The sequence below is a fragment of the Denticeps clupeoides genome, chromosome 5 (assembly GCF_900700375.1).
Source record: "Denticeps clupeoides chromosome 5, fDenClu1.1, whole genome shotgun sequence".
Lineage (NCBI taxonomy): Eukaryota > Metazoa > Chordata > Actinopteri > Clupeiformes > Denticipitidae > Denticeps > Denticeps clupeoides.
The window spans coordinates 15,070,852-15,312,890 of record NC_041711.1 but is presented as its reverse complement, the minus strand read 5'-3'; the positions used below and the strand labels follow the sequence as shown (position 1 = coordinate 15,312,890).

The window sequence follows — 242,039 nt, the reverse complement described above, 5'->3', positions numbered from 1 at the left end:
CTTGCCATCATCACTATGGAAACGCTGTACAACTGAAACAATGACACAAAATACAAGTGGCGTCTGGCTGCAGGAAACAGAGAGAAATAAACTGGAGATCTGATCTGATTCAGCTCAGCAAAAAAAAAAATTGCTGGTGAATGCAGCGATAATTAGAGAACTGGCGTATAAACAATTCATGTCGAATGTGTCAAGAGAATGTCACGCGGCAGGTCACGCCTTTTTCTCAGTGCAGAGTAGGTCCAACAACATTTGATCCAGCAGATCAAAAGGTTACTGGTTTCAGGTACGAAGCTCATAGATTTATTTTCCCATTCACACATCTGCCCACATTTCCTTGCAGTACGTGGGACGTTCTCTCACCACAAACACTTTCGACCGCAACCGCGGTGACTTGTCCACTTTCAAAAACAGACACCTCCTGTGACTTTCTAGGTTTTTCCCCTCAGTCAACATTCCTAGAGAGACGGGTGGCACCGGTGCGCCACCACACGATCAAGGATGACAGAATTCTGCTGGCCGGGATCTTCGCTCGTCTGGCACTGTACGCAACGGACAAAACACAGCCTTAAATCAGCAGTCACCCTCCACACAGACAAAATCACACAAGCGTCACTTTGTGTTTCACTGGCAGTGAACCCGGCTGCAGTTACAAAGGCACAAACACTCTTAATTGGTGTCATAAATTATTTAATGTGAAACTAACCCCATTTACTCTAAAACAGGATGCAGTTATCTCTGTTTTCCCTCACACATTGCTGGATCTGGCAGAAAAAAGGTTTTTCACACCAGACAGAGTGCTAAAAAGCATTCAGCGTTAAATGTCATAAAATACACCAATTTTTGTAAAAAAAAAAGCAATAATAATGCATGCAACACCACCATCCAAAAAAAAGCATCCTAAATTCATGACTGTTTCATAGACGGCACCGTGCCGCTGCTGCCGCCTCTTCAAAGTCCAGTCATGTATGAGAAGGATGTGGTTGGCAAGAAAAATATTCAGTTTAATGCCATATTCAGCTCCAACCTTCACTCAAATACACCACACACACACACACACACACACACACACACACACACACATGAAGAAAGAAAACAGTCTAAAAATAATGAAAATCAGAAAAGAAGGAAATCGGGGCCAAGGAGGAATACCAGATACCAGGATCCTCCACAGCCATATATCGGCTCACTGCTCAGACGACCTTCTTTGCAGCCCTTAATGCCACATTTACACACATATTCAGTTCACGGGGGCACAAATATATCGGCTTACTGCTGCACCAGTCTTTAAAAGGAGAAAGCACATAATGTCAATAGCGCGTGTTAACTGCATTATAGCATAACATATTTAGTCTTAACACCCTTCAAGGAAAGGAAAACTCCTTCCATTACAAGGAAGATCTCATTGTGTGTCATATGTTGTGTCTATTGTAACAACTGTTGTACGTGCGCTGCTCCACTGTTCCTTTTAAATTGCCCCTCGGGGACAAATAAAGTTCTTTGAAATTGAAAATGTTTTTAAAATGTTCATAAGGAAATCGGGTTATTATGAGAAAAAAAACTAACATCGATATCGGGCGACGGCGTCAAACAGCTAAGAACGTTTAGAACAAACCGCGACTGTCGCGGCGCAAGACTGCGGGCCTGGACGAGAGAGCCGGGCGGTGACGCTCATTCCGCGCGGCGCAGCGTTACACAAAAACAAGCATGTCGCTCACCGCCCACACGCGGCGCACGACTTATTAATCACAGCAACGCCGCTGGGCTCGATTCCACGTTTACTTCCGTCCGTGTCGATTCAACGGCGCAAATAACGTCGTGGCGTTACGGGCTGAAACGCGCACCGGTTACTGGCACCGCCGGCCCGGGCCACGCAGCTCCCACACACTGACGACAGTAGCCCCGTTAGCCAGTTAGCATCGCCGCGACAGTGATTTGCGGATTTGGGTCGCTTCGCTTCCCCTAAACGAGCACCGACCCGGAGCACCTTCGGCATTCGGCGCCGCAGAGAGGCGCTCGGAGGGTCTGCGGGAGCCGCGACGGCAGCGAGCCTCGGAGGGAGACGCCGCTGGACAGCGGCGCCAGCCCGCTAACAGGCTCCACGAAGCCCCGTACAGGCGTCACGTCGCCCGGCGCCCGCTCCCAGGCTGACCTGCACGTAGTTACTCTCGCAGTACTCCGCGACGCGCTCGAGGTTGGCGAAGCTGTCCAGCAAGGCACCGCGTCCGGCCGGAATCTCCTCTTCCAAGAGCATTTGTAGCTCCGCCATCTTCACATCTTAGGAGCGGAGTGCTGGTGCTGGTGGGGGTGGAGGCGGCAGCGAACCCGCCCGGTGCTCCCGTATGGACGCCGTGTCAAAACAAAAGTCTCCCGACAGGGCCCGATGGCCGCCCGCGGAAAGGCGACAATCCTGCCGACTAAAACCAGGAGACGTTTCACACGCGCGGGTCCTCACTGGCTGATTAATTCAACGTTCAGCACTACCGATATACTGTAAAAAAAAAAAACAACGTATTTCTTTATAGTTTAAAAAAATTCAGTAATTTAAATTCCAATTTGTTATTTGTCACATACACAGTCATACACGGTATGATATGCAGTGATATGGAGTTCTATGAAGTGTTGTGGTTGTTGAGAGCTTATGTAACGAATAAATTGCAACATTCCTTTGTGGATTTTCATAGAAGTGACATTATTGTGATACAGGGTTAGGTGATATTGAATATATATACACTCTGTACATACGTGCACACACAAGTTTTTTATATATAGACATATTTTAATCCAAAGTTATTTGAAGAATATATGTTTGAATTGTGAACTTGTGATATTAGAATTACTTTTTGCTGCTTCTATCATGTACTGTTCACATTTTGCTGTAAAAATGTAAATTTCCCACTTGTGGGACTAATAAAGTATCATGTTATCTCATACAAAATGTATTGTAATTTGTAATTTTCCTTCATGATCAGAGCTTAGAGTTTGTCGGAATTTGTGGGGTTTTGTTTGTTCATTTGTCTCTTGAGGATTGACCACAAGTTCTCAATTCGATTAAAGTTAGGGGAGTTTCCTGGTCATGGACCCAATATATTCCCAGAGTCACTTAGTTATCACTTTGGCCTTATAACATATCAGGACATATCAGTCTGTCCTTATGTTTTTCTTGGAGAGAAGAACGCTTCTTGCTGCCCTTCTTGACACCAGGCCTGACTGTGCATGTAGATGCCTCACACCTGCCTGGTATTCCTGAGCAAGCTCTGCACTGGTGGCACCCCAATCCCGCAGCTGAATCATCTTTAGAAGTCATGGTGCTCACTGGACTTTCTTGGGCATTCTTCACAACACAACGTGTCTCCTTGAAGTTTTTGATGAGCTCATAAATGGTTGATTTAGGTGCAATCTTAGTAGCAGCAATGTTCTTGCCTATGAAAAACCTTTTTGTGCAACACAATGATGAATGCACATGGTAACCATGGTTAACAGATGTATATGCAAATTATGTATATTCTGGAGTATAAGCAAATTGGCATAATACAAACAGAAGCAGCAAACCTTGTAAAAAACAGTATTTGTGTCATTCTCAAAACTTTTGGACACTGTGCAATTTTTGGCCCATGTTAATCATTATATTTTTGAAAATACAGGGCTGAATGTAGTATTTATACAGCTATTTAGAGAAAGTCGTGTGTTGTGATCGGTTTTATTTTTAGGTCATATTGTGATATCTGTTGGGATTGTGTATTGCGTTTTGATATCGTATCGCGGGATTCTCTGTGATTCCCACCACGATCTAGAAACATTTACTCCCGACGTTCATCATGGCGTGCTTCTTTACACATTTTTGTTTGCATTTGCTGCCAAAAAAAAACGGCAACTGTCTGCTCTGTTAATCCGGCACTTGTAGAAGAACAATTAGAAGAACACTGCTTTCAGGACAGATCTGTTGCTAACCAATCACACAGCGCCATCGAGTTGTTACAGGAAGCAGCTCATACGTCACTTCCTGAATTCGTCCTGAGAACGCTTCCAAAACATAACCTCCAAGTAAATCAAAGTAAAAAAGTCGATTGGTAATTTTTAATGACCAATATGTTGTCAATAATTAATATTTAGTTTTTATAAATAATTGAAATAGGCTTGATATCACGCCTAATAAATGCATATGTGTGTACATTTTTTAAAATTTTGCCCCACCACAACTAAGCCAAATGGATGACCTCAGCAACCTTGTGTGAATTCAAGGACTAGCGCATTATCACATTATCAAATGAGCTGAAAGGAATCAAGTGCAAAGAAGAACTCAGCAAATAGGCCCCAACAAATACCACAATCACAAATGTACCCAGAATCAGGACTTTTGAAGAGGCCTGCAAAAGTTCTCAGGGTTGACCAGAGCCAGCCGAGCACAGCAGCTGTGGGATAAGAGGAAGAATTAAGGAGGGTTACTCCAGTGCCTCCAGTTTAATCCTCTGTACAGTCTGGAAGCCGAGCGCTGGCGGAGGGAAAAGAAAATTCCTGCTCTTGGCTTTCCTCAAATCTTTTGACCCACATCCAGAGTCTGGAAACAATGGGATGTGGAGGTTGCCTCTTCTGTGTCACTCCAGTGCAAAAGCTCCTTTGTGAGAAATTGGAGCTGAGGTCAGCAAGGTCCAGATGCTTCTCATCCTGTCATTCTCCGCATCACAGACAACTGTGCTGGCAAAGAATTTGTGGTTAAGGATCTGGGCTCAACTGTTGGCTCTTTCTGCTTTGCATGTTCTTCTAACTAGCAGGTCAGGACAAAAAATTTTTTTTTTGTAAGTAAAGGAATGGATTTACCTTGCATCACCCTGACATCTATAGGCTTCTCTTATATTTTTGTATTGTCAAGGAACTGGGATAATGTTCTTTTTCACATAATTGTGTAACTAACTACTATTTGTAGTAAATCAATATAGTGTAAATTATGCTTTCAATAAGCAAATATATTTAAATTCAATATGTATGACAGTAATACGAAATACAATGACAATAATGAAAACATGGGAACCTTATAGGCAAACGGCGGTTCCACCCGGACCACTTTGGTGTAGCACGGTGCAGCCAAAACAACCACGTTGATTAAGACGTGCTTTCTAAAAGTGTGTGTATCGGCTTCAGGTGGCAAGATGGTTGGCAAGATAAAACGAGGCCGACAGAAGCTCCACCAGGTCGCCGTGAAGCTGAACGTCGCCGCGGAGGAGCGGTCCAGTCTGGAGAGGCTCCCCGTGCCCGCTGTCGGTGCCCCGTTTCAGATCCCGGCTGCGGCACAGCAGCAGGCGGCGAGGGCCGAACCCCTGAAGCAAGTACAGGTTAGAGATATTATAATAACTAAAATATGTATAAATTAAGCCTCTAGTCCGCTTTATTAGTGTCGAATGTTAATATTAGTGTTGTCAGCGAATACATATAAAAATAGTAAAATTATTTCAATTATTAATGCAATGACTAGGACGACAGGAAAATCCAAGTGGGAATGGTTTGCCATATCTTTTACTTACTCAGTAATACAATCGTTTCTAGAATTGTACCTAGAACTATAGATTCGACATTCCAATTGGAATATTTTATCATTGTTTTATTTTCTGATGTTCATCACTAATGAGGATCATTTCTGCGCAGAGCTCTTTTCCGGTTGGAATATTTGCTGGAACAGAAATCACACCAGAGTCACTCATACAGACGTTAAAGTTCGAAGAGCAGAAGAATCCAGTACAAGCAGATACAACGGGTGAGTTTTTATATTCCCGCCACTAGATGGCGCACACAAACAAATGAACCAAACTAAACATTAACGCTCGGTTAAAATTAATCAAATGAATAAAAAACACATGCAGTTAATCAATATGTCATTTGCAAACACCTTTTTCAGAAATTAATGGTTGTAACAATGCATTGGTCTAAGTTCCTTTTTTGTTTATGCACAAATTGAGATGTGTTTATGTATTATCTGTAAATACATAATTTGTATTAGAACTCTAAAGTTACTCAGAACTCTAATGTGTGCCAAATACAGGTCCTCCAGACCATTGTGGAATGACCTTTTCCCTGAAAGTTTGGAGGTATTTTGGGGTAACTGGGTCTGGTGCTTTAATGCCACTCCCATTTGGAGAGTCAGGGGTTGAGTTAAGGGATTTATGAAGTTGGGTCAATTCAAAATGTGCTAAATTAGCACCCTGAGGAGCAGCAACAGGCAACTAGTGACAAACTTTGCCACTTACGTTGCGTTTGGAAGCAGGTAGTGTTCTCCAGTCATCTCCCAAACCACAGGCTTGTCCATCACACTGTGCCAGTGTGTATAATTGCAATGTATAATTGATTGCTCCAGAGAACCCACTTCTCTGCTTTTTACTCCTTTCCACGTACTATGACATTTGTCACCAGTTGACTGCATGGGGAAGTTGTTGCAGTGCGTTTATTTGCTAAATGTTTTGAATGAGGCATCAGTGTCCCTGAGTTCCCATTCTTCTGCATTGTGTGCCCTATAATAACTGCTTTATCCTTCACACAACAGTAATCAATAATAGTTTCAACCTACCAGACTGTTTTGCTGCTTTACATATTTGTACACACATAGATTCAAACCATGTTATATCATATAAAATAGTTATAGATGTTGCAATATAAATGATCTATTCTCTCATTCTTTGGTCAGTGTATGTTGCCTGTACTTATTTGTAACCATGGTGATTGATCGACAGTGCTGAATAGATTAGATAGATTGCTGTGTGTGCTTGTATGAACCAAAATCTCAACTTTGAGATGGAAACTGATTTTCTTATCTGTTCTACAAAATCATAAATGTCTCTCTTTGGCTGCTCCAGTTAGGGGTTGCCACAGCGGATAAACTGGTTTGGTTGGCCTCACAAAGGTTTGGCAGACACTAAGCTGATGGCACTAAATATTTATTTACTATACCCAAGTACACTGACTGTTCTGTCAATATCATGTCAATCTTTGTATTGTGTATTACCAAATGTCAAATAATAAATATCTCAGTAAACAGAGATTTTAATCATGCCTTGTAGTCCATAGTGCTGTACCAGTCAAGATCTGATATGATTAATATACCCATTGGTGCACACTGACTGATGAATGCGACAATTCTAGGCTTGACCTTCACTTATTTATTCATGAAACACACACACACACAGAATGTTGGTTTAGAAATGGTCCAAATCTCTGCAGTAAGACTTGTTCAAAATGAGCTGCGCTTCAGTGTTGTAAATAAGCTGTTTGTGAAATCCAGCTGCATCACTGCTCTTGACACACGTGGCTCTGTGTGTGTGTGTGTGTGTGTGTGTGTCTAGTCTGCAGCTGTAAGCTTTACGTTTGAGACTACCTGCTAAATTAGTATTTGGCTTTTTAAAGCAGACTGCATTGAGAGGTCTCATGTATTTTCTAAAATACTTGCTTTTGTGTGTTGTTGGGGGGGGGGGGGGGGGGGGGGGGGAGATATTTAGTGCAATTTTGCTAGTATGTTTTCTTTGGCTCCTTTGTGTCAGCCTGCACGCGTACAAGCGTGTAGGAGTGATGCTAACCAGAGCTTGCTCACTCTCTCTCCCTTACTTGCTTCATGCAAATGATGACTTTTCTCTCTTGCTGCAGGGTTTGACTAAAATAGCACCAGTCTGCTTCATCTTGTCTCTGTCACTCCCCCCCCCTTGTCTTGATCTCAGTCTCTTTCTCACACACACACACACACACACACACACACACCACACACACACATGCTCAAAACACACAGAAACATCAGCATCCTTGGTTCAGTCTTACAGCTCTGATCCGCTCTCTGGAGAACCTTTAATTCTCCATCGACGAATATTCCAGGAATATGAATAGGAATATTCATGTGTCCACTACAGTCAGGGGAGAAAAAAAAATCCCTGCTGATTTGATAGTTTGTCCACTTCAAAAAGAAATTCAGTCTAATTTCAGGCTTATTTGAAAAATAACCAAAAAATCCAAAATGATTAATTAAAAAAATTATTTATTTTATGAAGGATTAAGTGTTTGCTCCCCTGTCTCCCAGTTGTATTTTATACAGGTAAGGAGCTGACATTGGGAGCTTCTCAGCTCCTTACCTGTATAAACATACCTGTCCATAGAAGCAATCCATCAAGATTCCAAACTCTGCACTATGGCCAAGACCAACAGGTTTTCCAGGGCGAGATTGTGGACCTACACAAGGCTGGAATGGGCTGCCATCCTCATATTATCTGGGAACCATTGAAAGACCATTCCTGGTTCCTTTATGTTCTCTTTATGTTTTCTTTTTCTGCTAAGGGGACAGGACAACGGAAGAAAGAGAGGATAGATGGGACCAAATCTTTGTGAGCGTGTCTTTTCCTCATCAAGGGCATTGAAAATGGGTTTTGGGTGGGTATTCCAGCATGACTATGATCCAAAACGCACGGCCAAGGCCACAAAGCATTGGCTTAAAAAGAAGCCTTGGAGTGGCCTTGTCAGTCTCCAGACCTAAATCCCATAGAAAATCTGTGGAGAGAGTTGACTGTTCGAGTTGCCAAACATCAACAACTAAACATTAATGATTTGGAGAGAATCTGCAAAATCCCTGCACACCTGGCAAAATAACAAGAAATGTCTGACCTCTGTGACCTTTATGTCAAATACTTATTCATGACAATGCACATTAACAAAATAGTTATGAATTATTGTTCTGTCTCACTGTTCAAATAAACCTCCCACTGAAATTGTAGACTGATCATTCCTTTGTTAGTAGACAATCAAACAAAATCAGTGATTGATCAAATAATTTTTCCTTGACTAATAAAATGGTGGATAAAAGCACATCTCGCAAAGCTGTGTTTGCCATTATTGTCAAATAACAGCAATGTGCAGAAGCATCTGGCGTTCTCTGTAATAAACATGTAATAATAACCATAAACCTCTATGGTTATTCATAGGGATCATCTGTAAGAAGTGGCACTTCTGCGATCGGGTCGGGTATTTTTCTGCACACACGGTGTTTGCTGAATGTGTGGACCTCAGCTGACCAGTCAAAAGAGTCTTCTCTACGGACCTCTGAGGAGGAGAGCCTTTATTTTCCCTGGAGTGTACTTATGCATCCCTTTTCACTCTCCGTTCTTTCTTGGGCGACTGTAGATCAGCCTCCTTGGTTGCTTTGACAGATCTGCCTCTCTCTGCTCTTTAATTGGGAGTATCTGTGTCGCAATGTGACCCAGGAAAACCTCATCCTTAACCTTGGAGTCAGCTCCCAAGACGCTGCTTCTCACCACAGTCTGGAGAGAGAGAGAGAGAGAGAGCGCGTTCCTTCCAGAAGGGTCGAAGGCAGCTAAAGATGCTTCATCAAAATGAAGATGCTTGGGGTGGGATTGGAGGGGGCAGGTGGAATTCTCTCGGTGTTTATAATTGACGCTATCCATTTCACCTATGCTGAGAACATGATGCCCTCTGTGGGACACATGTGGTGGGAAGCACTTCCCCCCCCCCTCTCCCTCACCACAAACAGGCCGGCAGATTGTGTTTCCCGATTCAGCAGTCATGGAGGTAGTGTCAGCGGCGCTCCAGATGCCTATCAGCCTGTACTCAGCTACTTCAGTGGCACAACAAAGCACTTGTTTGCACAGTGGTGGCAAGTGAAGTATTCTGCTGGAGAGAATTCTCATTTGGGGCGTGATGGGCTGCTGCTGCTGCTGATTTCGGCTTGTAGCTGAATAACGATGGAAAATTTGAGGTGGAAGGTTGATTTCATTTAAAATGTTACAGGTTCTTGAAGATTTTTATGTGTTCAGTACTGCTCATTTGGAATAGTTTTGTTTTGTGTTACATACTCTCAAATACATAAAACAAGTCTGTATGTGGTCGTCCTGCTATAGGTTAAACTCTTGTCTTGTCAGCCTTCTTTCTGTGTCAATGTTGAGGTGTATTCAGAAGAGGCATGATTGAATGCATGAATGTTTACTCAGACATTCATACTCTTCATAACATTCTGGAGTATATGCAAATTACCAGAATAAAAATGAAAGCAGTAAAGTTTGTAATCCAGTACTTAACTCAGTCTCAAAACCTTTGTCCATGACTGAACATGCGAAAGAAAGTGAAGTCATTGTCATTACGGGTCCGCTTCTTTACTGGCTAGGCCAACCACTGCCCCCTATAGATACATACATACATACAAACAATTATTACATTCAGTATGATCAGAAGATGGCAGCAGGCCAGGGATGTTGATGCTGATGCTGCTTAATGAGCAAACAATCTGCTGTAAATGCATCTGAAATTTCTTTTAGATTTTGCTACTCTTTAAATTATTTTTTTAGTCATGTTTTTTGACTCATTTGAATACTTGCGTATTTGCTAAAACATGGTAAGCCAGTATCCAGTCCATGGATTTAGACTAGTTCCAGATTAAAAACATTTTTGAACAGACAAATTAATTTAAGTTTCCTTTTAATCTCAATAAAAGGGAAACTAAACCTCTGCGTTTTACTGTTTAAACAGAGTTCAAGACTCTAGTTAAGTCAGAGAGAATCACAGCGGGTCATAGTTGCTTAATGATTTAGTTCATGGGATCTGCCATCCTCATATTATCTGGGAACCATTGAAAGACCATTCCTGAAAGATGTGAAAATTGTGCATGGTCTGGTTCTTTATGATCTTGCAGTTAAGTGTTTTATAAAAGAAAAACAGAACACTGATGCTGTGGTGGAGGATCAACATTCAGTCATCTCCATGTCAGGTCACATCTGGCATAGAGATCAGAGACCATTGGGTTCATCTACAGGGTATGGAGTGGCTTCTAGGCTGTCCTGTCCTTGGGGATCAGTTATTCAACACAGCCCTTGTCACTAAACAGAATTGTACTGTGACACAGGGTATGCTGGAAATCCTGTGTGGTTATGGGCCGACCAGCATTGATGCCTCTCCATTGCCAAACCCAGAAAAAACCCACCAAACTTTTGCCTAAGATCAAGATCAATCTGATCGGTCTTCCAGCGGGGGACTATATATTAAGCGGATTTTTAGAACTGGGAGTTGGCAAAGGGGCTTGCTTCTTGCACTCCACGCATTAACACAGTATTGCAATGCCTGTGGGAGCGGAGCACCTTTAAGGCAGTGGTGGCCAAGGTGCCACTGAGCAAAGTTCCGTCCCCACACACTGCTCCACGGGCACCTGTCATGCTCACCAAGGGTGATTGGTTAAAAGCAGAGGACACATTTAGTTGTGTGTGATGTGTATCACAATGACAATCACTTCACTTTCAAGTAAGACAACAGACTGTCTAATACAATTTTATTATGATGTATAAGATTCCATATAAAACTCACCCACACCTTGTGAATATTATTTTTTTTATAAGCTCAGTAAAAGTTTAGTGTACTAGAATTGATTTATAGGGCTGATCAAGCCCTGTTCCCACCTTTTACCATGCCATTTATATTTGTGAGATACATGTCAAATTGTTGATCGTTTATAACCAAGTTATACTGCAGAATTGTTTTTTTGCCCTTGTGATCCGAGTCCCACCTGGTTTCCTGTGCAGGAGTGCAGAAGAGGGAACCTTCTGTTTATGAGAGTAATAATTAACTGTGGGTTGGGGGGAGGACACATGGACGATGCAGAGGGGAGCCGTTAAACTTGGGTGGTGGAAAACTAATGAAATAGACAAAATAAAAGAAATTGCACTCAGGAGAGGATGGACCTCATTAGCTGCAGAGCAGATGGCCTTTTGGAGTTTATTGATTAAGCACCTTGCTCTTTGGGGTCCCTGTTCTCATTATCCCAATTTTCATTACTGAAGAATGTATTAATGAGCTTGTATCACGATCTCACACTTTGAACAAAGTCAGACAAAGTCTGGGAAATGTGCTGGGCATTGTAAATGTTCTGAATCCGTACAGTTGTTGATTCAGAGAGACGTCAAACCAATTTAGATTGGGATTTTTTTAATGTGATTTCATCATGCAGTTCTTGCTAAAAACATAGTGAATTTAAATTTTTCCGTTCAGTACTGTTTCCATTCCTGCTCTCAAAACTGCTTATACAATAAAAAAAAAAGTTTTGTGTTCATCTAGGTGTATTGGCATACATTCTTTAAAATATTGTTTTGATGTCTGTCTGGATTTTCTCTTGTATATCTTTCTAATTGAAGAATCTCCAGTTATGTCTCTGGAGGATACATGGTGGCCTATCGTATTGAGTCAGTCGCCGTCTCTCATTACCAATATCCGGAAGAAGAGAATAAAAGCAGAGGACAGAATTTGATCCTTTTCTTTTACTCTTATGGTGCTTCACAAGGAAAAGAAGTGTAAAAGAACCACGATTGATTTTAGGTTTTATTATGCCTGGACGGCAGAGGTTCACCATGCTCACCCCGAATGTCACTTTCTTTGGACAGCCACTTTCAGAGGTGAGTTTTAGACAACAGCTAGTGGAATTTTAGAAACCGGGAGTAGAAATGCAGCAAGAACGTCATCTGTGTTGCTGTTTGTGTAAGTCAGGCCTCAGAAGTTAGGGCAGGTCTGTCCTCAGAGGCCTGTACAGCAGATGGTATGGGAGTGTGTCTCTATTAAAGAGAAATAAAAAGTTGGGCTTTTGGCCTAAAAAAATCATAAATGATGTCCCCTTTGGGGTCAATAAAGTATCTATCTTTCTATCTATTCATCTATCTATGTAAATCGCTGCAATGCAGGTGGCTGCAGATGGTCTTCATGACAAGGCTGTCTGTCTTCTTGCAGTGTACCATCACCATCATCTTCTTCCTTTGGCTGCTCCCGTTAGGGGTTGCCATAGAGAATTAACTAGTCTGGCTGTCCGCATAATTTATTGGGCAAAAGTTTTATGCCATGCACCCTTCTCGACACATCCCAGCGGCTGGGTTCTTCTGACATTATACTACACTGCCCAAAAAAATCTAGGGAATACTTAAACAACACAATGTAACTCCAAACTGTCCACTTAGGAAACAACACTGATTGACAATCAATTTCACATGTTGTACACAGGTGGAATCTATAGGCAATTAGCAATACATCCCCAATAAAGGCGTGGTTCTAGAGGTGGTAACCACAGACCACTTCTCAGTTCGTATGCTTTCTGGCTGATGTTTTGGACACTTTTGAAATGCCAGTGGTGCTTTCACTCTAGTGGTAGCATGAGACGGAGTCTACAACCCACACTTGTGGCTCAGGTAGTGCAGCTCATCCAGGATGACACATCAATTGGCCCTGGGTTTCTCCTAATGCACGACAATGCTAGACCTCATGTGGCTGGAGTGTGTCAGCAGTTCCTGCAAGACGAAGGCATTGATGCTATGGACTGAACCGCCCGTCCCCCAGACCTGAATCCAATTGAGCACATCTGGGTCATCATGTCTCGCTCCATCCACAATGCCACGTTGCACCACAGAATGTCCAGGAGTTTGCTGATACTTAAATCCAGGTCTGGGAGGAGATCCCTCAGGTGTCCCATCTGCCACCTCAGCAGGAGCAGGAGCAGGCCCAGGCATTTTTAGGCAGGTCATACAGGCACATGGAGGCCACACACACACTACGGAGCCGCATTTTGACTAGTTTTAATGACTTACATCAAAGTTGGATCAGCCTGTAGTGTGTTTTTCCACATTCATTTTGAACGTAACATGGTTTTCTAGACATTATATCATCACTACTCAAAGAATTTTCCAATATGTTTTTATAGTCTTTTTGAATGGATTTGTGCAAAATGTTAAATGGCTGAAATTCTGTTAAGTGCTGTTGAGATTTATATGCTGCATCTGTACCTTTTGCTATAATGTTTCACCTCCATCATTGCACACTGCACTTTATGTTCACTTGTATATAAGATTTATTTTGTTTTTTGCCTATTTATTCATAAAAGTAGATATGGTTATTTATTTATAAATCACAAACAATCCACAACTTTGAAAATAACACCACATCCTTGCACATTGTTGTTGATTGTTGTTGTTGTTTTTTTCCTACACTGTACTTTAGAGACACCATCTACTGGAATCAAATTCCTTGTATGTGCTTGCACTTGGCAAATAAATACGATTCTGATTCTGAAAGAGCACAGTTATTCAATTTAAGGTAATGTACATGTAGATAGATGTTTTTATTGATCCTGTGGGGAATTTTAATGTATTGAAAATAAAATGTTCCTTCGTCATTGAAATGTGCTTTTTACATTACACAGGCAGCATTTCTGATTTACCTTGTTACTCACAGAGGAGCCATGCTCTTGAGCAGCTCTAATGTTGTGAGCACCTGAAAGCTGCTTTGGTCTCCAGACACATTGAATGTGCTTCACAAACCTGAAGGTGCTGCAGGCCATAAATCACAGAGACCAGGCACTCGACTCGCCTATTTCTAGGGAATTAAAGGACCTGCAGCAAGAAGCAGCGACATTTGATGGTAATAAGTATTTAGCACCAGTGGTGCAGAATCCAATTAAAGTACTTTGTGCTGAAATGACTAAAGGCAAAAGTACATTTTCCATGTTACTCTTACTAAAATTAACAGAATTATTTGAATTGTCTTGTTCTTATTAGTCAAATTTACTTATATTATTTATCCTGATTTAAGCTATTATACTGAATATGATTGTATGGAAATCATAATGAGAACCTGAGATGCCGAACCAGACTGGCCCCTGCTGGTTTTTGTATGCAGTGAATTGGGGGATATGCTGTGTTTCTGCTTGCCGTCAGTAGCAGAAGTAAACTTATCAGAAGTGGAAAAAATCCAACTGAAAATGTCAGATTGGAGCGAAAAATAACTTATTCATTGTGATTCTCAAAGGCACAAATCAATCCCAGAAGCAACTTATTGGTATTGTTTGAGTGTCTGGCCTGTCATTGTGAAGTCCCTCAGGTGTGAAAGATAGGAAACACACACTCACAAACCAACTCAAGCTGAGAAATACCTACCTGTCACCTGCCTCTAAATGAAACTAGACCGTTTTAAAGGAAAAGTGTCTGACATTCCTGCTCCTTTTCTGAATACTGAGGCTCTGAGACTGCAGATCAGAATTCCCTCACTTTAACTTCAGCATCTTTTATTCTGGCCTGTGGCTAATAGTGTTGCCAAATCTTGTAGCAGAAGATGAGGTTTGTGTGTGTCTGTGTGGAAGTGTGTATTTCTGAGTCTGATGTCTTTCTTTTTATTTTCTACTTCCATCCCTGCTCGTATTCTGTGGTGTTCAGTTTTGCTCTAAATGAGTTTCCATGATTCTGCAGTAAAACACCCATTTCACCATTTAATAGCTTTCCTGTTTATCCTCTATCACAACTCTTAAGCACACTCATTGAGGCTGCTACAGCACTCATACTCCACACACTGTTTGTTTATGAGCTCTAGTGCAGTGAATTGTCAGCATGAGCATCCCCAGGAAAGTGACTGGCTCAATATGAGGGGGGGTGGGGTTTGCTTCAGACGCATAAATGTGGTGTGTATGTATTTGTTTATATGTTGGTCTTCACTTTCCCAGTGAAAAATCTGATTTGTCCAATCGAAATGGTTCTAAATGCAGTATGATGGTGGACTGGGGTGGATGTAGCAGGGTGGGGAGCAGTGGGTGTCTACAGCCGGTCTAGTTTACTCCCTATGACAGTTGAGCACTGCTGCATTCGCTAATTGCAAAAGCAATCCCATCACGGTGATAAAAATAGACCTCTGCAACACTGACTCTTCGCTTTCCAATGTCACCCAGATGCCGAGCTATCGATCTGCGCTCCACCCTTTTACAGTCATGGTGAAGCACATCAGCTCTCTTTCACATTAAAGCCTCTTACTTTAAAAAACTCAATGTTGTTGGAACCGTCAGCAAGCCTGCAGCACTGAGCTCTCTGGTGCATTTGTGGGCCTGAAGATGAAATGAAAGTGAATGGTGGATTGGCACACATGGCTATTAGTTTGATTCACTGCGATGGGGGCGCACATTACCTGTGCTGTGTAACATTGGACTGTTTATCTGCTAAAGGAAGGGCTGTTCAGTGCCCTCTGCTATCAGTCGGATCTTTTTTTTTTTTCCTATCAGGAAGTGTGAAGATGGGAACCGTACAAGTGATTGGTCCACACGCAGCAGGAGATTGGGCACATTACCACAGACGCCTACATGCAGTGGGACTGGTGTCCTCCTGGATCCAGCCTATGCCGGCTGGTCTCGAGGGACCTCAAGGTGGTGGCGCTGATAGAGAGCTCGCCATCCGGGGGCAGGATGTTGTGGACAAAGACAAACAGCCGTATAGTCTCCGTATGTTCCTGACCAGATATGATCTCTGAGCTTCATACCAGCGTTTCTCCAATCAGTTTTTGCCCTTTGTTTTGATTTTTACCTTGAGGCTGCCAGTAAATGAGCTGTTTCCTTTGTTTAAAAAAAGTTAGACTAACATGTAGCCTCAGCTGTTCCTTTAAAATGAACAGCATCATCTTGCTATCCCTGAATGTGAAAACTTTTAAAGCATGTTAACTGCTCAACTCTTAGAACCAGATGAATCCCGGTGAATAGAGGTTTTACATCCTGTAGTGGAACATTATTGATTTTATTGGTAACCAGCATCAGTGCATCAGAGTTGAAGAAATGAAAGAGGGCAAAATGAAATAACAAATAAATTTCAGTATATAAAAATATATATATATTTTTAGCAGAGGTGGGCATAGATCAATTTTCTTAATCTAGATTAATCTCACTGTAATCTTGGAATTAATCTATATTTTAGATTAATCTACATTAATCTTGATTAAAATGGCTCATTTGAATTCTGCCGAAGGCATTCAGAATATGTGTGCTACCCAAATAATGACTAAAAGTAAGTCTTTGAGAACGGGTTTCTCAAGCCAGGTGGCACATTAGACCAGGGGGCTCATCTCCTGTTTTCCAAATGCATCACAACTGCTTGAGAAAGCTGTTCTACTATGATAATTGGTGATGAAAATAAATTATGTTCAATAAGATGTACTTTGTGTTTACCAACTGTTTATTCAGTTAAATAGCTGCATCCATGTTACCACGTCACGTTTGATGTGGTAATTTCACAGTTCGAAGACTCGTTCTTGCCCCCTACAGTGCAATTCGGCTAGGTATACATCCGCGCTAAGATATCAAGGTGAAAGTCATCATAGTGTAGCGTTGTGTAACTTTTGATTTAGTTTCTTGAACCACAAATGATGAGCTGACACCCAAGAGATTTTCTGTGCAAAGTGTATTCTGTACAAAAAGCAAGGTCGCGTCAGAACATTGCATCACACATCGCGTCTTTCTGCACCTCTCTCTCTCACAACTCACGCCATGTGTCCAAGAGAACTGAACATTAACATAAAGCATTCATAATTTACAATACTGCCATACCTGTACACAAAGCAAGGTCGCATCAGGACATCCCGTCACACATCGAGTCTTTCTGCACCTCTCTCTACAATATACAGTATTAAAAGAACATTAAAAAAATATTCACAAAATAACACACATGCAAAATATTCCTAATATGTACATAAATTAAAATGAAAGAAATAACTTTTTGCACACAAACCCCACGCACCTCAACAACTCCCCGCCATGTGTCCAAGAGACCTGAACCGGGTCTCAAAAACAAAATAAGTCTTTAGAAAATAAGAAAATAAAAGGCACAAGAAAGAAGAAATATACTTATAAATCTAGTGTAACCATTTAACTCCGGCACAATAGCTTGCGTAGTATAGACCCAGCTCCCAACCCAACTTTGTGAATAGATTAACGGCGATATTTTTTTTTATAGCCCGATAAGAGTCCACGTTAACGTCGATAACGGCCCACCACTAAGTTTTAGTAATTTCATGATGAATTAAAATACCAGGGCCATGCGGTGGTTAGCAATGTGCCTCACACCTACATGGTTATGTGTTTGAATACCAGGCTCGGACCTTCATTTGCATGGTTTCCTCCAGGTTTCCCGGTATCTGTAGTGATAATCAATGATCGCATCATTTGTGATAATTGTGTTGTATTACCAAAAAATTTACTTTCTCATTTTGGATGACACCCATCAAGCACCACAAATATAGACCAGTTTGAAAATGGTTCCCCACAAAGGCATTCACATTTCCCCAATCCATACTCTTGTTGATGCGGTTTTCACACATGGAGATATACCAGTGTGTGTTTCCCATACGTACTGCTGGCAATCAGCGTTGTCCCACCGTACATTTTGTGTTGGTTCTGACTGCACTAATCTGGCTTCCCTCACTCTTTCTGCAGGCACCAGGGAGAAGAAGCAGCAGTCAAAGAAGGAGAAGATGAAAGAGAGGAGAGAGCGCTGGCTCAACAGTGAGCAACTTTTAAAATCTAAAGCCCCATGTTCATTATCAACACTCCACATTTCATGCACATCCACAGACATAGTCAATCTTTCAAGGATTACTCTTTTGAGAAATCAATAATTGAGCTTCCTCTGTTGACAAGCAGACGATGAAAGCTCCTTGCATGGACAGGACTGGTCTGTATCTAATGACCCCCCCCTCAGCACCCACCCAACACCATCTCTGTAATTGTGGTCATTGGTAACCGAATCTGCTGATCGCATCATTTCCCCGAGTAACACAAGCTGTAGTCTCTGTGATTATAATTAGGCGCTAATGGTGCTTTTCACTCATTCCGTAACCTAAGATCCTCTGAGAACATGTGCATTTTTCGGGAAAGGCAAGGAGGCAGGAGAAAATTGTCACATTTCTGTCGTGACTAATAAACTGGACCCTGCAGTTCAGAAGCAAGTGAAAACGTTATTTTCTCACCATGTGCACCGCACTGTTTTCTCGCACTGTTCTGGTGTGTGTTTGGCGTTTCTGCATGTTCTCCTCAACTTCCCTCACACAACAGCTGCTGCAGTGAATGCTTTGCACAATACAGCAAGCCGTCATTTAGAAACGTACGTTTGACCATGACTGTGCAGCGGAGATGTTTCTGCATTCGCCTTGCATTAATTCCCCTCCCTGCCGTGCCTATTGGCATTATTCACCTGACTGGTGGAACGGTTCTTTCAGAAAAGAGACAAAAGCACGAATGCAGCAGATGATGGTTGAGGTGTTACAGATGAGATCTTAAAAGGGTAATATAAAATGCTTACAAAAGCCAGATATTATAAACCCTGAAACCAGCACACACACAGACAACAGACCTCCTCTTTCATTTTATGAATTGGACCAGACTCGTCCACATTATGCATTCAGGCTGTCATTCATGGTCCAGTTATAAAACGCACAGAAGAACAAAAAATCATCACATTTCATTTTTGTGTTATTTATTTTTCCCCAGTATTGCCAACCTGTTTATGGAGGAAATACGCTGACTCCCACGAGGCAGGGCTACTTTCACAATTCTAAGCATCCATACGCAATGAATTTGACATAACAATTTATATCATGACTATTCGGGAAGTAATAATGATTTTTTTTTTCTCCGCTAGTAGAAAATGTAAACATGGATTAATGAAGAATTAATGGACCACAAAAAAAGTAGCTGTTGTTTAATTGTCTTTGCCTGTGTAATTTAATAATGTAATAATGTGAGTTTTAAAGGAACGTTCCTGAGGGAGTTCGTTCTGTGTATGTCTGCTCGTCAGTCTCTGTTTACAATATTGAATACACCGTTTACACCAGTTCGAGATCCAGATGAGCCTTTTGCCCGGGGTGAACTTTTCTTTGCTTCCTCATAGAGACTATGGCATTTATGTTTTGCTCACCCTGCAATGTATCGTAAAAATGTACCCATTACATCACCATGTTCCTTCCCGCTGCACTACAGCTCACGCGTTCCTCCATGACACCTTTTCTCAGGAATGAGCTTCCCGACAAAACCGAGCTGCCCTGCGCAGTTGTTTAGTGGGGTCTTACACGGTCATATATGGTGCTAAAAGGGAGAGAACCATGAAAAATCACCTCGCCGAGCGCAATTAAGACCTTTTAAGGTTTAGGACCTGCAGTGTTCTGTTCTAGATGTTTTCTGAATAATGTAGTATAATAATAAGGCAGGCCTTGCAGGCTTCTGTTAACCTCACATGTCTCTTCCACTGAAGGTTTACTGGGTATATGGAACTGGACATAAAATCCATCGTTGTATGACAAATTAGAAACATTTTGAGGGTTCAGTGCAAAGGCCCTAATGGCAAAGCCCAGTTAAATCACTTTAGAAATGGCCCGAATGCAGACCTCGGCACGGAGACAGACAGCAAAATGGCCATATTGTTTTTCAAAAGCGCATTTTAAGTCCCTCTTGCTAATTATGACCCACTTCTTATTAGCCAGGCCTGCTCAGGGATTTGGCATGTCAGTGCCAACAGGGGTGCGCTGCCGTGCAGTCAGTGCACAGAGCACGTCTGGCTCCTAATTAGCGGGGTAGAGAAGACAGGACGCAGAAGGACGTCATGGCCGCGGCCCTCAGAAAAGCCGTCCTCTTTGTAACACATTGCCGCTGATCGAGGTGTTTAAGCTCCCGTTTGAAAACCACCAGACCTGGAGCAGGGGCAGGGAGGAGTCTCTTGTTGTAATATCCACCTTGCAAAGCAGCCACACGCTTTTTTTTCTTGCTTGCTGGTTTAGTCTCTTAGCCTTTGTATTTATTTAAGCTTTATTTATTTGTATTTTTTAAGCTCAACTCCGTTCTCTTTTGCATTGTTTTTACCATGGTCTTCATGACAGAAATCAGCTCCATCAAGATAGCAAAGGAACAGCAGGCAGCCCAAGCTCGCAGGAAGGCCACACCCGTGGTGGGTGACATGCGCCCATTAGCAGACGCCCTGCCTGAGCTCAGCAAACTCATCCCCGCATCTTCAGCCTCCACCCACAGAAAGGCACAGGTGTAAGTTCTTCAACCACCAACCCTCTCTATTTAATTGTACTAGTCAGTCAAGTGTCTTGTGACATTCCTAGTAATGTATGTTATAATAATACAGAAGCATTTGCACTGTGTAAATTTGTGTTTTTGTATGTATGGACCATAAAGTATGAGATTATTGCAATGCTTCTCAAATAGAGGGGCAATGCCGGGAGGGGGGGCGCATGTTGACTCTGGTGAACATGCTTTTTTGGTAGCAGTGAGTTCTGTATTCAGTTGTATACTTTATATACAATACATTGCTGCACGTTTAGACTGTATCCAACATTTCAAAATAAAAGTTTGAAATGGAAAGACAATGAAGGATTTAATTTACATTTAAATAGTGCATGTATAGTGGGCGTAACAGAAGATAGTTGAGAAGCACTGAATTAATGAATAAATGAAATGTCTAAATTAGGGCTGAAACTATTATTTGAATGATTTGAAATATTGAAGGTAAAACGGACATGGCACACCATAATCTCGGAGAACATACAGAAAAAAATTCAGCTTTATCTTGGTGATCTGCCATGGCCATTTTTCACAGTCGATAAAATGGCAGAAATCAGCATCTTCTGTGTGTGTCTTTACGTTACTTTTAAATAGAGAGATGCGGCTGCCTGATATCCCAAGTCTCACGGAAGTTCCGGGAATGTCCCACATATTGTTGGTCGCAAATTGTTTAAAATATCTCGGAAACTAGAGCAAGCAAACCAAGCATGCATGTGAGACATTAATGTTTGCATCATATGCTCACACCATGGAATGAGCGAGACTGAGAACATGTGTGTGGATCACTGCATCTGTTTCTGATTCCATAGGCAAACAGCATCCTGACTGGTTTATTTATAAATAATATTTATGAATAATATTATTTAAAAATCTGGTGCTTAATTTTTTTTTACTGTGAATTTATTGGCATTGGAAATTATACACTGAAATTATTTACAGCTAAATTTTAGAGGCAAAATGTTCAGAAACATTGATTTTCCTTTTGGTATTGAAACACTGATATTGAAAGGCTAATAATTTCTAAATCTGATACTCAGATGGGCTATAGCAGGCGGGTACACTATTAAAATAAAACTAAGGTCAAATATGTCTGCACTGAAGGAGTTGCTTTTAATCTCATTGTAAATGCAAAATGCCTTCTATTAATTCTAAATAGTGTGTGACGTTGTAGTTTTTTCCATGTACATTATAAATGTTTTAGGGCTGTAACTATCGAATATTTTTGGAATAGAGTATTCTGTCGAGTTTTTTTATTGATTAATCGAGTAGTCGGATAACTCATACTTTTGCGTTTTTAAACAACTCTGTCAATAGTGTGTTCTGCAACATGAAAATCCTCTTAAAATTAGCAAGCAATTCAATTAAATTCAAACTCAATACTTTTATTAGATCGAAGCTTAAAACCTTTGGGTTACTGGCTCCAGAATAAAGCCCATTTAATCGATCTTTCTGTGAAACATTCATGAGGAAACATAGGTTAGCCTATTTGTTCTTTTTATTTTAATAAAAAAAAAAAGGAAAAAGGGGTGTACCCACTGCTATAGCCCATCTGAAAATAAAGAGAAAAAAGTATAAAGGTACAAAAAAAGTCAAAGAAAATATAATATAAACAATACAAGTATTACTAATAATCCAACTTAAACAATACAGTTCAGTTTCCAGATGTATCCAGATGAGGTAGGTAAGTAGGTAGAATGTTTGTCTTTGTGCAATGTTATGCACAGTGGGTAGTAGCCTAGTGGGTAAACACTACGCCTGTGAACCAGGAGACCCAGGTTCAATTCCCACTTACTACCATTGTGTCCCTGAGCAAGACACTTAACCCTAAGTTGGGGGGGACTGTCCCTGCAACTACTGATTGTAAGTCGCTCTGGATAAGGGCGTCTGATAAATGCTGTAAATGTAACGTAAATGTAAATGTGCAAAATAGAGAGAGAGAGAGAGAGAGAGAGAGTGCATGTGTGTGCAATGCATGTGCAAGCCTGTGCCGCTGTGATGTACAACAAATGCTATAAACTCGCCCAAAAGTAAATCTATTTGCTGTAGATTTGTCCATCTGTTGCATTTATTATTACTACCTTATGTATGGGGAAGGCGTGTTTTGAGATGTAACCTGTGTGTGTGTGTGTGTGTGTGTGTGTGTGTGTGTGTGTGTGTGTGGCGCGCGGGAGGGATGAATTACATGAGTGAGATCTCATGCCTTATCATGCCTCGTCACTATCGACAAATAATTACAAATAATGTACGTTCTAAGAAGCGCTAATGTTAGTTAGCGATCATAAAAATACGATACCTTGTAGAAGCTCCGAGTTCGCTTAGAGATTCTTTCGGTTAAGGTGCTGTAGTATTGACGAAGTACTTAAATGTTTGAAATGCGCGTCAGTTTAAGCAGTCCGTGTAGAACAATGATTCCGGCGCTCCGGAACAGCTCCGCACTGCGTAGCTCCGCGGGAGCGATACGATAATAGATGGACGTTGGTGTCGAATTAAATGAAGCCTCGAGGCAAAGAATTTTCCTCAAATATTTTTAGTAATCGAATCATTTGAGTTATTCGAGTAGTCATTTCAGCCCTAAAATGTTTCACAGAAACGTTGATCAAATGGGCTTAGGTCTGGAGCCAATATAACAAAGGTTTTAAGCTGTGATCTAATGAAAGTGTTGAGTCTGAAAAAACCTCCTTTGTGTGGAATAATTGCTTGCTCGTTTTAAGAGGCCTTTCATCGTTGTTAAAAACACAAAAGTATGATTTTATCTGAGTACTCAATGAAAAGGATTACAATACTCTATTACAAAAATAGTCAATAGTTGCAGCCCTATTAAAAATATGGTCTGCATATTAAGGTGTGAGCGGAATTGCAGGAATTGCAATAGTTTCAAAAAGAAATTGTTTGACTCCAGAATGCTGTCCAAGGAGATGTCCTCATTTACAGACACCCTGAGGAAACAGAAGCTCCTCCTGAGACACTTTGTGCTACCTATAAGTTGTGGAAGGATTTCCCGAAGTGCAGAAGATGATGATGATGATTATGTTGTTCAGAAAGGGGGAACTTCTGTGCTTCACGTTATTACTGGGTAATTCATTTTTATCTGGAATGGTTTATCAAGCCAATAAAGGTGAGTAGCCAGAGGGTAATTGCTCGGCTGAGGGAACGATACAGGACCTACAGTCTCACATTGCTGTTTGGTTGTCATACACCATCTGATATGTGAGTGGCTGATAAGCGAGCCCTGACCAACCACACTCACCAGTGTCAACCATCCCACTTGATCCCTGATTGCAGTTCTGGGAGGGACCAAAACCAGCTGGGACCAGATCCAGTCTGTTTTTCATTTTTATTTTAATTTTTTATTTAGACAAAATGCTGGTGGAGCAAATCTATTTCCGTCCTGGCAGTTTTTGTAATCACGGGATGCCCTTCCACCCACTGAGAACCTGCCCACTACAATGCACTGTTTCTCGTTGACTCATAGCCATGTTCCTCATGCACAGATGCCAGGTCACTGTGTAGATCTGCTGCCGTTTTTATGTGGTCCTTATATTCAGGAGTCTGGCAGCCTACCACATTGAATCCAAAAATTCAATGTTTCTCATGTTTTGTTGTAAATGTAATCCAAATACTGTTGGTGGAAAGCTAACGCAGAAGTTTAAAGTTATTTTCTTTCTGATGTGATTGTGGGATTTAGCAGCCATCACAATTGCTGTCATTTACAGCCCACAGAGTGTTTAGATTGTGTTGTTGTATTTGGCTTGTTGTAGATACATTTGAAATTCTGGTTCAGAGCAGAATTTCTGGAGCTTCTGGACAGGAGGTGTCTCTGCTGATAAATGGGTGTCTCACGCTCGTATCAGGAGGGCTTTTTTTCACCAGTAGATGAAAATTCTGCTTTTTAAATTAATTTTTTTGTCTGTTCTGGAGGTTTTCTGGGTGGGTTTCCACAGTTGTCAGGAACCTGCAGTGAATGTTAAAGCAGACGGAAAAGAACAGAAGTGAAGTGAGGTGAGGTGTAAGCAGACAGAGCTTCACCTCTGCTCATGTAACCTGTCTTTGTGGGCGAATCATACGGTGACTATGTACGCAAGCCATTCAGGCCTGAAGAGCAGCAGCAGATCCGAATTACCTAGTAGGAGCCAAGTGACATTTAACAATCCACAGATTCTCCTGCCTGTAGGAGGTGGGAGATGCTGACTATGCTCTTACTCTTTTGTGAGGAACAGGCTTGATCCACATCCGTCTTTGACATTTCATCCTTAATCTCTCATCTTGTATCAGTGCTGTAAGAATGAATCAATGCCTCATCTTGCCTTGTGTTGTTTGAAAGACACGGTTCTTGGAATTAAACCATCTAAAGTTACATTTAGCAGAGAAGATTGATCCACAGAGAAGTTGGCCATATTGTTAAATGATGTGTAAAATGAATGCAATGATGTGTAAGGCTTCAACTAATGATTATTTGTGGGAGGAGAGGTGGGCGGGTCAGTCCAAACAGCCAGGGTCAGACAGACCACGCTGTGGCTCAGGCGTATTGCGTGGTCTGTGTTTGCTTGTCCAAAAAAAGAACACGTAACGCACGTGCACAGACCACTGCTTGCTGCCCGCTTCCACTGGCGGCGTCATGGAACAAGCGTTAGAAAGCGGGATTTTTTTCTTTTTTTGTCTTTCATAAAAACGTGTGTTTGGTGTAAAACCTCATGAATACCATGCAAGCAAAAGTGAGAGTGAAGTGATTGTCATTGTGATGCACAGCACAGCACACGGTGACACAGCGAAATGTGTCCTCTGCTTTTAACCCATCACCCTTGGTGAGCAGTGGGCAGCCATGACAAGCGCTCGGGGAGCAGTGTGTGGGGACGGTGCTTTGCTCAGTGGCACTTCAGTGGCACCATGGCGGATCGGGATCGGCAACCTTCTGATTACTAGGCCGCTTCCATAACCACTAGGCCACCACTGTTCAACTGCACCTCAGTTTCAGCATGCGACATATGGCACTGTTTTATGTCTATGTCTGTGTCATCCAGGTGAATTTGTCTGAAAGTTGAGTCATGGCAACTGGACTTTCTTTCTTTAAGGTAGAGACGTTGGACCTTTGGTTGAAATTTTTACTGAAATTTGTGTGGTAGCCAAATGCTGCCACACAAATGATTTAGAAGTGGTGGGGACGACATCTTTGCTTATTTCAGAAGTCATGCTGACTGCTGTTAGATGCTGTTTTCCTTTGACTAGAATTATATTAATATTACAAGATCTTGTAGTACGAGATCTCTCCACATCCCTGGTGGAGACCCCACTCCCCTACCACTGCTGAAGGAAAATCATGCTGGAAGAATCCTACACCCTGAACAAATGTGTGCAGTAATCAGCAGAGATGGATTCATATATAGGTGGATTCGTTATATAACAATTTTTTGTACCTTTTAAGAAAGATATTTGGATCCTGTGGAACCCAGGATGAGCTTTCAGCCCACTGAGCCTCTGCAAAGATGGGCTCGTCTGTGTGATTAGTCATATATTTTGCATTTAAGAGAGAATTTTTGAGGTTTTGATTGATGCTTCCATTGTGACTAGGCTTTTGTTCTTAGGATAGCCCATAATATAGTACTACTTTAGCTTTGCTTTAGAGGCAAACATCATGACTGTCTATATAAAGTCCCACTTGAATTACCAGCTAGCTATTTTATATGAGAGTTCACCACATCCATGAAAATAGAATTCTGTTTTATAGTATGCCATTACAAAAAGTAGCATCATTCTTGCCAAGACTGTGGTGACTGTCTGTAGATGTGATGTGTAAGTGCTCCTGGGTCTCTGACATGTTTGCTGTGTGTAAGATAAAGCTTGAAGAGATTATAAATGAGAGATTAGTCAGGCCGTTGCCATAGCACCCTTGTTACAGAGACTGAGCGCAAAAACTACTGTTTTAATGATGAACATTAGCACAGTGGTCTGATTAAAGGCACATGGCCCTTCGTTCTGGCTTCTCTTGGTCTGTTCTGAAGTTTTCTCAGGATAGGATATGAGACTGTTCCTTACCGGCTGCTTTCACCCTCACTCTTAGAATCAAGAAAATCTAATCATGTAATCATTTAAAGAGAGAAAATTAATAGCAAAATACTTTGAATGCTTTCATTTTGCTTTCCTCTGTTTTTAGACCGAAGAAGCGGACTGAACCATTCGATTTCTGCCTGATGAAGCCTGTACAGAAAAGGAAGTTTTTGTAAGCATTTCTTGAAACATGACTGTGCTAATGGTGCAAATGCTATCACCACAACTTTGACTAAAAAGAAAAAAAATCGCATGTTGTTTCAGGGAGTCTGAGCGCTCAAGATTCAGCGAAGCCATGAAAAATCCTGCTTTCAAATCCAACCCCTTGGCAGCCATCGGTGAGCACCTGAGGAAACGCCTGAAGCAGGAGGAGGAGGAGAAGAGTCCAAGTTAACTCCTGCTATTTAATGACTGAATTCTCATATGTGGCCTGACCTCCCTCAGACCCGCACTCAAATTGTCATTTGTACCCCAGTCCTGTACAATAGTGACAAAACCAGGAGCCACTGGAGCAGGTGGAGTTTTACAGAAGCAAGAGACCTTAAAACAGTGTTTGTTTGAAGTATGGAGTTTGATCCTTTAAACCTTTATGAAATAAGTGACTTTGCCTTTTATTGTCCAAAAAAATAAATGCTGTTAAAATCTTTTCAGTTTGTCTCTGACTGCTTTATCAGGTAAACTGCTGTTTTTGTGCAATGTTTATATTGTGGTTCACACACCACACACTTCTTAAGAATTTGAGGCCTTTGGATGACAAGGGAACCTGTAGTGTATCCATGGCAACATAACATTCAATAACATGCCATGTTATGTTAATAGGCAAAATTCACGAGCCTTGTCCAGACATGGATAAGAAATGAGTTCCAGACGTTAGCCCAAGTCACTGTAATTAAGGAGAACAGTGTTACGCTGGCATTTTTTTAGCTGTGACATTAATCTAGAGACTGCTTTCGAGAACAGAAACTATCAGAATCTGATTGAAAAGGATTGGCAAGAAGCTTGGGTGGTTCTTCTTCCAATGCTCATGGCTTCTGATTAAGCCATTCGTTTAGAAGAGAATTTGTTTAGGAAAGGGTGTACTGATAAGTGTGGGCCATTAGCCCTCATTAATAATGCATTAACAGGACACTCTGGGTCTGGTAATCAGAGATGTCTGCTGAGAGACTCCCTCAAGTGAGGTGTTCGGAAATAGAAAAAAATGGTGATATCGTGCACGGAACAACATGGGTTTAGAGTGATTCACTATGACTCAACTAAGCATCTATCGCCCATAGGATGTTATTCAAATGGATTTATAGACACTTAATGGCCTGTTTTAAAAGTTAACCATTCTTAGAGGTATTTAAATGAGTCTCCAGGGAGATTGACATTTCTTAACATTGCATTACCCTTGAACAGTTCATGCACAAGGCCAAAATGGTTTGCCACATCTGCTGTGAACTCAATCCATTGTCATAACCACTTATTCCACTAATCTGTTGGCAAGAGCCCCAAAACCTGGTTGATCCTTTCCTGCGGGATCCTCAATGATATCAGGCCAGATGGTGGATTTAATCTCTCTAGCTTGTCCTACGTCTACCTGTGGTCTCGATCTGGGTCCGCAGGCTGCCTAATGTTGTAACTGGTAATAATTTCAGGCATTACACAACCAACTCAGAATTCCCATAACATCCCTCAGATACAGTTCACAACCACTAGAAACTGTTACAAACAGAACATCATGTTGGCAGGGGAACTCAAAGCTCCCATGTTCTACAAACAATAGTGTTCATGTTATACTTCTGTGACCTGTGGATACCTCAAGGCTGGTTCTAGACAGGCATACATAAGGGGACAGACAGAAATGTGAAGGGGGAGCATGGTGGCAATGGAGGTTGGATAACTGGTTTTGTCATGTAACTGGATTGCACTTTGTCAGGCCTCTGCCGAGAAACCTTTCCAACTTGGGTGTCCCACCTGAAGGCTGAGCTTAGGGACATTTACATTACATTTTACATTTACAGCATTTATCAGACGCCCTTATCCAGAGCGACTTACATTCAGTAGTTACAGGGACAGTCTCCCTGGAGCAACTTAGGGTTAAGTGTCTTGCTCAGGGGCACAATGGTAGTAAGCGGGATTCGAACCCGGGTCTTCTGGTTCATAGGCGAGTGTGTTACCCACTAGGCTACTACCACACAGCCGCACCACCCCCCTGACCATGATAAGGTGGCAATCCCTTGGGGGGGAAACTAAAAAATAAAATACATTTATTCCTCATCAGATTATAACAACTAACATTTATCTTAACTGGATGACCTATATCACATTTTCGAATCCGACATTAACACTTCTTAATTAACACTTAGGGTGGTAGTAGCCTAGTGGGTAACACACTCGCCTATGAACCAGAAGACCCAGGTTCAAACCCCACTTACTACCATTGTGCCCCTGAACAACTGTCCCTACAGGGGGGGAACTGTCCCTGTAACTACTGATTGTAAGTCGCTCTGGATAAGGGCGTCTGATAAATACTGTAAATGTAAAATGTAAATTAATATTTTCAATATTAACAAACCCGAAAAAATAATGCATCTCACAGCATCAACTTTCCCTTTGTGAGCGGCTGGGATGAAAAGTGAATAAGCTTTAGACAAATTAATGTGATTGCTTCAGTGCATGAAATTGTTGAGTGCAGAGTTTTGGTGGGGCTTTGTGTCTGGTTCCTCCAGTCGGCTCTATGCAACAGACAGTAGAGCTGTAATCGGGCCTAATCGGACAGAAAGGGACCATACCAGACCCGAACTGACAAGAACAACTTTTTAAAAGGCCCCATTTCTTTGTGGGCTATGAGCGCTAGACTAAGAGGAAAGGAAATGTGCGGGGAAATGAGCAGGTTTAAAACAGCCTCCGTCTAGCCTCCGTTTCACTTCGTCAGAATCTATTTTCGTATCTCTGGTGCGATAATTAAAACAAATCACCTGACGACGGTGGCCATCATAAAAAAAAAATAATTAATGTGTTTCAACATGTGAAACCCTCTTACCAGCAGCGAATCATACGGAAAGGACAGGTACTATAGACCGAAAGTTCATTTACAGCGCTAAGGGAACTGAGCTGGACGGTGTTGCTTGTGGGCTCGAGACTGTGAGAAGAATGATGGTCCCCCAAAGACTGTATACATATGGATGTTTTTTCACTCGTTAATTATCTCACCAGTCGCTAAAATGTTGAAGACAGAGATTTGCTGCTTCCTCTAAGCCTCAGGCTCGTGTTGCTCTACCCTGCTAACTTGACAACGGCTCATTTGCACACTAACAGCGATTGGATGTTTCGCAGGGGGAAGGGTGATTGGGGATCTGTGCAAAAACAGAGCACACAGGGAAGGGAAGGAGCCAGCAAGAGAAGAAACAAGTCATCTAATGTGTGCCTTTTCCAGTGGATTTATCACCTACTGCAGTAAATCTTGTCCGTATTCAGTTTGCGCATAATCTATTATTGCTGGACCGGGATACGTTTTTGAAATGTTATGTTGTTTATATTTAATAGTTAAATGTTAATACATCTTTATTGCAATGTTCTTCTCTTTCTGTTGTCATTTTAGTTAAATGAATCAGTTTCCTATCTAAAGTACTTTCTCTTTTTGTGTATATTTATGTGTTTCTGTCGCCAGATGATTTTGTTTGCATGTATTTATTCAGGTTTATGCAGATGTTTTTTATTTGCTTTAATTCTCTGCGCTCGGTGGGGGGAAGTGCGCCGAGGCTGATTTATTTCTCTCTCTCTCTCTCTCTCTCTCTCTCTCTCTCTCCCCTGCTCCCCGCTCTGATTTCTGAGCAGAGATGACAGGGGGTCCGCAGCCGTCCCTGCCCAGTCCGCGCCTCGGGGTGGGGGCGGGGCCTGTTTACCAATAGAGGGCGGAGCCTCTGCCTATTAGAACTGACTTGTGGCTCCGTTTCTATAAACGCTGGCGGTCGCCTGCTGAGCTTGATAAAATGAAAGGTGAATACTATTTAATGAGGTAGGTTAAAAATGTGTTTATATTTATGCGCCCGTGTGTAAATGTCGAGTTTACGGTTATATAATTTGCAGTAGGCTGTCTTATCAGTTAAATGAAGCAAGTGACACGTTCTTCTATAAAACACCCACACAAAGCCTAACAGAGAAACTTGTTTGCAACTCATAGGTACCGTACTGAGGAGGATGAGCATCCACGTTTTGCCTAGTAGGTGTGAAATTATCACATTTTCCCTCTGTTTTAATGGTTCTGCAAGAGTGGTTTTCACACACAAATCAAACTAGTATATATAGTTTTTTCAATAAAATGACTAATTTGTGCAAGCTAATTGATTACTAATGACAATATAAAGCACATAAAACGATATATATGAATAAAGAAACGTCATTTTGCCGTAAAGACATCGTACTATGAAGCATTCAGTCCTTAAAATTCGAACTTCAGCAAGAAGTTTGGTCAAAGCACCTCGTACATGTCAAAAATAATAATCATTGGATGCAGACCTCAATTAATTACATTTTAATTACATCCAATTTCACGCGTAGTAAATTGCTACAACGGTGTGCCACGAATTCCCTCCTTTGAAAGCAAAACGCACGAGCTCGGATTCTGACCAATAGCCACGCTCGGGCCACCTGTCAAACGTTTATTACCCAATCGGAACGCTTCGATGATTATCCCCGCCCCTCATCCCCTCTGCTATTGGCCAGTCTGATGAATAGGGCGCAAGCTGCTCCTGCTGCCCTGTGCTCCGCGTTCACGTCCAGTGGAAAACATTGCTTAAACTCCGCCGCGTCTGACCGGGTCGATGGTGCTCTGGCCCGTACCCGCACGCGGCGTGGGTTTGCGTGTCTGCGTGATCTGAGTCCCGGGTCCCTCGTCGTCGGTGCCGGTGAGTCCGATCGCAACGTCAGCCGAGCACGTTTATCGGCGCCGCGCCGCCGTGCGGACTCGCGTCCGATTCTCTCCGCTCGTCTTCCGTCCGCGCCGTGCTGCGTTGTAGGATTCGGCGCGGCTGTCGTCCATCGGCTCCATCGTTCACGTTTGTCCAGCCGGGACTCCTCAACTTACGGCGTCCGTGATTTGCGGGGTCCCCACCGGCCAGGGCGCGCAGCTTGGTCCGCTGTCACAGACCTCGGCGAACCTGTTACAGGCATGAGCTCCCAGCCCCACGTAGAAAACGCGGATTAGTTCAAGATCTGCTCCCACTTAACGAATGAAGCATTTGTCTTCGTAGTGCAGACTCTTAATGCATTTTAATATAGCTGCTTTATTTACACTTGTGCACAGGTCTGTTTGTGACAGTGACACACGTGTGACACATCAATGTTAATGCTCAGGTGACATTTCACATTGCAGTTTTTTCTCTTCGTGTGGCTTCTGTCAGGCTATTAGAAATGTTATAGTTTTCAGTGACTTCCAGTGATTTTTTTTTGGTAATGTAATGTAAGAGCTGGGCAATACATCCACAACGTATTCAGTTGATTAACAACTTGCTAATTAGAATTAGCAAGTTGTGATATGGACTGCATCTTGATATGTGTGGCATGACACTCACTCATAACAGCCATGCTTTGAATTATAATAAGTTCATTATTAATTAGTAATAAGGTTGCATCGCCGCCTGTATATGGCAACAGAACTTGAAGCTTTCAGTCATGCAGTCACGAAATTGTGGTTACAACATGCACTGGTTTCAGGCAAAGAAAACGTGAAAAAGAGGCAATAGTTTGTACTTTGAGTGATTTTAAGTGCAGGTCAGTAATGTAACGTAACCCCTTTGGTAGCTGCTGTTATAGCACAAAAATGTGTGTAATAGTCAGTAATTAAATAGTCTTTCTCTGACCATTATATTTATTATTATTGTTATTATGTTTCTAATTCCTGGATTGTTGCTGAGTTACTCAATCTTTTTTTTCATACTTTTTAATTCAAAGCAATATGTGCAAAGGATACAATGCTTCCTTAGTTTTACATTTGATTACAATGATGTGATGTAGTAAATCCAGAAAAAAATTAAGGTTCCATAATGTCAAACACACACAGAGTTGTAACGTTTTTCACAAATGTACACATTTCATATACACAATAAATATACAATGTAATGCCTTTTGATCTTTTCATCACTTTCTGTAATTAAACCCCGGCCTTTTCTAATTATGCTTAAGACAAGACTAAGCACAGATTGGCCCTTTACATTTTTATTAAGTTCATCCATGTAAAGCTTTTAACGCGACCAGGTTCCAATTCCGCTGGCATGTTGACGTGACACGCCTTTGTCTGTTTAACGAGTTGAACAAGTCTTCCCATGAGCCCTGAGTGGCCTTGCGTTGTTGTCTGAAGGATGCTGAATCATTTTGCCTCCTAAATGGCATCAGCAAAGTCGCATGTGACTGTGACAGATGCAATGCGACAGGGCCCTAGTTTGGCGGTGCTTGGTTCACGTGGGGCGGGCGCCTCTTCTCAGCATCGGGGGCTTGTGTGTCGTGTGGTGCGGCACAATGAAAAGTTACCTGGATGTCAGATTAAACAGAGGTGTTACTTTTCCTTTAGTCTTTTATTACTTTCAGTGGTAGAAAAAAAAAACAGGGCCCTGCCCTTCCCACACACCTCCAACAGTGGAGCCTTGTACAAAGTCTAAATTTGTAAATGCTTTGCTTAAGCCTTTTTAAAGCTGCCTGTGGCTTCAGACCCACAAATGAGTGCCTTCCGAGCGCAAAAGCCACAGGCTCAGAGCAGTGGGGATTAAGAGGGAAGATTGGGCAGTCTGAACCAGGGGCAGGGATTTGGAAGAGCTTGTTGTGGATCCCCCTCGCAGGCAGCTAATGTCTCTGCCTGTGACCCCGAGAGCAAGCAACTTCCACTCCGGCTCGAAGTTGGCTGTCGCGAGACCAAGATGTTCCGTCAGACAAGAAGCAAGGTTTTTACTGCTGCCACGATGCAGACGGATGCTTGGAGTGGGGTCCGAACAGAAACAAGATGCTTTATAGAGCTGGGCAATACATCCAATACACGTTCAGCTCAATTAGAATTTTCAAATTGTGAAATGGACTACATGTTGATATGGCGTGTCCATATTTTGAATTATAATAAGTTTATTATAGGAAATAATGTTGGATTGTTATTGGTTTATGACAATGAAACTTGAAATCTAATGTAGTAGATGTAATGTGTGTAATGTCAAAATTGTGGTTACACCGGCCTTAAGGCAAGGAAAATATATTTATAAAGCACATTTCATACACAGCGCTATGAAAAGTGCTTTACAAATGTGAAAAAGACGATGCAAATACCGTATGAGAAAGAACATTTTAAAAAGTGCTAAAATAAGTAGATAAGACAAGAAAACCCACTGGCTGCTTTCCAGTCCAAAGGCATCAGCGAACAGTGAATGTTTTGAGTCTGGATTTAAGAATTGTTATTTGTGCACTTCTGAGATCAGAAGGACGTTGCATGGTGGCCAAGATCTGCCCTAGCACCTTCAATTATATTGGAAATCCAATCGGCCGCAGCCATAATCTATGTAATGATTGATGAACTGGGGTCAATTTTTAGAAATCGATTCCAGAACAGACTGGCAGTCCGGGCAGTGTCTTCAGAATCAGAGTGATATGCTTTTATGGTTTTGTTTGATTGTAGGGGCTTTGTAGCATTTGCACCCCAATTCCAGGACTAATGTTGCACAAATTTTGCTTCATAGTTATGATTATTGTTTCAGAATGGGGTATATCAGAATGGATTTTGTTATTGTGAAAGTCACTCTCCACTGATTTGCTGACATTAAGTGCTGTGGCCTTTACTAGTGTTCATTATCGTTGTTGTGGTTTCCCTGAGTAATGGTGCATTTACGTGACTTTGACATACAGAACTCGAATCCACCCTCCGTCTCGGTCCGATTGGAAGTGTGGAACGATCGGGGCACTTTCCTCCTGTTGCCGACCTGCCCAGAGCATCTGAGGACACCCGAACTGGCAACAGGGATTGAATGATCCAGAACCTCAAAGAGCAGCAGGGACAGGGTGCCTTTTTCTGTCCTTTTTTAGGAAGACAGGATGAAAAGGTTGGTGCCCCTGACAGGTGCTATGGGTCCTCGGGACTCGTCTCCACCCCCACGATGTGCTCACTCGACGGGAACATTTTAATTTGATCTGTTTTATAGCGTGTTTACTCGAATTCTCCAGAGCCGTCTGTATACGCTGTGCAGTGTGTGTTGTGTGTTGAATCAACAGCAATTTCCTGCTAATTGTTGGAAGTCCCTCCCGAAATGTGGTAAGGGCCCTCGAGTGAGCAGCCCTTGATATTTATTTCTTTTTTTTTCTTCATTTCTTATTAATTTAAGACAAGGTCTGAGTCGAACGCGTTAAATATGAAACACTGGTTTCTGTTGAATGAAAGATGCATGAGGCGCAGTCACGCTGACGCCGTGGCTTCGGCTCGGAGTGACGGGACCCCGTTGCTGAAGTCACTGCTGTATTTATAACCGTGAGATGACTTCAGTCTTTTTCTTTTTTCTTTATTTGTGTCTGTCAGCTCTGTGTTTTTGTGTGTGCGACAGCGTACTTGTCAGATAAACCTGTAGTGTGTTTGACGATAATACCGAGGCTCTTGCGAAATGTGGCTCTTACATTTGCAAGAATGTCCAGTGCAGCTCTCCAGTGTGTCCTCAGCAATAAAATTATTTTAATCATTTTCATTTTATGTCATAGTTTTAGGCATATTTGTATAGTGTATGATTTCATTGTTATTCATTCTGACCAAAGCTATTAGTATAAGCTGGATATCAGCTTCTAGAAATTCTGTAAATAACATGATAAATTACGTTTTTGCTTAATTTGTCATGCAATCGCCTCTTTAATTTCCAGTTTGCAAGCAATCAAAGCATAATAATAATAATAATAATAACAACAACAATAATAATAACAATAATTAGCTTGCTGCAAAATCCTGACCGGGTTCAGACTATGCTCGAGTTATAAGAGATTTTTTGCTGGTTTGATAACCTGGCATTTTATTAGATTTTTTTTTATTATGTTTTTCTAGGGCCGGCTCTGGCGTGAGCCTCGGCCGCTGTATTTTCCTGTAAGTGAAAATACAATGCCGTAATGTATTTTTAGGCTTCAGCCGACGTGTGCTCCACTTAATGCCATAGATTGTCTTTTTAGGCTTGTTATGGTGCCACTTACGAGGTCCTTGCTCTGCGTTTCTTTTGTCAGACATCATTGTTCTTTTGTCGTGAGATTCCACGTTGGTCTGTGTATGGCAGGAAGTGTCCATTTCCACGGTAGTGAGAGACAAAGGAACTAATGTAATGATCTTCACCACTTCTGGACGTCTGGCAGGCCACTGGTAAACACAGCAGCTCCTGTTGACGTGGTGTGGGAGGAACTCTGCCGTCTGGTGAACTCGACAGATGCGCATTATCTGGGTTTTGTGTTTTTGTGACTCTGCAAGAACTGAGCTGGGAGTCGAGGCTACCCTCAGGAGTCCATGATCACTCCAGAAGGTGGAGGTCACAGCAGTGTTCCATCTTCTTTAGTTGAGGTCTTACATCATGTGTTCCCCGTTGTGCACCGAACACAGAGATGCACAACAGCACCTGAACGCCCGGAGCGGAGCGCCGGGCAATTTGTCTCGGCGAAGAAGCACCTCCAACGAGGTCGGTGCATAACGCGGCAATCATAAATCATCCTCGGCTCAGTTATAAGCAGCGTGCGGAGAGAGCGTCCTGGACGGAGAACTTGCAGCGGCACTGCTGGCCCTGGTGGCTGATGGGACCGCATCTCAGAGTGGAGCCGCGGGCCGTGGAGGGAGCGCTGATTCGGGGAGACGGGCCGTGACGGCCAGGCCTGGTGCGCTCTGTGCCAGAGCCACAGGAGGGCTGCGTCACCGCTGACTTGCTCTGTCGTGCGCTGGCCTGCCCTCGCCGTCCCTTCGCAGTTTCGGCGTGTCACGCCACAGATCATGTAGGGATTGTTTGCAGTTGTGGCTTCTTTACCTCTATCAGAAACAGGCATTCGCATCTACGTTCATCCGGTTAACAGGAACTTTTACCCAGTCTTCCTGGAGCAATATCAGGGTAAGCTGGAACCTGCAAATTGGTTGGATTTCAGGCTTCTGCCAGAAATCTAGAAAAGTCTAGCTCTACACACCCTCAGTCAAAGTGTATTTAATACCTCCAGAATTGTCGAAATGTGACTTGCTTGTGGGCCGTCAGGAGATGACGGCTCATTTTAAACATGCTGACAATCCAATTCAACCCAAAAGTGGTACAGCAATAAATCTTATCATGAAGAATATAGTAATAAACAGACGTGTGCAGACTTGGTGAAGACGTTGCACTGCGGAGGTATTTCTCAGTAATGCGGTTGGCGCTGGGACGGGAAGTCTTTTAAAATGCTCCGCTGCTGTTCTGTAACGAAATCTCTTGATCATTTAACTGCGCTTTGTGATGCTGCCGTCTCGTTCTGTGTGGGACGCCGCGACGCCTTTATTTGGAGACGAGAGACGTTGCTCAGATGAGGTACTGAGGGGGCTCTGTGTTGGTGAAGAGCTTGTCACGATCTTTTTTTGGGGGTTTTTTTTTTTTTTTTTCCTTTGCAATTTTTAAAAAGGTGTTTGTATTTTATTGGAGCTCTTAAATAATTCACCCGTCGCTGTGGCAGAGTGAAGCTGGTGGGGGGCAGGCCTTTTATCAGAGACATGCTGCTTCGATCCTCCATGCTGAATCATTTATTGCTGAATGTAAAAAAGCATTGCAGATAGCATGGAGGTATGGGTGGGGCAGGGGTGTCATCAGGTGGAAGAATACAAGGAAGAGAACATCCAAAAAGCAGAACAAGCGACAGAAACGTCATAGTTGCATAAACCACATAATATTTGAAATTATATTTAATATTTTAAATATTAAATATTTTATATCGCTCACATAATGATAAACATGTGATTGTAGTGTGATTGAAAGCTAATTCTGAGCGTTACGCCATCGTGTGTCTGATGGTGTTAGTTTGATCATTTGAGACGGAATGATGGAGTTTTTGAGTGGTTAAGAAGGGAGGAATGCAGCCTGTAATAGATGAACATGAAATGCCTATTAATTAAAGAGCTGAAAGCTAAATTTTCCGGATGATTTATGAATTTCTTGCTCATTAAATAGACAATCTAATAATAAAATTGAGTTGAATTTTGAGAGATTTAGATAATAACAGTAATAATAAGAAGAAGAAGGAGAAGAGCTAAATTCCCAATTGTTGTGCCATATCAATTAATCACTAATACATTTACCTCAACATACAGGACACAAAAAAAATGTTTGACATTTGCTTCGATATAAAAACAACTTTTTTTTATTTCTTAACTGAAAATTTCTGAGCAGGCTCTCATAAATTTATGAACTTTTAGAAATTTATGAATTTTTTGTTGCATTTTATTAATAGTGACTGTGATTATGCTGCCTTCAGTCTGTATGAAACTAAAGTCAATAAGTGATTGTTCCCAGGCTACAGACTCCAGAACAACTGGTTAATTACAAAATGCTTTTACTCGACTGGCCGTGTTGGACCCTGTGTCTCTCTGAGACGTGGCCTCATTTAAACCGTTGTTGGTTTATCGCTGATTCCAACTTAGGACAAATAAATCATTTTAGCACCGCTGTTGTGAATGAGCAACAGTGAGAACAGATGCACGAGTGGTTCTTTTATTTAATTTTCTCACACCATTAAAAAAACGCATCTTGTCTTCTTGTAGAGTGCTGAAAAGCGTGCTTGTGCTTTGAAGGGCCATTGTCTCTGTGTACTGAACCATGCTAAATCATGGGCTGCCAGGAGGTACACATTTCCAACCCACATATCTTTTGAATAGGAGCTCCCTGCTTTCCCTGAAGGAACTCCTCCTTTTTGTGCATGGACGTTATTTATGTCGAGGGAACACTCCTTATAATTGGAAATTGCGGAGTGTTTAGGCCTGCTGCCAGAAGACGGAATGAAAACGGAGCCACGTCTTCATTGCTCATAAGCAGAGGGAAAGATCCTCGGGCTTTTGTTATCTATTCTCCGTTCTCCGGCTGAACAATGGCGCCGCTTAAAGCCGCACACTGAGCCTTGAGAGCGGCTCCGGCCTGTTCATTCACTGAGCCATCTCCAGTCGGCAGCGATGGACTCGCGTTTCATAGGCTTTGACACTCTCTGTTAACACTCTCTGAATTAAATTGTCTTTTAGGTACCAAAACTAACGTAGCGATGATCGGCTCTATTGGTCTGTTTCAGTTTTGCCTGTACGGATGCAATGTGGTTGTTTGTACAGGTCAGTACCCAACATTCCTTATTCTGATTGACAAGACTGGTCCAGTGATCTTCATGAGGGCTGCTGTGCAAAGCCCAAACGAAAACCTCAAACTGACAGATGAGTGTGATGAACGCTTATCTTCGCGTAAGAACAGCATTCTTCATATTTCCTCATCCATGGAACTTTAATGCACCTTCCCAAGCAGTCGTTAGGTGGGGCGTGGATTTGATTGCTGCTTTTTCGTATTGATCTATAACTAGTTCTAGAGTGGCAGTAACCTAGTAGGTAATACACTTGCCTATGAACCTGAAGATCACAGGTTCAAATCCCCCACACTGTTAACGTGTCCCTGAGGAAGACACTCGGGATAAGGGCATCTGGCAAATGCTGTAAATGTGAAACGTAAATATAGTTTCTGATTTTCAAAGCAGAAATCTGTTCCTAGATCAGTACAAAAGGAGAGTGTGAAAATGGTGAAGACGTTCGACCCCTGTTTCAGCAGGCGGAGGGGTGTGTTGGGCCACGGTTCTCAACCTGCAGATATGTAACGTGCGGGACCGTGGCTCTCCCCAGGACCCGAAGATGCAGCCGCTCCATCCGTCCGTCAGGGACGGTTAATTACAAGCCAGATGTTTGGAGGACCTGCTGAGTTTTGGCAATCATCGCGAATGGCTGCCCGCTCGCCGTTTCACTTCATGCAATCACGTCGCATTTAGCCAGATGAATGAAATAAAAAAAAAAAAACCTGGATGGAGCGCCTCCGGAATGCTCCTTTCGGCTTCTTCAATTTGACGCTAATTACGGAGCAATCGCAGTGCAGGGCTTCCGTGCCGATCGCCACAGTCCAAAGTCAGCCATGCTAATTAATATCCCTCACGCCGGAATCCAAGCCCGCGACCTCGCTAAATCACCGGTCATTTCAATCCCGCATTTAATTCGCTGTGTCCGACCTCGACGTGCCCTGCTGGGCCTGCGGGCCGCTCTGAGAGTCTGAGAAACGGCGTCTTGCGTGTGTGGCAAGTGTGCAAGCAGACAGGAGGGCAGACGGGGGCGGGGCTTGGGGGGGGGGACAGCTGCCGCTCCGCTGTATACCACAGCCGTAATGGCGCGCCGACGTGTCCGTTTGATCCCCCGTGCGCAACGTTGCGGGACGTTTGCTGACAGCTTGTTGCAGCTCTCCTCGCTGTTTGTTTTGTAAAAGTCTTTAATTTGACCGCCGTGACCGCCTCTTTGGTGGAGTCGGCGCAGCCGGCAGGTTGTACCGTGGATATCAGCTTTAGCAGGACTAGTTTTGCTCACAGATCACTGCAAAAAGACCAGACTTGCTGTTAAAGGCTTATTTACTGCTTCTTGGCGAGCAGTCGGGCACCATCAGGGTTTTTACTACAGATCAAACTCGGCCCACGCCGCTGCCACGGCTTCTGTCTGATGCCGAGAGCTTTTAGGGTGGAGGAATCGAGTAGGAGTCGTGCTCCTGTGGTTCCTCTGCCCTGGTTAGCATGATGGAACACCACACAGTGTCTTTGTCCTGTGTTCGCAATATTTCATGTTTCCTCTTGTTATTCATGAGAAACGCTCAGAACAGGATTATGATCATCTGGTGAATAAAATTTGCAGTTTTAGACGTTTCTACCCCGGTAGAAACAATTATTGTTGGACCCATGCGGCAAGGCTTGGTTCATTTGCATTTGAGCCTGGTCCATCTTCTCATTGGAACGGCCATCCTGAGAAGAACGATTTGTAAATACTGTGTGGACCGGGAGGGTGAGGAATGATGAGAACATGGTGCCACGGCCACTTCTTCTCGCCTCAAGCACCGCTGAACGAACAAGGCGGGGTCGAGGACACGACGCTCCTGTCAGCTCCTCATCGACTGCAGCGGTGGGAATCCACTATCTGTCTAACCAGTGACCTAACCCATCAGTTTCCTAGATGACAGAAAGGAGAAGCTGGACTGGTGTTGGCTTTTCCAGCTCTGCCACACCAAACCAAACATGTGACACCACACATTTTTCATTGTCCCTTACATTTCACTTAACTGTGACATTGCCAGGTTGTCCTTTTGCCAATTGGTTTGTTCTCGTGTTTCGTGTTTGTGTTTTTGTTTTTGAGTTGTGTGATGGCCCCTCACTGTACAAGCTGCTATCGCAGTCTGTCAAGTCTGAATAAATCACGTTCCTTCAAGAAATGAAGATGCTTGCCACTCGGCAGCATGTTCTCTGATGAGAGCCGTCCTGCTCAGAAATAAAGGCTTCAGATGTAGGGAAAACAATGGCGAGCAGAGATACGATGTGCAGCCCTCATCTGCTCATGACTGCGTCTGTACAGAGAGGAACAGCCTGTTCAGCGTCTGATCTCTTCTGTCAAATGGCATGTTCCACAAGCCTGTGATATAATACAGTATTTAAAACTCAAAGTCTGGTCGCGTGAAGGTGGCTTTTCCTTTCACGGGTGTGGTGGCTGTAATTGTTCAGTAATTGCGTAAATATCCTCATAAAATGATAAAAAGAAGATCTAAATAGCATCAAATCCAGGAAATGAACCCGCTGTGTGGGCTCTATGAAGGTGTTGATTGCTTTCGGCGTATGAAGACGGGGAGAGGAAGCATCGAGGTCTTTGTGGAGTTTGGCATGCAGGCCCAGGCAGGTTTGAACACGTGTGGCCTCCTCTGGTCCTTCGTGCCCTGTGATGGACTGATGGGGGGGTGGTGTGGTTTCAGGGATGAGCTGCAGCATCGGCCTGAAATCCCCTGGTTCACTGCCATGACAGCATTTCTGCACACCAAGAACCGGTGAGTGAGATCAGACCTGCAGACCACCATGGCCTGCAGTTAGGCCACCAAATTTTCAGAGGACTTCCCAGTACAATTTCACTACAAATTGTTGAAGACAGTGGTGCATGAAAATATTGTTATATGCCACTGTAAAATAAAAACCGACTTAGTTTTCTTTTAAATGGGTGCTTGTGAAAAACGTCTTTAATTAAATTCATAGTACGTCTACAACTGGGAAGCACCTTAATAAAAATGGAACAATTGGTTGTTGTATGATTCTCATACTGAAGGCGAATCAAAAAATACAAATAGTATTTTTAACAGTTACAGTTAATTAAGTTCAGAATTCCTATATTTCTTATTAAGAATCTTATCAAAAACTAAAATGAAATGAATACAATAACAGATTGCATATCTGTGTGTTACATTCCATTACTTTGACTAAAGCGTTTATTCGTATGCCTCCAAGGATTTACATAAATAAATAAAAACAAGGACTGTGTTTTTCTGAGATCCAGAACATGCATTTATCAGCACAATTCTGATTGGCAATCTAATTAATACATTTGCAAACGCTGCCTATCTGCTATGTCTAATATAACATCTTATTACATACAGATGTACCTCTAAATGTCCCGCGAGGCGAGCAGGTCAAGGTCGAGGCCTTGAAATGTCAGCACTTCTGTTCACGAACAGGCCGGTCAAACACCTCCACACCCCATGCTGTGTAAATGGAGCTGGACGCCTCCGTTCTGCCACAGAATTGAGCGCGACTGTGTTTTCACAGACAAGTAAGAGAGGCTTCATCTGCTGTATAATGGCAAGCGTTGCGTGTGTAGCGTATAATATGCTTTGAAATGTTGTTGGTTTTTTTTCAGTAGGAAATGATGGGTTTGTGGCTTTTTAGCTGTATGTTGTCCTCCTGTCATTGTACCGAAGTTGGGCTCCTTTCTCTGGGAGGCTTTACAGTTTCTGTCTGGATGGAGCGTGGAACGTGCATGCCCACACCTGCGTAATGCAGGCGCACTCGGGCGTTAGCGGCGATACAATCGCAGTGATGTGCGTCTAATTGCCGCGCGTCGCTCGCGTTCCCTTTGAAGATGGGGATCTCGCGATTTCAGAGTGCATGCTGCAGGAAATGAATTCACCGCCACCCCCCCAACAGCCTTCAGATTACGCGTTGCAGTACCTCTAATTACATGTTTAGCTGATTAATGCAGCAGATAGCCTTCCCGCAGCAGGTTGTAAAGGGTACTGAAGTGTCCAGAGGAACTGGCGTGTGTTGACGTGCTTCCTGTGCTAACGGCTTGTATGAAAATCCATTTTAATCTCACCAGAGTGAGATTTTCAATTTGGGACATTTGCCCTACGGCCCCCCCTTTACCGTTATTGTACACTTACATGTACACATGTAATGTTTCTAAACTTACCGATCACTTTTATTCAAAATGTGTCCTGCCTCTTAACATTTTTGCTCTGGCTAAATTGTGGAATGGACAAATTATATTCCATCCAAACCATTTTTAACATCCAATGTAGAATTTAAAGCTACCAAAGTGAGTGGGTAGCTGCCCAATCTGGCAACAATGCTCTGATTAACAGCATATATTAGCAAATTGATAAATTATAATGGAAACTGATTTGTTTGTTTGAGAGTTTTGGATTGATGTGTGAGATTTTGCACTGCTGTAAATTACTGGATTACAGGTTTTGCTTCATTTTACACCACTTTTTTTGTGTATGAACTGGAGGTACGTATTTTGCACCCATGTTTACATTTGTGAAATATGTCTTGTTGTAGTTGGCTTCGTCCTGCTGATTTAATGTACCGATTATCTCTGCCACACCCACAGAGAACTGCTTTCAGCCTCATTTAAGAGCGTGCTGAATTCAGACGTGCCTCTGAACATCGGAGTCGAGGAGCTGGATGTTCTTGCCTACAGCGTTAGTCACCCCAGTCACCTGAGGGAGAGAACATTCCTTTTCCCTGGACATTTGCTCAATCCTATTCTCACTCTCCTCACTCCATCTACATCAAGCTTTCTGGTGTGATGGAAATAGACTCTGTGGAGCTAATGTCCCAGACAGACAAACTCAGACACGCACACTTATCTTTAATGTGCGTTTCTCTGTTCTTTTTCTGTATATTTAACCCAGACACAGTACACACTGATTTGCTATATTTTTCTGGGTCCTTCTAGGAAGGATGTTTATTTCTCACTGAAACGTGATAAATTCTATCTTTTCAGATCAAGTAGTTATAGGAACAGTGAGATACCTGAGCATATATACAGTATGTTTAAAATAGGACTGCATGATTTGGGGGAAAAAATACATATTTCAATTATTGAGATCAATATTGCAATATGCGATTGCGATATGATAAAGGGCACTTGCTTCAATGAAAAGTCACATACAAATTACTAATAGTGAAATATTTAATTTCAAAGTGAAACATACAAACTACTTATAACAACTTGAAATGTCCAGTGCTTTCAAAATACAATATTCTTCTAAATTAAATGATCACAAAAAACCTTTACATTACTGTCGAACGACAAACCCTGGTAAGTCTAAACAACTGTTTTGATTATATTTGGCCATTATAAAATCCTGTATTATAGTTCTTATGTGTAACCAAAACGTTGTTTGGAGGCTGACTTGAACACAGGGATGCATAGCTTTGCTAGCTTAGCTAAGGTTAAGATTTGTAAACTGAGGTGAATTTCTTTAGAAAACCTCCAAAGTTTGAGAAAAGTTAACTAAACAGCTAAAAACAGTCTAAATAGTTAATGCCTACGTTTAGCCAAAACGTTGTTTGGAGGCTGACTTGAACACAGGAATGCATAGCTTCGTTAGCTTAGCCTAGCTTAGCTAAGGTTAAGATTTATAAAACGGGATTTTATAAAGGCCAAATATATTCAAAACAATTGTTCAGCCTTACCTGAAATGTAATAATGTTTGGAGCGTACAGCGGTTTGTACAGCCCCAAGCAGCACAAGAGTGAGGCATTTTTATGCACTTCTCTCCATAGACATGTATATGCTTCACTCCACAGCATCCAATCGCTGGTAGAATTCAGGGTAAGACCCTACATTTAAATAGGAGCGAAATTACTTCCCCAAACTGGCCATTCCGATAACATCGTTAACGCAGTTATGTGCTATTTTTACTGTAAGCTCACATGTTGTGTCAAGGGTGACGGAGTGTATGCTTCTGCCGGGAACACACAGAATCGTTGTTTCTCTCTTGCTACAACATAGTCGCATTGGCCAACACGTTCATGAAAAGTGCATAAAATGGTTTTATTTGAGTGTATATATATATATATGCTTGTGTTTAAGTATAACAGTATCTGTGCTCAGTGCTTTACAGTTTTGGACAACATTCTTTTGACTCTGGTGTTGCTATCATGCTTCTTTTTTTGCATTTTATTACCATGCACACCAGAGATTTCCCTCTTCCTGAAAGAAACATGGGGTACAGGATGTCTGCTGCCTCTCTTTCTCTCTCCTTGAGCCTGAGTGTCGGGATGCTTCAGCCTGTTGTTTGGATGAGATGCTGAGAGCACACAGATGCAATCACAACGGCTGGCTGTCTGCCTCGGGTTTTGTGTTCCTTCCCTCCATGGTTGGGCCCTGTTGCCCTCCTCCTGCTCCGCCTGTGCCTTTTATCTTTCATCTTTATTGCCGCGTTGTGAAAAGGCCCCCAGAGTGGGCCTGCATTACACACACAGGCTGTTTAATGTCGTGTGGCTGATCCAGGGTCAGAATGTGGCTGATCAGATGTAAAGATAAGGTTAGAGGAAGTGTCCAGTTATTGACCGGCTGAGCTCATGGCTTCATTAATCCCTATTCTGTCAAATGCATTCAGCATCATCACATAAAGAACTAAACATGATAGGACACAATAAATGTACTTGATATTTTGTCCTATTGTTAGAATCTATTACATGAGCTAAGCTCTTATTAAATCATGTCATTGTGAGTAATGTCAGCAAAAAGTCTGTAACACATACTGTTACCTTCTGAGCGCCTATAACTCGCACATTGGTTTGGATGTTTTGTCCTTCAAATTGACATGCTGTCTGTACCTGGGCCTTATTTGCCAATTATGGGGTGTGTTTTTGTGTGTGTGTTATGTTATTTGTGGAAACTGGCCAAACATATGTGGGTAATAATTCCTGATTATTCAGAGGTGTCAACATCCACGCAGATCAGGAGATTTGTATCAGACTCACTCACACCTTCCATGTAGCTCTCTCCTTTTCTCTTTCTCTCACTCACTCACACACTCACACACACCCACTCGCTCGCTCAGTCTCTCTCTGTCTGACGCCACTCGTCTCCCTTGCTGGACTACACCATGACCATAAGTGTAAGCAGCATCCCTATCACTGGTAGCAGCAGGATTAGCAGCGACTGTAATAAGTGGGGCTGTAAGGCGGTGCAGCGGTTAGTGGTTCGAAGCCAAGCTTGGCTGTGTGTGTGTGTGTGTGTGTGTAACCCCTCCAACCTGGTTCGTTGTGGCACGAGAATTTCTGTCACTGGTGAACTTGCTCCCCGAACTGTGCGGGTAACCAAGACAGGACCTGCGCCATGCTAAATTCTTTAGCACATTAATTAACACATATATACAAGTACTTACAAAAACAACCCCAGAAAAACATTAAATAAACACATACCTGTCACATATAATAAATGATATAATAAAAGGCACTGGTGAATTCTTCTGTTCACAAAAAACTGACATAAAACACGTTATACACACGCCACACGTGGTTAGCCTAGCCCAAACTAGCCATTCAACCAAAACTAACAAAACATTATTAACAATATTTACAGTGTTTACAGTTAGACTATACATGAAATACAAAAATAAAACATGTATATAACGAAGCATCACTTCCACCCACCTCGCTCCCCAAGGTCAAAGACGAACTGGGGAGGAAGAGGCGAACCCCACCTTGTCCTCCCCCAGACGTCTGGGAAAGAGTACCTGGAAATAAAATAAAAAATGAAATAAAAAAATACTGAAACCTTTTTTTTGTCGCACGCCATTTGGAACTCATGCACATCTCTGTTACATGTGCAGAGTTTTCTGGTGTCCAGATTCATTCATGAATTGAAGACTAAAATTATCTGTAGGTGATAATGGGGGTCGTAGTAGCCTAGTGGGTAACACACCTGCTTATGAAGGTTCAAACCATTGTGACACTTAACTCTGAGCATCTCTCCAACTACTGATTGTAATTCGCTCTGGATTAGTATAAACGGTATAAGCAGTATGCAATTTTGATTGCACCGGCCTGCGGCGGAAATATCAGCTGCTCGCACGGCATGGTTTCCGCGGATCCTTAACAAGCCCAAAATTCGAGTTTCCACAAAAATAATAGCTTAAATATAAATATAAATAAAGGTCTTTAAAATGAAATAAAACAAGCCTTCCATCTGTCAGCTAACCACCGGTCAGTGCCCAGTCCGCACCACTTGCCCGATTGGTGCACATCGGTTACTTTTTGGCTATAAAATGGTGGCTGTTACGCAGGCGCGGAAATTATGGGCAAGTATTATGGATCGTGTACTGACAGTGCGGATGGAAATGACCAGGGGTCATCCTAGCCTGTTTGGTGCCCTGTGCAAAAAAAGTCATTGTGATTCTAAAAATCACAAAATATGAACAAGCATATTGTTATTTAAATCATTTCTGACAATATTTTCTAATCCTAAAATTTTATAAAATCACTCGCATCATATAATACCTTTCACATTTCACTAGCCTTATGGGTGTGACAAAGTCCACTTTCAGTAGAATTGATATTGTTTTATCTACATTTAAATTTATATCAAATTATATACCGCAATATATACCATCTACCATCTATGGTTATATAATTTATATTATAAATTAATATATTATATTATTATTTTATGCCATATCACACAGACTTACCCTGAGCACAGGGGTGGCCTGTCCCACCACAGGACGCCCTTATTCAATGTCCCGGGATGAGCCCAGAAGCCTCGACTGTGCTAGGTGATGGAGAGCGAGTGAGTGAGTGTAATAATTGCATCAGAACCAGTAACATTAGCAACCGTTCCTCCAAAACAACATCAAAAACCATCTGGCCCAGACATCAACCAGGACTTTTAACTCAAAACATGTTACAGAAATAATCCATAATTCATTTTGACCATGAAAATAATTTAGTTCCATAACCAAACTCAAGGAGTATGTGTCTTAGACATGGCTTCCTCGTGATCTATGTACAGACTATAATTTAGCAAAGTTGATGCTGATGTTTGTATTTCGGCTTTTTGTCTCTCAGGTCCTCTCTGCCTAAAGTTCTCCGCAGCAGTAATATGCCAAAGTGCCCAACATAATCTCCATTCTTGGAAGCAGGAGGGTAAAGAGATTAATGCATAATGTAAGTGAACCATCTGTTCACATGCATGACATCCTCTCTTCCCACCACTTGGGGTCTTTAGAGAAGGAGAAGAATGAGGCGATGGGATGAATATTGCATTAGCACTGAGAGGTGGGCGAAAGTGAAATAATGCTGGAATTTGTCAAATTCCCGGACGCTCGGTGTCACCCACTGACATTTTGCATTTTAGAGCATGCACATTTACATAAACATTCACATTAAAAAAAGAGAAAAATCTATATATTGCCATCCATTTTAATTGATTTAATTGAATCTCACTGATCAAAAATGCATTCAAGTATGATCAAAAATTGACCAGAAGCATTTTAAATTATTAACATTGATAGTCAATTTCCAGAACAATGCAACTAGACCAAATATTTCTTAATGTAAATTTTTTGTAGATGGTGCAGACTCAAGCAAGATTTAAGTGTGCTATACAGATGCTGGATTTGTACATTGTACATGCATATATAATCATTTCAAGAGAACCAGATTTTACACAAATGCATTGTTCTCTAGGTATTTCAGTGCACTTACTACCACCCTGTTCTCTCGCAGCTTTGTGAATCTGCCCTACATGCAGCTGTGTAATGCCCAGATTGGATTAAATTGGGTTGTTGTATCCCTGTGAATTGGTTGCCAGGTTAAAGGTGATTCATCTTCTCTGAAATCCTGGAATGGCCTGACCCTCTGACCTCCGCTCTGAGTTCTTACTCAGCTCAGCAGCAGGGAGGACACTGATATAAGATGGGCAGTACACTGTGTTTAACTGTTTATAAATAGTGCATGTTGGGTAGCAGATTGAGTCTTATATATAGATTTGTGTGTGGGTGTGTTTGTGCGTTAATGCAGAATTTTCTTGAATGTATATTTTATGTGCATATGTAAATGCTGATGGGTTGTGTGGGCTCTTCACCTGATGTCAGTGTGCTCTGACTGCGAATGTGGATCTTCAAATTTCTCGCTCAGCTCATCCTCATGATGTGCTGTTTTCCACCCTGGTTGGCAAGTTGGATTCTGATTAGCTTTCCATCCCTGATGACGTTCCGCACTGTTTTCCGTGAAAGGCAGTAAAATCAGGAATGTTCTTCTAAGCAGGCTGAAGGAGACTGTCTCCCAGAAGCACAGGGCTGTCCATCTGCCTTCTTAGTAGAAGTACCCCTATGCCCAATAGTCGTGTGTGTGTGTGTGTGTGTGAGAGAGAGAGATGGAGAGAATGCATGTTTTCAACATCAAATCTTACCAAAATATCTAACAGGGGGTCTGGTTTTGAACAATAAGGACTCTGTATGTGTCTCTGTATGTGGGCTCCACTAAACTAAACCCACACAATACATGCACACACACAGAGGTTGGTGCATCTTTTGGGTAGAGATTCTGTTGCAGTAGGCGTTCTGCTGCGGGGTCCTGTCCCCTGACACAGAGCGCTACTGTAATGCTGTAAGTCTGTATGCATGGCCAGTCATGGCAGTCGCTTTCTCCGGACGAGACTCCATCACTGTTCAGGAGCAGTGATGCACATCAGCGAATCCGGTTACTGATAAGGTCAGCAGAGGCCCGAGGAGGAAGAGGCCAGAAACAGAGAGACACATTGGGAGTGTGTGTGTCGTGTAAACGTGTGTGTTGAAATGTTCTTTGCCTGTTTGATGAGGGATGTATAGAATTATTCTGTGTCAATTTGAAGCAGTTTAGCTTGTTGACACTGTGGCTCCCACACACACACACACACACTGCTGAACACATGCAAGGAGGTCTTTAAGCTCCATCACACTCCTGCTCCCGACTCCCTCGGGACATGTGCTGTGCTCAGGTGGTGTGTGTGTGTGTGTTAGTGTAGCAGATGTCACCTGGCGGTACTGGGGTTTCCAGCTGTACCCCTGTTCCTGCTGGGGTCGTGCAGCCAGAGGCTTTTGCCACCAGTCAGAAGTTTAGCATGATCACATCATTGGACTTCTGTAACTTTGCCCCAGGACATTTAATCACCACCACCACCATCATGATTATTATTATTCTATGTTATCTCTATAATTGATGGTCATAAATCTGAGGTTGAGGAGCTCCAGGCTGAAATATTTGTACTCTTTCTCTGAAATGTCAGCAGATGTGGATTGAAAAGACACAGTAAATAACACAGCCTCCAGAGGATGGGGACTCCAGCAGCCCCTGCAGCACTGTTCACACAACTTCTAACTCTAGTCTCACACTAGGACATGTACAGGGTCAGATGTGAGGCGAGAACTTCAAAAATGCAGAGATCCGCCAGGCACCTAAACATCATGTGAGTACGCGTTGTGCAGATCAGATCAGAACATCCCTGATTCATCAGCAGCACATGAAAACCTTGTTTGATAATGACACACACGTCACACACGCAGGTTCTGTCTACATCTCCCCATCTCCGTTCCCTCGCCCTCCTCTGCTCACCGCGCCCCTCCTGGGTTCTCTGATCATGGTCGGCCGACGGGCCTTTTGATCCCGAGCTAGTCTCAGCAAAAACACCGGCACTAGTGTGTTCCCACACTTTCACAGTCTTTTATCTGCTGGAATGAGGCTGAACTCCGAGGCGAACAAGCCACTATCGGGGTAGTGGTGTGTGTGTGTGTGTATGAGAGCCAGCCAGGGTTCAGTTCGGTGGCATGTACATTTAATACAAAGCAGATTTCAACTATCACTACGCTGACCATGAAAACACTGAAGAAGAAGGAAACCGGAGTCAAGTGATGGGTTATGAGAAAATGCAACAAGCCATTAAGAAAAATCTATTTATATACATAAAAGAGCAGTTTTAAGGATATGCTAGATGATAAAAACTGGTTTTGAGAATAAAGGAGCTGCATCAGTAGAAGCAGCACATTGAATATGAAGTAACGACTGAACTGGTTACTCAATGATGCAGCAATGGAAAACTCCACCATCCATTTTAATTATGTGAATAATAAATGAACAAGTGTGTTTTTTATATAACAGGGACAGGGAAATACTCATAAATAAAACTCATTAATGCAAAATCTATTTATAAAAGACAGAAGCTATAAATACTAGTTTTTATACAAGAAATAAATGTGCTGCAGTGAAGATTAAAAAACTTTAGAAATAGATATTATACATTTATAATACAAATGTGACCCAGATCCTGACAAGGGTACAAACAATGTGTGTCCAGAGAAGTGGACATTTTTTTGGTTCTTCATGCTTTATGCAGTCATGAGTGCCTATGAAATGCCTTCACAAATAGACACGTAAATTCTGCTGTAAATACCAATTCCTTTTTATTTGGTTAACAAAATAAAACACATTGAAGATGTATCGTGTATTCAGCAACCAAGCCAGCTTTGTGCCAGCAAGGAAATATTGCATTACAGTTATCTAGACAGTGTGAAATTAAAAACATGAATAAGCATTTTCATCTCTCTTCCAGGGTGTGTTGCTGCGAGGCAGACTGTTTTTTTCCTGTGACTCATATGTGAACACACACACACACACACACACACACATGCACACACAAACACACTCACAGCTTCTCACTGTTGATTTATTTTGTCCCCTAACCTGTATGGAATGTATCTCAGCACATCACATTTTTATGTTCTGTGTGTAATGTTTATAATTTTAATTATAAAGCAGTCAAGTTCACATTTTCAGAATCGAATTCAAGGGCTCCATCTTTTGGCAGTCTTGTGCTACTGCATGCAGGTGATTGCAGTTGTACTGCTCCTGTACTCTAGTGCTACAGTATAATACATTTAGTATTGATTAATTGAATGATTATTATTTTACATGTCTTTCAAATGAACTGGTTGACCATTTACTAATTGATGTAATTTTTTTAATTGATGTAATTTTTTTTTCTTCAGTTTACCTGCATCTACAAACAGCTCACAGACTGTGCAACAAGCTACAGCCAGGTACACTACACACACACACACACACACACACACACACACACAGAAAAGCTAGTTGTGTTTATCTGATATCTCTTCGTGTCCTGATCCTTTGTGGGATTTGAACCTTTCGAGTCCACTTGCTTACCCGCTAGGCCACCACTGCCCTATATCTGTATGTCATGATTACATTATGTCCACATTTTTTATGAGTTAGTGGTTCTGTGCTAAGAGAGACTTTTTTGTCAAAGTGTTTTGTCAAATTTTCAAATGAAGGCAGCAGAACACTGAAGAGGGCGTAATGTTTGTTTTTTTTACTGAAAAGACTAATATTTTAAACCATTACAACAGAATTCTTTACATTCATTAGTCATTATCGTGTTGCTTTTGAATGAATGTTAATGGAATACAGAGGAAGAGACAGAAGAGGAGTGATTCATTCATGGTTTTTGACTGAATGAGAAAAGTCTCATTTTTTGGTTTTGTTTTTATTGTAGATTTAGAAATATATCACACACACAAAGGAAAAAGACCTCACCTGAAATGTCACCTTGAGAAGGAAAGGAAACTTCTCCCATGCTAAACGTACAGATAGTTGACTCAACCACATATCCTTAGTTGGCACGTTTGAAGTTGATCGTAATAATAACAAAATACATTTTCTTGCCAGAAAAAACACCAATACCAAGCAGGGACCTAGTGTCACCATCAAAAATTCCCACATCCAAACCATTTGACAAATATAACCTAGGACATCATGTGTTGTATGACAGCATGTAAATCTTTCCAGAACGTCAAGACCAAAATGCACAAAAAAGGTACCTTTGTGCACCTTACATTTTGGACAAATGTTAGAAACATTTGGAAACGTTTTCTGCAACCATAGGTCCTATGGAAATGTTTTTAAAATTATGTTCATGTATATTGAGAGAATTACATTTTGGAAAGAAAAAGCTAATTTTAACCCTCAACTCAGATTTAGATCCAGAGGGTCCGGAGACTTTGCTGTCGGTGAAGGTATGCAGGAAGTGTCTAAATAAACACCCCCCTATGAATTAGGCCCCACTAGGGGGCGCTGGAGGACCACTCTAAGGATCCAGATTTTACACTCCCATGTTAAATTGAAGTTGAGATTTATTGTTTTTTCAACTATATATATGTTAGACAGAACATAGTGAAAGAGACACTGTTTCTCCAGAACCTGGTGCTACATGTAACATTTAAACAATGTTACATACTGACATAAAGTGCATGTGTGCGACAGACAAACTGGGTTACATAAGGTGCAAACAGGGGGAATGGGCAGTGCAACAGTAACATTTAACAAAAAACATGCCGATAACAATGAGACAGACTGCACTAAACAGGTGAAAGTAATAAGTAAAAATAGTGCAAACACTGCTGTGCAAAAAAGTGTATGGTTTGATAATATTACCTAGTATAACAGAGGTTGTTTGTGTGTGTGTGTGTGTGTGTGTGTGTGTGTGAGAGAGAGAGAGAGAGAGAGAGAGTGTGTCAGTCCAAAGAGGAAAGACCCTGAGTGCTCAGGTGTCTTATGGCCAGTGGCAAGAAGCTAATACAAGTCTGTCCTCATTATCCACTGTAGGGTCTTAAACAAGGCGGTAATAGAATGACAACTCTGATGACAACTATTGCTAAATTCGATGAATTATGAATTAACAAATAGTAAATCTAGATATTATATTATGTATGGTGTGGACTCTTGATGTCAAATAGCAAGTTAATAAATGGCAGCAATTAGAACATTACTACCATTGTGTCCCTGAGCAAGACGCTTAACCCTGTGTGTCTCCAGGGGGGGACTGTCCTTGTAACTACTGTGTCTGCAAAATGCTGTAAATATAAATGTGCACTGCAGGATGACCTCTGTGGTAGAGAGGCGGCGTGAGCATGATTCCAGTCAAAGTGGAATGATGTCATGAATACAAAATGAAATAAAAACTATTTGCCACATTAATTGTGTAGCTTTGGTTCTAATAGTATAAGTGATAAAGAATTCCATTTTCACATTGATGGGTGGAACATGGGTGCAGAGGCAGAAATTTTCAAAACAAAGGTGAAATCTATATATAAATTCAGTCAGATCAGGACAAAAGACACAGAGGCCATAGAAGGGGCATTTAAGCAAAATGATTGTAAATATGGTTTGTAAATTGTAAATATTACCAAAAACAAAATACATTTTGATCAGAGACACTGTAGTAAATATAGAAAGAGGTAGAGGAGAACATGTATGCTAGTCTGGTACAGGCATGCATTGTTAGTTATTATTATAATAAAATGATTGCCATTATAATACAATTGAATTTGTTGCTGCAATGGTTTGTGTCTTGAGAGAATGTGTGTGTGCTTGAAATATAAGGGATGGGCTGATAGACAGGAGAGAGAGGGAAAGAGGCGGGACTTCTTTTGACAGCCGTTTAACGCAGTGACTGCTCCACCTCCTCGCTCGCCATCCTCCCTCCTGTCTTCCCTCCCCTCCACAAAGTTGAGTGTGGCGGAGCAGAGGTCTGGGTCTGATGAGTGAGTGTAAGAGCGGCTGGTGAAGGGGACAAGCACCGTAGTTCAGCATGGCTCTGTTCCTGGATGCCACCCCCAGCCTGGGGGCTTACTACTGCCTCGTCCGCAGGAGGTCCAAGAGAAGGCGCAAGAAACGCTCTGAGCGCAAAGGTGTGTGTGTGTGTGTGTGTGTGTGTGTCTGTTTGTGTCAACATCTGTAGAAGATAGTGAACAGGCTTGTCTGGGAAGGATGAGCACAGTTCACCTGGTGAAGTGTTCCTCCACACTGTCGGTCCTAACTTTGTCTTTCTGATCAGCGTCCCTGATACAAGTTGGGATAAAATAAGATGATAGTTGTGATGGTTGTGTGAGGCGTGATATCATCATGCTACGACGGTCCGGCTCTCGTGGGGTATTTCGTTAGTGGAGAGAGGTGTACATTAAGGGACATATTTCGTATGTAGAGATTACAGCGGGCATCTTTTGTAAAGATTTATTTGAGATTCTGAGAGTCAGAGATTGAGATTCGGGTGAAAATTTATTTTTTTATTTATAATATTTGTACAAATGTAGTTCAACCGAACTTGTATCTGGATTGGTTTGGAGATTGTTTTGTGTTAAAAAATGTACCAAAATTTACCCAATTAAGTCGGCGACCCAGACTGTGCAAGGAACACGGTGGTCTAAATCCCGGTGGGGTGGCGGCCATAAATTATACTGTATTACTGATTTATTTACAGCGTGCACAACTATCACATGCTCCTGCAGTTGTGTTCCGATTTTTGTCCTCTCCGCCAGGTTAACACCGCACATTCGTTCCACCACTGACCGCACCCCTCCTCGGCACTGCCTGGACAGGCAGGAGGCCATATTAACTTTCAAATTAACTTCCTGACAAGTGTGGTCGTGTAGCGCAGTGCCGTGTGCATATCAGAAGCCGAGAAAATAGGAGTTTCAATTCGGGGAGGTTGCCATGCAGGGAGTCTAATCCCTACTATTAGTCTTGCCGCAATAATCTCAGTTCTGCACTCACCCCACAAACACCTTTACTGTACACCCCCCCACCCCCAGCATGCATCATGCGGCCATGACCAAAAAGACCAGCATTTTTGTTTTATTTTTTTTTTTAATGCTCTCACTAGGTACGGAGACAAGGATGGAACTCTTGGTGATGAAAGTAGTTTCAGGGGAGCACAGTAAGGCTCCCCAAAAAGCTAATGTATAATTTAAACTATACCTACAGTTTTTCAGATTTGCCCATTGTCAGAATTCCAGATTTCAAGCTTTCCATCATCAAATGAAAACTAAATGTAACCAGATAGAGAAAATGCACAAATTGTGTTTGCAAATTGTCCACTACACCTAAGCTCTATATCATTTATAGGTTTGACCAGATCATACCAAAACATTTACTCACTCACACATTCACTCACAATCCGCAGACACACTTATTCCTAATCATGTCGTGGCTGGGCAGGGGTGGGGACGTATCCAGGGCAGAGCACCAAACCATGCAGATCACACCAAGACTCCACCTTTTATGTTTTTCGGGTTCTAGGTTATAAACTATACATGACACTATGTCATAGGTGAGGGACCCTTTATCATTTCGGTCCCCCAATTTCTATCTTTTTTTACTATCTTCTACCTTTTTAAAAATGTATTTGCTTTAGAGTGGATATAGATAAAAAGTGTTATTGTGAACGTTGGAAGAACACTCAGAACATTCTACTCCCTGTACCAACAGCCTAAGAAAATTAATTAAAATGGAGAAAAATGGTCTGCATTGCGTATTTATCATTACATACTTTACATGGGTGAATTCTGCAGTAGTGGCCTCCTGTTCATACCGTGTGTACTTTTTGTACTTTTAAGACGCTGCAGTGTGTATCCGGTTGGTGTAGCACACAATAGATTAGCCCTCATTACAGAGGCCGCCCCCCCCGCACCCCACCAAAAGTGATTATTTCTTTGTTGCTATAATCTGTGGGTAAACAATACAGCCTCTCTTGTGTCAAATGAATTAACTAAGCAGTTCACGACACCCTGCTGAGCAGTCTGAATGAAGGTGTCTGCATTAAATGAGTGGGTCGTAGTGAAACCAGTGGTGGCGAGTGTTTCTGAGCGGAGGCAGCTGATGTCATTTCCTGCTGTCTGTGCCTCAGCGAGTGCATGATCAATGGTGGGTCACTTCTAATGATCCCCCGGTTAAGTGTTTAGAGCACAAATGCTGTGAACAGGAAGTTTTTAATAACTTGTAAAGGGTAAAGTGAGCGCCCGCAACCTAAGCAAAGAAAAAAATAAAAATGTCCACCCACTACTGCCCGAAAATATTGAATTTCACAGGAATCTACGTAGGCAACGATAAACAGGAGTGCTTAACAGTTTCCATGCTGCCTACCTCCACCTGTCTGGGAAGAGCAGATAAAAAGTGGCCGCCTGCTCTGACGCTGGTGATGTGGAGTGAAGTGGGGTGAAGCCGACTGTGAGTTTAATCTACAGGGAGGGGGAAAGTGAATTTCAGCACCAGCTCTGTGAGCTTTGACGCAATGGCCACAACTTTGCTGCATCCATGACATTGAGAGACTGTGTGTGTGTGTGTGTCTGTGTGAGGTGTGTGCATTACTGTCTCGTTCTGCACTAGCACCTTCACTTAGATCATGTGGACCGATACTCTCCGTCTCATATTGGTGCCATCAGTACCAACCCGGCCTGCTGCAGGCTAGATAACGCCAGTCGCTGGCTGAGGTCCGGGCCATCCGACTGAGCAGTGGTGCCAGCGTCACATCCCGCTCTCCCCAACTGACCACGCCCACCTTAGCCCAGGCCTGGCCCGACTGTCTGTCACCATTAACCCCTCCGACCCTTTAATCCTGGAGCCACGGGGTGTGAAACTCCACATTAGCCTCCCGACTCACCCTGCACCCCGTCCTGAAACTTCACAGCACCTGGCCCTGCCTTGAATGCTGAAGGCAGTGATAGTCATCAGTTATAAAGCTGTTTGTGTCCAACGCAGAGACGGAGAGAGGGATACATTTCCTTCAGTAAATCAGTCAAATATTTATATCCACATTGCATAATACAGATGACCCCTGTAATAGTTTTGTGACAAAAAACTGCTGAAGGTCTTATTTCTTCCGCTGAAGGGATGCACGGTTGTGAGAAATATGCCACGGATTTAAATTGTATTTTGTAATGATCATTGTATTTGGCATGTATTTGCAATCTTGTGCAATAAATATTTTCTCAGATCTAATGATATAATTACAATAACATAATAATTATAATTTATATCTAATAAAAATTTTGATTGTATATTTGATTGAGTTTATTAATAGGTGTTTCATGATATTACAGATATTACAGTTACAGATTTAGGTATTTTGTAGACCATCTGAATTTCTTTGGAAGTTGTTTGAGGCAGATGTGTTGTCTATAGCAGTGTAGCAAAATGTATATTCCAGGTAATACACACAGACTCGTAGTGCAGCTCTCTTATCCGGCATCATGCCACAGTACACCATTAGAATCCAGAAACACCTTCGGGACACAGTGACACACCGGGTGTTCCGGGTCCACAGGTCATTTGTCAGTGGCAATTTGGAGAGCTGCAGACCTGAAGCTGGGTGCCACCTCCGGGACTGGGGTGCTGCCAGGCTGGGCAGACGGGCATGGAGAGAGTGCTATGGACAGACGAGGGGATTGGGGGTCAGAATTTGGATTGATCAGAAACACTCCTTATCGGGAGTAGACGTCGGTCAGAGATAAGGACGCCTGTGACGAATGCTGCACTCAGATCAGCCCTGATACTGTTATTTATAATGTAGTGAGGATCTTTCAGAAAGGAAATAAAGACCGAAGAGGACAATTAGTCCCTCATCTGACCTGCACAGACTCTCAGAATAGAATAGCGTTGAGATTGAAGACCTAGAATCACTCTTAACTGCAGCTCGGGTCAAGCCAGTAGAATCTGGAAAGCAATGTTCCCAGTAGGTCTATGGAAAGGTCCGGACTGTCCAGGAATGGTGCCTAGGTAAGACAAAATGAGGACGTGGGTAAGAATGCACCCCTGAACTCCCCAGAGGCAGTGAGCAGGTGGTGTCTGGGTAGACCACAACCTTAAGGGGGCTGGACTTGCAGGGGCGCATGCTGGACCCATGGGAGGAGGAGCGGTGACACAAGGGAGGAGGGGTGACCCTGTCGGTGAACAGGGACGATTAGCGTGTGGAATTGATACACGCTCCCTGTGCCCCAGATGCTCCCTGCAGTCCGCGCCGTAAAATTAAAGCTGTCATGAAGATTTTACAGGTCTGCCTGAGATTGGGAAAGAGACGCAGCCACAAAATTCATGAATATATTTTTCTTCTTTCTTTCTTATTAGGACAGGTTCAGAAATGACCTCCGTGGGACGTACATTTCGAGTTGCCATGCAGCATGAAATGATTCCTGACTGTACATAAGACTAGAAGCGTTCACTAATATGTTCTTATTTACCAAAATAAATAAATACATAGCAACCCACTCAATCTTTTTTGTTGTTGTTGTTTAATTTATTATCAAACGGCCACTACCAAACTAAAATTCATATAGACCATCGGCCCTTTAATTCAAGCGTTCTTATGAGTTAGATGGCTGCATGTTGGAAGATGCAGTGGGGCATTTACATTTACTGTCTTTGTTTGCTAGTAAGCAGGTGCTGTACTTGAACTTGTTTTTTTCTTTTACTCCAACTGTACTGTGTTCTTGACGTTGTGGGGGAGGTTTAGTGTTTTTTGAGTAGCAGGTGTCAGAAGTCATGTCCCCATGCTGTGTGTGCTTTTGGTTCGGTGAGATTAGCTCCTGTTTGCTCTCAGGGTTGTGCCCCTCCACAACCCTCCCTTCGACATTTTGGGTTTTTTCTTGGGTTCTTGACTTTTTTTTCGGTTCTAGGCAGGACGCTTATCGTTAACAAACAACAGGCGAACAGAAAGCGTCCACCTTAACTGAGCAGGGGTGTAGTATGTTGTTAAATGGATAAAAATGAAATAAAGCGTGTTAGGATGAAGGCACCAGAGAGGTGCTGAGATACAAGCAGAAGGTTCTTACTGGTCCTTCTGTACGACTCGTGTGAGGCAGCGTATTCCCTATTGGCCCTCCTCAGAATAGAGGAAGAGCCTGACTGGTCCACTTTGTTGATTAACGTCGTCTGCAGAAAGGACATTTTTGGGCAGCGAGAGAAAATGGAAAGTGTCATCTCCCGTTCTCTCCCATGACACCACGCTTGGAGGGAACTGCGGCGTTTTTTGTTTTTTGGTGTGTATGTTCCCCTCCTTGTCTGACTGCGCCGGTTGCTCGAATCGATCCATCTGTGTTAGGCTTGTGACGAGTGTGGTGACAGTTGTTTTGGAGAATTCCCCCTATGGCAGAAGTCATCACCACTCTTAACAGCATCGCAGGCACCAGAAGCCATTCATCAAAGTCTCCTTGTGTCTCTCCTCTGTCTACATTCCTCTGAGCATCTGCAGCCAGTCAGCAGCGCAAAAACGCCATATCACACACACAGGCTTACCTTCTCATTTTAACACAACCGTTTGGTCGTGTGGGAGTAACCTAGTGGGTAACACACTCGCCTACGAACCAGAAGACCCAGGTTCAAATCCCACTTACTACCATTGTGTCCCTGAGCAAGACACTTAACCCTGAGTTGCCCCAGGGGGGGGGGGACTGTCCCTGTAACTACTGATTGTAAGTCGCTCTGGATAAGGGCATCTGCTAAATGCCGTAAATGTAAATGTAAATGGTCGTTTCCATACTGTAACACCAATGTTATTTCCTTCAGACGTGTCTGACATGTGTATGGGGAATTATGAGGGATTGCTATTGAGGGGTGAATTACATTGATTATATGTTTGTTTAATTATCTGTGTGACGTTTTACGTGAACAGTGAACATATTTCTGTAATTAATGTTTATTGTAATTAATGAGGAGTTATGTGACTTATAAAGTCACAATCTTAAACATTCTTGTATAAAATGTGTGTATGCTATACAGAAATAATAATAAAAAAACATTTTCTTTTTTTTTAGGTTTTACCTGCAAAGCAATGACTGAAGGTAATTATATAATTTGTAATAAAATATTAGTACACATTGTACTAAATAATAGTACACATTGTTGATATTTTGTTAACCTTCAATGAAGGGCTGTTGTGCTGAAGCTCATTTTCATCTTTAAGCATTAAAGCTGCAGCTATGGAGAGGCAGTGTCAGGACCCGTCTGTCCCCTCCTAGCCCTCCTTGTTTCATTTGACAACAGAAACACCGATATCTGCGGTGGGTGACATTTTTGCCGGGGTAATTGCCGCTGCCGGTTAGGAGTGTGAGCCTGCAACTCCCCTCCGAAGGGCGGCACAATGAAGGCGACAGATAACATTGTCAGTGGCAACGCATGGGTGATGGAGGGAAGTGGCGCTGGGGCAGAGAGGAGATTACCCAGACTCCCTCTCTGCGTCGCGCAGCTAGAAAGGTCTCGCGCACTAACACGCGCAAAATAAAGAGGCGGACAAGGCGGCGCGAGTTCAGAGTTCATTCCAGAGGCCTGACATCCGGAAGGGTGACGAGTATGAAACTACAAAAGCCATTCTAACTAAATGTGTGATTTTGTGTCACAGTATAATCATAAAAATAAAACTATTACCATCAGGTTGATTTGGTGATTCATTTATAAGTAAGGATAAGTAGACTAAGAAGGGAGGAGCCAGTAGGTGAAAAAGAGTTCTTCAGTGCCAGACATCCAGATATGGACCAACAGTTGTCATGCATTATATATACCATTTATTTTAAATTAAAGTTTAATATTAGAACAAATCCATGCAGTTAGTGGTTCTTGTCATCTGTGTCTTGCGTGTCTGTAGCTCGGTTGCCCGGTCCCCTGATTTATGCCGGTGTGGACAAGTTGACTGGGGTGAAGGGGGGATTGTCGAAATGGTCCGTCACTTGTAGTTCTCTCTTTCTTTCCTTTTGTCCTGCTGACCTCAGTGTCTTGCCAATTCATCTTTCTTACAAAAAGCCAATCACGCATAAAAATTCATATCGATAGTGGGCTGGCAGAGTGTCCCTCATAAAAACGCTCCTGTCGTGATGAAAGGTCGGCAGTAAAACTTTAATGATCAGGAGGAGAATGACAGCCCCTTCATCCCAGCCCACTCCTCAGGCATTAGAGAGCCCGTTGCTCGGCATTACCCATCATGCCTCAGTCCTCCAGCTCAGGCCCAGGCTGCAGCGGTTCCTTTCTGGCCTGGTGCACTCCGCTCCCTGCTGAGCAACATGATCGCTTTGCCATGGCGACTGATCAGTCAGAGTAATAATTCTGCCACACAGAATCAGACAGAGTTACTTTCAGTAAATGTAGTTCTTTTCGTAAAATCTGTTGCCTACAAATATAGGAATTTCACTGTGGAATCTGTCAATTTATCTATCCATCTATGTAAAAGCACAAGGATGTGTGTATGTCTGCATCGCAAATCTCCTGACAAAAAGGTCAGTTGTCACTAAAAAAGGCCCTATCTTTTGTCTTTAAAATGATTGATTAGGCAAAGCATTGGGTGCGGGAAAGTCTTATTATATTCGATGGCGTTTAATTCATTATATTTAATTCTATTCAAATATGTTCGCATTTGGAGTTGATCTTCTCGCTTGACAGTAAAAGGCATTTTAAGCAAATGCTGAATGCCACCCTGTAGTGGAGTTAGTTCTGTTATTACAATCTTTCCTCACACCCACAGAATTGTATTGTGTAGGTGCATGTGTGACTTTGCACAAATGTGTGGCGCGTGTAGTACTAGGGTTTAGTGAGAGCTGTCCGTGGTGCTGGTACACGCGGCAACACTCTTGATGGATTTTCTGAGTTACAGGATCACATTTCCGACTTTGTTGCTCTGTAGTGCTTTTGCCCTCAGCTGCCTGCTGGAGTGGATGAGTTTCCAGACTGTGCTCAGGATATGCTGTGTTGGTTTGTATTTATTTATTTCGTCTATAATTAACAAAACAGGTCATCTCTGGTAGGGCTTTTCCTGTCGTGCAGGTGGAGAGAAAGACGGCAGCTCTGAGGGAGAGAGTGCGTGTGTTTATAACCTACTGAGGGCCAAAGGTACATACGGATCGGCTGATCTTGTGCATTATGCTCATTCGTTCCACAATGTCCGTCTTCTCTTCCTCTGGGACATAAGCCTTTATTTAAAATGCTAAGTGTCATCTGTGCAGTTTTCTTCCAGTGGTTGGTGTTTGCACGGAATGGGGAAAAATGTGAAGATGTGTTCCAAGGGTAAATGGGAATGCGTATCTTGACGTATCTGCACCATGTCTCTGCTGACAGGCTGCTGTGATGAAATGAAATCAGCCACGTCATGCGCCTCCTGGATAGGCGTGTCAGTTATAGGATGCGCATCGCCTGTCTGTCATCAGCACCCTGATCATACCTCTCACTGAATCCTGATAGGCCATGACGGTTCTGACTGGGGCTGCTTCTGTCTTAAGCGGAGGAATGGCTGTCAGAACCAAGCGGCAGACCTAAAATAATGTCCCCGTCCAGCGGTGTAGCCTTGATTTGTGTCGTATTCTGCCTTTTATCCCCGGGTTAACAGGAAAACGGGCTTTTAAATTGCTCCAGTAATGCGGTGACAAGGTGCAGAGGGCCGATAGATCTCTCAGCCCTTTGTCTGGACTATCTCTTTAAGTGGCGCTACAAATCTACTTAGCACCTGCCTATTTACAGCTGTCTTTCAAAAGCACTCCCGCTCCAAGTTTATGGACATTTGTTATACCCGCCCGAAATGCAATTGCCTTTTTTTCTTCCCCATTTACACATCCCTCACCTTGTGAAGTTTTATTAAAGTCCTAGTTTCTCATCCTTCAGGCAGCTGAGGCACTGCACTATCTCTGTACTGCAGAGAGAGAGAAGAGCAGGCCAGCCAAGGCGAGCGCTTCACGAGGACGTTCAGAATAAAGATACTGTGGCCTGGATGATTGGGCTTCTGAAGTGTTCTTATTAGTCAAGATGGAAAAGTAGAAAGCTCGCAGAGGGTTAATGTTATTTGAATGGTTTTGGAGTCTGGGACCAATAGTTATTCAGTTATAGAAAACACTCCATAGACTTCAACCTGGATGTTTGTCTGTCCCTACTGTAGGACATTCTCTGCTGTAACCAGTTAAAACATGAATGTGTCAGAATATGGACTTCCCATCTGGACAAATGGAGAACCAACCCAACCCTTCCATGCCTAATGCAGTGTTACTGTGCGTCCAACCTGAAATCGAACAATGCTGGCTAGAGGCCATCGTGTCCGTTCTCCTCCTCGATGCCACTCGAGGCATTTCCCAGCCTGCCCCTGCTGGAAATCAGACTTTGGAGTGGGTCCTATCACTGGTGCACACTTTTAATCCTGGCACTCCTGTCGCTCCTCAGTTCTCCAGCCTCCAACACTAATGCTGACACTTACACTAACCAGCTTCGCAGGGTTCTGTTATCGGGGGAGCCTCAGCAAGTGTACTTGGGGCATAATGGGGCATTTACAAGTGCACATTAACAGTTACTTACAACAGTTTCCACAGCGGCTTGTGACTGTCTCTTCTCCCATAACTCATTATAGAGTTTACTCTTTGTCATTATGTCTGTGCTGACAGGCTGCTGTGATGAAATGGACAAGTTTAGATTTTTTAACAGGGATGTGTGCATTTTTAATATACACTGTGTTAATTGTGCTACACCTAGATGTAGCTTTGTAGCAAGTGTTATTAAAAAAATGTAATCTGAAATGTGTAACAGACTGAATGGATGCTTATTCTGTGGATAGCTCTTAATCAGCTTTGTTGGCTGCCTTGCTTTTGAAGAAATGGAAAAGCTCTGACAGAGAACGTTCATGTTGAATAAATGAATATTAAGGCAGCTAGTCAACTTTGTGAGGTTCAGGTGAGAGCAGTTTCTTTTTTCTTTTCCTCATATTACATTCACCCACAAGGACACTAGAGGCTGTCTGTAATAATGGTAATAAAGCACCGACTGCTCCTTCTGATGCACAGGGCTGTGAGGGGAGAATATTTGATTATTTGATGGTAATTTATCTAGCTCATCGGGGTCCTGTGGCGAGCCGGTTGGGCGAAAGTTAGCAGCCTTTTTTTTTTTTTTGGGCTTCTTCCTGAAGAGCATCGGGAGATGAGCAGTAATGGAATGGATATTAACGTCACAATAGACTGCTCACGCCATTATGGCCTGTCAGCAGAGCCCAGATTAGCCTGCACTGCTGAAAGTGTACTTATTCACTCTGGCCTTAACCCTGAAGTAAGAGGAGCACACTTCAGTTTCTGCGCGCCAGCCGCAGCCTCCTGCAGTCATGGTGCTGTAGGCACTGCTGCCCAAATGCAGGCTTCAGGGCATGAGTGCTGTGGAGGGCTCTGAGTGCCTCAAAAAGCCGTGTGTGCTGCATGAAGTATGAATGTGTTTCTGATTTATTATAATTGAGGCCATTGCTTCATTGCTATGATTCTGATCTCAGTTTAGAGTTGCATCTGTGTGTGTATTGCCTCTTCCATTCAGTCTGTTACTGTATGTTTTCATGTTAATAAAATGTTAGTAATCTTTGGCCTGTGTGTGTGTTTGTGTGTTTCTCTGCAGGCAGAGCTGGAGTTCGTCAGCCTCGAGGGCAGCAGAAGTTTTTCAGCATGGAGCTGGATGAAGAGGAGAACATGAGTGAGTTTCTCAGTCGCCGAGGCCAACAGCCTCCTTCTGTGTGCAGGCCCACTGCTGGCCCTTGGTGCGCCACAAACACACACACACACACACACACACACACACACACGCGGATAGTTAGCACCGAAACGCAACCCCCACATGCCAGAGATTGAATTCATATATTTTGTTTAATCCTTGTGCTGTGTGCTGCAGGACATGGCACAGCGGACATGTCTGATCAGGTTTTTATCTATTTGGATGTTATACGTTTTGCACACTGACCAACTTGCACGGCACTGCGGCGTATTCTGCGAGGGGAAGAGCAGCTCCTGGTTAGCCAGTCCAACATTGGTGACTGTGGCTGATGGAGCACAATAAACAAACAAATTTTTATTTTCAGGGTTCCTGCAATCCAATTCACACTCTGTTTCTGCATCTGCTTTTCTCACCCACGGATGTTTTCAACATAGCCCTACTTATGTTAATTAAGTGGTAATTAGTGTGAATATGGTCAAGTAGAAACTGTCACGATTCAATTAAAATATCAGAATGAACTGGAGATGGCCTACCATCCTCCGGAGTTTGTTTGGCTGCTTTTGCCCTTGAAAACCCATCATCCGACTGTTTCTCCTGGCTTAGGATGAAAGATCAGAGTTTAATCCTTCTTGTGGTGGAGATGGTGGCGTCTCCTGAATTTTTAGGGCTTTTTTCAACAGAACTTAACAGAGCTTGACCTTTGTTTGATGAAAATCTTAAAAACTGCTATGAACCACAGGACCCCTGTGCTTGACTGAGGGGAACTGCAGTTGGGGGCTTATGATGAGTTCTCTTTGCCTCACTCTGAGCTTTGGGACTGATACTTGACAAAAGTTTGTTTGTGTGATTTTTTTCTTGCAGGAGCAGCAGCAGAAAATGTGTATTAGCCCAGCTCGTATTTTTATCATGGTTTTATTGGATGCTATTTTGGTAGTTTTGCCAGCAAAATGTTTTTAAAATTTGTCACTGTTTTGCTGTCTGATTTCAAATAAATGGGTTTTTGAAAAGCAGAGGTTTCGTTTTAACAAGGCAAGAAATTGAAAGTATCCGAGAACATATGAAAAAAAAAAATGCTGAAGAGGAAATCCGGCCCAATGACCGGAACATTTAGTCAGACGCGTTGAAATGCTGCGCCGCCAGACATGGACCAGACGACGCATTCGGCGTTCTGCACTGGCCGCCAGCGCCACGAATTTCACGCTTTCCCCCGATTCTGTATGTTCGGACATCTGAACCCCCCCCCAGCCGGCGAGCGCCACGTGGATTAGGGCTGCAGGCTTGGAGAGGTTTTGAGACTGGCCGTCGGCTGGAAATGTCAAGGTTGTTGGAGTTGCTGGAGGATTGGGTTGGGGTTGCGATGGTGGGGTGCCATGGTAACGCCGTTTAATACCGTCTTTTTCCCAGATTACTATGTGCCCTTTGCTCAGCTCTTCAGGCATTAAGAGATTTTGTTCTTTTGTTTGGCTTACAATGCTGGTTCGTGTGTTCCAGCTGCATGCTAACTTCTCCTTTGCGGCATGTGAACCCCCATTCTTTTTTGCAAGCTGGCGCATGGCGCCAGAGTAAATCGAGTGAGGTGTAATGATGCAACAATGCTTCCCCGTTTATTTTTAAAAGCCAGTGATGCAGATAATACATGGGCTTCTTTTGCCAATAGTAGGTTGAAACTTTAAATGTAATGTGACTGGGGGCCAGGACTTGGAGGTTTTTTTTTTTTTTTGGGGGGGGGGGGGTGCAGGTAGTTGCATTTAAAAAATCATTTAACTTAAGGAGCAGGGTTTGAGCTACTTCTTAAAGTGGCGGCTTTGTTTGCTGAACTTGCACATTTCATCTGGTCACATGGTGCATTGTTCCCTCGTTACAGCAAAGAGAGTTTCTCTCCGGTGTTCCCTTTTCTCTTTGTTCATGTTCTCTCGTTTGTGCAACAGGCTCTCTCCTCTATCTCCTCTCCCCTTCTCTAAACCCCGCACACTTCACCCACTCCCTTGCTCTCTTGTTTGTTGAGCACCGAAAGGAGTAACCTATCGAGCTTTCGCTGGAGGATGTTATAAATGAAAATTTACACTCTGTTCCATTCAGCTTTGTGAACTGGAAGTGGTGATGTGGGTTCCTTTACACAGAAACTACAGCTATTTTTTATCTAAATCAGACAAGCATCTATTGATGTGTGATAGTTATGGAGATGGAGTGTGTGTTTGTGTGTATGTTTGTGTTCATTTATAATGCACTTTGCTGTACCGTTAATAATGCAAAATGTATTTAGACAAATTATTTAAAAAAAACAATTGTTTACATTTAATGATAAAATTCTGGATATGTAGGGTTACATATTTACTTCTGTAAATTCTGTATCAACAATCAGAATTGGAATGTAACATTGCACTCTTTAAAATGAAGCAAAAAGAAACTCACATCACTTCATTTCAGTTACAAAGAGAGATAAAGGAATCTATAAATTTTGCATTTACAAGATCCTGCAACGAAGGCGTTGTAAGTTACTCTTTCTGGGCACCGCAGGTTCGTGCAGCACAGATGTTAAGGAAAACCGCAACTTGGACAACCTCTCCTCCAAGGAGGGGACAGGCGATGGGGCGCAGACTCCCAATGGGAGTGCTGGGGGTGGCAGGAAGCGCCCCCTTGAGGAGGGCAATAACGGCCACGCCCACCCCAAGTTCCGGCCCAAGAAGCGTAAGAAAACGCCGGGCCCCGTTCTGCCCAAGAACGCTTTGATGCAGCTGAACGAGATAAAGCCTGGCTTACAGTACAAGCTGCTCTCCCAGACAGGCCCCGTCCACGCGCCCATCTTCGTCATGACCGTGGAGGTCAACGGCCAGCTGTTTGAAGGCTCGGGCCCCACCAAGAAAAAAGCAAAGCTGAACGCGGCGGAGAAGGCGCTGCGCTCATTCGTTCAGTTCCCCAACGCCTCGGAGGCGCACCTGGCCATGGGCCGGACGCTGACTGTGAACACAGACTTCACCTCGGACCAGGCCGACTTCCCTGACATGCTCTTCAACGGATTTGAGACGCCCACCCCGTCCGAAGAGCCCTTTTACCTGGGGTCCAACAGCAATGGCTCCCTGGGCCCTCTGGTGGAGTACCCAGTGCCTGTCACCCCATGCAGCAACAGTCTCGCACAGCCCACGTTGCCCGTACCCACCTTCACGTCACCGTCCAGCGGGAAGAACCCGGTCATGATCCTCAACGAGCTGCGGCCCGGACTCAAATATGAGTTTGTTTCAGAGAGTGGAGAGAGCCATGCTAAGAACTTTGTGATGTCCGTGACGGTGGACACGCAGACGTTTGAGGGCTCCGGCCGGAATAAGAAGCTGGCGAAGGCGCGGGCTGCCCAGGCGGCCCTCTCTGGACTCTTCAACATGCAGCTGGACCAGACACCCTCCCGACAGCCCATCCCCAGAGAGGGTCTGCAGCTGCACCTCCCACAGGTAAGAAAGAAATGGCCACGCCTTGAATCTGAGTTAAACATTTTAAGTCTTTTGGGATCCTTCTTTAGATTGAACTTCCCACCCCCCCACTCAGTAATGTGGCTCAGTAATGACTTGAGATAAACTGAGTGAACTGACCTTTCCTGACCTTTTCCTCATACCCCAAAAGTGCCTACTGTGATTTAGGGCTAGATACGGTATACAGCAGGGCACGGACAGAAAACCTTTATCAGCCATCATCATTTGCCACCATTGTTTAATCACTAGAGTGGTCCAGCTAGATCCTCTTGGATTGAAACACTCTCGGTTCTATAATGTAGTGTTACATTATCCTATTTTATGCAGTATTCTTAAATCTTTGGTTCAGTGTCACATCTGCCCCATGACATTAGAGAAATTTTCTCTTGTCAGACATTAGTCTAGCCCTCTGACGGCTCTTAATTGAAACCCGGGTGTGATTCGTGGGGAAAATGGAGGGCTTGAAAACCGACTCCTGGCGCCAAAGCCTCAGAGGGCCGTTTTTGTGTACCTGACATCTATTTACTCATCGTTTAATCCCTGTCCGTAATCCCTCACCATTCTCAGATAGCAGCGGGCCAAACAAGGCTAATCTTAATTAACATCACCTCATGAATGACACCGAAACAAGCGCTGCGATTTATGCAAGGCGCCGTCATCAGCGTGCTTGTTCCGTTAAAACCGATCAGTCAGTCGAGGCCCTTCGCATGGCGTAGCGCTGTGTGCTGGATGTCTGCCGGCTGTGTCTCTCTCCCAAATGCACCGAATCCCCGAGGAGCGCTGCAGCTAATCTGTTACACTTGACTTGCCGTCGACAGATACCTGCTCTTTTAATATGCCTGCCATTAACTTTCTGTTGACGGCTTAAGCCCCGTCAGCAAACAGTACGGGGTGGTGGCAGCGGTGGTGGCGGCGGCAGCGGTGCGTCTGTCCTTGGCACTGTGGGTGGAGATAGGGCGCGGTAAAGGGCAGCGTTTAATCGGTTTTAGTTCTCTCCCTGTTGGCTTGTCGCTCCCTCATCTCCTCCGTTTTTATTTTGCGCTGCTTCCATTTTATTCTCCTGGCTCATTAACTGGCAAAGTGACACCAGCCCCATTCATTTATCTAGTCCCTGTCGGCAGATGTTTTTCATTTACCAGCTCTGCTTTGGAACGTAGATACGTTACATCAAAATCAAGCTCTTGTCTGGACCTTTTTAAGAAAATGTGACATCATTTTACAGTGTCATGTTTTTCTTGCTGACAAATATACAAATGACACGTTATAGACAAATATAGACAAATTCATTTCACCCAAAATGTCACCAAAATTTGACCAAATACCGCCAATTTACAGTCCTATGTAGTAGTGAAACTAAGTGAAAACTAATTTCCAAAAGTAACTCTGAAATTGTTCAAATTGCATCTAAAATTGTAAAACAAATAGCAAGTGAAAGTGGCAATAATTTATTTCGATTTGTTATTTTGTCTGTTGATATCTACAGATCTTCTCTAGGACTGGGAAATTACCTCCTTCAGAACAATATTGTATTGCTGCTCTGAGAATAGAATAATAGTCTCTAGACACATACAGTCAGTGTTTAAAGAAAATAAGGATATTCTGCAAGAACTGTTTAAGTAAATGAATATTTGATCAATATTTGTCAGGGCTTATCAACAATGGTTGTTTAAGCTAAAATCAACAATGGTTGTGTCTTCACTTGTGTTTGTGTGTGTCTATATGACCTTAGTTTTCATAAGATTTTGTGCCTTCTGTGTGTTGACCATGTGGCTGTCGTAGGTTCTTGCAGACGCTGTCTCTCGTCTTGTTGTGGATAAATTCAGCGAGCTGACAGACAACTTCACATCGCCACATGCGCGACGGAAAGTTCTCGCAGGGGTTGTCATGACAACAGGTATGCTGCCTTCCTCCCTGAAAATTCAAAATATGCAAGAAATGTCTCATTTCTTGAGCTGCCGCTCAAAGTCCTTCTGTGATTTAATGGACCAGGTACAGATGTCAAGGAGGCCCAGGTGATCTGCGTTTCCACGGGAACCAAGTGCATAAATGGGGAGTATATGAGCGACCGTGGCTTGGCACTGAATGACTGCCATGCCGAAATCATTGCCCGCCGGTCCCTCATCAGGTACCTTTACAGCCAGCTGGAGCTGTTCCTCAGGTAAGTGGAGCTCAAGGCCTCGTCGCGTTCTTCTGATGCCGAATTCTATTAGAGCTTCTGTGCCTGGTTCTGGAGACGTCCTAGCCTGAGGCATCACTATCTTACAAATAAGATGTTCTCGCAAAGTAAACAGGCCAGGGGCCAGAACTTTTCATTTTGTAACAAATAGATATTTCATGAGCTGTCAACTATAATCATCAATATAGATATTTCCTTTTATGTGTAATGAATGTACACATGTATGTGTATGTAATGCACTTGTTAATTTAAAAAAAGCAAAAGACAGACAGAAAATTGACCTTTAAAACCTCAAAAGACCTCAAAAATTTGGTCTACTCTAAATCCAGTGAAATTGATTTAATGTCATTTTACGGCTCCACATTATCACCATGCGCTGTGGTTGAGGCGGTGTTAATTGATGGGACGCGGCTCATTTAGAAGGGTTCTTGGCTTAATGGAGATTGATTGATTGATTAGATGAGTGACAGGGCATGGGCCACACTGCAAAGATGTACTAATCAATTGTAAACAGGGTTTGTATTTGGTTGAGCTAATAGGCTTCTCTTTTTTTGTAATTACCAACCTTATGAAAAGCCATCTAATAATTTTTTCAAACATAATGCACCATCTGAGGATTATCTTGGATTTGTAGATTTTTTTTTCCTTCACGACAGCTGCAGGGTTTGGATTGGGTTTGCTCAGCTAACATCTGTTTTATTCACAGCAGCAGAGAAGAACATCAGCGGTCCATCTTCACCCGCTGTGAGAAGCATGGCTACAGGCTGAAGGACAACGTGCAGTTCCACCTCTACATCAGCACCTCGCCCTGCGGAGACGCCCGCATCTTCTCACCTCACGAAGCCGGCATGGAGGGTCAGATGTAGCACCTTTTCTTCATAAGACTCGCAATTGCAGACACCACAGCGCACCTTCATGCTCATCAGTGTTGTGTCCCTCCCTAGACCAGGGGGACAGGCATCCAAACCGCAAGGCCCGAGGGCAGCTGCGGACGAAGATAGAGTCCGGCGAGGGAACCATCCCGGTGCGTTCCAGTAACACCATCCAAACCTGGGACGGCGTTTTGCAGGGAGAGAGACTGCTCACCATGTCCTGCAGTGACAAGATTGCCAGGTCTGCTCCTGTTCCACGCATCACCATTAAAAGTGACTGTGAGCACCGTAGTATTTAACTGGATAGGCACCAGAAAGAGAATAAATGTCCTCCCCGGTGTTTTGTTCCAATGATCTGATTTAGTGATTAGTCACCCACTGTTCTTAAGGCTGCTGTTAAATCTACAGTAATTATGGAAACGAGGGCTGCCTTTAGTGTGGAAGAAACTATGCGGTTTCATCATTCAATAATCCTGTCATTGTCATTTTTGTCGTTTGGCTTTCAGTCTGCTTAGATTTTTTAGAGCATCTCTAATTTTTTTTCAGGTTATCCTGACTAAATAAATGAACGTACGTCATTTGGACATTTGGGGTTGGACATTTTTGTATTGCGAAGGCTTGTTTTTATTGAAACAGAACTTTTTGTACTAGATGTCTGTACTACTAAAAAGTACTAAGTTCATATTCACATAAATTGACAAGTTCAAATTCATTGCTCCACTCATTGCTGTATGTTTTATGAAACTGAATCAAATGGTCTGTATTTGTTTCCATATAAATGTCAAGGACTTTTTTTTATTTTTATGAAGAATTGTGGTACAACACTAAGGGAACTTTAACTTCATTTGTTTATTCTGCCACCCACTCGTCTCCACTTTCTTGAGAATGTGGTCCCCTTGGTGTGATGACTTGATTAGGGCATTCTGATCACGCCGCTAACCCGCTGTGGTCACCCGCAACCTGAGAGAGGTGGGAGTCTGGGTGAAATCAACTAATAATGCAGCCAATCACCCACTCTGTGTGTAGGCTCTGAAGGAGCACAGAATGTGCTAATGCAGGATAATTCTGAGGGGAGAAAAGTGATTTGAGGTTGTTCGGGGGTGCAGTAATCAGACCCATCAGAAGTGTTGACCTGCTGTTTACATCTCTTCAGAAAGGGGAGAGGAAATGCACTTTGCATTGTTCTCATGCTAAAAAGAATCAGAATTTTTCTAATGAAACAACCAAAATGTTACTCACACGACAAGCCAATCTGCAGCTGTTTGTTTCTTTTTGGATCTTTTCATTTCGCCACTGCAGGTGGAACGTGGTGGGGATCCAGGGCTCTCTGATGAGCTACTTCACCGAGCCCATCTACTTCTCCAGCATCATCCTGGGGAGTCTGTACCACGCAGACCACCTGTCCCGTGCCATGTACCAGCGCATTGCTGACATCGAGGACCTGCCGCAGCAGTTCACCCTCAACCGACCCTTACTGAGTGGTGAGAGCAGGCTAACTAAATGGTTATAGTAACCCAGTCATAATTGCCAGTAATCTGTGCCATTTTCACACACACTGAGGCAGTGCTGCACCCTGCACTTATTCACCCCACACTAGTTCGTCTCTCAAGTAAGATTAAAGAGGGACCATGTTTAAAAAGTATTCTGAAATATCAGCGGATTTTTCTATAGATCATGAACTTCCAAAACTTTTATTAGCTGAAACAGTTGATGCAATAATGCAAAACAACTAAACACCATTATAGACACTATTAAATAACTTCATTAAACTTAATGAAATGATTAAAATGTTATTTAATTGAAGATGAATTGGACTGTCGAAACTGGATTAAATAGGAAGGTTTAAAGTCCTCTGCCGAGGTTCTCACACCTTTCCTTTTTTGGGTGAAATTTAGTTGAGTTGATCTAGGGATCTAATCAGCAGCTTGTCATGTTGAATGTGTGTTGCTGTTGAACTTTAATATATTAGAAATAGAAAGGCTTTTCTCCAGAACTGTATTATTGGTTATTATAATAATCACTACATACTGTTTAAATATACTGTAAAATTGGCTAATAATGTATCAAACACAAGTATACCAAACCAATCAGTGCTCCGGTCAAGAATACTTAGGGATTTTGTCTGGTGTCCCCCTACCTCATCCTCCGTACAACATAACCTCTGATTCTCTAGGTTTCTGCTAGCTGGCTGAGATGATACTTTTATGATATTATTATGATACTTTTTTTTACATTAGATTCATATTGTGTTCTATCCTTATATGAACATTGTCAGGCATTAGCAATGCAGAGTCTCGTCAGCCGGGGAAGGCGCCTAACTTTAGTGTTAACTGGGCGGTGGGTGACCAGGTGTTGGAGGTCATCAATGCCACCACAGGGAAAGATGACCTCGGCAGGCCCTCTCGACTCTGCAAGCACAGCCTCTACAGTCGCTGGGTGCGGCTGCACACCAAGGTAGGCCAGCGTGTCCGGTCACATGTTCACAGTGATGCCCCCTCTCTGGGTTTAATTGCTTATTGGAACTGCTTATTACAATTTTTGTGGACCATTTCAACTGTGCGTTTCTCTATTTCCAGCTCTCACACACTCTGAGAATCAAAACAGCCAAGCCTAGTTCCTACCACGAGGCCAAGCAGGCAGCAGTGGAGTACCACACAGCCAAACAGACTCTCATCAGAGCCTTTCAGAAGGCAGGGCTGGGGGCGTGGGTGAAGAAGCCAGTGGAACAGGATCAGTTCTCCCTCAACCCCTGAAGAAGAAAATGAGAAGAGATGAACAGGGTGTAGAATTGAGGGTTAATATGTGAAATTTGTATGGTTAGCGGGAGAAGAAGAAGAGTGACAAGCGAATGAAAGAATTGGGGCCGACCATTGGGCCGTAGGGAGAAATGTTGCTTGCTTTGACCCATTTGACCTCTGACCACATGACTCCTGGTCTCCCTGAATGTCACAAAAAAATGAAACGCTCCTTTGTGTTGTTTGTGTTGCTACTGTTCTGTTTTTTTACATTCACAATGATTGATTTTACTGTGTTGTTGTTGTTATTTAATTTTTTAATCTTTTAAAAAATCTTTTAATCTTTTATTGAAAACTGGAAAGACACTTTTGTTTTTGTTGTGTTTGTTCCTTGTGATCTTTCCCATAGTTTTACACCGAGTTGAAACCTTTGTATTGATAGCCAGTCATCTCACTGGTATCATGCCAAATACTCTATACTCTAGACAATTCCAGTCATTTGGGTTCAGATTGACCCCTTTTCATGGGTCAAATTAAGGGATTATGGGTTTTGTTTTTTTTCCGCCCAGTCCAGAGATTCTGTGAAATCCATGTTTTCTGTAAATGTCATTGCTTCTTTATATTTGCCCAGTACAAAGTACATGTTTGACTTAAATGCAACTTAAAAAAATTATTATATTGTGTACTGTAATTCTGGAATGAGAGGTACTTTTTTCTAGATTACATAGATAAGGTGATGCTGAAAACATTTAGAATCTGAGACTATATGCATTTGACATTAAAGTGTTTTAAGTTGAGCTACCTTCCCACATGGCAATGGCATATAAAGTAGACTTATACATTAGTGTGCAGTGCTAGCATGGCACTGGTTTCAGTAATAGTCATGCAAGTAAGTGACTGTAATATCAGCCTCACGTCAATATTGAAAAAGCGTAGGTTGGTTGAATGTGTGTGGAATTAGCGTTGGTTGAGAGCTCGATCCAGTCTGTCAAATATTGACACTGAATGTCTTTTTATGTCCTGGCCTCGGCCAAAGCAGTGGCTGCTTTTCTTTCTTAAAACTCCAATATTGTCATCATATGTCTTTTTTTCTTTGGGAAGCAAACGGGATTATTGACTTGCATGTTTTCCTTAATTAAAGGAAAATTTTGATTTTACATTTGAAACATTTATAAAAAGACTTTTTTACGCCATCATGTTTAAAAAGTCATGTACTGTCCCACCCTAACATACATACCAAATGTTTTATTCACCCAGCTGAATATTCCTGAAATCATAAAAATAATGGCATGGCCTGAAACAATTAAAACAAGAAAGAAATGTTGTCCTTTGACCCATCAGATGGCAAAGGCTTGTAGTTTTCATAAAAACTTCACCAAAGATGACATGACTGAGGTTCTTATTGTTTTGTTGAAAGCATGTGATGCTGTCACTATGGTGACAGTGCTGTTGTGTTGATCTTACTCAGAGTGCACTGAATTTTATACATTTCAGAATTACATTTTGTTTTCTGCAAATGCCTGTAAATAGTCTGTGTGTCTCATATAATACAGAGCAAACATGCATATTTGGGAGTACCTATACATATCACCTTCACAATGTCATGTACTTGGATGTCAGCCCCTCCTTCCCCTCACACTGTGGACCAAACCTGGGACTGCTACACTTCCAGAGTCTTGCACATGTTGTTGTTTTTTTGCCCCTGGAAGGGGATGCTAAAATGCACTGGACCCTGTTGGCTACTGTATGTTCCTGCTTGTGAATAAGATCACCCTCTTTTCCGATCTCAGAAATGCTAGCATGTATCATTGTTTTTTTATTTTTTCATAAATGTTTTATGTTTTACATAATGATTGGAAAATAAACATGAAAACACAAGAACAGCACTACTGAAGTTCCTCACCTCCGTTATGGTGTATTTGCATGTAATGTTTTTTTGTCTTCCATCTTTCCTGGTCCAGTGCTCGGCATTGAACCCCCAGATGACCAGAGTACCTCCCTTCTGCTGCTGAATCCTTCTCATTTGAAAACTGCCTTTATTTTCTTTTTATTAAAAACCTTTCATCCATTCTTTCTTTAGAAATTCTGAATGCTGCTGAAGAACTGCCCCGGGGTTGCCAAAGGTGCCACATTATTTCTTTTCTAGTACAGGCAGTGAATTTCTAGGACAATTTTATAACCTTGTAATGATGGTCTAATGGTGCTGTAAGGAACTTGTGTTTGCTCTATAATGCTCTGTAGTCCTCGTTCTGCTATAGTGGCTCTTAGACTTTTTTTAAACGGTGAAATCACATTTAGACACACGCCAGAAACTACCAACTCCAGATTCAGGTCACTATTTTCAATCTGGTGCTACGCACTAAGCATGTGCACTAGGGTTAAGTTTGTAATTACATCTCTCATCTGGAACATGATTTTTATTCCTGTTTAAAAAGACTTGACTGCTCTCATGCACACTACTTCCTCATCCTGGCTGATTTAAACACACAGCTGCCAATAGTTCTTTCACTTTATGCTAACAATCAAGCCCCGCCCTAGTGCTGTGGTTGACACTAGATTGAACTAGATTGTCAGCAAAAGGTATCGTCCTCTGAATAACCTAATAATCAAGAAGCTACCGTTGAATGCATGAAAATATTCTATAGTAGGGAGGTACTCTGGAAACTGGAAAAGGGGTGAAAACCTCCAGTGAGACAAATCAGTAAGATCTGACCATACTGATCTCACTACTGAACAGTATAATAAGCAGAATTGCTATTCTTTTTCAAAACCACTGTTGTCTAACTAAACAACAGTGATGTTTCTCATCTTTCTCACATTGATTATCAATAGGTCAAAGACTACGAACAGAAGACAAGAACCAGTTCCGGAGTTGCAATCGTTCTGTATTCTGGACCATGTTTGAGAACAGAAGCTGGGCAGTGTGATGTTTCTTTGCCAGGTTTGCCCTTTATATACTCCATAGATGTCCAGTAGCTGCAGAGCACTCCAAAACACCACAGAAATGGTGAAGATTGGAGTAAAAAGACTAATAGGACAGATTAGTAACCGCTGGATTATTAGTTTAATTCAGTTCTTGTTGTTAATTATGTCTACTTTTATGTTCTATTTTGGATTATTTGCTTGCTACAGCTGCACATTTGCTAAAATCGGAAAAATTCAAAGAACCAACCTTTAGGAGGCAGTGGTGGTCTAGCGTGTAAGGAAGTGGACTCATAACCGGAAGGTTGCAGGTTCATATTCCGAACGTCAAAGTGGCACTGATGCAAGATGCCATCCCCACACACTGCTACCTGGGCGTCTTTCACTGCTCACAGGATTACCAGCCATCTTGTAGCCTAATAAATGTCATATGAAGTGAAATAACACTAGAAATATCTTTGCTCAAGTATAAGTATAGTTTCATCTAGTTTTATTTCTGAAATACAGTTTGCTAGTCGGTGAGTTGTAGTGTTAGCTGTCTTTCCATTCTAAAAAACGGTAATCTTTCCACACCTTATTTGGTAAATCACTAAATGCAAAATGACCATACTGCATGGCATTCACACCATGCTGTGCTTGACACTAGATTGAACTAGATTGTCAGCAAAAGGTATCGTCCTCTGAATAACCTAATCATCAAGAAGCTACCGTTGAATGCATGAAAATATTCTATAGTAATTTACTCTTTGAAAGCTGGTCGTGTCTAAGAGAGATACTTCACACATTTAAACATTTCATTAATTATAATGTCAGTTTATCTGTGTGAATGAGGGGAAAGGCCACAATGAGAGAGAGAGAGAGACCCTGAAAATGAGCTTGTTCTCCAGTTCGCCTTAATGAAAAAGGTGCCACACACTTCTAATTCCTGCAGATGCTGACTTTTTGTTTACTTGTGACGGCAAACAGTAGAGCAGCTATTTGCAGCGTGGTGAATCGTTGTGACTGGAATGAAATTGTACTTATTAAAGTCTGTGCCCCCCGGGGGCACCGGGATCGCTTTCCAGGCAATGCATGGCTGCTCGAGCCAAGCAGCGCACGCTTTTCCAATTACTACAACATTAAGAGCTCTTTTTTTTTCTTTAAATAATCATTTACTTTAATTACACTGAAGGATATCTTATCTAAATCTATAAATAAATATGTGATTGTCAGCCATACTGAAACAAGAGCAACTTTAATGTGCTTATTAAATGTACATGTTGAAAACCCTTTTCAAGTGCTCTTTTTCCACAGCATGTATAATGCTGGTAGTAATAAGCCTACATGTGAATTAAATACAGCAGTAATCAAAGCGTGTGGGCTGGATGTGGCAAATATATACATAAAAGAAGAAAAAGAAGGAAATAGTGTGAAAGTGTGATTTTTATTTTTTTTTAATCGATGGAATATGCACAGCCTGTCCATTATGTGTTATCTCAACAATCCATGGCCCGATCTCCACATGGGGCATCGCAGGGATATTACTTTGTGTCATATCAGCATCCAACACCTGGGCAACATGAAAGAGGCCAAGATAATCTCACTATGGATTACCTGTCCTTTCTGCTTCACCAGGGAGCAAACAAACAAAAAAAAAGGCAAAGCTTATCATCCATCACATTTCTACTCCTCCAATCATCTGCTGCTGCCACAATCTTGGGCCAGAACCCAATAACAAAATACAAAGTTGTTCTTTTTCTCCACGTTTGAGGTCTGTTTGTTCTCTCTCCTTCTCCGTTAGGAGGGAAGTGTTCTAGGTTGCTTCTCTAAACTCGATCAGCTCAAGGTGAAGTGGGATTAGCAAGAGGGCTCTTCATGCTTCCCACCTTTCATGTTTTATCTGCAAATTGTGTTTCAGCAGGTTAGGTTTTTGAAAGAGGGAAGAGGAAAAAAAAAAAAAGTTAGTTCTTTTTGCCCTTGATGGGAAGCTTTGGATCCACTGTAGCTCATCATGGAGACATTTTTGTCAAGCTAATACTGAAGTATTAAAAAGAGCTTTCTCTGTGTGAGCTGTGTGTCAAAGCTCTTTACATAATCAACAGCTATGTTCTGATTAACTCGGCTCGCCTGTGTAACTTTATACATTTCATATGCCTTATCAAGAACCGCTTTCAAAGGGGACAGTTCATCTGGAGCAACGGTGGCAGTAAGTGTGATTTAAACTTCCATTAAAAACTACTTTGTAAAGTTTCATTATTGGTCTAAACAATAAAGGCTGCTTGTGAAATGACAGAAAAGTCTGACGGACTAAAACTTTTGATGTTTTCCGTTGCCATTGTGTAAACGCAGATGCACATTTTCTCCACATCTATTATTCAGACCATCCACAGCAATGTCAGATTCTGTGCTGGCGTTCGTTTGTCGCGGCTCATTTCCGCTGATCACCCACCTCCATTAAACACCTAATGGTGCTGCAGAACTGTCAGCAGTCAGCATACACACCCCTCCTGACAGACCAGCACTCCTGACCAACACAACAGCAACTGCAACAAGAAAAAAATGGATCTGGCTTGGTTTGGTTGTAATTAATAGAGTAAAGGATGTGTAAAGGATTCACGCTATAGGCAGGGCTGTTTCATATCATCCACATGCACCTGAATTATATCCCAAATCTGAAGAGTGGCTGCAAGGAAACTGAAATATAGACATAGCATATAGATGTTAGGGAAATACAAATTTTTCTGAGACCACCACAGAAGAATGGAACAGGCTGTCACAAAGCCCATGAGAGACCAAATGTAAACCCCCTGGGGTGCGATGGGGAACTATAACCATCCAGCTCTATGCGTTGCTCCCATCAGCAGATGCCTCCCACCCAGGCGTGGTGACATAACAGATGAATGCGTGGCAAGGTGACAAGGTGACGCTAAGAAAACACACTACGCAATGAAAAACTGAAACCCTGAAGCCCGCAAGGTCAAGGTGAACCCCTGCCAAGAAAGGACATGTACACATTTACCACTGAACATGAGTACTGGGTTATAGTGTTGTGGTCAGATGAGACCAAAACCAAGCTCTTTGGCATCAACTCTACTCGCCGTGTTTGGAGGAAGAATGCTGCCTATGACGCCAAGAACACCGTCCCCACCCTCAAACATTGAGGTGGAAATATTATGCTTATTAAGCTTTTGATGATTTCTGCCATCAAATCATGGTACCTCATTCCCTCAGCCACGGTATTAAAAATGGTTTGGATAGGATCGGCAAAGAGGAGAGGGACAAAATCCACCCTGAGATTTGTATGAACCTTGTGGCCAAATATAACAAATGACTGACCTCTGTAATTGCCAAGAAAGGTTTTGCCACAGGGTAGTTAAGCACGTTTTGCAAAAGGGATCAAATACTTATTTGAGTCCTAAAAATTAACTTTTTTTTTTGTTGTTCTGTCTCTCACTGTTCAAATAAACCTACCATTTAAATTATATGCAGATCACACTGTACGTATCTAATGAATTAGGAATTTTACATGAAAATTAAAAGAATTTCCACAATTCCGTTGTCAATGTTATTGCTATTAAATTAGTGATTAATTTAATTCCAGAAGAATTTTGGTTGTAAATGTCAGATTAAGTACCTTTGACTGGTATCTAATTATTCACATTTACAATAAAGATTTGCCATTTCCTAACAGAGGACTACGGTCTTAGACATTTAATGGCATTTGCAAACCAAAGATAACTTTAAATGTTGAGTTAATTACTTTTCTCCAGTATGCATGTCTGGAGTTTTGTAGAATTCCAATGTCTGGACTTCCATAAATGTCACATGACACCAAGTGCTACAATTTTGAATTAATTCACTACTTTGTATATGGTAGAGAGGAAGGTATGCACAGGTTCAAGGCCCAAATTTCCATTTCAATTTTCTGCTTAGTGGAGTTGATGTATGTGGTGACAACCAGCCAGTTGCCAAGCACCATGACTTGCTTGGCTCCGTCACTGTTTATTAATGTTGGCTGAATATGACCTTGTGTTAACCCGTTCCTACACTCCCTTCAGGTATAGACACATGAATGGGGGAAACTGGAAAAGGGGTGAAAACCTCCAGTGAGACAAATCAGTAAGATCTGATCATACTGATCTCACTACTGAACAGTATAATAAGCAGAATTGCTATTCTTTTTCAAAACCACTGTTGTCTAACTAAACAACAGTGATGTTTCTCATCTTTCTCACATTGATTATCAATAGGTCAAAGACTAGGAACAGAAGACAAGAACCAGTTCCGGAGTTGCAATCGTTCTGTATTCTGGACCATGTTTGAGAACAGAAGCTGGGCAGTGTGATGTTTCTTTGCCAGGTTTGCCCTTTATATACTCCATAGATGTCCAGTAGCTGCAGAGCACTCCAAAACACCACAGAAATGGTGAAGATTGGAGTAAAAAGACTAATAGGACAGATTAGTAACCGCTGGATTATTAGTTTAATTCAGTTCTTGTTGTTAATTATGTCTACTTTTATGTTCTATTTTGGATTATTTGCTTGCTACAGCTGCACATTTGCTAAAATCGGAAAAATTCAAAGAACCAACTTTTAGGAGGCAGTGGTGGTCTAGCGTGTAAGGAAGTGGACTCATAACCGGAAGGTTGCAGGTTCATATTCCGAACGTCAAGGTGGCACTGATGCAAGATGCCATCCCCACACACTGCTACCTGGGCGTCTTTCACTGCTCACAGGATTACCAGCCATCTTGTAGCCTAATAAATGTCATATGAAGTGAAATAACACTAGAAATATCTTTGCTCAAGTATAAGTATAGTTTCATCTAGTTTTATTTTCTACAGTTTGCTAGTCGGTCAGTTGTAGTGTTAGCTGTCTTTCCATTCTAAAAAACGGTAATCTTTCCACACCTTATTTGGTAAATCACTAAATGCAAAATGACAATACTGCATGGCATTCACACCATATACATATACCGTATACATTCACACCATATACATATACCATGTACATTAACACCATATTCAAGATTCAAGATTCATCACTATAGATGAGGAACTGCCCTTGTGCTACTGGGAGACTTCAATCTCAACCTCCTCAAGCTACAAACAGCTGATTTCCAAAATTTGCACGCCAGACCTAAAGATGGCGAACCTTTATTAGAGTGAATCTGTTCCAGGTCCGGAACCAGATCCTGTGAAGAGCCGTGGAAATGTCTGCTTTTCTCTACATGGGCAAGAAAATTTCTATTTTCCCGGACTTTACAGCGGTAGTGGCGAAGAAAAGAGCGTCATTCGCTAACGTGAAGAAGGAGCTCCACTGCTGCCCGAACATTAAGTTTAGACTTCTGTACCCGGCTACACTGTGTATTACACTGGCCAACGGTCAGACCCACAGATTTGAGGATCCCGCTTTGGCCATGGACTTGAGAAGAAAGAGAAAAAGCCAATTAGCTAACTTGCCATTGTTGCTAGTAGTTAACATCGCTTAATATATGTTCCCGGTGTTGTACTCAAACTTTCTCACAAGGTGAGCTTTATGTTCTTTTCTACTTTTAGGTAGAACTCTTTCTTCTACCTTTATAGATATTGAAATGTAGATCTTGTGTGTAGATATTTTCTATGAAGATATACTGTGCCTCCTTTTAGATAATGTGAATGTAAATTAATATGGCCAGTTGTAGATTTATGTTTCCATTACTAATCATGTTTTCTTACTGAGGGCTAGTGTAATTTGTTATTAAGGGTTAGTTTTAATATATTTATTTTTGTGCACAGTTATTGGATTTACAATTTGTCGCTCTTCATTAGGAACGTCTTGTAGTGATGGGCAGTTGGTTACTTGCAGTGTGCTGGAACTGTTGTGTAATTGCTGTTTGAAGTGTATTGCTGCCATCTTGTGGTCATGTTAAGTATTCCCTCTAAAGAGGATAAGACGCAACACCATCCAACTGCAGACAGAAAGTTGTCATCTAGATGTATTTTCTGTCCATGTGTTCTGGGATGCTATCTCATAGCAATCTTTGTTGTCCTTGTTACAAAGTCTACAAAGCGGCTTCATCCGTAAGTCTCCTTTTATTTGAATGTAAAGAAGCGAGTTTGTCACTATTTTTAATGTATGGATAAGACACAAATATCAAGATTGTTGTTCAGCGGTTGGTAAGAAAAGCTTACCAGGTAAGAAAAGCTTTTGCAGTGTAGCTAAACATGACAACAGATTGAATGGTCCAAAAAAGGCTAGTGAATAAAACATGTCTTTAGTCTTTTAATGCAAAGTGCAAAGTAACTATAGCAGCTCTGCTTTACTACTGTTGTTAACGCGCTAACGCTAACTTGCCATGCTTGTCAAGCTGGATAACGAGTAAACACCAGCACCAGGGACATTACGTTCCTCTCTTCAAAACGGAACAAAAGTAGGATTCTGTAGTGACTTACCCTGCTGTTCAACCCCCTTCCTCCTCATCAAACACGCCAACATGTTTGCGTTTCAGGTGCTGGATCACTGCCGTGGTGCTCCCGTGCCATGCCATGTCGCTTTTGCATATTTTGCAGTTAACACATTTTTTCTGTTTATTTAGTGTGAAATGCTCCCACACCTTGGATGACTTGGGTCGTGCAGATTTCTCTTGACCAGGTAGGTTAACATCATTTGAACTTTTTGCCGACTGGAAAGGACTGATACTGGATAAAAATACACCTGCTGCAACACTACGACGCAGGAGAGCATTGCTGTTACACCACGCAGGACCAGACATATTTTCTACTCTGCCTCATATGGGTGAAGCTATGATGCTGCAGTGCAGGTGCATAACACATACTTTGTGCCACGGGTTAATTCGGCCTCAGTCCTTTCACACACTTTTGCAGAAACAGTGAAACAGTTTGCCACCCGGCTCAGGCAGGCAGCAAGACTTCTGATGCTGACATTGACAATCAGATCGTGATGTGGTTTTTGCGAGATGCGCATCCACTTATGTGTGCCTGAAACTTCTAGATAAAGGGCACAATCTCACTCTAGCACACGCACTGGAGATCAACTGAAATTGTAAATCAAATTAGTCAGAAGCACAACAATGTGAAATCCAAGTGGCCAAAACACTCACATAAATAAATGGTTATAGGTGTGGAAACACAGAATATTTTGGGGAAGACCCAAACTGTCCGCCGAGAGGTCAGTTATCAAGACACCTCAGGTGGAAGAAGCCTCAAAGAGCTGATTGAGGTAAGGGAAGCCGTACAGACTGGAAATTTTGGAAAATGCATGACATATGCATCATTGCTGAGGGGCACACGTATAGTGCTTCTACAAGCCTTACATGCAAGATCACTCATGCTTGCAATGGGGGGCATTTAGGAGTTGTGGGAACGAAACAACATCTGAGAAGTAAGGTATGGTGGCCAGGCATGGACAAGGCTGCAGAAAGACATTGCAGAGTGTAGCCCCCTATGTTAATGTGGTCTAACATAATTAAAATATAGAAAGTATGCAGAAGGATGTCCAATTCCTAAAGAGAGAGACTATTTCAGCTTTAATTGATTGTCACCATCGGTGTTAAATTAACCAATAGAAATGAAAGAGACCGGAAGTTCCGCCTTATGCTTTTCTGAATATAACTGGCAGTAGCCATTCTTCGTCTTTTCTGTGGCACTGCATAGTTGCTTGCAGTTCTAAAAAAAAAAAAAGAAAAGATCTACATCCCTTGCTGATAGCGCATAAATGAGCTAAACGTACGTGCACCAGATCTCACTTTCGTTTTGGTGAGTTTTTTTTTCATGTTTTCAGAGTAAAAGCGCTAATAGCGTTAGCCAAATGCTAACGTTTCCTGTCTAGCATGATTACAGCCTAGGTTTATATCAGTCTTGTTAAGCTGAGCTGCCTGTTAAAGCTCAGAGTTATGGCTGTTTAAACTTGTTAATTATATATATAAGTGGCCTTACTTTTATAATCACTGAGTTACTGTTGTCTTACTTTCAGATAGTTTTATTTTGCTTGTTGTAATATATTAATGTCTGCCTGTTAAAATTAAATGTACAGGTCAGGTTTTTTTTGTTGTGGACTGATACAAGTGATGGCGAGCCTCCTAGATATTTCACCGAACAGCGATCTGAACTGTGACGGGACACCAGGAAAGTGAGCTTCACTCTACCCGGCTGGTAGGAGTGTTACGGTTTCCAAGCATTGGATTCCTACCGTTTCCTTTTTTTTCCTTGGATATTAAATTCCTCTGAACTTGAAGAAACGGAACAAGATCAATAAGACTTAACTTTCACTTGTATTTTATTTTGTTACAAGTATTGTGGAAATTATTTATTGTTTAATGTATATGTACTGTGTGTGGAACTTGAAATTCTTTATTGGTTAGCTAAATTCCCAGAGTGCACTCAGTATTTAGGGAAAGTAGTTAGAAAGTCATATTTCTGTCTTTATTACTGTTTAAGCAATCATGTACTCTGTTCATCTTCTCCGTTTTATTCATTTACTTATTTCTTCTTCAAATTACAACATTAAAATTTCTGCATGCTGGGTGGATTAAATCCCATACAATCTTTAAACACATCTTAACCCTGCCTCCTTATTGAGCCTAGTGCTACAAGAGCATGTCACAGGTGCCAGATTATGTCACAACCAGATGCACCTGAACCTTTAAGGCCTACACCATTACCTGACAGGCCTACCTGTAGATTTACTAGGACCGCTTGCTTCAAAAGATTTAATGCGTTAATGAAGCGTTAATGTAGTTTGTGCCAGAAAAGAAGCATCATGCTTGGCTTCTTTAGCAAAATATAGCTTGCAAAGAACTCTAAAGAATTCTAACCTAATCAGATTATACTTATTTTCAACAAACAATCAGAATGCAGGACGTGATACAAAAAAGTATTTAAAGAAAATTTGAGTTGTTATTTTATCATTTGAATTAGACATGAGTCTGTAAGTAAGTGGAAAAGAACAGTACTCAACCCTCAAGAAGGTCCACACATGGAAAGACTTGGATGGTGACTATCTCCATACAATACGGCCAAAAAGTGTACCCTCTACCAAGATAAACTATTCTGGCATTGTGAAGAATTGTTGGGAGAATCAAAGAGGCCATCTCTTTGAAAGGGAGGCCATCTTAAAACAGAGGGAAGCCATGCTGAAGCAAAGAGAGAAGGAAAATTAACAGGCAGAATGTGGCTTTAACAAGAGGGAAGCCGACTTAAAACAGAGGGAGGAAAAGCTGAAGAAAAGATTGGAGGAAAACAAACAGGTAGAATGTGTCTTTAACAAGAGTAAGGTCGACTTAAAAAAGAGGCAGGCCATGCTGGAGCAAAAAGAGAAGGAAAAGGAACTGGCAGAATGTGACTTCAGCTAGAGGGAGGCCAACTTATAAAAGAGGGAGATCGTGCTGGAGCAAAGAGAGAAGGAAAACAAACTGGCAAAATGTGGCTTTAACAAGAGGGAAACAGACTTAAAACTGAGGGAAAACATGCTAAGGGAGGGTTTCCATAGGTTAAAAAATGAGCTCTATAAATTGGTGGACGATAAAAAACAGTTCATGGACAGACTGAAGCAAAGTAATGAGCTCTACCAAGAAATAGAATGTGGCTTTAAAAAGCGTGAAGCTGACTTAAAACAGAAGTATGACGTGCTGAAGCAACAAGAGAACGCCTCTGAAATGTTAGAAGATGAGTACTACAAATGGAAGGTTGACTTAAAAAAGAGGACAACTGGTAGGAAAGTTGCTGTGGTATATCCCTTTATGCACAGTCTTGGCCGAGGGTTATGTGAATGACAGACGTGCGACAACATGCCTCCGGAGAGCAGCATTCCCACAATGACAGAGCTCACAAAAATCAAAGCACAGTCAGACAGTTCTTCGTGCCCCAAGTCTCTCCCGAAGCAGACATGGTAATGACAGTATAATTATTATCAACAATATTAATTAGTTAACTAACTATTTAATTAATTACTAGCTGGAGTCTTCTTTTTTTGTAATTTACTGTTTTCTACATAAAATAAAGATCAATCTGTCGAAATAATAAAAATTGGGAGTGTCGTTGTTGGGGACCATGATAGGGGAGCACAGGAAGTGATGTCTGTAGTAAAGAGTGTCCGTTATTCAATTCATTGACCCGATTGAGGGATTTAGAGGGACACAAAACATGAGATGTGGTGGCATGTCCTGGTATGTTTGGTTTTCAAGTGTACTTTGGAGAAACAAACTGCTAAAGAAGAGAAGATTCTGCTGAATTGCCACTGCAACAACTCATGTACAGTAGCACACAGCAGGTAATAAGTAGTGTATACAACCCACAGTTTGAGAAAATACGTGACAATTTGCAAGGCAACAGTGCATGATCAGTGTGAATCCTTAATAGAATGTACTGTGGAGTATTCATTTTATTTATAGGCACCTACTGACACACAAGGACAGTACAATCAACAATACAACACACAGCAAAACTACAATAAAAAACAAGTCATCAGACTATCATAATGCATCAAACATTCCAAAACATTCTCTTCTATGACATCACCCGACTACACACTTGAGAGAAGCGTTAATGTAGTTTGTGCCAGAAAAGAAGCATCATGCTTGGTTTCTTTAGCAAAATAATATAGCTTGCAAAGAACTCTAAAGAATTCTAACCTAATCAACCAATCAGATTATACTTATTTTCAACAACCAATCAGAATGCAGGACGTGATGCAAAAAAGTATTTAAAAAAATGTAAGTAAAAAAGTTGTTATTTTATCATTTGAATTAGACATTATGGGTCTGTAAGTAAGTGGAAAAGAACAGTACTCTACCCTCAAGAACGTCCACACATGGAAAGACTTGGATTGTGACTATCTCCAAACCATACGGCCAAAAAGTGCACCCTCTACCAGGATAAACTATTCTGGCATTGTGAAGAATTGTCGGGAGAATCAAAGAGAGCAGGGCTACCAAGAGTTAGAAGAATGGGAGGCTGTCTTAAAACAGAGGGAAGCCATTCTGAAGCAAAGAGAGAAGGAAAATTAACAGGCAGAATGTGGCTTTAACAAGAGGGAAGCCGACTTAAAACAGAGGGAGGAAAAGCTGAAGAAAAGATTGGAGGAAAACAAACAGGTAGAATGTGTCTTTAACAAGAGTAAGGTCGACTTAAAAAAGAGGCAGGCCATGCTGGAGCAAAAAGAGAAGGAAAAGGAACTGGCAGAATGTGACTTCAGCTAGAGGGAGGCCAACTTATAAAAGAGGGAGATCGTGCTGGAGCAAAGAGAGAAGGAAAACAAACTGGCAAAATGTGGCTTTAACAAGAGGGAAACAGACTTAAAACTGAGGGAAAACATGCTAAGGGAGGGTTTCCAAAGGTTTAAAAATGAGTTCTACAAATTGGTGGACGATAAAAAACAGTTCATGGACAGACTGAAGCAAAGTAATGAGCTCTACCAAGAAATAGAATGTGGCTTTAAAAAGCGTGAAGTTGACTTAAAACAGAAGTATGACGTGCTGAAGCAACGAGAGAACGCCTCTGAAATGTTAGAAGATGAGTACTACAAATGGAAGGTTGACTTAAAAAAGAGGACAACTGGTAGGAAAGTTGCTGTGGTATATCCCTTTATGCACAGTCTTGGCCGAGGGTTATGTGAGTGACAGACGTGCGACAACATGCCTCCGGAGAGCAGCATTCCCACAATGACAGAGCTCACAAAAATCAAAGCACAGTTAGACAGTTCTTCGTGCCCCAAGTCTCTCCCGAAGCAGACATGGTAATGACAGTATAATTATTATCAACAATATTAATTAGTTAACTAACTATTTAATTAATTACTAGCTGGAGTCTTTTTTTTGTAATTTACTGTTTTCTAAATAAAATAAAGATCAGTCTGTCAAAATTTTAAAAACTATATGTATTTAAAATTAACTGAGTAAAATCATGTCAACAACTGAAATCACAGTTAAATGAATGGCTTAAATCAAACCTTATCTCAGAATTAGATTTGGCCTGGTTTTCACACACTGAGTCACAAATTGTAATTTGTGAAAATTCTGTAAATACAATGTAAGTGGATCACATTCCAATGTAATATTATGATTTGTTTATTAAGGTTAAGTCAGACATAATGCCCATGTCAAGAAAATAAACTAGTCAATTGCAACTTTCCATATTTTAAATTTAGAAAAAGGCTTTATAAAAACGTTAATAGCTATTGTTTGTAGTTACTTTGTGTATGTGCTGTTTCCATGTTTGGATAGGTGTTACTGCAAATAATGACAAATATGTCAGTGTCATGATCCGGTCCGAAAGGGGTTACTCCGGTCCTGGATCCGTTCACCTGCCTCGTCATGACAGCATGGTTGTGACAGTCAGTAAATACCTCATCCTAGTCTTCCTCTGCTTATCAGCTCCTTCTTCACCACAACAGATCTGTTCAGTGATGCAGATGCTGCCCCAATCCGCCCGTCGATCTCCTGCTCCCGTCTTCCCTCACTCGTGAACAAGACCCTGAGATACTTAAACTTCTCCACTTGAGGCAGGACCTCTCTGCCGACCGGCCGCTGGCAAGCCATCCTTTTCCAGTCGAGAACCATGTTCTCAGATTTGGAGGTGCTGATCCTCATCCCAGCTGCGAACCTACCCAGCCTGGAGTGCCCCCCCATAGGGTGCCCCTGGGGACACGGTCATGAGCCTTCTCCAAATTCATAAAACACATGTGGATTAGTTTGGCAAAATCCCAAGCCCCCTTCATCATCCCAGCAAAGGTAAAGAGCTGGTCCACAGTTCCACGGCCAGGACGCAGACCACATTGCTCCTCCTCAATCCGAGATTCAACTATTGACCTGACCCTCCTCTCCATTGCCTTGGAGTAGACCTTTCCAGGGAGGCTAAGGTGTGTGATCCACCTATAGTTGGAACACACCCTCTGGTCCCCCTTCTTATAAACGGGGACCACCACTCCAGTCTGCCACACCACCGAAACTGCCCCTGATGTCCACGCAATTTTGCAGAGATATGTTAACTACAACATCCATAGCCTTGAGATACCCAGGATGGATCTCATCCACCCCAGGGCTCCTGCTGCTGTGTAGCTGTTTGACTACCTCAGCAACTTCTGCCTCTGAGTCCATACCCAGGTATGCGCGGAATGCGCGTCGATGGGGTTGAGGACCTCCTCAACGTATTGACTATAGCCCCAGATGACGTCAGCAGCTCCCCATCCCCACTGTAAACAGTGTGAGCGAGTTGCTGCTTTCCTCTCCTGATGCGTCGGATGGTTTGCCAGAACCTCTTTGGAGCCGACCGGTAGTCTTCCTCTATGGTCTCACCAAACTCCTCCCACGCCCGAGATTTTGCCTCGGCAACTGACACTGGTGTAACCCGCTTGGCCGTTCTGTACCTGTCTGCTGCTTCTGGAGACCCATGCCCCGTAGGCCTCCTTCTTCAGCCTGACGGCTCCCCTAACCTCTAGTGTCCACCAGTGGGTACGGGGGTTACCGCCACGACTGGCACTGGCCACGTTGTGACCACAGCTAGAGACAGTCAAAGCTCTGCCAGAGATGGAAATTAAAGACCATCTTGACAGGTTCTTCTGCCAGGCTTTCCCAGCAGACCCTTACTATATTTTTGGGTCTACCATCAGGTGGTGATCAGCTGACAGCTCTGCTCCTCTATACACCAGAGTGTCCCAAACATATGGCCGCAGGTCAGATGATACAACTACAAAGTCAATCATCAATCTGCAACCTAGGCTGCCCTGGTACCAAGTGTACTGATGGGCATCATTATGCTAGAACATGGTGTACAGAAGTCCAAAAAACAAAACACCACTTGAGTTCAGATCTGGCCGTTCCTCCCAATCACACCCCTCCAGGTCATGCTGTCATTGCCCACGTGAGCGTTTAAGTTTCCCAGCTGGACAATTGAGAGCCCAGTTGGAGCACTATCTAGCACTCATCCCAGGAACTCCAAAAAGGAGTTCTCTGGGCTGTCAGCATGTAAGCGCAAACAACAGTCAGGAGCCTTTCTCCAACCTGAAGGCGCAGGGAACCTACCCTCTCGCCCCCCGGGGTAAACCCCAACAAACAGGCTGAGAGTTTTGGGGCTAACAAAAAGAAAGCCCCAGCCCTCTGCCTCTCACCCGGAGCAACTCCAGCAAAGAAGAGTGTCTAGAGAATGGGTTCCAGAGCCAATGCTATGTGTCGAGGTGAGTCCGACTACATCTAGTACCGCTCAACCTCTTCCACAAGGTCCAGCTCCTTCCCCACCAGAGAGGTGACATTCTATGTCCCAATAGCCAGTTTCCTTGTCTGGGTATCAGACTGCCAAAGCTCCCACCTTGGTCTGCCACCCAATCCACATTGCACCTGACCCTTCATGTTCCTCCTGCGGGTGGTGGGTCCACAGTTGGATGAGCCCATGTATCCAGTTCGGGCTCCATGGGCGAAAGCCCGGCCACCAGGCGCCTGCTCACAAGCCCCAACCCCAGGCCTGGCTTCAGGTTGGGACCCTGGTAACCCTCCTGGGACCCCACACTGACTCTTTGTTGTTTTTTCCATGAAAGGTCTTCTGAACCATTCTTTGTCTCCTTTACCTATGACCAATTTGTCATGGGAGACCCTACCAGGGGCACCAAGTGGCCCAGACAACATAGAACTCCTAGAATCACTAGGGCTCTCAAACTCCTCCACCACGATAAGGTGACGGTTCAAGGAGGAGTTCAAGAAAGGTTCCTTTGCAGTTTTGTGCACTTTCCAATTGTATTTCTGAATATAAAATATTTAACTTAGAGTTCCAAGTTCTAATCTGAATCTATAAATTTAATAAGTTATTCAAATGTGGTTCACATATCACAAGGTGTCACCAAGACAAGTCATCTCCAAACAAGTCGCCTCGGGAGAGGACACTGGATGAGCTGGGGAGGATGACCGGAGGTGTTTCGCCGGTGAGAAGGAGGCAGGAGGTGAGTGGGAACGGAAGTGGAGCAGTGTGTTACATATGCACATGGGAAGTGTTGGGAAGTGTAAGTTTTGTGTGTTCCAGGTTATGGGTATTGCTGTAAGGGATTGTGGGTATACGGAAATAAAGAGAAAAGAAGCAGACAGCGTGTCGAGAGTCCGCGTGGTTGTTCATTAACAGCAAACAGAACATTTGGCGTCAAGGATGGATTTTCGCCAGAGGAGGCAGCAACAGGGCAAGTCGGTTCATCACTACATAGCGGAACAATGGAAGACGAGTTTATTCGGGATCAATTGGCATAGCATATGAACAATTATGTCCTTGTATGACCTCACGCCTTCCAAAGCTGTGGAACTGGCTTTTCAGATAGAGTCAGCAGCCGAATTAGCGTCTCGCCTGGCACCGGTGCCCCCTCTTCAGCCTGCAGTGCCCACGTTTAATGTCCAGCCGCCTGCGCTCCCAAACAACACACCTGACCATGGCCCCCCATAAATGAACTTTACCGTCTTTTACTTTTCACGTCTCTCATCACTGGGCTAACCTAATGGGTTTGGACTTGTTCAGCAGTCTGGGCTTTTCACTGATGGATGTGGATGGTGCCACCATTCTCACGGTGAGCTTACCCTGGCAGCAGCGCTGGCCCTCTCTGTTAGCTGGCCTGGGCTGTCTCACCACATTTAACCACCAGCCCCTGCTCAAACCAGACGAGCGACCGGTCATTCAGCCATTGCGCCGCCTTCCTCTGACTCTTCGTGATGAAGTCACTGCGGAACTCAACAAAATGCTCGAGCTGGGCATAATTGAGCGGATCGATGCTTCACCCTGGGTCTCCAACCTGGTGCTGGCACGGAAGAAGTCCGGGACTCTCCGGCCGTGCGTGGATCTAGGGTCAGTCAATACATCTGTTGTCCCTGACAAGTACCCGCTACCTACTGTGGTGGAACTGACCGCTAAATTCCATGGCTCTACTGTCTTCTCCAAACTAGACCTTCGACAGGGTTATCTCCAAGTTCCGCTGCATCTCGAGAGCCGCAACCTGACCACTTTTGTCACACACATGGGCGTCTTCCGCTATACTAGGATGCCTTTCAGCCTCAGCTCTGCCCCTAGCTGCTTCCAGAAAATCATGTCCGGGGGTAGTTATCTGGACGACATTGTGGTGCACGGCCCAACCCTCACATCACATGATGAGTGCCTGGACTGCGTGCTCAAGATCCTGGAAGGTCACAATCATATGCTAAATGGGGACAAATGTGTCTTCACTGTGCCAGTGGTCGATTTTGTGGGCTTTCGCCTGTCTGGAGAGGGCATCACACGTGGAGGCTGTTCTACGTCTTCCTGAGCCCACCAGCCCAGCTCGCATCCTTTCAGGGCCTGGTCCTCAGCCTGCTCCACAGCCATTCGTCAGCTAAAGGCCCAGCTTACCTCACCACCGGTGCTTGCTCACTTTGACCTGTCTTGCCCCACTTTTCTGACATGTGATGCTTCTGGTGTAGTGCTAGGTGCTGTCCTTTCTCAGTGCCAACATGGTTCTGAGCACCCTATTGCTTTTGCCTCCCGGTCTCTGACTCTGGCTGAGCAGAAGTATTCAGTTAGGGAGCGGGAGGCACTGGCCTGTGTCTGGGCATGTAAGCGGTGGCATATATACTTGTATGGCTGACATTTCACCCTCCGCACAGACCATCAGGCCCTAACGACCCTACTCGCATCTTCAGGCACGGGGCACAGACCACTCCGGCTCCACCGCTGATCGGAGAGGCTCCTCCAATATAATTTCACTCCGCTGTTTACCCCCAGCCGGGACAATGTTGTGGCAGACCTCCTTTCCACGGCCACTCCAGACACTCCTCCAGGCCCAGCCACGGATACACTGGAGCCAGAGCTTATCCACATGCTTTATGGGACACGCATCGTGTCTCTACAGGACCTCCAACTGGCTTCAGAGCAAGATTTAGTGCTGTCACAGCTTTGCACTTGCATTCGAGAGGGGTGGCCACGCACTGTGCCCAAGGATCTGGTGCCATTTCATCGGGTTAAAGATGAGCTGTCCTGTTGGAATGAGGTCTGTGTGCGGGCGGGGACTGCGGGCAGTCATCCCCGGCAGCCTACAACCTCGCATCCGGGCCATGGCTCATGAGGGACACATAGGCATCGTAAAAGTCAAGCAGCACTGCCGTGACAGGGTGTGGTGGCCTGGGATCGACAGGGATATTGAATTTGCGGTGAAGGACAGTTCAGCCAGCCTCGTCAGTGAAAAGACGGCCCTCCCACACCTCTGCCACTGCAACCTGCGCAGTGGCCGGCCGGGCCATGGCAGCACGTTCAGCTGGATATCTGTGGGCCATTCCAAGGGGTCCCATATCATCAGCGCTTTCTAGTGGTTGCCTATGACCTGTACTCAAAATGGCCCGAGATCTCCTCCACAGGCTCGGTCACGTCTCAGGTGGCCATGGAGTTCCTTGACTGTCTGTTCTCAAGGTGGGGCCTTCCCAACACCATTACAACAGACAATGGGCCTCAGTTCACCTCCATGGACTTTCAGACATTCCTCTGGGACAGAGGGATTCGACACACACGCACTGCTTTCTACCACCCAGAGGCTAACGGTGGCATGGAAAGATTTAACCAGACCTTGTTCGGGCTCACCTGGCCGATGGCTTGGCCTTTTCCTCAGCCCTGCAGCGCACCCTGCTTCATTACAGATCATCTCTCCATTCCACCACTGGCGTCTCCCCAGCTCTCCTCATGCTGGGTAGGGAGCTGCAGCTTCCATTAGACTGGTTGCGGCCGCAGCCTGCTCCGCTTACTGCAGAGGCCCTGTGCCACAGGGTTTCGACTTCTCAGTGCCGGATGAAGCAGTCTTTTGATCGGCGACGGAAGGTGACACCTTCCTGTCTGGCAGTCCATGATTGGGTCAAGGTTTGTCGGCCTCACCGGAACAAATGAAAGATCGCCTTAGCGAAAGGGGCAGGCAAACTCAAGGTCAAGGACAGGTGAAGGTTGTGGTCATGAGGTAGAATCCGTCAGGCGATCGTCCTAACAAAAGGGTCAGGCAAAGCTCTAGGTCAGGGACAGGCAATGGTCGTGGTCATAAGTTACAATCAGTCGGGGGTAGGTAAAGGAGGCTAGCGTCTCTGGGAATAAATTCAACAAAGAGCGGGCAACATCTCCTCAGGGTCACCTGGCTTTTATACTCGGTGCTGCCCGCTCTCACTTCCGCGGGTCACTGTCTCCCGGCTGGTCTAGCGCTCTCTGGTGGGCTGGAGGTGTGTTGGCCAAGACACAAGGTCTTCCAAAGCCTGCTTTTGGGGTTACTGTCACACTTTGTTTGAGCTGTTTTGACCTATGTTAATTATTGTCAGTTGTGTTCAGCTACGATTATCATTAGAGAAGTCTGTTGAATTGTAAAAGACTGACTGAATTTCAATAAAAGACAGTTTATTTTAATGTCCAAGTGTTCATACTTTCCTGAAAACATATTTTAAGTTGCGATTTACCACCACTTGCATGCCATTGGGCCTGTGATCACTGTGGTCTTGGCCCCCAAGGGATGTGGCCCCCGCTGCAGTTTGCGTCCCTTATTTTTTTGTATTAAAAGTGGTAACTACACTAGTTGCATCCCGATCCCACAGCTGAATCATCTTAAGGAAACGTCCTGCCTCTTGCTGGACCTTATTGGGCACAATAGAGGCTACAAGAGTGAACAGTTTCTGATTTATCAACACCTGTAGATTACTATTGCAGTTACATGTAACTATTGTATGCCAAAATGGTACCAATGTTACAGAAAAACCCCAAATAAAAGAAAGGAGAATGGGATAGAGGAAGAGAGAGAAAGTCAGGAACCAAGATGCAGAATGGCAGCCTGGCCCTCGAGAAACAGGGAGAGAACGCAAGACTCCCAAAGGAGCAGAAAGTGAAGAGCAGAGCTCAGACCACAAGAGAAGACTCTTTTATACATTTGACTCCCAAAACATTGCCAAAGACCAATCAGGATTTGTACTGTGATGTCTCTGCCTTATCTTTCTCGTCATGACACCCCAAGCTATTTGCTGACTTTTGACACCCCTTGTTTGGGGGATGTCGCAGCTTGATAAAGATATAGGCGGGGGACCTTCACGAAAGATAAAAGCACAAAATGCCATGGACCTGGAATTTCCCATCTTACAGAGGGACTTTGCAATTCATCTGATCACTCTTCATAACATTCTGGAATATATGCAAATTGCCATGATAAAAACAGAAGCTGTAAAAAGTGAGAGCCCTAGTGAAAACCAGTATTTATCAAAACTTTTGGAAAGGACTAAGAATTAAAATCTCTGAGGGAATTCAGCCAGCAGGAATGTCAATTGATGGAATTGATGTCATAACAGATATGCTTTCTTAAAAGCTCATAAAAAGTCTTAAATTGGATTTTCCTAAATTTAAGGCCTTAAATATTACATATGACTAGTAATCTTTAAATCCAGAGTTAAATGGTCTTAAGAATACTGCAGACCCAATAAATAATAAAACAAATCTGTCAGTAATCCATGGTCCTCACAGCTAGCACACCTCGCACCTTTTTTATAAGCGTGGCTGCAAAACTAAATAAAAAAAACATACATTCGCCAAGTGATCTGACAGTATATCAAAGAGGCGCAGCACTAGCTCAATTTCAATCACTGATTTTAGTTGTAATTGGATCAGGTCGTGCTCATGCAGTAGATGAGCAGTCAGCAGTGTTGCCAGATCCTAAATTTTGAAGTATTGTACCAACAGCCTAAAATGATTGTATTTTGAAAGAAATATTGCAGCACACGCAGTTTCAACACATATTATCAGAGACTGTGTATATTAAAGTAATGCAAGTTTTACATCTTCCTTCACCCTCCAGTCTCCATTTCGCTAACAACTCACTAACTGTACCTGGATGGGTTAAATCTGCATATTACTTGTATTTGCAGCTATTAGAAAAGGATTACCCAAATCAGCAGGTCAAGATCTTCCATGGTTGCCTCACTCTGGAAGTGTGAGCAGTGGTGTCATTCATATCTTGACTTTCAGATTCTTGCTGAACTGGCACTGAGTTGTCCTGTTCATTTGACTCTTGCACATTATCTTCCACATTCTCCTGTGTTGGAGTAGTCTGTTGAATGGTCACCTTCTGTTCCTTCTTGTTCTTGATGTTCCACTTGCTGCTCTTCTATTACGTTGTGTAGTGGGAGATCTCGCTGTGCTTTTGAGTTGGGTGTAACTCCTTGTTTGTCTTGCCTCCGGTACTAATGCACAAACATATTCAAATTCGTCTTCTTCTTCACCATCAAAATTTTCCATGTTCGCTCTTGTCCTTCTTGTCTTCCAGGCACGTGTTGTAACCTCTTTGCTTTCAACTGTCCCTTGTCTTGCAGCTGGACTTCATCCAACGGCAGATTGTCAGATGGGAGTAATAGGTTTCTGTGAAGTACCCTGATTTTCCTTCTCCCCTCTGGTGAGAATTCATACACAGGACTGTCACTGGACTTTCTCTTCTTGACCATGTAAACCTTGTCTTACCAATAGTACCCCCTCTTTCTGACCAAAGAAAGTTACGGACCAACACTCTGTCACCCGGTTCCAAGTCATGTCCCTGAATGTTATCATAGCCTTTCTTTCGGGTGGTAGTAGCCTAGTGGGTAACACACTGGCCTATGAACCAGAAGACCCGGGTTCGAATCCCACTTACTACCATTGTGTCCCTGAGCAAGACACTTAACCCTAAATTGCTCCAGGGAGACTGTCCCTGTGACTACTGATTGTAAGTCGCTCTGGATAAGGGCGTCTGATAAATGCTGTAAATGTAAATGTAAATGTCTATGACTGCCTTGAGCTGCCGTGTTTGAAGCGATGGCATATGCCTCACACATTCTTGCTTTCCAATTCTCATCATACTCAGAGTAACTCTCCTGCTGATAATTTTCTTTAAGGTCAACTGGCAGATGGGGGAAACAGCCGAAAAGCAGATAGTAGGGAGAAAACCCTTGTATCGTCGCTGCATGTGCAATTGTAGGCATGAACCATTTGCACCAGTGAATTCTTCCAATCAGGTTTTTGGATGTCAGTCAAAGTCCTAAGCATTGACATGATGGTTCGGTTAAATCTCTCCACCTGACCTGTGGATGGTAACATGTTGTGTGTGACCCCCGAACCCCATAACTCAGTGGTAATTCCGATATCAGCCTGTTGTTAAATTCACATCACATGTCTCATGGTGAGTCTTTTCTGGAAATCCGAATTGGAGGGCAAAATCGTTAAATATTTTGACATGTTCTTGTGTAACTCTGTGAATACAATCTGCAGATAAGGGTAAGGGTAAGACCAGCTAGACAAATATCGCTGTCACAGGGGGAATTCGATGACGTACTTGCAGACATACTTTCGGTGTAGGGATAAGCCGTCGTACCGGTAGAGGACACTGGGCGAGTGGGGCAGGAGGACCGGGGGCGCCTGGCCGGCGAGGAATGAGGAAGTAATGGACGCGCTGCAACGCAGCGGGGAGTCTGTTCGGGATCTTTGGGAAGGACCGGGGCAGAGGAGAACCGGAAGACGCCGGGTTTCAGGATGGTTCGGGATCTTGGACAGGACGGGAGTAGGTCTTGGGCGGCAGGAGGGTAGGGGAGCATGGAATCTCGTCTTAACCGATGGGTCAGGTAGGTTCAAGGTCAGGGGCAGGAAGAGGTTGTAGTCAGGAAGTTCCGGTCGGGGTTCCTTTCCTGGTTTCCAGGGGATCAGGCAATTCTCGAAGTCGTGGGCAGGCGAAGGTCGTATTACGGGAATCTCAATTATCGTAGGTCGTGGGTGAGAGAGCTAGCGTCTCTGGCGAGTAAACTCATACAACTCATTTAACTCATACAACTCATTTAACTCATACAACTCATTTAACTCATACAAAGAGCGGGCGTGTCTCCTTGGTGTTACCTCCCTTTTATACTTGCCACCGCCCGCTTCCATTTCCTCTTCCGGGTCGTCGTCTCCCAGGCTGGTGAGGTGCCCTCTAGCGGGCTGGAGGCGCGTTGGCCATGACAATCGCTTAATTCTGGGGGGTGATTTCAACCTGCTCCTGCAGCCAAATCTAGACAGAATATATCTTACATTGTCCAAGATCGCGTCCAAGTCCGCATCAGCTGTTTTGTCAATTAATAAATCCTACAAATTCTTTGACCCCTGGAGGTATACTAACCCCACCTCCCAGCAATATTCTTTTTTTCGCCTGTCCATCATTCATACTCTAGAATAGACTTTTTTATTGATAGTAGATTTCTCTCTTTCATCACAAATAGTAAGTACGATACTATTGTGATCTCGGATCACACCCCTGTGCAACTCGATATGTGCTTTCCTAGCAACATTGCAACTCATCACATGTGGTGCCTCGACCCTTCACTGCTTTCTCATAAATCATTTTAAATCACATTTCAGAGCAAATTGATTTCTTTCATGATGTCAATCTCATGCCTGATATGTCCTTCATCACTATTTGGGAGGCTCTTAAAGCATTTCTTATGGGACAAATAATTTCATATACAGCCCATGTGAGGAAAATGTATAATGCCAGCTAGTGGACCTGTCCAAAAAATGATGGAAATAGACAAAAAATGTGCTGGTTCCTCTAATTCAGAGTTGTACAAGGATAGGCTGCTTCTGCAAGCAGAATATAAAATCCATGCAACATGGTAAATCACCCAGTCCAGATGGATTCCCAATTGACTTTTATTTTGTCCTTTTTTTCAGCCAAGCTGACCCCTCAGCCAAACTTTTGGCTGATATTCTCTCCCAAAAGAAAGTTCCCTGTACAATGACCCAGGCAGTCTTAGTGGTTTTACGCAAAAAAGATAAGGACCCACGTAAATGTGGTTCATATCGCCCAATAAGTCTCCATGCAATTCTAAAATTCTTTCAAAGGTCCTGTCCTGCTGCCTGGATTCAGTGACACCTAAAATAATTGACGTGGACCAAACAGGCTTTATACCAGGCAGGCAATCATTTTTTAATATGCGCCGTTTGTTCAATATATCATATTCCTCTCACTCTATTCTCCAGTCTGAAATCTGTTTAGGAGATTGGAGTCCTGGAAAAGGAGTTTGACAGGTTAAATCATGGGTTAAAATAATGTATAATTCACCACTGGCCTCTGTACAAACTAACTCTGTAATATCACTTAGGAAAGAGGAGAGGATTATAGGTGTGACCCAGTTTAATAAAACTCATAAGGTCACTTTATGTAGATGACATTCTAATATAGTTGTCTAACCCTTTAGAATCCATACTAGTCCTCCATTTGTGGTGGCAGTGGTGGCCTATCGTAAGTGGTGGCCGACCGTAATCAGAAGGTTGCCGGTTCGATTCCCGATCCGCCAAGGTGCCACTGAGGTGCCACTGAGCAAAGCACCGTCCCCACACACTGCTTCCCGGGCGCTTGTCATGGCTGCCCACTGCTCACACAGGGTGATGGGTTAAATGCAGAGAACAAATTTCACTGTGTGCACTGTGTGCTGTGCTGCTGTGTATCACAAGTGAAAATCACTTCACTTTCACGGAACTATTACGGTCATATAGTTTAATTTCAGACTATAAACTGAATTTTTCTAAAAGCACCATTTTGCAGGTCAATCAGTTAGCAATATCACTGGATCTTCTGTTTAAGCAGGTTGTGGAATTTATCTATCTGGGAATTAATGTCCCCTGTTCTTTTGTGAATGAAAGTTTAAAACTCTACTTGAACGCACAAAACACTATTTCTCACGATGGTTCTCATTGCCCATTTCTTTGGCTGGAAGAGTGAATACCATTAAGATGGTGGTCCTACCACACTTTTTAAATTATTCCAAATGATTCCTTTTTTCCTACCCAAGTGTGTCTGTTAGGTGCTTTGATTTCTTAATTTGTGTGGAATAAATCTGTCCCGCGGATGAGGAATATTTGGTGGTATGGGTTGTCCAAATTTCATGTATTACTAGCAGCAAACATAAGTAAATTAATATACTGGATCTTTGCGTGATGTGATAATCCTGGCCCTGCTTGGGCAGACATGTAATTGCATGGTGATTCAGCGCTTTCTCCTATTTCTTTAATGAGTGTTTCTGCACCTATGCAGCCATATTCACGCCTCCTTAATCCTGTAGTAAATCACTTACTTTGGCTCTAGTTTAGGAAACATTTTTGTTTAAAGCAACCAAGCTTGTTCTCTCCCCTTTTGAATAACCTTTTTTTTTACCATCTCAAATGGCTGCAGCATTTCAAACCTGGGACAACAATGGCTTGATCTTTATCAAAGATCTCTTTGCTGAAGGAAGGATCTCTGGCGTCAGCTGAAAACATCACCTGGGGCCAGTCAGGACAGCTGTTAAAAGTCCTGTGGTTCCGCCCATGAGCAGCGGCGGCATTTTTGTGAACTTTTGTGAACTCTGTTTGCGTGAACTCTATTTTGTGTTTTGTGATCTCTTTTATAGACCCTGCAACGTTTGAGTTCTGGCAATTGGCACATGCCTGCGGGCTAGTTTTTGTTCTTCCCATTATTCCCCCCACGGACAATGAGAGCGGGGATGACGTGGATTGGTGAGCGGTCGAGGCCAGGATGGCACCGGCCTTTGCGCACGTACGAGATCGTCGCGTGATGACCCACGTGCAGTGGGAGGGGTTGCACTTGCCCAGAAGGCATTAGCCTGGGGTGCATTGAACGGTGCAGGGAGAGAAGCTGGCTGCTCTGCCAGCGGGGACATGCAGAGTGAGGGGCTGCATGTTCCCGGAATGCACCAGACAGCAGTTGCCGTGAGCAGTTGCTGGAGGGACCGCCTCCCTGCACAGGGCAGGGAATGATGCGGGAAGCATCAGAGGGACGTGCGGAGACAGGGCCCACACGTACTCGGAAGGGCTGGCCCTGTTTTCTGTGTGCAGGTTCGAGGTACTGAGGCCACCATGCGGGAGCAAGTTGGGGGGTCAACCAGAGGGTCCAGGTTCACCAGTGGGAGGACACAGCAGGGCAGGTGCCTTGTGGTTTCCACCACCTGCCCCGCCTCCTCCGCTGATGGTACTGATGGGGCTCTGAGGACTATGTCAGGATTGGATACATCATCTGGGGCCAGTGAGGACAGCTGTTAAAAGCCCTGTGGTTCCACCCATGAACAGTGGCAGCATTTTTGTGAACTTTTGTGAACTCTGTTGCGTGAACTGCTGGCTAGTTTTTTTTGGCAATCGCGCCTTGTTTTATTTCTATTTATAAATAAATCCATGTTTCTTGGAAGTCCCGTCTCGCGTAATTTCCTCATCAGCTTGCCGACGTGACAGTGCTCTCCATGTCGCAGTTGCAGTCAAGGTAATTGGCAGGAAAAGTTCAAGGAGATTTAGAAATTTCACACCAGCACATCCCTGTGTGTGTTTTTTGAAGACTGTACCATGTAACAAAGCCTTTATATTATAATTATTTATTGATCATTTAGCCCCATTAACACAAGATTTTTAATTACAAAATAGTCTTGTTTTCATGGTACAGCATAATCTAAATATATACAGTCAAAAATAAAAATCATTTCTGTTTGTTAAGCGTTATAATTGATTTTACGATTGAGTTGTATGTGTGAATAATCACGAGCTCTCTCTCTCTCACACATACACACCTTGACAGTCTTCTTGGATTTTATCTACTGTCTTTTGAGATGGACAGTTTTAACTGTACTCATGCACAATGTCAGTATAAGTGATATGCTAATTTAATGTGTTTAATAAGATTGACAGCAGAAAATGTATGTCACACTGGTTTGAAATGACGAGGCAGTAGATCTGGAACGATGGCTGGGCATGGCGAGGAAGAAGGATGCATAAGCAGGACAGGGGAGACATCCAGTAACATTGATTTATTTTGTGTGGTGTTTATTTTTCACCGCCTGCTGGAGACGGACACTGAAAAACAAATGTCCATTAAGAGATTGATGGAAGGATTTTAGCTTGCTTTTGAAGATCATTTAATTGATGCTGACCAGGTGCTCGATGCTCAGTCATTGAAGCACATTCCACATGCTTGACTCAGCTTCTTCTTCCACTCAACTCGTCTTCCACTCATCTCCCCCAGCAACTCACAATTAAGCCTGATTTCTTTTCCTGTTCTAATTTCACCCTGTCTCTTTCCCTTATAAGTGCTGTTGCGCTGACATGACTGTGCTGATGTCCACTGAGATACGGTCATATAGTAAAAGGCGATATAATCACCTGCTCTTTTAGCACTGTCCAGCAATTGTTGCTCCCTGAATAAATTCTGTTGACTTATTCCCACATCCCTGCTGTCCATCATTCTTCCTCCCAAACATCCAGTGTGACAATCTAGTAATCATCTGGTAATGTTACTCAGCCCCCTGACTAATACTTCATACTAATACTTCTGTCATGGAACATTTAGACTACTGCGCACCAGTAGCAAAACAGCTGTACCTTGGTTAGGCACAAGGCTGGATTGTTTTCCAAACACTATCTGTTGTGCTGGGCACAAGCTGATACAAGAAAGATTCTGGTGCCTCTGCTGAAACTGGTGCACGTCTATTTTCTGACCTTGCGTGTATATATGCTTGTGACTGTATTCAGGACTTTGAAGCTTCTCACCACGGCTCATCCAGCTAATAGAACCACAAGAACACAGGACCAGGAAGAAGAGCCTCCAGAGCAGAGGGGCAAGAACTGGAAGAGGTGACTGGATTGAAGGCCCTTTCACGTGAGCCTGGTTGAGTACAGGTTCAACATGGATGACCTAGCATAGAATGCGGAAGAGGGGATAGGCAGACAACAAGATTTAGCAAATGTTAGCAGCAGGCATCATTCAGCCTTAACAGAGGTCCTGGGTTTCACCAGTGGTCTGAGCCAAAAAAAAAGATGTCTCAGTGCACTTCTGTGCCGACTACAGGCGGATAAATGCAGTGACAAAAAATTGATTATTGATTATGTGGTGATAATGGAGCAGTGAATGAAGGTGGTGCAAGAGTTAGAGGTCAGACAGGACCAAGCTTATGATCTCCAGCCGAGGAAGTGTGTCTGGGTGAACAACAAGTAAAGGATAGGGTGTTGCCTAAAGCTAACCTTGGGCTGGGAGGGTGTGTGTGTGGTGCTAACACTGTTTTTGGACATGGCGTACCAAGTGAAGATGGCGGAAAACAAGAGAATGGTGCTTGACTGTGACTGACTGGCCCCGTACCTGGAGGATGTGGGCCACCAGCCAAGTCCAAGTGGCTTGGTGAGCGCCATCAGGGGTGAAGACAGCGTACACCAAGGAGGAATGTGGATTTTGCGGTGGGGGATTGGAGACAGGGGGGAGGGGGTAAATGTTGTGTCTGCTGCCACAGGGCTGGGTTAATTTGCTTTTTCCCATCCTCCAGGGGTTTAGGGAGATGTTGGCTCACCGTCTGGGTGAGTAGTGGGTTCATGTTATGGATTAGGGAGGGAGTGAAAATAAGTAAAAAAACGATGCTGCTTTGCCCCCCCTTCACTCCCCATCCCCACCCATTGCTACAATATATTTGTACAATATACAGTACAGGTTTGGACACACCTTCTCGTTTAATGTGTTTTCTTGACTATTTTCATGACGATTTACATTTGTAGATTCTCACTGAAGGCATCAAAACTATGAATGAACACATGTGGAGTTATGGTCATGAAAATATAGAAAACACATTGAATGAGAAGGTGTGTCTAAACTTTTGGCCTGTACTGTATGTGTGTGTGTAACTGCAGATTCTCCTCCTGCCCTCCGCCTCAGTCCCTACAGATCTGCACACGAGCATCCGTGGTTGGCCTGCGCTGGAACCATTCTGGAATTGTTCATTGACCAACAGGCTTATTGATGAATGGGATTTAAAAAACATTGCTATGAAATCACTTCATTATTAGGAATAGGAAAGAATCTTGTGTGCTCTTGGTGTTCCTCCATTACAACCTCAACATGCACCGCAGCTAATTTCCCCCCCTGGAAACTCAAAAAAAAAACAAAAACAAAGCCTGGAAGGACAAAGGCAATGAATAAAGATGAAATACTGAGTGCCAGGGTAAAGGTTATATTCTTGATTGGGTTCAGCTGTATCATTTATATACCCATTTTGTCCTTAACCTATGAAATGATTCATTTATTCCTTTCTCAGGAAACTGAAGTGATTGTAAAACACAACGAAATGTGTCTGCAATTGACCTGTGAAGCTGTGTAGAGGATTCATTGCTTCAATACAGAAATTTTGTAGTGGCGTGAAGATGTGCAAATGTTTCATATGTGAGTCCATAAGTTGTTTGAAAGTGCAGGAGTGTATTAGTGTTCTGTCCTATGTAGTGTTCATATAGCCTGCGGGAAGAAGCTCCTCCTCATTCTCTCTGTGTTGGACTTCAGGGAGCGGAAGTGCTTCCCTAATCGCAGCAGAGATTCCATTGTTGGGGTGGCTGAGGTCCTTCACTATCTTCCTGTCCAGCACCGCTTGCTGTAGATGGATTGAAGGGCAGGGAGCTTGGTACAGATGATGCGTTCAGCTGATCGAACCACCCTCTGTAGGGCTCGCCTGTACTGTTGATTAGTGTTGCAGGTGGTTTCTGTTTTTGCTGGTGGTTACCTATGATTACTATTGCCCGTGGTTTCTGTTTTTGCAGGTTATTACTGTTGCCCGTGGTTACTTTTTTTGCAGGTTATTACTGTTGCCCGTGGTTACTGTTTTTGTAGGTTATTACTGTTGATTAATGTTGCCTGTGGTTACTTTTTTTGCATGTTATCACTGTTGATTACTGTTGCCCGTGGTTACTGTTTTTGTAGGTTATTACTCTTGATTACTGTTGCCCGTGGTTACTGTTTTTGCAGGTTATTACTGTTGATTACTGTTGCCCATGGTTACTGTTTTTGCAGGTTATTACTGTTGATTAATGTTGCATGTGGTTACTTTTTTTGCAGGTTATCACTGTTGATTACTGTTGCCCGTGGTTACTGTTTTTGCAGGTTATTACTGTTGATTACTGTTGCAGGTGTTTATTGTTTTTGCAGGGCTGTGTAATGGTCAATATGTGTGTCACAGAGTGGGCTGTGACAGTCACGCAGTACGAAGGTGGCCTTCTGCTGGCATGTTTGCATAGTTACTGCTTGCTACTGTTGGGGTGTTGGGGTGTTGAATTTTAGATCAGAAAGTGTAGACAAAATAAGAAGTGAAAGTGAAGTGATCGTCATTATGATACACTGCAGCACAGCACAATGAAATGTGCCCTCTGCTTTTAACTATCACCCTTGGTGAGCAGTGGGCAGCCATGACAGGCACCTGGGCAGCAGTGTGTGGGGACGGTGCTTTGCTCAGTGGCACCTTGGCGGATCGGGATTCAATAATATAATAAGATGTAATGGACTGGAATAGAAAAATAGAGGGTGTCATAGAGGGCGTCATCTGTCACGTGTCGATAGTTAACGTCTTATTTTTGCGGATGAATATGAGGCGGGGAAAGCCCTTCAAGATGTCTCTCTCTGCCGCAGACACTGGATGTTTGGATGTTTTTTTCGAATACGTCATAACCTGGTTCTCTACCAGCCCCGCCCACCGGCCCCGCCTCCAGGGCGCGCACACGGCGGAAGCTCGTGCGCGGATCTGTAGGGACTGAGGCGGAGGGCAGGAGGAGAATCGGATTTCCGCGGCGCTGGGAAAGCTGCAATGAGGGCGTGATGCGCAGTGATGAAGACGTGACTCGTCCTCATTTCTGCTGCGCTCTGCCCCAGACGGTGTTTTCTACCTGAAGGATGGGATATATAAAAAAAATCAATTCCGTGTGCGGCGTTGTGCCTTCAGAAAAAATGGAATCAGTCAGGGTCGACAAATAGAAGAGGAAAAGGGTCTCTTTAAAAAAATGCAACGAAAATATGAATATTCACATTTCATATTTCTACACGGAAGCGAACTCTTTATCATTTACTAGGAAAGTTTTCCTCTCCATGCCGCAGTGTTAAAAACCACCGGAGATGAAGACCAACAGCAGCGTCAGCCCGCACAGCTCGGATTATGAATGGCGATACGAATACTACGAGGACGACGAGCCGGTGTCTTTCGAAGGGCTGAAAGCGCATCGCTGTGAGTCTCTGCCAGGACTGAATAATCGCGTAAATAAATACATGGGAATACGTTTTTGTGCATGTGTCTGCTTTTGTGAACCTTGTTCGCCCCATGCCCATATAATAATGCCTAAAACCCCATATAATACAGATAAAAGGACATGTACATTCATTTACATTTACAGCATTTATCAGACGCCCTTATCCAGAGTGACTTACAATCAGTAGTTACAGGGACAGTCCCCCCCTGGAGCAATTTTAGGGCTAAGTGTCTTGCTCAGGGACACAATGGTAGTAAGTGGGATTTGAACCTGGGTCCTCTGGTTTATAGACGAGTGTGTTACCCACTAGGCTACTACCACCCACCACTAGGCTACTACATACACTTCTGTTATGGCCCATAATGATGGTCAGTAATTCATGCCAATGCTGCCTTGCAGACTCCATAGTGATCGGGTTCTGGGTAGGCCTGGCCGTCTTTGTGCTCTTCATGTTCTTCGTGTTGACCCTGCTGACCAAGACAGGACCTCCACATCCAGAGTGAGTCTTGTAAATTCTGCATCGCTGCAGAAACTCTTTTGCTCTGTTCTTATCCCAGTATGTGTTATTTATAGGTATTGTGCGCCTGTTCATCTCTCTTTCCGCGTGCATATGTATGCAGGATCATTAGCTGATGAAATGGGTTTTTGGTTCAGTGGAGCAGGAGGATGGAGGCGGGAGGGGAAAATGACTCAACCTATAACAGCCCCCAGGCCCTTCATTTACCGGGGGAGCTGATTAACGAAAGACCTTTAAACTGTGGATTAAAGGAGAGAAAAAACTGTATGCCAGCTGTGGAACAGTAGAAAAGGACCCAGCTCCAGCTTTCAAAGAAGCCTTTGTTGTGCATCATTAACAGGCAGAAATGACTGAGCGTGGAAGAGAGTGTCCCGTTAAGCCCATGGAGGAAATTTTGATTTTAACAAAAAAAAAGCACAGGGAAAATCATTATTGCGCTCTTAATTAAAAGGACACTGAGCCATGACTCATCCTTTAATATGCCAGTTTCCCAGGGTTACTATGGAGCCAGAGAGCTGTCCACAGTAAAACCTTGGACAAGTACCCTGAGTTGTAGGAGAATTAGATGTGTTTTTTTCAGCTCCACATTGTATCTGCATTTGATGCAACACACAAAATTATTTTGGTTCAGGCAAGGAAAAAGTTGTATTTAGTACGATTAACAACAGAACCAGCCCTTAATTATTATTCATATTTACAGTAAATTCACTAGTAATAAAATGGTGATGTTATAAAGTGCATTCATTTATAATAAATCTTTATTATAACCAATCATTCTAGTACTACTACTACTAATAATTATTATTATTATATATTTTTTAATAAAGTTTTTTCCCCTCTAGATTAGGTTTGTGATGAAATGGATCAGGCTCATATTTCTTTAGTTTGAGATGCTGCAGCAGTCAATTAAGTCATTTAATTGATGCTATTTGTCATCTATTATTATTATCCACATTTATTAAAATGCAAAGAAAGCCTCATTTCAGCCATTTCCATGTGTATCTTCATTCAGCTAGAAGATGTCAATAAAACCTGTTCATGGATCATTTACATTTACATTTACATTTACGGCATTTGGCAGACGCCCTTATCCAGAGCGACTTACAACGTGCTTTCAAGTTACCATCGATGAAGAGATCAATTCCGGTTCACTAGGACCCCAACTATGAATACATCTATTTTATTCACTCTGTGAATCATTTAGATCATTTAGATTCAGAACAAGCTGGTCTATTTTGAAGCATGACGTTGGCAGATGAGGGTGGCGGCCAATCATTGTCTGATGGAAAATCAGACCACCGTGTTTATTCTGTCTAATAAAAAACATGGAGGATGGAAGGAGGTGCTGTGTGCTAAATGATTAATGTTCTTTCAACCTGAAATGTGCATTTTGGGTGAAATGGAAAAACTGAGTCACTCTGTAACACAGACAAGTCAGAAATGCGATTGAGGTTCATTCAGGATAGAACACAGAGGCATGGTTTATATTCATATAATTTTATTTTATATTCTTTATATTCATTAGCCAAGATCTCATACACTCTATAACTTCTGTTCTTGTTCCACACAGGATTTCTGAACCCTTGGAGAAACCCGTCCGCCTCACCAGTTGTGTTGAAGACCTGACCCGGGCACCAGACAATGACAAGAAGACGTGTCTGTCCCGCCCCCTTCTTGACGAGTCACACCTGCTCTTCCACTGCTACATAAATGAGGAGGAGCAGGCCGGAGTGGGTGGGGCCAGGACAAGGAGGCCAAGCACAGCCATGGTCAGGACAGGGCAAGGATGGTTGGACAGCAACCGCTCGTCCAGCCCCATTGAGGGCGATGTGCTGGATCTGCAGGGTGGGGCTGTGGGTGTCGGGCGGACAGACAGGGATTCTGCGGCGTTCCTCACCCATTTTAACATTCCCAACTTTGTGAATTCTGAGTTGAGCTCCACTCTCGGAGACGATGACCTGCTCCTGGAGGAACCGCCAATCATGCTGGAAACTGACCTCCACCACCCACGCAGCAAACACATCAATTAACAGTAGAAGTGGAGCAGAACATCAGAGGGAAAGGTCCCTGAAACAAGGAATGGTTTGTTGAAATGGTGAAATTAGATCTGTGGCTTTTCCCTTCAATGCTCTGATCCCATCAGCAGGAAAATACCTTTGAACGTGATGTTTAAATGATGCTGACACTCAAAGATTCTGACATCCAGTCTGCCCAGCTAACTCTGCAAACAGGCTGGGAGTAGAGACTAGGGGGACTGCATCTGTGCAGAGCTTAAGAAAAACACCACCAGATGGATCCTACATTTAATAGTGCTGCAACGTGACCTCAGAATGGATCAAATGGGAAACTCTGAGTCACAATGAAGAACCGAGGAACCCCAGAACATGTTCCAAAAAGCTTCATGCCACTAACTGACCTGTGTTAATCACAATTACTCAGATGGGCAGGCGGAAGCTACTGGATATAAAAAAAATCTGCTTATGAATTCTGAAATGTCAGTCAACCAGCTGAGCCACATGCTCAGCTGATACAGGGAATCCAGGGAGTTGAACCTGTAATTATTGATCACTGTAAATCTCAAATGATCCAGACAGTTGTTAATTAGGAGTGAAAATCTGCTTTTAGGTTTGAGCGTTAAAATGTTAACATTGGAATGGTGGTGGAGGTGGTGTTGTACTGTGCGATATGAGCATGGATGATCTGCACTTATTGCTCACAATAAGTTCTGCCATTTCACGTGGGGGTGGGGTACTATCATTCAGTCTCTGCTTCAACTGGTCCCAGACGTGCTCTATGGGGTTCAGGTCAGAGGACATTGATGACCATACCATATGTGGCACTCCAACTTCCTAAAGTCGAGCTGTGACAATTCTGCCAAGCTGTGGTGGAGCATTATGATCCATGAGCAGAAAGTTGGGGGGTGTGCTGGCAGAATTGGGGGATGATGGTGGGTTCTATGATGTCTCAGAGGTAAGAACGCCCAGTGACTGAGCCGCTTGACCTCAGCGTATCGCTCACCTCGCCTTCTCCAGCAACGATGATGCGACACTCCTCAGTGAACCGGACGGTAGTCACATGGCTTTGTGTGCACTGCAAATGTTCACAGCGGCATCTTGGTGTCAGTGGAGTCACCTGCAACAGTCGTCTGGCATTCCAGCCAAAGCAGTGGAGTCGGTTGCGAATGTTTTTTTTTCCCAAAGATATATTGACTTTAAGCAAGAGAAAGACAATGCACACAATATAAAAAATATCTCACTAAGTAAATAAATTCTGTAAGAGTTACATACAAAGATTGTATGTAACATTGCAGTAGAGTATTATAGGAAAAATGGCAATTTAGTCATATTCAAAGAACAATAATGCTAACAACGTGTGCAATTCTAAACTCAACAACCTTTCCACATAATAACCCCATCCTCATGCCAGATTGATTAATGTTTTATAAAAAACAAGATGACTATTGTTTCTGGAACTTTACTGGGTAATGCTAATAGGGTAGTATAGCCTAGTGGTAACACACTCGCCTATGAACCAGAAGACCTAGGTTCAAATCCCACTTACTACCATTGTGTCCCTGAGCAAGACACTTAACCCTACGTTGCTCCAGGGGGACTGTCCCTGTAACTACTGATTGTAACTCGCTCTGGATAATGGCGTCTGATAAATGCTGTAAATGTAAATGTAATAGTTGGATTCTGAGACAGAAGGGTCGTAAAATAATCCAGGAACGGCCCCCACACCTTCTGAAATTCTTTGTTGTTATCACCAATTGAGTAGCGTATCTTTTCGAGGCTTAGACAGGACATAAGGTCCCTCATCCATTGAGCACGGGTGGGAAGAGCAGCACCTTTCCATCTGAGTAAGACTGCACATCTGGCTAAAAGGTAAGCAAAAGATAGTGTCCGTCATTTTACCGGGGTCAGACATGCATCATCACTGATGACAAAAAGCGCAATCAAAGGATTAGGTTTGAGGACAGAAGAAAGGGTTTGAAATATCTCCCTCCAATATTTTTCAAGGCTAGGACACGACCAATACATATGGATAAGTGAGGCATCCTCACTTTCACATTCATCACAGCAGCGATCCACATTTGGGTAAATACACGATAGTTTGACTTAGGACATATGTGCTCTGTGCACAACTTTAAACTGTAAAATGATGGGAACATAAAGATGTTGAATTCACCAGTTTAAATATTGAGTCCCGTGTGTCCTCACATAATGACATTTTAAAATCCTGTTCCCAAGCAGTTTTTATTATATTAATAGAGGGACATTTCATACCAGCCAGTCTGTTATAAATAAAGGATATTAACCCTTTACGTGTTAGATGCAAAGTAAGAAATGTATCAGCTGAATTCATAACTGGTGTCTCGGGGAAATTCTGAATTTTAGATTGAAGAAAGTGTCTAATTTACAGATCTAAAAAAATTGTGTATGTGGTAGATTAAAAACACAGCAAAGCTATGCCAAAAAACAAGTCATTAAAACACACAATTCCCTTCCTATACCAGTCATAAAGTATAGGGTCTGATAAAGGGGGTTGAAAGAGATGATTTGATATAATTGGACTCAAAAGAGAGAAACAAGTTAGATTGAAGTGTTTTCTCATATGAGCCCATACTCTCACACTATGCCAAACAACCGGATTATCAATTGACTTGTTTCGGATTACAGGAAGTGGAGATCCAAGAAGTGCCAAAACAGAAAATTCTTTATATGAATTCAATTCACCCAGGACAATTATTTTGGTTTTGGGAATAGAACCAAAATGCAATACAGCGTATATTAGCTGCCCAATAATAATAACGGAAATTAGGCAGAGCCAGGCTTCCATAATTCCTAGATTTCTGGAGATGAGCTTTATTCAAACGAGGGTGTTTTCCTCTCCATATATAAGATGATATATCTGAATCTGAATAAAGAATCAAAAAAGATTTGGGGATAAAGGTGGTTGCGAATGGTTTGCCTGGAAACCCTAGTACCCCGCATCTCGTAAACGGGCCTGCAGCTGTGTGGCAGTTGCATGTCGATGTCTGAGTATATAGGTCCTTAGGTACTGGTCATCATTGCAGTCTGTCATGAAACTCTGCCAGTAGTTCTATGTCTTGATGCAAGTCTGCTGATGACACTTTGAGACACAAAAAGTTCACGAGCAGCATCTGACTGCCTGCCACCAACCCGAAGGCCAGGTGATGCCTCTCATCCATTAAGTGACGTTGTGGGTTTATGGCTGTTTGAATGATGAACTTGGAATGAATTACTGACAATACCAGTTTTTTATACCCACAGAATGTTGAAATTGATGCCACGTTGAGAAAGGTTGTCTCTTGGTATTGGCCCCAATATAAGGCAAATCTGTGTCGCAAATATATACATATATTAGAGGTGGGCATAGATTAATTTTCTTAATCTAGATTAATCTCACTGTAGTTTTGGAATTAATCTAGATTAATCTATAGCAATCTAAATTAATCTATATTAATTTTAAAAATAAATTTTCCCTGAAGCAAACCCTGAGCTGTGCGATTCATGACTCACCCGGGTTAATTGCCCGGATCCTTTAAATGACTCATGAGTCACGAATCTGAGGTCTCCATTGAACCAAATCCTTCGAGTCCTAACTACACCATGTCTAAATGGTAAACTCCAATATATTGTCTTACATGAGTCCAGTTGTAGAGGAAGTTAACCGCCAGGAGCGCTAACCCGCTCTCGGATCCGGGTGCGTACTGACTCGAGTGACTCAAGTGACTCACACACCCGTATCAGTTTAGTGAGTGACTCAGAGAGAGCCGAATCCTAAAAAGGATCCGAGTATTACAGCTCTAGTAATTTCACAGTCCAGCCTAATATTATATTAGGGATGCTCGATATTGCGATATTATTGTTGAATATTGCGATAACGATATTTCTTGCGATATAACATTTTCCTAGAGAAATGCTTTTTAAATTATTATTATTATTATTATTATTATCAATTCACACTGACGGGACGGGCGCGCCCGGGGAATGCAAATTGTTAACCATGTTACAGGTAAATGTGTTCTGTTGGGGTTCGGGATGTGTGTTATGGGGATTTAATGTAGCGTGTGCAAGGGGAGAAACTTTACACCGGGACGTAGTGGTGTGGGGCTGGAGGAGAAGAAAAGACGCCTACCTGTTATTTGGAAGCCTGAGGAGTAGGTATTGGCTGTTGGCGCCTACTGGTTCCGTTCAATAAAAAGCGTTATTCCGAAACCCTCATGATTGAGACAATTTCTCCTTTCCTGACCTCACGGCGACGACTCACGAGGTCAGATATGCGAGGTATGGTATGCAATTTCGGACGCAGCATAAATTTCATTTATCGCAACTCTTTGCAACACAGATATCGCGTATACTATTATCACGTTAAGGATAATTTTTCGATATATATTGTGCAGCCCTAATATATATATATATACACACACACACACACATATAATAGACATTTAACACATAAATAAACAAACATGAATGCAAACCTTTTGATGAACAGCACAATATTTATTCAACATGAATTGATAATGTATTTCTGTACAAGCATATAAGAGTGCTTTCATGTTTCTTAATCTTCCTGTTCTTTTTACACAACTGTACACAGTTTAAAATAGAAATTTGTTCCAATGTACATCATGGCATAGTATATCACAAAGTAATATTATAATCATTCAGTCTGTGAAAGCTCACGTCAATCCTACAGGCAAGACATTACCAGCCCAGTCAGTGGAAGCAGCATTCTTACATTCCTTCAACAGAAGAAGAAAATTGAATTCTTTGGGATCGTTTACAGTCAGGCAACACCATCCTTTATGATTGTCTCACTTCCCTTATTAATGTCCTGACAGAGGGGGTGATACAGGAATAGTTTCAGCAAGTGATCACCATGTTATTATGGCACAAAAAATAAAACTGAATTAAAAAATAATAAGTAATCTTGTTCCGGCTGCATATCCACAAGGAGGTAATGTTGAGCAAAAATAATTTCTTCCACGAATTACTTGGTGCATAATTGTGTTACAGTGTACAACTACACATATGCAACGAACAGCAAAAACATGCTGAATCACATGCACAAAGAACACACACAAACACACACTCACACACCCGAACAGACACACAACACAGGGAAACATGCCAGTATGTGTACCTGGCCATACACTAACACACACAAACACGTCCCACCCACTGCCAGCACTGTGGCTTCCTACACTTGTGAAATGATCTGCATATTGAAGCTGGAGGAACGGGACTGTTTTGACAGGGGGCTTCCAGAGGAGAACGGGCTCCCAGGGGAGAGGCGGTCTTGGCTTCGTGTGGCTCTGCCCAGGCGCTCCTCCTGCAGGCTGATGGCGGAGAGGCAGTGCGGGCGGTCAGTGCTCAGGCTCCCAAGAGACGCACTGTCAGTGGGCCCGGTGGAGCCATTTAACCCAGTGCAGTCCAGTGACTTGCTGGAGGAGGTGCTAGCAGTTCTGGGCAGTGGTGCTCCAAATGGGGGGCTGTAGTATGGGACCAGGAACCTCTTTGGTGGGCTCCTGGAGGGGTCCGGTGACCTTGCTACGGCTGGTGGGGGAGACTGGTGTCTCTGGTGAAAACGTCGGAGTGCCGCCCGAGTATCAGCAGCGATGTCCCTCAGTCTTGCTGATGGTCCCTCTCGTTCACGGGAAGGACGACTGCCACCACTGCAGCTGGTCACATCTTTCTTTACACTGGGCTGGCTGCTGCTGGATGCCCCCGAGCTAAAACCTTCATCGGGGTCAAAGGAGTCCTCGCCACTTACTCCATCAGCATCTACAGAGACAGTAAAAGGGATCAAAAACAATTAGACAGAAAAACATTTTGTAATCCATTAATTAAAGCTGATTAAATGACTAGATGTACACAGAGACAAACCAACAATCACTGTGCTACAAGTCATGATACAGAGATGCTAATGGGAAAATGAAACTCATATTAAGTGTATTTCCACTCAAGACCCATTCCAGGGTCACATCAGAATGTAATCTGATTGGCTAGTTTTCTGGGAGGGAGTAGCGAGAGCCTTTCCATGTCTCTAGAGTCAAGACTTACCTTGCATGTTTGGGATCTAACAATAAATCAGATTAATAATAAATCAGACTGCTTTTTTGAGTCCGTATATTTTCTTCCCAACAACCTGCTGGACCTGGTGTACAGAGGGGCATGGGTTCACTGAGGAGCAACACTGACAGGGCCTAACGGAGCTACTATGGAGTATACACTATCCACATGGCCGCTCTAGTGCCTACCCGTACACAGCCTTAGGTGGATGGTGTACTTTGACCGCGCTCGTGACACTGGCTTGGCTGGTGGCTCTTGAGGTGGATTCAGGGGCTTGGGGTTGAGGAAGATACTCATATCGACATCGCGTGAGTAGTCAAAGGCCTCTGGTGTGGAGACAATAGGCATTGCTCATGGGTTGTACAGGACTCCTGTATCTACAACTGGTTTATTTTATGAAACCTGAGTCCTTTTATAAAGAGATTTGCATATCAGAGGACCTTTTATTCTTATTCACTTTCTTCTTCACCAAGGAATAATAAAACTGATCTGGGATAAGAACTTAATGCAAATTTATGATATGTGTACGATATGAATATCTGATGTTTATATCTAGTTTATGAAGTATGAAGCAGAAGAAAGGAGTGTAAGGAGACCACACCCATACCCTCTCTCTTCCACCGCAAGCGGCGAATGGAAGCAGCAGTGACAGCGGTCTGGGAGACACGCCTCCCCGTGGGTGTCACCTCCACAGGTAGAAGCTTCTGAGGTCCTCCTGGCGGCCTCGGTGGCAGGGAGCGCTGCATGGAATTTGCTACCTAAGATGTCGAACAGGGCAACAACAAAGGGCTGCTGAATCCACGGCTGCAATTACAGACCAAATCTTTCATCTGTTAAATGTAAATTCTGCTGTCAGCTGGGATCTGAGATTAGAGACCCCTTTTATCTTGCTTTTACCAATCCAATTAATTACACTGCAAACAGAGACGAGAGCATTCCCGAAGAAGGCCTGCCAGAATCACAATCAAAGCCTTGCTTATTTGGAAAGAGGAGATTGTTAAGAGCTGAACAGTGCATAATGAAAAGAGCATTTTACATTTAATTCACATTTCCTAACCCAGAACTGAAGAGTAAAGTTCCATATTTAAAATGCAGGATAAATGGTCTGAACTGAAATACTCAACTTCTGAACAAACATGACCATTCTTACAATATGCATATCACATGACTCTTCTGTTCAATGTACTGAATATAATGATGTTATAATGTAATTCTCTCACCAGTAGAGGCTGTGCATGAAGGTCTAATTGAGCACGGTACAAGATGTCTTCCAGGGCTTCATTCCCAAGCTCCCATTCACCATTATAACTGAGGCACACATACAATGTGTATTACAGTCAATTTACAGTCATAATGGAAACATAAATTTTGTGCTATACTATTAAAGAGCTATACTATTAAAAAAACAAGTGTGGTGAAAACTCCATGCTCACATGGCATGGTAAACAGCAGTCAGCATCTGCACCATGAACTCTGGGTCCAGCCGAATACGGTGGCATGGTTCTCTCCATGACTTGAGCTGCTGCCGTGGGTAGCCACACACACACAGTCTGAGAGGGACAGTGAATGGGAGAAATAGTAAAAACAAAAAAACAGCTACACTTCCATTTTCATTAAAAGTGAGGAAAGAATGTTAGTAAAAAAAAAAAAAAGGTGTAAGGGAAGACAGAAATCAGATGTAATGTAATATCAAATCAATAAAAACCTGTTTCAGTCAGTTCCCAATTTATAAAAGCGAATCAATATGAGATATGGCTCTGCTCTATTCCAAATGATCAGATCTCACCGTGAACCCATCCTGCAGGCTGACTGGTGGGATGATGAAGGCATGTAGACCACTGCAGAGTTGTAGCAGAGCATGAGGAAGCACAGCACCTCGAACCTACACCCACAAAGAAAGCAAGACAAATGCTGATTTGACCTATGGTCCTCAAAACTGTCCAAGCAATGGACCCTGCACCTACAGTAGGACTAACCAAATCTGTGCTCTCATATAATGTAATGAAACAATTAAGTGTTAAGAGGAATTAGGTAGTTTTTACAGACACTTCCATGTTGATTTTATATGATTGCAGATGACTGTAAGCAGTGGCTGCTTCAGTAATGAAAAGTGCTGTAGGTGGGGGTGGTCAGTAAAGGTCCATGCTCAGCTGACTTCTGACAAAGGTACATCTGATGTTTTGCTCTGAAGACAGCGGAGATTGACATTCTACCTGTTCTGAGTTGTGAAGGTCTCCCTCTGGGGGTGCAGGCCACTGTAGACCACCCTGATGAGGTCGTGCTGGCACAGCGCCCCCTCTGTCAAAGCCATGGAGCCCAGGCTGGAGGGCTGTAGATAAAAAAAACATTTAAAAAAACAACTTCCTTTAATCCAGCTAATAGCAGGCATTTGAGTGCATTAAAACTGCTCAATCATTAAATAATTAAATCAAGTCTGTTTTTTCTCTGGTTAATTCTTGCATCTTCATGTCACGCGAGACAGTATGTAAAAAAATGTCACCATACAAGGAAAGGAAAGAGCCATTTTCCACTCTTATTTCATCCTGTTATTATTGGGGTTAGGGTTAGCATTCCTGAAACATTACTGTTACATCCTTGCAACACTTTTCTGTTTTTAAGCCAATTTCATCTAATTAAAGTTTTAAAATGTGATCAGTAGTTTACAGGAAAAAAATGTACACAATTGAAATGGGTGAAAAAGAAGTTGGTGCTTCTATACAGCCTCAGGTCTTAGAACGATGCCACTCAACACTGTTGCTGCACATAAGCAACAGGGCTCGTTTCTATTCATGCAAAATACACAGGTATGGGAGATGCTCAAGAGGAATCCAGAGGTGCTTCTGTGTGAATGGAATACTGTGGAATATGTGGGTCCATCATAATGACACTACACTTCGACATCTTTTCCACAGACTAGACAATTAAGATGCCATTTGATAAGATCTAAAAAGAAAGAATGGTTGTTTTGAGAGACATGAGCAGAAAAACAAAGTGTGTTTTTCACTATGGTAAAATGCCTGATACTGGTAGCTCGCTGTTTAAGAACATGTTGGGATGGGAGGTAAGGGAAGCAGAGGGGAGGAAGATGTGAAGCTCTGTTCGTCAGGTCCTGCTGTCACTCCAGGTTTTCTCTTGTTCCTCCCATTTGTTTGCCTGTCTTTCATTAAAAGGAGCGTAATTGTTTGGGTCTGAAAATATTCCCAATATTACCAAGCAACAACAAGGCGTGTTTCTGGGACACAATTTTGACCTTGAGGAACAGACAGAGACTCAGCAGCGCCATGCCTGATGATGTCAGGCGGAGGAGAGTCACCAGGTCTGCCATTAAAACTGCCATGAAATATTAAGTGCTAAGTCAAAAATAACATTCTGACTGTCAATGCTGCATGAATCAGACTCACCTCATGGTATATAGAGGGCTTAGAAAGAGAGGGGATGGTGAAGGACAGGATCTTACTGTTCCCCTCTTTATCAATAATCTCCTGCAGAGTGATAAAAAGACACGAATGAAGGTGCGTCCTGTGAGCATGTGAGAGCACGATTAACATCATTCAGCTATTTAAATTAGTTCTAAATATGGCTTTCAATTAGCTTGCCTTCATTTTTCACCAAATCATAACTTGACAATCATTAACATGATTGTTATTAGGCTTGGGATCAGTGTCCTTTGAACACATTATTCAGATGATTGTGTATTTATGCAGTTTAATCAAACTAATCTTGCTAATTATTTATTGGAGTTTCCAACACAGTGTAGGTTTAAAAGCCCGATGGATTTTAAATCGTCCCCTTGTGAAGTCCTTAAGCTACTTTAAACAAAAAAACATCTGAATTTGAACATTAGCAGCATCTAATGATTTCCTTTAAAGAAACCAGTAATTCATGGTCTCAAAGGGGCTTTGATGAAGGATCAAGGCACATGTAGGATCCCAGAAATGTAACATTCACAGTGGGATAGTTACAGGAACAGACCCCTTGGAGACACTCAGGCTTAAGTTCACACACACACAATGGGGTTGAACCTGGGTCTTCTGGTTCAAAGGGCGAGTGTGTTACCCACTAGGCTACTACCACCTAATATGATCAGCTTCCCCTCATTTGTCAGTGAAGGCTGCTGGTTGTTCATTATTTCCAAAAAAATAAAATGAAAAAAACAGTGCACTCATTCCTCGGACGGACAGTAAGACAGAAAATACCCCTGATGCCCACCAGGTTGTAGATGCCCAGCAGCAGAGCCTCAATGCAGCTGGTGCTGTGGCGCTCCCTGCTGGCAGAGTGGCTGAGGTACACGCTAATGAGCTCTGGCAGGAACTGCAGGGTGAAGCGGCGTAGGCGGTCCTCGGAGCTGCGGTACAGCTCAAACAACTGGTGGCACACTGGAGCCAGCAGCTGGCAGCAGGGAGAAGAGGGAGAAGAGACGGAGGTGTTCAGCACACACGGTGACAGCAGCAGGGTGGAGGTGGATGAAATTTACAGGAAAATGAAAGACGGGCAGTGATGGCGCACCAAGGGCAACAGAATGTTCCGAAAAAAAAAAAAAAAAAAAATCCTCCCAGTGGAACAAACACGTGTCCAAGTGTCCAATCCCAGACTGACCCCTCGCTTAGGTTCTTGCCGCAGATTGAAACGGATTAGACAGGCCCTCTGGTTAGCTGTCATATTGCTCACATCTGCCTAGTCCTATGCGTAGGGTGGGGGTTCCATAATGGAGAATGTTGCAGACCTACCTCGCAAAACCATCATTGTATTATATTGTTATTTATATTATGGTTACTACTTACCAGTTGTTGTTTTTTTTACCAGTATTTGCATGTTGCGTTTTCATAAACGTAAATAAAATTTTTAATACATATGCAATGTCACAGCACATCCAATATGCAGAACTACAGAACTGTGCATGGACATGGATGAGATGGTGAAATCCACAGACTGTCCCTCCAGAAACGTGCCTCACGTACAAAACGACCTTGCCCGTGAATGAATTCGAGATTTTCATTGTTTTACGGTGATCATGACGACAAAAAACTTAATGTGTTACGTTTCGACCAGACGGGTTTTTACAGTAAGTCTTGATCTTGGGTCTTGGTCAGTTCCACTTCAGAGACGAGAGGACGGGACTGCAGTCATCGGAGGAATTCAAACTGACAAAATCCAGGTCACGTCGCATGAGGCCTCGACTCGCTTCAGGATAATGAGTGACATGCTTTTTACTCCCAAAAGGGACAGTTTATTCCAAGGAACAGCGCGTGACAAAGCCATTCAAACCCGTGTTTGAGGTGTCTTGATCGAGACTTGGGCCGACAAGTACAAGTACAAGACTGAAGACTTCATCTTTTCAGAAGCCCATTAGAAGCATTTCGAATAGTTCTCCCGTCTAATAGCGAGAGTTTTCATCTGACCTCACTGCTGGGGTGCTCCTGGATGACGCTGTAGAGTGCCGACACCAGGGCGCTCCTCAGGTGGAGGCTGCCGGCGTAGCGCGGGATCTGGACGTCGGGCAACGTCTACGGAGGAGAAACAAAGGAGGAGGAAGTGATGGGGGAGAACATAGCCTGTAAAGCGCGTGTGTTTGTGTGTGTGGGTTCACCTTGAACTCTGAGAGCCATTCCTCCACCACTCCACGCTCTGGGTTGAGCATGTTCCACCCCTGGGAGTAACGGGAGGAGAAGTGAGTTGCGCCCTGTGGCACGCCACTCTTAACGCTCCTGCATGTGCCGCTGCAGGTCCTCACCTCCCTCCAGATCAGACTTCAGTGGTCCACTGGGAGACAGGGCTGCTTTCCCATCGCGTCCCTCACTGGTCAGTCGCGGTCAAGTACGGCTAGAAGCCTACAGGTTGAGCACAGCGTGTTCTGAAAGTCACATCACGTCTGAGCAGCATGGTTCAGGGTAAGGGGCCTTCCCCTGATTGTTTTTTTTTTTTTTTTGGGATCTGGCAAAAGCGAGGACCTTCATTTCCCTCCTTGCAATTTGGTAAGAAGCTTAGCAACTTCAGTGCCAGATAATTAAGTGTATACACTGTCTTAACCACGGCATTACGGCAAGAACGAAAATAGACTTTGCTAAAAAGATCTTAGATTAGGTGGTCAGGGAGAAAGGTGGAGGGAGGGAGGCAGGGGGAAGGATAGTGGGAGACAGGGTATCGACACCAGACGGAACTATTGAATGACCTGGAGGACAAAAAAAAAAAAACAGCACTGCAACATTACACCGCCATGATCCTTCCCTCAGCAAATTCACAGTAACACACACACACACTATCTCAGGCAGGCAGAGACTTCTCTGAAGGTCCCATGCCCTGTCAGCGCCGCAGGAGGCCTGTTCTCTGCCACCGCGCTCAATCCTCCCAAATTAGCTCCAGGACAGATAACTGCTCTAATCTGGAGGGGGCATGTTGGTACACAGCTCCGCTGGGGAACACGGGCCCAAGGCCAGGGGTCATAATCTGGCTAACTGGAGATTAGATACGGATTACGGTCCACGGCAGTGCCAGGCAGCCACGCCGAGCGGGAAGACCTGCAGAATGGTGCATGGCTGGCCGCTGACGACCGGCGGGACGGAGCGGCTCTCAGTGCCCTTCAGGCATGGCGTCCCGGTCTCTCCACCTGTACCGGCCGCTGTTTACATGCGAAATGGAAGCCGGGGCTCGGGTAACCGAGAGAAACACCTCGGCCAGCGACGCAGCGTGCAAATATTCCAATTTCACGGGTCGGACGCACGAGCATAATCCACGCGGAGCATCTGCGGTGACGTCACCCCCACGCAGCGATACATACCCCGGAGGCGACGCGGCTCCAGCATCCCCCGCTCTCGGGCAGCCGTCGTCGGCGCTGCCAGCCCGCTGCGTACTGCGCACTGCGCCGCTGCTGGACGCGCACGACCATCGCAGCGCCGGTCAGGTGGCCAGGTGACCCGACGCGCGCGCGCACGCACGCACGCACGCACGCGCCTCGCCCGGACATTACAGACAATCAGCGATTCAACGTCTGTGCAGCACGTGACGCTGCTGCATAATTATTATTATTATTATTATAACTGCAGCGCAGTCCCAAGAAGGTGAATTCTGAATCATGAATTATGTTTACAAACGCTTTATTTTTGGCACTGTCATGTTTTAATTCACTTCACTGATATTTTTAGTGTTATTTCTATCAAAATTAAATAAAAATCTATTTCACAGTTCAAGAAAAATCAATTAGTTATTAATTAGTTCATGTACAATGGAAAAATATAGATATATTTTGCCACGGTCCCTGATATCACCACCCTCGTGTTGGGGTCCACGTCCCCAAAATCTTCCCATTGGAGTGGATGTAATACAGTGGGTGCATTGATGCTGTTGCACAAGCCTGTGGGAACCAAGACATGAAACGACAGGCAACTGTTACACTCTTAAACTAACAACTAATAAACTATTACTCCATTATAAATCGTATACACTGAAGCATTTCTGAAGCTGGTACTTACATGATAAGGTATTAGAGAAAGAAGAGAACCCAGGGGATATTTAGTAAAGTCCAGTTGTCCTGAGATGGCCTCTACTCTTCCATGTTCCTGTGTCATAGATAGCAGTCTGCAAAAGAGAATATATATATTATCATGCTGATTATTATTATTACTCCTTCAGTAGATACATACAAAATTCTTTTAGCTTTCTGGTGCGATGTGACTTGTACCCACTTGAGTTCTGGGTGTCCCTCAATGATGGCGTATCCTGTGGGCAGCCGTCCACCCCCATCGTGACTCAGTGCTGTCCAACCACAGTCCACCAGCAACTGGTTCCTTTGTGGGTAATGACCTATGACCCTCGTTAGGACTCGTACAGCCACGTCTTCCAGACTACAGGAGCCAATTAAAGACTGCTGTACATCTGTGAATCAGAATGGAGGGATGTTTCCGTCATATTCTCACCATCCACTTCAGGCAGTGGTAACCTAGCAGGTAAGGAAGTGAACCCCTGATCAGAAGGTCCCGAACTGAACCCAGCAAGGTGCCAGTGAGCAAAACACCATCCCCACACACTGCTCACTAAGCAGGGTTAAAGGGGTTAAATGCAGAGAACACATTTCACTCCATTAGAGGCCCACATCACATACAACCCCAAATCAGATGCTGTGGACAACCATGGCATTGACTTCTGGATTTATCACATTCACATTTGTTTTTTTTTAACTTCCAAAAAAAAACTGAATTGTTTGCAGTTTAATTTGAACAAAGAATAGTTCAAAGTCACAGTTAATGTCTGATGCATTGGATATCACAGTTATTGAGCCAAAACTTGCACTGTTACCCTTAACACACTGAAATTCGTCCAGATTCCTTGAATCTTTCAATATTTATTATGCACCATATAAGGTCATTTCATTATTACCATCTCCTTCTGATTTTCTACCAACCTGTACATAGCAAGCACAGCAACCGGTAGCAAGAGTGTCTGCACACGTCACTGACCGTAAAACACGTAATTCCCAGGATGCACCTCACTTAACATTGCCATGTCAGCGACTGGGTGGCTGCAGGAAGGGGTGGAACCGATGCTGGACTTAAGACCCTGAATACCCACAGCCTTTAGCCTGGTTAAAAAATAACAGGCAGCATTAGACTTTATTAGGCAGAATTTATGCTGATATTTATCATGATGTTTTTCCAGAGCAACATAATATGTACTAATTTTCTGAATATGTAACCGGTACCTGATATATGATTTACATTACATTGGGGTGATTATCTATGTAGAGTGACTAGGCACAGGGAGAAACTACACCGTTCAAGAACACAATGGCAGTAAAAAAGGGACTGGCTCAAAGGCAAGGACACAGATATCCCAGATTACAGACACAACAGAACCTGAAGGTATTTTTTGGCCAGGGCGCAAAGAGCCTCTCTCTCCTGTGTTCTCTTAATGCTGGCTTTTGCTTGTGAGTGCATACTGAAAGCGCCTGCAGCCGTTTGGCCATACGATCTTACTTCTCCATGAACTGCAGGACGGACGTTGTAGTTTCCTGAGCCACTGCCTTGATCTGCTCCTGGCCTTGGCAAACGTAGGTGTTCCCACAGTGGGCGTATATCCCAGTAAGCTCCACCCCAGGTGTTGCTGCGATGTCTTGGGCCAGTTTTTGGGCCTTGGGGTTAGAGTTTGGAACACCAGCTGGAAGAGAGTTGTCACACATTCCCTCATTTTGCCTGAAGGAGATGATAACTGAACAATTACAAAATGAGTCTGAGATCTGAAGATCGCACTATCACTCTCTTTCCCAACCTCTTCCATTGTTACAGTCCAGCTTCAGCCAGACGTTCCAGACCTTCCCCTTGTTTAGGGGTCTCCTTTTCAGCTCTTCTAGGGCAGTGTCGTTGTCCACCAGCACATGGAAGAGGGACAGCCGTTCTGACAATTCGGCACAACGCTGCACTTTGTCGAAGGGCAGGGGGTAGGCGTAAAGGATGTCATCGTAACCGTGGTCTGCAAAAAAAGATGCTTCGGCCAGCGTGGACACCACAATGCACCGCTTCGAGCCCCCCGTCATAATGTCTGCACACTCCCTGCAGGAAGACAGCTTCAGTATGATGTCCCGATCACTTGCCCGAGGTTCATTGTGACATGTTTTGAGTGTGTGTGTGTGTGTGTGTGTGTGTGTGTGTTGCAACGTTTGCGACTCTCACGCAGTTTTGTGGGTTTTCATGTGAGGCCGCAGCTGCACCCCGAGTCCCTCGAACCGCTCCCGCATGTCTTTCGCGTTCCTTTTCACCTTGTCCAGGTCGACCGTCAACACCGGGGTACTGAGGTCCTTCGTGTACTCAGCCGCCATTGTTACTATGTCGACAAAAAATGTGTTAATTAAGCCACAGTACAGGTACACGACACAGATTTACTGTTACAGTTTTTGGATGTTTTAGAATCCATACGACTGTCGCCCATGCATTTATTTTTTCTAATTGGTCATTTCAGCTATTTTGCAAATCAATTTTTGTCCTTATATACTGTAGCGTTATTATAATCTCTTACGATGAAAGTACCGCTTGCGTGACCACTAGTCCAGGAAGAAATGCCCGAACTCGGTCAAACAAAGATTGTTTAGGAGAAGAACGACGACTGATAGAATTTTCGGCCTCATCGGATCACGTGGCTTTCACGGTGCATCCGATTGGTTAAGGGGCTCGTTTTGTATCACGTGACCAATGGTAGAGATAGTTTGAAAGGCCAGACTGACAGCTGCACATTGCATTACATTGACAATTACACAACAATTAATAAAAATAAAAAAACGTATAATTTAACACCTGTCTCATTTGAGACTACAAAACCTGTCCACTTGAAATGTGTGATTCAAATTAAAATATAAAAACGTACTTTATATTTACATAGTTTGGTACATATATACATGCATTCCTTATATAAATTATAACTGTAAAAATTAATAACAATGAAGAACATTTTGGTCTTGGATATTTTGAGCAGTTTACAGATTTGTCCATGCATTTGTCCAGAGATTTGTCGGTCTCCTCCAACAACATTCCATGCTAGAGGTTTTTAAAACAAGGTTAAAAACTCACGTTTTTCTGTGGCTTTTAGTTAGAACTGGGTAAGGAACGATGTTTATTGGTAGTTTTGGTACTTGGTTATGTTTTTATTTATTATTTTATGTTGTAAATGTTTTATGCTTACTTGTATTCGTTCTTAGCTGTCAATTTTATGTACACATTACCCTGTACAGCACCTTGGTCAACTGGTTGTTTAAAGGCGATCTATGAATAAACTGAACTTGAGCATTCCTAAAGCATAAACAGATTTCCACTTTAAAAAGAAAACAACAGACAACAGATTTATTACAATAACTCATTTTATTGTACTTACACTGAAGTCTGACAATTTGTGATTCAAGTGTTCAATGTGGTATCACTTCATTATACCTTTCAAAAGGTAAATGCTTAAATCTCAGTGCTCAGCAAGAAAAATGTATATTCCTATTATCAGTAACTCTGAACATACTGAGATTGCCCTGCAGTAGCTGATTTGCATGTTAGACCCTAACAGCACATAAAAAAGAAGCAAACCTGCATGTTGTCACATTGAGCATCATAGATGGAAACAAATGTGAACAGGAGTAGCCTTGAACATGCGTCAGCTCCAGCATGTTAGGAATATTTAGGCAACCATGATGTGATGTGTATTGAAATGGCTGTTTTTATCACCCTGAAAAAATTGATTGGTATTGTGCAATTTACAGAAGATATACAAGTTGAACTCCAGTCTTCTGTTAGTTTTAGCACCTTCGTGTAAATACAAAACAATTTCTACTTTAAAAGACACAGAATGAACAAAATACAAGAATAAAAAAAATACATTTGTGACAATTCTTTAAAATTTAAACATTCAGGGGGAAAAAATGAGTGTTACATTTAGCTTTGTTTTAAATGCTGTCATCAAGATCATCCAACTTCCTTTTCTTATTCCACTTTCAGTGGCATCTTTTGGAGTCATCTTGGTCCTGAGGACAAGATTAATGTTTCTAGGCTTTATCAAATCATAATTTTGGTCTCTGTTTCGGCCCAACTATAATCAGTCTTCCACAAACCTTTTTTTAACTCCAGTAATGTCTTCTTGGCCTCAAAAGCAAGCTGACTCCCTAAAATCTGATCTCACAATGATCCCCATGTCCTGGCCCCTCCCCCCTCCTTTGCCCTTTCAGCAGACCCACTTGATGAAGCGCTCGAAGAAGCTGGGCCTGGACAGTTGGCTGAAATCCAGCCCTCGGAATATGGCTGACTGGTCATTCATGGCTAGCTTGGTCAGCACTTGTTGGTCCACATCGCTGCCCATGGCTACCACCGTGGGAACGCCCTCCACCTTACGCATGGAATTGATGCCCTCCGCCAGGCCGTTCTCACTGGTGACACCATCGGTGATGAAGACGAAGGAGAGCTCGGCGTTGCGCCGAACCTCCTTCACCACACTGTTGACGGCGTACATGATGCCACTGCCCACGTTGGATGACGAGTCCATGTAGGCCATCTTCGCCAAGCCGTCTGTGATGGTGGTGAAGTTGTAGGACAGCGGGAACTCCACGCGCTGCTCAGTCTCGCTGCCGTACTGTACCAGGGCTACACGGGCGTTGCGCTCATCTGCGTTGCTCCGGGCCAGCGTCAGGCGCTGAGCCACTCGCTCCACAAACTCTTGGGCGTGGCGGAAGTTCTCCTGACCAATTCGCTCTGAGCCGTCCAGCAGGAAGACCAGATCCACAGGACGCTGAGCACAGCTAGCCACAGCGGGTTCTACAAAGAAGAATGACCGACAAAGTACAAATGTGCACAACATCAGAGACTCAATCACGCACTTAAACGAGGGGAAAAAAAGTTGACTTGACAGCTCACATCTGACCATTACTGTAATAAATAAGCCTTTACTAAGAGCACATTGCTGTGCTTTGGCACAAAATTTATCAACACCTGGCTACATTTGCTTTGAGTATTTATTAAATACCGATCAACAGTATGCATAGCTTTATAGTGAATCAGTTTTTTCTTTCAAAAATATCAATGTACTGTACTCTATCATTTTCAGGTACTGCAGTCACAGAGCAAAAATGGTCACATTTCTTTCATTATCTGCTCAGTCACAATAAGAGAAAGCACAAAATATACAATAGAACACGGTCAGGTGCAATCCTTACCAATCCTATTCCATTTACACCACTTTGGGAATTCTAATAACAAATGTGTAGGAGAATGCAAAATTCACTGAATGCACTGACGAAGTGAAGAATTTGCATTAATTATGGGACTGAAGATAACGAATGTATGAAATAAGATATTTGATGAGTTTGATATTGAATGTTTCAGCATTAAAAGTAACGAGTAAAGCCAACATTTCTATTAATGCTGAAGTAGTAGTTAAGGTATACAGTTAATGAAACTAGAATGTATTAAAATTATATTATTCTATAAGAAAATTCAAATGAAGAAAGGCATTCATTAGAGCTGCATTCCTTACAATCAGTTTTTGAATGAGAGTGTTAAGGACTGCACCTTGGTCTAAACTATAAATATATTCAGAACTCATGGGCATTTTCACTAAAGACCTAAATATACTGCTGTACATATTTAAGCAATTCATTCATGTTTAAAATCATATATTCCAATTTCTGCAATGATGCAATGTTCTTCAAAATAGGCAATTTCAATCTGCCAAAATGATTAAAGACTGAATGTGCAAACAGCAAAACTGTCTCAGTGGCTTTGAATTATCACCAGCAATGCCTGAAATCCACATAATTCACATTATTACAGTGTACTAAGAAAACAAAATGAAAATCATCTTCTAATGCAAATCATCCAGTTATTAAAGTAAAAGGCATGTCTTCACTGTGAATGTCACCCCAACATTTAAAGCCTGAGGTGACACTGAACTGAGGGGTGAACAGGGTATATTTTGCCCACTTTTTAAAAGGTCAGTTTAGGTTAGTAACATTCTGTAGCCCCCTGTAATTGTTAGCTACATGATTACATTTCCGCCTGTGCACTGTGTTAATACCTCCACCTTTTGGCCATGCTAAAAGCAAGTAACTCCTCTGCCATGCTAAGAGCAACATTAACTTAATGAGCCATGCTACCACACTATCACAGTGGTTCATATGTAGTTTAAACGATGGCAGACCCTTCAAGCTTTCAAGATTTAATGTTGCCCGAGGTTAGATCATACACGTCCAAATATTGTAAAATCCTGCTCCTAGTGTAAATAAATCAGTTCCAGCAAGGGCGTGCAGTATTATCCACAAAGGTCTAGTTTGCGTGCAGGTGTTGAGGCGACCTTTATTTCAGCTGTTCGAACCCAGGTGTCAGGAGTAAATTGGGATTTGAAGTGAAAACCTGCAAACCAGCCTATTCTGGATAAGTTGGACACCCCAGAGTTACACTAGGGTCGGCATGCGGACTTTCTCGTCTTTAACAGAGCCCAAGGGCTTTGTTGGGATCCCCCAGGATGTCTCCATACACAACCCTGAAAGAGTCAACAAACTGCTCGGTCCACTGCTGCCTCTCGAGTCCGACGGAGAACTTGGCCATCTGGGCAGTGTACGCCATTATGGCCACGGCTTTCCCGTAGGTATCAGGATGCTTGGCCTCCTGTAGGGAGCTGATTAAGTTTGAGATGCCTGGCACAGTGCTTGGGACAGGGCTGTCTTCAAACAATGGAGACCCATTCCACAAGGATGACACATCTGCAAGTGAGCGTTAAAACAATAGCTTTAGGGGGTCACCAGTCAAGTGGCCCCGCCCACTAAGCGCAGTGCTGTTGTCACTGAGCATCTTTAATGTGTTCGGAATGATGGGGCTTGTTGAATGTTCATGGCTCAGTCAGGGGAATAATTTTTCGTGTACCCTTCACGTTGCATTTGCTAAACAGAGGTCTCTGCACAACATAAATATGAATGAAAATTTTATAACCTCATAGAGGTTACATTACCATTATCCTAAAATGCAGCAATAAGACCCATTTTATGGTGTCTATCAGTGGCCTACAGAAATCACTCAATTAATTGAAAACATAAATAAGAAGGGAAAATCACTTTTTTTTTATGGACAGGGAGCCTGGCTTCACTAAGAGGCACACTGAAAAGCAACATGCTGGATGCATTACATATGTTCCACGAATTACATAAATGTTGCAAAGTGAATATAAAATGACTAATTGCCTTCTGGGGGTTGCTCATTTCATTCAGGTAAAGCAGCTAATGTGTCAACAGCCTTCTTACTGGAACATGACTAGAGGAGGTTCAAAACTGAATTAGTGTTTAGGCACAGCACAAATCATTAATTTATCCAAAATAATCAAGCTAAACCAACACACCCATATCAGTTGATTTAGTTGGAGTTTTGCTATGTCTGCAGAAAAACAGCTTCTTGTGTGCCAGAATTCATAAATGTGATGGGATGGACATAACTATACTCCTTTTATCTTAATCTAGCATAGGGCCTTTTCTCCAGATATGCCATTTTAAAGGTGTCAGAGTAAACCCACCACACAATAGCACTCAGTTGAAAAAAAGTGAATTGATTGTCACACAGTGAAATTTGTCCTCTGCATTTAACCCATCACCCTTTGGTGAGCCATGACAGGCGCATGGGGAGCAGTGTGTGGGGACGGTGCTTTGCTCAGTGGCACCTTGGCGGATCGGGATTTGAACTGGCAACCTGCTGATTACGGGGGTCGCTTCCTTAACCGCTAGGCCACCACTGCCCCCGCTAATAATAGCCCCATAAAGAATGGGAAAATGTTTTACCCCTGCCTATTAACAAATTAACAGCTTAGTATATTGAAATTCCATTTTAAAATTCTTACCAGATTTGCATGGAAGGTCAGGACACACAACGACAGGATCTAAAACATGAAGACAAAAACGTCAAAGGCCAGCCCTGTTGCATGCAGCAGAATCTAGTTTTAAAGATAAAAACAAATAACAGAATAATGTAATACCAGGGCAGAGCACTGTCTCGATTTTGTCAATGAATTCCTCGGCGACCAGGTCCGCGAAGCGGCGCATGCCCATGACACGGCCCTGCTTTCCCCCTGTATTAACGCAGGCAATGGACTTCAGACTCTCGTTATCCTCGAACTGATCGAACATGTCCCCAATGCCAATGGCATTCACGTCAATGTTTGTATCTTGAGTGCAGAGGTAGTTGAGCAGCTTGTCGTCATCGCGTGGATCGAAGCGTCCGTCGGTGATGACCACCACGGTAACGTTGGCCTTGCTGCGCCTGCTGTCGCGGATCAGGTTGTCGTATGCAAATTTCAGGGCTGACGGGGTGAAGGTTCCTCCGGCAATCCACTCCAGCTTCTTCACCGCGTCTTTAAAGGATGACAGAGAGTCGATCTTGGGGTCGTTCAGGCGGATGGCCTGGAATGTTCCGCTGTGACTGTACTGCACCACGCCCACTCGGGTTCCTGAGAGAGGAATATTCACACAAAAACCACACAAGACATGTATTATTGAGTCGGTAGGTTGAAGCATGTCTTTTTTTTGTCTTACCTGTCTGTGCATTGGGGTCCTTGGCAATGGAGCCCAGTCTGTTGATGGTGTTGATGACAAAGTTCTTCTCCAAGGTGAAGTTAGTGAGACCCACACTTTCAGAGCTGTCAATCACAAAGACGATGTCGAGAGCGCCACAGCGCTTCTCACAATCTATGGATGCAAACAGAGACAAAATAAAATTCAACATAAAATTTGTATCTTCAGTGAAGATTCAAAACTTCCGAGGGTTGCTCACATGAGCCAAATTGATAGAATTTGCTAGCAATAAAATAATTTATAAGGTCAACCACAACAGCTCACACCACATGTTTTACTGTTTAATGACACCCACCATGTATTCATATAATCAGATAATTAATTGATCATGAATCAGTCATTCCCTGATACCTGTTTGGTATGATTTATCGGCACATTCTCATGCTCATGTCACCTTTTCTATAAAGAATTTAATTGGTCATTAACCAGTACTAAAGATTATTTTATGAACTTTCGGGTAAAAAGTGACTTTAATTCTCATTCCTCTGAGCTCATATTGTGCTCAAACATTCTTAGCCACTTGACGAAGCCACTTACCACAGCAGCCACACGTCTCCCTGATGTAGCTCATGACATCACATTCCTAGAAAAATGACATGAGCATTGCTAATAGGCACATGTATTCAAAGAAAGATTAAATTAATGAACAGTGCTTACAGTAAGTCCAGGGTCTCCCTCAGGGCCAGGATCTCCCTATAAAAGATTAATTGTATTTAGTGTTTTTCAATTGCTCATCTTACCTTTAACATTAAGTACCTTGATAGATACACAGCATGTGAAACATACACAATAAAACTTATACTGAGCACAACCTGACAGGGCTATAAACATGCCCCCAGCTCCTAGGCAAAGGGTCATTAAGATGCTTACATCTCGCCCAGGATCCCCTCTAGGTCCTCGTGGTCCAGGCTCACCTTGAGGTCCTGGCTCTCCCTGGAATGCAAAGGCGTGTTACATCATACAACAACACCATACCAAGCAAGAGGCACTCAGCTACAAATGCATTTTGGATTCCATGGATTCTTCCTTGTTAGTAAAATGTTGTAGATTCCTTCTTTCATATTGTCAAACCTGTGGCCTTCCAAAACCAAAGCACTGTTTAATAATACGCCAGACAGAGAATTAGTTAAAAAAGCAAAATAGCTCACTGGTTCTCCTGGTGTCCCTTTGGTGCCAGGATCCCCTTTTGCCCCACAGTCCCCTCTGCTGCCCCTAGGACCAGGAGTACCCTTCTCTCCCCGATCTCCCTGTAAACATGGGGACATTTTAGTTACTTTTGCTTGTTATTCCTGTATGATCATTGTTGGATCACAGTTTGGAAATAACAAAGACATACGGTTGCCCCTCTTCCTCCGGGATAGCTGAAGCCAGGCCTTCCAATGTCACCCTAGATAAGCAAATACCATGATTGCTTTCAAAAGACTGGAACTCAATTTCTATTGATTAGAATATACGGTGTACTCAAGTTTAATGTACCTTAGGACCTAGGGAACCAGGATCACCTCTAGGCCCAGAATCGCCTGGGTCACCACGGGTACCCTGTTAGAAAGAGGATCCATAAATATGGATATCCAATCATTTTTTTCCCCTAAACAAATAGACCACATTTACATGCATGGTGGCTTACATTTGTTCCTTGTTCTCCTTGTGATCCAGGTGGACCCCTTGGTCCTGGCAACCCATTGTCTCCCTACAAGGACAATACAAAACAAAAATGGATAAAAAAGGGAAAAGAAATTAATTACATCACTTATAAATAAGTTCACTAGGAGTGTAAGAATTACAATTGGCGGCCAAATTCCTCACCTTAGAGCCTTTGTTACCAATTTCACCCGAACGGCCTCTTTGCCCTTCAGGACCTTGTTCACCCTAATATTGCCAAAGAAACAGATACAAAATAATAATATAACATATAAATATTATTATAAATAATAATAATGTATATGCTGTTATGTTATAGGAAGCTGTTTAGTTTTTTTATCACTTTTTCTCCGTTGGGTCCATCAGGTCCCTGATTTCCTTTTGGTCCAAAGTCACCTCTTCTTCCCTACATGGTAAACACATTGTCTAAATGTATTAATTATTTAACTTGCATCTTCAAACCTTAGATTGTGTATGGTATAATATACTATATTTCTTGAATGGCTTACAGGTTCCCCTTTAGGTCCAGGTCTTCCAGGTGTTCCCTAGAAATGAGGAAAATCAATTATTATTCCATATGAATATATCCCAGACAGTTTACAAGAAAAACAGAAAGACTGGTATGTTAATTTTTTTAATTAACATTTAATAACTTTGCATGCACTGAATAAATAGAAGAAAACATATAAATATCCCCAAAAATAAGCATACTCACTGCTGATCCTTTAGTCCCAGGAAAACCAGGTGTGCCAGGACTTCCTCTCTCTCCCTATAGATAGAAGTACAGATGAGATAGTTCTAAAGACCTTTAATGATGTGTGTTGCCTTTTTATAGGAAAAACAGTAATCCCACTAAATATCGTTTATGGACATATTCTAGATCTATATTCCGTCAGTCCAAGACCAATTCTGGACTTTTACATGACGTGCAAACTATGTCCACTATTTTTTGACATCTAACTAACTAACCCCACTTGGACGTCAATATGCAGTCAAACCCGGACGTGGTTTTTGGATGTCATGCAGGTGTCTAACACAGGTGCAAGAAATTGACATTATTAATGAATATACCCACTGTAAATGCTGCTTCTATTATTATTATTATGGCAATTTGCACATACTCCAGAATGTTAGGAAGAGTGATCAGATGAATTGCAAAGTCCCTCTTTGCCATGAAAATGAATTTAGTAAAAAAAAAAAATTCCACTGCATTTCAGCCCTGCCACAAAAGGACCTGCTGAGATCATTTCAGTGATCCTCTCATTAAGACAAGTGAGAGTGATGAGGAGCACAAGGGTGGAGATCATTCTGTCATGAGTTAGAATAGCAGACTGGATGCTTTAAAAGGAGGGTGATGCTTGAAATCATTGTTCATCCTCTGTTAACCATGGTTACCTACAAGGAAACACGTGCAGCCATCATTGTGTTGCATAAAAAGGGCTTCACAGGCAGGGATATTGCTGCTACTAAGAATGCACCTAAATCTACCATTTACAGATCATCAAAAACTTCAAGGAGAGAGGATGAAGTGTTGTAAAGAAGGCTTCAGGGTGCACAAGAATGACCATCAAGAGTCTCCTAAAGATGATTCACCAGTGCTCAGGAATGGCAACAGACAGGTGTGAGTGCAGACTTAGAGGATGGTCTGGTGTCAAGAAGGGCAGCAAAAAAGCCACTTCTCTCCAGGAAAAACATCAAAGACAGACGAAAAGGTCCTGTCTCGTGCCAACAGTAAAGCATCCTAAGACCATTAATGTGTGGGGCTGCTCCTGCAAGGGAGTGGGCTCACTGACAATTTTGCCTAAAAACACAGCCATCAATAGAAGAGAAAGAAAATGATGTGATTGTCATTGTGATACACAGCAGCACACAGTAAACACAATGAAATGTGTCCTCTGCTTTTAATCATCACCCTTGGCGAGCAGTGGGCAGCAGTGGGGACGGTGCTTTGCTCAGTGGCACGTCAGTGGCACCTTGGCGGCTCGGGATTCAAACCGGCAACCTTCTGATTACAGGGCCGCTGCCTGAACCGCTAGGCCACCACTGCCCGCGAATAATGAATGGTACCACATCCTCCAATAGCAACTTCTCCCAACCATCCAAGAACAGTTTGGTTGCCTTTTCCAACATGATTGAGCACCATGACATAAGGCCAAAGTGAGAACTAAGTGGATCATGGAAAAAAACATTGATATTTTAGTTCAATGGCCAGAAAATTCCATGGACCTTAATCCAAATGAGAATTTCTTATGAATCCTCACAAGGCGGAAACAAAAACCCCAACCCAAAAACTCAGGACATTGCAGAGGTCTTGAAAAAAAAGGGCCAATACTGCAAATATTGTCTCTTTGCATAAACTTTATGTAATTGTCAATAAAAGCCTTTGAAGCATATAAAATTCTTGTAATTTTACTTTAAAACACCAAAGTGACAAAATTAACTAAAGCAGCAAACTTTGTGAAAAACATTTTTTTGTGTAATTCTCAAAACTTTTGGCCACGACTGTATATGTAACCAGGTGATTTATATTGTGCATATACAAGCAGTAAAACTGTGTTTCCTGGTGCAGTGAAAAAACAGGCATCTGTGCCTTTAAGACAAGCCGATGATGTCATCACCCACAGATGGACGCTGCAGTGCTTTCTTTCTGCGAATGCGCATGTGAAAACCAATTTGAAAGACTTGTGAGCATGTGCCAGTGAATGACTGAATTTGTGGTTAAGCCAGGTCAGTTGGCCAAGATATTAATGTGTAGTCAAAGTGTTTTAATTTCATTTCCACGTAGGAACATAAAATTTAACCTGCAATGTTTATGTTTGTTTGGTGCAGTGAGTTGCACATTATTTTCTGGATTAGAACTCATCTATACAGAGGTTATCCAATGTGAAAAGTGGCTATCTGGGATGGTTTCGTATTAATCTGGTATTGATAGTGGACGCATAGGCAACCTATTTTTGCTTTCAAATATGGGGACTTGCAGTATGACTGCCTTCATATTTCTAATCACTTGTCTACTTGCAGATGGACTTGTCTACTTGCAGATGGAATTTGACAGGACAGCCACAGAGGGCTTTAAAAGTATGTGTGCAGAGCATTTGAAGCATGACACACAGCCATCTTTCAGGACGGAATTTTTTGTATTGTTTTGTATTGTGACCAGAAACCCATGAGGTGTGATAAAGAAGTCTGCAAAGAAGACTTATAAAGTTGCTAGATAGAATTAATAAAAATGGAAATAAAAATGGAATTGATTTTTTTTGGCTAAGCATGATGTGTACAACTGTAACATGTTTAACTGTATTTTCAATAGAGAAAAGTTTAAAATGCATATGCATATCCAGGTGCACACAAATCTGCTCCTGAGACGATCAAACAGAGCTGTAGGAGAATGAACTTAAATAGTGCACCACCTTGTGAAATGGCACAGTTAAGTGAAAGTGAAGTCATTGTCATTGTGAAACGCTACAGCACAGCACATGGTGACACAACGAAATGTGTCCTCTGCTTTTAACCATCACCGTTAGTAAACGGGGCAGCCATGACAGGCACCCGCGGAGCAGTGTGTGGGGTCTGTGCTTTGCTCAGGATCACCTCAGTGGTACCTTCCGATTATGGGGCCACTTCCTTACCCGCTAGGCCACCCACTGCCATAGTATATTAAATAGTATTTAAAACTATAGTATTTAATAGTTTCGTATTAAGGACTTTTAAAGTATTTATTATTTATTACTGTTTAAAATACTTATGCACAGAGACTAGAAAAAGTACATTTACATTTGCAGCATTTATCAGACACCCTTATCCAGAGCGACTTACAATCAGTAGTTACAGGGACAGTCCCTCCCTGGAGTTAAGCGTCTTGCTCAAAAACACAATGATCGTAAGTGGGGTTTGAACCTGGGTCTTTTGGTTCATAGGTAAGTGTGTTACCCACTAGGCTACTTCCACCCTCCCACCCCCACCCAGTAGACCTGTAAAAATGATATCTAAAATTAGTTTAAATGTTACGTAGAAAAGACATTAACATGACTTCACTTGGATTAGAATTAGACCTCCTATGGAGATCTTGCGGACATAAATACTGGACGTTAGGAAGACATAAAGAAAGAATTCAGAGGATCAACAGCGGACGTGCAAAGATGACCTGGAAAAGACGCTGCTTCAACGTGGCTATGCGCAGTGGGAAGTTTGTGTTGACTGTAGTAGCCTGCCTTACCTTAGGTCCAGCATCCCCTGGAGGGCCAGATGGACCAGATCGTCCAGGGCGACCGGGATCTCCCTGTAGAAAGGAAACTGTTGAAAAGATTCCTATCCAGCATTCAAAAACTGTATTTACACTGGACAACTGGGTACCACTGGATGATACTGAGATGCTACAAGATGTGTTCTTCTTAATATTTTAGTTGTTTTCATTTACCTTTTCTCCAAGGCTTCCAGGTAAACCTATATCACCCACATCTCCAGGATGGCCATCAGGTCCCTAAATACAAAAATATATATTTATAGATTTTAAAATATACTATTACTGTTTAAAATACTATTGATTTTTATAATTATATCATACATCATACTCTGATCTTAACAGTCTAAAAGGTAATTTCACTTTATAAGATTATTTAACATTAATACGAGTTCCCCTAGCCTGTCTATGGTCCTGCAGTGGGTAAATGGTGGTAGGTGTATAGCGAGCTTTGGCCATTCTGCTCCGCCATTGAGAGAGCGGCAGTTCAGATCAGTTATGTCATTATAAGGGGAAAGATTACACAATGTCATGTCTGCACCAAACATTGTAGTTTTTGAATGGTGTTGATGACGTCATTTCTGCCGGCTCACTTGTATACACGTCTCCTCCTCGTCCCGCCTCTCTCTTCCTTATTATCATTTAAAGCTACAGAGACCACAATGGCGCGTCCTGGGGAAATCTCATTGAGGGACTGGATAAAAGTTGCTGTGATTCTGCACCAAGGATGAATTTCATAAAGAGACTTCAGATGCAGTATTAGGGAACCAACAAGGCCAATATAAAAGCAAAAAAAAAAAAATCAAGTCAGGGGACTGTTAAAATTCTGACGACAACAGTTTTTCCAGGAATTTGTGGTTCACAGAATAGTATTTTAGCCTTCTCCCTCTGATTTGGGTTGTTTCACAAGGCCTGATACTTGGTCCTCACCCATGCAGGGATGGTTTCCTACATCCTCTATTCAAATAAATATGAAATATGACACAACCACAGCTATGCTGGTGGTGCACAGTGCATGGCCAGATTACAGAGATTCAGAATAATAATAATACCTTGTCGCCTGGGTCACCTTTACACCCAGGGGCTCCTATGCGACCAATTTTACCCTGTAAAGAAGAATGACATAAGTATTACATATGCAATTCCCTCACAACTGAATGAGTATTAAATTGCCTGAAATGTTAAAATAAACCTTTTGTCCATCTGTGCCATTGCGCCCAGGCAACCCTGCAACACCCTGTATAAACAAGAAAAAAAACATAAAATATCTGAGGTGTTATCTAACTTATTACTATGTTAGTTCGTTGATCTTTCCATTTTTTGAAAATACGCAACAAAACTATTATACAACAGTACTGTCAACTTAGAATTAATTTAGTGCGTCTTGCAGTGTCTGTAGTCCCTTCAACACTTGTGTAGTCTAGTGTTGTCTGCTACACCATGGTCCTAAAGAACATTGTCTAATCTCACAGTAGATAAAAAAATCCTATCTGACTTGACTTGAAAATTCAAGACTGTACCTTCTTTCCTTGTGTGCCGATTTCACCCTGCAAATACACACAGTGGTGTTTAGTCAAGACTTAATTAATTCACATTTAATTGCACAAGAGATAATCATGTCTAAGGTATTCTTACCTTATCACCTTTCAAACCAGGCTCTCCCTGAAAATTAAGAAAGAAGTGTATTAATAAATTACAGGATAACATTTCATGTATATTAAGAATAAAAAGATCAGACTTACTTTTGGGCCAGGGTGTCCAATAGGACCTTCAATACCAGGGTCACCCTAAAATAAAACCACATTTTAATTACATAAATATTAGGTATTTCAATAATTTAAAAATGTAAAATTTTTTGGATGCTTCCAGGGATGGCTTGTGCCTTACCGGTCGTCCTCTGTCACCTTTTGGACCAGGAATTCCCTGATCTCCTTTAGCTCCCTGTAATCAGCATAAGCGCAAAGCAAGAGCTTAATAAGCACAATTACAATCTGTATAAAATCACAGGCCTGGTGGGCAAAAACTCACTTTCTGTCCTCTGTGTCCTTGTGGACCAGGGGGGCCTGTTGTCTCCAGACATCTTACTTTATAGCACTGAGAAAAACACAGAAGCATTAACGTGTTAAACAGTTTGGCATGAACCAGCATGTTTTAAAAAAAATTAATGAAAAATAATGGGTATGGTTTTGGTGAACGTTTCTCTCACCTCTTGATAAGCCAGGTGTTCCTGCAGAAGCAAAGAGTACAAAGAGTGAGGAACTGTAAGAGGAAAAAAATCAGTTTCAGGCCGAGCTTTGGGTCGTTCTCACCATTGCTTTGATGATGCGCTCGATTGCGTCTGTCCTAATGTTAACTCTTGAGTCTATGACCTCCACAGCCAGGTAGTCATGGCGATAAACTCCTGCTGGAGAGTTGGCGATCTCTTTCAGCCCAGCTTCGTCCACATTTTTGGATGCAGCCACGACGAAAATCTTGATGCCTTCATCCCTGGCCTTCTCTGCAGACTTCTTGATCCCACCACAGGGGTTTCCGGTAACATGCCCATCAGTGATGACCACAGCGAAGCGCAGGGTCTTCTCATTTGAATGCTCCATAAGCATCTGCTCAGTCATGTTGCCAAGTGCGCAGTCAATGTAGGTTCCTCTCCCGAGGTACTGGATCTTCTTAAGTTCAGTGACAAAGTCATTTGGGTTGGTGATTTTGCTGATAATTTTGCTTGTCTGAGAGAAGTGCAAGCCACCCACAGACCAGGACATCTGCACCTGCCCCAGATAATTCGTCTCCTTGAGCTTTCCAACAAACTCCTCAACGAAAGACTGGATTTTTCGCACCAGACTGCCAGGCGGAGGCTCCTGAAGAGCGATGGTCTCAGACGTGTCGATGGTGAAATACACATTAATGGGGCATTCTGCCTTCTCTGTTGGAAAAAAGACAACACTGTTAGAGAAGGTAAGGCACAACCATGACAAAAACAAATTGTAAGCAACCGTTAATTGTGCATAATTAGTCTTAAATTGTTGCTAACATTGGTAAACATCCCAAATTCTACTTACTGCTGCAGTCTTGAGCAGACATTGCTGCTTTGTAAAGAAGGCACAACAGCAGGACTCTGGCTAACCCCATCTTTCTCCTCATCCTGAAATAAAAATTGGTACTTGCATGAAATCTCACATTTTTAAATGCATTGCTCAACTGCACTGGATAAAGAGCAGAAATCTGAAAATTACTATTTCTAAATTACTAAATTACTATATACCTGTTCAGATGTTAAAATTATTATAAGGAAAGCGGCGAACCATCATATCAGCATGGTTATAAAACATTCATGATCCAACCTAGCCAATACTGAATGACTTGAATGTTATTTGTTACAAAATGGATTGTTGAAATGATTGTTGTGAAAGTAAAATCATCTCAACATGCACTATGCAATGAGAGGACTAGGATTAAACAGTTACAAGAAAGCCTTCGGTTATGGTGAATAATCATAAAAAAAGGCTTCAAGTTGCTATGATTTGGTCATGTGGTCTGATGAGTCCAGACCGACCCTGTTCAAGAGTGATGGGCGCATCAGGGTAAGAAGGGAAACACATGAAGCAATGCACCCATCATGCATAGTTCCTACTGCACACACATGTGAACCAGAAGACCCAGGTTCAAACCTCACTTACTACCATTGTGTCCCTGAGCAACCCTGAGTGTTTCCAGGGGGGACTGTCCCTGTAACTACTGATTGTATGTTACTCTGTGAAAGTGAAGTGATTGTCATTGTGAAACACTGCAGCGCAGCACATGGTGACACAACGAAATGTGACCTCTGCTTTTAACCATCACCAGCAGTGGGCAGCCATGACAGGCGCCCGGCCAGCAGTGTGTGGGGACGGTGCTTTGCTCAGTGGCCCCTGAGTGGCACCTTGGCGGATCTGGATTCGAACCAGCAAACTTCTGATTACGGGGGCCGCTTCCTTAACCGCTAGGCCACCACTGTCCCTCTGGATAAGACTGTCTGATAAAAAAAATGCCGTAAATGTCAATGATCTGGGGTTGCTTCGGTAGGCCAAGTCTGGGTTTAGCTTAATCTTAAAGGACTGGACCTTTAATAAGTGATTACTAATAATAAAGGTTATCAACATTATTACTAGGGGTTTAATTCTTGCTTGTTTTATCAAATTGAGCATTGAGGAAATATTTACCAAATTTTAACAACATTTTACAGTGCTGCTCCTTAATGGATTTAATCAGGGTCACTAACGGCAACATGTCTAATTAGTGCCATGTGAAGGCCACTGGTTGGCTCAGGTGTGGGTCTCTGGACATATTTCTGCTCAGTGTCCAGTGGAAAGGGCTGGTCCATGACCTTCAGAAAACCCCCTTCAGCTTCCAAGCAGGCCTGGCTTCTGGGCTTGCTGTATAAAAAAAAATCTATACAACTATATGAGCAACAACTGGTTCTTCGAAATTTGTATCTTAATGAATTTTATTCATTTAACGAGACATATTTTACTATGTTTTTTTTATATTGCTCTTGTATTTCCATGTGTGTGTGTGTGTGGAAGTCATTACACAAGCAATTTCCCTACAGGATTAATAACGTCTTCTGATTCTGCATTCACATTTAAACATGCCTCCTATTATTCAGGACACGCCTTTGGGCCACGCCCACTCCAGCACCCTAAATATGACCTTCAGTCACCCTAAATATGACCTTTTTTGTGACCCGTTATTCCCGAATACGCTGTGCGCATGCCCGAACGATGCCGCTAACGCGGCGAGTTCGATTACATGTCGATTCATCGGCGCGATCAAAGGTTTACGTTATATGTTAAATGTACGGATGACGTTCTGCTAATTCAGGGACAGAACAAGAATGAAACTCTCTGATGAACCAATATAATGAACATTTATTATGTGAAGGGATTCACAGATCCGAGAGTTAAGGTCAAACATTGTAAAGCTGAAACATTGACATGCAAAGTTTACTAGTTTAAACATTTTACACAAAACCATGCATTAGATCAGAATGAACAACAGCGAGGGCGCCACAGTCCGGATAGAGAAGGGATACAACCCAGATGAATCTGAAATGATGGGGGGAAAAGTTTTCCAGGCGCAGAATGAACGCATTTTGTCGGCACAGAGCTACCGTGCACGCTGGAAAGGAGAATCAGCCCGAGAATCAGTGGCCACTGGGACAACTATGTCACCATCATTAAGCTGGAAAACTCTCAACATTAATATAAAACTGGCAATTGTAGACGCAACACAACAACACGTTTTCTTACAGAGTAGACATCTAAAAAATGATTTTTTTTCCTAATGCATATTGTACTTTTTTACGTATTAATATTTTTTTTTTATCTTAACTCAGGGTGACGCACCTACCCGCGTGGTGAGAAATATATCCGCAGTGTTTTCACGAGCACATCGCGCAGAAATGCCGGAGAGAAGGGCGTCGAATCCGGGCAGGACGGGAGCGGCACTCTCCTCTGCGCCGTTCCGCCGAAACTCCGCTCGGTCTGAGCGTCAGGTCCCTCCTTCGCAGCGGCGGCGGCGCCGCCGCCATCCACGTGGGGGCGCTGTGGGTCCACACGGCCTGGCTGCCTCCAGTTACACGGAGTCACACGTGTGCCAGCAAGTCGAATAAAAAAATCATAAAATCCCCTTTTTATTGCTGTTCATGGTCTCAAGCAGTCACTAAACAACACCAATAATAATAATAATAATAATAATAATAACAATGTATCAAAGTAATAACAAACATGTGTAGAAAGTACAAGTGCTTTATCTCTAAATAGTTGCACGTTTTTGAAATGATGAAAAGCAGACATCCGCTCCATTTTACAAGAGCTGCAAAAGGAACGAAATCTAAACGAAACACCTCATCAGGGATCTGTTAATCTCTCCGATTCCCGCTGGATGCCGATCCAGAATGCATTCAACGGGCAGACTGCCAGAGAGATGGTCCTCTGTGATATTTAAATGCAAACATTACTGCGCATTAATATTACAATTTTCAAGCAGAAATGACTTTTCTGTTTAAGAAAAGAGTATTTGTCGTGAATCTGAATGGGTTTCATTTGGAGTGGACCACCACAGAAGTCTTTAAAGTGATCATTGCCTTTAAAACAGTTGTGCTCATTAAAATAGCTTTAAAAATGCTTTAAAACTTTGCTTTGGGGCTGCTAGAGCAGTTTGTTTCTCAGGGAATACTAAACCCAGGTCCGTGCCAACAACAAAAGCAATCAAGCTTTTTAAGCATGGGAAAGCCATCTCTTCACCGGTGACATTTCATAAAATCACGCTGGACCCGGAGGTGCAGAGCGCCATCCCTCTCTCACCAATCACAAGGTCGCAGAGTGGAAAGGCTGACGTCCGTTTCCATGGCGGCAAACCAAAACAGCATTAAAAGTGTGATGCTTGGTCACTCCACTTTGACGGGGTTCCTTCCGTACAGTGAGTCACACGCTCACAAATCACACACAAACTCCCTCTCTTCTCTTCGCATTTATTCACCAAACATACACACAGCTGCAGCCCCAGTCCCAACGAAACGAAAGATCAGGCTTCACTCTTTCTCCGTGCACGTTGATGGAACTGGCCCGGAATTGTGCTGCACAGTATCAGTATAGCCAGTGGAACAGCCATGGGGTCTGAACGACGCGGAAAGGCGGGAGGGACATAGATAACTCCTACATCCTCTCTAGGGCTTTACAGGAGTCTCTCATACGCTGAGAAAATTCTTGGTGTTGAAACCGTTTTTTTTTTGTTTTTTTTAAGAGGACCACGTAAGTCCCTGCTTCACAGCGGAGAGTGGGACTCTGTATTTTAGTCCGGGATATCAGCACCATGTTATATTGGTGGGTTAAAAATAGATGCTTGGGTGTCACTTTGGTGGTGTTCTTTTACCTTGAGGAGAGTCCCTGAATCACGACAGTGAATGAGGAACATGGTGGAACAATACCTTACATTTTTCCCCTCTCCCTATGTTGCTCCGGCACGGATTTGAACACGTTGCTTGACGAATGGCTTTTCCTCATTAACAATTTGGATCGTTTGATGCACCATCCCTCATGCCACTCACAATCCAAAGCAGACTGGTCTAGTTTAGATGCTAGCAGTAGAGTTTATTGAAATATGGTCTTAGGTCTTGCTGGGATCAGATTACACCGTGAATTAAGAAGTGTGCTGGACTTGGAAACGGTTTTGCCAAATCAGTAAAGTGTGCTGACATCGTTTATATGGTGCTGCACACCAGTGAAATGCATTTCATATCAGTTCACTCACGTCCAACCTCCTTTCGACAGAGGCGAGTTTTACGACTGATAACCTGCAGGATGGGGTGTGAGACTCGATTTCTGCATGACGGCCAGTGTGGTCCCACACAGGAGTATTCACTGGTAAAGACCAAAATCATGACTCTCAGTGATTTCCCCTCCTCTTCACTTGCCAGCTTTGCCCTTCAAATGAAGTGCCATACTTTAGAACGGAACACCTGTTATAATTTTAAAGCTTGCTGTTTATTTAATACACATTTTAAAAACTTTTTTACAACCTCATAGCGATCAGTGCCAGACAATCAAATTGGTACAGCTAACATGAAGGCCAGATAGTTTTGTGAATTCACTTATGAATGTAGAATATGTGAATATGCTCCAGTTGCTTATTTGCACTGACGGTTTGCAATGCTCTTGCTTCCTTGTTAAAGACAAGAAAAGAAACCCTCACTGGTGAGTGAAGACAGAGAACCTTCAGCACTGGGAACACTTTTGCATATTAATCCATATCTCTCTCTCACTCCGTTCCATGTGTTGGCGAAGGGTGCATATTTCCTTAAAAAGAGAGATGTGGGGGGACTTGTTGCTGCTCTGACTCGGGGGCTTACCATGACTCATTCTGAAGGAATGGCTCCACCACTGCAACCCCCCTTCCCACACGCCTGAGTGCAGTCGCTCTTGGCCCTTTAGCCACCTTGGAGTGTTAAACAACTTCGAAGCACCAGAACCCATCCTCGCGGCTACAGCTGAGCGTGCATTTGCCTCGCACAATCTCAGATTGCTTGTCAAAACAGACTTTTGAGTTGGACCTGAGCATCTAGTAGTATCAAACGTGCACCATTACAAAGGATAAGGAAACAAGGAGTTGGCCCTAACATTAAACAATTTTTTATATTTCCTTGGATATTTCAAGCTTCTGAGCGCCTGGAAAGTCCAGGGAGGTTTTTGGAAAGACACCAGTTTAACATGGCGAGGATTCAGCGCAGCTCAAAACCCAGGATTATTTGTGCATTTCTCAAATTGCATTGGTAATGCTTTGGTTGTCCTCCAGTCTGATCTTTAAACTGTGGCATCAACCTTAAATTTTTATTCATGTTCAATTATATAGTGTTCAATAGTATATAGTGCATAATGTGTATCATGATTTCTCTTTCTGAAGGACCTGTTTTCTTTGCAAAGGACATCAGCCAACATCATCAAACTAGTGCAGATAAACAGATGGCTGCGATATTTTACAATGTTCCATTTATGATCTCACTGACCTTATTTTACCTGGTTTTTAAGCTTTGATTAAATTGGATCCACTAAATAACATTTATTTCACAACATGCAACACAAAAGATCCTAACCTACAAGAGATCCTCACCTAAATAAGTATGATGTTGTGTGGGCCTTCATCAGGTACTCATAACACAGATGCACCACAGGACAAACGCTAGTGGCCCAGCATAATGATTTATCCATGATTTCCATAAATGCTCTGTTTCCACCATGACAGGCTCCTCTGTTCATTAACCCAGCCACACTTTACTTGTGTCAACATGCAGAAGGCGTTTGTTTTCCCAGAGACCACCTTCATGTTGGCCAAGCATAAAAAAAACTATACACTGGACCTCACCTCCGCCATCCTACTCTACCCTATGATATTCACATTTCCCAAATGGCAAAACAGAGGGTCTCTTTCAGGGTGCTCCACACTGGGAAATTATGGCTCATTTGCTGCCTCAGACCAATTTTGGGATGGAGCCTGGTGAAGGGAGTGAGGCATTGGAGTTGTGAGCTGATGCTTCCATTGAGTCATTTGTGTAAAAAGCCTGTGGGCAGCCCTAAGCAGGCCTGAACTCCCAGACTCCTGTAGCTTCTGGTCTCCTGCTGCAGTCCAGGGAGTCAATCAATAGATTGTGATCTGAGGACTTGTAGTGTATTCTGGGATCACACGCTCATATTTCAGCAGTTGTAGTGAGGAAGAATCATGGCAGTAAAATGAGGCTTGGAGATGTTTCTTGTTTAATTTTAAAATGTTCAATACAGAGCTGTCAAATAGTTTACAGTGTTTTAACTTAAAATATTACGTTTCTGAACTCTCATCCCTGCTTTTCTTCCATCTTTAAGAACAAAAGTCCTGGCCATGAATGCACATCCTTCTTGTCCCAGCGCAGGAAGATCTGCTCCAGATGTCAGGGCTCGATGTTTGGAGCTGGGGGCAGATGGGAATCATTAGCTGTGCTTTGCCAGTCCTCTTGCCTCTGAAAGTGCTGTAAACTTTGTCGTCTTTGCAGTCTACTTCTCAGGCCCACCTCAGCTACACCTCTTATGCACAGCCGTCTTCAGGTCACACCACACATTTTCTATTAGATTTAGGTCTGGGTTTTGGCTGGGCTATTCCAAAACTTCAGTTTTCTTTTAGTAAGGTCAATCTTTTGATAATTGGGGTCATTGTCATGCTGAAGGGGGAAATTCCTCTTCTAATTGGTCAGCCTTCTTGACCAGTTAAATTGTTTTATTGCAGGGACATCCAGTAACGCTTGTTGCATATTACTGGCATACCTTCCAACAAGACCCATCAATGACCCTAAGCACACAGCTAAAATAATGAAGGAGTGGCTTCACAACAACTCTGTGACTATTCTTGAATGTCCCAGCCTGAACTCTGACTTAAACTTAATTGAGTATCTCTGGAGAGCACTAAAAATGGCTGTCCACCAACATTTACCATCCAACCTCCAAGAACTTGCAGAGGATCCCCAAATCCATGTGTGAAAAACTTCCCAAAAAGACTCATGGCTGTATCAGATCAAAAGGCTCCTTCTACTTAATACTGAGCAAACTGAGCCCTTCCTTAAGTAGGCTCAGGTGTTTCTTAGTGGCCTTACTGGAAGACTTTTCTCTAGGACCAGGGTTGGGAAACGCTGCTGTAATCAGCCTCTGGGGCACCAGCTTTACTCAATACATCTGTCAATTTAATTTGCATTCGGCGTCCGTGTTTCCCTGATTGTTGCCAGGATAAATGTACCCTGTTTCCGCCCTGTCGCTGCAACAGTCATTATAAACCAACAAACATAACATCATCATAACATAAGAAATGACCTGGACTGGACGACTGCCTGTAGTTCTAGCATCATCCATGTTTCAGATGGTGTATAATGTTAGTTCCTTTATTGTACTTGCTGTTTGTGAATCAAGAGCGAAGTATTTCCGTACATGTGATGTGTGTCTGTCACCTACTGTCCCCTACTACTGGTGCCCCAGAGGCTGATTACAGCAGCGTTTCCCAATCCTGGTCCTAGAGAAAAGTCTTCCAGTAAGGCCTCTGCTGCCATGTCTATTGTCTTGTTTATGGTCTTGTGTTTAGATTCCCCTCCATGCACCCACGTTACTGCCCTTTTTATGAAGTTGTTATAATAATTGGTAAATGCAAGTGTATGTCAACAAATTGGCGTTTCTATTGAGGCCACGAAGTTCAGTGAGCTAGATGTCTTTGAATTTTGATAATATCCATACTTGGTTGTTTGTTTGATCTTTTATACATTTTCTGTAGTGCAGTTATACAATACATTGTAAGTCCCTGCCAATATAAATGAAATTCACTTTGTAAGAAAAATAAATGAGAGGGGGCGTAGGTTATTGCAAGTGTATGTTTCAATAGTGTCAGCATCTGGCATCAAAATTCGTAATACTTGGAACTTTCCAAAGTACAACTGGGTCTTGTCCATGGAAATTTGTGCAATATAATGGAATCCCCATCCCTCTGTCTGTGTCTTATCTTGTCAGAAAATATATGTTTATTTAATAGGTGATCCAAAGTAGGCCAAACTTTCCAATATATTAGATTATGTGTATTTCTCCCTCACAAGCATCCTTGTTTGTAAGTTGCTTAGCTCCCTTACGGAAATGTGGATATTATCAGAGGGATCTGATGCTCCCACCTAACCTAACACATTTTCAATTGAGTAAATAACAAGAAAAACAATATTATGAACTGTTTGGTGAAAGTCAGGAACAGATACAGCTCAACTGCCTGTAATGTGAGCAGAGAACATTTTTCATTATTTAAGGTGACAACTGAGTAGAAAAGTTCCCCTCTATTGCAAAGAGTTTTACGCTCAAAATGTGTCACTCGGAAAATATATAGAGTAAGCCTGCATGGTGTGACTGAAACTAGTTAGATGAATTAAACACGAGTGATGCACGAGTGAAAATCATTCCCAGTCTGATAAAGTGGGAGACGCAGCAGCAGCACAGCTGGTTCGAATCCCAGGTGTGTCTCATCCATGTTCATGTGGGTGTCCTCTAGATTTCTCCCCTCAGCCAAAGACATGCAGGTTTGGTGGACTGGCAATGCTCAACTGGTCCTTTTCTGTGTGTCTCTGTGTGTGTGTGTGTGTGTGTATGCATCCATTTTGTGATGGACTGGTGCCCTGTCCAGCGGCTGTTCATGTTTTCTGCCAGCAGATTGTTAGGAAAGAGTCCAGTTCCAAAGCAGGATTTGAAAACAGATTGATGGAAGGAGGCACAGGGTACGAGCAGCACTGCGGGCTAAGCACCCACTTTTCTGGACATCTTACTAATTTGATAAAAATACTGTGTTAGGAAATGAAGTAGAAACATAAGTGCATGAGGTAAGGCGCATTCTTCGCCAACCAGTCATAGTTCTTAAAAAGCGCTGGACTCTGAGCGCTTCACTGCTTTGACAGTATGAATGGATTAAGATGCCAGATCTGGTGAAGCAGACAGGAGAGGACAGACTAAAGGGGTGAAGCATCTTTTTATTGAAAATACCTCTACAGCAGCCCAGTGGCTGGAATCAAATACATTTTTTTTCCAATGTGTATAAAACTTTACACAAACCTAGTGATAAAAACAACATCTGCCTTGGGCAAGACAATTTTGACTTCAACTTGTCTTTTTTTATTTTAAGCATCAGGACGTCCTGAGCGAACTATATAGCACCATGTTTAAGTGATATGTAATGGAATGCTGGGAAGAAACGGAAACGGTCGTACTTTTTCAGGGTGTGTGACAGAGGGCTTAACCGCAGTGAGGTTGGGGGAAGACTTCCACAGGCTGTGGATGCGACATGTGCAGTCCTATGTTAGCAACGCTGACATGTCGCACCCTTTTATGGAAATGTTCCTCAGAGCACGGCAAGAAAAACGCAGACGTCTCGACCAGCAAACAGGTAACATTCCCCACGCACAGACTGTGTCTAAGGAGATGTTGATAAACAGAAGATAAACATTAATATACGCCCATGATTCATCCACTTCCACCCCAACTCTGCCTCGGTGAGGCGGCTTTCATGTGGACCTCACTGAACACCGCAGAAAAGCCAGTGGACCATGGAGACCTGGTTTTAAACACCATCATAGGTGCGCTACTGCAACACAAAAGCCACTTATCTATTTTCATTGGATCTGATACACAATCGTTTTCTGTCATTAAAATCAAAATACAAGAATTGTTTTCAATGTATGAAAATGAGATATGAATTACATTTGAAAAATTCTGGTCTATTGCCCACCCCATTTAATTCCCCTTCTTGAAAATACTCCTTGCTCTGGGGCCCTCACAATTTCCCAAGCACCTGCTTGCCTCAGCTCCCAGAATGCCTCAGTCCTTCAGAGAGATTTTGCGGGACACAGTTTGGTAGAAGACACCCCTGAGCAGGGAAGCGTAGTCAGAGGCTCTTAATAGGTGGCGCTGGGCGAAGGCCACGTCGAAAGGTCGCCCCCTGCTGACAAGGTCACGAAGGTTGGCCTCGTTGACCTGGGTGCCGGTGGCCAGGACGTACAGCTTGATGCCGGCCGCCTCTGCGTCGCGTGCCCGCTTCTCGATCACACTCCTGGTGATCCCCTGCGAGCGGCCGTCCCAGAACACCAGGAGCTTCTTCACCCGCGTGCCGCTGCCCCGCAAGCGTTCGATGGCGTAGTTGAGTGCGGCCATGATGTCGGTTCCGGTGTTCTGGAAGACTGCATTGTTCACGTTGGTCATGATCTGCGTGAGGTTGCTGGTGAAGGTGTTCAGGTTGGCATCGCGGCTGTACTGGCCAACGGCAACGCGAACTTGAGCGGCCCTGGTCGCCTGGGTGTCTGCCGTGATGAAACGTTCTGCCAGTCTCTTTACAAACTTCTTTGTTATCTCGTAGTTCTTGCTTCCCACGCTAGCTGAGCTGTCCATCAAGATGGCGATGTCGGTTTGAGTGTCGAATGAGACTAGATGATAAAAAAGCTCATTTAATAACATTTTACCAATGCCAGGGTTTTGATGCCAATTAAAGAAAATACATTTTAATAATAAATGAATAACTTAACTTACTTGGGCATTTGTAATTGGGGCACTTCTTATCTGTTTGAAAAAATCAAGCATCACTATTTCTTCATCCATTTCAAAACAATTTCTTGTAAAAGACTAATGGAATCAGGCAATACCTTGACAGATCTGGGCAGTCAGATTTTGCAGGAAGTCATCCTCCAGAAGCTCTGCAAAGTTGTCACGCACCAGAGAAAATCCCGGTTTTGAGACATCACTGGCGCAAACCAGCTGCCCCAGTTGCTCTGGATTGGGCATCCTGCCTGAATAGTCCTTGACTCCAATGCCTCCCACCTTACGAGAACAGAACAGAGCTCATTAATGCTAATTACAACCTGAAGCTGTTCTGATTAACCTGGTGGAGGGCCATATCTCTTATTTTTCCCAGTGGGTTCTTGAGTGGCTGTGCACGAATTACTCCTTTTATGAGCCAGAATTATCACAGCAATAACAAACCAAATATTTACTGAAGCATTCTAACAACGGCGTTACAGGAACACAGTTTACCCTAATTCCTTGGTTACATAGCACGTCCAAAGGCTCCTTGTCTCTGACGATGTCTGAGCGTCCGTCTGTGAGAACTATGACCACTGGGTCTTCTTTCCTGAAGCGACCAATCAGGTTCTTGAGGGAAAACTGCAGGGCCTCCCCTGTATAAGTGGCCTCGGCCAACCACCTCAGTTCCTTCACAGCTCTGAAAGGGGAAAAATAAGGATGTCATCAAACCGTGAGTCTGAAACAGGTTAAACCATCACAGTATTCCATAAAATAAGGTTATTTATTTATTTATTAAACTTGATTGGTTCTTGGGATAACACTATTTTTATTTGTAGTTCATACGTACTGTTTGAGATCAGTAAGTGTGCGAATGTTAGGGTCCCCCAGTTTGACCACCTCCTGGGCATTAGGCCCACTGTACTGGACAACGCCAATACGGGAGTCATTCACCCCAAACTGCAAAGTGAAATAAAAGGAAGGTATGCGTCACACGAACAGGAGCAATGACATTGAAAAGAAAGCGTCATTTTGCAGACACTTTAAACATGAACACAAGACGGCACCTTCATCTGTTGGTCTCTAACCAGCCTGTCAATAATGGCTATGATGACATCCTTCGCAATAGCAAAGTTGTTGGCACCAATACTCTCAGAGCTGTCCACAACAAAAGCGAGGTCCATGGGTCCACATGTGCACTCTAAACAAAGTTTAATCAAGTTTAAACACACAACTGTGCATCCAAAGGCATTCATCTTCCGCTGAACACATGGTGTGAGGAAAAGAAACAACAAACCCCAGCATTCTTAGCCATTCGTTTTTAGCACACATTAAAGAGAAAAAAGTGGGAAAAAACTCACCACAGCAGGCTGAGCGAGAAGAGAAGAACACACAAGAAAAATTTCCATTACATCACAGGACACCAGCAAACATCACATAAAGAAAGCCACGCAATGTGTTGCCTATTTGGCAAGACTCTGCATTGCCTTGCATATGTTGTAAATGTGCAAACTAATCCTTGTCCTTGGTCATCTATAGAATAGGTGGACCATCTCACCGATTTTCATAATTCCCAAGGAAAATAGAAATTGTGCCACTGACGGGTTGCAGTTAGCAATGGCATTTTTGGATGAAAAAGTGCCCGGTTCATTGTACAGCTGTCACAACAGCAGTAAAAAGTGGACTTCATCATGCGGCCAAGATTCAGATAAGCAGCGATTACAACTGAGGTACGTCATCAATTTACAAAAACTTATAGAGCTTATATAGAGCTTACTGAGGTGGAAGACAAACAAATAGTTTACTTTAATTATAGTTGTTGCAGCAAAAGTAGCATACTTACAGCACATCCTCATGATGATGTCCAGGATTTCACAGTCCTACAAATTAAGATGAAAAAATAACTTTATTTTCAAGATACCCAAAGTTAAACATGCCTTACAAAAAGATTTCCTTGGCAAGCGTAGGAGCTGCACACTTATGCAACCAGCTCATTGCGTGTTTTTTGTAATATTTAGTTTTCAACTGAATTGTACAGGTTATAAGTCACATTAAAGGCGTTGATTTTTGATGTTTAAATACATCAAAATAGCCTGTGCACACTTTTTATATCTAAGTTAAAATGCGAGAAAATTCCTTATTCAAAAGATCTAAAACAATATAACTACATACAGCGACTTATCATTTTGTGATATGGCTTGTGTGAGTGTTGATGGAACACAGAGATGAGGGATGCCAGACTTTAGCTTCCGTGAGAGACACAGAGGCATGAAGCAAACGCTGTGTTGCAACTTTTCACATTGATGAACCAAAAGTCTGTATTTAGCAGGCTTTTGGTTTCTTTCGAACCAAATGTGGAGTAGCCAATTTACTTCGCAGCTAAATGTGGTCTTTCAAAGACTATTATTCAAAACTTTCTAATACCCCTGAATTGCTGTCAAGCTGGTGAATGCTTTAACATATCAATACTTACATCAGCTCCTGCTGGTCCTGGTGGTCCTGAAGGCCCCTAGGTCAGCAATTTGCAATAGTCATCATTCATACGGTCAACTTACGCTTATCGTTTAAGTGTTAATGCAATTGGTGCTGCAGGCTTTTTGGTGCTGAGACTAAGTCAGTTGCTTTGTTTTGTTAGAAAACGCACAAAATTAGCTGAAAACCCCAGGCCGAATAAGAGCATATTTGAGGTTGCAGCAGCTGGAGAGAGTCCAGTGGGAGAGAGCAGCTTCACCAAATTGCACCCTGAGCACAGCCTCCTTCCCACAGGCCCATAACTCAAAAAGAGGCTGTTTATCACGAACCAGACTAAAGTATGCATACTGACTCATCCTGACAACAAGTGGGCTTGGCAGAGGGCGGTTTGGGTCAGGGGGTTCTAATTAAAGGGTTTTTGCAATATAATATTTTTTGTGACATGCACACAGCATTTCATGTATGTTCTGCCCCATGTTATGCTCATCAAGCCACAAAACAATTTAGCTCCAGTTCTACCTGCAGCACCGAAGTGGATGAAACCATCATACTTACAGGTCTGCCCTCGGGTCCTCTATGCCCTTTTGCTCCTTTGAGACCAGGTATGCCAGGTTGGTTATTCTAATGGACATCAAAACATGAGAAAACATTGGAATATTACAGCTTCTAGGTTCTAGCACAAGTCTAATGAACTAATTCATCACTGGCTCTAGCATTTGACTCTGTACTGAATGGCCATGAGTCATGGAAGGCTATGGTCACGCATGATGGTTAATGTCAACCATCTGTCCCAATATAAAGGGGAAAGGATCTACCATGACGCTTCAATTGCCTCCAGATTCCAAGGCGAGTGCAAGTCACTTACAGCATAACCCCAAATCAGGAAGCAGCCTGCTAGGAATGGCATCATTGTTAGGACTAATTCAGCTGATTGATATTGAGCCATTGCTGAGTGCGCCGATGGCAGGGGTCACAGCTGACGCGCAGGCTGTTTACGGGGGAATGTAAAAACATTTCATAACAATCCCGTGCAGCAAAAATATTCAGGCACAGAAAGGGGCTTAAGCCGTTGAGGTGGGAGAGAGAGCGGCACCTTCTAAGGCCATCTGCTGCAGATGTGGGCTACAGGGACCTTCTCAGTTCACAGCTGCCTCGTGTAACAAGCACATCAAGATCAATGCTGTGTTAATGATGGGCATAGTCAATATTTCTTCTCGAAAAGAGATTTTTCACCTGAATTAAAGTAAGTGAAGATCAGTAATCAGTAAATTCACTATAGGCACCATCTTCTGGAGGCTCATTTAAGGCATCAATTTCACTGATTCAAAACCCCTTGAAGACATTAATTATTCTGTTTGCATGTATTGCTATAGCACATCCTCAAATAGTTTTTTTTATAACATTGTTGGATCAAATACTGTACAATACTCCTCAGCTAACCAATCTGCAGCCTACATGCTTCAATTTTACATCTCTACAGATGTGCTTTGCATGTCTTGTAGTGCCACTGCTGCTTTAAGAGCCTTTGACTCACATGCACTGTACCTGAGCACTAACAGCAAGTGACGTGACATTAAAAGTGATTTTATTTGATGTATTCCAATGGAACACAGCATGCACCACATGCAGATTAGTCACCAACCATGTGTGCAGCAGATGAAGCATCGGTGTAGAACACAACAGCAACCATGTTCATTACACAGTACTGACAAAACGAGTGGGAGTGGGACTGTTCACTGCTAATTATGTCGTGTGCTGTTCCATTCATGTTGACTACGACCGGCGTCTATGCTACACAGACTGTATGGCGCTGATTGACATGCAACCAGAATAAACATCCAGCAGGACTGAGTACATATGGTTCAGCTTATGATTGCTGACTAAATGAGTTCAAACAGCAGACATTTCTCATTAAAACCTTTGTTCAAGCCGCTATTGCAGCCATTTTGTTTTCCATTGTTTTCTGAGGGGAGTATACAGTCCCTGTAGCATATTCTGACATTTCCTGAGCGCTATGGACCTCCCTAAGCCTTGATCTGGAATGTTGTAGCCACAAACACAGGCATATTACTCATGAACACATACATCTAGTCTTAAATGTAAAACACTTTTAGTCCATGTCTAGGCTTAATCCACAGGCACAAAACAGACCCTATGAATTTCAGCAGGCATGTTCTTTCTCAACATACATAAATGGGAACTTTGTAAAGCCACTGTTGAAACATTGTCTGCAGAGTTTTGAACACTCAAATGTAATCAACCGACGAAGACCAGAACCCTGATTCCATATCATCATGAAAACATGATACTGACTTCTTCTCCTTTTTCTTCTGCAGAGCGCTCTGCGCTCCACTCAGCCAGAAAGGCCCTCAGAATGCTTTGATGTCACATGTTTCTGTTTTCCTCACTTGAAACCAGTGCAGCTTCAAGACCCTCAAGACATGAATAATGCAGATGTTGTATAAAGGAAACTGTGGTCTGACCAAAGCATATGGTCCCAGAAAGCCCAGCTGAGGAGGTGCTAATATTTTCGCAGAAAGCAAAGCGAAGGCTGCTTAAGAGGTAAGGCGACAACGCAGGCGGCAGCACACACTGCAGCCTCCCCTCACTTTCACAGGCCAAAACAGTAACTGCTTTCCTTTGATTATGCTGGGAAACACAATTCAAGGGTGAAAATTGAAATGGCATGCGAGAAACAGCAACACAAACATTCCGAAAACAGACTAAGAACAAACAGGCAGCAGGGAATCTTTTTTTTATCAGTTAATTGAACCATAAAACTAGTTTTTAGAGAAAAATGACGAGGACAAGAGCGCTGTACTTAACACAATCACACAGTTCTGGCTACATCTGTACTGTATTATAACGCAAGGCTAATGAAAGTCTGTTTTAAGTCCATGCTGCAGTTCTTGGAATGATACTGTGGATCAGCAGGTTGAGTTCCTGTCTGGGTCATTTCCCACTAAAAAGAGGGCCTCCATGAACAGTGACATCACAGAGGAAATACAGTTTTTTTACAAAAAAATAGTAAGCTACATCAGCTGCCATTATTGAGCACAGAAAAAAGTGTTAAATAATAAAAAAAACAACCAATATATGTTTTTCTGCAATATATGTTAACAAAAAAAATGAACAAATTGCACATTTTTGCAAAGAATCTCATTTAATTCGTAAGACACACAAAATACACCTGCACTAAATTTGAAAGGTGCAAAATATTTCAAATTCATTGTGCAAATTTTTGATAAAAACATGAGTGAGTGAGATTGTACTCTGAATCGAATGTGACTTGGTATATAAAGGCAGTCTATGACCTCGGGATTTAAAGCAAGCAGGGTAAGATTATTCCCCAGTAGCCCCTCTGATCAGGCTGCATGTGCCAAGATGCTTTATCTGGCATATGAATCTGGCACGGCTCGTGTAAACACAAATTCAGAGAGAAGCCTGTGTTGTTTATGTGAGTGTTTACAGATCTAAAACTACTTCTCTGTCTAATGTCAACATAGGAAGAGAATATTTAACCAAAGAAGAGGAAGAAATGTCATTTTGGGGACCAAATACTTAAGATATGAACATAAACAGGGCTTTGCAAACTTTTCCAGGCTAATAATCAGCATAAACCTGATACGTTTGCAACCTGTGTTTAATTAGCAAAGAAACGGGTCACTAGAAGAATAAGTCATTCCCACTCTCTTGATATAACGTGCTTCTGTGTAACATAGCAACAAATACAAGACCTGCAGGAAGAGGTGGAGGGGAACCCTGTTGGTTCAGCTCACTGCATGCAACTTGGAGAACATGGTTCATAAAGAAATGTGATTTCCTTATGGTTACCGCACTCCATATTGATTTGATCAGAAGAGGAGCAGATTGTTTTCAGTTACACCATTACCATTACACCATTAGCAATTTCATCACAGATATCATTTCAAACTTGCACAAACTCTTGAACCATCTCCATTTCAGCTGATGCCACAGTGTCATGGTGAAACAGGCAAATTTTTAATTTCCTGTTCAAATTCATATGGTACAAAAGCGCATGAAGAATTATGCATCATTCGGCAGTCTTATAAAGTCAAAGAAATTTCCCTACAAATAAAATGACCTTGGAAATGGGCTTCTGGGGAAACCTTTCAGCTGTTAAAAAAAGACTGGGTGTCTCTTAAAAATCTAGCAATGGCATTTAAGTTCTCATCTTTTCCACTGAAAGTAGACAGCTGCACACATTCATGTACACTGTCCCAAACAACCAACTCATAAAAATATGTAGCGCGCAGAAGACTTGCATTCTGACCCTAACCTCCTGGTTTCCATGGCAACAGTCTGAACACAGCTGCGTTGGCTCAGAATAAGTGAAGAATATAGCGCTGACTTTCAGAGATGAGGTACATGATATGTGAGATAGGAATCCTAAAATGAGAAAGATTCCAGAAGGGAGTAGCAAAAACGAGATAAAGAGCGTGGGTTGGGGTGGGGTGGGTTGGTTATGTGAGTGCGGTACCAGAAAATGCCAAAATCAATAGTAAAGTCCCACATGACTTACATCAGGTCCAGAATCGCCCGGCTCTCCGTCGTCTCCTTTTGGCCCGGGGGTTCCTCTGGTTCCCTGGGAAGCGGGAGGAACTCATGTTAGCACCAGGTCTTTTTTTGCTCCCCATCTATCCATTCTAGACTGTCTGTTTACATCTTGTGGGGGTGAGCCAGCACAGCTGTCGTAAAGCTATAGACTGTGAGCACAACTCACATCTGCCAGGGAAGGGAATATAGCCTATGTCTTCAAATTTAAAACATTCGCCCAACTCTATTTTTAATCACATGGTACATTTCCTCATTATTTACACAGACATCTTTCATCGGATGCATATTATGTTGTAGTTGCACAAGAAATTTTGCACTTCTATTACCCTTTGCACATACTCGTTTCTGCTTGTCTATTGTCCTATATGATTGCATTCTGTGCTGTTCTGTCCCAGTTGTGCCTCTTTTCTGCTTGTTGTGTCTTGTTGCTGTCATATATTTCTTTCGGAACCAAGCCAGATTAGATTTTGTATGAGGGTCAGAGTTAAAAGACACATGATTGCTTTGAATGGAACTAATAATGATATTGGTATACTGTATAGTGTTGTTAAATACATCCACTACAATGGCCATTTCTTGAAGCACAGCAAAATGTTGAGGCCAGATCATTATCATGAAGATTAGGGTTATATCGCTACCATCAAAGAATACATGGCCGATTCTAACTGTTGATAACAACACAACAAGGTAAGAAATTGAAAACTGATGCATTGGGTATTGTTTTACACATACCGGCTCTCCAGGATCACCTCTGGGGCCAGGATAACCCTGAGAACCAAAAGTGAGGTCAGCACAATGCAGTATCATTACAACAGTTTCAATTCAATGGAGGCAAATATTACATAGGCCTATACCTGGAAGCCTGGGCAACCAGCAGTTCCATTTCCTGCAGCACCGTCCTCTCCCTGGAAGCAGAAACAGCAGAAACATGATTTAGGGAGGCATGTACACCTCAGATCTATAGCAGTTCCTGTTGTTTGACACCATCATGCCATCAAGGCATCCACTGACTTAAAAACTCACCCTTTCTCCCATCACCCCCCTGTCTCCTGGAGATCCCTTAATGCCCCTTGGCCCTTTAGACCCCTATTGAAAAATGTGAATATGATCAACTTTACTTTATATTCAATCATCACAAATAATGTTTGCATACTTACCTCTGGTCCAGCTTGGCCTTCATCTCCCCTGTACCCAGGTGAGCCTTGCCGTCCGGGTACACCCTAAACAATAAAGGTGAAAATAATCATGTATTGTTGATAAACTGCAAGCTCTAGTCCACATGAACTTTTACTATTGCATCAAATGCAAAAAAGCATGTTTTATATGAGAATCCTGGAGCAGACTGGGGAAAACTACAACCCATTCAGATTTAATTTCTCAGCTCACTAAATAAAGGTGGCCAATTTGATACCAAAGGCTAATTATCTCTTCCCTCTTTCCAAAATTGGACCAGTGGCAGCAAATATTAACCTTAGTGAGTGAGTCAGGGGAGAGAAAAAGTTTTTTTATATGATGCATTGACTATAGACATGGAAGAATTAAATCAGCGCAGCGGAGGTTTGGAGAGAGGCAAAGAGACTTCCTGAAAAATGTATGGACCTCTGCTACTTTCCATCCAGTTTAAAGCTGAGCCAGTTCTACGGGGAAATCAGTAAACTTCAAGTAAGATTTGCTTGCTCTTGTTCCAGAGAACACAGAGCTGCACTGAAACCATATATATGGGCCTGAACCATGGGTTTCATGTAAAGATCATATGACATCATGTCATTCAGTAACATGTGGGATTGCTTCATCTTTTTTAAAAAGTTAGAATGTGAGCTAAAACATCTTGGGATGCTCAAACTGATATACTGAGATGTAGTAAAATGTGGATTGCTGCAGTTTTGTTCTTTTAGATGATGAGCATTGAATTGCAATGGACATTGCAATCGACTAAGTGGGCATTTGAGGTCTTTGTTTTCCAACAGGTGGTAAGATATGTGATAACTGAGGGGGCCTGTTCATTTACATTTACAGCATTTATCAGACGCCCTTATCCAGAGCGACTTACAATCAGTAGTTACAGGGACAGTCCCTGTAATTTAGGGTTAAGTGTCTTGCTCAGGGACACAATGGTAGTAAGTGGGATTTGAACCTGGGTCTTCTGGTTCATAGGCGAGTGTGTTACCCACTAGGCTACTACCACTCCCTTGTTCACTAGTGCAAGATTATGTAACCTAAGGATTTACATGAATACAAAAAACAAATAATAACAAGAAACCTATTTCAAGAAAAATAAACAAAATTACCCTTTTTGTTAATGTGTAACTATATTGGTTTAAAATGGGAGGAGCCAGAGGAACGACTATCTCACATACTCATTCTGGATTATTTAAAGGTCCGCCCATCAATAGGTCACATTCAACAACAACATAATTATCTGGCTTACTTTACAATAGCAAACAAACACCATTACACTAGCAAACAAGTGCCAGCTTTTGCAGAATTAAAAAGAACCCCACACAGAATATAAATACTAATGCCAAGACTCAAAATGCAGGCACTTAAACTAGGCTTGCTACTTGCTCAGCATTAGGGTTCCCACTCTTGCCAGTGCAGGTCCTGACACACTCTACACTAATGCTAGCATAATGCTCTGAAACACAAGCACAGCCATTTGTTAGCATATCAAGCATTAGAATAAACACTTTTGGTAGTCCTTGCCTTCACCTTGGAATTATATTGTCATTAACTTTAAATACTGCAGCCTGCAGACAGAACAAATCTCTTTCAATTGAAATTTTAGATATTGTGATGTGATCAGATAATTAATGTATTGAATGGTTCGTCAGGTTTTAGAAAATGTCTTTACTTAATCACCCAGCTGTATTATTATATTAGTATTAGTGGTGTGTGCATTAAATAGAAAATCCCGTAAGAGCTCAAAAATCTGCTTGGAATGGATTACCTAGAATTACCTTGAATACACTGGCATGAGCATGTTCATATCAGTATATCATAACAATCCAATCCATAATCTTGATTCAAACCAACGGGACAGACCATTACCACTTGTGCCACATAGTGGAACTAAGGTTCTATAGTAATGCTTGGTATGGTAAAAAGAAGTTGCCAGATTCTGTAGCTTCCCAACAGAACGTAATCTACCCCATCTGGGAACCTTCTGGTTGTCTAGGGGTACACATAAATTCCTTCCTTTTTGTTCCTTCCCACATATCCAGACGTGATTTCTCTTGTTTCAACTCCAGCCAAAATGACTTTGTTGTGTTTACTGGCCTCATGACCTTGCTCGAGGGTTGGTTCTCTGTGAGTTGAAGAAGAAGCCCTGTCAAAATGCCTGTATTCTGATGTCATACTTCTGCTTAATCCAAACACATGCATCAAACATCACAGTTGTATTTTTACAAATAAATCTTTATTTGGATTGTACATATAATAGCTACAGCTATATATATTATAGCTATTTTCTGTTTAGGAGTAATCCTTTGATTTTTTAGGGAGGGTTGGAACATACCACCTTTGCAAGGAGCTGTTAAATCCTACATTGTGATGCCTGTATTCTGATGTCATACTTCTGCTTAATCAAAACACATGCATCACAATGTAGGATTTAACAGCTCCTTGCAAAGGTGGTATGTTCCAACCCTCCCTAAAAAAACAAAGGATTACTCCTAAACAGAAAATAGCTATAATATATATAGCTGTAGCTATTATATGTACAATCCAAATTAAGATTTATTTGTAAAAATACAACTGTGATGTTTGACTCCATATCTTTATCATTATCATTTTTTTAATCCTTTCCAGGTTTAAAGAAGGTCTGCAGAAGAAGGTGTGTACAGCACATGACTGTGTAAAGCTCATTGGGTGCTGCATGGATTTTTGATGAGGTAGTGAAGGATTGACATGTCTCACGCAAATCTAAATGGATGACCATGTTTAAAGTTAGCAGACCTGGGTAACAAGTTCCTTTGCAACCTGTTCAAGCTTGCCCGCTACAACGGAACAAGTGAAAGAATTTAGAATGCCCATCAGACATTTAAAACCATATGCAGAAAGAAAATACAAGCCCTTGAGGGAGAATCAGAAGAATACTGGGAGAGTTTTGTGTTCTCAGTGGCAGGTTTTTGTGCTAGCATGTGCTCAGAAAAAAAATATATATATATAAATAAATATATAGATGCGTCTTACTGGATCTCCATTTTCCCCTGGTGTTCCTTCACGTCCTTGTTGACCACGAGGTCCAGGTTCCCCCTTCAGAAGACATGCTTATCAGTGAAATATATAACCTGGGTTGGAGTTTTTCTCTCAGAATGAAATTATAAGGCAGCAAAGAGCAGAGCCTGACTGACTATGAGAGCAACCAAAACGTACTTGTGCTGAATGTATGAAGATTAATTATAGGAGAGTCTGGAAATTATAGGAAATGATGTGGGCAGGACCTCCAACCCTCCTAGCCACATTAAACGAGCAGAAAGCACAGCGGGATTGTCATGAAATTAAAATCACACTTACAGGCCCTCCTTTGGGCCCTCTGTTCCCCCGGGAACCTTGTTCGCCCTTCTCTCCTGCTGTGCCCTTAAGAGAAAGTGACATTTGATTGATACAATAGTTTCTGGACTGTAAAATGGGACTGGGCTGTTAAACTGTTTTGAGATTATTACTCTGTCTCCTATTGGTCCTTCAGGTCCAGGTGGCCCCTGAAAACACCAGAGAAAATGGTTTCATTGTAAGAATTGCCAAATCTGAGAATATTGTATGAACAAGAACAATCTTACATCATCCCCTCTTTCTCCTTTGTCCCCATCAGCACCTCTTGGCCCTCTCTCACCCTGAAGAAACAAAAGGAAATGAATGAATCTCTGTGTTTAAAGAGCGTGTCAAAAACTTAATTTCCTTCAGCAGTGACAACCTGCCCAATGTAAATATTTCCCTGGGTGAAGTTAAACCATTCTCAGTGCTTTCCTCTTAAACCCTATCAGGAATCGCCAGCTCTGATACCACAGGTAGTTTTAAAGTTTCTGGAGGTATGTGGCATCAAGCACAAGGTCCATTCCCACTTATATGGTTGAGAGCTGGAGAATTTGGACCTAAGACTAACCAACAGAACATTGTCCAGATCATCAAACTGCCTGCAGCAGCATGTCTTTTCCCAAGACAACATTGTACTGCTGTCACCTTGTTACGTTGCTCAACAGGCCCGTTTTTGTGCTCACATTCCCATTATAAATAAATGCAGTCACGTTTACTAAACTAAGCTACCATAACTTTCTGTAGACCAGATTGTTCACCTTCTACATGACGTTCAGTGACTCTTGGAAGCCCATGACCCCGCCGCGAATCCACCTGTTGTTTTGGAAAGGCTATGATTTTCTACCACATCCAGTTGCTCGCATCCTGTCAATTTCTCCAGCTTCCCACTCAACAACTTCAAGTGCGGCTTAATGACCTCATAATTTTACCTTTCCTCCAAGAGATCCGTAGTTCCCTGGCCTTCCTGGTCCCCCATCACCACCAGGCTGACCCTAATAAAAATGACACATATTTTAAATCTATCTTTCCATCTATAATGTTAAAATTATATTAAATATTTATATAAAAAATTATATTACTTTTTCTCCTTTGTTACCATAGGGACCAGGATCTCCCTTTGGACCTGGCTCTCCTTGTAAACCCTGTAAAAGACAATTTGATATTATAAAATAAATCAGATACTTTAAAAACATAGGATACTTTTTTTTTATAAGAGATGTCTAGCTAATGCAGGTATTTTTGAAAACGGTGCTTGCAAATTTTTTGTTTAGAAAAACAGCTTGTGTCCATTGTTTGGTAAATGTTTGGTACATTTCATTGCACACATCCTCTGTCATGGTCACCAGATGTAGGCTGAGTGGAAACAGACTCGCTTAGGTGGAGCCTCTGAAATTGGTACCGCATGAAATTAGATTCGATCCTAGGATTCAGCCAATCCATGTTTTTTAACCTATGTCTGTCACTGCGCGCCAATTTGTTTTGTAAGATGGCAGATATTTCATGCCTTTTAAAGGAAACTGGACTTTCAACAGTAGGGTAACGGATGCACCAGTGTCTCCTTTTTGGAGGGGAGGAAGAGCAGAGGATCACCTTACAGATTCACAGCCCTGACGTATCCATAAACACGGTCTCGGTATGGTAAACACCTAGAGAGGTGAGAGTTTTAATAGAACCCACTTACGTCTGGACCTGGGGAGCCTTTGCAGCCGGGCAGGCCAGGGTAGCCGGGTTCACCCTAAGAATAAACATAAAATACGCTGTTGATCCAGACTTGATCCAGACTTGAAAAGTAATCACACACATCTTATATCGTTTCCAAGGCCTAAATAAACTGTACAGGCAGTAGATTAAAGTTGACACATGTGAAGGAGACACAGCAGCATTGTAAACATGACAGATGAACCGTACACTGGGTACAGACAAACAGTTGAAAAACGGCAGGGACCACACAAGCAGACAGATGACACACACGTTGAGATCTCGAAAAAGACCCCAGACACAAAGTTTACTGTAGAAGCAACATGATGCAGTAGGTGCCACCGGAAGCTTAACATTTAACCAACAGCAGTGATCTTACCTTGCGTCCATCGGTGCCGTCTATGCCATGCTGTCCTTTGTCTCCCTATGAATAAGTTGAGCAGCGTTTAAGTAAACATGCACAACACTAAATGATGAGACGGTGAAGAATAGGCTACGACGGCAAACCTACCTTGAACCCTTTGTGACCCCTTTCGCCCTGAAGTATACAAAAAAGCAAGCAAACAAAAAAGTTACGGTCTCTCACATAAAGTTATATGGACACTAAAAGAGAAAAGCACATTTGCAAGGGACATGTCCTACCTTGTCACCTCTTGGCCCTCTGTCTCCCTGTTGAAAGACAACGTGTCCAAGGTGAAAAATGTGAACTGGTACTCCATGTTTGTCAGTATAATAAAGTCATGACAAAAAAAACACAAACCTTCATTCCTTGGTAACCAACTGGGCCAGGATCCCCAGGATTTCCCTATTAAGCCCAAAAAAATGTGTGCATTATTAGTGTATGAGACGGGACACACCCTGTACAGCCACGAGCTGATGGTGTCTGGGTCATCAGAGACAAATTTTAAGCCATGGATGTGTTGTGTCTACGCGTGATAAACAGATATCCAAATAATGGGCTCACTGGCCCCAGTTCTAATAAAGGCCTAATGGAATAGCTGGTGTCATTCCAATGTTTGCGTGTGTCCTGTGGGTCTTGATTTTTTTTCCCCTTTGAATGTCTGTGTGTGCTTGCGTGCACAAAAAAAATTGATTGAAAGAAATGTGGTGTTTAGAAGACCATTTTTGAGTGTTATATACGTTTATTCTCCATGGTGTTGACAGATAATGCCGTTGAAATGTGAAGAGCCTGAGGGCTTCGAGGTGATGAGTGAAATGTTCAGTGTATGCCATTTGTAGACATTTTCACATTCTGTAGAGGCTTACACATTCAGTATCTTACAGCATTATTAAGCATTCTGTTAATTAGTTAATTAATTAAACAAAATACAGAAAATAGACAAAAATGTCATAGCATCATAATGTCATTGCTTAAAGTCTAGATGACTTCTTTGCAGCATGGTGGGCAAGGTCAACGTGTCAGACGAGGATTGTTCACTCACCACTGGTCCTATGTCTCCTTTCTCACCATGCATTCCTGGCCGACCAACTTCACCCTGGGGGTGTGGGAGGGAGAAAAGGTGTTTGAATAGCAGCCACCATGCATACACATTTATTGTAGTAAAGGTGGAAATATAATTGATAAATGCAAGTAGTTCAAATCAAATATCTAGATGAGTGCCACACACCTTGTATCCTGCATCTCCTGGTGGCCCTTTAGGTCCTCCTTGAGCCTGGCAACAAAGAGGAGTACTGATGTGAGGAATTTCTGTGAAGGTATATGTATCTGAGGAACTGTGGAGGTGAAGTGATGACGACCACGGTACTTACAGTGCAGTCAAATGAGCAGCACTGTAGAGGAAGAGAGAAAAGCAACATCACTTCTGTACAACAACAAAAGAATAATGTCAAATATGCTGGAAAGATATGCATAATAAGCACATACCACATCTTTTGTTTCATTCGTCTGAAAAGAAGCCAAAACATAAAATTAGCAATCATAGACAAACCAATCAATCAGCCAATCAAATTACATGCAGTAGAACACTCACCATTATGTCAATAATGGTCCTGATGGTCTGGAGGGGGCTTGTCCGTGCATTGTCAGCGGCGGTGAAGTTTTGCCTGTAGGTCTTGTCTGTGGCGATGATGGACAGACGGGTGTCCTGTTTGATCAAGGACAAGGTTGAGGTCAGATCATATACAGTTCAACACATATACACTTATATCTGTCAAAACAGCAACTCCCACGTTTACAGCAGCCTAACCGCTAGGATTACTCTGGGAAACTCTTATTTCTATGATGTTAGCCACCGAACATAAACCACTGAAATGGCACCAGAATATGTGACTTGTCGGACACAGTGCTAAACTGTAAATAAGTTGAACATAGACAGTTATGAAGAAAAACACTGGAGTGTTCCAGCTTTGCTTTGGAAACACAAGAACAGAGTAGTTCTTTATATGGTGGCTTCCGTTAAGAGGCTCTTGCTTTCTAGCCTTGATTGATTAGTTGAGTAATTTCACAGACACAGGTACTGACCTCCTGGTCAGGGGAGATGGCCACAGCGAAGACTTTGATGCCGTGCTGCCGGGCCTCATTGGTGGCATCCTGGATTCCTCCACAAGGCTCTTTATAGCCAGTGACAGGGTGGCCATCGGTCACCACCACAATGTATTTATTCTCGTGATAGTAGGAGCCTCTAGATTAAAAAACAAAAATCTACTTAGGAGTTTGTCTTCTGGATTTAACTTTAATTTGAATACTTCAGGCTAATCTTTCATTAACATTCCACAAGTCCTGTCCCATCTTGTCATACCATGAGATGAATGAATTGTGAGTGAATGTGGGAGTTCACAGACCCGATCATCAGCTCAGCGATGCCCCTCTTGATGGCACAGTCGGTGTAAGTGCCCTTGCCAATGTACCGGATGTTGTCAATTTCTTTTTTCAGCGCATTCCTGCCTGCCACCGCTGTCATGTCTCCAAGTTCCCGGACCATCTCAATGTCATCGCTGTAGTGCAGAGCTCCTGAATTCCATGTCACCCTGCGGTCGCATGGCTGTCGGCTAGCCACAAATGATCAAAGAAAATATTGATTTTTAAAAATGTGGTCGTACACAGGCTGTCGTACTAAAGCTAGGTTGTCAAATGTTTCTCAGTCAGCATTTCATTTTAGTAACTTAGAATCATGCCAGATACAGGATGTCAGACAAGGTCAAAGGTCAGTTTAGAGTTTATTGAAGGGTTAAGTGGAAGCAATAGGTCACAATCTGGCATTTATTTAACCTCCTAACACTTGTAGGACCTGTTGGCTGGTCCAGAGATCCACTCCACGTCTCCCCAACTTAAAACATAGTGTTGTTACTAATCAATAGACAGTAACTGTCTATGGTGCTGATTTCTGGACTATTGTATCCCAAACCATTTAGTGAAGTGAGAGTGAAGTGATTGTCAATGTCATGGTGACACAATGAAATGTGTCTTCTGCTTTTAACCCATCACACTTGGTGAGCAATGGGCAGCTATGAAAGGCACCCGGGTAACAGTGGATGGTACTTTGCTCAGTGGCACCTTTGTGTTCCAGGATTTGAACCGGCAACCTTCTGATTACGGGTCCGCTTCCTTACCTGCTAGGCCACCATGGCCCCCATTTAGCAGAAAAGTAAAACTGGATGGGTTCTTAGGTGGCATTTGGAAGGTCAATGGTTGGATGTGAAATGTGAAAGCATGATACAAAACATACATTTCAACTAGGTTGTCGATGAAGGTCTTGGTGAAGGTCTTAATCTGGTTGATGTAGAAATCCGGAGGCTTGACTCTGAGGGCCACACTCTCTGATGTGTCCAGAACGAAGAAAAGATCCACCGGGCAGTCTGGATGGTGAGAAGAGATTCAGTTATCAGCTTTATCCCACATCAACATCACATTCATCATTATCCACTGTATGGTGTTGATACTGTACTGATGCACAAAAATGCAGTTATTGTAGATATTGCATATATAGCCTATTCTTAAATGTCAAATGTATAATTAATATAGTTTTAGAAATAGGTTTGATTTAAATTACTGTTAGAAATGTCTTGTTATTTGTAAAGATGGATTGATAAACTCAAAATGGCTGGTAAGATCATGTTTTAAATCAAATATATAATGTACCAGATAAATGATTAGATAATCACTACATTTCTAATCATTCCATTTGGCAGGGGCATGTCAATAAGCATGCCTCACCAACGTTTTCAGTTGGCTCTGGGCACCTGAGTGGCCTGGTGTCATGTGACCTCAGAAAGATCACATGATTCCAAGACCCACAGGAATAGGCAGGGCACTGATACTGTCCCACTCATAGACAAAATCACACACAAATGTAAGCACTGTCAACAACCAGACAGATATAATCACTATATAATAAAACAACAAAATAATTAACATAAAAAACTCACAAAATATAGTGTTACTATACCCATTTGCAATTAAAAACTAGCTGAGGCCATTTTTGTGATACAAAAGTTCAGTTTAGTGGTCCTATTTATCAGTGTATTAATTCTTTTCAAATAATAAATTATCTTTTAATAATTGTAGTATTCACTAAAGTTACACATTATACCTGGTGAAGTTACAGTATGTGCGTCTTGTTACAATAAACCAGCGACATGCGTTGACTTAAGATGGCGATTTGAATAGTTTTAGAATAAGAGCAGACATCACAGGTAACACCGGCTGCTCTCTTACCGTTAAATCTGGGTTCGGGGGCGACTTGCGCGCGTAACGCTGCCCACAGCAGACAGAGGCAAGCGACGCTGAGCGCAGATCTTCTCACGGCCATGGTCCTTCAGACCCCCGCACGGCCAACCGTGCACCGGATTACGGTACGAGGGCAGCAGCAGCCGCGGCAGCAGCTACAGCAAAAAAAACAAAAAACAAAAAAAAAAACCGTATGTGTAATATTGAGAAATATGGAAGGCAGTCCAGAAGAGTTGAGGAGCGTCCGCTCAGAGCCCAGCGCGGACTGCAGGATGACGCCTCCAAACGCAGATGGATGGAGGAGGAGGAGCAGCAGCTCCACACACATCCCGATCTGCCCCAAAGAACGCCATTTCCATCCGCAGAGCAATGGAACTAAGAAAAAGCATTTCTTCATCAGCACCACCAGAGATTACTTTAATTCCAGATAATGTTCTTTTCATATTGATGATATTAAAAGATGGTGTAACATGATGGGCGTTATGTGTAAATTATGAGTGAGATGCAGGATGTAACAAGCTGGAAGGACTAATCACGCTGCCAAGAAGTCAAAATGGTTTCTAGGTGGGACATTAAATGGTAAATATTTCAAGCATATGACATTAGGAAGTATGAGTGTGAGCGTGTGTGTGAGTTTGTGTGTGTATGTGTGTGTGTGAGGAGTGAGGGAGTTGGTCTGGAGCTGCGTGTTAGGGTGAGGAGTTTTTGAGGAGGATGAGTCCTCTGTTCCACTCAAAGTTCATGCATTGTGCGTGCGTGTGTGTGAGTGTGTATGTGTTTGATTTGGAGTGGAGAGCCTGAGAACACATCTGCATCTCCTCAACATCCAGACCATGAGGGAAAGAAAAAGAGGAGAACCTGGGCCAAGAACTCTGCAGGCTGCTCCATGTGCTCCTTGGTAGAGGAACAGCGCCATCTAGGAGTAACTCTGCCGCTGATATCTGCTCAGGCGCTGGGATTATGTAACAACGAGAGAGAGAGAGAGTGTGTGTGTGTGTGTGTGTGTGTGTGTGTATATATATATATATAAATAAAAGAACAAAACATAGGCAGCTTGCCCCCTCTGAACTGAACACTACACCGTTCATATTTTTAAAATCCAATGAATTAAACCATAAAATTCTCCAAAACCACAATCAGCATGGCCCATGTAATACTGAATACTGAAGCAAACCCCCCACGTTGTAATTCGTTAAAATAACCATGATAACAATTAGCATGAAGAACGTATGTTTTTTGGATGGTGTTTCATGTCACCATGGTGAAGGCACATCTTCCCACTACCTTCAGTAAAAAACAACCTCCAAGGCACTGGTTTCTGCCCAGTGGCAGCGTCTTCTGTAATAAAACCAGCATGAAAAAGCGAGGGAGTGAGTCAGCGAGCGAGTCAGTAGAAGAATGGACATCTTGTGAGAGAAATGGAGCAGGAGGAAAAACCGAGAAAGACTGAAAATGCCAGGAACACTGCACCTGTAATAAAAACTGCCGGTAGAACAAACTGACCAAATCTTTCACACGTGAACGTTTTCCCCTGTAAATGTTGACTCTGCTTTTGGTAGGGCCTTGGGACCGTCAGTGGTGGTGCTGTGGCTGTGTGTGTGTGTCTGTGTGTGAAGTTGTTTTTGATGAAAATAGTTGCCTGGTGGAAACCGGGGGAAGTGAGCGTGCATTGCTATCCCAAAGCCAGGATTGAATTCTGTTTTAAAATTCTATTAGTAGAGAGAAACGTTTTGGCCAGGGAACAGCAGGCTTTTTCCACTGATCTCATCCAGCCATTTTTAATACGAAGAAAAAAAAAAAACAAGAAATTCATTTTGTGTGTGAAAGAGAGAGAGAGCGAGGGAGAGAGAGAGAAAGCATCTGGTAATCATTAGAGTTTAATAGCGCTGGCTCACTGTAAATCTGGATGATTGTGGCCAGCCAGCTGGAATGACAATGGCTCGCTCTTCACCATGTTCACAATGAGAGATGAGTAAAATATTACAGAGGTGGACAGCTGAGCCAACCAATTTATCCTACTGGGGTCAGTTCTTCTGAGCGCTGGGAAGCTCAGGAGACTACAGAGGCTCAGGAAAATGAACGTCGCAATCTAGAAGCAGGAATTTACTACAGTCTCCAAAGGCAGACAAAGGTCGCCATGAATGACCTTTTTATTCATACAAACTTACCAATGCTAGAATACTTTTAAGGGTAGAAACAAATAAGGCGTAAATCACAGACTCATCCTAAACATAAGTAAACATTGTTCCAGCCCCCCGGTGGTGCAGATGTGTAGGTCATGTAAGCCTTTGTATGGACTGCTTATATACATCCTGACCACACACATGTAAATACTGTCAGGCACCAGCTGCACTCATGGAAGGTTGGAGCATTGGCTGCAAAAAGAGGAGACGAAAATGACAATTTTTTAGAGCATTTCTCAGACTTTCTTATCCAGAGCGACTTGCAGTCAGTAGTTAGGGTGGTAGTAGCCTAGTGGGTAACACACTCGCCTATGAACCAGAAGACCCAGGTTCAAATCCCGCTTACTACCATTGTGTCCCTGAGCAAGACACTTAACCCTAAGTTGCTCCAGGGGTCACTGTCCCTGTAACTACTGATTGTAAGTTGCTCTGGATAAGGGCGTCTGATAAATGCTGTAAATGTAAATGTAGTTACAGGAACAGTCCCCCTGGAGACACTCGGGGTAAAGTGTCTTGCTCAGGGAAACAATGGTAGTAAGTTAGGGTTTGAACCTGTGACTTTGTGGTCATCTGGTTCATAGGCAATGACAAAGGCTATAACCAATCATTGAAGACAAAAACAAGACACTCTGACGCCAGATAATCAGTTTTTTTTAGGAGAACAGGAGAAGGCATAACCCATCACCCAATACACCTCTGCAGAAGTAGTGGTAGAGAAAGAATTTTCCACATTAAATATGGATAATTATGGCTACAGTCATTTTAACATTTCATTTATTGAGACTAATAAAACTGATGTCTAATCAAGTCATTTAGTTTGTCACATTAAACAATTCAGATATTAAACATTGCAACTTGCACATGTATTAAGAAGGAATCTTTTATATTCTGCTTTCCTCTGTCTGGCATTTTATAACAAAAGGTAAAATATGAAACAATGTATGAAATACATTATGAAACCATGGCATGGTTTGTTTTTTTTATGCTGCCATATGATGTTTCTGGGACAACTCTTGATATTTTGATCACCTTGTCACCACCTCATACCCAATGGCGAATTACATTGTGATGCCCCGGGACTGTGGGGTTGTCACAGCAGGTGCCCATGCACCCGATTAGGGGGTCCCGACCCATTGCACCTGGCACCAGTTGGGCTTAATGGATTGAGACTCCCATAAAACCGGAGTGCAGCCGACAGATCAGGGCTGCAACGTTCCAGCGGACACTGTTACTTGCTTTACGTATGAGTTTAGTTCATGGCAATCACCATACACTGCGGGTTGATTTTTGTTGGTTTCCTTTTGCTTTGGCCCTCGTGCCATTTTTCATTGCGTTATAATTAATAAATCATTGTTCCCGTTTCTGCGCTTCCTTCCCCCGTCAGCCTGCGGGCGTGACCAGAAGGGTGCAGCCCCAACATGAAGTGCAGAAGAGGAAGAAGACGTAGGAGAGCTCTTCCCAGCATTGTGTCGGGGCGTTCCTCGGCGTGAACCACCGGGACGGGAATCTGACCATAAAGAGAGAGGCCGTCCGTTTACAAGGGTCGCGCCGTTCGACTGGCCCCGCGGTAACCCCGGACACGTGGTAGTGGGGTTTGCTGTAGGTGAGTGGTTGTAGGGACGGCCAGGAGGATACGGTCAGCAGCACTCGTGGGACGACGGCGTGAGGAATGTGTACCCCACTGCCAATCCACCACCATTGAGCGCATTAAGTACAGTAGAGACACGCTTGATGAACACGCTTTTGGTGGCAGTGTTTTTGGTGCTAGCAGTATCTTCCAACAGCTGCAGACAGGAAGACACTGCCAGCACCAAAAATACTGCCAGCCGGTAAGGAGGACTGGTCAGGCGGGGGCCTGGGTCTGCCTCCAGAGGAGCTGAGTGTGCCAGAGCCCCCTGGGTGGCATAAGGCCTGCTTGTCCCAACGGACGCACAAAGGGGCTGAGCCGGGAGGGGTCGGCGACACCCCCACACTGACAGAAGAGGTGTGCAGTGTGCAGTTTTGTTTTTTGTATTAATTCATGTGATTTATAGTAATGTTATTATTGGATTAAAATATGACTCTTATCTATAATATTAGATTACAAACTATCTTAAAAATCTAAATTTGACCACTTCCACAATCACGCAGCTCCACCTAGTGGCGCTTCCTTATATGACATAGGACACGTTAAGCCATTGCAAGTTAGAGTTAATTTAGGCTCATTTTTATTCATCAGTAGATAGTCACAAAAACGTGTGCATACTAACATGGGTGAAAACAGGCAAAGGGAAGTTTAAAAATAAAGAAAAAAGAAAACGACTAAAGTGAAACAGTGATTTCAACAGCCATAGAATTAGAGACAGAGAGCAAGAGAGAGAAAGAGACTCGTCCAGAAAATACTTTGAGGAGGACACTGGCAGCATAATCAAGAACCTTAAAAGGCAATGGGTAATTGAAAGCAGACCTGAACCGAACACACTTCTCCTGAAGGCGGGTGACAGTACCATAAATCCCTTTTTTCCCCTCATCTGCTGTCCAGATGGGTGGAATTATGAGCAAAAATCTATTCGAATTCCCATCATCCCCTGTGCATGGCTGTACTCCACTCTGGAAGTACACAGTTGAGAACTAGGTCACCTTTGTTCTTTAGTTGAACGTGGTGTCAAAATAAATCTGAATATGTCCAAAAAAAACAAAGAGTAAACTAAATTGTTTTGAGAATTTTGGAAGGTTTTGGAACAGCTATTGTTCATAGTTCTGGACTACTGGTCCTGAGGTCGAACCTGTACCTGTCTGAAAGGTTTATGGATAGAAACTGGCAGAAGCTGACATGTAGGCCAGAGCACAGACAGACCACAGGGACACATCTCAAAGACAAATCATTGTCTTCTAATGAAGTTTTTCATCAATATCTGGGGGTCATAAGACCTGTCCCGAGACATTTCTGTAGAATTGGTGAATGTTTTTCTTCTCACTGAGTGATTAAGGCTGTCAGCATCTACAGGAAATGGCCAGGAAGAGGGGTGGAGTGAAATCTGCTTTGAAATCAGCAAAGTTGAAGAGCTAATTGAGGGGGTGCGAGACAGATTTCCTTTTCTGTAGAACACAGCCTTCCATCTCCAACAAGAGGAAATGTTTCTTTTTTTTAAATTATTGAATGGGTACTTCTGTGCAGAGTCTGCCTCCTAGTGGTGCTTTGTAATAAAGAGAATAACATTCATATTCCTTCAAGGAAAGGAAGTGAAGTGAAGGTGATTGTGATACACAGCAGCACAGCACGCGGTGACAACACAAAATGTGTCCTCTGCTTTTAACCATTACCCTTAGTGAGCAGTGGGCAGCCATGACATTTTTATAATAAAAAATGTGCTTAATGCCATTGAAAATACACAAATAGTATTAATAATAAGTGAGTATTATATTATACAAGGAACTGTAGCCAAATAAACATAAATATACAGTAAAAATGCACTGAATAGACTATTTTCATAAATTATAACAAAACATTTGAATACAACATTTCTACTGCTTAATCACATTTGTCCCCCAACACTTTTCTAAGTGAATTTTTTAACAGATTAGATATGTTTAGATATGTATGTTTTAGATATGATATGTAACCCCCTATTTAGCAGCAATGGATTCAGTGGCCAATCTGAATACTTGGCAAAATTCTACTGCAGCGGTGGAGTTTAAAAGGGAACTTATTGGATGTGTAACATAAATCCTTAACAAACTAAACTTTGCTTGCAGCTTTTTTTAGTGATAAAATAGTGTTTTGATGGAAACAGCAAAAAATAGAAATTTCGGTTTGAGAATGAACAATCACATGGTTTACTGTACTTGATTCCCTGATATCTAGGCCAAGTAAAACTCTATAAACCAATTAACAGTTAATAAGGATCCTCTGATAAACTGTTATGTAGTGCATTCCAATGTCACTTGCATTCTTCTTTTTTTTGGTCTTCCACAGAACTGCTACTTTAATTTTTGGTACCTGCATGCTCAATTTTTAAGTCAAATTCCTTGGGATACTCCCAGCATGTCTATGAAATTGACATGGTTAGAACTTCTGTCATGTTTAGAACCCTATTTTCACTGCAGGGGTAAAGCCTCTCTCTCTCTCACTCTCTCTCACTCTCACTCTCTCTCTATATATATATATAGAGAGAGAGAGGGAGAGACCTAGTCTGAGTCATCACTGCTGCTAGAGCTGCATGAACTGTAGGAGCTGTCATTCGCAGTGTAGGGGAACGTGTAGAGATGTGGGTTGAGGTTCGGCACCCAGTCTTGCGGCACAAGGTAGGTGGAGAGGTTGAAGAAATCCACAAACACTTTGTAGCGGTCACTACAAAAGACAAGTGGACAAAAGCATAATGATAAAATAATATTAACTATATAATATACAAAGTATATTATACAACTAGAGGAGTGGAGAACAAAATGTGCAAAATGTAAAAATGTAAAAAAATGCAAAATGTAAAAAAATTAAATAAAAAGTTAACAGACAGGAGCAGTATGTAGTATTTCATGGCATTCAGGTTAAAACCTGTTTATTCTGTATCTGGTATTTAAATACACAAGCAAATTAAATGCAGCTATGAAAACATCTTTGGGCATCACCAACTCACCTAATTGTGGCTCGCAGGTAATAATAACCAGATGATCCACCAGTGCCAGCCTTGCTGCCAATCATTCGGTGTACCAAGCACACGTGGTTGTCTGATGAGAGTTAAGAAGCGTTTTTATAATTTTATATTAACATTTTTGTAATCACAGTACTGTGAGGGTTCAACTCACATCTCCACTTGGACATTAGTGTGTCAAACTCCATGAGATGGGTCAGCAGCTGGGAACGGAGCTGGAAGCGAGGCAGCTCCCTATATAATTATTCAACTATTCAATCATACATCACAACAATAAAATTTTGGAAATTAAAAGCATTTGGAATATCTGCATCACTGTACCTGTACAGGTTGATCATCAGTGCGCCTTGAAGGGCTTTGTAGGAAAGTCTTCGTTCTCCTATGGGGCAAATCACTGCCTGGTTAAACATTTCCTGAAATTACAGGGCTTCAATGTGAACAGTTCACTGACCTTTGATTAAAAGATGATCATGCTCTTTGCTGTCAAACAAGGAAGTGAAAACTTTGATCCGACTGTTGAGATCTTCCAACATTTCATGCTTTGCCACTGGGTCTGGCATTTGCTGTTTTCAGATAAAGACGTTTCTTTTTTACTGTTTCCAGCAGCTCAGTGTTGTGAAAAAGCTAACCAAATACAGCACAAACCTCTATTTTTTGTTTTTCAAGCTTGAAACTCTCATCAACACTAGCTTCAAACTTAGCCCAGAAGTTGAAACCATCTTTTTCCAGGCCTGGTGTCCTTTCCAGCCATTTCTGAGGACAATACACCACAATATTACATTACATTGATCTCACAAGAGCAGCCTGCTTGAACAGCCCTTCATTTACCTCCACAAGCTTCAGTAGTGTTGGCTCCTGCTCACACTTGAGAATAGCTTCTCTCTCCTGCACATGGAGGTCATCCTTGTAGTGTTGACGGTTGTATGGAACCCTTAGCTTGTCGGCTATGCCGATCTTGTTCTCCAGCAAACGGAACTGGAGGCTCTGGAACCCTGAAGCAGAGGCCAGAAATTTCCTGCAAGAACATGCAGACAGCAGAAGGTCCTGCAAGATGAGTTTGTGATGGTTTAGCAGTAGTTGGAGAGTGGCCATCCAAGATGTTGTGTGATTCTTGTCATGGTCACAGTTCACAAACTGCTTATTATCCAAAGAAAGCCCACAAGATTTGTCTCAAATCATGTACAGCTTGATTTAAAAACCTTTATGACTGTAGTGAATGAATATTAACATTTTACATTGAATACCTGAAATCAAAGAAATCCATTGGTGTCATAGTCTCCAGAACAGAAAACTGGTCTAGCAGGAGGCGCAAGATCACTGTGATCCTGTGGACTCTGTTCACCATCTTTAACATGTTCTGCTCGCCCTGAACCTGGGGAAGTAGCAGAAATAACAAACTTTTATTAAAACAAAGCTTTCTCTTGACAGTTTTTAAATGGATTAGCTGCAAGGAAACCATAGACACTCACTTCCTCAGTTAATAACTCTCGGACCGAATCAAGTTCCCACAAGATTTGTTTGAACCACAGTTCATAAGCTGAGGATCAGCAACAACAAAAAAAAAAGTGAATTGTTTTCTTTTTTGCAGACAAAACTGTTTTGCAATGTTGCAGTAGTCAAAAAAAAAAAAACGTTGGGGACCAATACCTTGATGTGTGACGATAAACAGATGCTCATCGTGGACCTTTTGTCCTTTAAGTTCACTCTGCAGTGTCTGGGCATTCACTATCTTTTCCAGCTGTCAGCAAAAGACATGGAAGGTTCATTAGACAGAGAACATTGAAAATCATAAATAATCATGTGTCATGTTTGTTGTTGGGGGGACAAATGTCATAAAGCCAAGGTGGGAGTGAGTTAGCGGGATCTTAAAGAAGATCATTTTTTATTTACCTGTAAGTAATCTCCGTAAGTAAAGTCATCTTTGGCAGCTTTCACGATCCTTGGATGTGAATCCCCGTCTTCTTTGCTCTGATGTTCGTTTGCAGAAAATCTGTTTGGAATAAAAATCAAATTAAATAATTTTTCAAAGTCATAAAAATCTAAAAAAAAATAAAAATCTTACTTCTTAGCAAAGAAAGGACAGCCAGACATGTTGATTTTTTGTAGTCTCTCTGCTCGTTCCAGGAAGAGTAGTAGGAGTTCAGTTCTTCATTATTTAAATACTTTGGTTTGCCGATGACACATCTTTTAGCTCTGCCCTCTGGGTGTCAAGACACATGACAGACCTGTTTGCATGCACATAGTTGTGGTTTGGAAATTTTTATGCATTTCTGTGACAAGATGTGGCTGAGGAAATACATTGTTACAGCATCTCAGAGGTGTGGACTCGAGTGACATGACTTGGACTCGAGTCAGACTCGAGTCATTAATTTGATGACTTTAGACTCGACTTGACAAAATGTAAAGAGACTTGCAACTCGACTCGGACTTTAACATCATTGACTCGTGACTTCACTTGGACTTGAGCCTTTTGACATGACAAGACTTGCTGTTTCCCAGAAAACCCAAAGATTAAAACGTATGTTATTACCGTATCTTTCAATGTCTGTGTATATGTGCGTCTGTGCGCTGTCGGCAAGACATCCAATCAAATTAGATCCAATTGCTTTGAGCCAACAGCATCCATCCAATCAAATTACAGGACAACCAATGCAGTGGAACTCTCAAATAACGCGCCAGTTAGACAAAATGATAAAGATAGTTTCGTTCGGATATAAAAACTACGAGGTGGTCAACAAAAAACGAATAGCAGTATGCAAAACATGCGGGTCGAAGATTACAGACGGAGACTTCGTTCGACATTTGAAGTTGCACAAAGAACGGTAAGTTCTGGGTGAATGCTAACGCTTATTTGCTAACTTTTCTTTGCTGAGTAGTTAAATCAGTGAGGCTGTAAACTCGCTGTTAACGTCGCAAACTGGTAATCTGTACACTTATTAAAGTGATTTTTTAAAACCTGGTAGGATGAGGTACTTATACATAACATTAGCCAATGTACAGTATCGCACACAGTAGACGGCGGTCAGCAGCAACGTGTATTTTAGCCACCAACAAAGACATACAATACATACATATTAGTGGTGGGCTGTTATCGGCGTTAACGTGCTGTGTGAGACTCTTATCGGGCGATAAAAACGTGCTGCGGTAACGTGAGACTCTTATCGGGCGATAAAAACGTGCTGCGGTAACGTGAGACTCTTATCGGGCGATAAAAACGTGCTGCGGTAACGTGAGACTCTTATCGGGCGATAAAAACGTGCTGCGGTAACGTGAGACTCTTATCGTGCGATAAAAACGTGCTGCGGTAACGTAGATTTATAAGTATATTTCTTCTTTCTTGTGTCTTTTATGTTATTATTTCCTAAAGACTTTTATTTTGTTTTTTGTTTCAGGTCTCTTGGACACATGGCGTGAGTTGTGAGTTGCGTCGGGTTTGTGTGCATTTTATTTTTCATTTTAATTTATGTACATATTAGGAATATTTTGCATGTGTGTTATTTTGTGAATATTTTTTATGTTCTTTTAATACTGTATATTGTAGAGAGAGGTGCAGAAAGACGCGATGTGTGACGCGACCTTGCTTTTTGCATAGAATACACTTTGCACAGAAAATCTCTTGGGTGTCAGCTCATCATTTGTGGTTCAAGAAACGAAATCAAAAAGTTACCCAACGCAGAAGAAGAACCGCTACACTATGATGACTTTCACCTTGATATCTTAGCGTGGATGTATACCTAGCCGAATTGCACTGTAGGGGGCGAGAACGAGTCTTCGAACTGTGAATTTACCACATCAAACGTGACGTGGTAACATGGATGCAGCTATTTAACTGAATAAACAGTTGGTAAACACAAGTACATCTTATTTTCCACTTCCCGCGGTTAAGTCTGTTATGTTCATGTATTTGTTACAGGACAGGACAAACTGCTGTGGAACTAATTGAAATGCAATATGTCATGGAAATACAATGTTAGCACTTTTTGTTCAAATAATTACAGTTGCACTTCAGATGAGTTTATTCTGTAAAGCAGTGGTTTAAAATGAAGAATATTCTTAAAAAATATGAGTTAAATGTTAAAAATGAAGTTAATAGTGCAATGTCAGCACTATTTATTTCTGCAGTTTCAATTGCACTTGTTTTAAAAAAAACAATACATTTTAAAAGCATACACAATCGGTGAAAATATATTATTATCCTGCGGTTGAACAGACTTGAAAGGACTCGAAACTCAAACTGCAGGACTTAGGACTTGACTTGAGACTTGCCTGTCTTGACTTGGCACTTGACTTGGGACTTGAGGGCAAAGACTTGAGACTTACTTGTTACTTGAAAAGCAATGACATTGTCCCACTTCTGCAGCATCTATACAAAGTCGGAAGTAGTACAATGTTTCACAACGTTGCTGGGAATTTTTTTTATTTTTAGACTTCTCTTTTTTTTGCCCTTTAACTTTTGGTGGTTCCTCGATGCTACTGTCACATGATCACACTGTTGATTGTGTCTCGGTGAGCAGTGGGCAGCCACTTTGGTCACAGTTGCTCTTTTTAGTCTCTTGTCACACACGACTCATTGTATTTCTCATGTGGAAAAATAATTTGTTGGCTAATATGCCGCAGCGCCCAATATATAGCTCACACACATCTAATTAGATCATTTTGTTATGAAGCTCAAGTTCTTATTTTTTTGTATTTCTTGCTAAATACTTTAATTTTGCGATTGGTTAAATTGCAATTGGTTAATTTTGCGATTGCTTAAAAAAAATGTCTGAGACCAATCTATTCAGTTTTTTGTGAAAATGTCCACACTAGCAGTGGAATTTATTGCAATGGAAAGGCTGTGCCACCTAAAATCTTGCTGAGGGCTCGAAAATTTGATTGGACCGGGCTTAGCCATGATTAGAATTTGATTTGAGGGTGACCTAGCTGTTAAGGAAGCAGCCCCATAATCAGAAGGTTGCCGGTTTGAATCCCATCATCCCCACACACTGCTTCCTGGGCACTATTCATGGCTGCCCACTGCTCACCAAGTTTGATTGTTAAAAGCAGAGGACACATTTTGTTGTGTCACTGTGTGCTGTGCTGCAGTGTTTGCTGCACAATGACAATCACTTCACTTTCACTTATTCATATACCCCATTCAAATATGTAAACATTGCTGTTACAAAGAAACTTTGAACGGCACAAATGTAGTTAACAATTGCATTTTTTATGTAAAACATGGATAAGTATAGAAAAATTCATTATACATTTACACAAAAATATATTTTTATATTTTGTAAAATAGCACTGGATATATTTAAGCATTATATGATATTTTCTGTGTTTCTGTGTGTGTGTGTGTGTGTGTGTGTGTGTGTATATAGTATTACATAATATAGTATTTTTGGTATACATGTATAGTATTACAATGTACAAATTAGCATCTTTTAGCACACTCCATAGTGTACAGTGCATAATAAGTTTAAATAAAACTTAAAATAAATGCTAACACATTTGTGGATGAATAATATTTACACACAGTTCATTGCCTCATTATTAAACACACTTGGCCCTTACTTGTTACTGTTCTGTCTATAAAGCTACTATAAAATATCTACAGTACAAATCTCAATACAATGCTGTGAAAATTTGTGCAATTACTGGAATATTTGCAGAGCAGGTCAGTATGAGTAAGTTGGAGAGGTTGAGAAAGGGCTCCTCTAGTCTGAGTCTTCGCTGTTGCTGCTGGAACCACAGGAACTATATGAGCTGTCGTAGCATTCTGCAATGTAAGGGAACTTGTAAATGTTCGGGTTGAGCTTTGGCACCCAGTCTCGTGGAATCAGGTAGGTGGCGAGGTTGAACAAATCCACAAACACTTTGTAGCGGTCACTAGAGAGAACAGGCAGATATGTGAGCTTCTACATGAAGTGGTTAAGCAGGGCTTTGAATTTCACTTAGAAACACAATAAAGACAAATATTAGAGGTAAGATTGTTAGCATGAGAAAGTTCTTCCAGTATGGTGACACAAACTGTGCACTGAAGTAAAGCGGTGCTTCATTATCAACTGAAAAAATGTTTTATTTTGATATATGAAGTGACCTGATGTTCTGACCTAACAGTGGAGCGCAGATAAAGATACCCAGATGATCCTCCAGTGCCAGCCTTACTACCAATCATTCGGTGTACCATACAGACGTGGTTATCTGAAATGCACATATATAAATTCATTTGCATGTGCACACACAGATACATTCTATTGTTGCACATTTCTTATCAGTTGTGTGTCTGAACTCACATCTCCATTTTGTCATGAGTGTGTCAATCTCCATGAGATAGGTCAACATCTGGAATGGGACTTGGAAACGAGGGACCTCTCTGGAACCAAAACCCATAGGATTTTCTAGTAGGTTAGGCCCATGACTTATATTAAACACTTTAAACTGAGAATTAATAAAATAATATAAAGGCTCTTGAACCTGTAGAAGTAGATCATCAGTGCTCCTTGAAGTGCTTTGTAAGAGAGTCTGCGCTCCCCTGTGTGCAACATCAAGGCATCTAGTGATTACAAATCTCTAACGCACATGCGAGGAACAAGAAAGTTGCTACATACCTTTGCTTATAAGATATTCATGCATTTTGGCATCAAACAAAGATGTGAAAACTTCTATTTGTTTATGGAGGTCCTCCAGCAATGCCTGCTTTGTATTGGCCTGTGGCATGTTCTATGTTTAATTAAAAAGCACAAAAATCAAGCACAAAGCATAAAATTCAAAATGACATTTAAAACATGTTGACTGAGACCTCTATTCTTTGTCTTTCATGGTTAAAACCCTTATCGATGTTAGCCTGGAGCTTCGCCCAGAAGTTGAATCCATCGGTTTCAAGGCCAGGCGTTCTCTCCAACCATTTCTGAAGAAATACATGTTTCTCAAGCTCATCTGATCCACAATTTACCGAACTTGTTCCAACAGCCTCCTTTTTTACCTCAACAAGTTGCAGCAGTGTTTGTTCCTGCTCTGACCTGAAAAGAGCTTCACTCCCTTCTCCACTGAAGTTGTCCCTGTAGTGCTGACAGTTGTATGTTACCCTCAGATTGCTTGCGACACCGATCTTGTTCTCCAGCAACCGGAATTGAAGGCTCTGGAACCCTGAAGCTGAGGTCAAGTATTCTCTGTGTTGTGAAAGGAAACAATTAAAATTTCCAGTACATCAATGATCTTTTTGATTACTGGTCATATTGTTTATGCTACCTGAAAGCATAGAAGTCCATGGCTGTCATGGTTTCCAAAATAGCAAATTGGTCTGCCACGAGTTGGAGAATGATGGTGATCCTGTGGATTCTGCTGACCACCTTCAACATGTTACGTTCATCCCTCACCTGATTAATGATGTTGAGGAAAGAGAATGCATTTTCTTCCTTTTTCATTCAAGAACTGAGGGTGGTGAAAACAGAAGCGAGTTGTGACTCTTACACTTACGCCCTGATTCATGAAAAGCTCTCGAACTGAATCAAGTTCCCACAGAATCTGCTTGAACCAGAGCTCATAGGCTGCACAGGGAAGAAACATTTAATTACACAATGCATTTTCGGATCGTACAAAGAATCAAAATTTTCCGTTATTTATTTTTAATGTACTTTCAAGCCCAGATGATGCTACTACTGTCTAATTAATACATATGTAATCACTGTATTTTGGTATTTGCAAGGTCATGATCTTTAATTCACATATCTGAGACCCTTTGCCTACTAATGAACAATAATGGGTTTGAAATTGAAACCAAAATTCTTGGTTTGGCACAAGACAAGTTGTTATCCTATCATTTTAATGGGGGGGTGGGGGGTGGAAAAATCACCTTGGTGGGTGACGATGAAGAGGTGCTCATCATGAATCTTTTTCCCTTTTTGTGCACTCTGCAGCACTTGTGACTTCACTACCTTATCCAGCTGCAGGAAAATGGAAATAAAAATGAATAAAATTTGTATAATATAATAGGTAGATATGATTAGATTACTTTTAATATCATTAAATGTCATTGAGTCCCAGTGCATTGAAAAACTTGTCTGAAACCTCACAGGTTTAATTTTATTGCCTAGCATTCTAAAGTGAAACTTAAACCTGGACATACTCATTATTTCATATACCATCTTTCATTTGAATTTTGTGAAGAATGTCTTACTCCTACACCTGTACATTTTTACAGATCACTCACCAGTATTAAAGAAGACATTTACCTGAAGGTAATCTCCATAAAGGATTCCTCCTGTTGCTGCTTTGTTGATGCCCTCTTGAGAGTCGTCCTCTTCTCCAGCCTGGTTTTTTGTGAACAATCTATGTTTGGATGAATCAAACTATGTTAAAACAACTAAAGCCGTGCTGAAATCCTCAGTACACAATTAATTATCAATATAAACACAAAGGATGCATACTGATGCTTCTTATCAAAGGAAGGACAGCCACTCATGGTGCCACGCCAGTCTCACAGCTCTCTGTCAGGCCTTCTCTACTGCTGGGTCTCGTAAGGTTCTAGAGAATTCACCAGACTCCCACTATTTAAGCACCTGGCACAGCCGGCCAAGTTTGGACTGCCCACTAATGTTGTCCCCGGAGAGGTGTGTGATCACACCCCCCGAGTCGGTGTTGTCAGTCAAAACTATTTTGCAAAACCTTATTTACCATTATCATCTGGTAGGGACCAAAATGTGGCCGGTTTTCATGGCTGAGTAAATATTTACTAGCGGCCTGTTCAAAATCCACCTGTATACTCAACTAAACCAACAAAAGGGTGGGCCGACAAAAATACTCTACTCTAAATACTCAGTACCACTGTCATGATGCAGACCCGTGCAGGTACCTCCTGACATGATAGCATGCAAACATCACACGAGTACACACACATAGCCTGTAGTGATCAAACATTAACATCTACGGACAACGCAGGCACATTGCATGTTAATTTTGGGGTGTTTGGTGTATGAAATGCCACGAGTTACCGTTGGCACATGAAACACCACCCTTACAGAGACAATACATTCTAAAGACATTTGACCAACACATATGAATTATCATGTACACTTTGTTTGTGGAATGTTGCTTCTATGCCATTTTAAATACCTTATATATTTAAAAAAAAGCACAATTTTGGTTAGTTGTGACAGTACAGTAAGTAAAAAGCATATTTTAAAAATTATAATTTAATCATGAGCCGGTGATTTAATAAAGCATATTTTATATATAAAAAAACAAGTCACCTGATAAAATGTTAATGACCCCTATTTGATGGGACTGGGGTTAATGAATAAACACGATGGAAACACGACATGTGCCAGAATGGGTTGCAAATCCACAATGAACTATTGAGGAACTGACCTTGACATAAGAGTGTGTGTCAGCAGGACCTCAAGTGTTTGTGTTGAAACCTAAATTACACAACCTCATGTCAGATGGACATTCGAGCAAAATGATCAGACAGGACTGCATTTTATCACTGATTTTTGTGCTTTTGCACTGTAACTGGTGCTGTAAATGTGTGGAATGTGTAGTTTCATGTTTAGGTCATCCCAGGGAAGCCCTGATCACTGTTTATTACACAACAGCAATGTGCTTGGCTGAAATAGTATGCACACGGCTATCAGCTATTTAACACTGTGGTGTTTAGTTCCACATATTGCCTGCGCTCTTTGGTTGCCATCTGTTGGATAAAGATGTAACAGATCACCAATTTGTGCAGACTTCAGAAACTATTAGATCAAGAGGATAAATAACCATGTAATAATATGCAGATCTATACGCTTACACAAAACTATACAAAACATTTCTACAAAATTACGTAAGCACCTCAGAAAAATACATTAATCACAATGAGGAATAGAAAAGAATAGAATAGAATGCCTTTTATTGTCACTATACGCATGTACAATTAGATAATTCACTGATGTAAAGGGGGGCCAAGTCTGTGCTGTAAATCCTGAAGTCGACAGTGATCTCCTTGTTTTTTTTTTGTTCAGAGCCAGCAGGCTGTCAACTTCTGAACCTCCTTTCTGTAATCTGCCTCGTCTCCCTTACAGAATAGTGAAGTGGATTTAATAATGCATGTGAGCACAATACAGAAATACAGAACGTGACTGAGATAAGTTCAATGAAACAACGTGCATCCGGACGTGCTCGGATCCGCGTTGGAACGGGCGCGCGCAGACTCCGCCCGTGACCCCGCCCATGACCCCGCCCATTCCGCTGGCGCAGGACGCGCACCGGAAGTCGTCGTCGCGTCAGCGCGTAGGAAATGGAGAGGGAAGCGGCCTGGACGTCGACGCGCTAGCGGCCGACGAGATGGTGCCCCCGTGCTGACCGCGGCTTTTCATGGTGGACCAACGCGAGCGTTCGGAATCCATGGAGGCGCATGACGAGAAGCCAATCATCTACACCATGGAAAACAAGCCGATTGTGACGTGTAAGTGCACCTCTAACCGGTTTGTTTTGGGCGTCGGACAGGGTCTGCTAGCTGCCTTGATTTAGCAGCGGCGTCCCGCAGCATGGAATTTGGAGGTGCCTGCGCCCGCGACAGGTCCCTTTAAAGGCGAGAGCGGGGACAACGCGTCCAGGAGTGACACTGGGGTGTCGCGAGTCTGCCACAGACCCTGTCAGTGGTCGAAGTGCCCCAACTCTCCGTTCTTCAGCGCGCCCAGAATCGTGATACCGCGTAACGTTGGCCAAACACGCAAACCCGATCCCGGTGGGGACGGGGCGTCCGGCTTCTCCCGGCCTGCTGGATCCAGGGCGGATTCCTTCGCAGGCGTCAGCATGCAGGGAACGGTATTCGCGCCTCGGGGTGCTTTTCATGGCTGCCCCCCCCCCAGACCGGGTTCATTTAAATTCAAACCAAGCCCTGTCTTATACGTGCTCGTTTCATTTTCCACGACCTCTCACTTGGAAACGTTTAACTAGGCTGCATTCCTGTTTTTTTGTGTGGAACCATCAAGGTCACAAAAGCACACCTCATATTTTGCTAAAGACTAAGCTTACACGTGCTTGTCATGTAACCAGGTCCAGAAATACATAAACGCGTCTGTTTCTTTCGGTGTTGTCAGTGACATCATTTTTGTCCATTAGTTCTTTTTGTCTGGTTGAGTTTTTGAGGTTTTGTTTCAGATTAGCTAAAATATGTTTTTAAAAATTGATCTCAAACCAGCCCAATAACACACCCAGCTTTGAACCAGAAGACCACTAAGTCACAGGTTCAGACCCCACTTTTACTACCATTGTGTCCCTGAGCAAGACTCTGGACTGCCCCTGTAACTACTGATTGTAAGGCGTGCTGGATAAGGGCGTCTGATAAATGGCAGAAATGTAAAATTCCAGGACGCTCTGCAGTGTGTTGTACATGCATATGGTTATACATCCGTTTCTCATCATGACCAGAGAACACTATTTGCTCTGGACCAAGAAAGGAAAAAGCATGACAGGAAGTTGTGAGTGATTTTGCTTTTCTGACCACAGCCAGACCAACCAGACCAACGTCCATTTAGCTGTAACGTGTAAATTCTGTCACATGACATGAGCAGATGATGGTGGCATCACTACTGTCCAGTTTGACCCCCTGTTCATTCCCTCCTGAATGCTGCCAGGTGCCGGGGACCAGGCCCTGTTCACGTCTCTGTACAACGCACTTGCACAGCAGCTGCCGCGGGAACCCATGGAATGGAGAAGGTGAGATTCGGCCTCATGGCTTGAATTCTTTTTTTTTTTTGTTTTTGCTTTATGCATGTCCGTGGTGCTCCAGGGTATGACGGGAAGAACAGGAATTGTGCATTAGACCAGACACGAAATCAGTTGGAAACATGATGGGGGAATCTGACCTGATGCAGCAATTCTGCTTCTAGCCGAAACATTGATGACAACCAAAAAAAGTTATTTCTTTCGTCCTATTAACACAATTGCGATATACCTAATCACACAATGCTTTTAAAGTTGTTAAGTGCAGCATTATAAATGTGTACTGCACAATTAACACATTGGTCCATTTTTTGTGGCACTGTAATAGACGTCTGGAGTGTAACATTCAGGTAGGTCCAGAAGTGGCTGCTTAGTAGTTATCTTTCTCTTGTAGAGGAGGAACTTTCAACCCAGACTGTTGGTGTGTAATTATTTCTGACACCCAGAAGATGAACCTGAATGTTAAAAAAGGGGAGGAGCCTGTATGCATGATTGACTGCTCACACACACCCTACTTCCTCATTCTGGATTATTTCAATCCCCTCCTGTCAATACGTCACACGCCCAGGTGTAGCACCTCACCTCCTCATGCCCCTCCTACACAAGGTCCTCTCAGTGGACGCCACAAACGTGTGATGGCAGGGAGCTGTGAAGAGTTAGTAAAATATGAATGATCCCTTCCCATTTTTTATTTACCTATTTTACCCTGGTTACCGACTTTCCACTCACCCCTCAGGTCCTATGGACGAGCACCAAAGATGATCCATCTGGAGGCCAACTTTGTCCAGTTTAAAGAGGAGCTTCTTCCCAGAGAAGGAAACAAAGCTCTGCTGACGTTCCCCTTCCTCCACATATACTGGACCGACTGCTGTGTGAGTTCCACGGCTACTGCTCCCTCTGGTCCTTTTGGGTTGCATTTTGTTTGATTTAGATTGGATTGCTCTCTGCCTTTTTATTCGTAAATGGGACCAGTACAATGCCATTTGCAGTTACCCTTTAATGGTTGGTGGCCATTTTAAAATTGGGGAACATCTGCATTGAAATGACATTGTACCAGCGTTTCAGTTTTAACACATGCAAATCCACATTTGAAATGTGCGTTTAGTTCATCTTATGGTAATGTGGGCATTTTTGTCTCAGCCGTCTGTCTGATAATTGCATTTCATTCTTTTACTTTTTTTATTAATGCTCCAGTTCAGTGGAAGCGAGTGTAAATCAGGGTGTTCGAGGTCAAGTAGATGGACACAGACCTGAAAGTCACTTTGTGGACTATAGTTGGTGGCTCTTATCTCTGGTTGTGCAGTGTGTGAGCCTCAGGCTGATGCACGGATGGGACTGTGTCAATATTATCACCTGAGTGTGTGTGTGTGTGTGTGTGTGTGTGTGGTGGCATCAGGACACGGAGGTGTATAAGGCATCTGTGAAGGACGACATGCTCCGGTGGCAGAGCACGCTGCGGCATCACGGCACTCAGGATTGGCTCATCGTGGTGGTGGAGACCGACGGCAAGAAGAAGAACAAAACTAACCTGCTGCCGCGCACCTCCATCATGGACAAGATCCGCAACGACTTCTGTAACAAGCAGAGTGACCGGTGGGGCTCCTGCTGGACTTTGTACTTTTTAATATTATTTTTATAATATTATCAAAATACACATATTTTTTTCTTCATCTGTGTTCCCCTGTTACCTCTGGGTCACGCAAATGTGAAATGAGAAGCGAAACCATAGTCTCAAAGGGGCTTCTGTTGGATTAATTAAAAATAAATATAGCAGCAGATGTGGAGTGTCAGTCTGAAGGCCTGTACTGTGCGCTTGCAGATGAAGCCTTGTCCAGTTTGCCCAGATTAGAATTGCTGAAAATAAGAACTACATTCTGAGAGAGAAATACGTAATATGTTTTAATGGTCTAAACCTGCAGCATAACTGTTTTCAGATAATTTGGAAATTCTCTGTATAGGCCTTTTAGGTTTTAGTTAAGTTTAGTTTGGTACTTTGGGCATCATTTCCATCTTTTTGTCAAAATCCTCTCACTTCTGTCTGTGTCAAGTGCGTCCAGATGTGTTTCCTCCACGTTACACAAGCAGCAGTAGTTTTACTGTCTGTTTGAGTTGGATAGACCTGGAATCTTTTTAATTCTTCTGCTTTTATGTTTACAGCATTTACCAGACACCCTTATCCAGAGAAATGTACAATCAGTAGTTACAGGGACAGTCCCCCCCTGGAGACACTCAGGGTTACGTGTCTTGCTCTGTGTCACAATGGTAGTCAGTAGGGTTTGAACCTGTGACTGTGGTTTTCTAGGGGAGGTTAAACATAAAACTTAACAACAATATCAATACAGTAGACACAAGTAACAGTTGTAACTTTATCTGTGCAAATCTATTTTAATGTCGGTCAAAACATCCCATGAATGTAAGACTACAGATTTCCCAGCAAGCATCAGCGTGTCCGTATTTTATATGGAGGTTCAGGACTATAAACCAGACTGGATCTGTTGCACGGTATTTGGAGAGCAGTAACTGTGAGCTGGAGCTTAGAACTTCCTTGAGTGACCTCTTCATTCCTGTGTCATGCAGATGTGTGGCCCTCGCGGACCCCCTGAAGGACTCCTCTCGGTCCCAGGAGTCATGGAGCTCCTTCCTGACCAAGCTCCGCACACTGCTCCTCATGTCTTTCACCAAGAACCTGGGGCGCTTCGAGGACGACATGCGCACGATGCGGGAGAAACGCACTGAGCCCGGCTGGAGCTTCTGTGACTACTTCATGGTGCAGGTGTGATGCATCTGCCATCTTCATCTGCCAACCAACGCGTTTCAGTGGGAGGGGCGGCAAACCATGCATAGATGTTGGTCATTCCCACCTACTTTAATAATGTGCGAGTCATGTGACTGTTTATTGTTTTGTGGGACTGCCAGAAACGAATCTCCCCACTAGGGGAGGAATTTTAAGGGAGTGTGTTTGCCTTCTCTAGTATTTCATCTGAAAATAGGGCGTGTCTCTGACTCTCTGTGTGTGTTCTGTTCAGGAGGAGCTGGCGTTTGTGTTTGAAATGCTGCAGCAGTTTGAGGACGCGCTGGTTCAGTATGATGAGCTGGATGCCCTTTTCACCCAGTATGTGCTGAACTTCGGAGCTGGAGGTACGCCAACATTCCATTTATCTGAGCTGGAAGAGTTTATATGTCTTATCATTTTTGCACAAAGAAATATTTGCTTCAAACGGGTCTGGAGGAAGTCAGCTGTTCAGATAATTTCCTGGTAATAGCAGTTTGGACCTTGACCTCACACCTCATCTTCCATATCAGTAAAACTTATCTACCGCTCATTGTGTCACTTTTTTGGGTCTGCAGGATTTGTATGTTAGGCTGCACTGTATAAATGGTATAAACAAAATGCAATATAAATTTTGCCAACGGGAGAGATTTTTATTATACCGGCCTACCACAGAAATAACCGCTCCTCGTAAAAATGTCACATCACCTGCGGGAAACCACGCCTACTTGCAGCACGAGTCATTAGCTTTGGGTCAGAGCACAGAGCAGGGTTTCCGCAGATCTTTTAAAATCTCCTAAATTTAAGTTTCCAAAACAACAAGGGCTTGAATATTATTGACTAGTAAACCTTAACTCTGGAGTTTAGAGGTCTTAAAAATACTCAACTCAATAAATAAAATTTAAAAACTGTTTCGGTTATCCGTTGGTCCATGCGCTGCACTTAGTAAACCCGGAAGTGCGCCACGCACGCAATTAGCAGGGGTGGTCCTAGCCTGTTTGGTGCCCTGTACGAAAAAAATAAAATAATTATGATTTTAAGTCACAAAATAAAATCTTGGAATCCTGGAGAGACTGCGTGACAATGAACAAGCATAGTGTTATTCAAATATTTTCTGACTATTTTTAATGTAATTACTGGCATCATGCAAATACCTGGTATTTCACTGGACATACGGGTGTGACTGAAAATCCACTTTCAGTAGAATTGCTCAGATATTGCTTAATCTGGTATATTTATCTGTAAAACGTTTATTATGCAACTTCCTGCTGCAGTGCTTTTGCTATGGACACGTTACCCTTTCAAAAACAGTTACATTTAAAATTACTTATCAAATTATATTCAGTCTACCATCTGTGGTTTAATATTAATTCATTGCAATATGAATTTTATGCCATATCGCACAGCCCACTTTGTATGTAGCAAATATTTTGCCAAATTTCTAGGATCCTCATAACTAGACTAAAAATGTCTGTTGATGGATAGCTTCATACAGTCTGGGAGCATGTTTCTGCAAATGACTTTCACAGTGCAGTGCACATTGTTATTTGTGTTTTAAGCCCCTCTACTCATTTATAGCCTGAAGACAAAAATGAGCTGCGGTTTCACTACATATCTGAGACTAAAAAGTTTTTTTTTTTTTGCTGGTTAAGAGTTTCTGATGCATGGTGATTGCTGCTATGAAGGTGTCACATGATGCAGCACAAATGCTGTCGTGAGAATCAGATGATTCTGTGCCATTCCAATGTCACGAGGTTCAGGATTATTTGTACTCAAACCATCTGTACACAATCTCACATTAGAACAAATAATATATTGTTTAAATAATTATGTATTATTTCTGACCCTCCGTGGAATACATTTGTTTTTGGTTTTTGTAAATGGAAGCATCTGCTCACAGTCTAATCTTGTGACCTCTCTCAGTGTGAAGGTAACTTTCAGAGTACAGTGTTTGTCACCTCTTCTCTCTTCCTTCATGGTGTGGTAGAATTATATAATCAGTCCCCCAGAATTTTTGCGGCTGATTATTGGTCAAATGGATTGAAATATTGCGTTGATTTCCTTGCCTTGATCATGAAATCCAGGAGGCGCGGTGTAGTGCACTAATGCTGTGTGATGTGTGTTGTGCCGTGGCAGATGGGGCCAACTGGCTGGGATCGTTCTGCCAGCCGGTGCGCAGCTGGAACGGCCTGGTGCTGAGGAGGCCCATCGACATGGAGAAGAGGGAGCTGATCCAGTGTCGGGACGCCAGCCTGCTGGACCTGCGCAGCTACCTGTTCTCCCGCCAGTGCACCTTACTCATCTTCCTGCAGCGGCCCTGGGAGGTGACGCAGAGAGCCCTGGAGCTGCTGCACAACTGCGTCCAGGAGCTGCGTCTGCTGGAGGTGCGGCCATGGCTCGTTTTCAGGCTTCACCTCCTCTCTCCTCCCCGCTGTCTCTCTGATGGTCGTTTTTTTGTTGTGCAGGTCTCTGTCCTGCAGGGGGCACTCGACTGCTGGGTGTTCCTCAGTTGTCTGGAGGTTCTGCACCGCATTGAGGGCTGCTGTGACCGGGCACAGCTCGAGGCCAATTTCTCCCACACGGTGGGCCTCTGGACCTATGCTACTGAGAAGGTAAGATCAAACCTCTTCAGAACAAACACTCTCATTAGCAGCAGAAACCAGTACTGAGGTCAGCATCTTGTCCAGCCTGGATTTTTTTTTTTTTTTTTGCCATTTCCTGGGTGGCTTCCCATACAGTCATCTCTCTGCAGACAGACTTCCTTATTCCTGTTAAAGTGAAATATCCTCTGAAATCAAATGTATATGTCTAGTGAATTAAGTTGTTAATTGAAAGGTTAAACTCTGTACTCAGCTGAAGTCCCTGGGCGAGCTGTGTGGCCTGGTGTCTGAGAAAGGGCCCGACTCTGAGGACCTGAACCGAACTGTGGACTTACTGGCTGGCCTGGGAACTGAGAGACCAGAGACAGGTGAAAAGAGTTCAGTTGTGTAGTTTTCCATTATGTGACCAGTGGCAGGAACAAGTACAAGCTGTACAAGTTAGTGTAAGTGTAGATACTTTAATATTTGAGTACATCCTCAGGCCCCCATGCCCAAAAACCAATTAATGCATAAAGAAAACTCTTGTACAGATACCGCTATGGGACATGGTTTATGTATACATTTGTGTACAAATTTAAATAAAATTTTTTTTCTGTATCAAAACAATATCAAAACATAAAATATCACAATATATGTATTGATATTTTCTAACAGCCCTATTATCGATACATTTGTTTCTTCTATATAAATGCTTAAAATATATATATTTTTGTTAGTGGTCAATCTGCATTCTGTGTACAAATAGAAAGAAAAACTTGCATGCTAGGTGTATATTTTACCACAAGTTTACCACGTAATTGCCTAATGAAAAATGTGGCATCCGCGCTCTAGTTGCTAAATCAGCAGATTTATGAAATCATCTAACTGAGTACAATGTCTCATTTTGGTGTCATGTCATTCGGCGACTTTCTGGGATTCCCACCCTTATTCATAAGAACGCAATAAGTAATATGTAAGCTTGCTATACGCTGTTATTTACCTAATTTTCCTGTATGATGCAGCCGGCTGGGCAGCATCATATGTTGGACCAGAGATGGGGACCATTGTGCCTCTAGACTAACTTTTTGCACTATTGTGCTTATCTTTTTTTCTTAGGTGCATTAATGTAAAAGTTAGATGTGCCACATTTTCGACCCAATCACAATTAATAACGCAGTTTTACAGGTTCCCTTTTTTTTCAATCACTGTCCAGCAGTGGTGGCTTAGCGGTTACAATCACTTCACTTTCACTATAGGTAATATTGACTTGAAAATGATCAAATATGGTTAAAATAAAGCTCTTTATTTAAAGCACAGTTTTACAAGAAAAAGCAGTCTACTTTTTCAGTGTTTTAAGTTCTATAATTTTACTCGGGCTCCTGGTGATTGGTAAATGAGCAGTTAGGAAAGCATTTTGATTAGCGTGAAAATGGATGCTGAGGCGGTGACAAAGAGGCAAGCCGATGGCGATTAAGTTTTGGTTGAGCAAAGCATGTTGGTACAGTCATGTTGGCCGGCATCTGCCGACACAATAATGTCGGGTTTCGGGCTTTTAAAAAGCTGTACTTGTCGGGCTAGAGCCTAACTTTTAAGGCCTGATTAAAGCTCTAATCTGTGGCACTTTAAAACATACAGGAATATCTGGATCACGGCCAATCAGGGGCAGGCCCTGCTCTTCGCCATCTCTGATTGGTTTAGAATATGATGTTGCTTGGACCACAGGGAGTTTTTTTTTCCCCAAACTGCTGGTGTCACCTGTATGACCTCAGATTTGAGAAATTAGGTTGTACATGCAACCAAATTGGAGCCCCGGAGTCCTGCCTTAGGAAAATGCAGTTTTGTGAGGTTGTGAGATGTGTGTCAGGTAAAAGTGAATGTGACAGTAGCCTCTTGTTTTTGTCTTTCAGCCAACAGCCTGCAGAGTCCCTACAAAAAACTCAAAGAAGCCTTATCATCGGTGGAGGCGTTTGAAAAGCATTACCTGGTATGTGTCTGAGCTCTCAGCAAAGATGATAGTAAACATGGTAAAATACATTATGTATTCTTTTAACGTTTGATTTATTTTATTTCTTTTTCCTCCTTTTCTTCAGGATCTTTCTCATGCTGCTATGGAGATGTACAGAGCGATTGGCAGGATGCGTTCGGCACGTCTGGTTGGGAAGAGCCTTGCTGAGTTCTACATGTGAGCATCTGCACTGCTGTATTCTAATTAAATAGCGTGAGCCGCCTGACTGCTTTTACCAAACGAGAGCAGTGTGACACTGTAGAGCTCAGAGATCAGTCCGTGTCCACATAGCTGACGAGTTGAAGCACTGGTCTGTCTGAGTCTGCAGACAGAAACCTCGTACTTCAGATTCAAGGGGAAATCACAAATTACCGTGTTTGAGATTGGCTTGCTGGGCCTATTTGTGAATGTGTGGGCTGTGTCTGCTTGTGTATTTGGTTGTAATTATTATTAATTACAAGTATATTATTATATTTGGTGTGACAGATTACCATCCTTGTGTTAATGTACGAGTTGTGCCAGGGTGTGTTTTGTGGTTATATTATATAGAACACAATGTATTTTATTTCATTGTACAGGAGGAAGGGGGAACCTCAGAGTGCAGCACTCTTTCTGCAGGACTCTCTAAAGTCATATGTGGCAGAGGGCTGGACCCTACAGATCACACACACGCGAAAACAAGTGGCAGACTGCCAGAAGCAACTGGGACAGACTGAAGAGTATCCTATATACAGTGTATTCACACACACACACACACACACACACACACACACACCAGCCAAATTGTCATGGCTGCCCACTTCTCACCAAGGGTGATGTTTTACACTGACAATCCTTTTCACGTGCCTGTGTTTAACTTCCAGTTTGATGGGGTCATGATACTGCACTCTCAGTGAACGAGTGTCAGGAAGACTGTTTATTTTTCTGTCCTTAATGCTTCACTTCAGCTATTTACAGACCAGTGCCCTGTTAGCCAGTGATGCCAACCTGACTGATGAGGAGCGAAAGCACTTTTGCCAGGAGATCCTGGCATTCGCCAGCCAGACCAGCTCAGGACAGGGTGAGGACAGGAGCCATGTGAACGTTACATGAAGGAGGTTTTCACTCGTTCCATTTGCCTTTCACACTAACCCAGTCATATTAACCCTTAATCATTCAATCATATCTTCCTGCTGCTGCCAAAACATTTAACGCGGCTGAATGCACTTAAAAGGGTTTTTATACAACTTTATACACCCAGCCAGGAATAAAGAAATATAACTGAGAAATCTTTGGCCAGCACTCAATTGGTTTTGTTCCTCCTCAGTTCATTTCAGTTCACACAGTATTTTCTGAATCAGATATATTAATAAGTATATTATATTTGGATATTTGTGTCTCTCAGCTCAGAAAGCAGCCCTCAGCATGTCTGCTTTTGCCCAGCTGCGTGAGCTGCGTTTCCGGCCGGCGACGGCGGTGCTGCACGTCGGCTCCGCCCTGCAGCTAGAGCTGTGCCTGTGCAGCTTGATGCCTGTACCAGTGCATCTGGAACAGCTGAGCGCCAGCGTCCTCTTTACCATGGAGCAGCCTGGCCAGAAAATCCCGTATGGATCCTTGCAGCGTCGCCCCTCCCATGGCATAGCTGGTCTGAGTCCCGATGGGGTCGTGCTCTTCCCAGCGACCAGCCCGTCCGGAGTGCCTTCGCTGGGCCTGGCGTCAGCGCCCCCGACCCTGGAGCTTTCTGAGATCCAGGACCGCAGCCCCTCGGACAATGCGCTGAACTCCACCGGCGTGGTGTGTAAAAATGTTCACCTGCTGTTGCGTCGGCAGGACAGCTCCACCTCCATGGAGATGCCCGGCGCTGGCTCTGCCTCTGCCGCTGCGGTTGCAATGGAGGATGGCATGCAGCAGCTGAAGACCCTGGATGTGACACTGTTGCCGGGCAACAACATTGTCCATTTTACTGCACCAGTAAGTCCGAGGACAAGTTCTTCTTCTGTTAGTTTGCGCTGTGAATCTGTTGCTGGTACGTAGAAAAAAATAGGGAAGCAGAGGAGGAGGAGAGAGGTGTGTGTTCTGCTGTCTACTATTTCAGTGGAATTTAATGAGTCCTACAGACAGGTTATTTAGTAACAAGGGCTCACTTTACTCATGGAAAGAGTGTAGAGAAGAGAGCAACACTTACTACCATTGTGTCCCTGAGCAAGACACTTAACCCTGAGTTGCTCCAGGTAACTGTGCCTGTAACTACTGATTGTAAGTTGCTCTGGATAAGGGCGTCTGATAAATGCTGTAAATGTAAGTGTCGTAAAAAATGAGCAGTATTCTCAGCTTTGTGACACCACTAAAGGTGCTGAAACAACGCCCCCCTTTTCAACTACCGGAGGACAGTGATCTGTCTGTGACAGTCTTTATACGTTTTCAGCAACAGTGTGTGTATATTTACTTCTCCCCCCCTCCTAGAGCCAGAAAGCTGGTACCTACACACTAAGGCAGTTGTGTGCCACTGTGGGCAGGGTGCAGTTCTTGTTGCCCCACATCTACCCAGTAGTGCAGTATGAGGTCTACTCCCAAGAGCCACAGCTCACCATTGAACCCCTATCAGGTAGGTCTGAAAAAACTTGACTTGGATGAAAACATATCACTCAATCCCCTAATACTTTGCATTGTATTTAATTTATATTAATATGTATTGGATGGTAGTGTCTTTGCATATATTCCCTCAATATTGTGTGTAATCTTTGCAATTATTTTAATGTATGTATTTCTTTTTCTCTCCTGGGTTTTTTTGTGCTTCATAGAGAACTTGTTGGCAGGGCTTCCGCAGAAGGTGAAGTTCTCCATAGTAACAGGGCACTACACGCTGAAGAAGGGCGAGGCCCTGCAACTCAGCAACACAGAGTCCATGCCAATCCTGCACACACACACCTGCTCCGCCCAGATACTGTCCAGCACAGGGGGTGAGTAAATGCACTCACACACTCTGCACCGAAATACAAAAGGGGAGTGCAGTGTCCGTTTCAATCTACATGTCCGTCCACAGACTTGGCTGGATTGATGCATTGCATTAAAATAAATGTATTGATTATGTTCAAACTATGTGATAAATTAATCAATAGTGAAATCCTTTAATTACAGAAGAATGTGGTCTAAACGGTTAGTTTTGCCATCCTGTCACTGCCCATTGAACACCTCACCTCAAACCAAAATTGGAAGGCATTAATGATTATCCAAAAATGCGTAATGTATCTGTCTGTTTTGATCTCTCCTTAGAGCTGGTAGGAGAGAACACTCTGTCCATCCACTCTAGTGAGAAGGTGACCAGCATATCCCTGCCACCCACGCTGCCCTATCACACGCTGCTGTTTCACCTGGAGGTGCTGTGCCATATCCCAACGTCCCCTGCGCGGCCCGAGAGTGAGAGGCTTACCAATGGTGAGGTCCGCTATCGCACCAAGAGCCACGTGTGCCACAACAGCGGCATGGCCTCCGTGGACCAGAAGGTAGGATGCTGTGGTCCAGGTCAAAAATAACATTTCAATCTTGTAAAAGTAAAGTTGTAAAAGTAATTTAAGTAGTAATAGTATTTTTTTATTTTCTACAGTATATGAAAAAAGGGGATGTGATGCAGACATGATGCACTTTTGCGTCATATATAAATTTTTGTTTTTAATTGTTGTTGTCATATTATATTTATTCACTCTGATTGGTTCGTAGTATTATCTTGTTCACAGGTATAATGTAATATGCAACATAGTTGCTGACTGTATGATTGAACTATAAAATCAATAATAATGTCAAGCATTGGATCATGGATGGAACTTTATCTTTTGAGCTAATTTTGTTTTTGAATAACAGCAAATGAGAGTTCAACAGATCTTGATGTTATTATAAATAGAAATGTATTGATCCACTGACTGAAATTGAGGGATGGAAACCTATTGTAATAATTAGGGATCTAACTATGCACTATGGATTGGCAACAAAAAAAAATCTTTGTAAATATGTATGGATTAAAATTGGTTGAGCTAAAAAAAAAAAAAGAATAGTCAAACATTTTTACTTGGCTGGGCAATTATAGGATCTCAATTGTGATAAATCAAAGATGATCACAATTTTTCATGATTACAAAAAAATGTCAGACACTGTCATCCATCACATTGAAATGGAGACATGTAGCTGTTGACGTGATGGAATACATGCAGTACAGTGTGATGTGGATCACTGCGTAAAGCTAGCAAAGAGTGAAATGGTTGGAAATAGGATAATCAGCTGTTTATTATCTCTGGTATCCTTGGTTTAAGTCTGGCAATATCAGAAAAAAGTGTGATAAACACGATAAAAAAATCTTGGTAAAGTATGAAGTGATAAAGATTTTTGCCATATCGCCCAACACTACTTCACACCCTGAAAGGCTACTAACATGTCAGCGCTGCTATATTTGTTTCTTTTAGGTGTCTGTAGACTGCCCCTGGTCCATTTACTCTACGCTCATATCTCTCACCTTCTACATCCCCTTCAAAGCAAAGTACTCACTGCTGTCTGCTGGGAAAAGGTACGGCAAACAAAACCCATACAATCACGTGTCCTTCTGCTGTGGTATAGAATAAGAACCTTGATGCACCTTTATCATCACAGCGGCAGAACTCGTATTTCAGCCTTTTCACTTTCCAAGACTGCTGCTGTTCTCTACTTAGCCTTGACCATGAAAAAAAAATGGATTGCAAAGAAAATGAAGTGTATGGAATGATTGTGTTTCAGGGCTGTGCTTGCATTGTGTAATTTATGGGTGTCCTTGTGAATCTATTTTTCTTATGCTCATCTATTTTTTTTTCTCCTTGCTCTTAATTTCTTTTAAGTGTGTTTCCTAATCATATACTATACTGGAGCAAATGTAGCTGCAGCTGTGGAATTTTTCAGAACTTTCTTATGTCTCGCCTGTCCAAAGGAAGTACATCCAGGTCTTCCTGCAGAATGTGTCCGAAACGAATTTCAGATTGGACAATCAGAGCCTGACTCAACGGCAGCCGACACCCACTCTGGAGCTGAGCTCCCTCAATGCAAAAGCCCAGCAGGTGATTGCATTCTACACACACACACACACACACACACACACACACACACACACACATGCACGCACGCACGCACACATACACAATTTTTGAGGTTTCTTTAACATGTGTAAAAAATGTGGGTTTTTGTGTGTGTAGTTGGTGCACAGTAAGCAGTCTGTGTTCTGCTTGTGGGAGGTGAAGTGGAAAACGGACCCTCCCGCCTGTCTGCAGTTTAGCTTCTCCGCCAGCTTCGCCCCGTCTGACGTGCCCGGTGCTGAACTGAAGCCCTACGTTTACGACTTCCAGTTGGAGCGGGTGTCTGTGAGTGGCCCGTTGTGTCTGAATTCAAACAATTGTACTTACAATACATCAGCTCTGCAATCGCCGCAAATCCCGTAAATTCTGCAATTTACTGCATGTTTTTGTGAAGATGCATATTTTCAAACCTACTGCATAATTTCTTATAAATTACCAAAAAATCCTTTTAAAGTCACGACTGTTCTACAACACCTACTGGTGACAGTTTTCCCATGCATGACAACACTGTTGTCATCTTTGCACAGTTTTAATGAATAATGGTGTTAAGCAAGAGAACTGCCAGATCCCTGTCAAAAGTGATTGAGGGGAAAATGTCCTTTTAATCACAAAAATCACCCAATGAAATCCTGCAAAGGGGGAAAAGGGATATGTAGCAACTTTTTGTACTAGAACAGCACTTTCAGGTCAGTTATGTTTCCTTTCAGTACCCTTTCAGCTTTGGTACGAACAGGACCTAAACTACTACATAGTGACTTTTTTTTTTCTCCTGTTATCACTGTTTCACTTGTCTCTGTAGGTAGATGTAAAAAGAGCCCAAAAGGACCTTTTTGCTCTTGTTTGCTCCAGTTCCATTTGCTGCTTCCTGATTTTGCCAGTGTGCTGTGGACCTATAACCTACACTTTAAAGCCTTAAAACCAACGATCTTAATTCTGTCTTGTAGACCCTGTACAGCGTTAGAGCTGAGATCCGGCCGGGAAGCGGAGAGCAGCACTGTCGCACCGGCGCCCTCTGTGGCCTGGAGGTGTCGATCACACGCCTGACCGAGCCCAGCGACGCAGAGCGTGATGATGAGGAGACCACCGAGACAGAGGGGCTCAGGACCACCAAACTCATGTATGAAGGTATGGGACTGTGAGAATCTATGCATCACATGGTGTGTATGTGTGTCTTTGACTTTTGTTTTAGATATAATTAAATTAGGATTCTGAGGTTTGAGGCTGTGTGTTTACAGTGGTTGACAACAGCAGTAACTGGGCAGTGTGTGGAAAGAGTTCAGGACTGGTGTCCATGCCCGTGGCAGCCAGTGCCACCCACAAGGTCCAGATGGAGCTGATGCCCCTCTTTGCAGGACACCTGCCCTTCCCCAGCATCAAAGTGCTCAAGTACCTGCCGCACAATGCCACACCCGCAATACAGCCTGATACAGGTCTGCACACGCACCGACACGTTATTGCATGTAATCGTCCTGAGAATTTGATCACGTTTATCGGCCTTGAACTGATGCTTCGGTTCTCTCCGCTTGTCTCCCTGTGCACCATGCAGACAGCTGTCTGGAGAACGATAACCTCTCTCTGCTGGACAAAGGTCTGGATGATCAGGCTGACACTGCGAGCCTCCGCAGCCGGGGCAGCGTGCACTCGCTGGGCAGCTGTGACCAACCGCAGCAGCCTGCCCCCCGGGTACTCCCCATGCCCCGCCTGGAGCCCTTTGCACCAGGGCAGGTCTTCAACTGCAGCCGGGGTCGGCAGGTGCTCGTCCTACCGGCCGCCGACGATCACATACTGGAGGTCAACGCCACGTGACCCGCCCTGGCTGTGTCCCTTCACCCTCTCCCAAATCTCACCTCTCTGGGGCCTGGACCCTGGTTTCTGTGCTGCCCCTGCTGTTTTTGGGAGGGGGCCGAAGGGGAAGACTGCACCTTACCTTGCTCCCAACTCTGGACTCCCTGGCTGTGGGCGGGGGTTGTTTGCAATGGTTGGATCTTGAAAATGCACCGTCTTTATCATGGTCGTCCTGTTTTCTCTCTCTGTTGGGACTTCAGTTTATTCTCCATCTCACCACGTCTCTCTCTCATCATCCTGAGAATCTCCTGTGATAGTTGCAACACTGCACAGTTGTTCTATCGTGCTCCATTTTTTTGATGCAGTAAGCTGACTATCCCATCATGCCTTGCAGCCTTCTTCTGCATTCTTAAATGAGTCATTTTATCCACCCCCTACTCCCAGAAACCACACACACAAACTGAGACGCAGTGTTTTTATGTACTTGTCTTTTATGTCTGTAAGAGAAATTTGTTGCTGTGTGTGTGAGTGTAATTTTCAGTCCAGGTCAAAAAATTGACCACTACTCTCTCCTGCTTTTCAGTGTTGCTGTTTAAAGTGAGTGTGTGTGTGTATGTGTGTGTGTGTGTGTGTGTGTGTGTAAGAAAGTGAGAGGAAGGATTTAAGACGTTCCTTGTATTCTTGTCTTGCTATTGCAGCCATAGTGCCACCTTCAGGCCACTGTACATACTGTTAATACATAGATATTATTTAAAGAGAATCACTGATCACTGTATAGATGGCACCAAAAATGGAAATATATAAACAGGAGGTCACGAGAATGAAGGGGGGAGTGAGGGGATTTTTTTTTTTTTTTTTTTTCTATGTGCGGATGTGGGAGTCACATAATTAAAGCACTCAATACTCTTGCCAGCCTTTCTGTCATAATTTTTGGAGAATATTTTTTCCTGTTTCATGTGGTTCCTTTAATAGGTGAGGTTTATGGAAAAGTGATGCTCTCAGTCCTGGTCTGTTGTTGGGTTTTGTATGACCATATGCTCTGTCACTTGTCTTTCGGTTTGGGCTTGGATGGGCAAGGAGCCGGCACTGCCTTGGTAACGTGATTGGGTGACGTTCTTTGCTATGGGGACTCATTGCCTGGTTGGTAAATAATGCTTTGGGCCTGTGAGGGTCTTTGTAAGCCTGAGGCCGCTTCATAGACACTTCTCAGATATGCATCGCAACTTCTGAGATATGAAGCCTTTTTAATTCACTGACCTTGCTGAAGACCCCCAAAGGCAGGAAGTTGCCCAAAAACCAGGCTGGAGACTCTGATTTGGTAGGAGCCAGGGAGGTGGAAGCTGCGTATCGCATGCAGCTGCTCTAGATAAAGACATGTGGTCTTAAAATAGGCTTGGCTAGATGGAGGAGACATTCGAGAAGCAACCATAGAGCTGTGTGGAATGGTGTTGAGGGGAAATTGAGGCCGATAGGACTTGGCATGGCACAAAGACTTCCTTTGTGCTCTGAGTGACCTTCTGTGGAAAAGCTGCCTCCAGTGCCCTTTAGCAGCCTGGCCTGGGATTTTCAGGATTAAGAAGGAATTTGTTTTTGTGCTGTGTGGGCCTGTTTTTTTTTTTTTTTTTTTATTATTTCTTTTGCCCCCTTGTGGTGAACATATCAGAGTTAGTCATGGAGAAGCATTTTGTGTGTAAATTCATGAGGAATTACACAAAAAACAACAACAAATGAATCAACTGGTGTTGCTTGTGTTTGTCCACATGTGCTCAATTTATAAATCTTATTCTGTATTTATTTTGAGTCTTTTAATTATTTGATGGCAGTGGGCTGGAAGGGTGGTGTTGTGCTTGGGACTTTCACACTAAAGCACGTGGACCTCCTGTTTGGTCGTGATTTTTCAGGGGTTCCAATTGCAATTTTCACCTCCTTGTAAATTATTCCATTAGCATTCAGCAACAGATTGTATTTAGATGAATTATTTAAATGAGAAGACTATGTATGCATTATACAGTCAAATATACATATGTTTTAAAAAATGTGCCAAGCGTGTGGTCTTTATATGTGGTCTAAATATATGGTCATACCCCTTTATTTTTAATAGGCAGCGATATGGCTGCAAAAATAAACAAACACATTCACCCTGAGATCTGACAGTACATCTGAGAGACGCAGCAGTCCGAGCAATGCAACGGACCTCACCTTAGAGCTGTAAATCATAAAGTTAAGTGAAGTGATTGTCATTGTGATACACAGCAGCACAGCACATGGTGCACACAGTGAAATGTGTCCGCTGCAGGCATGACAGGCGCCCGGGGAGCAGTGTGTGGGGATGCTGCTTTGCTCAGTGGCACCTTGGCGGATCGGGATTCAAAACGGCAACTTTCTGATTTACGGGGCCGCTTCCTTAACCGGTTAATGATCGGTCCACAAACACAAACTTCCGGTCTATAGTACCTATTTTTCCCATTTTTTTCTGGTGATTGGTAAAGTGTTTCAAATGTTGTAAATGACTTTAAATGCAAATTTTTAAAATGAAATGTTAATTTGATTTGCATGTTTCGGCCACTGTCGTTAGTTGATGCATTTTTAATTACTACAGAGATGCGAAACTGGATGCTGACGAGGTGAAACGGAGGCTAGCCTCTGGCGATTTATGTTATTTCTACTCTACATTGGCCGGGGGCAACAGCCACGGCAGATGTTCCACCCTCAATAAAAAATGCCGACCTCACACATCTGTCCGATGCTTATTCACAGCATCCCGCCAGGGTTTAAAAACGTCTGTCTGAGAAGTTAAAGTAAGCTATATTTAAGTTTTCTGTTTTTTATTTACATTCTATCATTTATTTAATAATAAATTGTTTTGAATCAACTTTTTTTTTAAGTGTCCTTTACTTAATGCTACTGATCATTTCCTTGTTTACTTTGGAGTACTATAATTGCCTCATATTGACTTTTCTTTGTATGGCTGTAGTATCTTAGTCGCAATAGGTGGACAGACAAGTGACTTGTTAAAAGCAGGAATGGATTAATGAACATGCCTACCAGGCCCAGGGTCTCGAAAACTAAAAATACAGGCTTATACTGGGTTTGATCATCTCATGTCTGTATGTTGTTTATTTATTTCTACAAAATTCACTGGAATAAAGCATTTAAGGACTTATTTATGATTATCAGGGTTATTTTACACTACAAGCCAAAAGTTTGGACGCACCTGCGCACCTTTTTTTTTTTTCTTTTTTTTTTCATTCAATGTGTTTTCTTTATTTTCATGACTATTTGCATTGGTAGATTCTCACTGAAGGCATCACAATTATGAATGAACACATGTGGAGTTATGTACTTAACAAAAAAGGTGAAATAACTGAAAACATGTTTTATATTCTAGTTTCTTCAAAATCGCCACCCTTTGCTCTGATTACTGCTTTGCACACTCTTGCCATTCTCTCGATGAGCTTCAAGAGGTCGTCACCTGAAATGCTTTTCCAACAGTCTTGCAGGAGTTCCCAGAGGTGTTTAGCACTTGTTGGCCCCTTTGCCTTCACTCTGCGGTCCAGCTCACCCCAAACCATCTCGACTGGGTTCAGGTCCGGTGACTGTGGAGGTCAGGTCTCCACTTTTTGTTAAGTACATAACTCCACATATGTTTATTCATAGTTTTGATGCCTTCAGTGAGAATCTACCAATGTTAACGGTCATGAAAATAAGGAAAGCACACTGAATGAGAAGGTGTGTCCAAACTTTTGGCCTGTAATGTATTTCAGGCTGTTTATATATCTGGGCCCACGGGCCAACAAGTTAAAAGTGTTAAAAGTCTGTTGCTGCTCACCTCCTGGGCATCAGACCTGCATTTATATGAATAATCAATTTTATTTCCTGTTCAGCTTAAGGCCTTGAACTTAGGTGATTTCAAACCAAATAAATGAAACAGAAATGTTTCTCATTATTTGGCACCATGATTTGGCGTCATTCACCACCACGGACTTTTATTTTGGTGCGTGTGTGCTTGTGTGTGAAGCCGGAAACAGCGCGCCCTTCTTCCGGCTGAAATTGTTAGCGATGCCTCCAGTTTACCTGCGGCCAAAATGACAGAAAGAAACCCTCCAAGCAGCCGCACTTCTTCCGCGCCTTTCCTGCCGCTCCCAGATGTGGAGCTCCTGACCCGCCCGTTTTCCGCGGCTCCGCTGCGCTAGCTGTCGCCCTCTGTGGCGGGGGGTCCGGCTCGGTCCGTCTGTCGCAACGTCGCTCGGGTGACCGGTTCGGTGATGGAGGGAGTTCTGTACAAGTGGACCAACTACATGACCGGTAAGAGGAAGCAGGTCTCGGGTACCCCGCGTGTGGACGTGACCCCCGCGGCCCCACGGTCATCGCTGTTAAAGCAGCACGACGTCGTCGGCCTGAACTTGTGCGAGATGATCTGGACTCGGGGCTGTGTAATTTGGGGGAGCCGGACACGAGCTGCCGCTGCTCCACTTCCTGCTCCAGGATATTAAAGAATAATAAAAAAACTCTTAACTGCTGCATCTGAAAAAATGGCAACATCCTCGATGAAATATCATCGTTTCTTTTCGTTTAGAAGGTTCAGGCATTAGTCAAACCAATCAGAAATGTTTCCTTTATGGGAACAGTAACTCTGAAATTGTTTAGAAAGTGAGTAATTTAGTGTAATATAAAGAATTTCGAGATGTGTTGGAATAACTGAGGATCGGTTGATCTACAAGCAAAAGTCTACAGATGGAGAACAATACAGTATTGCACACATATTCTGTACACACACATCATGTCATTTTTTTCACTAAATGAATGCAATTCTGCAATAAACTGTTGTTGTAAATCGATATCTGATCAATGTTTGCTATAAACATGCAACTTTCTTTTCTTTTCCCTGCTGTACAGGGAGGATACTTTTGAAATGTTGGACATTTCAGTCCTTTTCAGATGGATCATAGATACCAATGTTGTAAAATGAGATGCTGTGATATTACAAGGGTGATATTACTGTGATATAACAAGGGTAATGCTGTGATATTACAAGGGTTCACATTTCTTGAATAGTGGTGATGTTAATTTGACTTAACTGTTGCAGGGTGGCAGCCTCGATGGTTTGTGCTCGACAACGGGATTATATCTTATTATGACTCCCAGGATGACGTGTGCAAAGGGAGCAAGGGGAGCATTAAAATGTCCGTCTGTGAAATCAAGGGTAAGCTTTCTGCCCCGTGCTGAAATCTTCCATGGTTCTGCTCCTATTTCATTTCTTTTTCTCCTTTCTTTGTAAACCAAATGAATGCTGCATCGAAGACAAAAATGTGACACCATTTTTTCCCCTCGTTAGTCCATCCAACTGACAACACCAGACTGGAACTGATCATACCTGGGGAGCAGCATTTTTATGTGAAGGCCGTCAACGCCGCTGAGCGCCAGAAGTGGCTCGTTGCCCTCGGAAGTTCCAAAGCCGGCCTCGTTGACAACAGAACCAAAAAAGAAAGAGGTGAATTCCGAAAAGGATTCTGGCAGAGCTCATCTGTGTTAACTGGATATGTTTGTTTTCCTCTCGTGTTTATTATTTCATTATTATTTTTTTATATGTAGAATTAACTGAAACCACAGAGTCGCTGAAAACCAAGATGTCAGAACTGCGGCTGTACTGTGACTTGCTGATGCAGCAGGTTCACACCATCCAGGAGTCTGTTGAACCACGGGGAGAACATTCAGACCTGAGCACTGAGGTTAGATGAGGGCCTGAGTGAATAGAATTATAATTTGCTGTAAAAGTCACATAAAGTTTAATTTAATTGACATTTTGAATTTATTATTGAAGAAACAAATGACTTTTTGGGCGGTCAAATTTAACACATTCAAATAAATAGACATTCTGTTAACACTTGATTGTTTGCATATCTGCTTGCATCTCAAACCATATTAAACCTGACTGATTGGCCAACACCCTTGGGACATTTGCATAACTAAAATTGATTAATTAGCACTTGCCGCATCTGAAAATTAAAAAAATGTAACTATTTGCCACAAGAACTGCAAATCGATGGACCCACAATTCTGTTCAACGCCAATGTCTATGTGGTGCAGTGTCCAAAGCTCTTTACATTGTGCAGAAGCTGACGCACCACCCATGCTCAGAATAGTTAAAAAACGATAAATTAAAGATAATAAAAAGAGGTGTGAACCTTCACTGGTCTCACCGTTCAATTTGGTTACTTTACATTATGTTGTCAGTGAGCTGAAAGTTAGTTGCGACCGGCACAGCGCTGTACTCAGGTCAGGCAGCCACAGTCCCTACTGGCACTCATTTTTAACTAGAGTTTTAATGCTGGTGGAAGAAAGTTACCAAGCAATGTCATTGTGATATAATCCATTACGTTTTGTACTGCATCGACGCAGAGTTGTCCACACTGATTATGAGATTCAATTCATGTATGTATTAATACATTTTAATCGGTTTTTGTTGGTACCAGAAAGGTTCTGGCTAGTTCAATGCTCAGTAACTTATAGTCTGCTGCCTTCCAGACCATGAACGAAGCGTCTTCTCTGCTCAGCGCCACCTGCAACACGTTCATTAAGACCCTGGAGGACTGCATGAAGATCGCCAACTCCAAGTACAAGGCTGACCTCCTCCAACTGAACCCGCCAGACCCCCTGATGTCCCCAGTCTCTCCCTCTCCCATCCAGATGGCGCGGGTAAACAGTACATGCGGTTCAACACCAGTGTTTTAACATTAACAGCCTGGTTTGTAGAAAAGAGCAGATTTTAATTGATTTGTTTAATTGATTAATTGATTTGTACATTTTGCATGAATGTTGCAAATAGGAGGAGAAGATACATGACAAAGCTCTGATTTGGAGGGGCTAAAGATCTAAATCTCAGTTTGAATTTATTCAGTTTGCTCGGTTTTGTGGCATTACTATGGGTTTTGAGTGACTATGAAATGGAAACAGCTTTTAGTCAAGAAGGACAATCTGTGTAGTTCACTGTGTAATTTCTCTTCTCATTTTCTCTCTCTGTCTCTGTGCTTAGATGAAAAGGTCCATCAGCCACCCAGGGACATACAATTTTGACAGGTACCATTTTTGGCCACCTACACAGAAAACTATCAGATATTATTAAACATATTCACTGTGCTGTGCACTACACAACATCCACAACGCACACCAAAAAGTCACAAATAAAAGCTGCACCGTGTATAGATCTTCAGTGACCATAAACCATGCATCTCATGCAGAAAAAGAAGGGGAGCTGTGACACAGTGGAAACTGTGGGTGTAAAACCCTGGTGTGAGATTAATAAAAATGTAAATATTTCACATGCTTAGTGGCAGGCTTTGACCAGTAATTAGTAAAGCGACTACTGGAAACATGTTTGAGACTCCCAGCTTGGACCTTCTATGTGTCTGGAGTTCAATTATCGTATAAAACAGCTACAGCAGTCATAGGTGGCTGCAGCGTGGCCAGAGAATGGTTTTACTAATTATTTCAACATGAATTATGTGTATCAACGTAATATCAACGTTGGTACCCCTGGCCTCACACGCACATGATGCACAATGCCTGGACAAATTCAATAATTAATTAGCCTTGTTTTTTTTCAAGAAGGCTCCACCCCAAGTGTCCAAAATATGTTTACTGTCCTCTTTCCCTACTTAGTCTATGAAGTCGTGAACCTTATTGTAAATGAATGAAGGAGTGCATGTTCAGTTTTTTCCATCCGTCCTTCAAGGTCAAGCCATTTGCCAAAGGACGCAACGTTGCCACCGGCGCCACAGCGGTCCTCTCAGAGACGCACACGCACCTGTTCAGACACTGACATTCACGGGGACGGCTGCACTGTGGAGATGGACAGTGAGTAACACCTCCACCTAATGAATAGAATGCGTCCGCGCAAGAGAGTTCAGAGGGCTGCGTGGGCAGATCTGAATGAAGCTTCAGTCCTTGACACGTCTGTATGGATGCTCAATGTTAATTAAAATCGGCTTTAATCCTCAAAACAAGATCTTTCACTGCCCTCAGCATGAAAGCACGTTGTTGTCTTTAATTATGCTGAAACTACGCTACATTGGTGGCCATCTTTATATGCCACATTGAAAGCAGTAATATTGACTGCAATAATAATAGTATTTTATTGTTTAGAATGTAATTGTATGTTAACCTGTGATTATTTCAAAAACAACCTTCGTGGAATACATTTTTTGTGCGGCCATTCTCTGTAGTTTTCAAGACCACCGTAATGGTTTGATTTGTATGCTTTAATAAGTGTTCTTGTGGTCACATGGTTCACTGTCTGTGAACATGATGGTGTTCTCCTGTTCTCTCTTATTTGAAGAATCTCATAGTAGTGAGATTTTAGGTTTTGTACAGCATGTGAGTTTTTTTCACCTCCTTTCTTTCTCCTTCCCTTCTCGCTTTCTGAAGAAGTAGTGCCATTTCCCAAAGCCACAGTCAACGGAGACACTGCTCCCACCATCCCAGAGGAGGCAAGCGCAAATCCGAGTCACAACGGGTCTGGACCCTTCAGAGTCCGACCGCTGAATCACACGACCTGATGTTAATCCCTTTCCTCCCCTTTCTTTTATTATTTTATTTGGTTTGATAGATACTGCTATGCAGTCACAGCTTGCACTGCATTTCTGTTATTCTATGAAATATTGTATTATTTCCTGTGGAAGCATTTCTTCGCACTTTAAGAAAAGAAAAAAAGGATAAAACCTGTCCAACATGAATGTTTGTGTACTTCCAGGTATTTTCAAATGGTATTAATACCAAGACATATGTCTTTAGTTGTGATATAGATATTTAGGCACTTTTCATTTTGTGTACACTTGTGAAGTCCTGCTTAACCTTCTACTCCAAATTTAAAACCTTCTGGAGACTCTGCCAAGGAGTGTTTTATATATACACACATGCTTTTGGATTTTCTTAAAGGAATCTTGGCATGCACCAGTGTTCACCACATTGTTGAATTTACTGAGAGACAGGCTTGATTTCTTCACTGTCTGAATGTTCACTCGTCGCTCTTCTTGCCGTCGAACAGATGTGTTGCCTTAATGTTGGATCTTCGCATGGAAGGGTGTCTGTGAAATGTACTGATCTGTGAAATGTGAAGACGTAAAATTAAAACTGTAGCTTTGTTACTACTAAATGTGAGTTTTTGAGTTGAATTCCTATATTTTGATGGAACATCATGGAAATATGATACCAAGGTGTGAGAACCACATGGATTCTACAGGAGGGAAAGAGCAAAAAAAAAAAAGGCTTTTTTGAACAAATTTTGTTTGCCAATTTAATTTATAAAATATTTAAACAACCAGATGACAGTATACTTGGTGAACAGCATTTTTGCATATTAGAAATAATCACAACTTTTTTTGGAACAAATGTGTTTTCAGGGTTGTCATTGGGTTAATGACACATTCGTTATAAATTTATTCACTTTACTTGACCTGGTTCACATGCAAGGAGGTTGAAGATTATTTTTCCCACTTGTCTCTAGTCTACATGAAGGAGATGATAAGTGTGATTAAAATACTTGATCCTTGTATGGAAAATGCCTTTTGGGTGAACAAGCAGATGAGTTGTTATCTGTGTGCCGTTGAGTGCGCAGTGCAGGCACTGAAACATCTTGAAGGGCTTCCGCTTATTCCAGCGTGGCCAAGCCTCCAGTCTGTTCTGACCTTTCCGCATTGTGCCGATCACCCACGCACAAGTAGGTGGAACTGCGTACAGTGGCCATCACTCTAGCTGACTTGCTGATTCACTGGAGGCTTTTATTTGATTAAAAAAACGGAGAGGAAGTGCCACTCTGACTTTCACTGCCAGCTCTGCTACTGTCGCTGGTTCCTATGAGGTGCATAGGAAGTTGTGTCAGCATCAGCTTTTCCAGACATAAAGTGAGTTTGGTGGAGGAAGCATAGCCCACCTCGGCTGCATTATACAGAAGGAACAGGGCTTTTCTAGGGCAGCAGCTGCATGTGACGTTTTGCTCCAGAGGCATGCTGTGACCTAGTATCGTGCCTGCCTCTGCCAGGTGACAAAGCTGACGTCCCCTGGCGGGCAGGACAAATGCATTTTGTTGCACAGCTTGTTCTTTCTCCGGAACAACACCAGCAACATCTGCTCTGCTACTGATTTTGTTATCATCATTTTTGATGTGTGAAGCTGAAGCTGCAAAAAAATCTCTTCTGTAAAGTATGGAAAGAGCAGTTTAATGCACAAATAAAAATATTTGTGCATTAAACTGCTCTTTCCATACTTTACAGAAGAGATCCTTAGCCTAGTCATCGGTCATGACTACAGGTTAACTCTCAGAATGTATATGGCTGAATTTTCATTTGAAAATATAAAAGCAAAAGGGCAGAAATACTTTATTATATTAGTTATTTGATGATAATAAAAATAGCATTAAAATTAGGCAGCGTTTTTGAGTGGTTTTCTTGTGAAGAGGTCAGTTGAACCCTACGGCACCATCCCATCTGGAAAATAAAACTGAGCGCCTCAGACATATGCAGCGCTGTCACCGGTGCAAAGATCTGCAATTTGCGACTACTTTCATTTCAATTAATGTACCATTATCCCAGTTTTAATTTCTTTTAATGTACAATTTATAATTGACAACTTCCAAACATTCGGACTGGATCTGTATATTTCACCAGTCGATTTAATTATCTGCTGCAACTTTCAGTAAAATAAGGTACATTACAGTGGATCCATACAGTGGATCCGATAAATACACTGAACACATAATACGTATATATATTTTTTAATGTAATTCTATATATCTTCTAACATTTAATGACTATGTATGTATTTCCTTTCACTAGAGCAATAAGCAGAATCTGGAGTTCATGGCTTCCGGGTGCTCGCCGTTCTGCAGGGCGGTTGAGGCACCGCTGGCTCCACCGTCACTGGTGCTGCCATGGCAGGACCCATTGTCAAGTGAGGAGCCCTTGCTACTCTGGTTCTCAGAAAAGCTCTTTTCCTTCTCTTCATTTAGGTGCTCACCATCTGCACGACAACAGAAATATGTCTGAAGGTTTCTCATGCTGTTTTTTGAGGAGGTTTCCAACCAAGGCTCTGGGATTTCCTTGAACTGCACATATAATTCAACATTGCACAACACTTCTTGAACTAGAAACCTGTTATATCCCATATCAGCTCACCCATGCTGCTCTCTGGTGTCTTCGCGTACAGCTGCACGTCCCCCATGCCCATGATTTCCTCGTCGGAGGCGTGCAGGTGTCGCATGAGGAAGTAGGTGGTCATCAGGCCTTTGCCCTTTACCTGGATCTCCCCCCTCTCTTTGATCTCAAAGCTTTTGCCCGCTAGTTCACTGTGAAAAGGTGACAATGATAATACAAGAATAATATGAGATTAATTTAGCGATTAGCTAAATTACAGCATTTATCAGACACCCTTTTCCAAAACGCTTTACAATCAGTAGTTACAGGGACAGTCCCCCCTGGACACACTCAGGATTAAGTGTCCTGCTCAGGTACACAGTGGTAGTAAGTGGGGTTTTAACCGTGACTTTGTGATCTTCTGGTTCATAGCATGTGTGTGTGCGAGTGTGTATCCCATTAGGCTACTTCCACACTTCGTTGTAATGAAGAAAACAACTCGGAGAAGGACATAAAAGGCAGACTTTTGCATTGAGGATGTGTTTGGAGCAGTGGTGGCCTATTGGGTAAGGAAGTGCCCTGGTTCGAAGGTTGCCCGTTCGAATCCCGATCCACCATGGTGCCACTGAGCAAAGCACCGTCCCCACACACTGCTCCCCGGGCGCCTGTCATGGCTGCCCACTGCTCACAAAGGGTGATGGTTAAAAGCAGAGGACACATTTCGTTGTGTCACCGTGTGCTGTGTTGCAGTGTTTCACAATGACAATCACTTCACTTTCACTTTATGGTCCAGTACCTGTATGTGAATGGACTCAGATGGACATGGTCAGGGACTCCATGACTTTCCATGCGAGAAGCCGTATTGACTGTGTCTCCAAACAGGCAGTACCGTGGCATCTTCTCTCCTACCACTCCTGCCAAGACGGGGCCGGTGTGGAGACCCACGCGGATCTGAGGCACAGCCAAAAGAAGAGGCATTTTATTCCATTATCATAAACTAAAAGTTGGTAATGGTTGAATATAGTCCAATGATCCATAATCATAAGGTTGCCGGTTCAAATTCTGAACTGCCAAGGTATCACTGAGGTGCCTCTGAGCAAAGCACCGTTCCCACACACTGCTCCCCGGGCACCTGTCATGGCTTCCCACAGCTCATCAATGGTGATGGTTAAAAGCAGAGGACACATTTCGTTGTGTCACCGTGTGCTCTGGTACTGTGTATCACAATGACAATAATTTCGCTTTCACTTTCAAAATGAACCCTATACAACAGCACTGGATGATCACTGATAATAAGAGTGCAGCTGCCTGCTAGTGCAGCAGGTCTATAGCCCATGCTGGCTAGCTGCTTTTACTCCACCCCACCCCTCTTTGTCATGTTGCACTTGCCCTTCTCTGTGCTGATTATTTGCTTTTAAAATGGCATTCTCCTGAACTGTAAAGAGACGTGGTTCATCTTCAGAACGAATGTATAGTTGGGAGAGGCTGGCATTGTGTGGTGAGTTGGTCAAATTAGCAAATGCAAACAACCAATTGCACAAAATTAAGTACGAATTTTTGTTTTATTTCAACAGAGCAGGAGGAAGTAGAGCCACACCATCTGTGTTCTGTATGTTGGTTATAATTACGGCATTAGAAGATGAAGTACAGGCTTGATTAATGATCACATTTTCAACTACAAGCCAGCTGCTGATTGCTCTGGCATTAAATACCTGAATGGGTTGGCCGGTGATGGGATTGGTGACCTCTCTGGCAGCAATACGCATACCAAGGGCAAAGTTGGCCACCCGCTCTGCATGAGAATCAGTTGGGATGGGCACACCACCAACCACCATGTAGGCATCACCAATTGTCTCCACCTAAAAGAAAAACCGACAAACCTTACTCATTCCACTCATTCCTAGATTGCTTTCATTCTACAAACAGACACACCATGACACGCCCCAACACATGACATTGCTCACCTTATAAACATCATGGACACTCGTGAGACGGTCAAACCTGGAGTACATGGAGTTGAGCATGTTGACGATCTGAATTGGCTCACAGGCAGCACATATATTAGTGAAGGTCACAACATCGCTGAAGAGAATCGTGCACACCTTAAAATCACCTGTGACAGGAAGGGACATGTTGGAAGACATATTCATAGGTTTGAATCCAGATATATGAATCCAGACTTCAGAGGTCCAGTGCATCAGTTGACATTACAGTTTAGCACAAGTGACACGAAGGTCAGCCACTGAAACATTTATAGCACCCCCAAACAGGACCATGTGACCCGTATCACAATGTCACTGGAGATCTTTTCACATTGCTCTCTTTAAATAGTCTTAAAATATTCTGTGGAGATTATGATGAAGGTATGCCTTGATGGACCAGCTGATGAACCGAGACCAAGGAGGACCAGGAGGACCTCATCTCTCTTGTCACAGGTTAAAAGGCCCCTGTAAAAAAAAGCACTCTTCACCTGCTTCCACTCTCTTGCCCTCCTTGAGCTGATTCGCAACATGGCGAGGAAGCATGGCATAGAGCAGCGTCTCCGTCTTCTTCTTCTCCACCTCCAGGTTGCGTGAGAGGATGCGTAACTCCTCTTTCTTGCGCTCCAGCTGGTTGGAGAGCTCGATTTCCGCGAGCCGCTGTTGGTTCAATAAAATCAGGTCTCGGGTGGTGTCGTGCTGGGCAATGTCAGCCAGGTGAAGACCCCTCTCTTCCAGTTCCTGTAGGCTGCGGAGCTTTGGAGAACACAGGTACACCATGCACTCCAGAGATGGCATCCACACCATCTGACCTGAGAGACACATATTAGTGGATGACTGGAACTCGTACCCAACATTCACAACCTTATTGAACGTCAACAAATAATGAAAAATCATGAAACCTTGTGGACTGTCTTATTTACACTGAATGAAGTTCCTTGTGAGTTATCATGATGGCTTACCCCTCAGCTTCAGCATGGCCTGCTGTTGGGCTGCCTGTGGCACCATCTCACGGCGCGTCTTCAGCACGAACTGGCTGTTGATGAACTTTCGGATGTTGCTGATGTCGAAGATGATTTGTGGGTGGATGATTTCAAAGTACTCATCCAGCCGGATGTCCTTGGTCTGGAGGCCTGGCACAAACTTTTGGATGTTGACTCCAGTCTGCTTGATTCTTAGCTGTAAGCAACATCACAAAAGTTTTTTTTCTGAAGAACCTCAGATCTATCCGGTGAAAGGTTGAGGCACTCACGTTTTTGTCGAAGACTATGTGAAAAGGAAAAGCGTTACAGAAGGCTTGCTGATCAATCCACAACTTCTCCGGGTAGCTTGGAGAAAATGCACTACTAAGGTTTCCTGAATGTAGAGGATAGGAATATGAATATGACCGCCACATTGTTTCAGAAATCAACTTTTTGTAAAGCGCTCATTAGTTGGGTGTCTGCAATGTTATTTAACTGCAGCAAAACAAGTCAAACACAACCTTGGCTGAATCGAACAATGCTCCTGACAATGTCCCAGGGTGCTCTCTTTCTTGAAGATGGCGGAAGGCTGGTGTATCTCTGTTGCAGCTTCTTCATGGTCTCCTCTGCATCCTGTTCACAAGGAACAATTGCCATGATGATCTGATGAAAAGTCGTTGATAAGCCGAAAGATACAATATACTCGGTGACTTTAACATCCACTGTGATATATTAGAAGACTCACTAAGAACAGCATTCCTGTCTTTACTAGATTCAGTTGGAGTTAAACAAAATATAATAGGACCTACTCATGAAGGTGGTCACACTCTCGATCTGTGCTGACCTTGGGTTTAAATATAGAAGACATAGTCATTCTTCCGCAATCTGAAATAATCTCAGATCATTTCTTCATCGCTTTCAAAATATGTCTTAGGCACAATATAATACCACTGGGTGGTAGTAGCCTAGTGGGTAACACACTTGCCTATGAACCAGAAGACCCAGGTTCATATCCCGCTTACTACCATTGTGTCCCTGAACAAGACACTTAACCCTAAATTGCTCCGGGGGGGGACGACTGTCCCTGTAAATACTGATTGTAAGTCGCTCTGGATAAGGACGTCTTATAAATGCCATAAATGTAAATGTAAATAAAATCAACTCCCCCTGCTATAGAGACAAACGGACAATTACATCAAGTACAGCACAGAGATTTATTAATACCCTACCAGATTTATCATAGCTGATCAACTCACCGTCAGACCCCGCTGTACTTGACCAAGCGACCAAGAGAATTAAAACTACATAGTATGTTAGATAATGTTGCTGCCCTCAAAAGGAAGATAGTCAGAGATATTTTTTTTTGAAATTGTATGTATTCCAAATAGCATGGAAGGAGAACCTCCTTAACTATAGGAAGGCTCGTAGCGTGGCTCGATCAAAAATATCTCTCCTATTTAATAGACAAGAACAAAAATAATCCCACATTCCTGAGAATTCATGAGTACATGAACTCACAAGAAACGTCATTCAGTATAGAAAAGACAATACACAAGGTTTCATTAAACAAGTAGCAGCCAATTTTATAAATCCTATCCTTAAAATTATTCATTTGTCGCTTAGCACTGGCCACGTACCCCTGATTAAAAAATCTGATCTTGATTGCAGTCTGCTTTCGAATTATAGACCAATATCCAACGTTCCATTTTTATAAAAAAAATGTAGAAAAAGTTGTAGCCCAGCAGCGGTGAGCAGATCCTTCTCCTATAGAGCTCCGCAGATGTGGAACGGCTTGCTGGTCAGTGTTCATGACTCTAAAATCTAAACTGAAAACAAATCTGTTTTCTCTGGCTTTCAGTTAAAATCCCAGACACAGTGTCAATTATTAAGTCAACTTTAACACACAGTCACCCTGTGAAGCACAGACCAGTGTTCAGATCACCTTAGTTAGGCTGTCCTAGCAAGCGTACCGGGCCAGTGTGGCACAAATATACCGCTATAACCACACATTTCTGTACCAGTTGTACAGTGCCACCATCTGCCGCTGCTTCTGTTCTCTCCGAGGCACTGAATCAAGTGGCAGACCACCTGCAGACTCGAGTGAGAGACCACCAGATTAATCCTAGTCCCTAGCAATGAACTAGACGACTTAACATGAAACGTACCAGAGACCACAGCCACCACCACCAATTGCAGACTCAATCTACCTTTATATATGTGAGTTTTTCCTTGTGTGCAGAAGGGTCAAGTGTGGGGGTGTCAACTGGGCCTGTCAAAGCCCATTGAGACATACTGTATGTGATTGTGGGCTATATAAGAAATAAATGATATTGTTGTACTTGTCCTTCATATACTGTATAATAGCTCAGTGCTACAGAAATGTTCAGATCATCTGGCCAGATCATCTACTCTCTGGTGCAGGCAGTGTTGACCTGTCTGTTCTCTTCTCCCTGGATATCTTCTGTGCTGTCTTTTTGCTTTAGTCTCTTCTTCGACTTGAGGCTCCTCTGGACAACCAAGAAGACCACATGCTCTTTTTGGCCAGTTCGTTCATTCTCCTCGGACTGGTTAAGAATGGTCATGTCCACTTCGCTGTCAAAGAAGTCCTTAGCTACAGCTTCTATGATGCCTGTAAATGCCATGACATGAGTAATTAAAGGTTGGTGGTTAACGGGTGCAGGCTGAGATGAAGTGAAAGCTCATTTATTGTGCTTCTCACCAGGCACTATGTGATACAGCCCTTTGCGGTCAGAGTAGTAGTGGAGTAGCATTCTGCCGTCGTCCATCGTCTCCACACGAAAGGAGGGGGCATTCATCTCCTGAAACAGGGCCAACGTCAACATCATCAGTCAAGTACTGTAGGAAGGTCTTGGTCTCAATTTAGGATGGTTAAAAAAAAAACAGAAAACTGCGCATTCGCACAAAACAGTATCATTATTTATTTCGCACCACAATTCAAATGCAACCAGTCAGTTTTTTTTGCTACAACTAACTACAACTACAACTCTGCGTTTCTTGTTGCCAAACTATGAGGAAAGAATGCGCACATTGTACAGACATTTGTTCAGATATTTTGTTTTTTGCAAGCAACTAGCTCACTACTAGAGCATTGCTGAAAATGATTTTTCATCAGGTCTTGTAACTATGACAAATCTGGGAGATTAAAAAAAAAAAAAGACATAAGAAAAATATAATTTATAAAGATAATGCCTTTTTTTCTGAGTCATGTGATGTCGAATCTAGCCATAGTCTGATTTCGGTCTTGGTCTTGATCTCAACTAGCCTTCTAGGTCTCGCCTTAGTGTATCTGGGTCTTGGTCTCAGTCTTGGTACCCTCAGGTTTCGGCAGTGTCTTGGTCTTGATACCCTCCGGTCCCGGCAATGTCTTGGTCTCAGTTTAGGTGGTCTTGTCTACAACACTACCTGTAGGTCATCTGAAAAACCCACTTTTTAAAAATTAAATAAAGTTGATAAAAGTTGTTCGGGCTAATGTCTTTACAGAACAGACCAAAATGAGAGTCTTTTGGTATGAGACATGATGAGAGAAAAAAAACCCAGAAATGCTGAAGAATTGCAGACTTGCCTGATAGGACAGAGCCAGGTAGCTGTGGAGAGCATCCAGATTTTCAACGAACTCTGCCAGGTTCCCACCAAGGGTGCGCAACATGGTGTCATAGCCAGACATTTTACAGAAGCTGAAGAAGTACCCGCCAAAGAGTTTCAGCACCACTTCAGCAGACACTTCTGTGTAAAACATCACATACACATTCATGACTTCGTTTAAGTCTAAACTATAATTCAAGAGCAAACTAAGTATGAATATAGAACATGCATTTATTCTATAGTACAATGCGTATTATGAAAAATCAAAGCATCTAAATATGCACTATATTGTATTAATATTTACAATAACACATTAGTTAGTTTCAGTTAGTCATGAGTTTATAAGTTAGTAATTCTTATCTTTACTTGTAGAGGGCATGTTTAGAAGTTAAGAAAACAAAAATGTCATAAATGTTTTAAAAGTGTAAATACCTTTACAATATGAAATATACATATACAAATATACATTTACAACAAAAAACATATTGAATTACAGTGTTGATAAGAAATTATTATTATTTTTTTTAGGTAGAATATGTTTTGTTTCAACAAGTTGGATAATTGAAGACTATATCAGATAAGGTTTTGCCACAATTCTCAAGAATAAGTAGCAGATAAAGATAGACACACACATACATACAATTAATACTATTGTATATGTGTGTACATGTTGGCTTTGCGTGTGTCATTAAAAGCACACTGTATTGTCAGTGCATGGCATAAATTGAATAACATCTCTTGAGAGTGAGCTTGAGTTGGGCTCAGGTGTGTAACCTGACCTAGAGTCACACCTTCATCTGCCAACAGGATGGTTATGTGGCCGCTAGGGCCTCTGGTGCCCAGGTGGTGGTGAGGTGGCCTCAGCTGGGACTTTGTTAGCACCTCACAGATCTGTCCTCTACTGGCCACTCTCTGGTGACCGACAGCCTAGTCACCAGCACTGCACAGTACGAACAGACTGTACTGTCCCTGAGTGGTACTTTCATGCAGGTTATTGCCTGCAATAATCAAGAGTTTTACTTGCTTATGAGTGATAAAAAAATTCTGAAGGGTTGCTCACCCAGCATCTTGCAGGCCTCCTGCACTAGACGCAGGGTCAGGGTGTCATCGTAAATTTCATAGGTCATAAAGGTGTCCTGCACTTCAGCCATCATCCTGAAAAATGAAGAAAAAACAGTCTGGTCTGTCTATCACAGCTAGTATTTGAGAGACTTTTTCAGAGAGACGAATTAACAGATCACCTGAGTTTCTCCCATGTTTCTTCACCAAACTTCTCAATGACCAGAGACTTCAAGCATGTGTTAATGAAACCATACTGAAAGTAAATGAAAATGGGTGTGATGAAAATGTGAACCAAGCTCCTAAAAATTGTCAACCAATTAAAAAATGAGTGTGAAGGACCTCACCATCTCAGCAGGTTTTCACATCCAGTCTGTGTGACTCTGATTCCCAGTCAACTGAGACCCTGTCAGCAGCACCAGTTTCATTAACCCCACCCCTGACGTTCCCCAGCACCAAAAACAGTGGCGAAGGGAGGAGCGGGTGAAAGGGTGAGAGAGACAGAGAGAGAGAGTAGTTAGTGGTGAATTTCATAGCCCTGGTACACAGGGCAGCATGGTGGCACAGCAGTTAGCGAAGAGGCCTCACACCTCCAAGATTGTAAGTTGGAACTCTGACTTGGAACACTGCCAACTGGGGCAGTGGTGGCCTAGCAGCTAAGGAAGTGGACCCGTAATCGGAAGGTTGGCACTGAGGTGTCATTGAGCAAAAGTACCGTCTCCTCACACTGCACATGGGTGCCTTTTGTGGCTGCATGATTTAGGTTTTCCTCTGGGTTCTCCGGTGTCCTCCAGTCCTCCAGTGTGTCTGGGTGAGTCCTGAACTGACTGCACAACCTGACAAAATAGTTCTTAGTATGAAGACAAATGAAACTGGAGTTATTTATTTTTAAAAAGCCAGGAAAGCCTTTCTACACAGGAATTAAGTTTGACTTAGCTAGGTTTACTTATTAACATTTGATCCAAAAACACAAGTACATTTTACTAGCATTTTCCTTCCTTTGATGCAAAATGTATTTTGAGACTAAATTTAACTTGTTTTGTTCCGCACATAATTACAAAACTACTTTAAAATATAAAATAACACTGGCCAGAGATTAAAAGTTTAATTTAATGATACTGCTTAAGTGTTAAATGACAGTGACTCTGCCCCTCCCCAGGTAACAAGCCTATATGGATGATGCACAGGTACCAAACAGCTCCTTATCAGCACCCTCTTAATATGAACTCAAGATCCATTATGAAGAGCAAAAGTCACCTCTCAAAATGAAGATGTTGTAGGATGCAAAAGTAAGGAAGAAATGCTTGTAAAAGTTACTTGTATATTTGGATGAATTCAACTCTTATTAATAAATGTACCTTTAGAATTCCCTTTGTAAAAATTTCAAAGTATTTCTGCATTCAGCATCAAAACGGCACATTTTATCAGTATGTTTTATGATGTAGCGCATCATAATTATACTTTATTAATGTTGCAATTGCTTTTGTTCCACTTGCATCGGCATAAATATGAAAATGGAGAAATTAAGCCTGTGCTTTGTTTTTAGTATATTGAAGGGTCATTCACTTTTTAAAGAGCCAGATGGTGCAGAATTATCAGCAGTTTCATTATAAAATAGTCAGAAAAAGAGTTGGAGACAGAAAAAAAAGATCTCCCTGTCTCCAAGGTCTTCATGAAATATATAAGTAGTGATCTATTCACACACTCATCTTAATTCATCTTAGCTTTGATAATAGGAACTTATTTATTTTTTTCCTATTAAGACTTTTCAGCTGTTGATATAATAGTGTTCTATAGAAAATAGGCAGTATTTATGTCTGTCTATAATAAAAAGACCTTCAGAGGATCTGAAATTATGTTGAGACTTGTATGGACTTTTGTGTGTGCCTTTCTAATGATATCTTTTATTGGTATCTTGTTTCATTGATCAATAAAATTCAAGATAGCAGCTATCAAACTGTAATAAAGCTTTTTTTTAAATAATCAAGTGAATTTGTGCTTCTGTGGTATGTACTGAGTGGTCAATGGTCAGTGAGAAAAATACCCTCTTATCAGTTCAGCAAACAATCCTGGAACTGCACCATATATGCAGAAAAGTTGCGTTTCCTTAAATATTTAGAAGCAACTGGTTGCCTTAAAAATAAATTAAATTTATAAGTATACAAGTTCGTGCCCAGGACAGTGGTGCCACTGAGTGGTGCCATTTTGTCATGATCCAGGATCCGGACCGAAGTTTCATGTTCGTTCTGTGTCAATGTTTTCTCATGGTGTTCACCTGTGTCTGATTGTATAAAGCTGCCCTGTTCGTGTCTGTTCACCGTTGGCTCATTGTTACTTATTACTGGATGTCGCACCAGTCCTGTTCATCATGTATTAAACCCCGGTTTCATGACATTGTGTGTACGCATCCTTCTTCGTCATGTCCAATCATCATTCCAGATCACCTGCCTCGCCATGTCCAACAAGCGGGACTCATTTAATCCCACCCAATGCTACTGTGTTCAGGGAGATCAACAGCTAGCCTGGCATATGAGACTGTAAGACAAGGTAATAATGCTGTAAATGTCATTAGCAAACAATTATTGTGTGTCCAGCAGTAATTCTTGTCTATTTAGTAGACTTTTAAAAATCATTTGCTGTCATGAGCTGTTTGTAATTGTATGGCAGGGTGTTTACAAAACTTACAGGATTCATTTCAATTCACCTGTTTATGACATATTAACCTTGATATACTTCATTTGGATGCATACACAAATTTAGTAAATGCTTGCATTTGATTGATTAACTAAAGCACCTAGAACATCCTCTCAGGATGTGGTACACGTGGTACATCACATTTGGTTAAATGCCCACTTTTACAGCACATGTGAGGTCATCTTTACAGTGTGCTGCTCCTCCACACCTCTCTTTGGGTCAAACACGTGGTACACGGCATTGTGGCCTGTGCTAATGTTTAATCACTGAAGTCCCCGCCTCCATCTCCATAAAATTCATTTCATGGGTATAAATGTGAGACCACAAAGCGAGGCTATGACAGTTGCTGCCTCAGATCAGGATGATCAAGGTACTGTAGGACTCTGGGGTCCATATTATTAATATCCAGCTTTTTCTTCAGGGTAAAGCTGTAATGTGATCCTCTGCAGGCCCAGAGCCGAGCCTTAACTCTTCTTGGTACGATGTTCTGTGAGTGCTCTCTCTGGGGAGTTGGATATTTTCAAGATGTACAGAAGAACCGCCCAAGGCCTTCAAGGTCTTACATTTCTCAGCTGAACATGCCAACAGACAACAGTGTTCCAGTGGAGAGCCTCACCACCAACCGAGGAATCCAGATGCAGATCCTTTCTCCTCACACAACCCAGAGCCAGAGACCACTGGGGAAACAGAACAGGATGACGGATTCCCATCAGGAGATGTAGGACCATCTGAACCATCTGATCATCTACATGCCCGGCTCTGAGGATCACAGGCTCATGTCTGAGGATGACAATTTACTCTCCTGAAGGAGAAGGAATAACATCATATACGGGATTACATATTACACATAAATACCTTTTCACTGACCAAGAGATTGTGTGTTATGACTGTAGTATGGGTTTTACTGCAGGTTTCCACAAAAATAACCTTAGAACTTTCAGGCCCGTGTTCAGCTCAGAGCCAATTGCGCCCTCTTCTGTCCAACTGTGGATTTTTACTCTGATGGCAAAAGAAACAGTAATTAAAAAGTGTGTTCACATCATTCAGTTACTTATGTGGAGAACGTCATGTCAACATTAATCTGTTCTTAAATTCTGAAGTTTATTAAAAAATAAGGAAAAATTAGCAAGCTGATGTTTTCAAAAGTTTTCAGCAAGTTTCCATTTAAAGGGCAAGCTTTAGGCTTACGATGTGCCTTATTACTTTAAATGTGTGCTGCGTGTGTCATTCAGAGTTTCAGCCACTGTTTGTTCTGACTTTGAATCATCTTGTCTCTTTGACTAGGCTTGTGTCTCTCTTAACCTTCACTATAACCATGGAAACATAAAGTGCCTGCTGCTGAAAGAGCCGTACACTATAGAGCAAGTTTAAGGTCAAGTTACATGAAGGACAAAAGAAGTGAATGATGTCAAACCCCGGAGCTGAATGTAATTTTCCCCCTTTAATAATGCACATGTACAATGTTGCCTTGAATATGACCACAGCTGAATTGCATATTATTATTTATATTTGTATTTTACATTTTCAATTTCATTTAAAGCATTTGTAATATAATCCCACAGGCTCTGGCAATGGTGACTTCAAAGTTTGAAATGTAAGTCACTGGTACGAAGGTCAGAGAGCTGTTAACATAAATTATTATGCATAACCAACACAGTTGGTAATGCATTATTTTTTTTAATACGAAAATACTTTGCAAGTTGCAAAGATCCTAACTGGATTAGGATCAGCAGCTGTAAATGGCCCATTGTCAATTGATTAACCTACAAAACACACTGAAAGAGACTGTAGGTGTTGTCTAATATTCCTGACCTTCATCAACCACACACACACACACACACACACACACACACACACACACACTCTGAACATGTTTACAGATTAGGTTTTGATCCACAGCATTTTAAATACCCTCCGGCAGAGGGTGGCCTAAACTAAAAACTCCCAGCTGGTCAGGAATCCACGTTCAGACAGCTCCTGTTATTAAGATTTCCGAAATCACTGTACACTGTTCAACCTACGTCAGTCTGAGGCAAACACCATGAATCCTGCTGCAAAACAAAGAGAGCACTGTAAAGTTAACAAGAACCATTATACTAAATAACCGTGAAATGGCAGCATTTTCATTCATGGACTAAATAAAAAAATTCACATTTTGAATTCACATTTCATGGAGAGAATCAACATATGATGGATCATTAAAAAGGGATTGAGGACACTGAATCTAATCCATATGGGCTTGGAGGTTCAGCCCATGCATGGAGGCCTTGGGAGGTGCTTGCACAGACTTCCCAATATATATTGGCATAATCAAAAAAGTACCCCAGTTTCAATTAAAGGGGCATTTCACCTACCTGATCATTTTTATACATCCAACTTCACCTCTATTTACATTGTGCCTATATGTGTATAAATATCTATAGTAAATGTATAAAGTGCACATATATTAGCATGTTTAATGCCTGGATTTAATGCCTGAAAAATTCGATAAATATTCCTACTGAGCCATTATAACTTGCCACCACAGATAGATAAATAAAAATACCTAGTACCACCCAGCAGGCTTGTTAGGTGAAGAGGGGCAGAGTCACTGTAGTTTATAGAAAATCCTAAATAAATTCAGCTTTTTTCAGCAATTATGCAATTCTTGCATATTTTTCTTCTTTTTTTCAGCACAACACAATGATATTAAAGTTACAAATTGGGAGTTCACATACCACTTGTTTCAACATTTGGCATGACAGTGCAGGACTTCAAAATAACTTTTTACATTCATGGCATTTAACAGACATCCTGATCCAGAGCACCTTACAATCAATAGTTACAGGGACAGTCAACTTGGAGCAACTCAGGGTTCTGTGTCTTACTAAGAGACACAATAGTAGTAAGTGGGATTTGAACCTGTGACTTTGTGGTCATAAGTTTCATATGCAGGTGTGCATATGCAGGGGTTGTGAGGATGAGCGTGGTGATGAGCAGCATATTGATGAGCATTGTGAGGAACAGGGTTGTGAGGTTTAGTGTTGTGAAGAGGAACATTGTGAGGTGGAGGGTTGTGAGGACAAGTTTTGTGAGGAGGAGCATTGTGAGGTGCAGTGTTGTGAGGATGAACATTGTGAGGTGCAGTGTTGTGAGGCTGAACATTGTGAGGTGCAGTGTTGTGAGGTGGAGCATTGTGAGGTCCAGTGTTGTGAGGTGGAGCATTGTGAGGTAAAGCGTTGTGAGGATGAGTGTTGTGAGGAGCAGGGTTGTGTGGTGCATCGTTGTGAGAAGGAGCATTGTGAGGAGCAGGGTTGTGAGGTGCAGCGTTGTGAGGAGGAGCATTGTGAGGTGCAGTATGGTGAGGATGAACATTGTGAGGTGCAGTGTTGTGAGGTTGAGTGTTGTGAGGATGAGTGTTGTGTGGAGCAGGGTTGTGTGGTGAATCATTGTGAGAAGGAGCATTGTGAGGAGCAGGGTTGTGAGGTGCAGCGTTGTGAGGAGGAACATTGTGAGGAGCAGTGTTGTGAGGTGGAGTGTTGTGAGGACCAGTTTTGTGAGGAGGAGCATTGTGAGGTGCGGTGTTGTGAGGTGGAGTGTTGTGAGGACCAGTTTTGTGAGGAGGAGCATTGTGAGGTGTTGTGAGGATGAACATTGTGAGGTGCAGTGTTGTGAGGTGGAGTATTGTGAGGACCAGTTTTGTGAGGAGGAGCATTGTGAGGTGCAGTGTTGTGAGGATGAACATTGTGAGGTGCAGTGTTGTGAGGTGGAGTATTGTGAGGACCAGTTTTGTGAGGAGGAGCATTGTGAGGTGCAGTGTTGTGAGGATGAACATTGTGAGGTGCAGTGTTGTGAGGTGGAGTGTTGTGAGGACCAGTTTTGTGAGGAGGAGCATTGTGAGGTGCAGTGTTGTGAGGATGAACATTGTGAGGTGCAGTGTTGTGAGGTGGAGTATTGTGAGGACCAGTTTTGTGAGGAGGAGCATTGTGAGGTGCAGTGTTGTGAGGTGGAGTGTTGTGAGGTGCAGTGTTGCGAGGTGGAACATTGTGAGGTGCAATGCTGTGAGGTTGAGCGTTGTCAGATTCCTAATACAGCACTTTTGCAGCACTTAGAGGTTTGTTTGAACGGAGAGGCCATTATAAACAACATGTATTATTACTATTATTATTATTATTATTATTAATAATAATATTTTTATATTCCCTCCCCAGAGCAATTCAATTCCAACTTTCACTTAATTGAGTTTCCTTGATTATTAACAACCTAATGATGCGTGTGGCAGTCTGAAACACAGAAGGTGCAGCATGGAATATGCCTGAAAGGCACTGATATCAGGCCTTAAATCATCTATGGATTCTTCCTCTAAGATTCTTCACACCATCTGTGACATGAAAAGCACCAGACCGCCAATAAACACCAAACCATCTGGTATACGTTTTTTAGTTCAAACATGCCATCTGTGGCATCTATGACTCCATCACACCAGACATGCTGTTATTGTTCAGACAGAGTTAAAAGAGGTAAAATAAGCCGATATTAAGTGACCGTAATGCACAGCAGTTCACTCTGAGACCCTCAACATTTGCACTCCAGGGACTAAGACAGTGAAAGACTAAATTGCAGCCCATCCAAAGCCCCATCCACCCTTCTCTCCACCCACCACACCACCAGCCATGACCTTGTCCTTCCTCATTCGCATCCTGTGCACCGCAAATGGGTTTTATTACAGGTGACATGTGGCTGATTAATAGGTGGCTGCACTGGGGTGACTCAGCCTGGTGATGGCACCTTGCAGTCGCTCATTCACTCGCAACACACACACACATAAAAAAAAAAAAACTTTAACAATCACAATCACTTTTCTTCATAATCTGCGTTTCACAGCAAAACGTGAAGCTCCATATTCAATATTATGAAGGTCTCGCAGCATGATCCCTCTTTTTGTCCCTTGCTACTTGTTGAATAATAAAATATGTTGCCGGCCATTCAGTGGGTATACGCACCAGGTGCAAGGCCATGATATTTAATAAGCAGCAATTTACATCTGAGGTCCACTGTTTTATGGCGGCCTTGAGCGCCACGCTTGTTTGTAATTACATCAGCAGAGGACCCGGCGGCGGGCTGAGAGAACAAGGGTGTTGTACTGTACGCAGCTGACTGACATTGAAAGATGCGTGAATAAAGCGCACGCCTTCCTAGACAATGACGACTTCAAGGTTCTCTGCTACCTACAGCATGACCTTCACTGAAAAGCACATACAGACGGAGACCTTGAGATGGAGATTTGGCTTTAAATGATAAAAACAACAGAAACGGCAAAGAACTAAACATACACAAAAACTTACGTCCAGGAGAAAGTTTGCTCGCCCCCCTGGACAATGTCACAGATGTAGACATGGGATTTTGCTTGACCTTTGCGCAAATTAATATTATTTGGTATTGAATTTTCCATTCATAATTGATAAAGGTTCAGCAAATCAGGTTCAGTTCCTTCTTTCTCCCTTTGGATGAAAGAGTCTTTTGAAGCTTTCAGTTTCACCTTCCACTGCGTGAAAACAGGATGTAAACAGGACTCGAGTCAAAAAAGAGGAAAGAAACCATCAGTCTTCAGTGCTTCATCAGCGGGGTGGAAGAGGAGTTCAGAATTCTGGCCTGGGTGATTTCTTAAAGTAGAAGACTGCACTGGATGTCAAGGTGGATAGTCTGATTTAATTTTCTGTCATGACATTTTGTGTATGCTTTAATTAACTGTAAAATGGTCTTAAAGGGGAGTTCACGTTGTTTGTATATGTAATCGGGGCGTGAAGAACTCTCTGTGCAGGACAGCAGAGCACTGATGGTGGCAGGGAAGATGACACAAAAGTGGATGCCGTTCAGAGGGAGAAAATAAACTTCGCTAAAAAAAAATCTATATAAATTAAACATCATATGTCATCTTTTATGAACTCACCAATCAACTCTCATCTCCTCAGAAAACTTTATAGCCCTGGTCCAAACCATTTATCTGAGGTACAATAAATAAAAATGATATTCACACAAACATTGAAACAGTTCATAAATATCAAATTGCACATTCATCAAACAATAAACTAATATGCATTTAAAAACATTTTAAATACATGGTATCACATTCATTTATAAATCATTTTACACAGTTACCATTAAACCCCCTCTGATTCAATGCCATAAAATAGTACTGGTAACAGGCCTCAACTCTTATTAACAATATGCTTCTGAAATTGCATAAATTGAGTCTTTCAAGACAATTTTGAGCTGCTTTAGTCATTGGTGATGCTTAATTGACAGGTAATTTTTAAATTATTGTTCATGTATGCATAGAATGAGCTGTTTAGCATCTCAATTGCTTTTCCATCCATATCAGCAATTAACTACTTTAAATTCATGAAACAGCTAAATGTTGTTAAATTGTGCACAAGCCGTTTTTTTTTTTTTTTTGTTCCTGTGTATTATGAAAATAAAAATACAACCTTGCTTAAAATAGTGATAAAATGTGCTATATTTAAATGGTGCTCTCTAGGTGCCCCTGCCACCAATTCACATGTGCACATGGGTCCTAATCTCCCACAGCAGATGCCTGTTCGGAGTGGGTGATTAGAACCCTTCATGTCTGTCTCATGAATTCTGAATGTTACTCCATATGCTGTGTGTTTTCTGTTGACTTTGTATTTTGTGTTTTGGCCATTGTGTCTTTTTCTTTTTGTTTATCAAATTTCTCACATTTATCAAAATGTCGAGCATTAGTGCCTCATCCCACCCTAACTTTTGGAATTAGCATGTGGCTTTGGTAAAAAGTAGTTGCTCAATGGTTTGGTTGGATTCAATTCTGATTAAAATTGTACAATGCACCATAAAGTCTAAAAGCAGATGTTTGTATTTGCTGTCTGAAAATAATTATAATTTATTACAATTGACCAAACTGTATTGGTTGGTTCATGCATTCTAAATGGTTCTAATCAATGGAATTTGTAGCATTTGTTCTGAAATAAAATACAGAAGAAATGAGTTTGGTGTGCTGTGGCCACAGTTGAGAATAATTGTGCAAGCTGCTCTGTACCGTTTAGGGAAAAAAACATAGACTGAAAAGAATGAAAGTGCACAAAGTCAATGATGCTAAAAAATGGATAATGCACTACTGGAACTTTAAATTTAAAGCGGTGATGTTTTGTAGTATTACATAAGCCATGTGAGGATTTTAAAGTGTTTGAAAGGATCTCACATGTGCACAGGTTGCAACTTTTCATGGAAGAGGCACCTTGATAGTGGCTCATTAAATATTAATCTCAGATTTTAAGTGTTGATTTTCGTAGCCCTGACGGCTCCTGTCGCTGTGGTATCACACTGGCATCCATAATTTAGACTTCTATGCCAACATGACCCCCATGGCTCTCACCTGTATGAACAACATATACATGCCCTGTTCTGTCGGCCACGATAAAATGTGATGAAAGGTACATAAATAATCCTGAGAGCAGCGACCCATCCCCTTCCCTCAATTACAGATCCACAGGACATAAATTAATATGTAAAATTGCTGGTGCATGCTGGGAGAGCCCCAGCAGCTAAGGCCATCTCTATCAATTTTATGAGGAAGACGGGCGCTGCACTGACGGATGTCTAATGTGAGGAACGACGCGGGATTGATTGAAAGGTTTGGCGCCGGATGAACTGTGCTCAACCCGCCTCTAATTCGTGAAGAAGATGGGCCAGCTGCACCCCCACCCTTCCTCCTGTTTATGAAGTGACATGCATTGGGAAGCCCAAGTAAATGATGTTTTGGGTTCGAGGAGGGGGAAAGTGGTGAGTTATTTACCTGGCCTTGGCAACACTTCCCAGGCGTTTGTCTCTTCCAACCAAAGTTAATTAGGTTTGATCTGAGAAAGGGAAACGCAGAAACGTTCACAAGGACGTTTCTCTTGAGGCACACGGCTCATGGATTTGTTTTTTTAATGTTGATGGCTGATGTGGTTCTGGCTTCATTTTGGACTGTCTACATCAGATTGATTTTTCAGCCATGAAAACGTTATTTTTACTGTCAGATGACTTTCCTGCAAATAAAAAATGTGCTACTGAAATAAAATTTCACATCCAAACCAAACATTATCACAAGTTTACTTCTGAAAGTGTACTGGCCACGTGTTTGTACTTTTGAGATAACATCATGCTTAAAACTTGATCAGGTTGTAATTACAGCAAATGGAAAATACCAGGATCAGATTTATGGCAAACATATGATTTCTGTGTATAGGGCTTCCGGATTCCCCACCATACAAAAAAAAACTTCTCTCTACTTATTTTCATGTCATCTTCATTGATGCCCTTGTCTTTAAAACCAGGAAAACACCAAGGACAGATGGACATGAGTCAGAGTTCTGAAAAATTGTGTTCCCCGAATTATGAGCTAAATTCACTCACTTGGGGAACAGGGTCCGACCAGAAGATGCCGGAACCGTAACTCATCAGCATCCATTAAGGGGAGTAGGAAGCGAGCGAGTGAGCGCATGCATCATGGTGCAGGCCCCCGACTTCTCAGAAAGCGCTTTGGCATCTGCGCCTTTGTGGACTGAGAACAGACTGACCTTGGGTCTGTGTTCCTCTGCGCTGACCTTGGCTTGGAGCTACAGACGCTTCTATGGCTGCCGAACGGCCCTGAAACAGAGTGGAGTGTGTTTGCAGGTTTCATAGTGCATGCATGTTTGTGTGTGTAGGTGCTTTATGGTGCTCAAAGGTTTTCGGAAAAGCACCAAAGCCAGAAAAAGTGCAAACTACCAGCTCTCCAAAAAAAAAATAGGAGTAGGTAATAGGAGACGCAACAAAAAATGTTCTTATTTTTCAGGGAAGGTTCTCAAGACAGATGCTACATATCAGCTGATTGGAGTTTTTTTTTTTTTTTTTTTTAACAAACCCCAGAACTAAGAAAAAGTGTCATAAATCTCATTCTGTTAACCAGAGACTGATGAATGGCATAAATGTTCCAGCCGGGGTGCTGCCGGTCGCTACTGTTCCCCATGACCGGTGCCCTCCAGGACTGCCTCTCAGCAGCCAGACAGGGAAGGGGGGAGGGAGAGAAATGAAGCCAAGGCAAACATTCAGAGGCTGCCTTTATTTATTTGCTCAAGGTAATGTCAGGTTAACGGAAGGAGGTCATTGCCCAACTTTTATGAGCTTGGCAGATCAGGGAGGGAAAGTGCGGGAGAGAGAAACATCGGGGCAGAGTGAATAGCAGAAATTTTTCGCACAAAAAAAAAAAAATGACTAGAAAATATCATTTCTGTTTAATTGGATTAATCTGCAGGTAAACAGAGACAGGGCAGTTTATTCCATCTTTGGGTTTGGGTTTAAGCAAGCTCCCCACATATTGCACTGTGTTGCACTTATTGCCAGTTTGAAAATAGGGCCCAAACACTGATGGAAAGACCTTCACAGGTCTTCAAATTCAAAGACCTTCACAGACAGGGGCAATTTTATATGGGGCGGCCTTTAATAACCAGCTCACAAAGTGAAACATGACACTGAAGTTAGCGCCTTATTCGAATTGTCAGTTCCTGCTTAAATCCTGCTCAGCAGGCTGCAATATCCGTATTGTGCCTGTAGGGGTTATAATTCAACGAGGCATACAAAAAGGAAATCTGTTTCACAGATAAGGAACGTTATAAATCTGTATATGGTGATGATCTCTGTGCCCACTCAAAATTCGGAACTATTAGAAATGGTAGCAAGTGTTACCTGTCTGACCCAACCCTGTTTTCACTGAAAATTTCACATGAGAACTGTGTGTTGGATTGATGAATGGCATTCTCATACAAAAAAGAAGGCAACAGTTTAAAAGCTCTGGACCACTGAAAATCGAAAATAGAAATAGTATCAACTAATACCTTTCTGACCCAAAACGTGTTTCACTGTAAAATTGATAAATCATAGTTTGAATAAGTAGCTTCATTGTTTACTGGGGCAGTGGTGGCCTAGCGGTTAAGGAAGCGGCCCCGTGATCAGAAGGTTGCTGGTTCTAATCCCGATCCGCCAAGGTGCCACTGAGGTGCCACTGAGCAAAGCACCATCCCCACACACTGCTCCCCAGGCGCCTGTCATGGCTGCCTACTGCTCACTCAGTGTAATGGGTTAAATGCAGAGGACAAATTTCACTGTGTGCACCATGTGCTGTGCTGCTGTGTATCACATGTGACATTCACTTCACTTCACTTGTCACTACTCTAAATTGTATCAGAGGGGGTGTTCGCCAGGTCCCAAACAGGTTAGGACCGCCCATGTTCATGGAATAAACATGACCTTCCATACTGTCTTATCACTTCCAATATTAAAAGTCCCTTTTATTTAACATTAATATGAGTCCCCCCAACCTGTCTGTGGTCCTGCAGTCTGTCTGTGTCTGTGGTCATCACAAGGGGATTTATTTATTCCTGGAAAAACACTGACTTCCTGTTTGCGCCAAACACTGTGGTTGGTGAATGATGTTGATGATGTAATTTCCCCCAAACTTCTATAGTCCGCTCTCCTCCTCATCCCGCCCTTCTCCTCCTTATTTGCATTTAAAGCTACAGTCAGGAAATAGCGCATCCTGGGGAAATCTCATTGTGGGACTGGATAAAATTGGCTGCAATTTTGCTGAATATTGGAAGGAGACTTCAGACACAGTATTATGGGACCACTAAGACCGAAATAAAAGCACTTTTTTCACTTTAAAAAAAAAATTTATGTCATGGGACCTATAACAGAATCTCACTCAGGATTACATTCACGAAGGAAGGAAAAATTGGATGCAGGGAAGAGGTCTGCTTCGACCCAGACAGCTCAGTACCGGACGCCAGGCTCCAGCATTTGCTGATTTGGCTGCACAATTATGACAGGCGGTGTTTGTTTATTCTGGCGGGCGTGAAGACAGCTGTGTGGGAATAACGGTACATGTTATCTTAACTTTGAATGTAGTACTGTGTGTTCATGCTTGATAACCTGAAGATATCCAGCAGAATTTTCCCAAGGGAGAAGTTTGGAAGAACCATGGAGGAGCAGGCAATATGCATGTACAGCCTTCAGCTCACAGCACATGCGCTTCAGCACTCAGGGTCTTTGTCAACCTGCAGCCGTTTTTTGGGAAAATTCAGTTCCAGCGAATCCATTATCCAGTGTTTACCAAAGGATATGGGTCAAAAATATCAAATACAAGTGTCATCTAATTCATTGCTTCAAAGATAATATGACCAGTATCAAGTTTAATCAATACCTTAAATATGCACACAGATTTCTGCATGTGAAATTTTACAATCATGCAAATATAATTTAAACAAATATCTAGGTTTATGTTTCCATTCAATGTAGTAAATGTAGTGAATAATAAACATGATCTGTCTATAGTGCAGAAATAAAACACTAAATCCCTCATGCATTTTGATTATCTCATTTAGAAAGCATACAAAATGCGTAAGAATCTTTAATGGCAGAACACAAAATGTTGATTTGTCAAACATGAGAATTTAAGTATCAATTATATTGAATTAAATGGACGTGTTGAATTAATGTTAAATTATAATGTGATTTAGACCTTGCACATGAAAGGCCCACAGACTCCCACTATTAATGCACTTAAAAATGTCTGAGAATATAAAAAAATATAATATATATAATGTCTACTTAATTAATCAAGATCATATGGGTGAAAAACAAAATACAGATCCATGACTGACTTTTGCACTTGGTACTTGCATCAGAAATTTAGGGAGAAACACTATGGAGAAAAAAAGAGCACAGAACTATAGCAACAGCCAAAAGTCACAACAGAAATAACGGGCATTTCCTTAGCGGAAACTTCTACCACATTCACCCGTTCTAAAGGCTTTTTCGGGGCAAAGAGAGAAACCAAGATCATTTCTGAAAGTTCTTCCAAGGTTGTTACTTTTAAACTGTGCCAGCTCCTTATTCCCATGGGGTCATGACAACCTTATTGAGCTCCTTGTTTGAATGCATCAGCTAGGACACCTAGACCCCTACATCCTGAATAACAGCCTTCACAAATGTGGATCTGGCCAAACTAATGGAAGACATGGAACTAACAGAAGTACAATTTACCAAATTACCTAGTCTGATTACGCCAAAACAAGCTGTTACAACAAAAAGCACTAGCAACACACAATATGACTGAAATAATAATGACATATGAATTAAAATGGACGTATGCTCCCACGTGTTCTGTGTGGCTGGCTGTGTTTTTGCGTCCTGTCTCTTTTAGGTTGACTTCGTGGGAGGAGATGAGGTCTACCAGTTCCACCTACCATCTGCCTATTGGTCACCTCCACCTACATAAAGAGACTTCAGATGGTGTTCGAGAGGTCCCCAGGGTCCACGGAGATCTGCAAGGACCTCTGTTGGGGATCTCATTCATGTGTCTTGTGGCTGTGTGTGACCCCTTTGTTGTTAGCCTGTGTTAGCTTTATGTGACCTTTTTGTTAAATTTTGTGCGTGTTTGAGTTATCCCCACTGGACCATCCCTTCCTTTAGGCTGTATGGTGTTGGTTAGCTGTCCTGAGTCCAATGTTTTATTGTACCTGTTAGCTCACTGTAAATAAAAGCACTGTTCGTAGGCTTTGTTTGGTTGTGCGTGCAACAGTGGACGTCTCCTCTCCACATCCTTGTTGTGTTTCTAGACTTAGGGATGTGACACTGCTGCTTCTCTACATCTCTCAGAACATGCTCATTATGTCATTAAATCCCTGTATTGACGTGGGTTTCCTCCGGGTTCTCCAGGCTCCAGCCACAACCCTGAGTATCAGGACTAAGTCCTGTTCAGGATAGTGAGTCAGTGATTAGTGAAAGTGAAGTGATCGTCATTGTGAAACACTGCAGCACAGCACACAACGAACCGGCAACCTTCTGATTACGGATCTGCTTCCTTAACCACTAGGCCACCACTGCCCCTATTAGAGTTCATTTATATTCTACTTGACATGATTTGGACATGGTGCCTACAGATGCTCCTACGTGAATATAGCTTCTTGCTGCTGCCACCTGGGAGACGTGGCATGCCAGACACTTCCAAAAGATGACATCATGGTTTTATAAGCTGCAGGGGTCGCGACATGTTTGCAAACTGCCCTGCATGTAAAATCTGGACTACAGTGACCTTTATTGGCGAGGAGCACTTGTTTGCAAACTCGACGCGTAACTCTGCGATACAGCCCTCCCAAGGTCACCCCAACCCAAAAGCGCTTTGAACCAATCGCATGCAACTTTGTTTTTTTTTTTTAACGCACACACACATCCACGCTCGCAGTTAGGAATTATGAAATGAATGTCGGCGCCGCGGTCTTGGCAACCGCGCCTGCACCATAACCTCATTCTCATCTCATGAAGAAAAGTGCGCCTGATGTGGAATAACAGTCAGGCGGAGACACCCTGGCAGCAGCAACAACAAAAGCCCACATAATTTATTACGGCGATTTATCGCAGATGAATATTGCTTAATTGTTAAAATCACCTCGAAAGCAGTGGAAAAAGGATAATAATGCAGGGCCGCGACTGATTAAAACGTTTGCTGCTCTTCATCCACATTTTTGTCAGCTGGTGACTCTTGGATATTCAACAGTGCAAGTGAAACTGTTTCATGCTTACAGACGGCGCCCCGTGCGTGGAGGAAAAAAAAAACATGTTTGTCTGCGCTTTGGCTCTGAAATATGACGAAATTGGCTGAAACGGACGCGCCGCTTCTGCTCACGTCCCCTGAGGTCATTAACTACCTGAGAGGCTGCCATAATTTTCAGCAAACTGTGAGAGGGAAGACAGCAGCCTTGGCCCTCAAGGACAGTTCTAAAAGTCTGAATAGGAAAAAAAAGAAGCCTGACCCAGAAAAAAAGAGAAAGAGAGAGAGAGAGAGAGAGAGAGAGAGAGAGAAATCAGAGTTTTGAACTTCAGCAATGAAACATACTCTAAGAAAGAATAAAAGAAATCTTTATATCACAGCAACGGAGAAAATTTGTACAACCTGTCTGCAACATTCTCAGTCCTTGAAGAGAACAATGAAATAAATTTTAAAAAGATGGCTGTAGACAGAGGGTAGGCGAAGGCTGTTTACTTGACACGGGCCTTGATCTGACCGGGGACAAAAAAAAAAAAAAAAGCGAGCGAGAAGCAGAAATTCCAGGTAAAATAATTATGAGTTTTCTGTCTCTGTGCGCCAGTCTGATCTCACTGTGACAGCTTTCACCTGCTCCTCTGGCACAGCGTCCTTCACTGGCTGAGAACAAGGGACGCCGCTGTCCCATGACTTTCCATGCAGTCACAGATCAATAACCTTTTATCATCCGCTATGGGAGAAAAGAGAAGGTGTGACATCACCGCACTCTCCCGCCAAGGTCTTCGCTGTTGACCACAATGACGACCAGATCCAAAATACTTTCTATTTCACGTCACCATTCTCTCATTTGTCTGGCTCGTTGTAGCCCTTGCTGCGCAGCTCGAAAATGTTTAAATAGACCCGGGTTCAAACGATGCCGGACGCGGGAGACTGCCGGAGGCCGAAGGTCCATACTCCAGAATCTGTAGGTCTTTTTTTGACATCAGCCACTGCTGTCCCTCTGTCACTAGCAGTATCTGTATAAAAGGCAGCAGTGAAACTAATTAAAGGTTTTATCATCTTCACAAGAGCATAATTGTTCAGGAAGGATTTGTCTAACAGTCTAACACACTACTAATTCTGATTAAAAAGCGAGAGTGGCAATAATATTCATGTTTGTATCTAGAGGTGCACTAGAAGAACTAATGAAAGATCTCCCACAAGCAACGACGAAGACCTCCTACGTCCTTCCCTAAAAATGATAGATAGGTGCACATTTTTGACAATAAATAAATATTAGCATCCTCTTTGTTGGTGGGTAACTTCTTTATGCGTGAATGTATATTTCTTCTGTCTGTTTAGACACTGCACGACAGCGCAGGGTGTGGCGCCGCCTGGCGGCGCGCCGCGGGACTGCAGTGGGCGGGCCGCAGGAAATATAAAACGGCGCGCTCCGTCGCTCGGCGAGCTGGTGTGCGCAGCATGGCGTGTTTCGACGGCTGCCGCTGCCTGGGCGACGGGAGGCACGGCAGCATCCTGTACAGCATCCTGAAGAACGACGCGCCGCCGGCGCAGCAGCGGCACCCGCGGCCGGCGCCGCCCGCGCAGTCCTGCCCGTGCGGCTCCAAGAAGAAGATCGCGCTGCGCTCGCCGCAGGCGACGTGCAAAGCCGCGTCGGCGGTGCTCGTCAAGACGCTCAGGTTCGTGAAGAACGTGCCCTGCTTCCGGGAGCTGCCGGCGGAGGACCAGCGGGCGCTGGTCAGCAGCAGCTGGGCGCCGCTGCTCGTGCTGGGCATGGCGCAGGACCGGATCGACTTCGAGACGTCGGAGACCCACGAGCCCAGCATGCTGCAGAGGATCCTGACCGGCGGGCCGGACAGGACGGACAGCCCGCAGGGCGTCTCGCTGGGCGACGTGCAGAACATTAAAGTGTTCCTCACCAAGTGCTGGGCCCTGGACATCAGCACCAAGGAGTACGCATACCTGAAGGGGGCCATCCTCTTCAACCCAGGTGCGTAGCAGGAGGTCCAGACAGTAGGCAGGTCCAGAAAACAAGAGGTACAGAGAGCAGGGGATCCAAACAGAAGGCAGGTCCAGAGACCAGGCAGGTCTCGAATGCAGGAGATCCAGAGAGTAGAAGGTCAAGGAAACAAGAGGTCCAGAAAGTAGAAGGTCCATAGAGCAGGAGGTCCAGAGAACAGACAGGTCTCGAATGCAGGAGATCCAGAGAGTAGAAGGTCAAGGAAACAAGAGGTCCAGAAAGTAGAAGGTCCATAGAGCAGGAGGTCCAGAGAACAGACAGGTCTCGAATGCAGGAGATCCAGAGAGTAGAGGGTCCAGAGAGCAGGAGGTCCAGGAAACAAGAGGTCAAGAAAGTAGAAGGTCCAGAGAGCAGGAAGTCCAGTGAGTAAAAGGTCCAGAGAGCAGGCAGTGCCAGTGAGTATAAGGTCCAGAGAGCAGGAGAGGATACTGACCGGCAGGCAAGGTCCATGAAACAACAGGTTAAGAAAGTAGAATGTCCACAGAGCAGGAGGTCCGGAGAGCGGGCAGGTCCAGTTAGTATAAGGTCCAGAGAGCAGGAGAGGATACTGACCGGCAGGCGAGGTCCATGAAACAACAGGTTAAGAAAGTAGAAGGTCCAGAGAGCAGGAAGTCCAGTGAGTAAAAGGTCCAGAGAGCAGGCAGGTCCAGAGAACAGGCAGGTCTCGAATGCAGGAGGTCCAGAGAGCAGGAGGAGCTGAACAAGTTGCGTCTCCAGCCAGAAGTTTGGATTCCACCACCAAGCACTGTTAACATGAGCTAAACTGCTTGTTTTCCATAACAAATATTAAACTAAAAGAACAAAAACAACCCTTATTATACATTGTTATGGTGTTATGCATCAGGATTTGGATACATTTTGCATTTGGATAAAATAACAGCACAAAATAAATTGAATAATGTTGTTGTAGTAACAGATTCCATTATTACTATATTATTAATACTGTATTACTATATTATTACTATATATTAATACTATATTACTTTAATAATAATTACTATATTATTATGCATTTTGGGACTAAATATAACATATTATAACAAGTAAGAAAATCATTATGCTTGAACTATTATTGTTGTTACTGACATTATTATTGCTTTTGGATCCATCTACAACACAAAATAAACTGTATAATTCGGACATGTTATTGTCGTTCTTTGTGCATTCTGGAACTATTAATGAGCATCACCACCCTCCCTTGTGACGCTGGAGCTTCTCCTCTCCCCCCAGACGTGGCGGGCCTGCGCTGCCGGCGCCACATCCACGGGCTGCAGAGCGAGGCGCACCAGGCGCTGAACGAGCACGTCACGCCGGCCCACCGCGGCGACGGCGGCGGGCCGCGCTTCGCCAAGCTGCTCGCCGCGCTCTCCATGCTGCGCGCCATCAGCGCCGGCGCCGTGGCGGCGCTCTTCTTCCAGCCGCCGGTCGGCGCCGTCGCCATGGAGGACCTCCTGCTGGAGACGGGCGCCTCGCCATGTTTTGTAGGATGAACTGTGAAGCCGTGAGTCGAGCCTGTGGCTGAATCCCAAAGGTCCGGTGGAGAGGAGAGCGGAGCCCCGTTTCGCCACCACACCCTGTGCTTTCTGTATTTCATAGTCGGTGTTTTAATATTAAACTTGAACATGTTATTTGAATGCCTCATATACGATTATAACGCTGTTTCATACCTGAAGAGGGCGCTGTCGCCCCACAAACCAGCCAATTAAAAACCAGTCCGAGCTTGCATGACTAATGGCCTGCGTCAGTGTAAGACACGAACGAACGTGTTTCCCGCCACACTGACATCCTCCTGCAGCCTCGGAGCAGACAGGCCGCCATATGCTGCTCTCCTGAAGGCGCTGAGCTCCGGGGTCAGAGGTCGCTCGCCAGGCCTTGTCAGGTGGGTGGCCAGGACACGTCTGCAGTCCTGCAGCTATGTGGAGGTGACATCGTCATATATACAGCGTGTGTGTGTGTGTGTGTATATATATATATACACACACACACACACACACGCTTACGTGAATAAGGATAATCATCACGTAGAGCGATTTGGAAGGATCCAATTTATTCTTAAATGTTGGCTGAGCAGATGGTGGCCTGCAGCAGTTTGTTGAGATCCTGCTGGGGACATTGTCAGGGATGATGGCATTAAGGAAACGCATTATCATCCCTCAGAAATACATGAACCGGCTTTGAAGGGAGTCTTCAGCAGGGCCCGAGATGAAAGCTATTTTGATGTGAAAATATCGCCACGTGGAGGACGGGCTGTCTTTGATCTCGCATACTCTATTTTATTTGATAATTTTTCGTCTCTCTATCCATTAGTAACACTGATCCCAGAGGTGACTTCACCTCTGCCACCCAATATGGCCGCTTTATTTGTGGTTCTGTGTTCAGTAACGTTTCTGTGGCCTTTGTTCCGTTCCACCTGTGATTAGTGCGTAAGTCCTGCTCTTAGGTCCTCACCGAAGGATCGGTGGACTTCTTTTAAAGAGTGCCCTGAATTGGATAGCAAGAATC

At 42.7% G+C, this 242,039-nt stretch overlaps 14 protein-coding genes and 1 pseudogene across 29 annotated transcripts; 8 read left to right on the top strand and 7 right to left on the bottom strand.

The window, feature by feature from the left end:
- The first annotated feature begins 5,076 nt into the window (after positions 1–5,076).
- slx9 (SLX9 ribosome biogenesis factor) lies at positions 5,077–27,441 on the top strand. The gene is made up of 6 exons (XM_028982120.1): positions 5,077–5,330; positions 5,641–5,749; positions 18,239–18,307; positions 20,674–20,833; positions 27,012–27,077; positions 27,170–27,441. Exons 1-6 carry the CDS (start codon positions 5,148–5,150, stop codon positions 27,297–27,299), a joined length of 717 nt encoding a protein of 238 aa, XP_028837953.1. The 5' UTR covers positions 5,077–5,147; the 3' UTR covers positions 27,300–27,441.
- LOC114791374 (uncharacterized) lies at positions 10,948–11,113 on the top strand (annotated as a pseudogene).
- Positions 27,442–31,651: 4,210 nt separating the features above from the next.
- LOC114790213 (double-stranded RNA-specific editase 1-like) lies at positions 31,652–76,665 on the top strand. 6 transcript variants are annotated; one of them, XM_028980054.1, is made up of 12 exons: positions 31,652–31,794; positions 52,240–52,290; positions 60,853–60,879; positions 65,435–66,900; positions 68,045–68,970; positions 70,768–70,882; positions 70,978–71,146; positions 71,871–72,019; positions 72,109–72,277; positions 73,336–73,517; positions 74,312–74,490; positions 74,613–76,665. In XM_028980054.1, the coding sequence occupies exons 4-12, from the start codon at positions 66,840–66,842 to the stop codon at positions 74,787–74,789; spliced, it is 2,127 nt and encodes a 708-aa protein (XP_028835887.1). In that variant the 5' UTR covers positions 31,652–31,794; positions 52,240–52,290; positions 60,853–60,879; positions 65,435–66,839; the 3' UTR covers positions 74,790–76,665. The 6 variants fall into 6 exon arrangements, with proteins under 6 accessions (XP_028835887.1, XP_028835888.1, XP_028835891.1 ...); XM_028980055.1 differs by lacking the exon at positions 60,853–60,879; XM_028980053.1 differs by lacking the exons at positions 31,652–31,794; positions 52,240–52,290 and adding an exon at positions 54,837–54,957 and having other exon boundaries at positions 65,435–65,509; positions 71,874–72,019.
- Positions 76,666–107,183: 30,518 nt separating this feature from the next.
- On the top strand, positions 107,184–111,980 carry LOC114790742 (melanocortin-2 receptor accessory protein 2A-like). The gene is made up of 3 exons (XM_028981049.1): positions 107,184–107,672; positions 108,094–108,193; positions 109,782–111,980. The coding sequence occupies exons 1-3, from the start codon at positions 107,564–107,566 to the stop codon at positions 110,239–110,241; spliced, it is 669 nt and encodes a 222-aa protein (XP_028836882.1). The 5' UTR covers positions 107,184–107,563; the 3' UTR covers positions 110,242–111,980.
- Positions 111,981–114,720: 2,740 nt separating this feature from the next.
- On the bottom strand, positions 114,721–123,239 carry LOC114791000 (protein FAM126B). Of its 4 annotated transcripts, XM_028981465.1 has the most exons (13): positions 123,089–123,239; positions 122,045–122,141; positions 121,901–121,960; positions 121,713–121,817; positions 120,523–120,702; positions 119,715–119,795; positions 118,527–118,642; positions 118,100–118,195; positions 117,747–117,863; positions 117,534–117,621; positions 116,921–117,071; positions 116,502–116,639; positions 114,721–116,025 (listed from the first exon to the last, which is right to left on the bottom strand). In XM_028981465.1, exons 3-13 carry the CDS (start codon positions 121,949–121,951, stop codon positions 115,442–115,444), a joined length of 1,707 nt encoding a protein of 568 aa, XP_028837298.1. In that variant the 5' UTR covers positions 121,952–121,960; positions 122,045–122,141; positions 123,089–123,239; the 3' UTR covers positions 114,721–115,441. The 4 variants fall into 4 exon arrangements, with proteins under 4 accessions (XP_028837298.1, XP_028837301.1, XP_028837299.1 ...); XM_028981468.1 differs by lacking the exon at positions 116,502–116,639 and having other exon boundaries at positions 123,089–123,238; XM_028981466.1 differs by lacking the exon at positions 123,089–123,239 and having other exon boundaries at positions 122,045–123,078.
- Positions 123,240–123,387: 148 nt separating this feature from the next.
- Positions 123,388–126,437, bottom strand: LOC114790664 (D-threo-3-hydroxyaspartate dehydratase). Of its 3 annotated transcripts, none has more exons than XM_028980910.1 (8): positions 126,327–126,437; positions 125,973–126,123; positions 125,572–125,852; positions 125,280–125,460; positions 124,764–124,885; positions 123,951–124,182; positions 123,780–123,885; positions 123,388–123,661 (listed from the first exon to the last, which is right to left on the bottom strand). In XM_028980910.1, exons 2-8 carry the CDS (start codon positions 126,116–126,118, stop codon positions 123,572–123,574), a joined length of 1,158 nt encoding a protein of 385 aa, XP_028836743.1. In that variant the 5' UTR covers positions 126,119–126,123; positions 126,327–126,437; the 3' UTR covers positions 123,388–123,571. The 3 variants fall into 3 exon arrangements, with proteins under 3 accessions (XP_028836743.1, XP_028836742.1, XP_028836744.1); XM_028980909.1 differs by having other exon boundaries at positions 126,316–126,432; XM_028980911.1 differs by having other exon boundaries at positions 123,993–124,182; positions 126,316–126,432.
- Positions 126,438–127,132: 695 nt separating this feature from the next.
- On the bottom strand, positions 127,133–143,769 carry col6a2 (collagen, type VI, alpha 2). 3 transcript variants are annotated; one of them, XM_028978865.1, is made up of 28 exons: positions 143,636–143,769; positions 141,311–141,393; positions 140,567–141,174; positions 140,464–140,484; positions 140,286–140,351; positions 140,145–140,198; positions 140,000–140,044; positions 139,893–139,919; positions 139,778–139,804; positions 139,450–139,494; positions 139,310–139,363; positions 138,435–138,497; positions 138,234–138,296; positions 134,733–134,786; positions 134,527–134,562; positions 134,361–134,423; positions 134,183–134,245; positions 134,004–134,066; positions 133,853–133,915; positions 133,713–133,763; positions 133,525–133,623; positions 133,247–133,309; positions 133,034–133,069; positions 132,914–132,959; positions 132,338–132,490; positions 131,782–132,252; positions 131,647–131,685; positions 127,133–128,582 (listed from the first exon to the last, which is right to left on the bottom strand). In XM_028978865.1, the coding sequence occupies exons 2-28, from the start codon at positions 141,390–141,392 to the stop codon at positions 127,996–127,998; spliced, it is 3,042 nt and encodes a 1,013-aa protein (XP_028834698.1). In that variant the 5' UTR covers position 141,393; positions 143,636–143,769; the 3' UTR covers positions 127,133–127,995. The 3 variants fall into 3 exon arrangements, with proteins under 3 accessions (XP_028834698.1, XP_028834696.1, XP_028834699.1); XM_028978863.1 differs by having other exon boundaries at positions 143,640–143,763; XM_028978866.1 differs by lacking the exon at positions 127,133–128,582 and adding an exon at positions 128,766–130,525 and having other exon boundaries at positions 143,640–143,763.
- A 6,508-nt stretch (positions 143,770–150,277) lies between these two features.
- On the bottom strand, positions 150,278–170,157 carry col6a1 (collagen, type VI, alpha 1). Its single transcript, XM_028978862.1, has 35 exons — positions 169,791–170,157; positions 168,802–168,931; positions 167,918–168,124; positions 167,598–167,757; positions 167,107–167,220; positions 167,001–167,021; positions 166,886–166,906; positions 166,744–166,788; positions 166,558–166,611; positions 165,876–165,920; positions 165,758–165,784; positions 165,627–165,653; positions 165,495–165,539; positions 165,099–165,152; positions 164,497–164,559; positions 164,347–164,409; positions 163,663–163,716; positions 163,549–163,584; positions 163,400–163,462; positions 163,076–163,138; positions 160,042–160,104; positions 159,908–159,970; positions 159,739–159,789; positions 159,617–159,652; positions 158,850–158,912; positions 154,862–154,927; positions 154,308–154,343; positions 153,678–153,714; positions 153,196–153,204; positions 152,902–153,035; positions 152,685–152,794; positions 152,348–152,534; positions 151,960–152,134; positions 151,847–151,876; positions 150,278–151,743 (listed from the first exon to the last, which is right to left on the bottom strand). The coding sequence occupies exons 1-35, from the start codon at positions 169,882–169,884 to the stop codon at positions 151,142–151,144; spliced, it is 3,048 nt and encodes a 1,015-aa protein (XP_028834695.1). The 5' UTR covers positions 169,885–170,157; the 3' UTR covers positions 150,278–151,141.
- A 4,018-nt stretch (positions 170,158–174,175) lies between these two features.
- Positions 174,176–178,788, bottom strand: LOC114790432 (tryptophan 2,3-dioxygenase B-like). Its single transcript, XM_028980496.1, has 12 exons — positions 178,676–178,788; positions 178,504–178,603; positions 178,261–178,351; positions 178,083–178,150; positions 177,858–177,985; positions 177,442–177,628; positions 177,259–177,366; positions 177,065–177,176; positions 176,935–176,992; positions 176,768–176,847; positions 176,599–176,689; positions 174,176–176,315 (listed from the first exon to the last, which is right to left on the bottom strand). Exons 1-12 carry the CDS (start codon positions 178,702–178,704, stop codon positions 176,153–176,155), a joined length of 1,215 nt encoding a protein of 404 aa, XP_028836329.1. The 5' UTR covers positions 178,705–178,788; the 3' UTR covers positions 174,176–176,152.
- Positions 178,789–182,025: 3,237 nt separating this feature from the next.
- LOC114790872 (tryptophan 2,3-dioxygenase B-like) lies at positions 182,026–185,103 on the bottom strand. Its single transcript, XM_028981281.1, has 12 exons — positions 185,025–185,103; positions 184,830–184,926; positions 184,451–184,541; positions 184,075–184,145; positions 183,847–183,974; positions 183,581–183,767; positions 183,398–183,505; positions 183,207–183,318; positions 183,073–183,130; positions 182,892–182,971; positions 182,709–182,799; positions 182,026–182,484 (listed from the first exon to the last, which is right to left on the bottom strand). The coding sequence occupies exons 1-12, from the start codon at positions 185,057–185,059 to the stop codon at positions 182,313–182,315; spliced, it is 1,230 nt and encodes a 409-aa protein (XP_028837114.1). The 5' UTR covers positions 185,060–185,103; the 3' UTR covers positions 182,026–182,312.
- Positions 185,104–186,863: 1,760 nt separating this feature from the next.
- On the top strand, positions 186,864–204,833 carry trappc10 (trafficking protein particle complex subunit 10). The gene is made up of 23 exons (XM_028981413.1): positions 186,864–187,045; positions 188,220–188,301; positions 189,044–189,179; positions 189,704–189,900; positions 190,885–191,080; positions 191,334–191,445; positions 193,214–193,461; positions 193,543–193,689; positions 193,931–194,045; positions 195,564–195,640; positions 195,747–195,838; positions 196,240–196,380; positions 196,609–196,721; positions 197,046–197,611; positions 198,104–198,245; positions 198,442–198,600; positions 198,914–199,143; positions 200,095–200,195; positions 200,589–200,715; positions 200,851–201,015; positions 201,675–201,855; positions 201,966–202,160; positions 202,277–204,833. The coding sequence occupies exons 1-23, from the start codon at positions 186,955–186,957 to the stop codon at positions 202,534–202,536; spliced, it is 3,873 nt and encodes a 1,290-aa protein (XP_028837246.1). The 5' UTR covers positions 186,864–186,954; the 3' UTR covers positions 202,537–204,833.
- Positions 204,834–206,529: 1,696 nt separating this feature from the next.
- Positions 206,530–211,666, top strand: plekha3 (pleckstrin homology domain containing, family A (phosphoinositide binding specific) member 3). 4 transcript variants are annotated; one of them, XM_028980938.1, is made up of 8 exons: positions 206,530–206,820; positions 207,602–207,718; positions 207,851–208,006; positions 208,108–208,244; positions 209,041–209,211; positions 209,549–209,592; positions 210,248–210,369; positions 210,943–211,666. In XM_028980938.1, exons 1-8 carry the CDS (start codon positions 206,781–206,783, stop codon positions 211,068–211,070), a joined length of 915 nt encoding a protein of 304 aa, XP_028836771.1. In that variant the 5' UTR covers positions 206,530–206,780; the 3' UTR covers positions 211,071–211,666. The 4 variants fall into 4 exon arrangements, with proteins under 4 accessions (XP_028836771.1, XP_028836769.1, XP_028836768.1 ...); XM_028980936.1 differs by having other exon boundaries at positions 210,940–211,666; XM_028980935.1 differs by having other exon boundaries at positions 209,026–209,211.
- A 1,208-nt stretch (positions 211,667–212,874) lies between these two features.
- gucy1b2 (guanylate cyclase 1, soluble, beta 2) lies at positions 212,875–221,632 on the bottom strand. The gene is made up of 15 exons (XM_028980554.1): positions 221,592–221,632; positions 221,427–221,500; positions 221,246–221,340; positions 220,166–220,326; positions 219,302–219,401; positions 219,015–219,211; positions 217,104–217,215; positions 216,873–216,976; positions 216,583–216,799; positions 216,112–216,432; positions 215,606–215,754; positions 215,354–215,500; positions 214,438–214,592; positions 213,684–213,853; positions 212,875–213,528 (listed from the first exon to the last, which is right to left on the bottom strand). The coding sequence occupies exons 1-15, from the start codon at positions 221,592–221,594 to the stop codon at positions 213,341–213,343; spliced, it is 2,193 nt and encodes a 730-aa protein (XP_028836387.1). The 5' UTR covers positions 221,595–221,632; the 3' UTR covers positions 212,875–213,340.
- A 5,265-nt stretch (positions 221,633–226,897) lies between these two features.
- Positions 226,898–227,562, top strand: LOC114789894 (keratin-associated protein 4-4-like). The gene is made up of 2 exons (XM_028979347.1): positions 226,898–226,978; positions 227,095–227,562. The coding sequence occupies exons 1-2, from the start codon at positions 226,898–226,900 to the stop codon at positions 227,560–227,562; spliced, it is 549 nt and encodes a 182-aa protein (XP_028835180.1).
- An 11,138-nt stretch (positions 227,563–238,700) lies between these two features.
- Positions 238,701–241,165, top strand: nr0b1 (nuclear receptor subfamily 0, group B, member 1). The gene is made up of 3 exons (XM_028980394.1): positions 238,701–238,765; positions 238,859–239,507; positions 240,768–241,165. Exons 2-3 carry the CDS (start codon positions 238,979–238,981, stop codon positions 241,025–241,027), a joined length of 789 nt encoding a protein of 262 aa, XP_028836227.1. The 5' UTR covers positions 238,701–238,765; positions 238,859–238,978; the 3' UTR covers positions 241,028–241,165.
- The last annotated feature ends 874 nt before the right edge of the window (positions 241,166–242,039 follow it).

What these genes read in the sequence shown, in the direction of transcription:
- slx9 (XM_028982120.1), top strand. Translation starts at nt 5,148, where the DNA reads ATGGTTGGCAAGATAAAACGAGGCCGACAGAAGCTCCACCAGGTCGCC. An exon ending in AACCCCTGAAGCAAGTACAG is followed by an intron (nt 5,331 to 5,640) that starts GTTAGAGATATT and finishes ATTTCTGCGCAG; the next exon opens with AGCTCTTTTCCGGTTGGAAT. An exon ending in GAGAGAGCGCTGGCTCAACA is followed by an intron (nt 18,308 to 20,673) that starts GTGAGCAACTTT and finishes TCTTCATGACAG; the next exon opens with AAATCAGCTCCATCAAGATA.
- LOC114790213 (XM_028980052.1), top strand. Translation starts at nt 54,858, where the DNA reads ATGGCTCTGTTCCTGGATGCCACCCCCAGCCTGGGGGCTTACTACTGC. An exon ending in AGGGGTTGTCATGACAACAG is followed by an intron (nt 70,883 to 70,977) that starts GTATGCTGCCTT and finishes TTAATGGACCAG; the next exon opens with GTACAGATGTCAAGGAGGCC. An exon ending in TGCAGTGACAAGATTGCCAG is followed by an intron (nt 72,278 to 73,335) that starts GTCTGCTCCTGT and finishes TCGCCACTGCAG; the next exon opens with GTGGAACGTGGTGGGGATCC.
- LOC114790742 (XM_028981049.1), top strand. Translation starts at nt 107,564, where the DNA reads ATGAAGACCAACAGCAGCGTCAGCCCGCACAGCTCGGATTATGAATGG. An exon ending in AGGGCTGAAAGCGCATCGCT is followed by an intron (nt 107,673 to 108,093) that starts GTGAGTCTCTGC and finishes GCTGCCTTGCAG; the next exon opens with ACTCCATAGTGATCGGGTTC. An exon ending in ACAGGACCTCCACATCCAGA is followed by an intron (nt 108,194 to 109,781) that starts GTGAGTCTTGTA and finishes TGTTCCACACAG; the next exon opens with GATTTCTGAACCCTTGGAGA.
- LOC114791000 (XM_028981465.1), bottom strand. Translation starts at nt 121,951, where the DNA reads ATGCTCAACCCAGAGCGTGGAGTGGTGGAGGAATGGCTCTCAGAGTTC. An exon ending in AGGAGCACCCCAGCAGTGAG is followed by an intron (nt 120,703 to 121,712) that starts GTCAGATGAAAA and finishes CCCTGCTGCCAG; the next exon opens with CTGCTGGCTCCAGTGTGCCA. An exon ending in CCACCTAAGGCTGTGTACGG is followed by an intron (nt 116,026 to 116,501) that starts GTAGGCACTAGA and finishes CTGTCTCTGTAG; the next exon opens with ATGCTGATGGAGTAAGTGGC.
- LOC114790664 (XM_028980910.1), bottom strand. Translation starts at nt 126,118, where the DNA reads ATGGCGGCTGAGTACACGAAGGACCTCAGTACCCCGGTGTTGACGGTC. An exon ending in ATGAAAACCCACAAAACTGC is followed by an intron (nt 125,853 to 125,972) that starts GTGAGAGTCGCA and finishes GTCTTCCTGCAG; the next exon opens with GGAGTGTGCAGACATTATGA. An exon ending in GTCCTGCAGTTCATGGAGAA is followed by an intron (nt 124,886 to 125,279) that starts GTAAGATCGTAT and finishes TTTTTTAACCAG; the next exon opens with GCTAAAGGCTGTGGGTATTC.
- col6a2 (XM_028978865.1), bottom strand. Translation starts at nt 141,392, where the DNA reads ATGAGGAGAAAGATGGGGTTAGCCAGAGTCCTGCTGTTGTGCCTTCTT. An exon ending in CTGGTTTGAAAGGTGATAAG is followed by an intron (nt 139,805 to 139,892) that starts GTAAGAATACCT and finishes GTGTATTTGCAG; the next exon opens with GGTGAAATCGGCACACAAGG. An exon ending in TTGGTAACAAAGGCTCTAAG is followed by an intron (nt 134,067 to 134,182) that starts GTGAGGAATTTG and finishes TTGTCCTTGTAG; the next exon opens with GGAGACAATGGGTTGCCAGG.
- col6a1 (XM_028978862.1), bottom strand. Translation starts at nt 169,884, where the DNA reads ATGGCCGTGAGAAGATCTGCGCTCAGCGTCGCTTGCCTCTGTCTGCTG. An exon ending in GCTGCTCATTTGACTGCACT is followed by an intron (nt 166,789 to 166,885) that starts GTAAGTACCGTG and finishes CTTTGTTGCCAG; the next exon opens with GCTCAAGGAGGACCTAAAGG. An exon ending in AAGGAGAAAGAGGGGATGAT is followed by an intron (nt 163,585 to 163,662) that starts GTAAGATTGTTC and finishes TGGTGTTTTCAG; the next exon opens with GGGCCACCTGGACCTGAAGG.
- LOC114790432 (XM_028980496.1), bottom strand. Translation starts at nt 178,704, where the DNA reads ATGTCTGGCTGTCCTTTCTTTGCTAAGAA. An exon ending in CTTACGGAGATTACTTACAG is followed by an intron (nt 178,352 to 178,503) that starts GTAAATAAAAAA and finishes TTTTGCTGACAG; the next exon opens with CTGGAAAAGATAGTGAATGC. An exon ending in TTGAAAAACAAAAAATAGAG is followed by an intron (nt 177,177 to 177,258) that starts GTTTGTGCTGTA and finishes ATCTGAAAACAG; the next exon opens with CAAATGCCAGACCCAGTGGC.
- LOC114790872 (XM_028981281.1), bottom strand. Translation starts at nt 185,059, where the DNA reads ATGAGTGGCTGTCCTTCCTTTGATAAGAAGCATCA. An exon ending in CTGATGATCTACTTCTACAG is followed by an intron (nt 182,972 to 183,072) that starts GTTCAAGAGCCT and finishes TTTTGGTTCCAG; the next exon opens with AGAGGTCCCTCGTTTCCAAG. An exon ending in ACTCATGACAAAATGGAGAT is followed by an intron (nt 182,800 to 182,891) that starts GTGAGTTCAGAC and finishes TGTGCATTTCAG; the next exon opens with ATAACCACGTCTGTATGGTA.
- trappc10 (XM_028981413.1), top strand. Translation starts at nt 186,955, where the DNA reads ATGGTGGACCAACGCGAGCGTTCGGAATCCATGGAGGCGCATGACGAG. An exon ending in TTGTCCATTTTACTGCACCA is followed by an intron (nt 197,612 to 198,103) that starts GTAAGTCCGAGG and finishes CCCCCCTCCTAG; the next exon opens with AGCCAGAAAGCTGGTACCTA. An exon ending in TCCAGTTGGAGCGGGTGTCT is followed by an intron (nt 201,016 to 201,674) that starts GTGAGTGGCCCG and finishes TCTGTCTTGTAG; the next exon opens with ACCCTGTACAGCGTTAGAGC.
- plekha3 (XM_028980934.1), top strand. Translation starts at nt 206,781, where the DNA reads ATGGAGGGAGTTCTGTACAAGTGGACCAACTACATGACCG. An exon ending in CAGAACCAAAAAAGAAAGAG is followed by an intron (nt 208,007 to 208,107) that starts GTGAATTCCGAA and finishes TTTTATATGTAG; the next exon opens with AATTAACTGAAACCACAGAG. An exon ending in ATTCAGACCTGAGCACTGAG is followed by an intron (nt 208,245 to 209,025) that starts GTTAGATGAGGG and finishes AGTAACTTATAG; the next exon opens with TCTGCTGCCTTCCAGACCAT.
- gucy1b2 (XM_028980554.1), bottom strand. An exon ending in ACATAGTCTTCGACAAAAAC is followed by an intron (nt 216,800 to 216,872) that starts GTGAGTGCCTCA and finishes TGTTGCTTACAG; the next exon opens with CTAAGAATCAAGCAGACTGG. An exon ending in GGCCATGCTGAAGCTGAGGG is followed by an intron (nt 216,433 to 216,582) that starts GTAAGCCATCAT and finishes TGTGTCTCTCAG; the next exon opens with GTCAGATGGTGTGGATGCCA.
- LOC114789894 (XM_028979347.1), top strand. Translation starts at nt 226,898, where the DNA reads ATGAGCGTGGTGATGAGCAGCATATTGATGAGCATTGTGAGGAACAGG. An exon ending in GTGTTGTGAAGAGGAACATT is followed by an intron (nt 226,979 to 227,094) that starts GTGAGGTGGAGG and finishes TGTGAGGTGCAG; the next exon opens with TGTTGTGAGGTGGAGCATTG.
- nr0b1 (XM_028980394.1), top strand. Translation starts at nt 238,979, where the DNA reads ATGGCGTGTTTCGACGGCTGCCGCTGCCTGGGCGACGGGAGGCACGGC. An exon ending in GGCCATCCTCTTCAACCCAG is followed by an intron (nt 239,508 to 240,767) that starts GTGCGTAGCAGG and finishes CTCTCCCCCCAG; the next exon opens with ACGTGGCGGGCCTGCGCTGC.